At 47.6% G+C, this 236038-nt stretch overlaps 11 protein-coding genes and 1 long non-coding RNA gene across 30 annotated transcripts; 4 read left to right on the forward strand and 8 right to left on the reverse strand.

The window, feature by feature from the left end:
* Nucleotides 1-1629: 1629 nt before the first annotated feature.
* Nucleotides 1630-6404, reverse strand: FGF21 (fibroblast growth factor 21). The gene is made up of 3 exons (XM_083580433.1): nt 5748-6404; nt 4612-4715; nt 1630-3183 (listed from the first exon to the last, which is right to left on the reverse strand). Exons 1-3 carry the CDS (start codon nt 5977-5979, stop codon nt 2884-2886), a joined length of 636 nt encoding a protein of 211 aa, XP_083436559.1. The 5' UTR covers nt 5980-6404; the 3' UTR covers nt 1630-2883.
* Nucleotides 6405-27276: 20872 nt separating this feature from the next.
* BCAT2 (branched chain amino acid transaminase 2) lies at nt 27277-52871 on the reverse strand. Of its 2 annotated transcripts, none has more exons than XM_083580361.1 (11): nt 52772-52871; nt 41047-41121; nt 40658-40858; nt 39469-39579; nt 38771-38890; nt 37407-37570; nt 35062-35204; nt 33687-33772; nt 30954-31094; nt 30782-30856; nt 27277-29125 (listed from the first exon to the last, which is right to left on the reverse strand). In XM_083580361.1, exons 1-11 carry the CDS (start codon nt 52808-52810, stop codon nt 29087-29089), a joined length of 1194 nt encoding a protein of 397 aa, XP_083436487.1. In that variant the 5' UTR covers nt 52811-52871; the 3' UTR covers nt 27277-29086. The 2 variants fall into 2 exon arrangements, with proteins under 2 accessions (XP_083436487.1, XP_083436488.1); XM_083580362.1 differs by lacking the exon at nt 52772-52871 and adding an exon at nt 49678-49733.
* LOC310746558 lies at nt 42923-60361 on the forward strand. 2 transcript variants are annotated; one of them, XR_014540741.1, is made up of 5 exons: nt 42923-43558; nt 49744-49817; nt 51251-51387; nt 52396-59651; nt 59913-60361. It is a non-coding gene; the product is annotated as an uncharacterized lncRNA (long non-coding RNA). The 2 variants fall into 2 exon arrangements; XR_014540740.1 differs by having other exon boundaries at nt 51251-59651.
* On the reverse strand, nt 55586-68350 carry HSD17B14 (hydroxysteroid 17-beta dehydrogenase 14). Of its 5 annotated transcripts, none has more exons than XM_083580398.1 (9): nt 68209-68350; nt 65244-65288; nt 64268-64368; nt 63466-63532; nt 62459-62550; nt 61229-61333; nt 60359-60426; nt 59113-59209; nt 55586-57741 (listed from the first exon to the last, which is right to left on the reverse strand). In XM_083580398.1, the coding sequence occupies exons 1-9, from the start codon at nt 68333-68335 to the stop codon at nt 57577-57579; spliced, it is 867 nt and encodes a 288-aa protein (XP_083436524.1). In that variant the 5' UTR covers nt 68336-68350; the 3' UTR covers nt 55586-57576. The 5 variants fall into 5 exon arrangements, with proteins under 5 accessions (XP_083436524.1, XP_083436526.1, XP_083436525.1 ...); XM_083580400.1 differs by having other exon boundaries at nt 68138-68312; XM_083580399.1 differs by having other exon boundaries at nt 68196-68297.
* A 1517-nt stretch (nt 68351-69867) lies between these two features.
* Nucleotides 69868-125658, reverse strand: PLEKHA4 (pleckstrin homology domain containing A4). 5 transcript variants are annotated; one of them, XM_083580187.1, is made up of 22 exons: nt 125636-125658; nt 97263-97371; nt 90884-90994; nt 90061-90133; nt 88737-88837; nt 87972-88087; nt 86773-87036; nt 86033-86594; nt 85856-85933; nt 84943-85044; nt 83423-83491; nt 81390-81470; nt 81132-81281; nt 79917-80015; nt 78853-78955; nt 78634-78716; nt 77704-77817; nt 77467-77599; nt 76454-76509; nt 74919-75080; nt 73916-74084; nt 69868-73580 (listed from the first exon to the last, which is right to left on the reverse strand). In XM_083580187.1, the coding sequence occupies exons 2-22, from the start codon at nt 97344-97346 to the stop codon at nt 73018-73020; spliced, it is 3273 nt and encodes a 1090-aa protein (XP_083436313.1). In that variant the 5' UTR covers nt 97347-97371; nt 125636-125658; the 3' UTR covers nt 69868-73017. The 5 variants fall into 5 exon arrangements, with proteins under 5 accessions (XP_083436313.1, XP_083436311.1, XP_083436312.1 ...); XM_083580185.1 differs by lacking the exon at nt 125636-125658 and adding an exon at nt 119601-119731; XM_083580186.1 differs by lacking the exon at nt 125636-125658 and adding an exon at nt 111111-111778.
* On the forward strand, nt 117655-126612 carry PPP1R15A (protein phosphatase 1 regulatory subunit 15A). Its single transcript, XM_083580269.1, has 3 exons — nt 117655-117891; nt 121341-122823; nt 125673-126612. Exons 2-3 carry the CDS (start codon nt 121348-121350, stop codon nt 125931-125933), a joined length of 1737 nt encoding a protein of 578 aa, XP_083436395.1. The 5' UTR covers nt 117655-117891; nt 121341-121347; the 3' UTR covers nt 125934-126612.
* A 2747-nt stretch (nt 126613-129359) lies between these two features.
* NUCB1 (nucleobindin 1) lies at nt 129360-145770 on the reverse strand. Its single transcript, XM_083580330.1, has 13 exons — nt 145631-145770; nt 144483-144616; nt 143172-143279; nt 142473-142605; nt 141692-141795; nt 139040-139225; nt 138828-138918; nt 137844-137902; nt 136519-136611; nt 134110-134199; nt 131491-131661; nt 131080-131194; nt 129360-130138 (listed from the first exon to the last, which is right to left on the reverse strand). Exons 2-13 carry the CDS (start codon nt 144588-144590, stop codon nt 130011-130013), a joined length of 1386 nt encoding a protein of 461 aa, XP_083436456.1. The 5' UTR covers nt 144591-144616; nt 145631-145770; the 3' UTR covers nt 129360-130010.
* Nucleotides 145771-145807: 37 nt separating this feature from the next.
* On the forward strand, nt 145808-169917 carry TULP2 (TUB like protein 2). 9 transcript variants are annotated; one of them, XM_083580231.1, is made up of 18 exons: nt 145808-145909; nt 146511-146683; nt 147587-147708; nt 150291-150340; nt 151982-152026; nt 153823-153874; nt 154694-154850; nt 155455-155580; nt 156902-157021; nt 158832-159026; nt 160682-160873; nt 161225-161361; nt 162549-162731; nt 164566-164678; nt 165765-165879; nt 167318-167416; nt 167798-167969; nt 169097-169917. In XM_083580231.1, exons 2-18 carry the CDS (start codon nt 146617-146619, stop codon nt 169228-169230), a joined length of 2079 nt encoding a protein of 692 aa, XP_083436357.1. In that variant the 5' UTR covers nt 145808-145909; nt 146511-146616; the 3' UTR covers nt 169231-169917. The 9 variants fall into 9 exon arrangements, with proteins under 9 accessions (XP_083436357.1, XP_083436363.1, XP_083436358.1 ...); XM_083580232.1 differs by having other exon boundaries at nt 145898-146082; XM_083580237.1 differs by lacking the exons at nt 147587-147708; nt 151982-152026 and having other exon boundaries at nt 145854-146036.
* Nucleotides 169918-177353: 7436 nt separating this feature from the next.
* LOC310746538 (trans-1,2-dihydrobenzene-1,2-diol dehydrogenase-like) lies at nt 177354-187974 on the forward strand. Its single transcript, XM_083580416.1, has 7 exons — nt 177354-177652; nt 180708-180819; nt 182061-182224; nt 184842-185094; nt 185201-185325; nt 186751-186901; nt 187792-187974. The coding sequence occupies exons 1-7, from the start codon at nt 177563-177565 to the stop codon at nt 187929-187931; spliced, it is 1035 nt and encodes a 344-aa protein (XP_083436542.1). The 5' UTR covers nt 177354-177562; the 3' UTR covers nt 187932-187974.
* A 1117-nt stretch (nt 187975-189091) lies between these two features.
* RPL13A (ribosomal protein L13a) lies at nt 189092-197318 on the reverse strand. The gene is made up of 8 exons (XM_083580431.1): nt 197207-197318; nt 195564-195636; nt 194728-194793; nt 192167-192268; nt 191146-191231; nt 190881-190940; nt 189556-189678; nt 189092-189216 (listed from the first exon to the last, which is right to left on the reverse strand). The coding sequence occupies exons 1-8, from the start codon at nt 197219-197221 to the stop codon at nt 189130-189132; spliced, it is 612 nt and encodes a 203-aa protein (XP_083436557.1). The 5' UTR covers nt 197222-197318; the 3' UTR covers nt 189092-189129.
* A 1885-nt stretch (nt 197319-199203) lies between these two features.
* LOC310746520 (trans-1,2-dihydrobenzene-1,2-diol dehydrogenase-like) lies at nt 199204-205849 on the reverse strand. The gene is made up of 7 exons (XM_083580369.1): nt 205540-205849; nt 203906-204017; nt 201589-201752; nt 201192-201444; nt 200178-200302; nt 199547-199697; nt 199204-199461 (listed from the first exon to the last, which is right to left on the reverse strand). Exons 1-7 carry the CDS (start codon nt 205630-205632, stop codon nt 199352-199354), a joined length of 1008 nt encoding a protein of 335 aa, XP_083436495.1. The 5' UTR covers nt 205633-205849; the 3' UTR covers nt 199204-199351.
* A 2557-nt stretch (nt 205850-208406) lies between these two features.
* LOC310746519 (trans-1,2-dihydrobenzene-1,2-diol dehydrogenase-like) lies at nt 208407-227240 on the reverse strand. Its single transcript, XM_083580368.1, has 7 exons — nt 227061-227240; nt 222081-222192; nt 214581-214744; nt 211807-212059; nt 209726-209850; nt 208882-209032; nt 208407-208641 (listed from the first exon to the last, which is right to left on the reverse strand). Exons 1-7 carry the CDS (start codon nt 227151-227153, stop codon nt 208532-208534), a joined length of 1008 nt encoding a protein of 335 aa, XP_083436494.1. The 5' UTR covers nt 227154-227240; the 3' UTR covers nt 208407-208531.
* Nucleotides 227241-236038: the final 8798 nt, after the last annotated feature.

Here is a 236038-nt window from a genome sequence, read left to right on the forward strand (position 1 = left end):
GCCCATCTCTGTGGCCTGTGGCCCCCAGAAGGTTGCCTATAAGAGCATGTGGCCCTTGGGATGAAATCATAGCTGTCAAGCGTCCCTTATTTGGCGGGACAGTCCCTTATCCCAGCGCCATGTCCCGCTGCTGTCCCTTATTGATGATGTCCCTTAAATTTCCTGGGTTTCAAAGGAAGCAGCTCCTCTCCCCGCCTCCCTGCCAGCCAGGGAGGCTCCAACTGTGTTGCTTGGCTGCGTTGCTCACCCAATAAGAAGTCTAAGAACGACTGGGGGGTTGGAGCTTCCATGCCTTGTGCTGATCAAATCGACTGCGTTGCCTGGGGACTCGCCTTTGCTCAGCGCTTTCCAGCGGAGAGGTGATGGTGGTTTTCCTTGAGGCTTGAGGCTTTGTTTGGCTGCTGGCTGGGCTTTGGCTCGGAGGGGCTCAGAAGTTGATCATACCTGTGCCCAGAAAATCCCTATTTTGGCTGCTGATCCCTTATTTTCGAGGCTGCTGGTCCCTTATTTTCAGATCTGTAAGTTGACAGCTATGGATGAAATGGGTTCCCCCACCATAATGGAACAATGCCACTCCTCCCATTCAGAATCAGTGGCTGATGCCAGCTCTCAATGCTTACTGAAAGCTCAGGCTGGTATTCTAGCCTTACAACTCTCTGCGTTACTTCTTCATGGGCCACAGAGACTTCTTCTTGCTCCACTGAACTGCCTCTCCATTTACTTCTCATTCCAAAGCACACTAAACGGTCTGGGCCTGGTTAGTAATTTACCTGCTCCCACCATACCCTCCAACATTTCTCCAGTGAAAATAGGGATGTCCTATTCAATATTATATTTATTTTATTATTATGTATACCCTCCCCATCTGACTGAGTTGCCCCCAGCCACTCTGGGCAGCTTCCAACATATGTAAAAACATACTAAACATTAAAAAAAACCTTCCCTACACAGGGCTGCCTTTGGATAACTTCTAAAGGTTGTACAGTGGTACCTCGGGTTACATACACTTCAGGTTACATATGTTTCAGGTTACAGACTCCGCTAACCCAGAAATATTACCTCAGGTTAAGAACTTTGCTTCAGGAGGAGAACAGAAATTGTGCTCCGGCGGCAGCGGGAGGCCCCATTAGCTAAAGTGGTGCTTCAGGTTAAGAACAGCTTCAAATTAAGAACAGACCTCTGGAATGAATTAAGTACTTAACCCGAGGTACCACTGTATAGTTATCCTTGGCTCAGTGGGGTCACATAACTCCATACCCACCAACATTTCGCTGATGAAAATAGGGACATCCTAAGGAAAAGCACGGCATTCTGGGATCAAACCGGGAACAGGAATGACTTCTGTAAATCTGGGGCTGCCCCTGGAAAATAGGGACATTTGGAGAGTCTGGCTCCCACTACATGCACTTCCCTCTTCTTTTAAGATCAGATATTGGGGCTCTTCTCTGGGGTTCGCCTGCTGCTGAATGAGGATTCATGAGTGTTTTGTGACACGGCTTGCTTTGTGGTGGCACCACAGCTATGGAATAGCCTCTCCCCAAGAAGCCCACCAAGCACCGGCCCTGCCTAGTTTTTATGGGAATTCTTAGACGGTTTGAGATCATATATATTTACCACCAAATACTCATATTTTTTTTATTTAAAAAAATGGAATGCTTTATTCGTTCATAGCTCATCACACTTTGGTCACTGTTACAGTTCAGCATCAGGATACAGGGAAACGGGTAACAAGTGAAGAAAATATCACAAACCATTGACATAATCAACGTCCCTTCGCAGTGCCGCAAAGGGCCCGGGCACGTTCTGCCGTGAAGCATTCTTGTTGGAAAAGTACAGCGAAGTGTCAACATTTCAAATGCAAATCGCAGTTAGAAAAGTTTGTTTAAATAAATAAATAAATAAATAATAGCCGGCGCGACCTGATCCTTTACCTAAACCACTCTACATTGAAATAAGCCTGTTTGGTGGTGCTGGCAAGAGGAAGGAACTGCGTGTGCCTGTAAAGGAACATGAATGAGGAACCCACTCTAAACCTATCTCTTTAATATCTGGCCAAGCTACCAGTAGCTCCTTACATTTCTGCTGGGGGAAAACAGCCACACATTGCAGGTCCTTGATATTTGCACAGGAACCAGCAGCTCCAGAGAGAATGCAAGATAATGCTCAGAATCAAATGATTAGCTGCGGTGCCCTGTCCTGATCTACATAGCTCCTGGTGGGCATTGACCTCATTTCTCCTCTGCTCTGCTCCTTTGCGGGCGTTCCTTAAAAAGGAAGCGGTGGAACAGAGTAAGCAGCAAAGAGCTATAAGGCACAAGATTGTCCTGAGCATGTCTACACTACCGCCTTAAAAGCTAACGGTCATTCCTTCTCCAGAAAGCGAAAATAAATATGCAAATAAGAATATATATATTTCTAAATAAATAACAATATATAAGTTACTTGCCAGCTGTCTCATTATGCCACTCTTCTCTGCTTCCTAACTCTTCCCAGCCTCCTCCAATAAATTAAGCTGACATTCAATAAATAAGTTACTTAAATAGATAATAAAAATAGAAATAACCCGCCCCCAAAAGCTGGCAAGAATAACAACAGGTTGAAAGCGCAAGCGATCTTAGTCTGACGAAACAGGGATTTCGCCTCTGTTGTTGCTGGGTTTTCCTTATGTGCCTGCAGCGCATCATTTGCGCATGATTGGGATGCAACTTTGGGTTGCGGGAGTCCACAGTGTACTGCAAGGTCGCTCATTAGAGTCTGGGTGCCAAGCGCCATCTGCTAAGCTTTCCTTCTGCTCCGTTTCTCCCAAACGTCGAATTGTTCCATCGTTGTAATTACACGGCAAGAAAACCCCAAGAAAGTTTCCAAGGAACCGGATGTCCCGGGTCATTTGAAGACGTAACTAGGGCTGATGATGCCAGGGTTGTGGCCCATCATGCTGAGGGGATCGGACGACTCAACGTTCAGTTCCTGTTCGTAGAAGTCGTAGTCCACGAACACGGGTTCGAGGGGGATCTTGTTGACTAAGGGCAAGAACTGGGAGAACGGAGGCAGCTGGTGACTCCGAGGCAGGTTCCCCATTGAGCTGAGGCTGATGGGGATATTGTAGCTTTCAGAGTAGTAGAGGTTGTAGCCGTCGCGGAGAACCTTCTCGTGGAAGTTGCAGGCCTCCTCAGAATACGATAACTATTGGTGGGAGAGGGAAAGACATGAGGTTTTATGCATTCGTATAATTGTGCGAAATCTAACATCCACCATATCACGGGTGGGGGAAACTTTGGCCATGCAGATGTAGCTGAACTACAATTCTCCATCATCCCTAGTTATGGATCAAACTAGCTGGAGCTGATGGGAGTTGTTGCTCAGCCACAGCTTTCACCGCCCAATCACTATGGAGGCAACTGAAGTATCCTAGAAGAGGACAATCCAGCCTTTACTTAAATTCCTGCAGTGAAGGATAGCATGCAACTTTCTATGGAGGCAGACTGTTCCCCTGGTTAACAGGTTTCATAGCGGAACCTCGGGTTAAGAACTTAATTTGTTCTAGAGGCCCATTCTTAACCTGAAACTGTTCTTAACCTGAGGTACCACTTTAGCTAATAGGGCCTCCCGCTGCCGCCGCGCGATTTCTGTTCTCATCCTGAAGCAAAGTTCTTAACCCGAGGTACTATTTTTGGGTTAGCGGAGTCTGTAACCTGAAGCATCTGTAACCTGAGGTACCACTGTACTGTTTAGGGAATTTAGCGATGGGGAATAACTGCACCACAGAAATCAGATAAGTGTGAATTTCAAAGGGTAGCTGTGCTTTTCAGTTTTCAGATTGTTCTGAAAAGTCTGAATTCGATGGATTTACCTTTAAAACGTGAACTGAATCAAATTTCTATCCCCTTTCCTAATTGTTTACGAATGATGGAAGTTGCCTCATCCTTGCAGTTTCTGCCCACTGGATGTTTTCCAGACACCCAGAAAATCAATCCTGAGGTCCCTGGTTATTTGCAGATGGAGAGATCAAGAGAGTTCATTCTTTCCTAGATGCATTGCAGCACACAAGATAGCCACGCAATCTGCAGCCAGCAGCCGCAGGTTGATTCTACAGTGGCTGCATTCCTGATTATATGATCATATGCCTTGCAGACCAGCCCTAGTCACTATGTCAGGATCTGCATGCAATCAAGAACAGGTGTGAAGCAGGGCAGGAATGGAATGGAATTCCACCACAACATATTGACCTTCCAGCAAAAGGTTTTAGTTCCCTCCCTTTGCCAAAGGGTCTATTTTAATTGGCCACACTTCATAGAATCATAGAACGGCAGAGTTGGAAGGGACCACAAGACTCATCTAGTCTAACCCCCTGGCAATGTGGGAATCTTTTGCCCAACATGGGGCTCAACCCACAACCCAGAGTTTAAGAGTCTCATGATCTACTGTCCAAGCATAATCTCAGAATTTGGTTCAAGAATTTAATATATTTTATCATTTGTCAATAGACTTCAATTGTTTATATCTTGGTCATGCGGGAAAACATTTTGTGAACGAGTCTAGAGCAGGATTGTCCCACACGCAACCTCCTCTGAACTGCCTCTTCCCCAAACACATGCAGGCATCTTAACTTACCGAGCCATAGAGGCGTCCATTTGGCTTCATACAGAGAAATCTTGAGGTCTTCATGGCCTGCATGCGAATGATTCCTGGCTTGACTGCTTTGATCTCCATCAAACCTGGGGGGGGGGCAGCAGAGAACAGGTGGTGAAGGATGAGAACCCAGGAGTCCTGGACCTTTTATTCTGCCCATTCAGCCTATTCCAATCCACCAGTAACCCTGGCCTGCAATGTCTGTATGGGGACCAGATTCAAAGTCAAAGAACATTCATATATTTTTTTAAATCTCTGATCCACTCTTTCCCCTATTCTTTCCCCTCTCAAATATTCATTGAGCCCACATACAAAGGAGAACAAGAGGCCCCTCCAAGTATGACCTGTTTATTGAGCATTTGTCCTGATTTATTTGCACAAAATATAGTGTTAGATTCCATCTGGCCTTTATTGATTATAGTTTTACAACAATGAGCATTCATCCTGATTCACCTTACGGGGTGTTCACATGTCTTCCCATTAATCATTTGTTCATTCCGTGCTTTTCTGTCCGTTCCCCCATCACTTTCCTAACTGCAAAAAGCCTGATCCTTCTTTTCAAGTGGATTTGTTGTGCCAGGACGAGAGAGCACTTTAATTGTGCGAACCTAAAATGCCAATATGTGCTTGAGTCCTTCTCACAAAACAGTGACATTCTGGAGGCATCTAAAGTAGCATTCATTTGTTGTACAGAAGAGGGAAATTTCAGAAGGTGCCGCTCATCCCAGAAGAGTGCCAAACTCTGCATCTGCTGAACTACCCTCTTCCGTAAAATTATTTTGGCCTCTTGCACCCCATTCCATCCCCAGAACATGAGGAGTCCTGCCCAGCCAGCCCCTTATAGACCTCCAACTACATTAAGTGGAGTAAGAGATGCTATCTATCTCTCTGTATCTATCTCTCTGTATCATCTGTCTGTCTGTCTAATGCCTTTCTCAACCTGTGGGTCCCCAGATGTTGTGGAACTACAACTCCCATCACCCCTAGCTAGCAAGGCCTGAGCTCAGGGATAATGGGAGTTGTAGTCCAACAACATCTGGGGACCCAAGGTTGAGAACCGCTGGATCTATCATCTCATGCCACTTGAAAGAACGTGAAGGATTTCCCCAAATACTTACTGTATATGTTCTGGTACCTGGAGCCACGCACCGCGCCATCTGGCATGATCTCCAGGTGGAGTTGCGTCTGGTCGTCCGCCGTGTACAGGTGGCGAAGCCGCACCTGCCCATCGAACTGTAAGAGGGGGCTGGAATTTGGTAGGGGGAAAGCAGGAGCCATGGGGAGCAGCAAGGCAGCCCAGAAAATCAGGCAGACGAGAAGACGGTGGAGGGCTACAGAAATGGCCAGCATAGCTGAAGAAGGCCCAGCCCAAGACAAGAGAATCAGGGTGCCAAAGACAGGGGCAGAAAGAAACTGAGAGCAAGATTCTAGTCCTCAGCCTTTAGCGGTTGCCCTAATTCTTTCTAGAAAGACCCCAAGAGTCCTAGCTTCAACTTACTAGGACTCGCAACTCGGTTTCACCCGGGAAACGGTGTTGAGCCCAGGGGGTCCTGAGTCCAAAAGGGAATGCAGTCCTCTGAAAACTGTTCAATGGTTGCTGGGGTTTGCTTATTTTAGAAAGGAAGGAAGAAAAACCCAAACCACCTCAAAATAAGGGAAAGAGGCGAATAACTCTCTCTTTTCTTGCTTCAGCTGTCTCACTCCAGGTTTGCTCCTGTCCAGCAGGAACAGAGGTGTATATATACCACAGCAGAGGTAGATGCCCTTCCCCTTGGCTTTCACTCTGCCCACATCCTCCTCCCTCCCCAATCCTGCCCGCTCCTGCTTCCCACACTCTCTAGGTCTGCGTATGAGTCACGGGATGCCTATCACCGCTGCCCCTAACGTGGGGTCACGAGGATGCCAAAGTCTAAATATTATCATTCCGCAGCTGCTTTCATGCCGCCGACAGGAAAGAATGATGTAACTTTGGGGAATACAGGAGTTAGAAAAAGGCACGTTGTGTGGTGGGAAGGGGGAAAGCAATGGAAACGAGTGCGAAAGCCTCAACTACCTGACAACCGTCCAGCAACGCACCAGAGTTGATCTGGCTGTGCATCTATTTGTCATTCTGAACACCCACACCTGAGACCACGATGTTCCCCACACACTGAGCTCCTGCACGAACCTGATGTTGGAAATGCATCAGTGGGGATCATTCGGTGTTAATTCTATTAATCATAGAAATCAAAGAATGGTAGAGTTAGAAGGGACCCTGAGAATCATCTAGTCTAACCCCCTACAATGCCGGAATATGCAGCTGTCCCATACGGGAATCGAACCTGCAACCTTGGTGTTATGGGCGCCACGCTCTAACCAGCTGAGCTATCTATCTATTGTTAAAGTCAACTAGCCAAGAGTGGGAAGGTACTGCTTGGGGATCAGGCAGAGGAAAGGAGGAGCGTGGAAATGGGAGAGAGAAGGAAAAAGTGTGTGGCAGGCCCACCGATTGCACATACCCCTTCTTGCCCCACCTTCAGTCCAAGCCTGCACCTAGTTTCAGAAGGTGGGAATTATATCTGTGGGTTAAACCACAGAGCCTAGGACTTGCTGATCAGAAGGTTGGCGGTTCGAATCCCTGCGAAAGGGTGAGCTCCCGTTGCTCGGTCCCTGCTCCTGCCCACCTAGCAGTTTGAAAGCACGTCAAAGTGCAAGTAGATAAATAGGTACTGCTCTGGCGGGAAGGTAAACGGCGTTTCCGTGCGCTGCTCTGGTTCGCCAGAAGCAGCTTAGTCATGCTGACCACATGACCCGGAAGCTGTACACGGCTCCCTCGGCCAATAAAGCGAGATGAGTGCCGCAACCCCAGAGTCGGCCACGACTGGACCTAATGGTCAGGGGTCCCTTTACCTTTAACTTTATGGACATTGCCACATGCCACCAAAATCAACAAAATCTAGCCTCGTTCAGCATCAGGTTTTGTTGTTGTTTAGTTGTTTAGTCGTGTCCGACTCTTCATGACCCCATGGACCAGAGCACACCAGGCACTTCTGTCCTCCACTGCCTCCCGCAGTTTGGTCAAACTCATGCTGGTAGCTTCGAGAACCCCTTCCAACCATCTTGTCCTCTGTTGTCCCCTTCTCCTTGTGCCCTCCATCTTTCCCAACATCAGGATCTTTTCCAGGGAGTCTTCTCTTCTCATGAAGTGCCCAAAGTATTGGAGCCTCAGCTTCAGGATCTGTCCTTCCAGTGAGCACTCAGGGCTGATTTCCTTCAGAATGGAGAGGTTTGATCTTCTTGCAGTCCATGGAACTCTCAAGAGTCTCCTCCAGCACCATAATTCAAAAGCATCAATGATTCAGCGATCAGCCTTCTTTATGGTCCAGCTCTCACTTCCATACATCACTACTGGGAAAACCATAGCTTTTACTATACTATTCTATACTGTACTATACTATACTATACTATACTATACTATACTATACTATACTATCAGGTAGGTCCCATCTTGAAGAGGCTTCAGAGGCATACGTACGCTCATTTGCACCCGTGGCAAGGAGCTGTATCAGTGCCCCGTGTCCGCTGGCTACCCAAAACAGTGGAGGAGGAGCCCAGGGGGTGCGCAGACGGGTGGGTGGGCTCCTAGCCACTCCGAGCCAGAGTGAAGAGGCACAAATTTGCACACCCAGACCCTGGGCCTGCGCCCTTGGCGGAGGCCAGCTTAGCCAACCCCTGGGTACGTCCTTGAGAGGCTTTTCCTCTCATGGGAGAGTGCCTCTTCGCAGACAGTGCCTTCCGTTTGCCATTTATACAAATGCCAAAAATAAACCTTTAAACTTAAATAAATCATTAACTTGAATCAGTTTTTATAACCCTCCCATTAAGTTGCCGCTATTCATGTCCTGTTGACTTTAGAACATCCATAAATACTGTATATATTTGCATGTAACATTTCCTTGCATTCAAATTGCAGATTCACAAATGTCATCTTGCCTTTACATTAACTTTGTCAGGTATTATTGGCCTATTGTATGTCTAGAGCTGGGATCAAGGCCATATCCTGCACGCCAAGATTTCTTTATTGGAAAGGGATGTCTGAAGGACTGTGGTATAAACGTTAGCAGTAATATAACTGTATTTGATGTTACCCACCCTGGGATCTTATGGGGAAAGGTAGATATCTTATGAGCAACACAAGGATTTTGGGAGGCAGCGATTTCTGTCACAAGCAGCACTGTTTCCGTTCTGCTAATGTTTGGCTTCTGCTGAAACCTATGTAACTCATCTCACTATCCGAAATTAAGGCAATAACAACAAAGCAGAAAAAAGTAATGTGGTGGTTTATGAAACACTGAAGACCAAAAAATAATAATGGTGAGTACTGCTCAGCTTTGCTTGCATGGCTTCCGTTCCTGACCTCAAACACACAGGAGAATTGTGGCAATTTCTGTTCTGGTTTCTGACAGAACTGTCTGACATGTCCATAATTGTCAGGCCTGCCCTGCTGTTATGTACAGCGAATCAGCTGCCTTGAGCGGCAGAAGCTGTGGCTGTGTTTGGGGCAGTCTGCCTGGCTGTTGCTGCTCAATTCCCTACCCCAGTCCTGTTGGAAGACACAGCTCTGTGTGCCATCACTGGTGCTGAAGCCAGTAAGATTCAGCTGCCAGCCTGGATAACGTCTGTAGAGGAAACGGGAGCAGAGCTATCATGCCCTTTGCTTCAGGCTTGGGCTGGTCCTGTTTGGCCAGGAAAGGTCCCCTCCTTTCTATCACCCGTTCATGATGCTTCGCGCTCATGATGCTATCAGGGCAGTCACATGCGATTCTGCTTTTAATACTGTTTGTGCCTGCAAACATCTTGGATTGGCCACACTGCTTCATTCCCAGTCACTGCGAGTCCTTCCCGTTGAATCCTGACATCTCTTCATAGCGTAAGTGGTTTGTTTTTGCCCCAGTTTTGTTGGGCTATAGCTCCTCCGGACAGCGACAACGTGTCAGCGTTCGGGAAGCACTGCAGAACAAACGGAAGATCAGATTCACCACCAGGGCACTATTATTGCATCATGGATACGTTGAAGGAATGCAGCTGCAATAAAATGCCGGTCTGGAGTGTGCTGTTGATTTCCCCTACTAAGAAAAAAAAAACAGAGGAAGCTGGACTTTGGAGGAAGCTGGCCACCTGTGAAATTGTACCTAAGCGCTGAGATCAGGAGGAGAGTTCGCAGCATCAGGGACGTGCTATTTCCATGATGCTCTGGTGAGCTTTCATAAAGCAGCCCCCGCACACCCGGATGAGGTTCACCTGCTCCTTCTGACTATGACACACACACACTTTCCCTGTTTGGGAAATTACAAAATTTCCTGTTGTAATTTGGGAATTTCTTTTTGGGGGAAGGAGAGGTTGGGTTGGGGTTGAAGGTTGACCTACTCAGCCACTTCCGCAGCTCACAGACATTTCTCAGCTGAAGGCCATAAAATATTTGCGTTTCTGGCAAAGATGATGGGAGTCAGGACTCCTGTATGGAAACCTGATGGCTCTTTTCCTCCCTTGACTTGTTTCATTCAAATTTTCTGACCTTCCCTCCATGCATGTTCAAAGTAGTGGGGATTTGTGGGTTAGGCAGTGTTACATAGTGGTTAGAGTGCTGGACAAGGACCAGAGCTTTTTTTCTGCGGGGATGGAGGGGTAAGCATACCCCTAAACATTTTGTGAATCTAAGTTTGGCCTCATTGAGGGCCAAAACACAGGTGGCGCTGTGGATTAAACCACAGAGCCTAGGGCTTGCCGATCGGAAGGTTGGCGGTTTGAATCCCTGCAACGGGGTGAGCTCCCGTTGCTCGGTCCCTGCTCCTGCCAACCTAGCAGTTCGAAAGCACGTCAAGTGCAAGTAGATAAATAGGTACCGCTCTGGTGGGAAGGTAAACGGCGTTTCCGTGCGCTGCTCTGGTTCGCCAGAAGCGGCTTAGTCATGCTGGCCACATGACCTGGAAGCTGTACGCCGGCTCCCTTGGCCAATAAAGCGAGGTGAGCGCCGCAACCCCAGAGTCGGTCACAACTAGACCTAGTGGTCAGGGTTCCCTTTACTTATTTAAATATGAGTAGGAAAATGAGAGTAACCCTAAACATTTTTTTAGAAAAAAAAGCACTGACTAGGACTCAGGTGATTCGGGTTCAAATCTCTACTCAGCTATGAAAGATGTGCTCTCTGTCTAAAGTTCCCCGCAGGGTTGTTGTGAAGAATCATAGAATAGTAGAAATGGAAAGGACCATGGGGATCTTTTGCCCAATGTGGGTCTCAAAAACCCATGACTCTGAGATCAAGAGTCTCACGCTCTACTGACTGAGCTATCCCTCAGGTCATAAGAAGAGCCTGCTGAATATTAGTATATTAGGAGAAATTGGCACTAAAATGGCTTTAAAAACAAGTTGCAAACCTGTGTGGAGATGTGGAGAACCAGACTTAAGACTGGGGAAAATCAGAAACTGAATTGACAGATTCACCCATCTCCCTACCCCATTCTGAGTAAACACACACAAGAGTCTGCTGTGTCATGGAATTCAGGGCTAGGTCTTGGCCAGCTCAGAAGCGAAGACTCAGTTCCCAGCTGTAAAATGGGAACAACTTTAACCACATGTAAAAGCCAGAACACCTGTCCTCCATGAGGAACAGAAGCCTACAGAAGCCTTCTCCAGCCTGCTGCCTCCTCCCAAATGTTTTGGACTACAACACCCATCATCCATGGCCATGGATGAGCTGTGGCTCATGGGAGTTGTAGTCCAACACATCTGGAGGGCCTATTGTGGGGAATGCTGACCTATAGGATAAAGAAGTTCAGAACAAGAGTCACAGACAGCCTCCCCCACGTGCAGAGGCTGCGCCACGTTTCCAAAAATCCCAGGTGTGGGTCCTCAGAGATGCTTAATGGAAAATCAGCTATTTATTCTCCGCACAACAAACATAAATATCTGTCTAACCGAGTCTCTGTCTATTTTTAGTGTCTTTTAATCACGAGCATCGGAAATGTACAGTACATGCCAAATAAAGAAAGCTTATTTTTAGTTCAGATGTATTGCTCTACTTACAGTGAGCACCTTCCAAAAATATAGAAATTCCTTGGGTTGGGGGAGATTTCCTGGTGAATTCATCTGAGTTATATGACAGCCAAATGTAATGGAAACTGAATTACAAGTGCCAGGACTGAATTTATAAGCATATTTCACATTTCCCAGGAATTAACTATGTTTAAGAGTAAACGATGAAGAAGAGTTGCCCAAAGGTGTGAAGTGAAAAGGGCAGTCTGTGTTGAATGCAGACGTGGGGGGGAATTATCTATGGGGCATAAGAAGAGCTCTGCTGGATCAGGCCCCTGGCCCAACTAGTCCAGCATCCTGTTCTCTCATGGGACAGCCAGGTGCCTAATTTCTCAGTTTTAATTCTTCCTTGCACATCATTAGCATACCAAAAAACAGCAACACACAAATCCAAGAGTCAAGTAAGAGGCACGGTTTCACTGAATGCCCTTTTTGGAGATTTTGGGAACAGTCCTATGCGCAAGAAGCTGGCATAAAGAAAGCTGGACTAAAGGAAGCTGGAATAAAGTCACACCAGATCCAAATCCTGTCTAAACTTGGCAGATTGAACACAACCCTTTAAAGCATACCCCTCAACAGTCCTGTTTTAAGTGGGAGATCCCAGAATTACAGAAGCCTTCCCATCTTCTGACTGCATCCCAGAACATCCTGTTTTGGGGTCCAGTACTCTGGCATGGTGGGACGCGGGTGGCGCTGTAGGTTATACCACAGAGTCTAGGGCTTGCTGATCAGAAGGTCGGTGGTTCGAATCCCCACGACGGGGTGAGCTCCCGTTGCTCTGTCCCAGCTCCTGCCAACCTAGCAGTTCGAAAGCACGTCAAAGTGCAAGTAGATAAATAGGTACCACTCTGGCGGGAAGGTAAACGGCGTTTCCGTGCGCTGCTCTGGTTCGCCAGAAGCGGCTTAGTCATGCTGGCCACATGACCTGGAAGCTGTATGCCGGCTCCCTCGGCCAATAAAGCGAGATGAGTGCCGCAACCTCAGAGTCGGCCATGACTGGACCTAATGGTCAGGGGTCCCTTTACCTTTACCTTTATTACTCTGGCATGAGTCAGCTGGTTCCTGCAAAATCTTAGGCTGAGCATCCTAATTTTGATCAGCAGGCTATTGGGGGATATGTTAAAATAATGCTGTATTTCTGTTTTTCCCAGGTCATGTGACCAAGCTGAGCAGGCCAATCAGAACTGCAGCTCTGTTCAGGTGAATAGGTTCTCCTAACACCAAACAACAGTTCCCAGGATTCTTTGCGGCAGAGCCACAACTGCTTAAAGTGGCACGATGCCCACTACACTTGGCCTGCCCTTACCCAATGAAAAAGTCAACTTGGAACTTGGAACCCACAAGAATTCTCAAGAAATTCTGAAGTCCCCTGAGAATGAGTTGGGCAAATGGAAGCCTCTTTTGCAAAGGAAGGAAACTCGGGGAAGCAGAATGGAGGACAGATTTCTGCTCATCTCTAATCTCACACAATACAGTCCTCTGTTATTAAGTAATGTCCATTCCCATGGGCAAGATTCTTCTACAGCGCTTACTCAGAAGTAGGTGCAATACAGACAAAGTCCCCTACAACCTTTAATTAACTTTCCTAAATTCCATTATCAACGTTTAAATTTAATTATATCACCCTCCAGCTTCTGCCTTTAATTGCTCCCTATTCAGCGCAGTTGGGGAATTACTGATACATTTCCCTTTAATTAGATGGTTCTTCTTTCCCATGTGGGAATGCATGTGCGTTAATTACTATTTCAGTCTCATTCTTTTTTCTTCTTTCTTTCTTTAAAAAAAAACCTGCTATTTTGGAAAGGAAAGGAAAAATTAACACAAACATAAATTACCGCACAATCCTAACTCTGACTACTTGCAATGTGGTTGCTTACTCCAAGGAAAACGAGGGTAAGACTGCAGCCTTAATAACAGGAAAGTTGTAGCCAGTGGCACTTCTCAAATGACCTGTTGATTATTTCTGATTGATTTGCAGGGAGGGTTACATGGCATTATGTCAAACTGGTGCATTTTCCAGTCACTTTCCTTATTGCAAAATGTCAGTCTGATCTTTGGGGGAAAGTGAGTTCATTGCACAATGGCTCCAAATCAAATATAATTGTGGAACCTGAATTTGCAGGTCTGTGATGGAACCCTGCCCCAAAATAGCAGCAGCCTGGAAGTGCCCCAGGAGGACAATGCAGAAAACACTGGTGTACAATAAGATAAGATGGCAACAACGTTGTCAAGGGTCCTGCGGTTATGTACTGAGCTGAATCCTAGAACAATAGGATCCAGAATGCAGCAGTCTGACTGGTCCGCAGGAGCCACCCAATCCAGCTCCAGGTGGAAGTGAATCAGCGACCTGATTGGCCAGCAGGAGCAGCCAATCAGGCTCCTGGAGGAGGTGAATCAAGATTGAACCAAGGACAGGTGCTCTCCCACTTTGCTCTGGTTTGTTAAAAAGCACCAGTGGTCATCTCCTTTGGTGTTGAATGTGCTGCAATCCAAGTGTCCCCTATCACTTGCTCACAGTGTTCTCCCCCTGGAGAAGGCCAAGAAGCCTCTCTCACTGCTTCCCCTGAGGGTATGGGGTCAAACTCCCCACTCCCCACTTTAACTCAATGTGCAAAATTCCCGAAAGTATGGGAAATTGCCTTCCTCTTCCTGAACGCCATGAGAAACCCACACCACTTAGCATATGCAAGTCAGGAGCACCTGAGAGACTGGCCTAAGCCAGATGTGCAGCCCATGTGGGGGCTTCCCTTCCTCATCCCCCACAGCAGGCAGGCTTGGAAGCTCTCTAAATGGGGACCTTTGCAAGGGGGGCTACGGCTGGGGAGGGGAACTGTGATCCTCTCCTGAAAACTGGTGTGAGTGAAGGTCAGTTTCCAAGCCTGGTTGCTGGGATGTGCAGAATGAAAGCTTCTTTGTGTGGATATATGTGTAATTAGCTGTATAGCACAGTCTCTAGAAAGTTAAATATCAGCTAGTATCTTCACCGATAACTGCTTCCTGTTCAGCATAGCTGTGGAATTACTTATACATTTCCACTAATTAGTCAGTTCCTTTTCCCCACTTTGGGGGGGTTTGAATTACTGTTTCCCTTGCATTCTTTTCTTTATTGTGAAATGGTGCTGTTTCAGAACGAATTAAGGCGAGGAAACCAATAAAAAAGAGGGCAGTACAGAAAAAACGTTGGAGGGCAATGAGCTGAAAATGATGTCACTGTCTCCTTATAAGGTAAGCGGTTGGTGGAAAGTCATTTTCAGGCTACGGTGGGAGCAGCCTCAGTAGAACATGGTGCAATCCTGTACCCTCTTACCTGGGAGTAAACCCCGTTGAATTAAGTGGGACTTAGCTCAGGTTCTTCTTAACCACCGGACCATAGATCTTCAACCAATGGGTCGGGATCCACAGGCCAAGCTGTTGCCGCCATGTTGTTCCTCAGCTAGGGCTCACCAGTCTGAGCCAGGACACGCATACCCTCTGACATTTCTCCCATGAAAATAGGGACGTTCCATTCCATAATGATAATTTTACTATTTATACCCTACACATCTTACTGGGTTGCCCCAGCCACTCTGGGCAGCTTCCAACATATATAAAAACATAATAAAACATTAAACTTTTTTTAAAAAACACCCTTCCCTATACAGGATTGCCTTCAGATGACTTGGGAGTCGAATAACTCCATACCCTCCAACATTTCTCCAATGAAAATAGGGACATCCTAAGGAAAAGCAGGAAATTCTGGGATCAAATCAGAAACTGGGACAGCTTCTCTAGATCAGGGATGTCCCTGGAAAATCGGGACACTTGGAGGGTCTGAGAAACGTTCTTCTGATGAGAGGCTCATTTTCTCAATTCCCATGTGTGGCACAAGGTTGCAGGAGAAAGGCATGAGCCTTTTCCCATAAGAGATGTATTTCTGACCATTCATATGCCTCGCTTTCCTATAGGTGCAAGGGGTGATGCTGTTCGTTTTCCAGTCTGCTCCTTTTCCAGTTTGCTAGGGACTTGCATGCAGAAATGTCAGCTGTGGTGGGGCAGCTTGGTTGCCATCATGGCAGAGCAAAGGGGGCCCAGGAAGTTAGGCAGGAGTCCGATGGCTGCAGGAGGTGAGGGTACCACACCATCCTCACCCCTCTCCCTGCAACTTGAAGCAGGGCTGGGCTGGGCAGGGAATTCCTTGATGGGCAGAGAGGGGACTCTGTGTTGCCACTTGGGAGTCCAAGGTGGGTCTTGATCCTGGATCTGCTGAAGGTCACTGCATTAGATCACACTTCCTCTGGCTCACAAGGTGTTTCTGTTTTATTCACTGACGGTAGAGAAATGGGTTGATCTCGTCTTCATGGCATCCTGATGACTTCAGCTGGTTGGGGGGCTCACGTCAAAGACTGTGGTATGTTTCCACTCAGGACAGTATCCAAACACTGCACTGACGTTTAACCATCTATCCAAATTATAAACTTACCAGCCAGGCCAGGAAGACTGGCATTCTTGTGACATAGTCTGCGTTGCCATAATACTTAAACTACGTGAATATGCCACCTCTTTTAGGAATGTCTGGTCCGATTTGGAAAATTTATGGCTCAGGAGAACATCGAGGAATGGTGTCTGGGAGAATTCCTTCCTCTCTGATTTGAGACAGGAGCTGTCTGGATCTCAGAATACTAGGTTTCTACCTGTAGGGTGTCCTCCTTTTTTAAAAATGCAGGGAGCATTCTAGGTAGTCTCTCCCACTTGCAATATGATCAAGACTAATCTTGTAGGACTGTTGCATCAGCTGCTGTCAAAACACGCGTCCACACACCCCATACATAACAACAGTGCCAGGAGGGCAGATGGGAGTGGCAGCAGAGTGGTTTGTGGATGGCACCAAACTGGGAGGGATAGCTAATGCTGCAGAAGGCAGATAGAAGAACTGGACCCAAACTAACCAAGTGAATTTCAAAAGGGACAAATGTCAGGTTCTACACTCCTGTATCAGCCTCAGACTTTAACCCCAAAGGCGCGCTCCCCCATTGTCTCCTGAGACAGATGGATGCCAACAACAACATTTAGCCAGGAACAACCAGCTGCACAAATATAAGATGGGAGATACCTGGCTTGCCTGCAGTAGATGTCTTAGTAGACCACAAGCTGAACATGAGTCAACAGTGTGATGCAGCAGCGAAAAAAAGCTAACGCTATTCTAGGCTGCATCAACAGAAGTATAGTGTCCCAATCAAATGAAGTAATAGTATCACTCTAATATGCCTTGATCAGACCACAACTGGAATACTGTGTCCAGTTCTGGGAGCCACAATTTAAGAAGGATATTGACAAGAAGAAGAAGAAGAAGAAGAAGAAGAAGAAGAAGAAGAAGAGGAGGAGGAGTTTGGATTTGATATCCCGCCTTTCACTCCCTTTAAGGAGTCTCAAAGCGGCTAACATTCTCCTTTCCCTTCCTCCCCCACAACAAACACTCTGTGAGGTGAGTGGGGCTGAGAGACTTCAGAGAAGTGTGACTGGCCCAAGGTCACCCAGCAGCTGCGTGTGGAGGAGCGGAGAGGCGAACCCGGTTCACCAGATTACGAGACTACTGCTCTTAACCACACCACCACACTGGCTCTCTCACAAGTTGGAAAGTGTGCAGAGGAGGGCTACCAAGATGGGCAAGGGTCTGGAAACCAAGCCCTATGAGGAACGGTTGAGGGAGCAATGTTTGTTTATACTGGGAAAGAGGAGACTGAGAGGAGATATGATAGCCATCTTCAAATATCTAAAGGGCTGTCAAATGGAAGAGGGAACAAACTTGTTTTTTTCCTGCTCCAGAGTGTAGGACCCAAACCAATGGATTCAAGTTACAATAAAGGCAATTACAGATACACATCAAGAAGAACTTTCTGGTGGTAAGAGCTGTTTGACAGTGGAATGGTCTCCCTCAGGAGGAGGTGGCACCTATAATGGTCCCCGGTTCTGCAATTTATTCCACAATAAGCCTGTTAGTCTTTTAGGGCTCATCCAGACTTGTGCCTGTTCCCATGCCTAGAAAGCGGTTTTTTTCCAAGTGGTTTTTTTGCCCTTGACCAGCCGCTTTCCCTTAGAAAGCCTGCTCTTTAGGGATAAATAGGAACAAACATCAATCCGGAGAAAACCTGATTGACGTTTGTTCCGATTCAGCAGTAAAGTTTGCATTTCCCAGCAGTGGGGCAAGGGCAAGTCTGGATGGACAGACAGACACAAGGCTCCCTTTAATTTCACTTAAGTAATGTCAGACATGGCAAAGGAGGGGGGCTATTAGGTTTGGGGAGAGGAGCGCTAAGCCTGGATTCCTGGGTTGATCTTTCCCCATTCTCTTCCATTGGCTGCACACAATGGATTTAAAGCACGTGGTTTCTCCCAAAGAATCCTGGGAAATGTGTTTTGCCCCTAACAGAGCTGCAATTCCAAGCGCCCTCAACTACAGTTTCCTGTCCAAGGACAGGAATAAACACCCCAGACAGAATAATTGCCACACACAGGAAGAACAAGGATATAGTTTGAGTTCCTCACTTGTAGTTTTATAAATCATTTAATGTGTCAACACAAACAGAAGTTATTAATATTGCAGTTGTTGTATAAGAGATTATTATTATGACCGGGATGTAATGGAAATGAATAAGATTTTGGAATGCAGAAATAAAGCAAATAATCAAGCCATCAATTCTAGCATGGGGGGGCACCTTATCTAAATTAGATAATTCAGTATTTGAACTATTGGTATTAATAATTGTATTATAAATTGATATTGTTAGAATGAGGCTATTATTGGATTGTAATTGAAAACTAATAAAAAATATTATATATAAAAAAACAACTACAGTTTCCAAGCATCTGTCACGTGCTTGAAATGTGTGGTATGTACACAGTCCTCTTTCCCAAGTGACAAGGTGCATCTCTCCACCATAATTCCTACTCTGCCTCTTTGCTAATTCCTTCCTTTCCCATGGAATAATCTCCTTCTGTTGCTTCAGCCTCTAGGCCCAGTGTTAACTTGAGGGAGGAAACGCCATCCCTGTCCAACAGCATCACACCCACCCACCCAGCCAGCTGCTAAATATTTATGCCTAGAAGCCTGTGAGGGGTGAGACATCCACGCTGTGTTGCTGCACACAAAACACGTCCCAAAGCACTTATGGTAAACGAATGCTGAAACCCTCAGGCCTCCTGACGCAGGGACTTCCAGGGAACACTTTCTCCAAACAGAAGTCGTGTGTGAACCAGAGACATAAACAGAACCAGATGGCATTGGACAGGAAAGGAACGTTTGCTGTCGTTGGAAGTTAAAAGGGAAACCTGTCAATTTCAGATTCTCATTTTTTCCACTCTTTTACATAAATTCCGTTCTCCTCATTTTCACAAAAGTTTTGGGGCTAGTCCTCATGAAAATCCAGCACCGGTTTGGTGTGAATTTATCCTTATATATGTAACTTTGTACGCACTTTCCCCAAATACACAAATTTTGTAAGGCAATTGCCCCTAAAATAACACATTTGTGTATTGTATTTTAACTTGTGTATGCCTCTTTATATACACTTTACCCTGTGATATGCATTCTTGTATACATTGCTTGAGATCAAGGTGAGAAGGTGAGGCCTTAAGGCAACAGCAGCAAACCGTTTACTCTCCAGATGTTGCTCAGCTGTATCTCCCATCAGCAGGTGGCAAGTCTCAGGCCCTCAGGATATTAAGAATAATGAACAGAGTGCTTCTGATCATGTGCTAAGCAGCCCTTCCATAAATGTAATCACACTTATTTCTGTTTGGAATTAAGATGTGTGTGCGTAGCTTCCAAAAGAGACTATCTCTCCCTTGTACTTTTGTCTCTGAGTATACGTCATTCTTAGTTTGTCTATCATTTTTGGCTTCAGTGCCTTTCAGACGCCCATTTCCCCTCACTGTAAAAGTGTGGCCATCGTGATACAGCAAATTCTTTGCCAGTGAGATCTTTGGGAGTGGGGGGGGGGGTTAGAAAGAGAATGTGTGTCAAAGGTCCTGGAGGCAGGATTGAACCCTCCAGGAAATGCCAGCGAGGTGTACTGTAAGCCAAAGAGCGATTGCATCAGGAATCCAAATTATATACAAAGCAAAGATGCCCCCTTGACAATGATATTTGCTTTGGCCTTGTGCCTCTGTCTAACAAACAAAGTCCCTGTGAATCTTCAAGCTGAGGGCCGTTTCTAGCTTGGACCAGTTTGGCAATGGTGAGCTCATGATAGGAACTCAGGGCAGAGTAACCAGCCAGTTTCTCATATTGCCCAACCAAACAGATGAAGTCTCCAGGCCCACGGATCCCAGAACAGGTTTTCACCACAATGACCTCCCTTGCTCAGCTCTCAGCCAACTAGGATGCTGTGGGACAACATGGCCAATGCAAATATTTGCCTAGCTAGGATGCTTGGTTTGACAGAACTTTGGAGTTTTGTACAGCAAAAACTAGGGAGAGAAACATTAATCAGCGATAGTGAGCGATGGGGACCACGTAGGGGCCAGAAAAATGGGATCCCCCTCTTCCCTCAGTGTCCTCCTAGGGGAGCCAGGAGTCAAGCCACACAGGCCCTGCCCTGGATGTCTGATGCAGCACAGCACCCATTCTGTTGGCAAATGTTCGCACGAGGCAGCTGGGGTTCTGGGAGCCGCCATTTTTATTTCCCAGCATGCCCCACAAGTATTATTGCTCTGGAACACTGACAGCTTTCCCAATGGCCTGTTTTATGAAGCCGTTGTCTAAGTCTGTTTGCAGAGGGATTCGATTTGCTCGGCTTTTCACTCTGCTTTGTTTTCAAGGAGGTGTTAGGTGACGTTGTGTCAGAGGAGTTCCCTTATCGCGAAAGGCCAATCAATGTTGGCAAAGACAAACTATACGGGTGCAACCTCCATTTGCTGGTGTGTGATTGAATCCAAAATAGTGACAGTCTGGAAGCAACCCAGAAGGAAGATGCAGGAAAAACTGGAGTGCCGTAAGATGGCAGTGATGTTTGACAAGGACCCCATCTGCACTCTGCCTTTAAAACAGTAACATACTGTTTTAAACAGTCATGGCTCCCCACCCCAAGGAATTCTGGGTACTGTAGTGTTATGTACTGAGTTGAATAGGATCCAAACTGCAGCAGTCTGATTGGTCCTAGAACAATAGGATCCAAAAGGCAGCAGTCTGATTGGTCCTAGAACAATAGGATTCAGAATGCAGCAGTCTGATTGGTCCTAGAACAATGCAGCAGTAGTATGATTGGTTGGCAGGAACCACCCAATCATGCTCCAGATAGAAGTGAATCCACAACTTGATTGGCTTACAGTAGAATTCCGGAATTAGCCAATCATGTGCAGCCCATTGTGTAAATAATGTATATAAAGCAGATACTTTGAGGGGACATTCATTCCTTCATTCCTCCTCACCACTATGAGCTGAATAAAGAGCATGAAATCACTTTGCGACTCTGAGTATATTTCATGTAGTTTGAGAGTTGTTCGGAGCCCCTTATTCCCTTCACTGATCTACAAATCTCAGAGTGGTTTAACAGTCAAATCCTCTTCCCAGGAAACTCTGAAAAATAAATGGAAGTCTGGAAATGCCTGCCATGTAAAATTAAGATGGCAACACAGAGTGGGTGTGGGTGTGTGTCTGAGAACCACTGTTTTAATTTCTCACAATACCCCTGAGCTAGTGTTGCTCAAAGTATTAACCACCAGCTCAGAATCTGCTGTACTACTACACTACAAAATCTTGCTAGTCTTCATAGAGGCAAGGATGATGCATATGTTTAGATCAGGGAAAGCTTCAGGAATAAGGACCTGTCACACACACATAAACCTTACGAGGCTACAGCCTTACAGCCTAAATTATCTTTGTCAGGTCAGCTGAGAGAGAAGGTCTGTGAAATGTCTTAACAGGAAATTCCTCGGGCATCTCTGTGTTGTGAAGGTTCAGGAACAGGCGTGCAATGATGTGTTCCAATGAGGATGCCAGTGTTTATGAATTCATGGGTACTTGTTGTTGTTGTTTAGTCGTTTAGTCGTTTAGTCGTGTCCGACTCTTTGTGACCCCATGGACAGAGCACCACTAAAACGCAGGGGTCAGTAGGTAGAATTTAATTAAGGTTTAGGGTGCAGAAGATGGGTGACAATCCCAGGTGCATTAAGATGTGTGTTAGACACTTTTAATCCTATGGAATCAACATGTGCTAATTAAGTCAGGCTTCGTTGTGAAAGGGCCATTAAGATTACACAGGATCAAAGGACTAGGTTTGAGAAGGCAAATGGATGGGGCCCTCCCTCTCTCCCTCAGCAGATAAAGCTTCGGTTATAGAGGCTAGAGAGCAAGGCAAGCCAATGCTGATTGCTATGGCTATGGAAGAAGCAAGACTCTTTTGGGTTATAATGCTGTGAACCCTTTCATCATAGGCTCAGGTTGTATATATGTAATAAACAAACCATATATCATAAAGACACCACAGTCTGTGCCTCGTCTTCCCCAAAAGGAAACACAAATGCTGGGAACCCCTGGAATCTCACACTGCACAGAGATTGGGGTGGCGTGTGACACAGTTATCTCCAATTCCTGCTTGTGAATTGCAAACCCTACCCCACCCCCAGCCTGGCCATATGTGAGCTGAACTAAGGGTAGAAGAGCTTTTTAGATATGATTGGGCTCCACCCTCTTTCCCCCTTAAGGTGGCATAAATGCCCCCCCTCCTTTATCCTCACAACAGCCCTGTAGAGTAGGTTACATTGTCCTGTACTCCATTCTTCTGCAGACTCCAGAGTTCCATGCTTTTCCTTTGCCAGCTGGGTTATTTGCTCCCTAAAATACTCCAAAGCCTGTGTTGCCTCCAGAAACATCAGTATTTTGTAGGAGGGAGGGATTCAATCACATACCAAAAATTTAGGTTTGTTCAGTTGAAGTGGTCTGGCATAACAAATCCAGTTTGTTTGTTTGTTTGCTTGCTTTTAATGAAAAAGCACCTTTGGCCGTTAGGAAAGTGATGGGGGATGATGATGATTACCCTGTACATTGTCCATAGGTTGCCCCAGCCCCATACTCCATATATTTTAAGCACGCAGCTTTCCTCAAAGAATCCTGGGAAATGTAGTTTGCTAAGGTACCAGGAACTGTGGCTCTTTGAAGGGTAAACTACGGTTCCCAGGATTCGGGGGGGATTTTCCTTAAGTACAGTGGTACCTCGGGTTAAGTACTTAATTCGTTCCGGAGGTCCGTCCTTAACCTGAAACTGTTCTTAACCTGAAGCACCACTTTAGCTAATGGGGCCTCTTGCTGCCGCCACGCCACCAAAGCCCGATTTCTGTTCTTATCCTGAAGCAAAGTTCTTAACCCGAGGTACTATTTCTGGGTTAGCGGAGTGTGTAACCTGAAGCGTCTGTAACCCCAGGTACCACTGTATATAGTGTGTACACAGATATGCACTAGAAAGGATGGGATAAAGGGCTGGCGAAGGGGAAGATGCATAATAGCTGCTTAATACGGATTAAATCAGGATGAGAATGCTAATTGTTGGATAATCTCCCCCAAAACAAATCGGAATGGATGCTTGTTGCCTAATCTCCATGTAAGCTTTGGGCAAGCTAATCAAGATGAATGTCCCACTAAGTGGATTCTCAGGAAAGGCTCTTGGGCCATCCTGGGATGGGGTCTAATCCCCAACCTCCTTTCATCTCACCAACCCCTCCTGCAAAGCACCTGGCCGCTCCATTTCTTCCACCCCCTGAAATCTCACTCATAAAAAAACAAACAAACCGAAGCCGGAGCCGGAGCAGAAGCGTTTATTTGGCCAATATGCATCTGTTTCCTTCCTCCTGGCAAACAGTTTCATAATCCAACCCTCGACCTTATGCAAACAGGAAGAGTGGGGCTTGCCTGGACAAGTTCTAGTGTGAATTAGAGGATGTAATAATGGATCAAAAGACAGCAGGTGTGATTCATCGGGTTGATGTTTTTTACTGCACTCGTAACAAATAAAGGTGTGGGTGGTGTACATTTGAGTGGGTCGGAAAATCCTCAGCGCCAGCCCTTAGCCTGTGTTTGCAGAGTAAAGGTAAAGGTAAAGGGACCCCTGACCATTAGGTCCAGTCGTGGCCGACTCTGGGGTTGCGGCGCTCTTGCTTTATTGGCCAAGGGAGCCAGCGTACAGCTTCCAGGTCATGTGGCCAGCATGACCAAGCTGCTTCTGGCGAACCAGAGCAGCGCACGGAAACGCCGTTTACCTTCCCGCCAGAGTGGTACATATTTATCTACTTGCACTTTGACGTGCTTTCGAACTGCTAGGTTGGCAGGAGCAGGGACTGAGCAACAGGAGCTCACCCCGTCACGGGGATTCGAACCGCCGACCTTCTGATTGGCAAGTCCTAGGTTCTGTGGTTTAACCCACAGCGCCATCCACGTCCCTGCAGCCCTTTCTGAGAGGCTAGCTTTTATGAGCCGTGTTTGCAGAGTACGGCTCATAAAAGCTAGCCTCTCTCAGAAAGGGATAGAGAAACCTGTGGTCCTCTCAATGTCGTCGTTCCGCGATGCCCATCAACCTGACCACTGACCACGCCAGGGGTGGGGGGTTGATTGGAGACAAATGCCTGCTTCTCCACATTCTGCTGCCTGAGGCGGGGGCCTCCTTCCCCTTTGCCCAACGGTAGGGCCAAGAGCTGTGATCCAGTTTGTTGTTTAACCACTTTGGTTAATTTTAAAGATGCCAATTCCCTCACCTCTGGCCTTGTGGCCTGTTGCCCGTGTCGGAAGATCCCGGTGGCCGTCCTTAAACGGGGTCATGGGAAACTTGCTTGCATTGGCATGAGGCGCACAAACATGAAAACAAAATAGAATCCTGGGGACTTGTTAATCAGTGGATAGCCTGCAGGCCATTTTAACTGGCTCAAAGGCTAATTTCTCCCTCTTGCCTCATTGTTTTGCCACCTTGGGCAGATGGGCAAAGTGCTGTGGCGCCCATGCCCAGTTTGCATGCTTTCCACGGGGATCTAGTTGGCCACTGTGAGAACAGGATGCTGGACTCAGACAGTGGGCCATTGGCTGGATCCAGCAGCTGCTTATTTTGTTCTTCCTTTGCCACTCATGGTGGCTGCTGGCACCTCACTCCCACCCTGTGCACCATTTTGGAGGAAGGATATAAATTCATCAAATGAAACAAATCAATGTTTCTCTTACATTCTCCCACCCATGGACCACATGAGCATTACTGAGCGTCTGGGTGGACCACTTTTCCTGCCCGTTGTATCAATGGTAAAACACTGTGCTGGATGCTGTATTGTTAATTGCTTCTTTTACTTCTCAATGCATTGCATTTTATTATCTCACAATCTGAATTCTATGGAATACGTGGATAGAATTCTACGAGATGAATGAATGGAGGCAGGAATGAGTTGAAGAAAACAAGGAATATCTTTATTTTCTGCTGCGACAGAGTTCCCCGCCGCCCTCCCAAGGAGGTGAGAGGACCCGCAACAACTTTTAAAGACTTTAGAAATTGCCCAACCCCTTAGCCAAAGACCACTCAAATTATCATACAAATGTCACAGAAAGAGGTGGTCCACAACAGAAACGTGAGAGTATGACTTGGCGCCTGTCGGTCAAGACACCTGACAATGCTTGCTGGTTGCCTTTTCCCGGTGAGTTTGGGCCGTTCTTTTGAAATGGTGAATATCTTGACTCCAGAATACATTGTCACAGGCCTGTTTCATTCATTGACAAGTCAGCTTGGATAGCCTACCAATACAGTGGTACCTCTGGATACGAACGGGATCCGTTCCGGAGTCCCATTCGCAACCAGAAGCAAATGTAACTAGCGACGGCACGTCTACGCACGCGCATGTCCCTTTTCGGCGCTTCTGCGCATGATGTCATTTTGAACGTCTGCGCATGCACGAGCGGCGAAACCCGGAAGTAACACGCTCCGTTACTTCCGGGTTGTCGCGAAGCGCAACTCGAACACACTCAACATGAAGCATATTCAACCCAAGGTATTATTGTACTTGTTAAATCAGCTTCACAGAGGGGAGACTAGGAAGAATTTCCTGCTCTGTGGCCAGAGGAGTCTTGAGGCTGACTAGGGGGCCATGCACAACTGCTGTATTGCTCTCTCTGTACTATTCCAGCTCAGATTTTATCGGTAAAAGTGACATTTCATCAAGAAACTGGTGGATTCGTGGATAAAACAGGGCGAAGTGAAAACAACTGCTGTCAATAGGCGCATCTGGATCCCTTGTTCCCATTTAAGTGACTTATGTTGCAAAGGCCATTTGCAGAAGACCTCCTCTTGCATTTCCTGGAGTCCCATGCAGGGGGTTGGGTGTTTTGTGTGCACATGTTTGTGCAGATGCACTTATCCCCGTGCAATTGTAACAACATGTCATTATTTTTTCCATAAGATACAGAATTCTATTTAATGCATGGATAGGCCACCTCTTCTGTTCAATCGCAAATCCAGAGACAAGCCATGGACCACCTGGATGACGCTTGTGGACCACTGGTGCATTTTAACCAGGCTCCGCACCAACACCTGAATCCCAGGGCAGATGCCACAAGGCCTGCAAGTAAAAAAGGTAAAGGAGCCCTGAACGGTTAAGTCCAGCCAAAGGCAACTATAGGGTTGTGGTGCTCATCTCGCTTTCAGGCCGAGGGAGCCAGCGTTTGTTCACATACAGTTTTCCGGGTCATGTGGCCAGCATGACTAAACCACTTCTGGTGCAACGGGACACCGTGACGGAAACCAGAGTGCACAGAAACACCCTTTATCTTCCTGCTGCAGTGGTACCTATTTATCTACTTGCACTAGTGTGCTTTCAAACTGCTAGGTTGGCAGGAGCTGGGACAGAGCAACGGGAGCTCACCCCATCATTATGGGGATTCGAACCACCAACCTTCTGATCAGCAAGCCCAAGAGACTCGGTGGTTTAGACCACAGCGCCTGCCAGAGCCACATTCCATACTCCACCCTGCTGCTGGCCACAGGCTAGCGTCCAGTCTGTGGAATTTCCCATATTGCTCTGGAGCAGAGGGAGGGGACTGGGTATGGTCACTGAATGGATCATTCCTTCCCCTCACCCTGTTGGCCAACTCTGAGGTCAAGTGACAACCTGAAAAGGGCTCACCTTTGAAAACATTTTGCAAGCAGTTTCAATAGACTTCAAAGGCAAAATCTCTTGGTGCCGATTAGCCGACAGGTGCTGATCAACTTCAGTTTGAAATCCATTTACAAGCAGTTTGTCAGGAAACCTCTGTGAACAGACTTCAAAGGCCGTGTCTGGAGTGACACTAAGCTGGGCACTCAAAATTATGCGAAATTAAAAGGGGTCTCCTAGCTGCCAGAGTGTTGCTGCTGTTGCTTTTGAAATTGTGGTCCAGTAAGCTGGAAAAGCCTGCTCCAGAGGGGTTTTTCCCCCTGGGCTTCCATCAAACCCAGAGACATCCTTGGGCCTTATGACCACCACATCTGCCCAAGGTACTCAGGATGTTGGAGAATTCCATCAGAAACAGAAACAGGAATGGAAATTGCCACAAGTTGCTCATTCACCCAGTTAGGAACAGAAATCACACGGGCAAATATGAACAGCATTCACTATCCTTTTTTAAAAAGTCCACATACATTTTGTTCCTTTTCTTTCTTTTACATTTTCCGTTCCCTAGAATGCATCGAAATTATGCAATCAATGGGTTACATTCATTTCCGTCGCATTGCGTAGTGAGACAGATAACGTAGGTTTGAGCAGGAGCCGAACTGCCTGGTGGGGGGAGACTCCTCAGGGACTCTGTGCCCAGGGACGGGGGCGGCAGCAGCGAGGTGTTTCGTCTCAGGTGCCAAAATGCCTCAGGCCGCCCTGAACAAGGTGCAACGTCATCTGAGTGAAAACCCATCATCGGTGCCTTGTGTAAGTCCGGGGTGGGGAACCTTTTTCCAGTCTGAGGGCAACTACTGCTTCTGAGCAAGCTTTCAGGGTCCACATGCCAGTGGTGGGCGGGGCCAGAGGCAAAAGTGGGCGGAGCAACGACCATCAATGTTACCGTCCTACAGCAGGCTAGTTTCACGCACCTCTTTCTCTCTTTCACCCAGGCAAAAGGGCACCATGAGAGTTGAAGGACACTTTCCGGCTCGGCAACAGGCTTGGCCCCTGCCTCCCAACTGGAGATCCCTTCACCCCTGCGTCTGGTATTCTTTATGATGGAATATGTGACTCACAACTATGTTGTTAATCTAGCTTTATTCTTCTTGGCACAACACAGCACCCTTTAGATCAAGGGTGGGGGATTTGTGGCCCTCCAGATGCTGTTGGACTACAACTCCCATCATCCCTTTCACTGACTATGCCAGCTGAGGCTCATGGGAGCTGAGTCCATGAAGGTCCAAGCAGGGCCACAGCTTTCCCCCTCTTGTCGTAGACCGTTCTCCTCAAAACTCTTCCCAGAAGAAGTGGCTGCTTAAAAGAAGCGGACTGTCGTTCCATGTGGGGAAATCAGAAACAGGTGCCCAGAAGCTTCTCCAGGAGATGGTTTTTAATTTTAAATAGCATTTTTTAAATGTAAAAAAACTGCCTCCCGTTCCCAATACCTTTTGGCGTTCAAAGCTAGTTTGCAACCCCTAAGCGCAGATGGATTCTCTTAACTCTAAGCCAAGACAGATTTGGATATTAAAAAAGAGGCGGCAAGAATGTTCAAGAGGTAAATTTGAAACGTCTGGAGAACTGCAGATCAGGAAGCAAAAGTTAACTTTTTTTGGCACCGGTGACTAGTGTACGAAAGCTAACTTTTGCCAGAGCAAAAAGTTTAGACTTGAGACTTCTGTGCTTCTGCGTGAATCCAAGAACATACTTTAAAAAAAAATAAAAACAGTCTTTTCCGGACAGATCCTGGATGTGTAACTACTTTTTTAAAAAAACAAAACAAACAAACACAAAACATGTGTGAGTTTCTGTGTGGATTTAAACAGTTTTGAAGACACGTCAGTTTCTCCCTCTCTCTCTCTCTCTCTCTCTCAATATTGCACTTTAAAAGCAGGAGGCTGTTGAATTTTGGAGCAGAGAGAGCAGCGGCGATTTCAGTCCAGATATTCCTTCCCATTGCACGGAAGATGCGAGCAGGAGCTCTTCTAAGCTCTGGGCACATCCCAGAGTGGAGTGTTTCGCCGCCACAAAGCGGCCTGCAGTTGTAACAGGCAGAAGAAGGCCAACTTTATCCGAGAGCATAACCGGTCCAGTCCAAACTCTGACAGAGAAAAAGGCAGGACTGTCAAAGCTATAGAACCAAGTCATAAATACGGCATTGGTAAGATGAGAGAGAAAACGGAGAGGCTGTAGCAGGAGGAGGAGGAGGAGGAGGAGGAAGAAGAAGAGGCGGCTCCGGTGGGGTGTTGCTCAGCCTACGTCAGACTGGGTAGACCCAGTCACTGGCGACACGTCCGTACTGCAGGGAGAGAGAGAGAGAAATAAATAAATAAATAAATAAATAAATAAATAAATAAATAAGGGAAGGTGGGAAGATACACCGTATTTTTCCGTGTATAATTATATTTTTTTCCCAAATTTTTGATGTTTAAATAAGGTGTCGCCTTATAATAATAATAATAATTTATTATTTATACTCCACCCATCTGGCTGAGTTTCCCCAGCCACTCTGGGTGGCTCCCAATCAAGTGTTAAAAACAATACAGCATTAAATATTAAAAACTTCCCTAAACAGGGCTGCCTTCAGATGTCTTTTAAAAAGAAGATAGCTGCTTATTTCCTTCACATCTGAAGGGAGGGCGTTCCACGGGGTGGGCACCACTACCAAGAAGGTTCTCTGTCTGGTTCCCTGTAACCTCACTTCTCACAATGAGGGAACCGCCAGAAGGCCCTCGGCGCTGGATCTCAGTGTCTGGGCTGAACGGTGGGGGTGGAGATATACAGGACCGAGGCCGTTATACGCGGATAGTGCATAGTGCATTTTCTTGGTTTTGAGTCCCCCAAAATAGGGGGCGTCTTATACACGGGGGCGTGTTATACATGGAAAAATACGGTAGTCAGTTAGCATGGCTGGAAATGCCACCTGGCTGCAAATTCACAGACAATGATATGCCCAGTAAAGTCAACCCTGACTGGCAGCAGCTCCCCGGGAGTCTTTTCCTGGAGATGCTGCTGGGGATTGAGTCTGGGGCCTATCCCTGAGCTGCAGCCACTTCCCTGCTTAGCTCTAGGCTTTGCAGCTGCCTGACACTGGGATAAGGACGGGAGAGGCAGAAATGGGCCCAACCCCACAATGCAGTAAGGGAGCAAAAGAAAGTCTATTTTCCCACCTCCCCTTAAATTTATGAGGTGGGGTGTGTGTTTGGGGGTGGAAACAAACCACTCCCCCCGCCCAACACACAGCTTCAAAAATTCTGGGAAGGTTTTACATCCCTACAAAAAGAAAATTGTTGTGTGTGTCCACACACCTGCAGCTGAAAGTCATCAAGAGATTATCAAACATGTGGGGTGAACTGGTGGAAAAGCAGGGAAGTGGCTTCCCCTAGCGATGGGAAGGGCATATCGTTCCAGATCAGAACGGGTGGAATTTGCTGTCAGCCCCCACTGTTCCTGGAGTGTGTGCAGTTGTGCACAATTATCCCTTTACACTTCATTCTTCCAGGTTAAATCAACCTACAGTGGTACCTCGCGTTACATACGCTTCAGGTTACATAAGCTTCAGGTTACAGACTCCGCTAACCCAGAAATATTACCTCAGGTTAAGAACTTTGCTTCAGGATGAGAACAAAAATCGTGCTCCGGCGGCACTGCAGCAGCAGGAGGCCCCATTAGCTAAAGTGGTGCTTCAGGTTAAGAACAGTTTCGGGTTAAGTACGGACCTCCGGAATGAATTAAGTACTTAACCTGAGGTACCACTGTATTAAATTCCTCTTGCATAGTGGGTACCAAAGGCAGGTTACTCCACAAGGTCGCTGCGCCCACTGGTGGCCAAACAGGGAACCACAGGCAGGATAAGCACCCAGGACTCTGCCCTTTGCCTACAAACTGTTTTCTTAAAATGAAAAACAACTTGTCCGTCCCCCCCACCCCGCCGCCCCACTTTGCTAAGCTATACCTGAATATCTGTCAGCTCCTTCAGAAACCGTTTTGCAATCTCAGGTCCGTTTTCCATGGTGGGGATATGGTAATTCTGACATGAGAGAGGAGGAGAGATTCGTCACGAAACATGAATCACAATTTGGACGGTTCAGAAAAGGCCAGTGTTGGCTCCATGTCCTAACTCTCACCTTGCCCTGGTAGAAGATTTTATTCACGGGACAAACGACACAGGCCGTCCCCGCGCCAAACATTTCCTTGACTCTGTTTTCTTCCAGGCCTTGGATCAGCTCAGCCATTGTGATAACCTTTTCAGAAACTTTGAATTCCCCCTGGGTGGAAAGAGATTCAGGATTGAAAACAAGAAACAAACAAACCCATTGCCAGCTACTTTAAAAGCAGCAACGTTAAACCTCTCAAGTTCAGTATGGAAGGAGTAGCAATGCAATCGTCATTGAGGAAAGAGGCTATAGCTCAGTGGTCAGGACATCTGCCCGGCATGCAGAAGTTTCCGGGTTCAATCTCCAGGAAGGGCCGGGAGCCGTGTTCGAAACTCCCATTGTTCCGGACGCATTTTGGGACCAGGAATTTCAAGCAGTTTCTGAGCTCTGGGTGCAGTACTGAGCCTAAGATTTCAGTTTAAAACTGCAGAGCGGAAGGAAAGGAGGACCTTTTTCTGCCTCCTCACTTCCAGCTACTCTCTGAAGACCCACTTCAGAATATTATGGGGGTGGGCAGGGGAAGGACTAGAGCACGTGGAAAATGAACTTCATATTTTAGCTGCATTTCATTAATTTTCAGCTTTGTATTCTTGTTATGTACCGTATTTTTCGCTCTATAGGACACACCCGACCATAGGGCGCACCTAGTTTTTAGAGGAGGAAAACGAGAAGAAAATATTCTGAATCGAATGTTGCATAAACTACTGCATTTAATAAACAACCGGTATATCAGAATCATATTACAGCCATGTAAAGTGAACAGCAGTCAACAATGGCATTAAGAACCATCATCACTGTCATTAACAAATGAAGAGAAACTTTAAGGTTTGAGTACTCTTCTAGTCTTCTGCGAACCCCAAGAACTCATCACTGCTAGAGTCAGAATTTATGAAGCTCAGTTGCTCACAATCACTGACATCACTTTCTTCGCCATCTTCATGTAAAATACCATCTTCGTTTCCATCCAAAGCATTGCTAATGCCACATTTTTTCCTCTCAGTCCTCTTCCTCCCCTCTCTCAGCCTGCTGCTCGCAAACATTCCCTGTACTTGAATTACAGTCAAGAAACAGCCAAGCAGAGCCTCTCAGCGGCGGGCTTGGGAGGCTTTCCTTCTCCCCACTTTTTTCTCCCCCTCCCCAAGCAGCACAGTCCCCTTGTCCAGCTTCCTCCTCTCTATCCCATTCACCCAAACTCCTCAGGTGACGTCTGCAATTTCTCCCCTTCGCTGCTCCCTCTCCTTTGACCTCCACCATGACTCTCCACTCACGGCAACCTATGGTACCTCCTCTCCCTTCACCCAGCTTCTTGGCCCCCCTCCTCTCCGTCCTCATCCTCCCCTCTCTCAGCGAACAGCTTGCCCGCTGCTGCAAAGCTTGAGGGGAAAGGGCAGGCTGCTGGCAGAGCAGCACCCCCCACCCCCATTCAGCAGCCCAGGAGTGTGGAGCAAGCTGCCCGCTGCTGCAAAGCTTGAGGGGAAAGGGCAGGCTGCAGCAGAACAGCAAACCATCTTCCGCAGAAACTGCTGCTTGCCTTCTATCACTGTGCCATTGAGAGCGTGCTCACTTATGGCTTATGTGTGTGGTACGGAAGCTGTACTACCCAGGACAGGATGAGGTTGTGCAGAGTTGTTAAGGCAGCAGAGAGCATTGTTGGCTGCCCACTCTCCACCTTAGAGCAGATTTATGCCACAAGGTGCCATAGGAAGGCACTGGACATAGTAAAAGATCCATCGCATCCTGGTCACTGTCTCTTCGAGCTCCTGCCGTCGGGACGGAGATACAGGACGATGAAGACAAGAACGAGCCGTCTTAAGAACAGCTTCTTCTCCAGAGCGATCTCAGCCCTGAATGGGAAGCCTGGACTTTGAAAGTCATCTAATCTTCCTTGCTGTACTATACTGTATTGTTTAATTAGTGTTTCTATGGAGCAGTCAAGTAATTTCGTTGTCCCCGAGAGGGGGCAATGACAATAAAATAATAATAATTTATTATTATTATTATTATTATTATTATTATTATTATTATTATTATTAAACAGCACCCCCCCACATACCTCCATTCAGCAGCCCAGGAGCGCGGGGCATGGGCACACAGCCCTCCCACTGCTCCAAAGCTTCCCGGGGCTGCAGGGGGAAGCAGAGGCTGCTGGCAGAGGAGCCCCCCCCCAACAAAGAGCAGCCCAAGAACGTGCCGTACTCCGGCAATTTGGCTCCAGGGACCACACATTCGCTCCATAAGACGCACAGACATTTGCCCTTACTTTTTAAGAGTAAAAAAGTGTGTCTTATGGGGCGAAATATACGGTATATATATAAAAAAGCGCACCTAGGCATTCCGTTGTTGCGCCCACAACCTAGGTTTAATGTGCCATTTAGCTCCTAGCTTTCATATCTCAGTTCCTAACATGGGCTGGGAGAGTGCCCTACTTTGAAACCCTGCTGCCAGTCAGTGCAGACAATCTTAAGCTAGGTGGGCCAGCAGCCTGACTCCCTACAAGGCAGTTTCGTATGCTTCTCTAACTTAGCTCATTCAACAAAATGCATTGTTCTCCCCTCCTTTCTAACGGCGTTGTGGGTGTGTTGAAAGATCATCCGGAGAAAGCAAAAAAAGATTTTTGCTGCAAAATTCCAGCTTGCAAATCCGCCACTCACCCTCAGGTCCATTCCAGCACTATCAAAAGTCTCCTGTTTTCGCCAAACTCACCCATTCGCGTGCCAGATCTAGAAGGCTTTGCCGTATCACACCGGGTAAGATGATTCCATTTAGAGGAGGGGTGACCAGCTCCAGATCTGGAAGGGGAGGACGCAGTGACAGACATGCAGAAAACATACACACAGAGAGAGAGCTCAACTCCCTACAATTTTGTTTGTTTTTTTGTTAAGATCCAATTTTCTCATCCTCATAACTTCAAAGATAACATACTTTAAACTGCGTGGGCAACACATGTTGAATTGTCAGAAACCAAAGACGTGGATGAATCCAAAAAGCCATAGAAGGTAATGGTTTTTCAATAACAATGTAGAGAAGACTGTGTGTCTTTTGCTTTTAAATGGTGCATGTTCAACACATACCAGGCTGCCAGGAATGTGAGCCAACATATCTAGGCACTTCATAAACCGCAAACCAGATCAAAAGAGGAACAAAATCTGAGGAGGACGGGGCAGAATTATCTACCTCCAGATTGTACTTAGTAAGGAAAAGGTTCAGAAAAAAGAATCCTGCATACATTTATTTTCTCCATAAATATGATGAGGTAATAGCTGATGCAAATTGTTTTACCTTTACTTATGCTTTTAATTTTCTTCCAACGTGTCGTAATGCAACGGCAGCATTAACTGTGGACTCGTCTTTTGGGGGGGGGTTATGTCAGTTTGCAAAATTTTAAAATAAAAGTCCAAATTCTTTCTTTTAAAAAAAGGAAAGAAAAGCTAGAGCTGACACCCGATTAAAGAAACCCTGCTTGACTGAACATATGAGTTTTAGCTGATTAATCAGATTTCATCGGCATAAATTTGCATTTGAAACATACAAAAAAATACATCTAAAGGGAAAAGAAATATACTTTGCTTCTGAATGAAGCATTCATATGTCCACGGAAGCACCTGCTTTAGGAGAGGCCATTCCCTTTTCCTTCACATACAGGGCGTCATTCAAATATATTTTATTAAGTGGTGGCTGGTGCACATCGGAAGTCATACAGCAGAAGGTAAGGAGACTAAGAGGAGGTGGAGCCAAAGGCAATGAGAGGCGGAACCAAAGGCAATGAGAGGCGGAGCCAGAGACAATGAGGGGCAGGGCCAAGTAAGGCTAGTTCTGTTCCCACCTCCTTCCTCCCTGCTGAGTTCTACAAGGACAAGGCTGATGCAAAGAGCAGGAAGCTGGCAGGCCCTGCCACCCCCTGGACTGCCGATGGAGATCGATGCAGCAGTGTCGTCCCACATGCCCTAACAGACCAGCCAATGCTGCATTTATTTTATTTCATTCAAGTTATTTGCCTCCACTCTCGGAGGCAGTGAGTCTCAGTACCCCCATTGCTGAGAATCGCAGCTCCCGGCAACTCAGGGACCCAGTTCCTCACCTCCCTGCTGGTCTTTCCAAAGCACGAAGATGTTCATAGTCCCGACTTCTGTGATCTGGTGGTCGTCCCCGTAGAGCCAGAGAACCTGCTGGCAACCTTCTTTGGCGGCCTCCATCTGCACGTAAATGGTGGGGCCGTAGTTGCTAAGGGAAACACAAGAGCAAGGCAGGATTTCGCCGTCGGGTTTTTTAAAAAAGGCGTCTGCAGGCAGCAGAGAGTGCCGAGTCGACCCTCTCTTTGAAGATGTGGAGAAGGCAGGCCACACCTCTCAGAGAGAACCCCATTACACTTATTTATGTGAGTAATTTTACACTGCCGTTCAGGGCAAAGGACCCGCCAAGGGCAGTTCACAAAGCCATGAAAGATAAAAATGCACATCACAACAACATGCAAAAATAATTTAGCTCAGTGACAGCGATAAAAAGAGCCTCAGCTGTTCAAATGTCAGCTTAAGAGAGTGGGGACCAGCCTTCCCCAATCCAGCAATGGAGGAGGCTCAAACAGCTGCAGGTAAGACAGTCCTAGGTGAAGTCTAGAGCTGGGTGATATCAGCTTTTCAACATTGCAGTGTAAGACCTACATTGGCTCCCAGTACGTTTCCAAACACAATTCAAAGTGTTGGTGCTGACCTTTAAAGTCCTAAACGGCCTCGGCCCAGTATACCTGAAGGAGCATCTCCACCCTCATCGTTCTGCCCAGACACTGACGTCCAGCTCCGAGGGCCTTCTGGTGGTTCCCTCACTGTGAGAAGTGAAGCTACAGGGAACCAGGCAGAGGGCCTTCTCGGTAGTGGCACCCACCCTGTGGAACACCCTCCCACCAGATGTCAAAGAGAACAACAACTACCAGACTTTTAGAAGACATCTGAAGGCAGCCGTGTTTAGGAAAAAGCTTTGATGCATTACTGTATTTTAATATTTTGTTGAAAGCCGCCCAGAGTGGCTGGGGAAGCCCAGCCAGATGGACAGGTATAAATAATAAATAATAATAATAATAATAATAATAATAATAATAATAATAATTATTATTATTATTATTATTATTATTATTATTATTATTATTATTATATATCACCAGCCAAACATCGTGGCTTGGCAACATACTGCGATGTTGAAACAACAAGATGCATTGGCCTCTGCCCGCGAGACACTGGGTGGTGAAACTTCCCCAGCTCTCACCTCGAGAGCTGAGGAGGTTTCACCCAGGCGCTCACAGGCTGGGACAATGTTTGCGCCGCTCAGCTGGGGATTGGGAACGTTCCCCCTCCCCAGCTGAGACGGCCCCGGTGCTCTCGCATGTGAAGCACCGAGGCTCCTCCAACTGCTCGCTGCGGGGAGCGGCAACCATGCTCCCCTCAGCTGAGCAGTTTCACAGAGCCCCCACCCCGCCACCGGCTTGAGGGAGCCAGCGCCAGGCTGGGGGCTCCTCTAACTGCTCGACTGAGGCAAGGGCAGCTGCACACTCCTCAGCTGAGCAGTTCAAAGATGCAGTGGGAGGAACAAGGTGTATTGGCGCATTGGGAAGCAGGCAGAGGGCCTTCTCGGTAGTGGCACCCACCCTGTGGAACGCTCTCCCACCAGATGTCAAAGAGAACAACAACTACCAGACTTTTAGAAGATATCTGAAGGCAGCCCTGTTTAGGGAAGCTTTTAAAGTTTGATGCATTACTGTATTTTAATATTTTGTTGAAAGCCACCCAGAGTGGCTGGGGAAGCCCAGCCAGATAGGCAGGGTATAAATAATAAATTATTATTATTATTATTATTATTATTATTAAGCTTGTTTCTCCCTCTGCATCGAGTGAGGGCAGAGTGCAAGGGCGGTTTCACTCAGCGACATATCGTTGGTGAAACTGCTGCCTCTCCTGGTTCCCTCTGCTAGCAGCACCCACTGGAGGAAGGAACTCTTGACTCCCTCCAGCGGACGCTTCTAGCAGAGGAACTCAGGAGCGGTGGCGGTTTCACCTGCAATATATCGCTGAGTGAAGCCAACATGGCGGTCTGCTCCTCATACCAGTCCTGGGCGATATATCACCCAGGCCTAGTGAAGTCCTTGGCATTTCCAGTTAAATTATTTCAAAACACCTGGGAAATAAGCCCCCTTTTCTCTCTCTTCCTGAGATCTCGGATATCCACTGCCAGGCAGGCTAGACAGAAGTAGTCAATGCAGATGTTACTGGAATACAACTCCCATCTCTCCCGACCATTAGCCAGGCTGTCTGGGGCTGATGGGAGTTGCAGTCCATCAAGACCCGGAGGCCACCATGTTGGTTGCCCCTGGATCTGGCAGCATTGGGCTGGAGACCATCCTGCCGCCGTACCTGTTGGAACAGAAGCCGTACTCACCCGCCCACCTTGCAGTCCCCCACGCCGCCCATCCAGGCACGGACAAAGCGAGGATCGGCCAGTAGGGAAACGGGGCTGAAGGTGCCGGTAGCGAAATAGGCTCCCACGGGGCCCAGGATCACGTAGAGCAAGGCATGCCTGGACTTGGCGACCCCCAAGGAGGGCTGTGGAGAGGGAGAGAGAGAGAGCAAGGTGTTGGCACAGGCGTTGGCTGGCGGCCATTGGAATGGGCAGAGTGGGGAGAAGGGCAGCCCCACAGGGGATGGAGTCAGAGTCAACGAGAGCCAATGGCAGGGGCAGCCAGCTCATTCTGGTTCTGTCCCCATCCTCTTCCTGCTGCTCCTCCCTAAAGGGTGACCCTGAGAAGGAGGACGCCAAGAGGCTGGGCTGCTTGTAAGATGGCGGACTGAGGATGGTGGGCCCTCAATGAACCAGACACCCCTGCTTGGCAGTCGAGCAATACCCTCCATCGGCTCCGCTGCGACAGGCCAGCTCCATCAAGCCTCCCTCCTGTTCCCTCAACAGTCACCATTCCATCAGGCTGCCTCCGTGGGAGAAACAGGAATCAGGGCACATTCCATCAGGTTTGATGGCCTCGCTCCTGCCCCAAACTACGCCACGTGGCCAATCTAGGAACCACTGTTTAGAAACTGGGGGTGCCTGAGTTTTGATTTCCCCCTCCCCCTTTTCCCTGGGGTGCTGTGGCCTTTTGGGGGGCCGTGGGTAGAGACTGCCTTGTTTTGACTGCCTGTAAGCCGCTGAGGGAGCCTTTCTAGCAGAAGAGAGGGATACACCCTCTTTCTCAATAAATAAAATACAGTCATACCCTGGAATTCAAACAGCCTATTTCTTGAACGTTTTGGCTCCCGAACAATCAAACCCTGGAGTGTTCCAGTTTTTGAATGTTCTTTTGGAAGCCGAATGTCTGACGGGGCTTCCGTGTGGGATATAAAGCTGTCAGACAAGTCCAACATTTCGAGAGGACTAACTGCCTCTATGGGGCAGGCAGTTTTGTCAGTTGGTCGGTTGCTGCAAGGAGTGTTAACTAGTAAAATAGTTTATGTTAATATGATTCAAATTCATGTGTGTTTTCATTAAAAGGGACAGAAAGGGATTATCATCCAGGAAGGTATAATTATTTATAGGACTCAAACGGTTAGCAACCTGTTTATCGCTGCATAAACTCAAACAGGGGATGGTTTAAACTCTGCTAAATTATATAAATGTCCCCACATTCCGCGGCCAATCAGAAGCCAAACTTTGGTTTCTGAATGTTTTAGAAGTTGAACGGACTTCTGGAACGGATTCCGTTTGACTTCCAAGGTATACTTAAAAGAGCGGGGAGGTGGGCTCGGGAAACACACCTCAGTGCCGATGAAGGTGGGGCGGACGTAGAGGCTGGTGGCTTCGGCGTGTGGGACCCAGTCTTGGTCCAGGTGGATCAGCCGCCGGATGCATTCGAGAAGCTCAGACTTGTCGAAGGGCTGTTGTGCAGAAGGGAGGGGTGGGGAAAGAGCAAGTAAGACCAGTGATGCTGTTTCCCCTTCTCCTTTCTGGACCCCAAGAGTCTCAAGGCGAGCCTCTTTCCCCACTCCCACAGAAAGACGCTTTAGGGCTGCAGCCCAACGGCAGAGCATCTTGCCCTGCATGCAGAAGGTCCCGAGTTCAAGTCCCGGATTCCCCAGGTAAAAACCCTGGAGGGCCACTTCTATGAATACGCTCGCACCCTGTGCAGAGAAAGAGACTGCATCGCTGTTTGTGCCGAGGAGAGAAAAGGGAGAGGGCGAGCCGAATGCAAGTAGTGTAAGTTCAGGCTTTGCCCTGGGGCGGTTGGGTCAATGCAGATGCCAGGCTCAGTGATCTGTGCATCCCTTTGAGGTGGCAAGGCAGTCCTGCTGTGTTCAGGGACCCGAGGATGAGCGGGGGGGAGGGCCTGGGTCTCAGCCCCCAAACCTTGCAGCACCACTTGTGGGGGGGCATATCTGAAGATGGCTTAAGATGCAGCAACCCACAGTTCCTGCAGGAGAGGGAGGCAAGGGGCCGCCTCACCGGAAGTACCCACCGGCAGGGAAGTACGGAGCGCGGAACGTAACATGCGGTTCATGTTCATCATGGGACGGAAAAGTTGGATGCGCTTGTCTGGGCCCCGGAATGCCTTCATCCCCTCAAAGAGCTAGATGGGAAAGAGAGAAAAGAGTCGTATGGAAGAAACGAGCTATTTAGAGACTCTGCCTTAATGTTTTAATGTTGTCTTTTAATCTTGTTTTTAAATTGTATTTTATTCAACTTGTTTTCATTATTGGTTGTTAGCCGCCCTGAGCCCGGTCTTGGCTGGGGAGGGCGGGGTATAAATAAAATTTATTTATTATTATTATTTGTCAGAGCTGCCCAAGGTCCCAGCTCACAAAGGACCAACGCTGCTTCGTTGTTAGGTACAAAGTCTTTATTGAAGTTCAGTTTCACTTCCAGAGCCGCAGCGCGCAGCTCTACGTCTCAACTGTTAGACCGCTGATGCTCCGTCTGAGTCTCCTACCCCCTGACACCAATTTAAGATTCTAGCCTTACTCCACCTCTTCCTCAGTTCCTTCCGCCTCTGGTTCCGCCTGGCCGTTGGGGTCTCGCCCTTTCTAGCCTCTTCTGACGCTGAGTCCCCTGAGCCTTCCCCCTCCCTCCGGCGGGCTTTAGGAGCTGGTTCCCCATCCGGGTCTCCTGCTGTTCCCCGCGCCTGTACATTTGAACTTGGCGCGCGCGCCCAGCCGGTAACTTTTCTCCTGACCGTTTCACTGCTGCTGCTGTCACTGCTTCCCCCTCTGGGGGGGCTAGCTGCAACTGACCTCCCCTCCATTGGAGGCGTGGTCAGCCCTGACTCACTCTCTCTCCCCGCTGGAGGAGACGCTGGCCCTGACACATGTGACTCTTCCCCCCCACTATGCTCTGGTGGGGAAACTGGTCCCAATCCCCCACTGCTGCTTTGGGGTTCCCCTCTGTCTCCTTGTTTCTGGTGCGTTCCCCCTGGGACCCCCCTTGCCCTGACCATGGGCGCCCCCTTCTGGGAATCTTCTGATTCGCTGGAGAAGCTCATGGAATCTCTCGGGCCACTGTCATACTCCCCTACGCTGCCCTCGGATTCTTCCCCTTCGCTCTCCATTTCCTCTCTCCCCAGTGCTCCTGCTCCTGAGTCCCTGACATTATTATTATTATTACCTAGTGAAACTGACAGCGGAGACTCTTTTTATATAGAAAGCAGTTACCTCCACTGAGTAGTGCAGGGCGGAAGAGGCTGGATGCAGCGAGAGATTCTGGAACGGTTTGATGTGTGGCTTCCCCCAGCCTTTCTCCTGGCTCCATTCTATCATGAGCATGTGGTCAGTGAAATATTTGCCAAAGACCAGGTCCTTGGGGTCCGGTTTGGACTTTGGGTGCTTGTTCAATTCAATCTGGAGGTCCGAGGCCTGGTTTTGAAACAAAACAAGAAACAGGGACCGTTCATCAGTCAGGCCTCCATGAGGGCTAGGAATTTGCTTTTCAAGATCAAACTAAAAGGTGGGGTCTCCCCCTGCGAGGGTTCGGATCCAACCCACATCTTCCTAGCTCAGATTCCCCCCAGATTAGGAGTTCATGAGCCCGCAAGTTTCCTCACCTTGAACGTGGTGCTTAATAATCTCTGGGGACCGAGAAGAGAAATTAGCACATCGCTGGTCCTCCCTCTCAAAACCTAGAAGGCAAGATGGAAAAGGGCTAAGAACTGGCATTAAAGCCTGTCCCTATACAGTGGTACCTCAGGTTACAGACGCTTCAGGTTACAGACTCTGCTAACCCAGAAATAGTATCTCGGGTTAAGAACTTTGCTTCAGGATGAGAACAGAAATCGTGCTCCAGTGGCGTGGCGGCAGCGGGAGGCCCCATTAGCTAAAGTGGTGCTTCAGGTCAAGAACAGTTTCAGGTTGGACTTCTGCTTGAAGCGCCACGGAAGATGGCCGACAATACCATCTCTCCAGCTCCCACAAGGCAATTTAGAGGCTGAGATGGGAGTAATCAGCCTCCCAAATTCTTCCCAGTGTAAGGGAAGATGCAGTCTCATCCGCGGATGCCCAATAAACCACCCCCAAGTTCGTAAAGAAGGAGGGGGTGGGGGCACTGGATGGAAAGCCCCCGAGGGAGTTCAGATCTCCTGGACGCTGTCTCCGCGAGCGCACCAAGTTCCATTTCTTAAGATGAAAAATTGGATTTAAGTTTTGGACATGCTTCAAGTGAGGAGGGGGAAATTAATCTGCCAATTAAGCCAGCCACTGAGGTGCCAAGAGTGACGGAGAGGAAGAAAGAATAACATCTAAGTCGGTATGTTGTCTGTTACTACAGGTCAGTGGAACCTGCAGGCAAAGAGAAGGCAGCCCCTGCCTGCAGGTTCCACTGACCTGTAGTAACAGACAACGATACAAAAGGACAAGGGAATGAGGAGGGAAGAGGAAATCAATCTCTGGGGCAGCTGGTCCTTCTCTGGCTAATGGATGGGCCCAGTGGGTGGGGCAGTGCGTGCAGCTCCCCAGTGGCCAGCAGTGCCCTGGCTGGTGGCGGAGTACGCCTCCCTTTGGTTCTGCAGCCCTAGATCATGGTTATAGATCCTGCTACTAAAAAAACCACAGTCAAGTCTGGTATCAGGAATAGAATCAACACAGGGCCTCTGCAATGCCAGGATGATCCAGGTGGCATTTCCTGTCCTCCTCCTTGGTCTTCAGCCTCTGCCTAGTAGGCCAAAACTCCCAGAACTGTTCTCTGAGGCAAGAGAGCAGGACCGAGCTACTAGGCCTCACACATCCCATTCTGGAAGACAAGTCTTCGCTCTGCCCTAACTCTTACCCTGCCCCTGGCTCAGCGGCTGCAGCAGGAGCATGCCTGGTGAATGTTAATCCAGAGGTATTCATTCCTGAGAAAACACAGTGTCCATCGCCCATACTGGCTGGGACTGATAGGAGTTGGAGTCTGACAACATCCGGGGGGACTTACGGGTTTCCACCCCACCCTGGCTCCAAACCCTAAGCAAAAAGGCAATCAGAAAGCAGGGCTGAGAAAAGCCTCTATTGCAGGGGTTGGCAAGGTTTACCTCGCCTGGGCCAGTTCACTGCAGCGCAGATCCCTCTGCGGGCCGGATTGTGCATGCGCACCTACGTCTACACAAACACGATTTCCGGCGTCTGCGCAGACGCAATTTCTGGCGCCATGGAAGTGAGTCCCTGAACTGCACTGGTTTAGTGCAGCATGTGGGGACTCGCCAAGCGGGCGGCTCAGTTCGGGGGTGGCTCGTGGGCCGGCTAAACGACCCCCGTGCGCCGCTTGTGGTTGCTGACCCTTGCTCTATTGGGATCTTCAGAGAGCTGCTGCCAATCAAAGTCCTGTAGCTAGGGCGGGCCCATGATCAGGCTCCAGGAAACCCTTATGCTCTCATAGGAGTGTGTGTGTCTCTTGTTAGGAAGAGGAAAGCCCAGAGCAGGGACTCATTCAGAGACACCACAATCATGCTGCTGGGTCTTCTGCCTCAGGATTAAAAGGAACAAACAAGTCAGCCAGCCTCAGTCCAGGACTGCTGCTAACCCAACTTCTCTAATCACTCATTCGCCATGAACAAACAGATTCAGTTAATGTGTAATCTGCAAACACCAGGGGAGCCATGAGGCAGGGGCCTTCAGGGAGCTAAGCGGCTGACATCCCTGGGTGGGTGTGGGTGTGAGAGAGATCTTGCCCTGCTCTACGCCTGCTTTCTGCTGCTGCTGCTACATTGGCAACCAGTGCCACGGCTTTCAAAAGAGCTTCCTTCATTGCCAGGCTCAGCGAAGGGAGCACAAAAGGCTGGTGATCCGAGCGTGGGAACACTGCAATTTCCATTTGTGAGGCAGCCATTCCCCAATCAGAGGCGGGAATAAGTCTCCCACTCCTTCCCCTCCTTTCTATCTTCTTTTTTTGGGGTGGGGGGGAGGAATTCCCAGAGTTGAACTTCAGCCCCTGTTGCATCACAGCAGTCCAGGGTGGAAAGCAGCAGGAACAAAGAGCGGTGGAGATCACTGGTACGGCGAGATTCTTTTAAAATACTATTTTCTTTCAAAGCACGGAGAAAGCACAGCTCGTCTTGGTGAAGAAAAGGGGGAAGATATAAAAAGGTAAGCTTGCATGAATATGGGCGCTAAGGTGGTTTGGATCCTCTCCTCCTGTCCTCTACCCTTAACTGGGAATCATGCAATTCACTGGGAAGTGAGGAACAGGGAGATAGTGGATCCCATGGGCTGGAAATGGAGCAGGGAAACCCTTTGCTAGCGAGCCAGCTTCTGTAAGAGTATGCAAGGTTTGAAGCCGCACAGAGTTCTTGATCAGGCCTGAAGGTGTGAGCTGCTTGCAATGAATTATGAAGATTTATGAAGTGACAGCTTTCAGAAGGATGGCAGAAGACTCTGCTTTCCTCCTCAACTCAGGGAAAGGAAAGGAAAGACACCACGCTTAAGAGTTTATTACAGTGGTACCTCAAGTTAAGAACTTAATTCGTTCTGGAGGTCCGTTCTTAACCTGAAACTGTTCTTAACCTGAGGTACCACTTTAGCCAATGGGGCCTCCCGCTGCCGCTGTGCCGCCGCCATGTGATGTCTGTTCTCATCCTGAGGTAAAGTTCTTAACTTGAGGTACTATTTCTGGGTTAGCGGAGTCTGTAACCTGAAGCATCTGTAACCTGAAGTGTCTGTAACCCGAGGTACCCCTGTACTTTAGAAGAACCTAGATGATTATTGAAATGCATTTGTATCTTGGTCTACCTTCCTTTAGCTTAGTATGGCAGATGTGGAGTAGCTAATGGCCCCCACCCCATTAGCCACATGAGGCTAAGTGGGGGGGGGGAGAGAGAGAGAGAGAGAGAGAGAGAGAGAGAGAGAGAGAGAGAGAGAGAGAGAGAACAGCTGGTCAAAGGTTACTTAACAAGCTTCATGGCTGAAGGGGAATCTGAACTCTGGATCTCCCTGGCCAAAGTCTTACACTCTAACTCTTACATGGCGCTGGCTCCAGCTGGATAGAAATTTCACATGCAGGCACTGCCAGCAGAGAGCCTAGAAGCCTATGCATTGACAAAATCTAGCATCAAAAGCTGGGGTAGATTTTAGAAGCCGGCATCAAGGAGAACAGCTTCGTTTTGGGGACAGGAAGGCCGAGGCAACCAGGCCAGTGAGCAGGAGACTTCAGGCTTGTGAACAGGCTTGCTTCTGTTCTCACTGCTGGAATCCACAGTTTCACCAACCAGAGCCAGACAACATAATGGCAGCTCAGGGGTCAGGCCAAACGCAAAATAATAGGGCAGAGCCTATTACTTGTGAGCCAGCCTTGGTGTAAGCTGCCTCCATCAAGATGTTTTGGACTACAACTCCCATCATCCCTGGGCAGCATGACTGGAGTTACAGTCCAAAACATCTTGAGGGGCAGGTTGGACCACGGCTGCCAAGTGCCATTGAGTGGTTCTGAAGAAGGGTTCTTGGAGCAATGTGGGAAGCTGGTCAGATTCTTTCTCCATCCACTCCAGCGCTGCGTAGTCCTACTGGTGGTGGCTCCCTGGGGTGTCGAACACCGAGGTCTTTCCTCCTGCCTTCTCCTCACCCCCATGGGGCCCAGTTGAATTGGCAATGCCAGGAACTGAACCTGGACCCTTTCACAATGTGCTCTACCACTGAGCAATGGTCATTTCCCCAACTCATTTCACCAGGGGCCCAAAGATGGGGTTGGTGTTAAAAACCAGTGACTGCAGAACGGCCTGGAAGCTAGCACCCCAATATCTAGTGGAAGGAGAATGGGTTTTAAGTGGGCCTGGGCTGTAGGATTTCATACTTAGGATAGGCAAGGACTCCACACAGGGTGGGAGGAGGCTCAAAGTAATACAAACTATTTATTTCCGGTTTTTCTTCTGCTGGGAAGACATTTCACTGTTATGGGTGATCACAGGGAGTCTTGTGGACTGAATATCTGCCTCCCACTCCCCATGACAGAGCTGCTGTACATTTTTCAGTTGTGTGCCTGGAAGAAATTCATCAGATCTTCAGGCACAAAAATGTAATGCTGCAAGGGAAATGCCTACTGAATTTCTGCCTGCAAGATACCTATTTTAAAGGTGCACAGGCTCAGAAAAAGGAAAGGCAGTGACTGTGAGTGCAGGGTGCTCTGGGTGTGAAGCATCAACAGGCTTCCAGACAATGTGTAGTTACAGATAGGTAGCCGTGTTGGTCTGCCATAGTCAAAACAAAAAAAATTTTTTTCCTTCCAGTAGCACCTTAAAGACCAACTAAGTTAGTTCTTGGTATGAGCTTTCGTGTGCATGCACACTTCTTCAGATACTGAAGAAGTGTGCATGCACACGAAAGCTCATACCAAGAACTAACTTAGTTGGTCTTTAAGGTGCTACTGGAAGGAAAAAAAATTTTTTTGTTTAGACAATGTGTAGTTAGCAGATTTTGCAATCTGGGAAAAGATTGTTTAAATGGATGCAGAAAACAATTCCAACAGCAGGGGGCAGCAAGAGGCAAAGAACCTTGGAAAATCTTTACAGCGCATATATACCATTTACATTGATGACCTGAAATGACCAGCTCTGTGTTTACAGACACTTCCCTTGTCTGGAAGGGAGTCCAGTTCACTGGTGATCAGGTAAATGGCTATTTAGAACGGTCCATAAAGTGTTTCAGCCTTTAGCCGGTATACATCTTGGGCTGTGTGTACACTATCCCAAAAGTATTCAAATTTTGCACATCCAAAAATCAGTAATTAGCCTCATTTATGCAAATGAAATATATCTGCATGCATCTCCTTACTTTGCCTACATCATTCTGTTTTCCCAAGACCAGTTTTTAAATTTTGAAATCCTGAGATTGGGCTAAGTTGTTTTGTTTTGCTTTGCTTTTTCATAAGGGCAAATACGTAGAGCTAAGGGAAATGCATTTTTCTCCAAAACCGCAAGGACTAGAAAGTTGTGCAAATTTGAATGGAACACAGGATTCTTAAGCCCTCGCATTCCAATCCAGATAAGAGCCCGCCCTCGAGTAAGAAACCTGCTAAGGCTGGAATACATATAACAACCCTGGAGGTGACTGAACCAATTTCTTTCTTCTAAAGAGAATTCCCCTTTCCTTGGAGGAACAATAGGACAAGACTAAGCGTGAAAGTTTCCACCTTATCACTCTAAGAAATGGGGGCTGACCCAACAGAATAGCAGCATGTAACGGGGGCAGTGAGAGATGGCAGTTCCATAAGAGGAGTCCTCCTGGATCAGGCCAGTGGACCATCTTAAGTCCAGCATCCTGTTCCCACAGTGCCTCTGGGAAGCCTGCAAGCAGGACCTGAGGGCAACAGCACATGCTCTCCACTTATTCAGAACATACCCATCCAGGCTAGTGGCCATTGCTGGCCTTAGTTGTTGTTGCTGGCATCTGTCTGTCTCAAGAGACAGTCCAAAGGGAAGAACAGCAATACATTTGGCACCAGCTTGGCTGCAGGAGTTGCCAGAAGGAGGCCTACAAGGTGCTGTCCAACCGTCTTAGGGACTCCAATCTGGATTTGTGTAAGGTTTACTCCTTAGCCTTTTCTTCTCCCAGATATCCCACAAGGCAGCAGAGGTTTAGGATGAGAGATTTCCTTCTCCTAGATGGGCTACCTTCCCAGGTTGGCAAGCCCTCACTTCCCTCTACAGCACATGCAGAAATCGCCTTCTTGACCGCTGGACTCACTATTGGTCTTGTTGAACCTGCCTAATGCTCTTTTTAAGCCATCCAAATGGGCGGTCATTGCTACCTCTCGTGGAAGCACATTCCATTGGTTAACTATGCCCTGTGTGAAGGACTTCTTTCCTTTGTGTGCCCCAATTCTTCCAGCGTTCAACTTCCACGAGCATTACAATCCTGTGTGGGTAGCTTGTGGGCCCGGGAAACTTGAGCTGAAACTCTACCTCAGTCACAGACACACATCACTAGCTCTTGGCCTCAGTTTGCCATCTGTAAAATGGTCTCCCAGCCCGTTTATAATGCTCTGTACCAGTTCCCTTAACTGCTTTGCCTTCAGCTTCCAGCCTCCTTAACACCCCTTCCCTTTGCTTTACATGACAGAGGAGGCAGTCCCTGAACAAATTAAGGCAAAACAGGGGATTCAGTTGATATGCCAGCTAAATGTACAAAATCAGCTGAGGGGAAAGAGAAGGGCCGCTGGGAGAAATCGGATACCCCAGGATGCACTGCTGAAGGCCTCAAGAGCCACGTGGCAGAGAGCAAACTAGCTTGACAGCAGACATGAAATTCTAGCCTCCGAGCATTAAGTCAACCTCTAATTAAGGGGATTAGGAGGCAAATGAGGGATTGTGAGAGATTAATAACAACCACAAGAGGGAGCGTTTTAATGCACTCCTGTGAAATAGAGAAGCCAGCATCGGTCCGCAGAAGCAGTAGCCACAAAACTGAACAAGCGCAGGTTGCTCAAAGCCATTGCAGTACAGTGGTACCTCGGGTTACAGATGCTTCAGGTTACATACGCTTCAGGTTACAGACTCTGCTAACCCAGAAATAGTACCTCGGGTTAAGAACTTTGCTTCAGGATGAGAACAGAAATCATGTGGTGGCGGCGCAGTGGCAGCGGGAGGCCCATTAGCTAAAGTGGTGCCTCAGGTTAAGAACAGTTTCAGGTTGAGAATGGACCTCCGGAACGAATTAAGTTCTTAACTCGAGGTACCACTGTATTTCAAGCGGAGGCTCTTTCTGTGGTGGGTCTCTGCTCTGCCAGTCCCGATTCCCCATACCACTTGGCCCTCAGTTTTGACCGTTCATCCACCTGCTGTCTCCATCTGGAGCACCTCTGCCTAATAAGGGCAAATCTCCTAATGTGCCCTCACCCAGATTTACAGACCTACGTCTGTGGCACGAATTATTCCAGAGGAGAAAGGGAGACAATGCACCAGGGGTAGCGAGTGGGGTGGTGCTTTCCAGCTGCTGCTGGAGTTCAACTCCTATAAACTCTGTGGGCAATGCTGGTTGGGAATTAGGGGAATTGTAGTGCAACATCTGGGGGGAACCGCGTTGGCTATCTCAACACTACACCAACATCCCTGAACCAGCATCTTTGTCTCAGACCTTCCCTGGCCCACTGACATTGGACAGATGCCCTCACTACATTGTTTGATATGCATGCTGAAAAGCAAGCCTACCCAGACATACAACTTGGTTACTTATATTGTTTTTAAAGTTTTGTCTTTGTTTTATAATTATGAAATATTCGGGTTGGGTTTTTTTAATGGTGGATTTTGATTTAGGTTTTATCTACTATTTATCTGTATGCTGCTTGGAGACTTTTGATCAAGTGGATTATATTTTTGGTGCAGTGCCAGGTGGCTTTTTCTGCAGGCCCTGTCACAAATCACTGAACAATCTAATTTAAAAACAGCCACCTTAAACAGACACAAGGCAGCAGCAGGTGGTAATCTGATACTACCGCTTCCAAGCTTTTCCATCATGGAGATTCACATCACATGTGGATATAAGATCTATTATGAGAATCATCAGCGCAGTGTAGGGATTAGAGTGTTGGACAAAGACTGGGGAGGCCTGTTTTCAAACCCCCAATTTGGCCATGGAAGTCATTAGGTAGCTTTGGACTAGTGATTGTATCTCATCCTAATCTAAAACCTCGTTGGGCTGTTGTAAGAACAAAATGGGGAGGACCTTAAACAGACAGTGACTGGACCTGTGGAAATAGAAAGATCACATGCACCTAAGAAAAACCCTGCTATGAAAGGCTCATCTGCACCAACATCTTGTTCTCAAAGTGGCCAGCTAGATGCCCATGGGAAGCCGACAAGCAAGACCTGAGAGCAAGAGCACTTCCTGCCCACTTGTGATTCTCAGCAGCTAGTATTCAGAGGCAGTGGAAGCAGAACATAGGCATGATGGCTAGTAGCTATGATAGCCTTATTCCCCATTGTAGTTAACCTCCCACCGAATCACAGCCACTTTACCTTCTGGTAGCCAGGGCAGATCTAAGCGGGAATGTTTTCTCACCAACTAATCGTTCCCCACTCATTCCTAACTAAATGTTCTGCAGAACTCAGCTACTGGGATCGGAATAAAGAATACCAATGAAGCAAACATATGGAACTGAGGATATATAAACTAAGTAAGATGTGATTTAATGTGCAGTCACTTCCTTTAATCCAGGGAAATATGGGACCTGTCTTTGTTTTATAAATTATATATATATATCATATATGTTTGCACACCTTTGTCTCTCTCTATAACTTTCCTTAAGGCTTCTCTCATCTCTCCTCTTTTTCTTCTTCTCTTAGGGAAGCATAAACAAAACAAAACAAGAAAACGGTGGCAGTGGTTGCCCACTCATCAGGCCTATGATCTAAAGCAGGTATGGGCAGACATCAGGCTGGCACAATCTACTTTGCTGTTGTTTTTACTTGGACCCTGAGGTGCGCCAACCAAGTGCAAAATGGTGGCTGAGGGAGGCAAAACCACCTACCTCCTTGCAATCCATGAGCCATACATCGTAATTATCTACATAGACGAGTACAAATCTCAGTTATTACAGATCAGGGGTTCTAAAGCTCCAGTTTAAAGGAGGAAAGCCTTGTTGTTCTTACTCTACAGCTGGAAGTTAGGAGTCCTTGCTGATCTACTGCAATCAGCCAATGGTACTACTACAACATCCAGGTCTTCAAAGCTAGCATTAGCAACCTGGCAGAGCCGTGTTTACCTGGGGTGCGGGGCACCCGGGCTCCGAATTCTGGGGGGCACCAGGCGCTGAAGCTGCCTAAGCTCTTAACTATCTACCTGTTATGAAATAATGATTTTGATCAAGCTAGAAAAACAAAATACATGCCCGTATTTTTCCGAGTATAAGACACCCCCATGTATAAGACAACCCCTATTTTGGGGAACTCGATTTTAAGAAAATGGGGGGAGATGGCTCCATGTATAAGATGACTCACACTGTTTAGCATAATTTTTTAAGAGAAAAACCTAGCCTTATACACGGAAAAGTACGGTATGTACCTGGGTATCACCGAAATGTATACCTACTGTTTCACTAAAGGACTTTTGACGTTGTGTGCTCATTTACCAAAGACATGCTGTGCAAGCGGTGGCGCTTGTCATTCACAACGGTGGTGCTTGTCAAACTTGGGGGCGCTGGGAGGATCTTTGCACCCCAGCGGCACATATGCTAAAGACTCCCCTGGCACCTGGCATCCATGGGCAGTTGCTAGAACCCTAGTGCCCTGGCAGGGCCCACTGCTGATGCCTGCCCAATCCCCACCCCTATATATGAATGACTCATCACTCTCGACTGTGACAGGCAGCTGCATCTAACCACCCTTTACATTCCCCACAGTACCCCTGAATTAGCATCATTCATAAAGGGGAGGATAGATACATCCACTCATCTCTGCTCAGAGCAGTGTCATGAAAACCAAGAAGCCCCCCTCACCCGTTGACAGGAGGAGGGTCTAAGCAGGGAACATCTTGTCCAGGGCTGTTGCAACCTGCAGGCAGCAGTGCCAATCTCTTGGGTTTCCTTTGCATTGAATTTAGTTTTCCTGGGTGCAGAATACACACACACCTCTGTTAATGAGTGAGAAACAACTGAGTTGGATCTCAAAATAACCAGAAAGGACACTTCCCTGCTCTTGGCATGACAGCAGGGGACTGAACAGAGAAACTCAGCAGTAGTGGCGACCATAATTCTTGGCCTTTGCAGAATTTTCAGTGCCTTGGCAACTGTTCCTCTTTTCATTGCCGACAAGCAATATAACACTTTGAAATTGCTCGCTCGCTCTCCTCCAGTAGAAACCCAATCCAGGCCTCTGAACACAATCAGCTCTATTTATCAGGAAGTTGCAGCTCTCTTGCAAGATGCATGTCAGAAAGTCAGGGGTGGAGCGGTAGAAAAAAGAAGCGGAAGAGAGAACACAGTGTTCCAGGTAAAAGTGAGAATATCATGCCAACTTAAATAAAGAAAGCAGGAGGTATGCTGCCATGGGACTGTGGCTGCAAAGGGAGGGGCAGCCCCTAGATTTGTATAACAGGTCAGGACAAGACAATGACAAAATGGGGTTGCTCCAGGTGTTGATATTTCCAGGCAGAGTTTACAAGGAACGGATAGAGAATCCACAATTTCCTCCTAACCAACATGAACTTTCATAACCCCACTGCCAAACCCACGTGTTTTAGTGTCTATTAAGCTAGCATCAGAAACACATTCGCATCAGAAATGCATAAACTGAATGTTAGCAGTTGTTTTTAAAGTTCATGGGTTTTTATCTGTGTAGTGAACACTTAAATTGCTCCTTATTCCCTTTAAGCATATTGCCATTCTTAAAAATCACAGGGAAGTTACAGCTGCTGAGGAACATACACACCAATCACTGAAGCAGGATAAAGTTGTTCTTGGAAAAAATCTACCCTAAGTCTGGAGGAATTTTGAGCGGGATAAGCTGCATGGGTCAAATCGATGCCATTTCAAGCAAGACCAGGTAGGGGGGGAGGGAGGCAGCCATCACCATAGACTTAAAAATCAAAATTCTTCCTATTGTACAAAGCATCCCTTGTGTCAAAAATTGTAAAAAAAGAAAGAGTATGAGAACAGCACCTTAGGTGTGGAAAAGTACTGCTCTGGGTGCCCTAAGGAATTTCTCATGAGGAATTAAAGGAAATATAGCAGAGGAGAGTGTTATTTTTAGGAGAAAAAGATTTAGCCATCTTTTTAGGACTAAAAGATCTCAAGAAGCGGGGAGAAGTGTGTTTTGTAACAACTTGGCAGTGATGTGCCTTTGGGAAATATCAAATTGGGAATTTATTTGACTGAAGGAGAGAAGCCAGCTGGAGCGGGGCTACCCAGTTCAGTAAATTTCCTCTGTTGGAGAAGAGATATGGGGCTTGAGGGAGGGGGAAATAGGTAACGTGTTACAACTGATCCCTATCTTTTCCAGGCTGAAAAACAGTTATTGGAAGAGCCAGGTGGTGAGTGTCCAGGCGAATATCGGGGTTGGGGGTGCCTCCTTGGAAAGGACTGGGGAAGAAGCAAGCTAATACCCATCTGGAAGGAAATGGGTAATAAGTATCTGTTTAGGAACTGGGCAAGGGATTTAGAGAAGCGATTGGCTCTTCAATACGAGGGTGTTTTTTGGTTGTTTTTAACGTGGGAGCTACGTTCCCGCCCGGAGCTATTTAAGGACAGGACTGAGCCCACCACCGTGACCCCCATACCGGAAGTGCAGCCCCCTTCCCTTTTATTTGGGGATGGGCTGCGGGGAAAGGCCGCCGGGTCTCCTTCCCTCTTGGCCCCTCTCCCCTTCCCCAACTTACCCGCCCCAAAGAGCGCGGGAGTCCCGCCGTCGCTGCCATGCTGTTGGTGGTGCTTCTGTCTAATGAGGCCGGGCGGGGCCTGCTGGAGCCGGGGCAGAAAGGTTCCGCCCCTCGCCCGCCTCCAGCTCCACCTCTATTTGCCTACTTTCCATGCGGCTCTCCATGACAAAAAGGCTCGATCTGAAAAGAGGGCGCAGCTCAGGACGCCTTTGTTTTCAATGTCAAATTTTGAAGGATGAGTGCGCCGCTAAGTATGTACAAAGGGCTTTGCTTCCCTTCCGCCGGTCGACTTCATTTAAACGGCGAGTTAAAATGCGAAGGCTCTACAACCCTAATAAGGAATTACATCGAGATTATATTCAGTACTGCGGCGTATTCAGCACATTCTTCCTTATGTATGAGTAAAAAAACAACAACAAGCAAGTTGAGCAAAACAGAAACATTTACAGAAACAGCTACATTTAGGGTAGCTGATAAAGGCAAGATCAGAAGCACTGATGATGCAGGAAGAATGAAGGGTGTCTGTTAGGAAAGGATTTGTGGAAATGTGTACATGTATTTTAGACACACAAACACATCTTCGTTTTTCTTGGCACAAATGCCCTCTACAAAGTAGGGGGGGATGTTGCAGCCAATCACACTTGCTTTCCCTACACACGCCCACTCACCCATCCAATGGCAAAGCTGGCAGTTTCACATACACCCTTCAAGGAGCACATGTGTCAGCTTTGCAACTGACTATGCACAGAGCAAGCAAACAGCAGCACAGGGGCATGGCCAACAGCAGGGAGGGATTCAAGAATGTGCACAAACACCCACGTCATCTGGCTTGGGTGTTATTTATTTTAAACGTTATAGCCCTCCCATAAACTTAGAACAGGGAACAGTAAATGGGAGGGCATAACACATCAAGTGTTCAGTTAAAAATCGGTTTAGACTAGAAAGCCACAACAGAAGGGAACTGAAAAGCATGACTTCTTGCTGGACTGACCACAGCTGTGGAAAGGCACCTTTAGTAAAAATATGTCTAGGTATCCAAGAGTTGCAATGCACAAGGCAGCACAGGAGCCGCTGTGTGAATCAGTGTCTAAAGTGTTAATCTGGGTCCCGAGTTGTGGTTGCTAAAATCATGAGCTAAGAAATGGAAAGCCCCTGTTTTTGTCTTCACAGCACAGCTGTGAACTCACTGACTGGCCATTGGCAAGGCACTACTGAGCTTCAATCTCTCCTCTCACCCATTTTGTAAGAAAAAGGGGAGGGGGGAATAATTATAATCCTACCCTACCACAAACGTTGGTTATACTTACAAAGATCACTAGGATCATGTATGCAAAGGCTTTAGGCACTTACAAAAACTCATTTAAATCCTAAATGTTATTGATGTTCTCCCTGTTTAGCCATGTCCTTGAGCAAATGACAGCAAGATCTCCCAGCCTTACTGGTTAAAATAGTAAAAATTAACTATCTCACAGGGCTCTTAGGAGGATGAACAAGAGGTCTTAAGCACTTGAAGACAATGAATTTTTTTTCAAGTGATAATCATGTATTTTATTTATTTTAGCTCATTTTTTGTAAAAATGGAAGGGAAGACAATAAACACATTTTAAAAAAAAAATCTGAATGATGTAGAAAGTGTTTATGTGCTTGCCTAAAGCGGAAAGAGCACATCCTGGACTCATGAGTTTTAGAATCGAAGAGGAGTAATAATCCAGATGGGAAAACCTAGAACAAAACCGTTCACTTACCCACCAACTCTTGCAACATCTGTATTGGCATTCTGCCAGCTTTTGAAGATGCACTTTTTTACATAAGAATTCCTTTGATTGCTTGACCTGAGTCTCCTGTATTGTTTAGCTGTTTTAATTTCACATTTTAATCATGGAGGTTTATATTTTAATAGGGTTGTTTTATGGTCCCTTTTTAAATATACTGTATTTTAAGGCCCCATCTGCACTGCACATTTAAACCAATATCATACCATTTTAAACAGTCATAGCTTTCCCCCAAATAATTTTGGGGGCTGAAGTTTGTTGTTTGGTGCTAGGAGTTGTTAGGAGCCCCCTCTTCCTCTCGCAGAGCTACCATTCTCAGTTCCATGGAACGAGGGGTGACTCTGGGAACAATAGTTCTGGAAGGGGAATTGGGGTGTCCTAACAACCTTCAGCTCCCATAACAAACTACTCTTCCCAGCATTCTTTGGGGGAAGCCATGACTGTTTGAAGTGGTATGATACTGCTTTAAATGCAGACGTTATAGAATTAGTTTTAAATATTTTGGTTTAGAAGCCATGTAAGCATTAAGCAGTAGAAAATATATAAATTTGACACACACACACATATAACGATGACAACAACGACATTGTCACAGGGAGTGACCACAACCCACCCACCCATAGTTTGACAGGAGACAGAGGGACTGAGGTTTTATGAAGAGGGTTGCTATATTTTCAGGGCAGTATTTTTGTACATGTTGGCAGCCAGAAACTCAACATGTGAAGTTGCCTTCCCCATCTGCACTTCTCATGCAGCAGTGGCTGTTCTTGGGGGCATGGGGGGGCATGGAGTGGCAACCAGAAATTCTAGCATGTACCTAGTCAATGAAGAGCTAATGCTCTGTTTCTCCAGGACATTAGTTAATTGGCTTGAAAGAAGCAATTAAGGGAGCCCTGGAGTAATTGATTTTGCTGCATAGACTGCTCATTACCGCAGAAGGTGCTGGCTGTTCACACAGCTATTTCCCCCCCCCCCAACAGAGCAGAGACACAGCTGCCTCTGGGGTGGGAACAGCTGTTAAAACAGGAACTGTGCCCAGGTCTCCTTGTGAACTCTTTATTCTGTTTATGCAGACATCCTTTTCCAAGGCAGCATTCACGGCCAGCCTCAGTTGGAGCAAAGATATGCCAAAGATCCTTTTCAAAGGGTTAAACACAACCACTTCTGAGAACACAATGGCCCTGTTTAGATAGCATATATACTGCCCATCATGGAGATCTGGCTATATGTGTGTGTTAAAAAGGAGGGTACTCCTACAATTAATAGGCGGGGGTTTTTATCTCATGGCCATGAATTCAGTGGCTGATTTCTGCAAATCAAGCTGTTCTTAAAGGAACAGGTGCAAGTCAGGGCATTCTACCCCCAGCCCACCTCACCCCTGATCAGCTGGACATGCTGGAAGTTCTCTTTGCAAACAGATATAATCAATCTACCCACATGCCATTTGAACAGAGTTAGAGGAACAGAACAGAAGCCTGGGAAAGGTGCAAAAGTGGGAACAAGGCCGCAGAATCTAGTCTCTGACCAGGAGGCCCAACTCCTTCGGGTGGGTTCTCCGACTTGAATCATTTTAAAGCACTGTGGACACAAGGACTGGCTGATTTCACAGGATAGTTGTGAGGATAAAAGCTGCAGGGGACAAGCCCCATAAGCTCCTCGATTTCTTGGAGAAATCAGGCGGGGTGGTGCTTTTTTTTAGATGATAATCTTTGTTGGCCAACAGCATTGAAGCCCAATGAGGCGTCACATTTTTAAGGCAGTCTTTTCCAACGTATTTATTTAACAAGCAGATTCAGGATAAGAATTTCCATGGTCAATGATCAAAAGGCACATGTTAAATATAACAAAATCTTCACCACCACATGTTCAGCTTCAAGGTCCAGCTGACCTTGAGCATATTTGCATGACAAACAGGCCTATGGTGTTGATCTAGGAACTCCTTGGGGCTAAGCTGTAGAACCTGTTTTCAGTATTAAGGCCTGGAACATGTAAAGCAATATTAAGGACTGAGTTGCCACCGTTCTTCTGACTATGCTCCTATGCCTTTAGCTCCATGGCAAACAGGGTTATTCACTGGTCCAGTGGGCCAGATTCTTTTCTCCCCTAGCCTTCAAAGGACCAAATTTGATAGGTAGGTAGGTGGGCACCTGTCAACCGTCTGATGTCACAATTACACCACGTGATGATTGCTCAGGGCTTCAAAGCACTGCTTATCTTCAGGCTCAAGATGGGCAGTGACTTCAAACCTGCTTTCTATTCAAACCTGCTTTCTACAAGGACTGGCTGTGTGAATCTGGATCTCACAGCCGATCCAGCAATGCCTCTGCCTGCCCCACAATTGACATCGCAAATGGGGTTAGGTTTGGGACAGGTGGGTTTAGTTTGGGGGAAACAGCCTTGCAGGCCATAATTGGGTTGTGGGCCAGAGGTCCCCTTCCTCCTGCCCTACATGGGAACATAAAAGTACAGTTGTACCTCAGGTTAAGTACTTAATTCGTTCCGGAGGTCTGTTCTTAACCTGAAGCACCACTTTAGCTAAAGGGGCCTCCTGCCGCCGCCGCGCCACCGGAACACGATTTCTGTTCTCATCCTGAGGTAAAGTTCTTAACCCGAGGTTCTATTTCTGGGTTCAGTCTGTAACCTGAAGCGTATGTAACCTGAAGCGTATGTAAACCGAGGCACCACTGTACTGGAAAAGCTTGAGCTGTTGCCTTTCTGCTTGCTAAACAATTGTCAGAGACAGGCGTGGAAACCTGCTGTGTGTCTGTGTGTGTGTGTGTGTGTGTGTGTGTGTGTGGAGAAGAATCCCCTTCATCCTTGGGGCATCTCTGGATTTGCTAAGTCTTTAAAAGTGCCACAGGGCTCTTACTGTTTTGGCTAAGACAGATAAAAACGTAGTCGCTATCCTGCGGACGTTCTGTCTTTTTGAAAGGATGGCTTGAGTAAAATCGACACTGGAGCTGCAGCTGTTCTGATCAGCCCACCTTATCAACTAACCACTGAAGTCATTCGTGCTTTCCTTGCTGACTCCAGCTAGTCTTCCAAGCTGGGATTCAGCTCTCTGTGGCTCTTCTGTGCGTATCCAAGTTCAGCTCCGCCACTAAGCACCAGGTTGATGCCAGTGCAGAATGTGGCCTCAGAAGCGAGGTACAGAGCAGCTGCAGCACACTCCGCTGGGGTCCCCATTCGTCCCAAAAGCTGCAAATACAGTTGAGAGGGAAATCAGCACTTTGCACCTTATATTATGAGTGTGCACAGCCCATTCCTCCTACCTGGTGCTTTTACTTCATGCTCTTAGCGTTCAGTTTAAAGAAGACACAAGTTTCTAGCCCCTGAGACTTAGTTAAAAAAACACCAAAACAAGTTTCTAGTCCATAAATCTGTGAGATCTCAAAAGTTAAGAGGTCAGGCCGAGAAGTTGATTAGTGAGACGTCAAATGCTTTGCATGACACTTTGGCTTTTCCCATAACTAAACAGAAAAATCGGCAGCTACGCCAGGGGTGGGAAATCTTCAGCCTGCCGCATATTACTGAACTACAACTCCCATCAGCCCCAGCAAGCATGGCCAATGGCTGGGGATGATGGGAGTGGTAGTTTAGCAACACCTGGAGGGCGACAGGTTCCTGACACCTGATCTAGGCAGAAATAGCTCATATATGCAAATGTCATTAATTTGCACACTATAGGGAGGTTGCAGGATCAGGGCTTCCTTGGTGCAGAGGTCTGGCTGTATTCCCCCCCCCCCCCCAGTGTTGGCTACGTGATAGGAATTTTGAGGTCTTAGATATATGTTAAATGTTTGTAAGTGTACCAACCAAGCACATACATAGATCAGCACAGGAAGACCGACCTGGAACCATTTTGATTCCCAAACTGTCCCATACTGACCAAATGTTTTCTCTGCAAGGTCAAAGGAAAATGGAAAAACCTCCCCATTGTCTTTTCCTTCACAAATCCTTTCTTAAGGGTATGTCCGTGTTTGAATAGGGTGTGAGCCTGTGCCCTGGCCCAGGAACTAAGTATTTATCATTACAAAAGACTGGCCAGGCTACCCCAGCAATCCAATCAAATAACCTGCCAGACAGGAGATAAGCAGGAGAAAAATAACATTCAAATTTCTGTTTAGGCCACCTTTTCTGTGGTGCAGGTGTAATGTATCTGAGGGGTGGTCTTAGGTTAACCCCTTCTGTGATGTATGTATGATGTTTCTGGGGGGTGGTCTTCATCTACAGGGTGGCAATTTCAAAAGTCTTTATAAGGCCTTGCATGCCAATTTTCTGGGTTCCTCTGCCTCTCCTGCGTGTGAGGGGAGCATCCTGTTGCAACAGATCAATAAAGATCAAGCTTACTAGCTGCTTTGCTTCTCAATATTCTCTGGTTGGCCTCTGTTATTCTCTCCTACCAATAGGGAACCTATGTAAGGACTCTATATGGGCTCTTGGATACCCCATAAGGGAAAAGGGCAATTTTTGTTTACAACAGCTACACAGCCCCCCCCCCCCCCGGTATGTAGGATGGAAACTTTTCTCTCTAGCAGCACCAGACCTGTTTCCCCACAATGCACTTGCCTGAGCATCTATGCCTTCCTGGATCGTTGCTTCTGGGTCAGCTGTCTGGCTTGCAAGCTTCTCCCACATAGGAGTCCAGATATTGCCAGGTGAGATGCTGGAATTCAAATAGTTGGGGGTTTCTTTTTTTAAAAAAAAGAGGGGGTGGAGAGGTAGAAAGCAAGGAAAATAGAGCAGATCCATTTCAAAATTAGTGAGGAAAGATGTCCCCTCTTTGTTATTTCCATAGGCAGAGACTCCCATATCGACTTTAAATTTGATTCAGAGAGAGCCAGTGGTTAGAGTATCAGATTAGGACCTAGAAGAGCAGGGGTCAAATCCTCACACAGCCATGAAGCTTGCTGGGTGACCTTGGGCCAGTCGCCAGTTCTCAACCTAACCTACCTCACAGGGTTGTTGTGAGAATAAAATGGGGAGGGGGGGACCATGTACACCACCTTGAGCTCCTTGGAAGACAAAGGTGGTATATAAGGTAATTTATAAATATAATTCACAGTGAAATCTTTTGCTTGGTTGCTAATGTCCTGCCAATAAATACCGTATTTTTTGCTCTATAAGACTCAGTTTTTCCCTCCTAAAAAGTAAGGGGAAATGTGTGTGCGTCTTATGGAGTGAATGCAGGCTGCGCAGCTATCCCAGAAGCCAGAACAGCAAGAGGGATTGCTGCTTTCACTGCACAGCGATCCCTCTTGTTGTTCTGGCTTCTGAGATTCAGAATATTTTTTTTCTTGTTTTCCTCCTCCAAAAACTAGGTGTGTCTTATGGTCTGGTGCATCTTATAGAGCGAAAAATACGGTAAGTTGTGCTCCAGCTACATCCATTCCTGGAGACTGCAGATGTAGCCAGGTTAACACCTGCCTGAGTTAAATCATGTCTTGATTTCAATCATGTCTAGCATCCCTGTACACGCTGGGTTGACATCCTCACTGAGCCATCCACCGTTACCCACTACTTCCTGGTCAAGCCACCTGCCAGTTCAGATGTGAAATTAGCATCTATTTTGCCCCAATGCGTGCATCACATCGCACTTGCTAACACTGAACCGCATTTGCCATTTGCCCATTCACCAAGTCCAGAGGGATCCTTTCAGAACTTTGTGTGCAAAATCCTTTTGGAGGTCCTCTACGCTTCCCATACTTTTGTTTGAAAAGGTGTCCAAACCCTGCACACATGGAAGGAGGAAAGCTGATCTTCCTGGAAGGCCTCGTGCACAACAGAGCTTCACTGCCAGCTGCCACTACAGTACCTGTTGACTCGGACACCATATTTGCTCTCGTCGATGGCCATAGCTTTTGTCATCGCAGTAACAGCACCCTGCAAAGTCAGAGGCATTAATAGGGAGGGTTACCAACGGACCAGAGGGGAGGAGGAAATGACACTGCCTCTGACAGCATCTTGCGGTACAGAAAACAATCTGAAGCTTTTCTTGGCGTGTAAATTGACAACGTCCCTCGCGTTCCTCTGGCAAATGGAATGAAAGAAGGAGTCGACAATTAAAAGTTGGCAACCCAAATAACAGGCCAATGTTTTCTTACCGCTTTGCTCCCATCTTTGGTGACTTTTTTATTTTAATGATTTTTTTTATTTTAATGATGTTGCAAATAAGTAATCCCACTGATTTATATCAACCACAAGAGGCTAATCCAAAACTGAATAGATTGAAGGACAAAAGAGTCCTTAGTTAAATTATGGAATTCTGTTTAAAAAAAAACACAAAAAAACTGAACTCGTTATTTGTGTTACAGGGAGGTTTAAGCCTGGTGTAATAAAGCTAGTCAATTTGTTTTGGCTATAGTAAGCAAGCACACACACACAAACACACACACACACAAACAGAGAGAGAGAGAGAGAAGTTTAGACAGAATTGCCAACTGACTGGGGTGGGGAAAGCTGACTTGGTCCTGTGTCGTTAAACAGCAGCTGGATATGTGGAAATCAGAAAGTGGATTTTCAACGGCATAAAGACAGGCACTATCGTTTGGGATTATCCCTTGTGATTAAGAGCACAGAAGCAGATGCTTGTAAACAAAAGTTGGCGGTCCAATCTTTACAACCAGAAGGGGAGGGTGGGAAGGATGGGCACCCGAATCCAAGTTTAGGTGTTGCTCTGGATTACCTTGGTTGCAACATACGGCACCGCATACTTCTGCCCAATGAGACCAACAAGGCTGGCGATGTTGATGATGTTCCCTTTTGTTTTGCGGAGGTGAGGCAGGGCAGCCTGCTTGCAAGAGGAAAGATCCCAACAGATGAAGCTGCCTTGAACGGAGCCAGACCATTGATCCATCTAGCACAGTATTGTCTACTCCAGAAGTGGCTCAGCTGGGACCCACCCTTAACCCAAACATGCATTTAGGAACCCACTTCTGAATTGTTCTCAGTGTGTGTGTGTTTGCTGGTAAGTGCTGCTGTTGCAACCCACTTTAGATCATCTTAGATCCCCACGTTGTAGAGTCCATGACCCACCAGTTGAAGATTAATGGTCTTGACTCCAGGAGTAACCAATGTGACCTCCAGGTTTTGTGGACTCAACCCCAGCAAGCATGGCTAGAAGGCAGGGATGATGGGAGTTGTAGTCCACTGACGTCTGGAGGACACGCTTGGTCTCCTATGACTGAAGGACTTTCCCAGGAGGCCTACCCAACATTACCAGGCAGAGGGCCTTCTCAGTAGTGGCGCCCGCCATGTGGAACGCCCTCCCACCAGATGTCAAAGAAATAAGCAACTATCTTACTTTTAGAAGACATATGAAGGCAGTCCTGCTTAGGGAAGTTTTCAATGTTTGAAGTTTATTCTGTTTTTAGTCCTCTGTTGGGTGCCGCCCAGAGTGGCTGGGGAAACCCAGCCAGATGGGCAGGGTATAAATAATAAATTATTATTCTATTATAATTATTACTTTAACAGGAGAGGCCAGGGATTAAAGCTGGTTTCTTTGAGAGTGGTTTAACAATCAACCCCTCTTTCCAGGGAGCTCTGGGAACTGTAGGAGGGGAATATGACTCTCCTAACGACTCTCAGCACCTGCAACAATTTACAGGTCCCATAATTCTTTGGGGGAAGCCATGACTGTGGCATCACAGGGCTTTAAATGTATGGTGGAGAAGTGTCCCCAGTTGGTTCCATGTGTCCCTGCCTGCTACCCCTACCAGTCCTAAGGAGCACAGCCATCGCTAGAGAAGCAGGGATATAAAAAGACAAGATTTCGTGCAAGGGGGAAAGAGACCCCCTCCCTCAAAAAATATCTGCAATTTCAGAACATTCAGTACAGATAATTCTCAGCCAGATAGACCAATGGCCTGGCTTGGTATAAAGGCAGTATCCCAAGTACAAAATTGGAATCGCTCACCTTAGCGGCTAAGAAGCAGCTCACCACATTGAGGTCCATGAGGCTGCGGAACTCCTGTGCAGACACGTCGTCTATGGTTTGGTCTGGAGGATCTGTTTGCAAGAAGACTCAACATTCATTGTCGTTCCTAAACCATCTTAGAGGGGATGTAAATATTACAGATCCAACATCAGATATGAAAATGAGAGTTGGGTGTCCCTCCGCCCCCCAATGAAAAGTATCCTAATTAGTTTTACTTCCTTTTCCAATAAAGGCTTAGGTTTTGCTCCTTGACATAAAAGGTACAACACCTGCAAGGATATTCGTGGGTCAGAGCGTGAGCCCGGAAAATAAAGGCAGCTCATGTAACAGAGCAGCTAGGAGTCAAAAAGTTCCCATAGGCTCAACCCTCCTCACTCCTTTCCAAGAGCAGCCTTAAGCAAGCAACTTCCTCTCTCTCTCTCTCTCTCTCTCTCTCTCTCTCTACCTCAGTCCTCCATCCGCAAAATGGGGATAATAGTAAGCCTTGGAGCTGATGGAATAACTCATATGGAGTGCTTAGAATGCCCTACACCAGGGAAGGGCCATGCATTCACTCAGTGGTAATCTGTTGGAGGCCAGAGTTGGTGAAAAGCTGGGCTACCACCCCCTTTTCCCCTGCAACTCCTCTACACTCTCTTTCTGCTATCCTGTTGCCAGGGGTCTGAATGCATTGTTTGCAGAGAGCTTTGCCCCCCCTTCCCATGTCTCCCTGCCCCCTCCATCTCAACAGACTTCCACCAACTTTCATGAAAACAGCCCACAAGTTCTCCTCCCCTGTCCTAAACTGTCAAAGAAACACAGACATTCACTGTGATTGGTTTTCTCTTCGGTTTTGTAAACAGACAACCACAAAGCTGTCTTTCCTCGGAGGTTCCTAGTCCTCATGGCCGTTTTGTTGTCGTTGATTAATCAAAGAAGGCCCCACCTCCCAGGAGACAACCATCCCGATTCTTCCCACACACACCCAAATTTTGGAAACAACTCACGGCCTCCAGCATTGTTCACCAGGCAGTCAAGCTGTCCGTAAAGTTCTATGGTCACAGAAACCAAAGTCTGCAAGGAGGGGCATGAATATAATTGCCGCAGGAAAGAGAACCAAAAAATATCTGCAATTTTAGAACATTCAGCTACTTGAACGGGAGTGAGGAGCTATGCCACTATAGCCTAAAAATATCATAGGTGTGGAGAGTAATATCTATAGATAATGAAAACACATAGATGTTTAAAATCAGAGATCATCAACTAATGGTTATGGAAAGATGTGTTCTTAGTTGCTTGCATAAGCCTGGTGGAATAGACAAGTTTTCAGCAGGTATTTAAAGGCTGAAACAGAAGGTGCTTTATATTAAATTAGTTTATTTGGCAATTGCTTCTCTAACTATTGAAATGTGTTTGCTCTATTCAGCAGTCACGTTCGGGTGACTTCTGCCTTTCATTTTTATCACATTTGTTACTATAAGGGTGCACTTTTAAACACAGTGTAGCATGCATTAGTGTAGTATTTATTTAAGACATGTATCAACATTGGCTTTAATGTTACAGCGCTTTGGGTCACTTTGGTGAGGAAAGCACTTAGCAAATAACAGGGAAATTATTCTGGATCTGTGGGAAAAGGTCAGACACAGATAGCAAGAGGAATGCCCCCAAAGGCAGAAAATTTAAATAACAGAGAGCTGGAATTTGGGGTAGGGCTTTCGCAACATGTTCAGCAAAGGAAAAGCTGGTCTTGGAGATGCCTGAGAAACTCCCCCAATTTAATCCTCTTCTTCCTCCACAGTTTCAGCTTACCTTAATGTCTGTTTCACGAAGGACATTGCAGACCTCAAAGTGACCCTCCCCAGGCCCTGCAGAATCATTCAGCTCCTTTTCAATAACTTTCCCCCTTTCCCCTGAAGGAAAATATAAAAGCTCAGTCACAACTAGCAGAGTTACTGTGGCCTTCTGAGGAGCAGAAGAGAAAGCAAGCACACACACAGAACAAAGTTCTCCCCAGCCAGTGGACTCACAAAGCCACTTCAAACTGCCACAGCTTCTCCCAAAGCATCCTGAGAAACATTATTTGTTATGGGTGCCAAGAGTTGTTAGGAGATGCCCCTCCCCATTCCCCTCCCAGAGCTACAATTCCCAGAGCTCCCTGAGAAGAGGGACTGACTGTCAAACCACTGTGGAAACTATAGCTCTGTGATGGGACTCCCAGTGGCTGGTGTTGTATCTGGCCCAGTCTGGAACAAGAGCCAAGAAAGGCTGCTCTAGTGACATGACCCAGGTTTAAATCCTCGCACAAAAAGACCACTGCACAAGTTGCTAGTTCTCAGGACCAAACGCACACCTTTTTCCTAAATGAAGAAAATCTCCAGGAGGAAAGAAGGAGAGCGGGGCTGTATATTGTCACTTGAAGTGCAGTGTGTATGTTTGCTTTTGCAGCAAGTACTCAGGTACTTAGGTTGTCCCCTTTTCCTGGCAGGGCTCTTTATAAAATTTGACACCTACTTGACAGACAGAAATTCAAAGGTACAGCTTCATCACTGCATCTTTTGTAAGCCTGCACCTGTAGAATATCTACCACTGCCACAAAAACAAGACTGTTTTTCCAGCCATGCTTTTCTTTCTCAACTTTCTTGGGACATTTTGCTGCCCTCTGCTGCCTTAACCTTGCATATCTCCTTTGCATTAGCCAAACCGATTTGGATATACGTATTGGGAGTGAGAGACCGAGGGGCCCTTTAACAATGAGTGGGGGTAATGAAAGATCTCCAGGCCTCACCTTCAGATCCTGGGGCACAGAAGACTACTTTGGCTCCATGGCGAACTGGGAAGGAAAGTTAGGGGGAGAAATGAATGCAAGATAAAATATCCCAGAGGCCCAATTCTCAGGCATGTGCGCAACTCACTTGCTCAGGAGCACAGAAATCATCCCAAAGTCAACCCTTGGTTCATTGTCTACAGCAGAGGTTCTCAAACATTTTTTCTCTGGGCCAGACTTACAGAATAAAAATTTGTTCATGCCACACCAATTTTTTAATTGATATGAAATACATTGGAAAACAAAAAGAAACAACTCCTAGCAGTGCATGATTTATAACATAGAATAAAATACTTTAGGGCATGGGGCATCCAGAAAGTATAAATTCAGCTGCAAAAAAAATAATGACGCATCCCCAAAATATAATTATAAACAAGCCTCTTTGATATGTACCTTAAGTATGTATAATACAAGCCTAATGAGAGGCGTGAGCTTGCTTTTGCCAGGTAATCTTCTCATTTATATCAGGTCTAATTTGAGACAAATAAACTATCATCTCCTCATCAACACAAATAATTCTTTCTCTTTTCTGATCATTCAAATTTGTCAAGAGTTGAAAATCCCTGTCAGAATAATATGTTGCGGAAAACTGTAGAAGTGTAACCAATGCTCTTGAAAAGATACTATTTCTGGTTGTGTACCCCAAAAATATTTTGATACTATACTATACTATACAGTCGTACCTTGGTTTTCGAACAGCTTAGTTCACAAACAACTTGGAATTCGAATGCCACAAGCCCAGAAGTAGGTGTTCCAGTTTGCGAACTTTGCCTCAGAAGCCAAACATCCAGTGCGCCTTCGTTTCCAAACATTTCTGAAGTCAAACGGACTTCCGGAACGCATTCTGTTTGAAAGCCAAGGTACGACTGTATTACACTATACTGTAATGCTTAAATGTTTCTTTCTTTGCATCTTCCTGCCACACTTGCCATTCTCCCCAGCCACACCCTTTGAGAACCACTGACCTACACCAGCTGACAGACAGGGGTCTTTCCAAGCCTGAGATGGGATGACAGAAATTGAACCCGGGACCTTCCGCATGCATCACAAACGCCTTCAAGTACTGCACAACTGATGACTGGCAGCGAAACATATGAACCTATCTGGAACTCAGATTCCTGTCTTTCTGCATCCTGTCAGAGACTCCCTGCCTTTAGTGACAAGCAGATTGTCAACATATGCCTATCCCCAAAAAAGGGATGCGAAAGAGGGCCTACCTGTCACAAACTCTTAATTTAATTACTCCTTTTGTTCCCTGTTTGCATTCCACACTTACTTCCCCTCCAGCAAAAGCCTACCAACCAAATATATAATTTCAGGCATCTGATGAAACAGACTGTAGTCCATGTTGATGCCATGATGAATCTTCTAGTCTTTCAGGTACCACAAGATTCATGTTCTCATGTCAGCAAAACCAGCTTTTCTTATGCTTCCTAGGCAATTAGATCCAGATGCTCCTTTTGCGGCTGCTCAACCTGTCTTAGACTTCAGATTAAGGCCTTACCATCCAACCCCCTAGGCTCTGGCCATTAACAGTGGCGACTTACAGGTGGAAAATCACCAAGTAAAGCCACATATGTACAGAAATCTGCCAGAAAAAGATGTCCACCTTGTTCTTTGAAATATGCATATTTTGTCAGCCCAACAGGTGAGAGGGCAAAATTAGGAGGAGCATTCTCTACCTAAAGCCACAAAGGCAGAACTTTGTGCCTTTAACACAGGGGTGAAGAGGCTCCCATCAGCCCCCACCAGCAATGACCAGGGATAATGGAAACTGTAGTTCTGTGACATCTGGAGGGGCTACAGATTCCTCTTTCCCACTTTAAGAGCTTCACAGCAGAGAGAAAGTAAGCATGCCCTGCATTTCCTGGTAAAGGTAAAGGGACCCCTGACCATTAGGTCCAGCCGTGACCGTCTCTGGAGTTGTGGCGCTCATCTCGCTTTATTGGCCAAGGGAGCCAGCTAGCATGACTAAGCCACTTCTGGCGAACCAGAGCAGCACACGGAAATTTACCTTCCCGCCGGAGCGGTACCTATTTATCTACTTGCACTTTGACGTGCTTTCGAAATGCTAGGTTGGCAAGAGCAGGGACCGAGCAACAGGAGCTCACCCCGTGGCGGGGATTTGAACCACCGACCTTCTGATCGGCAAGTCCTAGGCTCTGTGGTTTAATCCACAGCGCCACCCGCGTCCCTTTTCATTTCCTGGTAGGGAGACTGAAATTGCTTCAACAACACGTTCCCCTTTCCCCCACCTCCCTATTTCTGAAAAAGAAGAGCTCATGTCCGGGCACCAGTTCCTGTTTTCAGTTCAAGGGCTCAGCACTGACCAATGCAGTAAAAAAACAACCATATTACAGAGAAGGGTCAGTCCAGAGTCCTTCTGACTGAGGCATCTTAAAGTCTCATCAAAATGTATTGTGGCATAAGCTGCTGCCTGCTAGAAGCCTTATGGATGCCTCATGACAGCAATAAATCCGATGGTCTTTACAAACACATCGGTCCATCTAGCTCAGTGTTGTCCACACTGACTGGCAGCAGCTCTCCAGGGATTCAGGAAGGGGTCTCTCTCCCAGCCTTGGAGATGCTGGGAACTGAAGCTAGGAAATGTTCTTTTCCCTGCCTCAACTATGTCCAAAAACTTTCGGTTTTGCAATAACGCCAACATCGCCTCTGAGCTCGTGCAGAGCACATTCCTATCAGAAGCAACTTTATCCAGTCCCTCTCCGATCTCCACACATACAGATTGGGGAACAAGGTTTCCAGGCCAGACTTCCTGGCATATTTGAGCCCCGGCACTTATTTGTAGAAACTCCTTTGCCCCCAGCCCGCCCCCCCGTTCCTTCCACCCTCACCAAATTCTCTCACGATGCCTTCGCCAATACCCCGGGTGCCCCCCGTTACTATGACGACCTTGCCCGGGTACCGCAGCCCAGTTGCCATTCCAGATGTTGTCGCGGCTCCTCCAAATTACGAACATCCAGCTGAACTTTGGACGCGGACGCTGCAACATGTGGTTTCAGCCATTGCGCATGCTCTGTGTCTCCGGGCATGCTGGGAAATGCAGTCCTTGCTCCTGCGGTTCGTTCTCGTGTTCGGTGCAGCCCGATCCTGCGCAAGCTTACTCAGACTCCTAAATAAGCGTGCATTTCCTGTGGGGGGGGGGCGTTTACGGTTGCAATCCTATGAACATAGTTAGAGAGCTAGGACTGCCATCTACCAGGGTCTACACAAAAGTAAGCTCCATCGAATTCAGTGGGGCTTACTCCCAGGTAAGTGCAATCAGGGTTGCAAGTGCAAATGACTGCACTTTGGAGCAAGCAGGCGTAAAATCCAGGTTCACTGTCCACGCTTGTGATTCTAAACACTTTTTACTTCCAAGCAGTTCCGGATTTACTTATAACCTAACAATGATAAATCGCCGTATAGCATATATTCAACACAAAAAACAGCGACAATTTGTTGTTGACAAAGGACAGCTGGAAATATAAAGGGCCCCATTACCTTCAGTAGCTTAGAGCTTCATCAAACCTAAATCCGGCCCTGCTTCCAAGTAGACGTGGACAGGGTCAGGCAGCATCTTGTTTGGTAGAATATATAATAATGTATCTTTTTTTGCAGGTGTATTATTATGGATGTACAGGGCGTTAGTGGATCCATACTGGACCATCCATATATCAATCCATTTTTCTATTTTTTACCTTTTCTACTATTCTTTTTTAAATTATGGGACGCTTCGCGGATTTGTGTGACATCCTTGCGCAGGGGCTAGGCTAACCTAGTGAGCATCTGTTTTCTTTTCCTCGCCTTCTCTCCAAGGAGCTCAAGGTGGTGGTTCCCCGCTTGCCTATTTTATCCTCACAACAACCTTGTGAGGTGGGCTGGGCTAACAGGCAGGGACTGGCCCAAGGTCACCTGGTTGAGTTTCATGGCTGAAGCGGGAGGGGCACTCTTCGGCTATAGTACAGCAGAAGCAAGACCAAAAAAGATGACAAAAAGCAGGAGGCTTGCAGTATGGAAAATTACAGGATGTCAGCAGGATATGAACTGGTTAGGTTTCGCAGGCGCAAATGGCCATTGAAAGAACAGTCGTGCCTAACTGCCCCATTACATCCTGAGCACAGATCACAATCCTGAGCACAGATCACATCCTTCGTCCCTCTGATGCACCAAATGGCTGACCTGAACACAGCCTGGCATGCCAGGTTAAAGAGGTGCTTAGCTCTGCTGCTTGTTTTCAGTCGCAGGCCCAGGATTTTCAGTGGAAAAGGAACACCCAGAAGTTCCCTGCAGGACCCCCTCCTGCCCCTTAACAGATCAGTGTTGCAGGGATGTGCCCATTGGCTGTGCTGGCTGGTGCTGATGGGAGTTGTAGCTCTACTGCACCTGGAGGGCTGGCAGTTTCAATAATCCATAAAAACTGAGCCCAGGGATGCTGGGAGTTGTAGTCCATCTGGAGTGTCATAGGTTCCCTGTCCCTGCACCCGCCACTCCTCTGCATTTAAATTATCAGTCAAAGTGAATTTCAGCATAGTAGCATAAAGACTGGGCCTTGGAATAAATATATCAGGCAGACTCCGGGATGTATATTGTGTTAATCTTTTATTGAATATACGAACTGGAATCTTTCACACGTGGGGAGCAGGCAGCCGCTAGTGTTAAAATGCAAAGGGAGGTGGAAGCTGCCTCCTTTGGGGGAGAAGCAAGTCTTCGTAGAGGGAATCCTCTCTCCCCTCCCCCAAGCGCTGAGATGCAGCAGTTGCCTTGGCAGACGTGCAGGTGGGTGTTACCGCAGGGATCCCTCGTTCAAGCTGCATCGCTCCGGCGTCCCTTGAGCTCCCCGGGGCAGGCCCAGGGTCGTGGTGTTTTGCTTTTGCAGCCCTGATTTTGGGTTTCCGCTTGTTAATTCGCCATGCCAAAGTCTCCATCCAGGAACGTTACGGATTGCATTTCTTGGTGGGGCTACAAGCCTGGCAACAGAGCTGGTGATGGAGCCAGGGCACCTTGGCAGAGCAATCGACCTGCGCACTAGGGCTACGATTCACCAGTTAACTCATTCTGCATTGGCAGGGCACCTTATCTGGGCACCTCAGCAACCGAAATCCCCTGTCCCCCTTCCAAATTCTGCAGCAGCCAGTGTCCCTCTCCCCACTGTTTCTCCTCTGATACAACCCCTCTTCTTCCCTTGCAGTTTCCCCTTCCCCCCATCACCTTGCCCAATCCACTCTCCCTTTCCCGCTGAGCTGCGTCTCTCTCTCTCTGCCTATCCAACAAGCAATTTTGTTCCAGGATGTGCCCTTGCCTAGCTTTGTGCAGCCCACACTGCCACACTTACCTAACCCTTGCCAAAACCTGGCTGCCCTGGCATAAAAGTGAGGGCCTCGTTTTTAAGCAGGCATTTTTCAACCTTCATATACCACCCCCTGCATTGGCTTGGATAGGCGTTCCACGATGCCTCTCACATCACTGCCTTCAGCCAACCGTTCCCCTTCCACAAATACATGAGAAGTAGCCCGGCTGGATCAGGCCAGTGTCCCAGCCAGTTCAGCATCCCGTTCTCACAGTGACCAACCGGAAGCCTGTGAGTGACACAGCGCTCTCCCCTCCTGTGGTTTCCAGCCATTGACATTCAGAAGTATCACTGTCTTTGACTGTGGAGGCAAAGCTTAGCCGTCATGGCTAATAGCCATAAGATAGATGAATCTGTCTGATCCTCTTTTAAAGCTATTCACATTCTGCTTTCCCTTTCCCCCCCCTAATGTACACATTCCAACAACAGACACCTTCATTTCTCCCCACCCAACATTGTACAATTCTAGGAACTTGAATCACCCAGAGGCAGAGGATGCATTCACTATTTGCAGAGCGGGGGGTGGGGGGGATTGCTGGCAATTGCTTTTTCTTAAAAAACAAACCCTGGCCCAATATACAACCTAAGGGCCTGGGAGCATTAGAAAAACCTCTTACAGACAACCAGGGCAGAGGAAACCCTGAACACCTGCCGTTAAGGAGGGCCTGTGCAAATGTAGCCTAATAAATGCTGGAAAACCCGATTTCCCTAGACCCATGAACCTGTTGTGTTTCCTACTCGCCTTCCGGGGGAGCTGCTCTGCCTGCCTAGATGTTCACCTTGCCCTCTAAATTCGCTGGCCTTGCAAAAGGCAAAAGCACAGGCTTTTACAAAGCCCCTTCTCTGATCGCCTGTGGCTATTACTAAAAACCTCCAGGCAACTAGGAAAGGTAAACTGGAAGAAAAGAGTTGGTTGTCTTTCTTTCAAGTGTGCACTGATGAGGACCACAGGCGTTTGTGAGCAAGACCCCTAAACCATCTTTGTAGGCCAGTAACTTCTGAAGTTCTTAAGCTGCAGAGCTGAATTTGCATGGAGCAAGGCACTCTAGCCGTATTGGGTGCCTCAGGGAATGGGCTTGGGTGGATGTGAATCTGTGGGAGCCATAGGAGCCCACTCCTAGGAGCTGTGGGGGCTTCAGCCCCCACAATAAAATATTTGAGGGGGCCAGGCCTCCACAAAGTTGATTGGCATTCCCATTCAAATGGTGTGAGCATTGCATCATTTGACTGATTATGTGGGGCGGGGCTTACCTGGGCCCCCACAATATTTTATTCAAGTTGGCTCCCCTGATGGGAGCAAACAGGGTGTCAAGATGGGCATGAATGGATATGGCTGCCTGAGTGTGTGTTTCCTATCATAAACTAGCAGTTATGCATCTGTAAGCGCAGATGCTTCATTTCTTTAGGAAAATTCCGCCCCCCCCCCGGCCTTCTCCTTGGGAAGGGCTAAATAAATACCTGCACCTGCCACATCCTAGAGCAGCGTTCTCCAACCTGATGCCCTCCAGCTGTTTTGGACTACAATTCCCATCTACCCCACAGCCAGAAGCATGCTGCTGGGGCGGATGGGAGCTGTAGTCCAGAACAGCATTAAGGGAAGCATCTCTGCCACCAACTCATTGTAGAGACCTGGGCAAGTAGCTTGACCTCAGGCACGGTTTCTGGAGGCAAACTAGGAACAACTCAGAACTCTGCCTCAGGGATTTGAATTCAGGACCCCCATATCCCGGCTGTGCTTCCACAGTCATGCCATTATGTAAGTCCCCCACCACTCTCATCCTGCAAAGGTGGTTGCAGGAGACGAGAGCAATGAACCCTGTCGAAGATACTCTCCTAAACTTGTGTGTGCAAGTCAGCGTGATAGCGATGGAATGGTGCATCTTGCCGGACTCGTGCCCTTGTGCGCAAAGACACGTGTAACATGTTCATATATGTGTGAGTGCATGCGCTTTGAGCAGGGGGGGGCGGTGTTGTGGTTCTGATCCCTGGGATTTATAACAAGTTTTTTTTTATGATGCTATCTAGGGTTGGAGAGTTACAAAAAAAGGAGTGGAAGAGATGCTTAGTGGTGTGGCATCTGCTTTCTATGCAGAAGTTTCCAGGTTCAGTCCTCGTCATTTCCAGATAGGGCTGGCAAAGACTCCCTGCCCGAAATGCAGGAGAGCCGCTGCCAATCAGTGTAGACAGTACTGAGCTAGATGGACCAATGGCATGACTTGTTATAAGGCAGCTTCTCATGTTCCTATGGAAACTGTCGCTCTGAGCCTGCCAACTGTATGGGAATGAACTTATTCTTTTGCCCTGTCCCTGTTAGAGAAAGATGGAGCCAGGCAGCAGGGCTTCCTCACCCGCCCCCCCTCAATCCTGGTCCTCCACCCTCTGGAGCTAAAAGCTGGATTTTACCAGGGTGACCCTGACAGGCTGCGCCGTCTCGCCAAGGCAGGCCACCACATGGCGGGACTGGCTCTCGCCTCTCCACTTAAGGCACCTACCATTGGCTGCACCCTGCCCGCCCACGAGGCTTTGCTCAGATGCCCAATTGGCTGTTCTAGAGATAGACAGGTGCTGGCTGGTTGGCTGAGGCAAAGGCGCCGCCCAGGGAGGACCACTGACTAGGGGCAGCTCTTCATTGGCTGGTTCCAGCAGGTGCGACTCCAACTGCAGAGTCTTGGGCTTTAAATGGCCCGCCTCCTTGCGAAGAGGCGGCGGCCAATCGGATGCTTCTGAAGCACCCAGCACTCGACTGGTTGCGTGGGGTGGCCCCTGATTCGCTGTTCTGGAGTTATCGTGGCAGCTTGAGTTCCGAGCAGCTGTTTGGTCATGCTCAGATAGCAGAGGTCCATGGAGCTCTGGCTCTTTGGAGGGGCTGTCACCGGGGAGGCCGTGATGGTTCAGGCTTTCATGGGACACAGGGATATCGTCTAGGGAGGAGTGAGAGCTGGTCCTTCCTGGGGAGAAAGACAACATTAAGAATTCCCATCAACCACATGGACATATGAATTCTGTGCGCAGCAAACAGGAGATATTGGCATATATATTATAGAGTGGGCTGCTTAGCATTTGCTGCTGTTGTTGTGTTCCAGTAGAAGGCAGGGCAGGGACACCATCAGGCCCAGCAGCAGCTGGAAAATGGGGATTTTTGGGGGGGGGGAGGGAGGTTGAGAATCGAGCAAGAAAGAGAGAATAGAAATGTTTCAGACAAATAGATTTGAGTCCCACCCCCTGACTACCTGACCCTCCCGTTCCACAGACCCCGGAAAGCCCCCACTGCCTCTCCTAGTACCTGCGATGCGCTTCCCCCGCTGCTGCGAAGCCTCTGTCGCCAGGGCGTAGGAGAGCTGGATTACTCGCTGTCGCTCCCACTCAGGGGTCGGGGGGCACCGAGGAGGCTTGAGTCCCCCAGTTTGCACGCCCTCCTTGGGTGATGGCTCAGGGGGGGTATTGGGGAGGGGCTGAAGGAGAGATTAAATCACGGGGAAGGGGAACGGGGCATGAACAAGGCTGTTCCCACCTTAGGTCAGAGCACGTCCCCTCGTTCACCAACCCAAATTGGAACTTAAGCACACCATGAAAATAATAACCTTCCCTGTGGTTTTAATTAAAGATGCGGATGACTCTTCTAAAACACACACACACAATCCCATTTTGCTCATAGCTGTCAACCTTCCCTTTTTTTGCAGGAAATTCCCTTATTCCAGCGCCATTTCCCACTGATATCCGGGATTGTTAGATATCCCATAGACTGTCCCCGGGACAGGTGAGGCTGCTGATCCCTTATTTTCGAGGCTGCTGATCCCTTATTTTCAAATCTGAAAGTTGACAGCTATGATTTTGCTGCATAAAATGGCAGGAGTCCCTGATTTCAGCCTTTCTTTGGCCAAAGTCATGGCATCTCACACCACTGCCGGAGGAGCTCCAGCCCTTCCAAGTCCTCTCTCTCTCGGGACCCAGGAGTCCTGGCTTTCCTCTTCCGTGCTCCAGCTGCGATGAGACTTCCCTCTCCCTCTTACATAACTCAAAGGTATATCTGCTTCCCAGCCACATTACCCACCTGTTCCCCGGCAGGAAAAACGAGGAACCCAGCCCCTCAAGCACTGCCCACTGGATGCAGCTCCCCTCCCGCCCAGGCACCTGCCCTTCTGACCATACCCCCACCCCTTGTCCCGAGACATCCAGGGTCAAGGACGCAGGGCCTCCCTGTAGAAGGTGGCTGAGACCTCGCTCTTGCCTCTCGGCCCCTCCCCGCTGAGCGCTGGGTGCCCCCCTCCGAAAGGCTTCTCACCCACCCGGCCGGACCCGCGCTTGAGAGAGTCTCGCCAGTGACCCAGAGCGTTTGGCTGGGCAGCCTCCGATTTCCTTTTGGCCTCCTGGTTCCGCTGCATCCGGTCCAGCTGTTCCTGGGCACTCATGCGAGGGCGGCGAGAGGCGACTGCTTCTGTGGGGACAACCTAGATGGGACGCAAGATCAGGGGTTAGGAGATGCTGGCGACCAGTGGCCCTCGTTCATGATACCTGACTTCATTCATGACCCTGAGATTCATGACCCCTGAATCTAGCAGTGATCCGGAGTCGGAGGCAGCAGGGGCACTGGGAGGGAGCTGAATCAGGATCAGGCCCCTGAGCAGACTGCTGGATTCACAAGGCCTCAGCCTGCTCCCAACCTTTGTCGGAGCAAGCTGCTCACTGGGAGCTACCTGTGGTCTGGCAGCCTTGCTGCTTTCTGTGTGGGATCCAGCGTCAGACCAGAACACAATGCCCGTCTCCGGGTCCCTCCCTTTGCCACAAATGGGATTTTGCTTTCAACAACTGCTTATATGCTACTGCCAGTGTCCAGCCAGGCTGGCATTCTCTCACAGCATCCCGCCATCCTGGTCAGCCTCTGAAGTGTACGTGGTACACCCCAAGAGTCCTAGCGGCCTCCCTTCTTATCCATTGTCAGGAGTGAGCTGGCAGTATATAACACCGTTGAAGTTAGAATTAACTATTTATTAGCAAGAACATGATCTGCACAGTCTTGCCTGAGTCTCAGGCCTAATGATCATAGCAGCTCCCCCCCCGGTTGGTCAGTTGCTGAGAGTGAAAGTCCCCACCTCATCACAACCATTATTTCCTTCCTTTCCAGGACTTTCCCCAAGCAATCAGAGACGGCGCCTGCATGAAGCCAACCTCTCTTCCGCCCTCTTAATGCCTCTCCTGGTTCTGGGAGACCAGGGAGGAGGGAAGGGTTTTTTGCAGCAGGAGGGGGAGACACCCTGGCTTCTACAACAGCAGGACTCCTCTCCCGCTTCAGCATCTGATTCTGAACTTCTCTCCACCTCTTCTTCCCAGGCTTCTCCCTCTGCCCACTCATCATCACCCCACTGCTAACCCCCCGGCTCTGAGCCTTCTTCCCTTGGTGGTTCCTGCCTGTTGAAATAGGTAAGAGTCAGGCCCGGGGTATTGCTTGGGGGCCTGGATCAGACCCACCCACCTGCAAGATGTTGATTAGCCGCTCCAGTTTCAACAGGAGCCATGAAGCTTAAATTGTGTTTTATTTTTGCAATGCAAACCACTACAAACCTTTTAGGGAAAGCAGAACATAAACATACTAATAAGTAATAAAACAAAACCTTCCTTTCCCCTGTCGTGCACTAGAACAGGGATAGCCAACACAGTGCCCTCCAGAGGTGCTTGCACTCCAACTTCCATCAACTCCAGACAGCCTAGCCCAGCCAATGGACAGGGATGATGGGAGTTGTAGTCCAACAAGATCTGGAGGGGTACCACACCCCTGCAATGCATAGATTTTCTGCTGCCATGATTCTGAGGGTCCTCCGCGTACCTTGATTATGCTGTGCTCAGTGTCTTCACAGAGTTTGCTGATGTGGCTCCCGTGATCTGCGAAGGAGGAGGGAGACAGAGCATTCATTCGGAGGGTGCAGAACCCAAGTTTTCTGCTTCTCTCTCCTAGTTCCCACCTCTGTCCTGGCAGGAATAGGCCCTCAACGCAACTCAAAAGGCAGCTCTTATGCACCACACTCTGTGGCAATATCAGGGCAGGTTAAGCCACCAATGGCGAGCACTAATGGCGGAATCCTTGCTTGACCAATGGGAAAGCAGCACTCTGAAAGTGGGTGGGGAAAGGGAATGGTGGGTAATTCAAAAGGGAAGTAAGAGTTCATAGAATTATAGAATCGGGAGACTTGGAAGGTCGTCTAGTCCAATCTCACCTAAAGCATCCAAAGTTTCACAACTAAAGCTGTGAAAAGAATGAAGGGATCCATCTTTCTCGCTAATCAGAAGTGCCCAAAACATACCCTGGGTTAAGAAGCAAATGTCAACTACCCAAGTCAACCCACACTGAAACTTGAGACCTGAGAAGGCACCTTGTATGTGTGCAGGGCCAGATTTAGGTTTGATGAGGCCCTAAGCTACTGAAGGTAATGGTGCCCTTTATATGTCCAGCTGTCCTTTGTCAACAACAAATTGTTGCTGTTTTTTGAGTTGAATATATGCTATGTGGTAATTTATGGACCCAATAGGTATCTAAACCTTGTTGCCATGCAACCAGTCCATGCAGAATGTAGGCACCCTATTTTAGACATCAGCAAACCAGTGATATTTTAGGGAGCAGCCAACAGCCCATTACTTACATCATAGGAGCCTAAACAACACAAAACACTGTTGCTGGATGTAGGTTTTATTTTATTTGGTTTTTTTTTATTTTTTATTTTGGAAATGTCCATCCATCTTTTTTCTTTAAATTTGTTGAGGGCCCCCAAGAGAGTAGGGCCCTAAGCTATATAGCTTGTTTAGCTTATACGTAAATCCATGTTCCTCCCGCATCTCACTTACCTGGACCAACCACATCCTTTGCCCTCACTTTCTCGGACTCTGCGGGCTCCCCGGAGGAATTGTGTCGAGGTCGCCTGGTGGCATCCGACTGCCGTGATGACCCCTGTTGCCCTCTGCAGGAAGCAGGTGGACTCTGCCGGCAAAGAACACAACATCAGCAAACCTCAGTCGCTGCCAAGAGAAAGTGGGCGAGGCTGCAAGGAGGGAACGGAGGATGCTGTTGGGGCAGAAACTTACAGGCGGATTCCCTGCCCGAGGGCTGTCCAGCTGGCCCACTGTGGCTGGCAGGTGGCTGCTGGTGGATTCGTGGAAGGACAGGGTGGATTTGGGAGGAGGAGACGGTTCAAACTCCTTCGGGCGCCCATAGAAAAAGAGTGAACATTATTAGTGATGCATCCTTAGTCTGCCTTTGTGTGTGTGTGTGTGTGTGTGTGTGTGTGTGTTATAGATAGACAGCTGTCAGGCGGGTACTTTCACTATTCCCCTTTCAGCACCTGCTAAAAACAATCTTGTTTAGACAAGCCTACCCAGATTGCTGATGCAAGTTGAAGTCCGTTTTTAGTCTACGGTTATTTTAACTTCTGAAAGTTTTAAATTGTTGTTGTCAGTTGCTTTTCCTATTTTTGCAAACTGCTTTGAGCTTGTCTTTACAATGGTGCTGTGTACATGAAATAAATATTGCAGTGGTACCTCTGGTTGCGAACGGGATTCGTTCCGGAGGCCCATTCACAACCTGAAAAGAACGCAACTCGCATCTGTGCGTCTGCGCACATGTGGGTTGCGATTCGCCGCTTCTGCACATGCGAGTGACGTCATTTTGCGTGTCTGCGCATGCGCGAGCAGCGAAACCCGGAAGTAACCCTTTCCAGTACTTCTGGGTCACTGCGGGACGCAACCTGGAAACGCTCAACCTGAAGCAAACGTAACATGAGGTATGACTGTATTTATCTAGCCATAAAGTAAGTACATAAACACACACATACACAGAGAGAGAGTTTAAGGCCCAAATGGGCTTCTAAGTAGCTTACCAAAACCAGGGGCACCAATATTGAAATACAAAAACACCCACAATTAAAACACAGAACCCCTAACTTCAAAGTGCTTTGGAGCCCAAGGTCTCGATGGTGAGGCCACTGTACCATTTGAACCCAGAGACCAACCCCATACCTCCATTCCTGCACAAAGCTGCTGGGATGTGTGGCTTGGCCCCAGATGAGAATCCAGGGTTGGGGTGCTAGCTGGAGACACACCTGCAATGGAGAGGTTCAGATGTTACAAACGAGGACTCATAAGGGGCAACACCTGCTAAATATCCGCCTCCCTCCCTCCTCCTCCTTCTCCTGGGCTGCCGGCTCCCAGCTCCTAGGACAGTACTGCATTCAGCACCTGATCTTCTGCTTTCTAGGGTGTGGTGGTTGGCTGGGCTGGATCTCAGTCCTGCCAGGATGTCGTGGATCCTCCACAAATCTTGCTGGGCAGCTACTTGGTCCTAAGGAGGAAAGGATCAGACAGGTGGAGGCAACAGAAATTAGTGTGGAAAGATAGGAAGCTGCTTTGAACCAAGCCAGGCCATCGACCTGCACAGCTCAGGATTGTTGACACCAGGGCAGGGGACGGGGGGCGGGGGTCAGGGCGGGACTTTTCCATTACTAGCTCAGCAAAGCAAGTCTGGTAAGGGGCGTGGCCTGGGAGAGGAGGCATGGCCTGGGGAAGAGTCATAGAGAGGTTTGGCTTGAAGCTCCCTCTCTCTCCTTTACTTCAAGGGTTCAGGTAGGGGTTTTTCTTAGTCCTACCTGGAGATGCCAGGGGCAGAACCTGGGTCCTTGGGCATGCAAAACAGAGGCTCTGAGCTGTGGGCCTGGGGTACCATGTTTCCACCCCCTGCAACCCACACTACCTCCAGATCAGAGCCATAAGCTCAATCTAGCAGCAATTCCACATGCTCAACCCTGCCATTTATTTCTGAGGCAGACCATTTTGGGGTTGGATTATTTCACCAACTCCTGAGCAGGTTGCAGTTACAAAGCATGGAATCAACAATGCCTTTTATCATTTGTTATTATTTTTGAATTAGTTTTTAGCCCGTGTGGCAGCAGCAGACATAAACATGAGAGGTGAATCCCAGAAAATACAGGGCCAGGACGAAGACTGAGGTGGATTTCCACAGGTCAGAAGAGGAGGACTTTAATATTTGGTGGACAGCTCATCTTCCCACCCACCCAGCAGAAAAAAAAGAAATAAATTTGAAAAGCAGAATATATTTCAAAATAAGCACGGTTGAGAAAATTGTCTTCATTTGCACAAAGTGCTCAGATTACAAAACCTGACTTCTCAAGAGTTACAGAATTTGGAGTTTTGTCCCTTTTTTGCAGCAACTATGCACAGCCCGAATGCTTGCAAAGTACCACAAAAAAGTGGTAGGGAGAGGTTTGGAAATGGGGAGCACATACCTGGGGGTGCCCCACAGTCCGGATATGCTCCAAGGAGCCCTTCACCACCTGCAGGTCATTTTCCAAAGCGGCGTAATCCTCCCACGCTCGTTCACTGTCCTGAGTTGGGGAAGAGCAAAGGCTCAGTGGTTTATCCAGATCCCTTATGAAGTGCTGATTCACTGCAGATAAGGCCTGGTAAACCCCTGCTGCAGAATGAGGTCGTAGAATCCTGGGTGGGCTATACCGCTTCAGGTAAAGGATGCTGTTTTCAATGCCTCCTGCCTAATATTTTAACAACACACACACACACACACACACACACACACACACACACACACACGGGATCTGCAACAAAATGTTGCAGTATGGAGTGCTCCCATCCATTCCCACCCACCGTTCTGTGTGCAACTGCCCCCTAACAGACAACAATAGTCACTCAGCAGTCAGTGGCCACTGGGCATTCTCAGTCCTTGTTGGGTTATCTTGAGAGTGCCCCCAATATGTATTTATGTTTCCCCCCTCCCAAAGTTTTTTTGTACTTCTGTAAACTTGGGGGTCTCTGTAAGCCTGCTGCTACTTGTGCACAGATGTTCTGGCCCTCTAAGTACCGGGCATGCACCTTTGAACATTGGTCGAACAGAAAGGAAAAGCAGGCACAGCAACAAAACGTTGCTGTGTATCCCCAGTGGGAGGGTGTTGCCTGAGCATTGTGGCTGAGGGGCTTGAAAGAAAAAAGTTGGTGTCAAAGGCAGGAGTCCCTGCTCTACGCTGGGTCAACTTCAGATGCGGAAAAAAGTCTTAAAAGTCCAACCAGTCTGTATGCAAGGCAATTGGGGTAGGAGACTTCCTCATGCGACCAGGTTCTCGATTTGGCTTCAAAGGAGGTGAGAGGGGGCAATTTAAGTAGATTGACCTTTGCTGCAACTTGGAGGAATTTTGACGGGAAACCGAAAGGTGCCTCTGCCTCATCTCTGATCTGTAGTATTAACCGAGAACTAACCGAGAACTGGGACGCGGGTGGCGTTGTGGGTTAAACCACAGAGCCTAGGGCTTGCTGATCAGAAGGTTGGCAGATCGAATCCCCGGAGAGACGTCTTAACCCAAGGTACTATTTCTGGGTTAGTGGAGTTTGTAACCTGAAGTGTCTGTAACCTGAAGCGTATGTAACCTGAGGTACCACTGTACAGTGTTTTCTCAGCTCAGGCTCCCGGCATGGGAATAAAAGCAACTCACCAGCGCTAGATCACAGAGGCGAGCTCGGGTTTGCACCAGTTCGTCTTGCAGCTGCCTCTGCTGGTAGCAGATTTTCTCCATCGTGGCGTCTTGGCCTTTAAACTCCTCCAGCCTCAGACGTGTCACCTCCAAGGCTTTCTCAATCCGCTCCTGTAAAAAAAAAGGGCCAACCATTTCAACTTAAGCCAAAATAAATCAGATGGCCGGTTTAATAGCAGGAGTAAGGGAAAGAGGGAATAGTGGTAAAGTAAGACATACCTTTTCAGCCCGGAGCTGTGCCGTGTCCTCTTCGAGACCACGAAGCACCTTGTCCTGGCCGCAAAGTTTTGTCAAGAGAGCCTAGGAGAAAGGGGGTGCAATTCTAAGAGAAGCCACCAGAAGGTGCTGCGGCACATACAATCATGGCTTTATAAAAGCAGGCAAACCCACTTTGGGACAAATGTTTGGCATGGTGTTGTGAGAGCGCCAGGCTCTCAGGGGCGCCAGGCTGAGAGTCCAGGGCCCAAGAGTTGAGTCTGAGGAAGAGCCCGCCTGTCGGTCAGAACGCCATGGCGGGCTCTTCCGCTGCGGGCAGCTCTGCACCGCAAGTTTGGGGGTGACCGAGCCAGCGAGATGCTGAGGCGGCTGGCCGGCTCTGCCTTCCTGCACGCCTGGGGCTGGGCAACCTGGAGGGGGGAGGGTGCCCCGCCGGGCAGATCTTTGCACCCCAGCACCGCATATGCTTAAGACAGCCCTGGTGAAATTCTTTTTTCCCCGCTGAGAGCTTCCAAATCAGAGATGGGTTACGCTATTAACAATGTAGTGTTCCAAAGGCCAGTCAGTTAATCATTTAAATTAATAAACTCAAATTCTTAATGGACTAAAAATGAGATCCAAATTAATTCAGACAGATTTTTTAAAAATAAAACAAACAAAAAAACCATAAGGAGAGCTGGATGAGGCCATATAAAACCCACAAGCAGGACATGAGCACAACTGCACTCTGCCCATGGGATAGTAGCTGTTGATAGCCTTGCCCTCCATCAATGTATCTAATCCTCTTTTAAAAACATCCCAGCTTGGTGGCCTTCGCTGCCTCTTGTGGGAGTGAGTTCCACAGTCTAACAGTGCGCTGTGTGAAAAAGCACTTTATTTTTTGACTCTCCTGACCTCACCTAAGACAACAAAACATTGGGCACATCAGACTTACAGGGTGATTTCCCACCCTGTAAAACCCCAGGCGACTTCTAATGCTGTTAGAAAATTGACGTGTTGCAGCATTAAACCGAAGCACACAGTTTTATTGGGGGGAATTATTCCACCTTCAGCCAATTTCAGTGTGTAGTAAAATGTCTCAAACAAAGCCTTGTGTGTTGTGTGTCAGAAGAGAGGCACTTCTCCGAGTTGGTTTTTGCTTGAAAATGTAAACATAAAGTGGCAAAAATCTGGGGGTGTTCCTGACGGCTGTGCAGGTGACAATAAAACAAGCTGTAGGACTAACTCTCTGTAAATTCGGCATTGAGCAGTGACCCTACAGTGGATTCCAACCCAGTTTAATGTTAATTATTTTGCAGTGACCCCCACAGTGGATCCCAACCCCGTTTTCTTGGAAGTAGGTTTGTTACTTATTTTGCAAGAGATTTAAAAAATGAGCTTTCAAACACCATTTTATAAATGAGGCATTCCCTCTTCTGAAAGAATGTCTCAATCTACTCGTAAGTCAAGGATGCAGGGACCTGTGACCCTCCTGATATTGTTAAACTACCAAGAGCCTAGGGCTTGCCGATCAGAAGGTCGGCGGTTCGAATCCCCGCGACAGGGTGAGCTCCCATTGCTCGATCGCTGCTCCTGCCAACCTAGCAGTTCGAAAGCACCTCAAAGCGCAAGTAGATAAATAGGTATCGCTCTGGCGGGAAGGTAAATGGCGTTTCCATGCGCTGCTCTGGTTTCGCCAGAAGCGACTTAGTCATGCTGGCCACATGACCCGGAAGCTGTACGCTGGCTCCCTCGGCCAGTAAAGCTAGATGAGCGCCACAACCCCAGAGTTGTCTGCAACTGGACCAAATGGTCAGGGGTCCTTTTACCTTTTTTACCATCATCCCTGGTGGGAGTTGGAGTCCAGCAAATACCTGGAGGACCACAGGTTCCCCTGCCCCTGCTCAAAGTGATGTTTATGCTCTATGCTTCCTAAGTCACTTTGCAAAAAACAACAGTTGTCTTTTGAAAAACTGGATGCAAATAAGTTTTTTTAAAAAACAACAACAACAACACACGAATGAACCCTTGATATGAGAAGAAGCAGAAGTGCGTACATCAGTGTCGCTTTCAAACCGCTGCCCCCCGGCAGAATGGATGCTCCTCTCCCGCACCAGAGTCCGGCACTGGAAAGACAGAGAAATGGTTGGTGTGAACAGCATGCAAAGGCATGGCTGGATAAGCCCCTGAACTTCCCACATGGTTTCCTAGGAGAAATGCCAGCGTGTTGCACCACGAAAGTTAAATATGCCCATAAAAGACTGTTTATGTATGCAACAGCAGCAGCAATAATTCTTTTAGCCCCAAAATGGAAACAACAAGAAGTGCCAACGAAAGAAGAGTAGCAGGTGAAAATGATGGACTTTGCGGAACTGGCGAAACTGACGGGAAGAATCCGGAACCAGCACAATCAAGTACCGTATTTTTCGCTCTATAGGACACACTTTTTCCCCTCCAAAAATTAAGGGGGAATGTGTGTGCATCCTATGGAGCGAATGCAGGCTCCTTGGCTTCAGCGAAAGCAACGCGAAGCCTCCAAAGCGCAGAGGGAGCGCTCCCCCCGCGCTCCGGAGGCTTCGCGTTGCTTTCGCTGAAGCCTGGAGAGTGAGATGGGTCAGTGCGCACCAACCCCTCTCGCTCTCCAGGCTTCAGGGATAGCCTCCTGAAGCCTTTGGAGCACAGCGCGAGTTCCCGCTGCGCTCCGGAGGCTTTGGGTTCCTTTTGCTGAAGCCGGGAGAGCAAGACTCTCCCGGCTTCAGCAGAGAGGGAGAGCTGTGCAGCGCCCCTTCAGCGAAGCGGGAGGAGAAATGGAAGGGGCTCCGTTTCTCCTGCCGCTTCGCTGAAGGGGTGCTGAGTAAAGAGGGGGAGATTTTTTTTTTGTATTGTTCTCCCCCTCTAAAACAAGGTGCGTCTTATGGTCTGGTGCGATAAAGTGCTATGATATAGAGCGGAAAATATGATATTTCAAAAGGACTGGAGTAAATTTATACGATATTTGAAAGATCATTGTAAGCGATTGAACTCACTAGCAGGGTTGTCTGAAGAAATTTTCTCCCTTTTTATATCTACTTAAATTTTGAGGTATTTTGTAATGACTGTAATTAGAATTGGAAAATACATAAAGTGCTATGATATAAAGGTTAATCTCGAAAGCCATGAGGCGGGAGGGAAGGAAGTTGATAGGCTAGAAAGAGCTAGAGAGGCAAAGTGGATAATAATGATGTGATTATATATTGTTAAATGGAAAAATAATAAAAATTATATTTTTTTTAAAAAGGAAATTTAATATGCCCAAGACATTTATGCGTTTAGCATTAAGAGGGCGTATTTATCAGGGTAAGTTGCCCATGGCTTCAAGAGCAACTACTTCAAGGGCTGTTCAATCCAATGTTAAGCTAACGGGGGGGGGGGGATGGTGGAGCCCAATGTTAACCATGATAGATGGGAGGGCGATTTGGTATTAAAGAAGAGCTCAGAGAATGTGCTGCTGTCCTTTCCTGGCCAGCCTATTCTTTTTGCTAAGCCAACGTTTGATAAGTCCTAGACTCAAGGGAGGATCAAGCACGAAATCACATACCGTGGTTCCCAAGGACGTCCTTTTCCCAGGGGTGGGCCGGTTAGGCAGGGGGGGCAGGGGTGGTAGGTGGAGGTAGCTGGAGGAGGCAGAGTGGGGGGTGATCTGTAGGGAAAGGGAAGGCAAGTGTTAGGGAGAGTAGCCAGGGAAGCTCATGAGCAGGACTGTGTGGTATACAGTGGAACCTTGGGTTGTGGACGTAATCCGTGATGGAGGCACGTCCGCAACTCTCAGCATTCGCATCCTGAAGTGCCGTGTCTGCGCAGGTGCAATTTGGCGCTTCTGTGCATGCGTGAAGTGGCAAAACCCGGAAGTCACCCGTTCCGGGTTTCCCGCGGTCCGCAGCCCGAAAACATGTAACCTGAAGCAGCCCTAATATGATGTATGACTGTAATAATAATAGTAATAGCATTCATTCATTCATTCATTCATTCATTCATTCATTCATTCATTCCCTGCCCATGTGGCTGTTTTCCCCAGGCACTCTGGGCGGCTCCCAACTGAGTATTAAAAACACGATAAAACATCAAATATTAAAAACTTCCCTAAACAGGGTATGCCACAAATTGCATGGAAAGACTGCGCAATATAATACCGGCTGCACAATGCAGCTTTCTGGAAAAAAGGGAAAGAAAAAAATCTTTTCATTTTTTAAAGGAGGCAAGTTTGTAGCTCAACATTTGCATAATTTACGCAAGTTGCGGAATTGAGCTTTTCCTGCTGCAGAATTAAGACTCCTTTGGCTCAGGATTTCAGAAACGTTAAGTACAGGGTACACACAGCCCAGGTCACGAGCGGGGAAAGAGACATTCAAGCCAACAGACTCGTTTGTTTTCGTGTCACAGGGAGAGGAAGGCCAGGGAGAGGAGGACCATGGCGAACGGGAAAGATGGAGAATGCAGCCCCTGGTACTCACCAGTCGCCCATGTAGCCGAGACATGACCAGAGCACGGGACGTCCCAGCTGGCGGGGAGAGATAACCTCGGTCTGCAAACTGGCAGGAAAGGAAAGGTTAGCGCCCGGGTGGATCGAAGTCAAGATAAGCCCCAAACCCAGAGCTGCCCTGCCCACTGCTGCCGCAGCCTCTACCTACTCTGCTGGGCGGCAGCTGCCTTGCCAATGAGGGCGCCAGGCCTTCTTCGCCCGCGGGCCGGGCCCTGCTGTGGTGAGGGCTCCGGGCGTAACGCCTGCCATAGGGGTCTTCGGAGGAGGGGAACACGTCATACCGGTCAGCAGGTGTCAGGGTGCGCCCCCTGGTGGTGGGTGACAGCGTGGCGTAGGGGTTGTTGGGAGGACCCTCGCCAGGGGCAATGTCCACACGCCCCATGGGGGTGTTGGGGCGCCCGAGGCCCCTTGGGGAGGCCGCGGAGGACAGGTCCTCGCAGGAGATGGCCTGTGTGGCGGCAGCAGCAGCTCTCGGGGGCTTCCTGCGGGCACGAGGGGGCGACTGGCGGGCGTCGGGTATCTGAGGCGATTCGGCAGGGGTCAGGGGGAGGGAGTAGGAACGAGAGGAGCGGATGGAAAGCAAAGGGGAAGGCTGAGGGGTCCGGGATGGGGAGGAAGGTGTGGGGCTCTCGGAGGGGGACCGCGGCCGGGAGGAGAGCTTGTGGTGGATGACGGGCGAGGGGCTTCCGTGAGTCTGGGAAGACAGGGAGCTGCCAATGGAAACAGAGGGAAGAAAATAGGATGGCACAGAATCAAACAACAAACATAACAATCCAAGTCCCGCCCCAACAGCACCTGTGGGAGCCAATCATCCTTAGCTCCCCACGGCGCCCCCTGGTGGAAAACCGGTTCTTCCCTCCCTCCCTCCCTCTCCACCCACCAACTTACCTTAAATCTGGTTGTTCTTTCCTTATGTGGCTGTATCCGCCGTTGAGTGAGCTGCACAACGACGTCCTCCCGAGCCGCGGAGTCCCCTGCTGACTGTCCTGCACATGGAGACTGTCGGATGACGAGGCCTCTCCGTCGTGTGCCTCCGAGAGACGGGCGATCTCCAGGGATTCTGCACTTTTGGCGTAGTCGTTCTGCGTGAGCGTGACGTCCTCAAAGCTGGTGCATGTGGACGGGGACTGGCTTTGGAGACCCCTCCGGTTGCTGAGGCGGGGCAGAAGGGAAGATTTTTTAGACTGTATCAAAGCCCAGGTGCCTGGTTCCCCTGCGATGACCTTCCCCTTTGCCCGCAGAGAGTTTGAAATCAAGATTCCTCCCCCTCCAACCCCACCCAGCGTCCAACCTCACAGTGGTGGCCGTTGAGACTGGTAGGGCGGAATGCAGGGAGCCCAACAGTAGGTGGCGCCACAGAGTTAATGACAGGAAGGAAGGAAGGAAGATGTAGAGTGGCTGAGGGCAGGCTGAGATGGGTGGGGCCAGGCCTTGCTCCGCCCTAATGGACCAGCCTGCGCCGCAACCTAGCTGACTCTCCTTCAAAGCTCGTGGCTTAACCTCCCCATTTCGCCCATCTTGCTTCTGGGTATCCCATGAATCCAGACACCCCGCATTCCTAAGATTAGGGTGTCCACAGGCTAATTTCAAAACTAATCTCAAAGTGACGAGTCTGGGTGTCTGGCAACAACAACTTGTCCCTCTCTGGGCAGCCTGCTGGGTGGGGAGGCAGAGGACAATGGCAGGAGTGGCAGAAGGAGAGAGAAGGCGATGGTTGAAAGGAAGAAAGGTGAGCGGCACTGCCTACTTTTGGCACTGCCCTCCTCCCCACAGTGGGCGTCTGTCCCGGCTGCTGGATGTGGTCCTTGATCGGTGACGCCCCCTCCCCAAGGGACCACAACAGGAAGAAGAGTCTCCCATCCTAAGCAAACCGAATCTCTCTCCTAGAAAACTTTAAAAACATCTGCACCTTTAATCTTTCCACGATCCTGACCATAATGGAACTTGCTTCCCTTTCAAAAGTTCCTATTTCTCAGTCCCTCTTTTGATGGGTTCATGTCCCATCCCCAAACCAGAGAAACCCAGAGGCAAGGTTACAGCCAGCCGCGTAGGGCTGTGCGTAGAATACACTTGTCCCCAGCCCTTACTAGCTTCCATAGTCGCACTCGGCAGCGGCCGACTGGTTCATGGCACGGATCCAGCTATTCATGTCCAGCTGGGTGTCTGCGCTGAAATAATAGGTTCTCATGCCAGGATGTTCGGCCTGGAAGGTAAAAGAAGAAAAAGAAGGGTAATTGCAGTGGCCCAACGCATCCTCAAGGGGGCAGCAGGCACACGGAAATTCTGGTGGACAACAGCTGGAGAGCAGAGGCGAGGGTGGGCTTGAGGGCTTCTGGTGGGCTTTCTGCATGGCTGGCTAATGGAGGAGAGAATCTGTCGGCTTTGGTTCTCTCCATTTCTCATTTTTCCATTCATTTTTCCACATTTCCACATCAGTTTGCGATTTATTAGCTTCCTTTTTTAAATAAAGGCTTCATGAAAATTCTTCAGCAATTTTCTCCTAATATACGTATGTTTGTGTGCAATTTTGCCTCACGTACACATTTTTTTTGCAAAGCAGTTCCCCCTGATACAATGCCTTTTTGTATGCTGTTTTCATTTACGTGCACACTTTCCCCTAGTATATGCACACACACACTGTGTGCATTGCAAAATATGCAGAAATGCGGATTCCAAAGTGCGACTCTGTTCGGGTTCTCCTATTGCTTTGCACAGTGGGACTTAAGTTCACCTTCAAATGCAAACTGAGTTGAATCTCTCACCCATCACTCATGGCTGTCAACAGACCTTGGGTGACAGCAAAGTAACAGCCCTTGGAAGAAAACAAGCATCCGACTGTGGGGTGGACTGACCTTGAATATGAAGCGCCGGTTCTTCTTCTCCTTGGAGAACGCTGTCCGGATCTCATAGCTGGGGAGGAGGATGCTGCCCAAAACTTTCTCTTCGCGGCTGTCTGGAAAACAAACACACACACATTTCCAATCTATAATTCTAATAAGTCGCTTCAATGCACTTCTCCCTAAAGCCCAGATGGAAAGAACCCTGTGTGGCCCTTGAGATGTAGTTGGGACTCCAATTCCCATCAGCTCCAGCCCACCTGCCCAAGGGTCAGGGCTTATGCGAGTTGGATCCCTATAACGTCTGAAGAGCCGCAGGTTCTTCCCTCCAGCCCTGTGGGGCCCTCAAGATCTCTGGGGCCTGAACTAGCAATTCTAATCTGTCAAACCTGGCTAGCAGTCCACTCCACTGCCTAAGGTCCGGCTGGTAGGGAGAAGAGTCAAGGCCTTCTCTCTCAACCATAGGGCTTAAGTTGGGGGACAAAAGGGCTTGTCCACATCTGAGCACTATTTAGTTGTTTATCCACACCCACACACCCAATTTGAATTACACTGGAGTAGTCCACACCCACATGTATTTTAATTTCCATATGAGAAACAATTTCGGTCTTTCCTATTCATACCAGCAGGTGTTATCTTTTGTGTTTTTCCCTGCTTTCTAGTTTGTGGATTCTATCACCCCAGTTAAGTGCCAGCAGAGCATGACCACAGATAGCTGTGTCCTCATCTTGTTTTTGTTTTAATATCCCCCATCCAAGAAGTACACAAAAGCACAGAGCTAGGCAACTGTATAGCTGCTTGTGCAGTTTTCTGGCTTTGGGTAAATCTGATGGACCAAAAGAACACAACATCCGGTTTTGCGCAAATCTGAGGAATCAGAAGAAAAAGGGTATATATAAGGCTAAACTCCTCCACCAGAAAGAGTCAGGAGCAGAGTCGAAAATGAAATGAAAGCAACCAAATTCTCAGCACACCCTTTTCAGATCTGGATACAGAATATGTGGGCTTTTAGAATACATATAGAAATTCTTGTTGTAAACCACTTTGATGTATGTTTTGATGCAGCAGTATAAAAATATGCTTATAAGTAAGTAAAATGAATGAACAGCTGGAGGCCCATGAGCTTTCCACCCTAACCTACAGCATATTTTCCCAGCTCTGCTGTCAGACAGACCATAAGGAATGTTATAGGCTGAGAAAGCAACAGGAGGAAGGAGGCACACCCTCCGATGCTTGACCAGCCTACCTTGCCTGAGACTTGAAAAAAGCCCTCCCTCCAAAAGCATAATGACATCACTTCCGCCCACCTCTGGCAGAACCATGGGGAAATCCCAATTACCTCGGTAGTAGAAGAGGCAGTAATTAGAAAGGACGAACCAACGCCGTTTCCAGAGTTTAAGACCAGAGCTGTCCTGGAGGAGGAAAGGAAAGGAAAAGGGGAGATCAATGGTGCCCAGGGCATCAACTCCCAGGAGAACCCCTGATCATTCTGCTTGGTTACGTCAAACATATTGTTTTATCAGTGGGTACAGGATTGGTAGTAAAGCTGCTAACAGTCACACATGTGGCTTTCTGCCATAAATGGAGGGAAAACATTCTGCCCCTGCCTAGAGGACATGGGCTACTTCCAGAAGACCTCTCTATCAAAGATCCGTCCTGATTTCCTTGCAGGGAGATGACACGACGTTGGCTATTTATTGAGCTGCACCACCATCAACATTGATTTGGGGCAAGATCATGACAACTCTGGGCGAGATCTCAAAATCTCTGCAAGATCTTGATCTATTGCGGTGTTGGCAACGCTGACAGTGGTGGTGGGGAGCATGGTCTCATCTGTGGTGGCCCCTGCTGCTGCGACACTGGAGCTCTAACAGCTGCCCGAGAATGACAGATGCTGAGCGTATGATGCCACCAGCAGCCTCTGGCTTCCCTTGCTCTATTTGGGTCTTCCCATGCCAGCATTCAGCCACTCATCCTTCAGGCTAATGCATAGCCAACGTGATAACATCTGTATTATGTGAGTAACATCTCCCCTCATTCCTGACCAATGGCCACACTGGCTGGGGCAGATGGGAGGAGATGTGGCTGAAAACACCTGGAGGGAACCACGTTGGCTGCTTCTGAGCTAAGGAATCCCCTTCGTTTCGCATGCACTTTTTTACCTGTTTATAAAGCCATCCGCGCATGATGACAGGCGAGTTGGGGTCTCTCTTGATGGAGTTTGCCCTCTTCCCAAAAGCGTGAACCTTCCGGACAGGCCGGGCTGAGCGTGGCTGCGGAAGACAAAATGTTGAAATGCAATACTGGGTTGTTAATAGCATGCCATCAGTGTTGGTATTGGTCTGTCTCAAAACAATGGAGTGCGCCTCTGTGGGGTGATGTCAAACCGTGGCCTCACCTTACCTAACGGGGCGCAAGCCTGGGCAGCATGCATGGAGGTCCTGGGCTGCCCAGACAACAAGACTTCCCCCCTCTCCATCTCACTGATGTGGTCCAAAGGAAAGCAGAGCAATACGTTTGGTCCCAGCTTGGTTGCAGGAGTTGCTGGAAGGAGGCACACAAGGCGCCACCCAATTGTCTTAGGGACTCCAGATTTGTCTAGGCTTTACTCCTTAGCCTTCTCTTCTCCCAAAGATATCTCACAAGGCAGTTTTAGGACCAGAGTTTTCCTTCTCCTAGATGGGCTACCTTCCAAAGCTGAGGAGCCCCATCTGCCCCTCAGTTCCCTCTGCAGCACATGGAGAAACCGTCTTCTTGACTGTTGGACAGTCTCATCCGCTCAATCCGCTGGAGCCTGTCTTTGTATGCAGAAGTCCCCAACTCATCTAGGATTTAAGACCCATTGGCTACCCTCACCTGGTTTAGCTGGCCAATCAAAGCCCTTCACCATATGTGGCTGCTGTCACATGCTGACAACTTCTAGGAGCCACAGGTGAGAGGTGAATGCAAGCTGGGGAGCAAGGTGGACAAACTACCCTACAAACTGCAATCCCTTACCTAGGCAGTATATGCGTGGTCCCTGCTCCGAAGAAGCTTACAATCCAAAACTGGCAGTGGTCAAAAAGCAGGGGGAGGAGATAAGTAAGGAAAGAAATGGAAGAATGTGGGCTAATGCTATTTACAAGCCTGGTGAGAATCACTTTCCTGTATCACAAGTGTGGGGAACCTTCGGTCTGCCAGATGTTTTAAGACTACAACTTCCATAATCCCTGGCGACTGGCCACACTCTCTGGACTTGATGGGAGTTGTAGTCTGGCAACATCTGGGAGGCCAAAGGTCCTCCAGACCTGCTTTATCACCAAAGGCCCAATTTTAGGAACAAGTGGATACTGTTGCTCAAAAGCTCCAAATCAACTTCAGCTGCACAAATTGAATTTGCCAGTATTTGATTAAATCCCACCTGAAAAAAGCAACCGGTTTCCTATCAGATTTCTGTAAATAGGGTTATTGGGCAGGTTTCCCTGAGACAATACCTGAAGCTGACAAAAGAGTGGCCAATAGCCCTGAGATATGTTGTAATAGGGAACTAAGTACTTAGCCCCTTGTCTCCTGTTGCAGGAATGTTGTGGGAATGTAGATAGAAAGAAGCATCCCAGGCAGACTACTCCCACCCCCAGTCACCCATTGACTAAGGATGATGTAATCCAGGCGTTTATGTGAAGAGAAGTCCGCAGTTTCAGCTTGACTGGGAAAGCCACAAAAAGCTGAGTTTGGAGCTCTAAAAAGTGATCTCTGGTTGCTGGCTGCCTCCCTAGAGATCTGACGTAATGCTGCCTATCAGTGCAAGTGTTTGAAGCTGTGCCTGCCTCCACCTATGTAAATCAGTTCGAATGCAAATATTACACAATGCCAATAGGCCTCCCGTGACCTCCTTCCAAAGGAAACCAAACCTGAGTAAGCGCTGCAGCCCTAAAACTTCTTACCACAGGAAAGTGGCAAGTGAAAGGATGATAAGCCAAAGGAACTGGCACCAGTGGCGTAGCGTGGGTTGTCAGCACCCGGGGCAAGGCAAGTAATTTGCGCCCCTTAACCCGTGGATTTTAGCACTCGAGTGCGAGCGCGCCCCCCCCCCCAGATGTTGCGGCCGGTGCGGCCGGCCCCCCCTGCACCCCCCACGCTACGCCACTGGGGCTGGGGGCGAGCGAAGGAGCCAAAGACCCCCCCAAAGGCTCAGCAGGAATTTATTAAATTTATTATTTGCGGAGCCCCCGCGGGCCGAGGCAGCCGAAGCCCCCTCCCCTCGGGCGCCTCCCCGCCCCCTCCTCTCCTTGGGCTGTAGGTGGAGCCCGCGCTCCGAGGCGCTCCAGATCCGGGCTTGGCGAGCGCCTCTCCTCCTCCCGGCCGAGTCCGGGGGCTTCCAGCCGAGCTCCGTCCTCGCCCCCCCTCCCCCGCGGCTGAGACTTGCGCTGAGAGCCGGAGCCAGCGGCGCCCCCTTCCGACGGGAGACCCTCGCCCGCCCGCCGGCTTCCTCTCGGAGGGTTTTGGGGAGGGCAGGGCGCGTCGAGGCCCCTCGGAGCTCTCCTCCCTCCCAGTCGGCAGAAGCAGCCGCCGCCTGTGGCTGGGCCGAGGGGATGGCGCCGGCGTCGGCATCGGGGTGCGGAGGCTGCCGGTGCCCGGCCAGGCGAGCAGTGAGTGGAGCGCAGCCGCAGCAGCGGTGGGGGGGGGGCGCGCGCTAGGGCGCAAGGCTGGCGGCGGCGGTGGGGAGCCCGGCGGAGGAAGGAACTTGTCCCTTCCCTCTGGACTCGCGCCCCCCCCAGATGTTGCGCCCGGTGCGGCCGGCACCCCTGGCACCCCCCACGCTACGCCACTGACTGGCACTATTTATGAGTGTGACTTAGGAATTGGCAATTTTTGGGAGGGGTGCTGCTATTTGTCTACTACAGCAAAAGCAAAGAGCCTTGTAGCACCATCAATACAAACAGATTTGTTGTCATTGGCTGTCTACTTACTATACCTTCAAAGCACTTTTGAAACGCAGTCTTTCCCTCAAATAATTCTGGGCACTGTCACTTGTTAAGGGAACTCTAGCTCTGTGAAGGATAAACTGCAGTGTCCAGAATTATTTGAGGGAAAGAGTATGTTTCAAAAGTGCTTTAAAGGTATAGTGCTTTCAACAGTGCTGGACTAGAGCAGGCATAGGCAAACTCAGCCCTCCAGATGTTTTGGGACTGTGGGTTAAACCACAGAGCCTAGGACTTACTGATCAGAAGGTTGGCGGTTTGAATCCCCGCGACGGGGTGAGCTCCCGTTGCTCGGTCTCTGATCCTGCCCAACCTAGCAGTTCGAAAGCACGTCAAAGTGCAAGTAGATAAATAGGCACCGCTCTGGCGGGAAGGTAAACGGCATTTCCGTGTGCTGCTCTGGTTCGCCAGAAGCGGCTTAGTCATGCTGGCCACATGACCCAGAAGCTGTATGCCGGCTCCCTCGGCCAGTAAAGCGAGATGAGCGCCGCAACCCCAGAGTCGGCCACGACTGGACCTAATGGTCAGGGGTCCCTTTACCTTTACCTTTACCTTTTATGCCTGGACTAGAGCCTATTTCAGTATGAAAAAAATGTAGGATGTGCTATCTCTCCTTTCTTCCCTCTTATATCCCTTAAAACAGCTTCAAACATAGTTACACTGCAAAATCTACGCAGCAAGCACTTGTAAACATCCATTTGCCTCATTGCCAGTAGTGAGTATCCCCACTGAATGTATGTTACATAAAATAGGGAAAGGTAAAGGACCCCTGACAGTTAAGTCCAGTCGCGGACGACTCTGGGGTTGCAGCGCTCATCTCGCTTTACTGGCTGAGGGAGCCAACGTTTATCCACAGACAGTTTTTCTGGGTCATGTGGCTAGCGTGACTAAGCCACTTCTGGCGAAACCAGAGCAGCGCATGGAAACGCCATTTACCTTCCCACCGGAGCGGTACCTATTTATCTACCTGCACTTTTTGGTGTGCTTTTGAACTGCTAGGTTGGCAGGAGCAGGGACCGAGCAACGGGAGCTCACCCTGTCGCAGGGATTCGAACTGCTGACCTTCCGATTGGCAAGCCCTAGACTCAGTGGTTTAGACCACAGCGCCACCCACGTCTCTGTTACATAAAATATTTTATACATAAACAGATCAAGAGAATATTCCCAATACATCGTGGCAGAGTGCATATGGCCTCAGACAATCTATTGTTTAAGAGCAAGGTAAACATTGCCTCTTTCTACATATGCTTATGTCTTGTGCCAGTAGCCAATTAGCTACCAAGCTAGATTCAAGGTTTCAATGCTGGTATTTAGAAGCCTCATATGATTCTGGATCGGGGCGTCCGAGAAGCTCTCTCTTTCTCCCCACACACATCCTATTCCAATCACTTAGATCTGCTGATGATGCCCAACACCCCTGTGGCAAGGCGTGCTGAGACTTGAGCCTGCGCTTTCAACACTGTGGCACCAGACTTCAGGAATTCGCTTCCCCTTAGGAGTGAAGCAAGCTCCAACATTGTTTTTGACATTTGTTGAAAACTTTTCTTGTCTTCCAAGCCTTCCAAGATTGGTCTGCCTTATTCCTGCAGTTTTTAATCCTTGTTGGGGTTTTTTTAAAAAATGTTTTCATACAGTTCTGGGATCTGTATTGTTCTATAATTCTCTCTCTGTACAGCACTTGGGGATTCTTTGAATGTACAGTGGCTTTTAAATTTTGATATAATTAAGTTGAATAAAAATGCCTCGTGTTCCTCGAATGTGTAATATGTTATCACTGTAATAATGGAAATATCCCAAATCCCTATGAAACCATTCTGATGTTGGTGAAACAAGCTGCTTCCCATGGTATAAGCAGTGGACATCTGAGCTGCTGCTCACAACTCATTCAAATTACCGTATTTTTTGCTCTATAAGACTCACTTTTTCCCTCCTAAAAAGTAAGGGGAAATGTGTGTGCGTCTTATGGAGCGAATGCAGGTTGCACAGCTATCACAGAAGCCAGAACAGCAAGAGGGGTTGCTGCTTTCACTGCGCAGCGATCCCTCTTGCTGTTCTGGCTTCTGAGATTCAGAATTTTTTTTTTCTTGTTTTCCTCCTCCAAAAACTAGGTGCGTCTTGTGGTATGGTGCGTCTTATAGAGCGAAAAATACGGTAATTTAATTACCATCTCCCAAGCAAGTCTTCTCAACCCTAACCATATATTGATTTATGGTTTTAGTAAAAGTTCATGGTGAATTTCAGGTATCCTGCTTCTAATTGCAGGTTATGAGTTTGTTCCTGGTTCTCATGTTAGTGTTTTAAAGCCCTACATGACTCAGGACCCAAATACCTGAAAGACTGCCTACAAACACCCTCAGGTATTAGGATTGGCAGTGGGGGTACTTTTTGTTGCTCCATCACCCTCAGAAGCTGGGGGAAATAGCCCAGGAGAGGGGATTCTCTATGGCAATCCCTAAACTGTGAAACTTCTGCCCCACAGAGGTGTGTCTGACAAGGGCCAAATTTAGGTGTGATGTGGCCCTTTATATGTCCAGCTGTCCTTTGTCAACAACAAACTGTCACTGTTTTTTGTGTTGAATATATGCTATATGGTAATTTATGGACCTAATAGGTATCTAAAGCCATTTGCACATAACAAAATATGTATTTTATCAAAGTAATTGTTGAACTGAAATACAATTAAGAAGAAGTATATTGATAGTGAAATACAATTAAGAAGTAGTATATTTTGGAGGGGGCCCCAAGAGAGTGGGGCCCTAAGCTATAGCTTGTTTAGCTTATACGTAAATCCGGCACTGTCTGGCATCTTCACCATATAAAGGTTTGTACTCTTTACCCAGGCGTTTGACACCTGGGATTTTTAGGACTCGACTTATTTCTGTGATTGTAAGTTGTTTTAAACTGTTTTAAACATTATGTTTTAATTGTTGTAACCTGTCCTGGGACTTTAGGGTGAAGGCAGAGCAAAGAAAGAAAGAAAGAAAGAAAGAAAGAAAGAAAGAAAGAAAGAAAGAGAGAGAGAGAGAGAGAGAGAGAGAGAGAGAGACTTTGTAAACCGAGAGAATGATTATCCCCTCCTCCCTTTCTTTCAGGTCACAAATGTGCCACAAATGACTGAGGGCTCATCCACACTTGTCCCGAGCCTAGAAAGCACACTCTGAGATGTTTTCCCATGGAAAACAGCACTCTGCAGGAGAACCAGACTGCCCCATTTGCTCCGATTGGGCACTAAAGAGCAGTTTTCCCTGTGAGAAAGCAGTGGGAGATATGGATAAGCCCTCACATAGGTATGCAGGGATACATCTGCCAGTGTGAATGTTTTGAGGCCTCATAAATGTTGTGGACTTGTTCACATGGTTATTGTAGAATTCTCCTTTTCCTGAAAAAGAGCTTTGGTTATTTGTTTATTTTAAAGCACAAGCTACCAACTCCTGAGGTAAACACTATTCAGGTGTTACTTGCAAATGAAGCTGCAAAGCCCAGCTTAATTCAGGAGGACAAGGTGAGCAGGATCTCTGGAAGCCTATCTATCGCCCAGCAGCACCTGTCCAGAGGGCTTGGACCACTTCCAATTCCTCACCTTCGTTCCCATGGAGACGGAAGAGATGGTGACTGTGCTGCTGGCTTGGCTCAGGCCGCTTGTAGGCCGGTCCCCTTCCGACATGGTCCTCAGCTGACCCAATGCTGATCTGGAAAAGAAAAGAGGATGCTGGCTTGTTGCAAGAATGCTTCGTGTGATGTTCACAGTACCAGAATCCCACAGCTTGGGGCCAGCGCTTTGGGGGAATGTAAGGCACCAGGTCTTTAACCTTCTCCAGGGACCCTGGACTTAACCCCTCAGCCTCATGGAACCCACTTTTGACAACCTCGACCAAACCATCCTTCAAGGCATCCTTTCTTTCCCCGCCTCTTTCTCCTCCCACAGAAAGATGGTCACTGTACTGTCTGTGTGATGCAACTTGGGTGAGATCTTGACACAATTGTGGGTCACATCCCACCAGCTTAGGAACACAGGGAACTGGGTTCTGCTGAGTCATTGGTCTATCCAGCTCAGTAGGTCCTGCATAGGGGTTGATCCAGAAAGCTCATATTATGTTTTTAAATTATCTCTCTCTTGAGACTATATTTCCACCCCCCAACAAAGTGTTTCCTGACAAGATATGCAAAATCCATTCTTCCTTTCATTATTTGTTCCCATCTGACAAACATGGTTTCAAATCCCTTTCTTTCTCTCCATTCTCTCTCCCACCTGCATCCCTTTCATGCCCTCCCATTCCAGATTTGGCAACAACAAAAACCCAAAATACATTTATAAATTATAGAATAAAGCAGCATTGTGAAAAATAAGTGTAGTAACATATGCTCTTTTGCTTCACCTAACTAAAGTTGCTGAGCATCAAATTTTAGTTTCCTGGGCACAGAACTGGATTTTCTTAGAAGCAGCAGGAGACACCGATCAGCCCCTGTTAAAATCTTTCCGTTTATTCCAGTATATATCACACACACACAGTGTTAATTTTGCAGGCTTCATTGATTCTTTTCCATCATTTCTTTTTTTGAACTGAAGTCAGAATAGAGTGTTGAAACCATTAACCCTGCTCCCCAGTTCAACCCCTGCCAGCAAATTCCCTCTAGTTATTTTTGGATCAAGCCCACCTGCTTGTGTCTGGCAAAAGCATCTCATTCGAGAGAGTGTCAACTTGGTGAGATGGGAAATTCCACCCCTTCTCTTGGCAGCAGAATTCTACAGTTAAATCATCCCTTTGTTGTTAAACACTCAGGCCTGCATTTCTTAATAATGGAGGCTTTTAACCCCTGGAAGCGATTTCTGAGTCCCTCTTCAGTAGACATTTAGAACTTCATGGTCTTTCTAGGCATCTAGTTTGCTGAGCATTCATCCCGACTTGTTAGCAGGGAGATTAGACGATGTTGACTATTCAGTGGGCATTCATTTGTTTTCAAGGAGGTTAAGATGACTGTTGCATCAAAGCAAATGTTCCCCCACACTTTTCACTGCCTTTTTCTATCACTTTCCTTGTCATTAAAAAGCAAGGTTTTTCAGGGAGGGGAATCTGTTGCACAAGGCCTCCCGATCAACTTTAATTGTGCAACCTAAATTGGGTGGTATGTGACTGAATCCCACCCAGAAACAGTGACTGTCGGAAAACACCCTTTTGGCATTCCTGTCCATTGGCGTTACTGATTCTGTTATTTATTTCTATTATTATTTATTACATTTTTATATGGCACCTTTATCTTCCAAAGAACTCATCCTCACATTTCATCCTCACAACCAGCCTGTAATGTAAGGTTAGGCTGAGAGTGAGTGACTGGTCCAAGGTCACCCAATGAGCTTCATGGCTGAGTGGTGTGATAGGAATTTTATGGTCTTAGATATATGGCAACGTTCATAACCACACGTACATAGATCAGCACAGGAAAGCCAACCTGGAACCATTTTGATTCCTAAACTGAGCAAATGTTTCTCTGCATGGTCAAAATGGAAACGCCTCCCCATTGTCTCTTCCTTCACAAATCCTGTCTTAATCTGTGTTTGAATAAGGGTGTGAGCCTTATCATTACAAAAGACTGCCCAGGCTCCCCAAGAAATCCAATCAAGTAACCTGCCAGACAGGAAATAAACAAAGCGACAGGAAAAAACAACATGCAAATGTTGTTTTAGACCGCCTTATCTGAGGGGTGGTCTTAGGTTACACCCCTTCTGTGATGAATGCATAATGTTTCTGGGGGTGGTCTTGATCTAGAGGATGGGAATTTCAAAAGTCTTTATAAGCCCTTGCACAGCATTTTTGGGGGTCCTCCTCCTCTCCTGCGTGTGAGGGGAGTACCCTGTTGCAACAGATCAATAAAGATCAAGCTTACTAGCTGCTTTGCTTCTCAATATTCTCTGGTTGGCCTCTGTTATTTTCTCCTACCAATAGGGAACCTATGTAAGGACTCTATATGGGCTCTTGGATACCCCATAAGGGAAAAGGGCATATTTTTATTTACAACAGATGGCGACCACGAAGGGACATTTAAGATAAGCAGCTGCTGGATGTTACCTAAGTACAATTTAAACACAGGAAAAAAGTTTCTTAAACACAAATTGAAGGGGACTGTCAGAGTCCAGGCGGGAAGTAAGCACCAACTGGGCTTCTTTCCCATCAGGAGTCTGCGGGTTCATTTCTTTTGGGGCACCCATTTTAAGAATTTTAATAGCGCTAGCTTTTACTTTTATACTGCAGTCGGGGTTTTATCCCCACTTTTCAGGAAACACAATAAATAACCCACAGTAGACTCAATTTAGACAACTCCGAGAATTAGTACTGTGACACACCGCCGTTCGTCTGGCCTGACTTACTAGGCTGGTACAGCTGTTGGCCTTTCCTGGCTACTAAGCTAACAGTGCAGTCAGCGATCTCAAACCCCCCCTATGGTCATTTCTCAGCCAGGGAGCCCACAGTAACCTCCTGCCTCTTACAATCTAACCTGAGAGTTCCCTACTGGACGCTTGCGTAGCGCAGTGCCAGATTGGGACTCAGAAATGACAAAGAAGGAAAGGAATTAGGTGCCCTTGCATTCTCTGCTCACAGGTCATCTCTAACAAAGATCACCATGGCAGAGGTGCGGCTGCACCTGGGAGTTATAGTTTTCAGTACAGAAGAAAAAGCACGGCCTTTTCTGGGCAAAACTCCGAAGGAATAGGTCGGCATATAGGCTGTAGAAGGGAAATGAAAGAAGTTTCCCTGGGCATACTCCAAAGGGTTACAGAAAGGAGGAGAAGGCAATTTTTTCAAGGGTTAGATGAGGGAAAAAGTAGAAAGTATAGATTTGAAGGGAAAAGGAAGAGTTAAAGAATTTTGGTTGCTGTGGTTTAGAGAACCCAACCCACTACCCGTGTTTCCTACTTAATTCTCACTTCCGCATGCACTGTTCCTGGTGATCCCGCGATCTCTTGACTGGTTGTTTAAGGCCGGCCTGATCAAGCGTTGCTTCCTCTGGTTAGCCCCGCTGAACCTCCAGTTATTTCCAGACCCTGGAATCGATGGAGGACTGGTCATTCCTCCTGGCAAACTGCCTGGTGCGCGCTGGATAACCAGTCCTTCCTCGCCTCCAGAATCCGGGTAACCAAAAGTCCCTTCGTTCGAACCCTGGTCTCCCAGGTCATAGCCCAACACTCTAACCATGCTGGGGGTATATATCTAGTGCTTTAGGTAAGTGGGATTTCAGCCAGCCATCTATGCCCCCCTACAACTATGGGTTTAAGTCAACTAAGTAATCCAGAGTACACCCATTGCAATTCATGGGCTTGTCATGTCCATTAATTTCAATGGGTCTGCTCTGAGACTAAAGCTATGCACATGTTAGCAGCTGAAAACACAGGGAGGTCGTTCCTCCCTCCCTGCTGCATTTCAAGTCACATTTTCAGTTGCTGTGCATACCATTACCAAAACATTCAGAGATCCTTTTAAGTGGAGATGGCTGGGATTGAACCAGTGTCCTGTATAACATCATGGTCCCTTCCACTGCTATGTGGCTCCTTCTGACTAACGTCTATAGCCAAGGCTAATACTCCTAGCCGAAAGATATAGCAGGAAGCCTAGCATACCCCACTTTGGTGAATTCAAAAGAATAGAAGGCTGCCTATAATTAGATTTCTCCAGGGCAGGGATAGGCAGGATCTTACTGGTTCTCAGCTTACAGAAAGGAAGAGGTTCAGAAAACCGCTGCAACAATGGAAAGCACGTTAGCCTCTAGGCTGCAAATTCCCTGGGCTTGAAAAAGCAAATCCACATTCTTTGCCAGGGGAAGCTCAGTTCCCTGCGCTGGGTGTCTCTCGCACAAAATAAGCAGATGTGCCTCGTTATATTGCTTCTGGCAAATCTTTCCCCAGGGGGTCAAGAAGAGTTGCTGGGCCAACGAACCAATCCTAGACAACTAGACGTGCGTCTCTCTCAACAATGCACATTCACACCCTGACCAACTTCTGCCAACTGCAGCAGGCATGACTTTCAAGCCTAATTTGCAGCAGCCGTAAGTACAGACACAACTCAGATACCTTCCAGATGGGGTAGCTGTGTTAGGGCTCATCCAGACTTCCTTTCGCACAGTGTGTCTAGGAACAGGTCCGTTCTTAAAAGGTCTGTGCTCAAGCACTTACTGTTGTTTTTGTTTTTTGCCACAGCGCTTTCCCTGCAAAAACCACCGCGGTCTGACTCTGCCTAACAATAGGGCTGGCCCTTGAGGGAGCCAGATGCACTACCCTGAACTCCTTAGAGGAAAGGCAAGAGGGGAGAGAGAGGGGGGGGGAGAATCTGTCTAGCATCCTGAAATCCAAAACTATCTTTCCTGCTTGCCAAAGCTCAACTGCTGTTCTCCACACCCTTAGCTTGACCCGACCAGTTTTTCACTTCCTTCTCCTCCTCCTACCTGGCAGGTGGACCCAACTTAAGATGCATTTCAGGAAGCTCTGGGTATCCACACAGGCTATGATGCTGTGCTCCAGTGATGGGTCATCAGTCGAGTGTCCACAGACACCCTCCCTGCCGCCAACGACCACTGGAAGAACCACCAGCGTAACGCCACAACCAGTGGCAGGGGGTTGTGGCAGTATATTCCGGATATAATCCATACAAAGTTGCCTATTGATGCAAAAAACCTCCCTTCCCATATGCTACTGGCTGGGAATACAATTGCGCCTCATGATCCGAAGGGGCACCTCTTGTATTCCCTGGCACACTTTGGCCCTCGCATTCCATTCCTCCCACCTCTCACCCTTGCAGTGACGCCAGGCGAATGAATAGGGCATTGATGCTGCCAGGACCCCCCTTCCTGACCCTTAGCAGTGGGGTGGGGGAGACATTGTGCCAGCTGTTTGCGATGGTCCCTTTCCTCCCCACCCCACCCCCAACCTCCCACACTGGGTTCAAGGATCTTCACGTCACTGGCTTTGCCTGGAGCGATCCGGAAAGATGGAAAAATCAGCAAAAAGATGGGGAGCGAGGGGCTAGAGAAGGAAGCCGTTTTGGGTGGGGGTGGGAGGAATCAGTCTTGTAAAAAATGATCTGCTTCATTCTATATGCTGGTGCACCGCCCTTCAACCAAAACAGTTCTCACAACAAAATACGAACATCACTTCAAAGCAAAAAACAAGCGTGCAATCTGAAAACAAATGCAATAAAACCAGAACGAAGGGTGGGGAAGCAATCCTATTAGAAAAAGAAATAGTCATTACAAACAGCACTTAAAACTAGGTAGCCTTTTGCGGATGAAGGAGAGAGGTTTTGGCATTCACGGTTGAATATGTCATTACGCCCCCGACTTTGGCACAGAGAACTTCCCCCTAGCACTGCCTTTCCTTAGTTAGGGATGCTAACTCAAGTTTCACTCACACACAGGGAGAGAGAGAGAGAGCAGGGCCCCAGCAGAAACTCTTGAAATGCCCTCACATCATGGTACTTCACAGTTTGGCCAAAGGTCAGGGTGAAATGAAGTATTTGCATGGCTGACTGAGTTTTCGCAGCTGTCTGGTAGGTTTAACTCTTCCCCATCTGCTTCTGGAGAGTAGAGTCCACAGTTCCATGAGGAGCAGGATGAAAAGGACACCGCAGAGGTAGATTGCAAGGGGACACATTATCATACGCCATCATCTCTTCCCCCAACGCCACCCTGCCTCCACAACATATAAACTGACAACCTGGAAACTCCTAATATTGAGGCAGAACCTTATCAGTGGTGGCCCCTCACTGCTGGAATTTTCTCCACCAGGGGGCACTCCTTTTTATTTTATTTATGATTTTCAATTTTATACATTTTAATAATTTTATAATCATTTTAACACTTCAAAACTTGACTTCCTCCCTCCTCTTTCTGCGGTTCTTTAAATTTATTTTTTAATATTTTCTGCTTATCCAATTTAACTTAATTTACTCATTCATTCATCTACTTTAAATATATACTCTTATGAAACTGCAGGTTATAATCCTACCAATGTTCTTACCTGTTTACAATTTCTTTGTAAATACTCAATAAACAATTTCCATTATTTTATAAAAAGTTTGTTATCTTGATTTCTTTTCTTTTCTTTTTTTTCGCCATTTATGCACATTCCATAAGTTTTTGTATCCATTCTTCTTTTGCTGGGACTTCTTCTTCTTTCCATTTTTGGGCAAGTAACATTCTTGCCGCTGTAGTCGCATACATGAATAAATTTTGTAGCAGGAACCCCCCCACCCCAATCACTCTGTTTGTACAAACTTCACACACACACACTCACACACTACATTCGCCACATTTCTGTTATAAATTCATAGAAAATCAACCATACATCGGATTTGCACTGTTCCATTTTATTTTACTCCATATGACAAGAACTATCAAAGGGGGGTGGCTTGGTCCTGGTCAGCCATAATCCCTTCACCGTCTCAGCACATCCACAGGAGCCCTGCCCAGTTGCTATGCCAACCCTGATGATCCCAGACAGAAGACAATCAAGATCACAAAGAAGTTGCATATGGGAGTGGATTCAGCATGGACTGAAACAAAGGACAATGATCAGATCTTCCCTCTGGGGGCAGGAAACTGCAAACTCCCCTTTGTCTCCTGGAAGTGACTCATGGGGAGGGGGGAAAGGAGGAACTAGCCAGGTGACAAGACACTCAGGTTACCACCAACTCCTCCCTCAACCCCTCCTTTCTGTAATGTATGCATGATGTTTCTGGGGGTGGGCTTGACCTAGAGGAGGGGAATTTCAAAAAGTTTTATAAGACCTTGCACACTGTTTTTCTGGGTCTTTCCTCTCTCTTACAAGTGAGGGGAACACCCTGTTGCAACAGTTCAATAAAGGCCAAGCCTACAGGCTGCTGTTTTGCTCCAAGTTATCCTGGTTGGTGTCTTTACTTTTTGTCCAAGGGAGCCCTCGGATATTTCCGGCAACAATTTCTATAGAGTTTGGGTAGTCCTGTCCCTATAATTCCCAAAAGGAAAGCTGTCCTTTTCACCGGGGGGGGGGCATTCCTGCAGCCCACCTACTTCGGGCACCAATGAAGCATTTTCAAAAAAAAATTCTCCTGGGCTTTTTAAACTTTCCATTTTATGGTACCCTTATACGCAGCTTTCTTCTCTGTCTTGTTTCAAGCCTCCTGTTTCTCAGCCTCTCCTACCTCACAGGATTGTTGTTAGGATAAAACGGGACGGGGCAGGTAGAACCATGTTTTGAGCTCTTTGGAGGAAAGGCATAAAACAATATATAATAAATAGTAGTGGCAGGGGGTTGCTTTAGATTTTATTACAGCACCTGGATAGCTCAGTTGGTTAGAGCGTGGTGCTGATCATGCCAAGGTTGCAGGTTTGATCCCTGTATGGGACAGCTGCGTATTTCTGCACCTCAGGGGGTTGGACTTGATGATGCTTAGGGTCCCTTCCAACTACAGTGGTACCTCGGGTTACATACGCTTCAGGTTACAGACTCCGCCAACCCAGAAATAGTGCTTCAGGTTAAGAACTTTGCTTCAGGATGAGAACAGAAATCGTGCTCTGGCGGCGCAGCGGCAGCAGGAGGCCCCATTAGCTAAAGTGGTGCTTCAGGTTAAGAACAGTTTCAGGTTAAGAACAGACCTCCAGAAAGAATAAAGTACTTAACCCAAGGTACCACTGTACGTCACTTGTCAACTACCCTGGAAATATTTAAAACAAACATTTCTCAGACTCTAGTAAGAGTCAGCCACCTGTCACTGAATTCTAAACTTCAGGTGTATCGATATACCAACAAAGTACAACTGCGGTAACTTTTGGCATCTAACTATGGTCCTCCCTCTCCCTGGTACACAGCCCTTCTGCCCTTATTAGATAGTCCAAAAGTTAAGTCCCTCTGCTGATTTAGTTTTCCATCCTCCATTCTTTTTTTATTAACATATAAAACACATACATTTACATTTACACAATACACATACACAACACACTACCTTATTTTCATAACATAAAGCATACCTACATTACTCTATATAATACGAACCTATACTATACATATCAACATACCTATACACCTGCCCCACACGGACACCGACCAAGTGACTTGACTTCCAGTCGTTCTTGTTACGCTACTTTATTTTTCCAACTAGCTTAAACAGATTTCATTATTTCTTTAATCTCTTCTTCTATCTTGACTTTACTCTCCTTTCACTCTAATCATTTTCTTGATTCACTCAATGTTCCTTCCTCCATTCTTAATTATCACCTTGATTATCTAACACCGATTCCTTGTTTCAATTGCACTAGCCGCCTCGTACAGTGGTACCTCGGGTTAATTTGTTCCGGAGGTCCGTACTTAACCTGAAACTGTTCTTAATCTGAAGCACCACTTTAGCTAATGGGGCCTCCTGCTGCTGCCGCGCCGCCAGAGCACGATTTCTGTTCTCATCCTGAGGTAAAGTTCTTAACCTGAGGTAATATTTCTGGGTTAGCAGAGTCTGTAACCTGAAGCGTATGTAACCTGAGGTACCACTGTACTAGGCATTTCTCAGGAATTCTAAGAAACTCCCAAATTAGTGCAGTTTTGAAATCAGTGGTGACAGTCAGAGCAAATCTGAAGGGTTCCATCCACCATCACAATTCAAAATGGCACCCAACTGTATCCAAACACAGAAGAAAACCTGCTTTTTTGATCTCAGGAACCATTGTGCAGAATTTGATTACGAGATATCTTAAGAGGGGTGTGAATACGTAGCAAGCAAGCAAACTGTTCAAGGTAGATTCCTAAAGATACATAAAGAGCAAAAATATTCAATGTATTTTCTATTGCCATATTTCAAAGCCACAAAGTTAGACTGAAATTCTTTCAAGATTCTTTCCCTGCCAGCTTGCTCTGGTTCTATAGGCTGTTTCCCATTACCAGATCTCTACATGGAAGTAACTTCTGTTTTAGTAACATGATTCCCATATGTTGGTTGAAACATGAGATTGTACTGCAGGCATGTAAACTGCTGCGTATACAAGTGCCAAGAAAGTGCGACTGACTCTTTGTACACGGAATTACTTAAGATCTTATTCCCATGTTACCTAGGAGTAAGCCCCATTCATCTCGATGGAACTTAGTTCTAAGTCAACACATATAGGATTGCACTGTTTGACTGAAATTCTAGGCACTCTTTATCCTCCCGGGAATAAGTCCAACTCAACTAAGAGGTAAACCTCCCTGAGCAGGATTGGGCAGTTGATTAACCTACAAAGGAGTTGAACTTTGGCAAGAAGCTTTGATCCTGCAACTCCTCTCTTGCAAAGCTTATCTTGTTTATCTGGTTGGTAAGGTACTCAAGAAATCACAGCAAATAAAACTACCAATTAGGTGTTGTTGTTTTTAAGGTTATGCCTTCCTTAGTGGGAGTACTTTGATGCCTAAAGCCACATGGAAAATATTATATCAGAATAGGTCATTCATTTGAATTTTTAAGCAAAGGCCTGCTAGATTCCTGCTGGCTCCGACTCATTACTCAAGAACCCACAAGAATGATCAGTTCTATAATGTTTTCCACATGGATTCTTCTGCAGGAACCTTTCCAAAAACACTCCCAAGAAGGCAAATTGAAGACGACCATACGTTGATCAGGAACAGCCAAGCAATCAGGATTTATTAATACAACGAGTTATGCAGACTTATTATTCAGTGAATGACTTACTTAAGTTTACGTTCATGTACAGTAAGACTGCAACTTACACGCATTTAACTTGTGCACATTCAGCTTTACACGCTTGTAGAAAAAAGTAAGTTAGAATTTTTAAAAGCGGGGAGGAAAGGGAGCAGGAATCTGGGAATAAAGACTTTGGCAATCCCACACACCATTGAAGCCAACGTGTTTTCACTATATATGATTTTGGCGATCCCTGGAATGTAACCCTTGTGTAAGTTGCAGGCTTAAAAAGGTAAAGGGACCCCTGACCATTAGGTCCAGTCGTGGCCAACTCTGGGGTTGCGGCGCTCATCTTGCTTTATTGGCCAAGGGAGCCGGCCTACAGCTTCCAGGTCATGTGGTCAGCATGACTAAGCCACTTCTGGCGAACCAGAGCAGTGCATGGAAATGCTGTTTACCTTCCCGCCGGAGCGGTACCTATTTATCTACTTGCACTTTGACATGCTTTCGAACTGCTAGGTTGGCAGGAGCAGGGACCAAGCAATGGGAGCTCACCCCGTCGTGGGGATTCGAACCGCCGACCTTCTGATCAGCAAGCCCTAGGCTCTGTGGTTTAACCCACAGTGCCACCCGCATCCCAAGTTGCAGGCTTACTGTATTGCAAAACCCACAATGAAGACGGCACCTTCTCTAAAGCAGGGATTCTCCAACTGTGCTCCATGGGCCATTAATGGTCTGTAAGCTTCATTCAGCTACTCTGCAATGGGGCAGTGAAGAACAGAAGGAGCAGTGTCTGTAAATGGCAGACGCAGTTGCTCCCGGCAGTCCATAGAATCAAAGAATTGGAGAGTTGGAAGGGACCCCAAGGGTCATCTAGTCCAACCCCCTGCAATGCAAGAACCTCAACAAAAGGACCCAAGACAGGTGGCCACCCAACCTCTGCCCAGAAGGTGTGAGTGGGATGGATCAGAGACAGGTAGGTATGGAAGAGGCACTTGAAAGGAGGGGAGAGGATCAGCAGTGAAGTGAATGCAGGGCTAGAATTAGGAAGTTTCATCCCGATTCAATCAACATAAATCGCAGAGCATCTAGAACAGTTCGTTACAATTGCTCCACAAGGCAGTCAAATCATTAAATCCTCTGCCAAGACCGTCAGCAATTTTCTGGTGGTCTGTAGGGATGGGGAGCTTAGGAACTAAAGTATTATTATGGGTAATAAGCTCATTTAGCATTCGCATAGCACTGTTCAATGCACATGGAGTTCAATGCACATGGAGTATCCAGTTGCAATCTTTACAACAACCCTGTAAAGTAGGTCCGTGTTATGACCCCCCCTCCCAATACTGCAGAAGGGAAGAACCGAGGGCGATGAAGAGGAGTTTGCCTCAGGCCATCAAGTGAGCTTGAGGCAGATTCAAACCAGGTAGACTTCCTGATTTGTAGCCCAGCCTTTTAGCCACTGTGCTGCACCAGTTCTTCCTACTGTTATTATTTCTATCGCCCTGCAGCTGTGTCTGACGCCATATAAACACAGGATTTAACACAGGCTCCTGCCATCTATGGCAGGTAAATGTGAAAGTACATACAGTTGCAGCTGTACAGTGGTACCTCGGGTTACATACACTTCAGGTTACATACGCTTCAGGTTACAGACTCCGCTAACCCAGAAATATTACCTCAGGTTAAGAACTTTGCTTCAGGATGAGAACAGAAATCGTGCGTTGGTGGCGCAGCGGCATCAGGAGGCCCCATTAGATAAGGGGTGGTTCAGGTTAAGAACAGTTTCAGGTTAAGAACGGACCTCCAGAACGAATTAAGTACTTAACCCGAGGTACCACTGTATTTTGTTTGTGCACCAGAATAATTGGGAAACGCTCCCCAGGATTCTTCATCAAAACTGGAGCACTGAAGGTCAGGTTATCCCAAAACATTCTAGTAGCCAAAAAAAGGACATCCAGGCGATGTGTCTCCTTCATAATGTGTTATGCCAACTTTTGGCATTTATACAGTGCATACAACCATAGGAAGGTGCCTTATATTGACTCAGGCCATTCGTCCAAGTACCTCAGAACTGTCTACACTGAGTGACTCTCCAGGTTTTCAGGCAGCGCTATACTGTACTTGGAGGTAGTGGGGACTGAACCTGGCTCAGATCATACCTGTGGCCTGCACAGAGCCAGCCCTTTCCCAGTCTTTTTAAGTGCTAGCAGCCTCACCGATGAGTCAGGGATCCAACCATCAGTCTGCCAGTTGCCAGTGGTTAATTGGCCAAAGCTTGCAGTGCGACTTTAGCAGTGCAGCCAACTGAAACGCAAAGCCCCTGGATGAGCTGGCTGACCAGATCCTGGGAGTGACAGGAGGCTGGGCCAGCCAACAGCGAGTTCAATCTGCCTGTTGATATGCCCAGGAGCCACACACACACCCCGACCCAAGGCATGGTCTCATCTTTGTTGGGTAGCCCACAGTGCGAGGGATGTAGGTCCCTGACCACGGCTAAAAGTGGGCCTATCTTCTCTGAGGGCTGGGTGGGGCAGGGGGTGCAGAGAGAGGGCTGTGGGGTGGAAATAGCTGGAGGCTGCCATTAGCTCTTGTTATTTATTCATCCACTGGCATTTGGACGCAGCAGCTGAGACAAAAGGCGCTGGGGCAGCTGGTGGCGGGGGCGAGGAAACATATTTTGCATCAGTCACAGGGGTCCGTGTGTGTGTGTGTGTGTGTGTGTGTGTGTGTCCGCATGCATAACCCCGACACACCCAGCAGTTGGAAAGAGCTTGTGCTAAAAGGCGTTTTAACCCATTCAGGGCCAGTGGTAAAGAGGAGGCGCTGTGGTGAGGAAGCACGGCAGACCTGGCTAAGTTGCCAACTCCCCACCCCACCCTTGCTCCTCTGCTATTGAAACAGCAGCCAAACATAGCAAAAGAAGAAGTAGGTGAAGCTTTCTCCATTATTCCATGACGGGGGGTGGGGGGTGGGGGAGGAATTCACCTGCTTCCATTCTGCATAGCACAGGAAGAAGTCCAGTTTAAAACACACAGAGAGAGATTGGCAATCCTAGATCCAGAGGAGCATTGCCTAGGGAAAGCTGCAGGGTCCAAAATACCTAGCGTGGGGCCACTGATGTAGAGAGGTTGATAGGCAGCGGAGACATTGCTATGCCTCAGGAGCATCCTCCGAGGACACTGTGGCGTCCAGAGATTCTGCATCTAGCCCTACAGAGCCTGTTCCTACAGTGGCCAACCAGATGCCCCAGGGGGAAGCCCCCCAAGGCCCAGCAACTCTCCCCACTTGGCATTCAGAGGCACAACAGTGGAGGGAGAGCATTCCCATCAATGCTAGCATCCCTGATAGCCTTATCCTTCAGGAATCTTGGGTCCTGGGCCCACAGAGGCAGGAGACTGATCTGAAGACAGGGACTGTCCTCTGATAAGATGCTCTTCTTCTCAATCAAGGCAGGAAGGAGGCACAACTAGAAGACAACTGCTTGCCCCACAAAACCTGCCCCTTCCTTTAGGGAAGCTTTTAACGTTTAATAGGTTATTGTATTTTAGTGTTCTGTTGGAAGCTGCCCAGAGTGGCTGGGGAAACCCAGCCAGATGGGCAGGGTATAAATAAATTATTATTATTATTATTATTATTATTATTATTATTATTATTATTATTCCTTGGTTCCCACCCACCCATGTTCAAAAGGCAGAGAGGGGTAGGGAATCCAGAGGAGCAGATTTCAGAGGACAAGCCTCCCTCATCTCCCTAAGGCCATCAGGCACAAGAGCAACAATGTCATGGCGCCACGGTCTTACCTGGTCACTGGTGTTGGCCAGAGGTATCTCCTACGGGTTAAGCCGATTCAGGAGGAGGAAGAAGAGGAGGAGGAAGGCAGCCCCTTATCGGCTCATTGGCGGCAGGAAACTTTATAGTCTTTCTTGGGTTCATACCCTACAGAATCAGATCTCTGGCGCTCAGCAGAACTTGGGATCAAAGCCCTGCGTGCCCCGCTTTGCTCTCTTCATTTGAACACATTCACCACTATTTTTCTGCCTCCAGTATGACTCACCCCCTTCCTTATCTCTCTCCCCCCCCCCAACTATACCCTCCCCTCCTCTTATCTCTCTATCTCTTTCCTCCTTCCACTAGCCCAATTTCCTCGGTCTTTCATCAATACAGCAACGTAAGTCGGTCTTCCACCGTCCTCCTTTCCCAGCCCTTCCTTATCGACCTTCCCAATCGCGGTTTTCTCTCCTTTCCCTTTCCCTGGCAGCTCTGGGGGGAAGAGAGAGGAGGAAGAAAAGCAGAGCGATTGAATTTCAAGCCTGGGACCCACCACTCCACCTTCCTGGGGGCTTGGCTTGAGAAGGAGGGGAGGGTAAGGAGAGAGAGAGAAAGAGAGAGGGGGGCGAGGAGAGTAATGAGAGGGGGAGACAGGAGTCCGAATTCCTGACCTTAACTTTAGAGAGAGGAGTGGCCACAAAAGCTTTAGAAAAACAGGGATTTGGGAAGTTGTCAAAGAAGAAAGACATTCTTTGACTGGTGGTGTGTGATATGGATGTCTCCTTGTGTAGGAGAAGGTGCATCCTCTGGCGCCGCCTGCTGGTGGGATTCTCCCCCCAAAAGGGGACGTTGTTCCAGCAGAGAATCTGCTTCCTATCCTGATTTGAAAAATAATATAAATGCAACCATGTGTCTGGCAGGGATACCATGCTATATTTTAATCAAATGGGGTGTGTTTGTGAAAACAGACTGTGGGGCTTGGTTCCCAGTCCTACACAACACCCATAATTTCTCTACTTATTCTTATTATTTCCACGCACCTCTTTGCCTGGCAGAGAACCCAGGTGTCCTGCTCACAGGATTGAAATATGACCAGGATGTAACAGAACTTCCAAGCTTAAAGAAACAAAAAACTAACAGGGGAAAACCCTCTTGGCCAGCTGCCAGAATTTTGTATGTAAAGGCCAGAACTATGCTTGAAGGGTGCATCTCACAGATGTGCGTTAACCTCACTGAGCTCAGCAGCAACACACCATTTCACCAGCAGCAGAACAGAAGCACTTTGTGCAGTGCATAATGAGACTACGGAACTCACTCCCACAAGAGGCAGTGATAGCCAGCAACTTGGATAGCTTAGAAGAGGATTAGACAAATTGGAGCCTGGATAGCTCAGTTGGTTAGAGCTTGGTGCTGATAACACCAAGGTTCCAGGTTCGATCCCTGTATGGGACAGCTGCATATTCCTGCATTCCAGGGGGTTGGACTAGATGATCCTCAGGGTCCCTTCCAACTCTACAATTCTATGAAATTCATGGAGGACAAGGCTATCAATGGCAACTAACCACAGTGGCTACATTCTACCTCCACTGTCAGAGGTGCTATATCTCTGAGCACCACTTCCTGGGAATCAAAGGTGGGGAAAATAGCTGCTGCTGCTCACGTCCAGTTTGCAAGCTTCCCACATGCATACGTTTGACAGCTATGAGGACAGACAGGATGCTGGGCGAGATGGGGCATTGGCCTGATCCAGCAGGCCCATTCTTCTCTTCCTATGTTAAGAGGCTTCAAGGCACATGTGTGTATTGCACAGCCTTCCCTTGCAGGTTTCATTGAACCAGGAGGGTTTGTGTCTTGTCCTCCTACTGCATTTTTCAGCAACTGCAGTGCTTTATGGCAGAATGATTCATGCCAGCACTACAGAGCTCGACCCATTTAAAAGCAGTTTTGCAGCGCTTTGATTCCGTGATTCATAACATTGCTTTCAAGCACTTGTTAATCGGTACATTAAATGCTCATGTAGCTATCAGGCCTCCCTTTTAAGCCACCCTTATCCACAGCAGCTTCTGTAATTTAAAACCTACTAAGTTCCTGGAGATGGTACAGGTGCGTCTAGGGGGCGGAAGTTGCAGGCACGAAACAGATTTGCTTCTACATCAACACTGCTTGCTAGAAAGCTGCTTGGAGTTTTGAGAAATTCCAGAATAATGCAGCCTTATTGCAGCCTTATTGCACGAGTCCATCAAGTTTCACCTCTGACCTGCTAGCTCTTAGTCATAGATTTATAGAATTGTAGAGCCTGATGTTTAGTCAGAATCTCCTTTCTTCTAAACTGAAGCCATTGTTTCGGGCCCTACCCTCTGAAGCAAGAGAAAGCAAGGTTGCTCCATTCGCTATGTAGCGGCCCTTTAGATAAATGAAAATGGCTATTGCATCTCCTATGCTGTTAAGGTGCTACACTCAATATGCCAGCAAGTTTGGAAAACTCAGCAGTGGCCAGAAGATTGGAGAAGATCAGTCTACATCCCAATCCCAAAGAAGGGCAGTGCCAAAGAGTGCTCCAACTACCGCACAATTGCACTCATTTCACACGCTAGCAAGGTTATGCTTAAAATTCTACAAGGAAGGCTCAAGCAGTATGTGGACCGAGAACTCCCAGAAGTGCAAGCTGGATTTAGAAGAGGCAGAGGAACCAGAGACCAAATTGCAAACATGCGCTGGATTATGGAGAAAGCTAGAGAGTTCCAGAAAGACATCTACTTCTGCTTCATTGACTATGCAAAAGCCTTTGACTGTGTCGACCACGGCAAACTATGGCAAATTCTTAAAGAAATGGGAGTGCCTGTCTCCTGAGAAATCTGTCTCCTGAGAAATCTCTATGTGGGACAAGAAGCTACAGTTAGAACTGAATATGGAACAACTGATTGGTTCAAAATTGGAAAAGGAGTACGACAAGGCTGTATTTTGTCTCCCTGCTTATTTAACTTATATGCAGAATTCATCATGCGAAAGGCTGGGCTGGATGAATCCCTAGCCGGAATTAAGATTGCCGGAAGAAATATCAACAACCTCAGATATGCAGATGACACAACCTTGATGGCAGAAAGTGAGGAGGAATTAAAGAACCTTTTAATGAGGGTGAAAGAGGAGAGCGCAAAATATGGTCTGAAGCTCAACATCAAAAAAACGAAGATCATGGCCACTGGTCCCATCACCTCCTGGCAAATAGAAGGGGAAGAAATGGAGGCAGTGAGAGATTTTACTTTCCTGGGCTCCATGATCACTGCAGATGGTGACAGCAGTCACGAAATTAAAAGACGCCTGCTTCTTGGGAGAAGGGCAATGACAGGCCTAGACAGCATCTTGAGAAGTAGAGACATCACCTTGCCAACAAAGGTTCGTATAGTTAAAGCTATGGTTTTCCCAGCAGTGATGTATGGAAGTGAGAGCTGGACCATAAAGAAGGCTGATCGCCGAAGAATTGATGCTTTTGAATTATGGTGCTGGAGGAGACTCTTGAGAGTCCCATGGACTGCAAGAAGATCAAACCTCTCCATTCTGAAGGAAATCAGCCCTGAGTGCTCACTGGAAGGACAGATTGTGAAGCTGAGGCTCCAGTACTTTGGCCACCTCATGAGAAGAGAAGACTCCCTGGAGAAGACCCTGATGTTGGGAAAGATGGAGGGCACAAGGAGAAGGGGGCGACAGAGGACGAGATGGTTGGATAGTGTTTTCGAGGTTACCAGCATGAGTTTGACCAAACTGCGGGAGGCAGTGGAGGACAGAGGTGCCTGCCATTCTCTGGTTCATGGGGTCACGAAGAGTCGGACACGACTAAACAACTAAACAACAACAACAACAACAACAACAAATTGCATCTCCTCTGTCTCCTCTTTACGAAGCTAAACATACTCAACTCCCTCAACCATTCCACCCGTTTTAAACTCCTAGAATAGCCTAGGGCTGTATACACACCATACTTTTAAAAGTGCATGCCCCCCTTCCCAAAAAAACACACAAAAGAATCCATGGAACTGTAGTTTGTTAAGGATGCCAGGAACTGTAGCTCTGTGGAGGATAAACTACAGTTCCCAGGATTCTTTGGGGGAAGTCACCTATGGCATGGATGCAGCCTAGGAGTTTTGGATTCCAGTTGATGGGAGTAGTAATCCAAATCATCTGGCGGGCACCAAGAAAATTTCCAATCTGTTATCCAGGATGAGGCACAGCGTTCCTAGGTACTTAAAAGGGCACAAGCCCATAATACAAATTCGTATATGCTGATTTACATGTTTATAGACCTCTGGACAAATTACAATGGTAAGTTGCTGGGATGTTACTCACACTGTGCTTAGCAGTAAGTTACACACACACACACACACACACACACGAGAGAGAGAGAGAGAGAGAGAGAGAGAGAGAGAGAGAGAGAGAGAGAGAGATCTAGGACCTGACAGAAAAGACCTGGGGCTCGAGCTACCCTGTAACTACACTCTTCCTGTAATCTTACACAACCCACCCAGGTTCTTAGCCTATAAACCTCCTTCCTTTCCAAAAATCGAGTGGTTCTGGTTACCTCTTCTTCTTGCACATGGCATACTCCAGAAATATTTTGTCCACCAATGAAAAGTGGGGGAAACGGAAAGAGAAACCGAAACAGGACAGGGAATATCAAACTACAACAGATCTTAATCAGGTGCAATTCCCCACCCCACCCCTCACAATTGGTTTCTAACATTACTGGCAGGTGATAGCAATACCACTGGGTTGAAAGTGACCCAGATGTTATTAGGTCCTGTAATTCTCATCTGCCTGACTGGTTGACACCTGGATTTGTTGCAAGGTCTGATCCCTCTGTTTCTATCTTAGGTTGCTTCAGTTATTGTTCAGATTTGGCCCTAAATGCCAGGGGGCTGTGAGAAAGCAAGCACAGGCCTTCCAGCTAATACTGTTGTCCAAAATGGGCTGTGGATCATTGGTAATATATTGGGCAGGGCTTTTCTTTTCCAGCTGGAACGCAGTTCTGCCCCCTCTCAGGTGGGCACCATATCCATAATAAGAGAACAAGGGAGGTATTCATGGCAAGTCCCTGCACCTCTTTTTCTAGAAAAATTAGCACTGCTCTTAGGGAATTAAAAAACAAAAGAGCTGTGGGTAACAAGTGACGTTTCTGTCCTTTTATTTGTAAAAGTGTTGATATGCTGTCTTCTCCAAAATATCAGAGCTGTGTACAACAATATGTATGCAATAGCAAGTATACATATTGGGCTGTGTGTCCTGTAGTAGATTATTCCTATTACAGTGGTACCTTGGGTTAAGAACTTAATTCGTTCTGGAGGTCTATTCTTAACTTGAAACTGTTTTTAACCTGAGGTACCACTTTAGCTAATGGGGCCTCCTGCTGCCGCCGCGCGATTTCTGTTCTCATCCTGAAGCAAAGTCCTTAACCCGAGGTACTATTTTTGGGTTAGCGGAGTCTAACCTGAAGCGTCTGTAACCTGAGGTATCACAGTACTAGTCTGGCCTTGTCAATTTATTTTTTCAGCTTCATTGGGTGGGTATCTGATGTGCATTTACCTGATGTAAATCCTTTGCGTTCGTTTTTATCCAACAAGCTAGAATAAATGTGGTTGCATCATGGGCCAAGGCTATGGATGTTGTGGTGTGGAACACAGGAAAACTGCCTTATGCTGAGCCCATCTAGTTCAATATTGTCTCTGCACCAAACTAGCAGTGGCTCTTCAGGGTTTGGGATAGGTAATATTTCTCCATTCTACCTGGAGATTTCAAGGATTGTAGCTGGGACCATCTGCATGAAAAGTAGAAGCAAGAAGCATGCAAATGTGTATTGGCGATGGTCACTGGTTTCAGGTAAAAACAGAAAAAGTGGTTATTTGGTAATCTTTATTGCATAGAAAGTGACTAATACTTGATAATGACTATTGTCTCAAATTATGGATTGGAGCCAAGACTCCACCTTTTAGCTTGTCCTTGTGGTGACTTTAATCTTGCTGCTGTTATTGTTGTTGTTAGCCTGTTCCCTGATAAAAAGCCTCTTGTTCTGTGCCTACAAAGTGAGCAACTTTGCTTTATATAAGGAAGAACCTAACTTTCTCTCGGCCTAACCTGCCTGTTGGGGAAGATAAAACAGGGGGTGTAAAAGGGACTTTGCAAGCCACCCAGAGCTGCTTGGAGGAAGAGTGGAATTAAAATGGAGTCATAGACAGTTATTTGCCAGCTGAGAATAAATGGCCAGGTAGCTGTAATGAAACAAAGGTTATGCCACAATAAACCTTGCAAATGGCTGCTCCAGGCAGAAAAAAAGAAAAGTTCATTTCTGTATGTCATGGTAAATCCCACCAGTTTTAAAAAATGAAAATGGAAAGTACGAGGAGCATTTTCTGAACGAAGCCTCTTTTCTACTACGAGAGTCCACAACAGCAGGAAGCACTTTCGTTTCAAGTTTTGTTTCCCAACCCACCCGACGCAGCGCCGCTACTCCTCGCCCCTCCCTCTCCCCAGAACCCTCCATCGGTCACGTCTCTCCCCTGGCCCCGCCCCGTTCCACAACGTCACAATGTGGTGACGTAATCCCCCCAGAACGAGTGTTTATATAGACTCGGCGTCAACAGCGACGCATCCAAACATTCTATTCCTATTCACAGAAGAAAAACAGCCGCCGCCGATTGAGAGACATGGGATCTGCCGTGACCGACCGCTCTTCTGCCAAGCCCGCCGCTCGATCGCCCGATCACCGCGCCAACCCCGCAGCTGCTTGCTGGAGCGAGTTTGTTACTGGCTAATTCGATTCGAGAGGTAAGGAGGCAAAAGTCCACCATGGGGTCCTCTCTCTCCCCTTTCCTTGGAACCCAGGAGTCCTGGACCCCCGCAGGTACTGTGAACGGCTAGACTCCGCTCCCACGCCAGACCAGGGAATTTTGCAGACCGCTTGTTAACCGTTCGATCTTCCCATCCCTTCCTAGAAAACCCAGGAATCCCGGCCGGCTTCTCGCCTTCTCCCCGCCCACGGCACCCGAGATCCCTCCTTCGCTTTGTATTTAGGAGTTAGACCGCCCACCACGCCTCTTTCCACACCACCCAGGCGCCTGGACTCCTCAGCCCTAGGACCCAGGTCTTCTGCCTGCGGAGGACCCAGGAGTCCTGCCTACCACCCCGCCTCTCCAGATTCCTTCCCGCTGGTGGTGCGTGCACTTGTGCCGGCCCCCACCCCCGTATATCTCTTCCACAGGTATCCACCCAAGACCTACACCCTTTTTAATTGCTACGTCCTCGTCCTTGCTTAATGCAAGCAAGTTCTCGAGCTTGTTTGGAGGTTCTGGCAGGGGAGCGCAGCTATCGTACACCCTTGACCCACGAACGGTACACTCCTTTTATCTGGGATGGTCGTCCTCTTCCACCGAGGATGCACATGGAGCGGCCTAGCCAGCCAAATCAACCCTGGCGATCAATGGGGTGACAGATGTCGCAGCCAGATCGACCTCACATCCTGCTTAATGCGGGTCCATAGCTGTCAACGTATTCCCTTATTCCGAATAGGATTCCTCGCAAGAAAAGGGAAAAGTTGACAGAATGGTGTCTTGGGAATCTCAACTCGGGAGAGCAATGATGTTCTGCCCTGCCCCAAATCTGTACCCCAGTATTATCCATGTGGGGGAGATCTCCAGATACCCCATTCTAGTAGTTTCCTCAAGATCCAGTAACGAATATTCTATATTTTTGCTGTTCCTTTTTCTTTTAAAGTATCCTTATTTTATGTTGAACCCCTCCTCCCCCAAATTGTGGCACTGCTAGTCCTAAAACAATAGCCTTCTGTATCTTGTCTATGCCTCTATGTCCTCTTTTGCATTTTGGGGGGTCATTCCCCCCATTAACCTGCACCCCAGACCTCCCCTCCCCTTTGTAAAAATGCATTAGTTATATACTGCTCTTTTTGAGCTCTTCCAAGATTTCGTTTTCTGTTCCTCTGCCCTCAGACTGCCACAATTTTCCACTTCCCCCAATACCGAATTCCTAGGGAAGGCCAGAAAGCAGAAACTGAACTTCACCCTCATTTGGTTTCTACCTTCCCTAGCACACCTAGTTAAGAAACTGCACCATTTCCTTTTCGCTCCACATTTTCAAAAATATCCCATCCTACCTACCGGACTAGGATGAATGCCAATGAGGTTGTTACTGCCACTGTTGTTCTCTCTTTCGGCACCCCTACCCCAAACTTAATATTTACAGTACTTCACATTAGGAATATCCTCAGCTATAACCCTGGAGAGTGTGACGGTTGTCCTGTATGACAGGGAGGGGGTCTATTTCCGAATGGGCCCCCTTCCTGTTTTAGAGGAGGGCTTTGATCGTTAAGATCGCTGTCAAAAGCGGGGTGCTCTCCAGCTGCTGTCCCACAATCCTGGGAATCCATGCATCTTTTTGCTTTGAGGGCATTTGGAAATCTTCAAATGAACATTCCCCTCCCCTCCCCTCCTCTCCCCCTACCCACCATTTCGCGTTCTAACCTGTTGTGGGTCAGAAGGTTTGCTGTTCTTCCTCTCTCCCCGACAGCTGCACACCCGGAATCCAGACTGTGTGTGTGTGTGTTGTGTTATTTCCCCCCCTTTCTGCTTCCGGACTGGGGTGTTGCCAGCGTTCCAGGGGCACTTGCTTGAGCTTGTTTGGGGCGCGCCCTGGATTAAATCAACCTACACATCCACGCCAGGAAAACAACCCATAGGAAAAAAGAGAGAGATAAACTGAGGCACACATAGGGGGCGGAAGTAATCTTGCTGGAATGTGGGGATAAGGGCCTAGAAGTGCAGGATTCCTGCCCCATGCCTTAACTTCCTACCTCCTATTTTACTCCACACTCTTATTCTTAGTTGGGCTTTTCCTAATCCACTTCATGAGTGCGTACACACCATACATTTAAAGCACATCCCAGAATCCTGGGAACTGTAGTTTGTTAATGGTGCTGGGAATTGTAAGTTCTATGACTGGTAACAATTCCCAGGATTTTTTTGGGGGGGGGTGTGCTTTAAATGTGTGTTGTGTACAGAGTTAAGGTGTGTATTAAAGTTTCCTCTTATTTTTAACTTTTTTAAAAAATACTTTGTTACAAAAGAAAACACTCACCAAAGGATTTCTTGTTAAGAACAGTTAAACAAACACTAAAACCATTCATATTCCGCCCTCAAACAACCTCCAAAAAAAACCACAGGATGCCATTGTACATATCATTATATTGCTTGGAACAAATAATACATACACCCTGAGCTCCCAAAAATGCAATATCAATCAGGGAAGGGTGCTATTTGCTACTGATACCATAACCCATTCTCCTTCAGGGCATTTCTTGCCTAAGGCCTCCATTCCAGAATCTGTTGTTGGTGCCAAGTCTCTGTCCATACTGGGCTTAGTCATAGCAGCCCTGGTTACACACAGAAGGCCTTTACTCACAGCTTAGAAATTAAGCAGCATATAAAATACCTGGCATAAATAAGTAATACTTCACAACTTGAGTATAAACAACCTGTTCTTCCACACTCTGGATTAAGGGAACAGGCCTTTCAGTGGATTCCTGATAGGTTTCAGGTTTTGTATCTCCTCTGTGTGTGTGTTTAAATGTCTTGCTTACAGGAGAGACTACAGCTTAGTGGTAAATGAAATGCTTTGCAGGAAGAACTTCCTAGATTCAATCCTTGGCATCTCCAGGAAAAAAAGAAAATGTGGGCGGTGAGGGAAGGACCAGGTAGTGGAGATGAAACCCTGGCGAACTATTGCCAGTTGAAAGAAGACAATGCTGAACTAGAGGCACAAATAGGTCCCATATGCCCTATATATTAAAGCAGTATCATACCGCTTTAAATAGTCATGGCTTCCCTGAAAGAATTCTGGGAAGTGTAGTTTAAGGGGGCTGAGGTTTGTTAAGACACACACACAATTCCCCTCACAGAACTGGCCAGAGGGATTGACTGTTAAACCACTCTGGGAATCTTTACCTCTGTGAGATGGCTTGGTGTTCTAACAATTCTCAGCACCCTCAACAAATGACAGTTCCCAGGATTCTCTGGGGGGAGCCATTGTTGTTTGAAAGCAGCGTTCTATTACTTTAATGTATAGTACAGATGGGGCCTAAGTCTGACCCCTTCCTATAATGCAGCAAAACAAAGCATATTGGAATCTGACTCTCTGGGCTTTCCCCAGCACCACTTTCAGATTTTTAATAGCTGGTAGCTTATTTTCACTTTGCTTCTTTTCAGGTCTAAGATGCCCCCTCACATCACATCCAGCCAACTGACATCGCCCCCCTCAGACACAGAGAGGTTGTTGGTTTGCTGTGACCCCTTCAGGCTCAGAATGGCTAAAATCCTCCCTGCCGAATCGAGCCAGTCCAGCCCTGCTGGCAAGTTCAACATGGCGGCCGTGATTCTTGGACGTATGGCCCAGATCGCTCTAGACTGGGTGAGGAGGTGGTTGCACCTCTGGCAGCATAGCCCTGCCACCCTGCTGAGGGCTGTGTTGATGGGCATTGCCAAGGGGGCAATGCCCATCTTAGGGAAGACGAAGCAACTCTTAAGAGGAACTTGGGAGGAACTTGGAAGAGAAGAAAGCAAAGTGGAGGGACGAAACTTGAAAGCTGCCCATCTAGGGTACTTTTCCCTGGACAGTCACAAGTGTTACCCTCAAAGGGATACGGAAAGCTTGGCTGAAGGCGGACATTTTGAAGAGGACCTGGCACTGCTTCTGCCTGCTTCTAATGGTCCATCCAAAATGGATAGCATGCGTTTGGAAGAGGATGGCATTTCTGAACCGTACTTGATCAGCACTTCCATTGCCTACGACCTTGGAAATGACTGGGACGTTTCTTCAGAAGAAGACATGGCGTTGGAAGGCAGAGAGAACCCTGGGAGTTCCCCCCAGAAATGGCTGGAATATTGTTGCCATCCACAAGCATTGATGAAAGGATTGAATATTGGCGGATACTGTAGAGAGAATGTGGAAGGTTCCTGTAGCCACCGCGGTGAGTTAAAGGATTTTGGAGGGGGCTTTTGTTTGGAAAGTACCTCCGCTTCCCAGGGAAACGAGGAGGGCCCGGGATCTAGTGGGGATTTGGTGATGCGTGACGGGCAAAGCTTTGAAAGTCCATCTGATTCCCCAAAGGATGGGGAAGAGATAGAAGCATACAAGAAAGGTGGAGATAAGGGTGCATTCAACTCGGTCCCCTGTGCTTCCAAAAGCCCCCTTGTCCTATCCTTGTTCTACAGTCCATCAGAGGAAGAGGAGGATGGCAGTGACGATTCAGAGGACTGGTGGAGCGAAGACGAGATGGAAGAGAGCATTCAGTCTGGAGGGCACCTGGGGAATGAGGAGAACCATCTGGAAGCGGAAGCAGACTCTCTGCATCAGGATGTATTGGAGAGCCTCTGCGAATCTTTTTTTGCAAGCAACGACCCTTTCCACCCACTCTGCTTTTCCAAGCCCATTCAAGCCCCCACATCTGCCCCTCAGCCTGAGGCCAAGAAGCACAAGGAAATCACAGTCACCTTTTATCAGACAAGGCTGGATTCTAAGCCTGAGGAGCTATGTAATCCACCAACGCGACCACGTTTCAAGTGGAATCCAAGACTTTCCTCCAGGCATCCAGCTCAGAAATGTTGCCAGCCAGACTCTGAGGAAAACTCTGATCCTGTGACCACGGAAGTGTCATCCGTTTCCCAGGAGGCAAACCAGGTGATTAAGAAGGTGAGTTGCTTTAAATACTTTGTGTGTGGACTAACCAGAACCCCTAGGTTCTCCATAGGATGAGTCTTGAGGGAGACAGTTCAGAAACGTGTGTGTGTGTGTGTGTGTGAGTGAGAGAGAGAGAGAGAGAGAGAGAGAGAGAGAGAGAGACATTCCATAATTAGGAATTGCTAACGCCCTTGGTTCTGCCCCTCAAAAATTACTAGCCTGGATTAGAGTTGCCCATTTCATTCACAAATGTTTCTGGAAGTCTTCCTAATTTTATCACTTAACTGCTGTGTATAACTACTATGTTTACACAACAGTGGTTATGAGTAGAAAATTGGGTGTTACAGAAGCTATTCCCCACCCCACCCTGTGCCCTCTTTGACAGTTGAAGTTAAGGCAGAAATTAAACAGGTATAGCTTTTGTTTACATAAATTAATTAAAATAACACTATTCCTGCTTTTCAAGTTTTTTTAAACAATTGGAGACATCTCAGACAGGCTTTTACAATGATAAACAATTCTTCCTGTCAGCCTCAGTAGATCAGAGCTGTTTGAAATCTTAGCTGACGAACTGAAAAGCTATTTTAAAAAACCCCTGGAAGGGGGCATCTCACAGGGTAAAGGATGCCTAACTTAGGTACTCTGGTGGTCTCGATGGGCACAGTATGGTCATAGCAGGGAACAAAGTGTTTCTGGTGATACTGTAGCTCTAAACCATTTTAAAGAATCAGCCTGAGTTGGAGCGATGGGGAAAGCTCCATCTGTTGAAATTATGTATTCACAGGGATTTTCTTCCTCAAAGGAAGAAAAGTGAGCATGCTGTGCGTGTCTTGGGGTGAGAACTGAACAGTAATACCTCTGGTTACAAACCGTCCTCCTTGCGAATGCTTCGGGTTACGAGCTCCGCTAACCTGGAAGTAGGTCTCCTGGTTGCGAACTTTGCCCCTGGATGCGAGCAGAAATCATGCGCCAGAGGCTCCATTAGCGAAAGCGCGCCTCAGGTTAAGAACGGTTTCGAGTTGAGAATGGACCTCCAGAACGAATTAAGTTTGTCATCGGAGGTACCACTGTATGGCTGTTGCAAAGGGAGAAAGGGGTTGCTAATAATAATAATAATAATAATAATAATAATAATAATAATAATAATATTTGTACCCATCTGGGCTGCTTCCAACAAAGATTAAAATCAAGGAAATCAATAATGTTGGATTCTGCTCCCCCAACACGTAGCCTGCCCCCCCTTACATAAATCCTGGCTACGCCCATTCTCCTTTTCTAAGCTGCCTTCTCTCCCATTCTAAAGATACCTTACTCAGCCCTCAGTTTTTACTTTTTGCACCCCACCTTGTTCCCTGTTAGCACCACCCTAGAATCTCCTTAATGCTCCTTGGCCTCCCCCGTCCTGCTGTTGGTTTCGCCCATCCTGAAATATCATGTAACATCCCTATCATACAACGTGACCAACCAGGAAGTGGATGATGTAAGGCTGGGTCATTTCCCAGCAGACAGGACTCCCCTGCCTTACTCTCGCTGTTCCCCCTCCCTCCTTTTGTCCACAGAGTGTCGGTAGATCTATTGGAAGCTGAGCTTAGTGGTTTGCTTAGTCACCTTCCACAAATGCCCCAAATATAAGAAGGACAGCAGCACACAAAATAACAAGATCAATTTAAGAACAATGCAACAGAAACCTATGGTTGCTAGTCCTACTCAGAGTAGACTCATTGAAGTTAATTAACATGACCAACTTGGGTTCATTTTAGTGGGTCTACTCTGAGTAGGACTCAGTTGTATACAGCCTCTCTTCCTCCAGCTTGGAAATGCAACTGTGTGCAGTGCCCCCAATTGTGTGAAAGCCAAAGAGATGCTCAAGACGCAGCTAGAGATTAGCAATGGAACTCAAGGAGTCGTGGAAAAGTGTTCCTCTGAGCATGGGTAGAGTGCGCCTTTGCCTTACTCTTGAGCAGCCACAGCCAGCCTCCACACACCTATCACTTGAGATGGTAAATAAAAATAATAGATAATATATTGTTAGTGTTTATATCCCGCTTTTTTTCTCCAAGGAGCTCAAGGTGGTGTACATGGTTCCCCTCCTTCTCATTTAATCCGCATAACAACCCTGTGAGGTAGTTTAGTCTGAGCAGCAGACTGGTCCAAGGTGAAAGTCATGGCTTGGTAGGGGATTTGAACCCTGGGCTCCCAGGTCCTACTCCAACACTTCTGACACTGTAAGAGCTGTTCAACAGAGGAACAGTCTCCCTTGGGAGATGGTGAACTCTCCTTCCTCGGAGGTTTTTAAGCAGTGGTTGGATGGCCATCTGTCCTGGATGCTTTGGTTGAGATTCCTGCATTGCAGGGGCTTGGACTAGATAACACTTGGGGTCCCATCTAACTCTCCAGTTCCATTATTCTATCACACTGGCTTTCATGTATGGTGTCTAAATAGGAGTAAGAGGTGGTTTGCATCATCTCTCTTGCCTAGGGCAAGTTTAAATTAAGGTCCTGATTCAGTACCCACAGAAAAGGAAGTGGACTAAAACTAGGGACAACACAAGGCTGTTCTTCCCTGTCCTTGGCTGGAATGGCTACAGCCAGGATGATAACCTGTTGCACATCCTGAAACATCTGGAGAGAAGCAGCTTCCCAACCCCTGGAGCACAGTGATGGCCTTAAAACATGATATTTGGCTTGTTTAGCTGAGAAAAGACAGTAGGATTCAGCAGGGCCATTACAGGACGAAAAAAACCAACCTGTTAACTGTATGAGGTCTAGCCAATTATTTAGTTTAGTAGCATTGGCATAAATTTCCTTAAGAGCAAGAAAATACCTGTCCCACTATCCTCATAGCCTCTCAATTTCCTCAGGTCCAATTCTCTCCAGTGGTGACCGTTCACCCGCTGGTGGCCTGGAGCTACGCATCTCGGGCTGCCCGCCGTGGCCCCTGGGAAGAAATGGCCCGCGACCGATGCCGCTTCCGCCGGAGGATTGCTGAAGTGGGAGCCATCTTGGAGCCTTGCCTGAGGGCGGAACGCCGGGCCAAAGCTTGGAGGGAGATCTATGGGGTTCAGGAAGAAGAAGGCAACGACAACTCCCCTCTCCTTTCTGGTTCTGCTGAGGCAGATTAAGCTGTGCCCCCAAAGTCAGGAATGAAATGGCTCTTCAAGATATGGCAGCCATGAAGTAAACCGTCCATTAGAGATACATATAAAGGGTTCTGAGGTTTTGAGAGCCAAATTGAATCCTTTTTTTAAACACTGGAGATCGTAAGGGGAGGCTCATGGGTCTGAAAGGAGGGCTGTGTGTGTGTGATGTAGCAAGATTTAATTCTGGGCCTGAAATCCACATTCTCTCAGGGTGGAGTGGGGCCCTGAAGTTGCCGTGAGGAGCAAGAGCTTCTGTGCTCTGATATTTCTGAATAAATGCACTGATGTAAAGCTGCTACTACCTCAGTTTATTTGAAGGATGTGGCTGCCAGGCCCTTAGTCTACAATGTGTGTAGCATAACACAAGGAATTGGTGGCCCTGGTGGACACGCCAGTGTGTTATGTGCATGCTCTAGTTTACACATGATGTTAAGTGGACAGAATTTCCTAATGTATTTCTATTTTACATGCTGGTTATCTTTCAAAGCAAGCATTTGAGATTTCTTTAAGTAGTATTCCCCCCCCTAATTTCAAAATATGTATTAAATTATTAGTAATGGTGATGTGAACTCCCAGGATGGAGCAGAGACTTGATGTCTGTATGTATAATTTATCTGTCCACAAATTATTACTTTTTTAAATAATAAAAAAATTACAGCTATGACTGTGTATTCCCTCATCATCTTCTTGGTTATTGAAAATGTAATATTGAAGGCTGATTTCAGAAGTCTCCCCACAACACGTGTTTACCCCTTATTTGTGACTAGAAGCACCCACTAGAGTTTATTTTCCAGGGGGACATGGGTGTCTTGAGCAACGAACATGCCTCAAAAGCTGTATCTCAAAATCAGACTTTATGTGATAAAAGTGATGGCAGGGTGGAAATCACAGGAAAGTGTAGGATGGCAATCCGCCCTCCCACTTAATTTTTTAGTATTTCTGCAAAGCCTGGGATTTCCCCCAAGCCTGCTGCTACTTTCCCTCTGAAACCCCATCGACATTCTTAAGTGAAGCAACATCATTAAACAGTCATGGCTTCCCCCAAAGTATCCTGAGAATTGTAGGTTACAGGTGCCAAGTGTTGTTAGGAGACCTTTATTCCCCTCAGAGCTCTACACTTCTCAATAGAGCCCTGGGGAGAGGGATTGACCCTCTTGAGAATTGTAGCTATGAGAGTCAGGCCCTGGGCCCTTAACCTGGCTCTCCTAGCCTCTCTAAATTTGTTCCTCAGCCTAATTTTGCCCTTGCCTACCACAGAAATGTGGCCCATGGAAAGCTGCCCAGTGGTGAATGTGGCCCTCAGCTTGAAAACTGTTTCCCACCCCAATGCTATTTTAGGATGGTGGCAACAGACATAGTAAAATAATGGATGAAAGCCAAGCCACCTCTCCCATTTTGGTCCCTTGCTTTCTTTCTCCTAGATTTTATTTCCTAGTTTAAAACCTAGTTTTAAGCCTGGCAAGTAGGCAGAACTTCCAAGTTTACACAAAAGAGGAAGGAAAAAGCCACTGGAGTAAGAAAACAACCAGAACAGTATCAGCTCTTCGCAAACAACCTAATGATGGATGACGTTTCTGTTCTCTCATGGCTTAGGAATGCAGTCTTGCATACCAAAGGGCACTGACTCATAAGGCCTTAAAAATAAATGACTGGCAAACTGAAGCCAGCACCTACTAGAAATAACTTGAGCTTCTGTCCTGTTAACTAGAGTTGAGGGTGGTAGATGGGTTTTGTGAGGTAAACAGTTAAGCAAAATGGAAGCCTGTTGGTACCACACTGTTCGGCCTAGTGCGAGAGGACAAGCAAGAAAAAGAAAGATCTGGTTCTATGAAACCCAAAGGTAGACTTTTGCTATGCAAAAGGCAAACTTGTTAAATGACAGCTCCTGTCAGCCTAGCAAGCACGGTCAATGGCCGGGAATTTGGGGGGCGGGGGGGGGGGTTAGTTCAGCAACATCTGGGTAAAGGTTCTTCACTCCTGCTGTAGCTTCTTGGACTCCCAACTCCTATCATCCCCGGCCACTGGACATGTTGCCTGGAGCTGACGGAAGCAGGAGCCTGACATCTAAAGGGGGAACAGTCAACCCCTCTTCACAGGGAACTGTCACTCTGTGAGGGGAATAGAGGTCTCAGCAGCGTCCTTAACAAACTAACCTTCGCAAGATGCTTTGGGGGTCATTGAAAGTGGTGCAATGCTGCTTTACCTGTAGAGTGCAGGTGGGGCCTGGCCCTATGGTGCATTTCTAAATGGGGAGGGAGGGAAGGAAGGAAGGTGGCACATCGAAAGCAGATGCATGAAACCACAGGGCACATGAGACACACGTGGGTGGAGCTCAGGAGCAGACTGCACAACTCAGGGAAGGAACAGGTTGCTCTCTGTCACACCCACATTATTTTCCATCCAAGGGGGAGAGTGCCTATGAAATGAGATAGTGGGTAAAGGCTACTCACCTGGGCACGTGATGGCAGCTGGCACAGGCCTGCGCTTTGGCCCATTTAAACAGGCCACATACAACATGGTAGACAGATAACGTAAGGATTTGTATAACTGTACAATATGCAGAGAATAATATGGGCTGAGAGATCAGAGAGGAGCTGAGGGAAGTCTCTGGGGGAGGGGAGGGAGGGTTTGGGGGGGAAGGGGAAAAATAATATGATAGGTTTTGATATGTTGAAATTGCTAATAAAAACATTTTTAAAAAATAAACAGGCCACATACAAGCCTTCCCTCTGCCCAAATTGCGTGCAGGGGACATGCCAAAGAGTTTCGACCCCTGACATTTTGCAACCCTTTCCAAAGTCTTGCTGCACCGGACCCCAGTTCCTGCCTTCATTTCTGCCCCCTCCATGGTGCTGCTGCTGCAGGAAGCAGTTGCGCACACAGGAGGCCTCTAAGAAGTGACTGCGGATAAATGCTCTGCCTGCATTTACCACATGACCACTCAGAAACGACGGGGGCCCAGCTGCAGCTCAATGGTTACAGCATCCGCTTTGCATGCACGAGGTCTTGGGTTCAATCCCTGTCATCTCCAGGTAGGGTTGGGAGAGATCCCCTTGCCTGGAATGCTGCTGCCTGTCCGTGCAGACAGTGCTGAGCTAGATGAGCCAATGGTCTGACTCAGTATAAGGCAACTTTCTAGATTCCATGCGGAGGTCAGGATGCAACCACTGGCATGGAGGGTGTGTGGCCAGGGTGGATATACACACATCTACACAGTTTATTTATTGTAAAGTAAGGATGCCTCAACCTCCGCCTGGGGCCCCCGACTGATACTGACACAGACTCAGAGCAATTTTTGCTGTTCCTTCCCTTAAGACCCCACCGGACACAGTGGGACTTTCTCAGAAGTATGTGCATTGAGATAAGTTCCTACAGAAGGAAGCAAGAGAAGCCACTGGAAATCAGACGTGTTTTGAGAGCTTTATTTAAATACAAGGGCCCAAATAATTAAAAATAAAAAAAGGTCAACACTGCAATCCCATTATAAAGGAATCAACTTTTGAAAAGGAGGAAGGTAGTGGCCCGAGCCTACAATACTGACATCAGCAAGAGAGACATCATGTCCCCCAACCCTGTTGATTTCCCCCCAGTGCATCCAGGAACATAGTAGAAAATGACCAGGGCAGGTGTGGTGCTGGTCTCTCGCTCAGTTTCTTCTCCCTCCCTCTGCTCATCTTCCATGGCAAACGCTCCTCCACCTCCCTCATTAGAGCCCTGCTAAGGGCTCCCTCAGAGGCTCATTGTGGCTAGAGAGAAGCAGAGAGCCCCGATCGGTTAAATTTAAAAAAGGGGAGGATTTATGTGTGTGCGTTGTTGTTTTTTAACAGCTCCCATACCTATTTTCTCTTGTGTGCGACCAGAAGAGGAGTGGGCAGAGACTGGTTAAGGGGCAGGGCTTCCATTAAAGACTCTTCCCACAGTTTTCCGCGATAGGAGAGATCTCTTGCCTATTCCCTTTGCCCATGGTACCGGGGAAAGTATGGATTTGGGAGCTCCAGGTGCAAAGGGGATGGGGAAACAAGAGGAAAAGGCAACCCTAATTCCCCACAACCACACCCATCAGTGCTCCACAGGATTCGCGTGATGCTGTTGGTTCTGGAGAGGTTCCACCTGGTTCTGCAGGGCAGGAGCATCCGGCAATGCAGGGCCTCCAGCACGGGACTCGGGTGGAGGAGGTGGTGTTTGGTCTGGGGGAAAAGGAGAAGACAAGAGTGTGGAGCTGCTGTCATCAACAGGACTTCACTTGCCTCTGCAAGAGCCTGGGAATCCTGTTCCTCCCTTTCGCTTGCCCTCCTGGTGCCCACAACACAGGTTTAGACGGTTCCACCTGCCATGCATGGTGCCACCCTCTGGAGAGGGTGCAGAAGTGACCAGCCCTCCTCGCAAATTTGAAGCTGCGGGCAGAGATCATCCTGGCAGCTACACGGGCACCCCCCTCCCTCCCTCCCCAGCATCAGAATTGGGGAGGTGGCTGGTGGAGACTGCAAGGAATCCAGAGTGCCATGGCCAGGCAAGCCTCCCCACCCCCTGCACTCTCCTGCTATGGGGAAAGGCCATAACTCAGTGGTAGAGCAACTGCTTTGAATGCAGAAGGTCCCGGGTTCAATCCCCAACTTCTCCATATTGGATTGGGAATGTTCCCTCGCTGGAACCCAGAACTACTGCCAGACATTATAAACAGTTCTGAAGCCAGTTTTACTAGTGATTTAATTTAAACCCCCCCCCCCGTTTATAGCCCACCTCTCCTCCAAGGGGCTCCAGGTGGCCTACATGATTCTCCCCCTCCCCATTTCATTGTCCACCAGCCCCTCCGCGAGATGGGTTAGGCTCAGAGACAGGGACTAGCCCAAAGTCACCCAGCGAGTCCCATGGCTGAGTGTGGATTTGAAACCTGGTCTCCCCGGTCCTGGACCAACACTCTGGTCACTTTGCCACACAGCTTCTGGCGTTTGGGAGCATATTTCGAAGTACTTTTTAAAGAGGCGGCTGAACTGCACTGCATACAGGCCCAGATCCTCGTCCCTTTCAAGAAAGCTCAGAGACCCCAGCTGCCCAACCACTTTTCCTCTCTCAACGGACCAGACTCCCTTATTTTCCAAGAGAACTCAGGGGATACGGCTCCTCCTACCTGCTGGGGCTGCGTGCGGCGGCTGGGCTTGGAACTTCAGTTCTCCGTCAGGTCCAACGTGGGGTGCCTGCTCAGGCTGCTTTTGGGCTTTCCTCTGTTCCATCTGGAGCACAACCTGTAAGGAACGGGAAGCTGAGTGAGCTCACACACAAACCCTCAAAGTGCAATTGCATCCTGAAAACGGCATGCATGCAATTACAAAATGCTGGGACCTTTTTTGGTTTTGTTTTTTTGCACATGTTCCCCCCATGCTTTGATCTTCTTGCAGAAGAAAGGGCTCCAACTGCACACTTCTCGCCACACCAAAGCCCTTTCTCCTCTCGGTTAACCTGTCTCCCAATCCGACTTCCCTCACCCAACAGCTATGCCACCCAACCAAATATCTGCCTCCCCCAACCTCGTGCTTCCCACCTGCTGAAATTCCTTCTTCTGGGCATCAAGCTCCACCTGCCGCTGCTGCAGTTCCTGATGTTGCTGGCGAAGCTGCTCCGCTTGCCGGCCTAACTCTGCCTGCTGGGCCGCCAGCTCTGCCTCAAAGCGCTGAAGCTCGGCTTCCGAGTACACTTGGGTTTCTTCCACAGTCTGGATGGGGGAAGAAGTGAGAAACAGAGCGGCTGGCTTAAGTGACGAGAGAGATCATTGAATCTGGGAGCTCTTTTAGGTCACGTGACATGGGCTCGGTCCAACACAGAACGAAGGGTGATTGTGGTGGTGATTGTATATGTAGGCAACTCCCTATTGATGCAGCGCATGCTTAAGTGAAATTGTGTATACTGGGAAAATCATTGAAAGAGCCTGCCTGCAAACACCCACTAAACCAGGCTTCCTCAAACTCAGCCCTCCAGATGTTTTGAGACTACAATTCCCATCATCCCTGACCACTGGTTCTGCTAGCTAGGGATTATGGGAGTTGTAGGCCAAAAATATCTGGAGGGCCGAGTTTGAGGAAGCCTGCAAGCCTCTAGAAACTCTTGAAAAAACCCCAAATACACCAAACTCTCCACTGCAATTGCTCCCTGAAAACCTCCTTTCTCAAACTCCAACTCTCCACAGGCCTCAAAGGTTGGTGCAAAGGCTCCTGGGATTGCACTCGCAAAGGCTTGTGGGTTTGCTAACATGGTTTCTGTGCCGTTTTGTTCCACTTCTGGGGTGTGCAAGTCGCCCATGCCTCGAATGTGCCTAAGTGGGGAGTTGCCTGTAATATGGATCAAAGTACCTCTGTTGCAGATTTCACAAATACCAAGGCTTAAGCAGAGGAAGCTGACCCACTGGGGAAACGGGGCACTGCCCCACCAACATCACTCTGTCCAGGGGGAGGGGCTGCCTGTCAGCTTCCTCTCCCTCCTCAGCTTCAGAGTTGCTTCGATAGAACTCAACAGGGAAGATGAGGATGGGAACAAACCAAATACCGTATTTTTCGCCCCATAGGACGCACCAAGTTTTTTTGGGGGGAAATAAAGAAAAAAATATTTATTTCCCCCCCAGGCGCTTGCGGGGCAGGCAGCGGGGAGAAGCGCTCTTCTCCCCGCCGCCTGCCTGCAGACCAGGTCCGGGGACAGCAGGAAGACACGGTGCGCACCGACCCCTCTCGCTCTCCAGGCTTCAGCGAAAGCCTGCATTCGCCCCATAGGATGCACACACATTTCCCCTTCATTTTTGGAGGGGAAAAAGAGCGTCCTATAGGGCGAAAAATACGGTACAAACTCCACTAGTCTCTGGCTCTTGGGCTCACTGCCTTCTGCCCCACCAGCCCCAATGGGCACCGGCAGCTACTGGGCTTATGTTCCCATGGCTGGAACAAGTACCCACTGAAAAATACAGTTATAGCTCCTAAAAGGCTGCTGCTGCAAAAATGAAAGGTTCTGAGCATTTTTGCTCTCCTCAACAAATAAAAATGTAATCAAGCTGAGGGGTGAGAATCAGAAATGGCCACACAAAGTTGCTGGCTTCGTAGTTATGCTGCATATTAAAACTGCTTTATAAAGTTGCTTTATTAGATCTGACAGTTGTTTTTGCAATCAGTTTATTTTTTTGAAATGCTGCAAGCAACTTTGAGCAATTTATAGAAAACTCTCCTAACATACACAGGGCAGGAAAAACCAGTCACCTTCATTCATCATTTAAAAACATCTTCTGCCCCAATTTTCTTTTTTTTAATTGCATGGCTTAAAATCATTTGACACATTTTTTATTAAAAAAAACTTGAAACAACCTTTACCTTTAACAACACCAGAACCTTGAGGCTTAGGGCCATCAGACAGCCAAGGAAAAGTCAGCATGTTTTGACTGTAATCAGATAAAACTGAAATGTTGTTTTCTTGACTCAGAAGTCTCTCACAAAATCAATTTTCAAAAACTGCCACACTATAGCGAAGGAATCGGATCAGGGACAGTAGGCCCTCTTGATACACAGCCCCAAACAATTTAAGACAAGTCTCCTTCCACGCCAAGGGAATTAGCTTGCCTCAAGCAAAGACAAATGATTTGCTTTTTAGAAACTTCACATGCATGCAGCAAGATTAACCTAGTTTCAGAGAGTGTGTTAGATATGTCTGCTCCTGGCCTAGGGATGGGCGGACCTTATTTAACCAGAGGGGCTCACTCCCTCAAAGGCAACCTTGCATCATGCCAGTAGAGGGTGTGGCTAGAGGCAAAAGTGGGTGTGGCTAATGATCTGACTCTTACCTCTGTACAGTAGGCTACATTCCAGGCCTGCCAAGCCCAGGCTTCTCCAAGCGCCCACCCACCTAAATCTATCCTTACATATCCAAGGCATAATCACAGTTCAATAGCAGATTTCAGCCAGGGGAAAGCACTTGGAACAAGGCTGGAACAAGTGTTTGGCCCATGGAGATTCCTAGGGCTTGAGAGAGAGAGAGAGAGAAGAAGGGAGGGAGGTAATTTCTGGCCCCTGCAACTGAGGTGCCCCACACCCCTGAACCTGCAATCTGCTACAGTGACCTGCTTCTTTGATCCTTGTTAGCAGACATTCAGAATATTGTTTCGCACAGCAGTCTCCCCTCCACAAACCTCCCATCCGTCGGCTTCATTGAATTCCTTCTTCTGAGTGGATTTGAGGAACTCTTCCAGGGTCACCAGGCGGTCTTTGTTAAGGTCCACCTGCAAGAAGATAAGTTGTGAACTGACCACAGAAATCTGCCTGGGCTTTCAGTCCCTCTATTAGGCTTCAATCGCCATTTTCAGCCCCTCCCTGCTTTTCTGACATCCAGGCCTGTTGGCGCCTCAGAAATTTGCAGCGTATGAGTTATGGGTCCTCCACCCTTCTCTCTTGACTCTGGGTCACTCCATACTTATACTGGCTACAGAACAACACGTCTTAAAGCTTTCACTTCTTAAAGAAAATAATGAGCAAGATTCTAGGCTCGTTTGCTGTGAAACAGACTTGGAAGTAAATTTTGTATATCCATATGCTGCATTTTTGCACCCACAGAAAAAACAACAACAAAAAACTCACCTTAATGTTACAACAGCTCCCAATTTAAATCAACATAGAATTATAAATAAACAAAACCAATCACTACAAACCTGACAATAAAACCTACAAAAACAGCAGCAAGTAGATGACAAAAAGCAGGAGCAGGACAGGACAAACAACTGCTTTCCCCACAAAGGCTTTTCTAGAAAGGAAAGCCTTGACTTGCCCTTAGGAGGAGGGGAGAACCCACACAAACCTCCCTGTGGAGGGAATTCCATAGGCTGGGCACCACTACCAAAAAGGCCCCGTCTCCATTTCAGCCTTAGCAAATCTGGAAGTCATTAGGTTGGCTAACTTCCCATCACCCCCAACCTGGAGGGCACCAGGTTGGCAAAAGCTGCTCTCGTTAACAATCCTCCTCACATCAAAAGGTGGGGAAAGCAGAAACAGAGCCCCAGTGATGAGTCAAGCTGGTAAACATTCAGAACAGAACAGCCTTCCCTCAGCCTTGGGTCCTCAGGTGGGAGGGCAACATCAGGTTGGGGGAAGTTCCAGTCATCTATTCTTGATACTTGGAAAAATACCGAGGTGTAGATGACACCAGCTGATGGGAACAATACGCAGAAAGATCTCAGAAGCCAAATGTGTGGGAGAGAAAAGGGGAAAGCCAAGTTTCCCAGTACACACACACACACACAAATAAACACACAGGCTCTGCCACCCACATATTTCCTGAAGTCAGTCTCTTTCTCCACAACCTCTCAGGGGAAAGGAAACGTGTGGTCTGGCCCTTTCAACCACTCTGGTAGTGAAAGGATGTTAACTGGAGGGAAGCAGTTCAGTCCTCCTCCGCTCCAGTTGCAAGCTGCTTCCGTCACTATAGACGGCCAATGTTTTCTGTGCTTGCTGCACATTAGCAGAGATTCCATGACCTCGCTTGCTGCCTCTGTTCCATTTCCAGCAACTCCCATCAGCCTCAGGGCTGCACGGCCAATGATAAGAGATGGTGAACAGTTCAAAAAAATATCTGGAGACAGGCAATGGGTTCTGCCACCCCTGTTGTGGTCTCTTTTAGTGTTCACCCTCACCCACAAATTCTGGGGTTTGGGTATTTTTTTATTTTTGGCAAAGCTTTCTACTAAGACGAGTCTTCTAGACTCAGTACAGTGGTACCTCGGGTTACATACGCTTCAGGTTACATGCGCTTCAGGTTACAGACTCTGCTAACCCAGAAATAGTACCTCGGGTTAAGAACTTTGCTTCAGGTTGAGAACAGAAATCGCGCAGCAGCAGCAGGAGGCCCCATTAGCTAAAGTGGTGCTTCAGGTTAAGAACAGTTTCAGGTTAAGAACGGACCTCCGGGACGAATTAAGTACGTAACCAGAGGTATCACTGTACTGTGAATGAGCAGAGGCAACACCACAAAGCATAAACTGTGGAACTCGCTCCTGCAGGACATTATGCACGAGAACCCTGTGAGGTAGGGCTATGCTGCAGGCAATAGGCTGGGCTGAGAGACAGTAAGCCGGACTGCAGCTCCCATCATCCCCCAACCACAGACCATGACTGCTGGGGCTGAGGGTCATTGGGGGAGTCCAAAAATCAGGAGGGCGGTAAGTTGGAGGAAAGGTACATTAAGTCCTCCCGCCAACAACAACAGGCTGTGGGAACTTGGCATCTCACTCAGCTGATACGCTAGCACTGTGGATTGCTTTACCACCAGCAGCCTTCAAAAAACAAGCCAAAGAGGCAGCGTGGTGCAGTGGTTAGCGTTGGATAAGGACCTAGGAGAGCAGGGTTCAAGTCCCCACTCGGCCATGAAGCTTGCCAGGGCTAACCCGCCTCACAGGGATAGAACAGAAAGGGGAAGAAGCAGGTGTTTCACTCGGAGAAAAGCTGGGGTGTCATAATAAGTGTGTCTCGCAGGTGGACCCCCCTTGCCTTCTCTGATCGCAGGGAACAATGGTGCTACACTGCCCTCTCCGTCCGGCCCATATGCTTACATTCTGCATGACATGCTCCCGCATGCGCAGCCGCTCCTCCTCCATTTCTAACATGTCGTCCTCTTCGTTCCGGGGGTCATAGACCTTCTCCAGCTGCAAAATGGGGAACAAGGGCAAGGTGAGAGGCTAAGAAGTCCTGTTGTGCCCATCTCCCTTCTCTAACCCCGAGGAACCTCTTCCCCACAAAAAAAGGTCCAAAGGTCCTAAATCTTGGGCGCATAGGAAGCTGCCTCCTACCCTGTCAGACCAGTTGGGTCTATTTAGCTTTGTCTACACTGGACTGCCAGGACACAGGTGGCGCTGTGGGTTATACCACAGAGCCTAGGACTTGCTGATCAGAAGGTCGGCGGTTCTAATCCCCACGACGGGGTGAGCTCCCGTTGCTCGGTCTCTGCTCCTGCTAACCTAGCAGTTCGAAAGCACCTCAAAGTGCAAGTAGATAAATAGGTACCGCTCTGGCGGGAAGGTAAACGGCGTTTCCGTGCGCTGCTCTGGTTCACCAGAAGCGGCTTAGTCATGCTGGCCACGTGACCCGGAAGCTGTACACTGGCTCCCTCGGCCCATAAAGTGAGATGAGCGCCGCAACCCCAGAGTTGGTCACGCCTGGACCTAATGGTCAGGGGTCCCTTTACCTTTACCCTGGACTGCCAGCATCTTTTTGGCTCTGCAAGCTGAGGCATCCCCCAGCCCTGCCTGGAGACGCCAGGGATCAAATTTAGGACCTCTGGCATGCACAACATGCATGCTACACGCCTGAGCTCATGTCATTCCCAAGAAGGGAAACCCGCCTCTCAAGACTGCTCACAACCCACCCCACAAAAAAACAGGGATGGGGAGTCTGTGGCCCTTGAGATATTGCTGGGACTCCCCATTAGCCCTCTTATCAGATCATCTCTTGACAACTGGGCTGTAGCTCAGACAGGAAAGTGCTTGCCCTGCACGCAGAATTTCCCAGGTTCAATCCCCAGCATTTGGGCTTGTAAATAGACCCCTGCCTGATAAAATTGCTCACTATATGCAGGCAAGAGGCTAGTCCTTATGATGACCTGTTTCAAGGTTGCACCACAGCAGACTGCAAGGGGAGGCTCAAATGCTTGAATGCATCCCCTTCTGCCCCCAAATACAAGAAAAACTTCTTTGTACACAGAAAACAAAGTGTCACAGAGAAGCTTTCCTCCCATGTGCTAGTTTTCTACATGCAGAGAGGCTTGCGGGCTTGCTTTTGTATGGAAGAGCATTGAAACATGCATGCCCCTCCCAGCTGCAGTCTGCTGTGGTACAGCCTGGGCACAGGCTTATTACTAAAAACCAGGCAGAGAACTTACCTCCTTAGTGAAGAGAGCCTCCAGTTCCTGCTCATCTAGAACTCCATCACTATTTGTGTCTGAGGGGGGAAAGTAAGAGAGATAAGAGTTAGACCTAGGCAAGCCTCTCTCTGTCCCCAATGAGTAATTATGGGAGAGCCAGTGGCCTGGTTTTGCACATCACAATATGCCAGAGTTTTATGCCCACCCCAACCCCACACAAATTACAGCCTGTCATGTCACCTAAAGCCTAGGCTGTGCCTTGTTGCCTTCAAACAACATGGTGAGCTACCAATTAATCCAAGAACAAACCTTGGTTTTTTTGCACGTGGCGGGTTTGAAAAAAACCTTGCTCTGGGTTTGAACAACATTACAGCCAAAAGAATGTGGCTTTGTCCATTGTTTGAATTAATTTCAAGATTGTGTTTCTACATTACCCTGGGACCTTGCAGTGAAGGGAGAGTAATAAATCAGATCTAGAAAATAATGTGACTCGTTTGGGGCACATGTGGAGGTGAGGAAGAAGAGAGAAGCTGTGCAGGGACAGGGTGAGGCACGTTCAGAAATAAACCATGTTTTCAAGACAAACTGTGGCCTAAATGGCCTCCATCCTGTATACTTGAAGGAGCGTCTCCACCCCCATCGTTCAGCCCACACATTGAGGTCCAACTCCGAGGGCCTTCTGGCGGTTTCTTCACTGCGAGAAGTGAAGTTACAGGCAACCAGGCGGAGGGCCTTCTCATCAGATGTCAAGGAGATAAATAACTATACAACTTTTAGAAGATACCCGAAGGCAGCCCTGTATTGGGAGCTTTTTAATGTTTGATGTTTTATTGTGTTTTTATGTGTTGGAAGCCATCCAGAGCGGCTTCCAACTACTAAAAAATGCCACTAATCTACTGATCGTCAGCTAAACCTGTCAGCCCTCCACTGCTATAAGCCTGAAACCAGAGCTCCCTTCAGGGAAGCGATGAACAACACAAATAGAGGAACACCTTTCCTCACCGTGTAATTTGAAGAAAGTCTTGGGATTGAACTCATTGGGGTCCAAGCCGTCGGTCTCCTGCCAGACCTCCTTGAGCTGATCGCGGCTCCCCTGCATTGGGGTTACAGATGAGGTAATCAAGGCCAGTCCAAAGAATATCTTCCATCTTTGCCTCCCACAGGGACACCCGCATGCACCCCCCCCCAAAAACCCCTAGAAGTGGTTCCCTTACCGGGACGTTGACCTTGGGATGCTCCTTGTGCTTCTTCTTGAGCGCCTCAAAATGCGCCTCCTCCTCCCGGCGCTTCTCCTCATCCAGAGATTTCAAGTACTCCCGGCGCTCGTGCTCCTTCATCATCTCGTAGCGCTTGAACTCCTCGTGGTGAGCGGCGTCGTAGTTCTCCAGGTCCTTAGTAGCCTGCGGGACGAAGAGGCAAGATAATGTCAACAGTGACACAGTGGGGTGGGAGAGCTGGGACAAAAGCAACTCCCCCTGCTCTAACCCGGGGTGCTCGAAGACGGATGCCTGAAGTCCCTGCAAAGCTCAAAGTAAACACAAGAATGTAAGGCAAGCTTGCTGGATCAGGCCAGTGATCCATCTAGTGCAGCATACACATACATAATTTTCACTTTTACAAATTTTTTTCACATTTGCCTTCACAAAAAATAAACAATCGTTGACTTCCCTCCTTTCCATGGTTCACTCTAATTATCTTCTGCTGCTGCATATTCTAATTAACGCCATATTAATTCTTTCTCATCTTCTCTCAACTTAATTTATACCGCTGAATTTACTCTAATCCTGCCAACGTTTTGTTTTCAATAACTCTTCAAATATTATACAAACGTTTTCCAATCTCCCTTAAACACTCTTTCCTCCTGATCTCTTATTCTGCTGGTTAAACTTGCTATTTCTGCATATTCCGTCAGCTTCGTCTGCCATTCTTCCTTCGTTGGTACTGTTTCCTCCCTCCCATTTCTGAGCCTCTACGATCCCGGCTGCCGTGGTTGCATATAGAAACAGATTCTTTAGAGGCATCTGACTCAGTTATTCGGAACAAGAGACTCCTAACTCCTCTCTCAGTTCTCTCAATAAACCACTGTAAGAATTGCAGTTCTATGAGGGGAATAAGGGACTCCTAATAACTTAATAAACTACAGTCACTCCCAGGATTCTTTGGGGAAAGCCATGAGTGTTTAAAGCGGTATAATACTGCTTTAAATGTATAGTGCAGACAGGGCCACCATCTTACTGAGCTAGGCAGAGCTCAGACAGAATTGCACTAGGACTGCAAACTCAAAGGCTATTCCGGATTTGGGTCTTGCAACCCCACTTGATCTCAGACCTGCCACCTACCACCCATCCCTTGAGATCAAAAGCAGAATAGATTGGATACATATTAAAAATCTGGATGTGCTGTGATTACTAAACCTACATGCACAAAACAAAAACACAGTATCTCCCATCCTGATCAGCCTGCCTTTCGTCAAAAGAGGATGAGCCAATAAAGAAAACACTTTACAGAAAAGCAGAGGAGCATTGTGGGGGTGGGAAGAGATTATCTTACTTCCTCAAACAAACTGTGCATGAGAATTATTGTCTTAGGAGGCTGCTCCTTCCGGAGGAATTGAATCCTCAACACAGGCAATTACCTCCAGTTTAATTCCCAAAGAATTGCTCTTTTTGTGGCTGTTTTCCTCCAGAGCATAAGGAAAGGAAAAAAACTTCACTCCCTTAAACAATATGGGGGAGGAGAAAACGACACACGCGGCTGATCCCACACTGAACCACATGGAGCGTTAGGCAAAAGGTCTTGCTTTTAAACCAGTCACCCATACTTATAAATATTAATTAGCAAGTGAAGCTTCTTCCACCATGGAGCAAAATGCGATCACCTGTTAATTGCCACGGATCACACAGCTGTCGAAAAGCACAGCAGCAGCAGCAACAACAACAGAGGATGGTTGATAAACAGGCAATAAGACCCACTGCCGCCAACAAGATATCTTCTTGCACAGCACTTGAATCAGGCAGTTGTGTTGCATTGCACAAGTACAGTGGTGCCTCGCAAGACGAAATTAATTCGTTCCGCAAGTTTTTTCTTCATGCGAGTTTTTCGTCTTGCGAAGCACGGTTTCCCATAGGAATGCATTGAAAATCAATTAATGCGTTCCTATGGAGACCGCTTGCCAGGCTGGCGGTGCGGAGAAGGGCTTTTCTCCCCACCGCAAGCCTTCAGGACAGGTACGGGAACAGAGGGGAAGGCGCGCAGCGCTTCTCCTCTGTTCCCGGGGCTTGCGGTGGGAGGAGGGTTTTTCCTCCCCACCGCCAACATTCAGAACAGCATTCTGAATGTTGGCGGTGGGAAGGAAAACCCTCCTCCCACCGCAAGTCTTCAGGACAGCCATCCGAAGGCTGGCGCGGGGAGAAGGTCTCTCCGCCCCACCGCCAGCCTTCGGAGGAGCCTTCCGAAGGCTGGCGGCGGGAGGAGGTCTCTCCGCCCCACCGCCAGCCTTCAGAGCAGCCTTCCGAAGGCTGGCGGCGGGAGGAGGTCTCTGCGCCCCACCGCCAGCCTTCGGAGGAGGTCCGAGGACAGTGGGGAAGACGCGCTGCGCTTCCCCGCTGTCCTGGAGATTTCCCTATGGGCTTTCGTCTTGCGAAGGAAGCCCATAGGGAAATTCGTTTTGCGAAGCGCCTCCAAAACGGAAAAACCCTTTCGTCTAGCGGGTTTTTCATCTTGCGAGGCGTTCGTCTTGCGGGGCACCACTGTATGCTGTATGGACCAGGGTGAGGTGAGCAAACACCAGGGGATCAGCACACCAGAGGCTGACAAGACAGCCACATCGATTTTGGGAAGAAATAAGGAAGGAAGTTCAGACATACGGCTTGAATGAGCAACTCCAGATCCCGGGCTTCAAACGTGTGCTGGTTTTGAGGGTCCAGATGTTCGAACTGCTTCAGCAAAGAGAGGTGATCGACCTGTACATCTGGAGGGGGAGAGGAGTTTGCAGGGGAGAGGTTAAGGATGCTGGTTCACATCTGAAGCTCCAACAGGTCACAGAGAATGGGGATGAGGAGCCTGCAGCCCTCCACAGGTTGTTCGGGCTACAAATCCCATCAGCTCCAACCAACCTGGCCAAGGACAGCACACAGAAGGCAGCAGATTCCCCACCTTCCACTTAAGCCAATGGCTATTGGTCAGAACAACTGAAAATGGAACTTCCAGACTGTATCAGTTCCTGGTGACAACAGGGGATGGGGCTCACTATGAAGCCTAACTCATGAGTCTCCTGAAAAGTAAGTGTGAAGGTGGGGAGGCCAGGCTGGCTGCTGATGGACCGATCTAACAAGACCATTTTTATGGCTACATCTGAGAAAGCCCAGGCTGAAAATGCAACTAATAAGTAAGTGCAATAGGCTGTCAGGAACAATTAATCCCTGATCAGAAGGGATAAGTGTCCAAAGACCACTCACTGTACACACAGATTAACTCTGCAGTGGCCCTGAACTTCTCATGCTGGAACCCAGATCTAACACAAACTATCCAAAATGCCACAGTCCCAACCACAAAACCAGGATCCCTGACTCTCAGCACCCCCTATTTCTATTCCCCAAATCCCTCCAGGAGCCCCCACTCATGCCACCCACTTCTGTCCCAGCTCACCTTGTTCCATGGTTGCATCCATCTTGGCCTTCAGAAGCATCCGAAGCCGGGAGACCTCTTGACGCTTCAATTCATCAAGTTTGGTGCGGACATGGTGGCTGACAAAGTCCAGCTCTTTGCTGAGTTTTCCGCTCTGAAAGAAGCAACAGATGGCACAGGTTTTATTTATTATTAGTCATGCTAATTCCACCCTTCCTCCAAGGAACCCAATGCAGAACATGCATCTCATCCAATCTTCACAACAGCCTTATGAGATAGGATAGGTTGAGTGACAGCGATTGGACTAAAGTCATCTAAGTGAGCTTTGGGATTTAAAGCAGGGTTGGGGAGCCTCCAGCCCAGGGGCCAGCCTTAGCCCACTGGGAGTCCAATTTGGCCCACCAGGCCATTTGGAAAACTCATGCAAGGGCTTTTTGGAGGTGGCCAAGGCTGTCATATTTGGCCTGATAAGCGTCTTGTCCATGGAGTCAAAAAGGTTCCCCACCCTGATTTAAGGCCAGGTTTTCTCAGTCCAAGTTCAGCAAGTGAAGAGATACCACACTGCAGGGCGATATGCATCCATCACTACCGCAAAAATCCAAGTCCGGCTCCCAGGGAAGCCATATTTCACTATCCACCAAAACCAAAACCTCAGAATGCTGGCTAAAGAAGAAAACTATCTTGCTAGCACACATGACCACACAACATAGTCCGGATCACCTTGATGTCCTCTGCATTGGCCGCTTGGAGCTTTTCCCGGAAGTGCCCATCTGTTTCCAACACATTGATCACTTCTTGGAGATAGCGGTGATAATAGAGGCCTGTGTCCTGTGCAAAAGCAAGAGCAATGGGTCAGGGCAACCATCCGGGGAAGGGCTGTTGGCCAGGGGTAAAGTGTTTGCTCTGCATACATAAGGTTCTCCAATTTAGTCCCTAGGATCTCCAGAGAAGGGGACCTGGGAGAGAGGCTTGGTTAGAGAAGATACAGAACTGGGCTTAATGGATTCAGAGGTCCAATGCAACATAAGCAAACTCCACATGCTAACCATCACCATCGACAACAACAAGCAAGTGGAGAGTTGTAACAAAATTCTGCAGTGTGACATGCTCCTGCTCTTGCACCCCAAGATCCTTCAACTTCCTTATCACAATCAGTTCATAAATACTGTTGAGACCAACAGAAGAATCTGTAAATCTTCTCCTCCCTTTCACAACCTAAACTGCTCAAACTAGAGGCTTTATCCTTGAAAGATGGAAAAGATACAGTTTAAGAGAAAAATTCAATTAGTGACATATATATGGTGTGGGCTTCATCAAACTTTTGGGACAAAAATCAGCCACCCAGTCCTCCCTCTCTCTCTCTGAAATGAGAGATTATTCACTTCCACTAAAGTATGAAGTTCTCAATTTCCACAGCAAAACTATGTAAGAGCAAATCCAGCAACAAGACGGGACAAAAAACAACAACAAGCCCAGAGAGATGTTCTGCATGTTAAACACCTGAGATTTCATCTGAACCTATATTTAATTACGCACCGATTTAAAAGTTATCTGCTTTGTCTCGTGACCAACCAGAACATTTTAAGAGCTAAACCTCCATCCTTGAATTTATTTTATACCTACATAGTCACCAGATAACATGGGAAAACATCAATGACCTTAAATGTCTACTTCATGTTTTATAAACCCTCATTTCCTATGATTTATTATATTTGTAGTTTTTTTAAAAAAATAAACCACTGCATTCCAGTTTGTTCAAGCAAAAATGAAATATTCGCATTTCAGAGTTACAAGTAAAAAAATACCAATTGATAAATGGAATGATTTCTGGTACTGGCTTGCAAAGAATAACATAAACATTTCCTGTACTGAATCATAAATAAACACATTTATTCTAAAGTGGTAGGAGACTGGCTTCTGACTCTAAGTTCTGCTAACCAGGAGATAGGATAATGATAATATCACCAACCACCATTATACATTAGGGCACTACTCAAGAATACAGAGATGTTTAGGATTAGGATTCCTTACTGGTGCCTCAGGGGGAGTCTCCTCTTCTTGCTTCTCCTTGGGCCGTTCAATGGGCACACAGCTTGCCAACCCTAAAAGGGCAGCGCTCAGGAGCCACGTCAGGTGCATTGCCTTGTGTGCCTGTCGCCAAGATCCTATGGAAACCAGGAAACACTACATTAGGAATGCAGAAATGGAATTCCCAAAAAGGAAAGAAATGGCAAGAGCAATCGTTTCTCCACACCTCCCCCCACCCTCAGGGCCAGATTGAGGTTTGATGAGGCCCTGAGCTACTGAAGGTAATGGGGCCCTTTATATGCCCAGCTGTCCTTTGTCAACAACAAATTGCCGCTGTTTTTTTGTGTTGAATATACGTTATATGGTAATTTATGGACCTAATAGGTATCTAAAGCCATTTGCACATAAAAAATATGTATTTTATCAGAGTAATTGTTGAACTTATATTTTGGAAATGTACATCCAGTTTGTTTTTTCCTTTAAATTTGTTGGGGGCTCCCAAGAGAGTGGAGCCCTAAGCTATAGCTTGTTTAGCTTATATGTAAATCCAGCACTGCCCACCCCAAAGGAAAGGCAAACATAAAAGTCCAGGAACGGGCAAGTTTGCACCACGTGGCAAATGCAAATCTGAAGTCCACAGACTGCGGCTGACCAGTGTAATTTGTTGCCAATGCCAAAGTTCAACACAGCACTTGAGAACAGTAGTAATAATAATAATAATAACAATAAAAGCCAGGAGCCCTAGAGCAAGTGCAGAGCAGTTCCTCACTTGCTATGTCCCCTCAACATATCTTGGATCAGGGGGCAGGGCTTGCAAGTCACAGAGCAAAGGTGTAATCCCCGACATTTCACAAGCCTCAAAACACATCCCCAGCAGTACCCGGAACCTAAAGGCGTGGGGAGAGCTTGAGCGGTGAGCTGCATCCTTTGACCTGGAAACCCCAATCCCTCCTGCCGGAGACGCCGAGGAGGCGGGCGGTGGTTGGGCGGCCAGCGAAATGCACTCTGGACATGCTCAAGAGGGCCGCTTTCCCCTCCTTTGTGATACTGTTCTGAACGCCGTAGGGCTAGGAGCCCCCGGCGTTGGCGACCCCCTAGCGCTTGGCCCTAGCGCCTGAAGCAAAGGTGCGGCTGACCCTTCCGCGACTCACCTGAGTCCAAAGGTGCCTGCGACAGAACGTTTGGCCACCTTCTCCAGTCCGCTTCCTCTTTCCCAAGCAGGCCCCGCCCCTATATCTGCATGCCTAGCCACGCCCCCTCTCTAGTCCGGGCCTCGCCGGCTACGCCACCTTCGCTCTGTCACGTCCGGCGCTCTATTTGCGTCATGCCCCCACCTTCCAACCTCTTTTGCATAGACGGCCACGCCCCCGTCCTCCTCCTTCCCAAATAGCTGCATCCCCCCCTCTTCCTCCCTTTATCCGTGTTTTCTGGTAAACGGACGCTAGAGGGCGCAGAGAGGAAGGCGATAGAAGTTAATTTAAAGCGCAATTAGAGCCCGGATTTATTTGGAGAGCGACAATGTAGCAGCGGCCGCGTGTGATCTGCTAACTGGCGAACGTATTTCTGAGCATGGGCAGAGTGCATTGGAAATCACAAGCTAGAGGTATAAGGCGCTTCGCGAGCGCTGATCCGGGAAAGCTTCTGCTACAGTAAAATGTATTCCTTAATATGCTGGTTACCCCTCTGAAATTTGCTTCGTAAGGCTGCCTGCTTTTTAAAATCTGCTGACGGAGGCACTAGGCTTTGCTGCTTCCAGTGTGAGGCAGAAATTCAACAGGGGCAGATGCCTCAGCATGGAGACACAATAAACAGGAGGAGATCTTTACTGAGCAAAACAAAGATTGTGGGGTGGTTAATTAACTGAGGTATCTCAGTCTTATTCATTTCAGTGGGTCTACAGTATTCTGAGTAAAACTTGCCTGAATGCCACCCAGTGATAACAGTGACTAGAAGTCATTCCAGTAAATAATAATTTAAAAATAACTCTGTTGGTAGTATTTCCAGAAGGCTAATTATGTTTGTCTCTTGCAGCAAAACGAAAGAAGTCTTGTTTATAGTTCACAAGCAGCCTAATACCCAGCATTGTTTGGGAATTCAAAGAAACCAGAAAATCAGAGCCATTTCGAAATTGATTCAAATGGTGTCCAGTGGAGTCCAAACAAAGATCTCAGGAACCATCATGCAAAATTACAGGATTTTAAGAGGTGTGCAAATGCATATCAAACAGACAGTCAACTTTCCAAAATGCATAGGGGATAGAAATGTCAGAAATGATAGTTTTATCTGCATGGTAAGTATGCATTTCTCAATTACTGCAAGAAATGGTAAGCGTGCCAGCTAGTACGTGTATACAGTGGTACCTCGGGTTACATACGCTTCAGGTTACAGACTTCGCTAACCCAGAAATAGTACCTTGGGTTAAGAACTTTACCTCAGGATGAGAACAGAAATCGTGCGGCGGCAGTGGGAGGCCCCATTAGCTAAAGTGGTGCTTCAGGTTAAGAACAGTTTCAGGTTAAGAACGGACCTCCGGAACGAATTAAGTACTTAACCTGAGGTACCACTGCATATGAAATGTACTGGTAAGTTGCATCTGTAGCCATGGGCGGAGCAAATAAGCCCTTACTGTTGGGCAACTAGTGCAAAAAGCAGTGGCTCTACCATTCACCGGAGCAGGATATTGCCGCCATGTTACGACGCATACCGCTAAAAGAATTGCACAGGCTGCCAATGAGCCACCTGGAAGATATATGTAGTTTGGGACCAGGATGCCTGAGCATTTGTCTTTCCCCTTATATACCCAATCAATCACTGCTCTGCAGGTGAAGGTCTGCAGCAGATAGTCCATTCTGCACAATATAGAAACCAGGCCTTTCATGTGGTGGCACCTTCTCTTGGGAATTCCCTTGTTAAATATAAGACAGGTGCTGCTTCTGTTGTCTTTGCAGTGCCTACTGAAGACTTTCTTCTCCCAACAAGCCAACAACTTAGCTTCCAACGATAACAGAGATCTTTCTCAGTCTGTATCTGCATTGGAATTCTTTTTTAGATGTTTAAAATGTTTTATTTTCATGTGTTTGCTGCTCTGGGCTCCTTTTGGAGGAAAGTTAGGGCGCGGATAAGACTGGAATCCACTCCCCTCTGCCCATGGGAAGAGCCTCTGTTGGCACAGCTACTAAGCCCCTCTGGAACCAGCCAAGCCACGTCTATGTTGGCATCCAGTAGAATGGTGGGTGCCTCTGTCTCTACATTCTGGAATTCTTTATTCCAGAATGGAACATCTTTTTAATCCTTTGTGGCATCGCCAAGATTACCCATTGTCCAATCAGCAAACGGTAGCTTGTATGCTGACCTTGAGCACTGAAGGAACTAGTGTGTAAAGCAGCTGCTGAGAGCTGGAGGACGAGGGGGGGGGTAAATATTAAGCGCAAGTTCTAAGTTTTTCAACTCTGGTTGATCTATTGACCTCAGTTCCTGAACTGGAATTTGTTCTTTCCCAGCTGTAATGCTGTCTTAGAACTTGTGGTGTCTTTGCAAAGCCTGAAAGGGCTCCTTTATGCAAAGCGGACTCAAAACATACAAGCCGTAGGTTTTGTGGATTTCCTGGAAGGATATAAAAGGACACTGGAGCCATGCTCAATTGGAACAATGATATCAACATGTCGCTAAGACTGATCTCGCCAGAGGAGGTAAGCTAACAGAGGAAGGTGAAGCTAATGGGAGATTTTTTAGTTCAGTTTAGAGAACAGTTGGTGTCTGCAGCTTCAGGCTGTCAAAAAGATGCCCAGTGGACCCCCTTGCTGAGTGGTGGGTCCACCACCTCCTCCTCACTTCTGCCCCTGATGCCCATCTGCTTGCCCCCTACCTCTGGGCTCCGTCCCTACAGCCACCAGATGGAGAGTCAGTTGTGACTGTGCTCTTTGGACAGGGAGGGTGGAATGCAAGGAGGTCAACAGTAGGTGGCGCTAGAGCCAATGGCAAGCAGGGGAGCTGACCAATTCTGGTCTTGCCCCCATCCTCCTGCTGCCTGCCAAATTGTACAAGGGGCAACATTGAGAGTTAGGAAGAGGAAGTGGAGAGGCAGTACCATGTCCCTGGATTGGTTGTCGGTAAGAAAGTCAGCAGATGTGAGCTGGCTCAGGGCAGACTGAGGCCGGTGGGGCACTGCCAATTTTTGCCCTAATGGACCAACCTTTGCTAGGGAGAGCACGAAGGAACTGAAGGTTGGTGCTATTTCTCCTTGCTCTGGCCAGGAAGGAGAGGAGCCACGGAGCCAGAAGGAATTCTGGGGAATTCAAATTGTAGTACAGTGGTACCTCTGGTTAAGAACTTAATTCGTTCCGGAGGTCCGTTCTTAAGCTGAAATTGTTCTTAACCTGAGGTACCACTTTAGCTAATGGGGCCTCCCACTGCCGCCACGCCGCTGCCGCCCGATTTCTGTTCTCATCCTGAAGCAAAGTTCTTAACCCGAGGTACTATTTCTGGGTTAGTGGAGTCTGTAACCTGAAGCGTCTGTAACCCTAGGTACCACTGTACAATAAAGTGCAATCGATAGGAAATAAAAGCAGCAATAAAAAGCACCATTAAAAATCATGCAGCATCTACCACTAGGCTTGCCAGTCTGAATATCCAGGTGGGAAAGAGTGCCTTTACTGTTCATGCATCTTGCAAGCTTCAGCTCAGCAGGAGCTGGGTGCAAATTGCAGCATAGACACTCGGGGGGGGGGTTCCACCCTCCTCTGCTACTGCCTCCCAATTAACCTCCATCTCCAGGGCCTGCCCTGAGATATCACTGGGGGCCCCCATCATAACATCACCAGGGGCTGCCCCAGAGTCTCAGGTTTGGACCGTGAGATATCAGGGTCTGAAATGCTCCTGACTTTGCAACCCTGCCTACCACAGCGCATAACAGTTGCTACAACTGGCAGAAAAACTATGAAGTGGTCTGCCAAGACCCACGGCAGCCTTCAAGGGAGCAGGGAGCAGGGAGACGATTGGGAACCACTGCCCTATTCATATATGTGTGCATGGATGTAGCCATAGTTCTGCAGCTGCTCACTCAAATGCAAGCTTTTGCTCTTGCTCGCTCTCAACAGACACGCACTGTGCAGGAAAGACTTGCTCAGGGTTCAGCAGCCCAGCGACTGGCTGCTCACACACCTGACTCCCAAGGCCACTGGGCAGCAGGCACCTTTCGAGGCAGCCACAGGTCCTGCAGACTTAAGGCAGACAAAGTCACAAAGCTGATTAGGAGAATCTGATGCTGGTTTGGCGGGGGAAGAGGAGCTGCTCCACTGCCTGCTCCCCCCGTCCTTCCACACCTACCTTCGCCAGCTGCAGTCCGAAGACCAGAGCTAGGAGGGAGAAGACAGGATCCAACCTCAGCCTTGCAGGTTGGGGATTTGAGTGGTTTGGGGCTTTCCCTGGGTGAAAGCGGTGAGTTAAGAAGGGAGCTTGGGCTCGCCCTTGAGCAGGATTCCGGGTGAAGGGTGTCATTTGATTGCATTGATCAAATGGCGGCAAGCTGTCTTCTCGTTCTCTACCGAAAGATAAATATCTGGCACCGTTTTTTTAAGGGAGTGTTGGAAGGTGCCAGGAGTCACACCTGGAACTCTGGATCGAGGAGCGAGAACTAGTGATTTGTGACACTAGCAAAGAGAAGCCAAGATTGGCAGTGAATTGAGAGTCCAAAAGGCTCAGGGCAAAGATGGCTGTGTCGTAGGTGACAGCAGGGGGGAAATTGATTTTAAAAATCAAAAGTACGTAATATTGTGCCTCTCTATCCATCATCTGGTTTTTTCTGCTTGGCAGATGCAGTTCGATCCTGCTTCGGTCCAACCATCTCCAGCAAGGCATAAAATGTAAGCGAACAGGGCTCTTCTGGGTGGGTGGGTGTGTACTGTTGGCTGTTATTCTTGCTAATCCCTCCTGAAGCTAATTCTATCCCGTCCACCTTAGAAAGAGAACAGATGCCTTGCATGGCTAGCCTCGCCCGTTCGCCTTCATGCTTTTAATCCATGCTCTTAGCCTCCGGAGGTCATTTTCGTTTAAGAACCCACTTGTGAGGCTGCTGTCAGAAGAGATGTCTGTGCCACAGACTTAATCAGTTCTCAAAGTCAGTTTAGCTGCTGTGGCTCACCACCCCTCACGCCCCCAAAAATGTTCCCTAGGAATACATTTCAGGGCAGGCAATTGTGTTTGTCTGTTGCACAAAGCAACCAAGAGCCTTGTGGCACCTAAAATATTTGTTTGTGAAGGCGCAGGACTTTGTATTATAGCTTAGCAACATCTGGAGGGCCACAGGTTTCCCACTTTTGCACTGAAGCTTAAATGTATGTAAAAGAAATGGAATAATAATAATAATAATAATATATTTATACCTCGCCCATCTGGCTGCATTTCCCCAGCCACTCTGGGCGGCTCCCAACAGAATACTAAAAACACAATAAAACATCAAACATTAAAAAACTTCCCTAAACAGGGCTGCCTTCAGATGTCTTCTAAAAGTCAGATAGTTTTTATTTCCTTGACATCTGGTGGGAGGGTGTTCTGCAGGGTGGGCGCCACTACCAAGAAGGCCCTCTGCCTGGTTCCCTGTAGCTTCACTTCTCGCAGTGAGGGAACTGCCAGAAGGCCCTCGGAGCTGGACCTCAGTGTCCAGGCTGGACGATGGGGGTGGAGACACTCCTTCAGGTATACTGGGCCGAGGAACCAGTCTAGCTGCCACATTCTGGATTAGTTGTAGTTTCTGGGTCACCTTCAAAGGTAGCCCCATGTAGAGCTGTAGCAATGCTCCTGTAATGTAGAAACAGCCTTCCTCAACCTGATGTCCTTCAGATATTGTTGACTCTTAACTCCCATCAGCCCCAGGCAGCATGGACAATGGTCATGGATGATGGGAGTTTGAGCCAGGTCCCTCTGGTCCTTTCAGACTGGCTCTTCAAGGCTTCCAGTAGCTGCAGTTTGGTGGCAGAGCATGTGCTTAGGTTGGAGAAGGTCCCTGGTTCAGTCCCTGGCCTCTCCATATAAAACGTGATGAATATACCACTTATGGGATGCTCTCTCCCAGAGACACTTGCTTGAGGGTGCAAATGCTGTAGTCCTTTGGATGCTAAGTGAAAACCATCCTGCTTCCTTCTTCCGTTATGCATCCCAAAGGCATAGCAAACAAACAACTTTCCAAAATATATAGTAGATGCAAACAGCCCAGAGAGCTTGGCAGGAGGAGCAGTGTGTGAGTGTAATTAAATAAAGAGAGGTGTTGTACAACTGTCTCGGCAATCCCTTGCCTGTGCTGCACTATTCTTGCAGATTGTGCTAATCTCCCAGTCTGCCATTGGGACTGGCGCTGTCCCTGTGTGGTTTGCCTGTAGGAGCACTGGACATCTTGCAGCAAAGACGACTTTTCTGCTTGCTTAGTGTCAGCACATATTTAGGGCCCGAGCATTCAGAAAGCATTTTTCTTTTCGGTGGTCTGACCCACCTGCACCGTTTTCTTGCAGCCTCACGGAATCCACAAGTAAAAATGCTTCACCCACCCCTGGGAGGTAAGGAAGGGGAGGAAGGGGATTTAGTAAGAACTGGTGCTTCTTAGTCTGCCTAGCTAGCTAGCTGCTTAGCTGAGTATTGCAACTGAGATAACAGCATAGTGGTTAAGAGGCAGAGGCTGGTTGTATGCGGAATCACTTATAGCTGTATCAATGGGAAGGTGCAGCACCTGTTTTCCATGCAGAAAGTTAGGACTGGGATGCTCAGACCCAGGTCTGAAACCCTGGAGAGCCACAGCCAGTGTAGACAATATGGAGCCAGGTGGGCCAGCAGTTGGACAGCTTTGTATGTTCCCTAGCTATGCACTTATTGACAAAAACACCTATTTCAAAATGGTATAAAACAGAGGTAAACGAACATCAGGACTGCAACCATTCATTGGTTGGATTGATATATTAAGGCCCTTTTTGACTGAAACGACACCGATTAATCGGGCAACACATTTTGGTGAACGTTCACTACATTTAAATAAAAGCACTTACACAAACTTCAGCTGAAAAAAGCCATTCCCCTTTAATTGTAACACAGAAGGGATGCCTCTTGGCCCCAGTGCCATCATATATATACATATAAAGAAAAACCCAGCATATTTTCTCCCTTCAAAACTATCGGTTTAGTCATAGGAAAATCTGTGCGGGTCTCATCAGTGAACGAATCCATTACTTATTCAGGCAGCACCTCTAAATAATACCAGCCTGCCGTACAATTGTGCGTGTAAAGTGCCTTGAATGTTTCAAAGCACTTTGGAAATCCTAACCATCTTTATTAAGCCTTATTTTGATTAGAACTCAGCTCCATTCAGTCCTAGATGCTGTCTTGCTACAGCTCCATCGTTCCTAACTGTTAGCCTTCTTAATGGGGCTGATGGGAGGTGGAATCTGACAACGTCCAGAGGGCCACAGAATCCCCATCCCTACTTTAGGGAATGGGTCTAGTTTAAAAATAGTGGAGCCCATCTTGTTTCTTCCTCACTTGTAACTCCTCCGTCCGTCAGTGTGAACAATACAGAGGGTATCCATGGTTATTCTGCTCCACCAAAAATTACAGAGTGTCTTTGAGCCACCTGAACATATTTATTATGGCACCTAAGCCAGATGTTGTGGACTGCAGATTCCATCGTCCCCGTTGGTTCGCTCTGCTGGCTGTGGCTGATGGGAGTTGTGCAATCCACAGCATCTGAGCAGCACCTCAGAATTAGTGGACTCCATCTGCTGAAATAAAACCATAGTCCATGATAGCTTATATGCCAATGCAATTGTGGCAGGTCACATCATCCACACCGTACATTCAAAGCGTGTGGCTTCCCCCAAAGAATCATGGGAACCGTACCTTTGCTAAGGATGCTGGGAATTGTAGCTCTCTCTGAGGGGTAAGCAGCAAATTCCAGGATCCTCTGGGGGAAGCCATGTGCTTTCAATGTGCCGTGTGGATGTGACCATAGTCTTTAAGGTGCCACAACACTGCCATTTTTTTGTGAGTGATGTAGGAGTTTGAGAGCACTGAGGGCTTTATAACTTATAAGTTACGATGAGCGTGTGGACATGGCCTTGTCCACTTTTCCGCCTCCACCGTGGCTGGGCCTTTGAGGCTTTTGTGAGGTCACAAAATCGTTTCAGCGCCATGGCACTCAGAACCCCCAGGGAGCAGCAATCCTGGGGACTGACCCCTCTAGCAGGTGGGGCTGCCCCGGAGCTGGCAGAGTGATGCCACATCTCAGAATGTACCGGAATTTGTACCGCCGCCTCCACTCCCTCTCCAATTCACCTCCTGATGCTGGTACCCCTTTCTCTTCTAGCAATGGCAACGACGAAGCAGCGTTTATCCGGAAGCAGAAACTGGAGATCCAGGTACCTTGCCTTAGGAGCGGGCCAAACTCTCGGGAGTGGGGAGGAGCTTGAACATTGCTGGGGACCTTCTTGGTGGGGTGGGGTAGACAGCTCTCGAGCTGCAGGGATGCAGTCGCTTGGCGTGTGTTATCTGTGAGTGGCAATGCTTTGTTTAAAAGGTTCTTGAGTATGGCAAGGGCAACACACCCCATAATTCTCATGCTGCAGTGTATTCCAGCACAAGGGTTTAGATCTGGGTTTTTGGCAGAACTCGTCTTTGGGATCTCTTAATGGGGGAGGCAAATAGAGGGGAATCATTGCAATTGACGTGAGTCTTAGAATCATAGAACTGTAGAACTGGAAGAGACACAAAAGGTCATCTAATCTCCAATCCAGTGCTTTTAATGGTAAAAAAATAGGACATCGGTATTTGTATATTGATAAAAGTGCTGTGGGTGTTGGCATAAAACCGCAAAGAAAGAGGTGACTGTACTGCAAACCACAGCCACCAAAAAAGTGTTGAATATACACAGCACCCTCCTCTACACCAGTGTGGTGTAGTGGTTAAGAGCGGTGGACTTGTAATCTGGTGAACCGGGTTTGCTTCCCTACTCCTCCACATGCAACTGCTGGGTGACCTTGGGCTAGTCACACTTCTTTGAAGTCTCTCAGCCTCACTCACCTCACAGAGTGTTTGTTGTGGGGGAGGAAGGGAAAGGAGATTGTTAGCCGTTTTGAGACTGCTTAAGGGGAGTGAAAGGCAGGGTCTGAAGTCCAAACTCTTCTTCTTCTATTTAACCCTTCTTCCGTTTCTGACCATCTCTCTGTACACCCTTCCAGCGCCGTATCATCGAAAAGAAGCAACGGCGCAAGCGCCAGGAGCCGCTCATGGTCCAGGCCAACACGGAGGCCAAGGTGAAGGGGCGCCGTGGGAGGCGCAAGCCGGAGGAACGCATCCCACTCATGGAGTCTTGCAGTGAGCATAGCCTGTGCAATAGTGAGTATCAGCGCTGCCCAGCCTGAGGAGATCATGTGGCCTAGCAGCCTGCTCTCGCATTTAAATCCTTTTGTTGGGTGGGGCTTCGGGAACGTTGACATATCCCATCGCATAGGATGAAATTCCAATCTACAAGGAGGCTTTTTTTATTGTGATAATTATTTTTTAAATAAACAGAGCTGCAAAGTGATTAGTAACTTCAAATGTGCACACATTTAAACTGCATGCAAGGCTACAGAAGGGGGCAATATGCAGGGGGAAAGCAGTCAGATGAGCTTTGATAATTATATTAAAAGCACCCCCCTTTGCTCCAAGGAGCTTGAGGTGGTGTAAATGGTACTCCTGCCCCCCTGGTATATCATTACAACCACCTTGTGAGGTAGGTTATGCTGAGAGACCATGACTAGACCAAGATCACCCAGTGGGTCTGTGGGTGGATTCGAACTCGGATCCTTGAGGTCCACAACTAACCCACATCAGTACTGGACCAAAATTTGCCCTTCTCAGCTAAATGGTAGATAAAATGGATGGCGTGGAGATGTCGGAGCTTTTCTCGGATGAGATTTGATGCCCGCTGAATGATAATCCGCCTGTCTTTCCAAAGGTACAAGCAACCCTTTCCTCGTGGAATCGGTCCCAGAGGCCCACCTTGGCGCTCATATGTGGGGTAGTTCTGTGCAGATGAACCGGACGCACAATGGCCAAGGGGAATGCCAGGAACCCTTTCCAGGTAACAAAAGAACGTACGGTCATATAAGAGCTTTGCTGGATCAGGCCAGTGGCCCAACTAGTCCAGCATCCTGTTCTCGCAGTAGCCAGCCAGATGCCCTTGGGAAGCCCACAATCAGGGCCATGGGCACAACAGCCGTCTCTCCCCTTGAGACTTCCTCATAACCCTTCCCAGGCCACACTTCCTCTCCTCAGGCCACACTCCTCAGTAGCCTGGTTTCAGTGTCTTTGCATGGCTAATAATGACTCTTGCTTGTCTGGAGGAAGGATAGAGGCAAGGGTGGGTGGGGACTAGCCTACCGTGCAATGGTAAAATTTACCTTCATAGCTCCTCCCCCTTTTGCTCTCTGACCCCGCCCAGCACGTGTGGCCCTCAGAATAATTGTCCAGAAGGTAATGTGGCCCTTGGGAAGAAAAAAGTTCCCCACCCCATAGGCTCTGAAATCTTGCACTTCTCTTTCCAGGAATAACTGGTGATTATCCCTGTTATAAGAAAATATCTCTATTTTCCTTATGGGGAGCCCTTAAGAGTCCCTCAGGAAATCTCTATCGGTCAGAGAGAAAGCAGAGGCCACCCAGAGTATACTGAAAGCAAAGCTGCTAATAAGCCTGATCTTTATTAAAGGAAATCAGCTATTGCAACAGGGTCCCCACTCACCACACGCAGGAGGGAGGAGACCCTCGAACAATGGTGCGCCAGCCCCTATAAAGACTTTTGAAATTGCCCACCCTGTAACCCAAGACCACCCCTCAAAAATCATACATACAACACAGAAAGAGGTGGTCCCCAGCAGAAATGGGAGAGCGCTGCTTCTCTCCTGTCTGCCAGGATACCTGATAATGCCTTACTTGATAGCATTTTCTGGGTAGCCTGGCCATCACTTTGAGATGGTAAATACTTTAGTTCCCTAATCTCTTAGGCATATAGATAGTTTGCTCAGCTTAACGCATACTTGCTAGACTGTATTTACAGGGAGGTGTAAGCCCCTACAGTCCAAAGACAATTGGAAAGCTTTTCCCATTTCCTTCCTTCCTCTCAGAGAAATATTTGAGGTCAATTTGGGAGAGTCAAAATGGCTTCCTGTACTATTTCAGACATGAGGTTTATATACTTATGTATTTGTTTGCCTTGTACATTTATGAACATCTATTCTATATTTGAGACCTTAGAATTATTATAATCCCCACCACCTGTTTCCTCTATTCCCTGAGGTCTTCAGCACCCTTTCACCTTTATTTATTTTTTATTTTATTCAACAAAATTTACACAGTGCTTGATTGAACAGCCTCTATGTGGTCTTTGTGCCCTGTCCTCTCCACAGATTTCTTTGATGAGGCCCAGCTGGAGGAGGAGCTGGAAGTGGCCATTTTGGAAGAAACCCAGCCTATCAACAGGAACGAATCAGCTCCCAAGAACGGCTGGCAGGCCAAACAGAGAGAAGGTGGGGGGGCGGGGCGGGGAGAAGAACCAGGTTGCTGAACATTCACCACTGTGATACCGTTAGCAGTTGCTAAGCAACTGCCTCTGATGCTTGGTTGCCAGGCAACAGAGCTGAGTCAACAAGACTCGTACTGTTTTGCACATGTCCAAGGACAAAGTTCTCCTATACAGAGAGGGGTTCCCGAAAGGCAGAGGCAGCTATATTAGGCAGTCTGCAGGGCGCACAGGTACCCCAATGCGGGAAATACCTCTGCTGATGTTCCTAGTTGATTTGAGGGGATTCCCGCTACTAGTCGCTTCCCCAGTGCAGGGAGAGAAGGTCTAAAAGCTAAATTTATGAGGAGGAGATAGCTGGTGGTGTGGTTTCTATGAGGAGTTGCTGTGGGAATAAGGAGTAGCAAAGTTTTTACCCCTGTTCATTCCAGATATACAGCATATAGCAAATCTTAGGGGGCTTTATAATGGATAATAATGTTGTTGCCACTCACCAGATTGTTGCGTTCCAGCATTGTCTGCTTGTGTTTTCCCCCAGACCTGATCTGTGGGAAAAAGAAAAAAAAAATTATAGGGCTTATCTGCCCAGTGTAGGTAGGCAAAATTTGACTGAGGCTTCAGAACTAATGTGCTTTTAGTTAAAAACTTCCCCCTTCAAGCTTCTGCCCATTTTATTTCTTCCTGTTCAGCAGAGCTTGTGAGGAATTGCTGCTTAATTAGTCACTCTGGTAACGAAGTTTGGAGAAGGCTTTCATTGCTAGTTGCCGTCTTTTATTTTCTATTGTAGCAAAATAAATAAAAGAAGGGATTTAACCCTTTCCCCTGTGCCATCTCCTGAAACAGTCGCCACCAAAGTTGCTTTTATCCATGAACAGGGGTTGGGGAAGACGGGTATAATACAAGAAATGGCAGCTTCAAGAGAAGTGGCAAATTAAATCGGCGAAATATTGCTATGAAAAGGGTAATGTTGTGAACCGCCCTGAGATCTATGGGTGAAGGGTGGCATACAACTTTAATAAATAATAAAAGAATAATTAAATTACCTACCCCCACTCCCTTAGGAACAAAGCCTCAGTCCAGCCTCCTCATAGGTCTTCCTGCAGCAGGTTTTACAAAAAGAAATCGGGAGATCCAGTCAATAATCTCACACTTTGGGCCTCATTTTAAAATGGCAAGTTTCTAGTTCTGGTGCAGATATAAGCTGAAAAATGTGAGAGCACAATCTGGTGATATCACAGGAACCAGAGAGAGAGACTGAGCCAGACTTCCACTGATCAAATTCCAGTGGGAATTCAGGGCTTCCTATACTGTCTTTCCTTCTCCCTTCCCATGGTTGGAAACTAACAGCATAAATAATGCAGTTTTTCTTATTTACAATCCCCCTACACTGTGGGTTAAACCACAGAGCCTAGGGCTTGCCAATCAGAAGGTCGGTGGTTCGAATCCCCGTGACGGGGTGAGCTCCCGTTGCTCGGTCCCTGCTTCTGCCAACCTAACAGTTCGAAAGCACGTCAAAGTGCAAGTAGATAAATAGGTATCGCTCCGGCAGGAAGGTAAACGGCGTTTCCATGCGCTGCTCTGGTTTGCCAGAAGCAGCTTAGTCATGCTGGCCACATGACCCGGAAGCTGTACGCCGGCTCCCTTGGCCAATAAAACGAGATGAGCGCTGCAACCCCAGAGTCGGTCACCACTGGACCTAATAGTCAGGGGTCCCTTTACCCCAAGTTACAGAACTGGCCTTTTACTGGCTTGCTATTTAAGGCGCATTTCATTCATAACCCCTGAGGTCATGGTCATCTCTTTCTTACGACCTGCAGGGCGCCCCAATGCCCAGCGACATAGCCAGGCTTCCAGGTCAAAGAAGGAAGTCTTATCACTCAGAGAGGCTGTTCCATCTAACATTGTGGACATGGAAGGCGAGGCTCCTGGCTGCGAGTTCCAGGCACCCCTGTTGGAAAAGGAAGCCTCATCCCCAATACAGAAAGCTCCATCCATCATCATGGATATGGAAGGTGAGACTCCAGAATTTTGCATAAGAGTACAGGGAGGCATGGAAAGCCCACTCTTGAGGCAAGGGAGTATGAGCTTGTGCTTTGAACATGTGCCCCTTTTCTAAATAACTGTGCCAGGGAAGCATGTATACTCTGAACAGGGCAGAAAAATTTGCATTTAAAGCTGTGCATATGCGAGTAGTAAGATAATATGCCACTGCTGCAACGCTTTCTGTATAAAAGCTGCTGCAAAAAAGGCAGCTCAGAAACTTCCATTTTAAATGCATCGACTTCATTGGTTGCTAAACAGTTTCCAGGCTCAAGCTTAGAAGCCACCTTGACAATTATGTAGTATACAAAAGACCATGTTGGTTAATAAATTACATTCCCCCCACCTTTCATACAACTGTGACATACACAGTTCTCTCCTGAAGTTTAGGTGGGTTCCCATGAGGCAAGACACAGTGATAACAGCAAGGACCTTTATTGAACTACATGACTGGGAAACAGGGGCAAAGCAACTGCTTATATACATTCCCAAAAGCCTGGGCTACTCCCACTCCCAACGTGATTGGTTGTCTAAACTTCCAAGCTGGGAATCACGACTCAAAAGTTCAAGGGCCAGTGGCAGAAGCCCAAATCTTGAAATGTTCTGTGATTGGACAGCATGTATCGAATCAGAACACAGGAGCTCAGAATCCTTAGTCCAGACTCAAGCTCAAGCAAACACAGACCACTGAGTACATAATGGCTCCCTTCCTCATTTAATCCCCACAACAACCCTTTGGGTAGGTTAGGCTGAGAGGCAGTGGCTGTCCCAAGGTCACCCAGAGAGCTTCATGGCTGAGTAGGGATTCAAACTTTGATCTCCAGGTCCTAGTCCAGCACTGGTCACCCTCTGCTTTAGCACAAGATCAGGAATGGGAATGAGCGAGCAAGTGGGGGGTGCACAGTGGATCTGTGTTTAATAAAACAGAGTGCAAAGAGTGTCCAATGGGTTCATGGAGGGAGGGAGCAAACAAGGAAGAAGTAGGAAGACAACAAGGCCCATCTTCTTACATTATTCCTCATGTCAAATATGAGCCATTATTCCTGAACTGCATGCAGACAGGAATATAGGCCGGTGTGTGTATTCCCTGGGTGCAGAAATTACATCTGATGTTGAAAAAATATATGCTGAAGTGAATATACAGACACACAAAGCTATCCTATATGAGCCAAGCGAATGGACCACCGCACCCAGTATTGTCCATTCTGACTTGCAGCAGTTAAGGGTCTTGGGAACAGTCTTTCCCATCAACTGTTACCTGACATCAATCCTTGCTAGGCTGTTGCTCACTTGTATTTTTTCCTGGAAACTCTGCGGGGTATACAGGGACACATTGGTGAATGACATGGTTTGTGTGTTATGTACTTCCGCTCTCTAAAATATAAGGCAAGTGTGGGGAACTTTTGGCCTTCCAGATGTTGTTGAACTACAACTCCCATCAGCCCCGGCAAACTGGGCCAATGGGTAGGAACGATGGGAGCTGTAGTTCAGCCACATCTAGAGGGCCTGAGACTCCCCATACGCCTAATACAAGGTCTGAAGCAGCCCTGGGACAGGAGGTAGACGGTGGCGTGGAGACGAGAACAAGCCAGAAGAGGGCAGTAACAGAATTGATTTCACATCTTAGACCATTTCGAGAATGAACCGCAGAGAGAAGACATGGACCTAGAATCTACAGGGTCCAAGGATACCACTGGCGAAGCCTGCCATGTCAACACACTGCTCAGCAATTCTGACAGTGAGGGGGAGTCATCCCAGGAGTTGACAGTCCCACCCTCACCCATGAAAAAACCCCGGGACAGGATGCTCGCACACAGAGGTGAGTGGTCTTCCAGCTAGAAGGGGGTTATCTGCCAAACTGCTCTTTCACTGATCTTGGCAAAGAGTTCTGAGATATAGCCAAGATAAAGCCAAGAGTTGTGTGTGTTTCTGCAGCTCTCTGCAAACATCCAGTTGCGTGATGTTTAGCACAGAATTAAGTGTCTTGAGGACCTTAGGTAGCTACTTTTTTAAAAAAAACAACAACTTTCTAGCATTAATGGCTGTTAAAATAGGTATGCAATGTATAGGCTATGCATTCCCCTGATCTAAAGAGGTAGAAGAGAGAGACAGAGAGAGGTCAGTGACTGGATTCCACCCCATCCTTTGCAATCCTCCTTGCTCTTCTCAGGGTCTCTCACCAATGGAAGGAGAAGCCAGAGTGAGGAAGACGAAGATGACGAAGAGAAGGATGACGAAGATGAAGACTTCAAGGACAAGGATCAAGACATCCTTATGTACTTCCGTGAGGAAATTGACTCGGCCACCGTAAGAGCCTACGGCTGAAATTGAGCATCCCCTTTTCAAGCATCTGAATGATCACTTGGGATATATGTGGCTGGGCGCATACCATATATTTAAAGTGCATGGCTTCCCCCCAAAATCCTTGGAAGTGTAGTTTACACATACTCACAATCCCCAGCACCCTTATCAAACTACAGTTCCCATGATTCTTTAGGGGAAACGTCGCATGCTTTAAATATATGGTGTGTACAGTATGCAGTTGTGCTAATGTGAGAGAAGGCCCCCCCACCCCCCTATCCTAGCTGTTGCCGCCAATGTCCTGCAACTCGGGTGCTATTCCATAGGTACACCATCACCTCACCCCAGCGCCATTTTGTTCATTGTCCTGCTGCCCTGGTCTCCACAGAAACGGACAAGGTTGGGGAAAATTATTGTCAGTTTCGACAGACAAATTTGGGGTGGTTGAAAGAACCAGTGCATTTGTGGAAATGGACAATGCTGTCTCTCTCTCCCCCTTATCCGTGGCTAGAGAACAGTAATGGAAACTGGCCACAGTGAAATGGACAAGCTTTCCCCCCTCAACATACTTTTGTATAGGGAGAAGTCTAAAGGTGAAAAAAGGCGCTCCCAAATATGTGGAAAGAATGGTGGGTGAAGGACTTAAAAAATGGGTTCAGATGGAACACATCAGTTGCTGTGCTGCTCCCTTGAAGGGTGGTGCCACCAACTTAAAACAGGGTCTACAAATGGTTCAACTGGCATAGTTTAAGAGCATAAGACATGCTTGCTGGATCAGGCCAGTGGCCCATCTAGTCCAGCATCCTGTTCTCACAGTGGCAGACCAGAGGACTTCTGGGAAGTCTGCAAACTCGACATGAGCACAAGAACTATAATCCACAGGATTCCATGTGTTTGAAGCACTTGTGGTCCACACATAAGAGCCTACCATCTAATTCCCAGTATTCCACCTGAGGGCATTTCCCTCCTTCAGATGGGCTACTTAAGGACCATCTTGCCCCAAAGGGAGGAGAAGGTCGAGTTATCCAAAAGGATTTGTTCCCCCTTGTCACTTGTCTTGGTTGTTTTAATGTTGTTTCAGTTGATGCTTATTGTTTTCCTATTTCCATGTTAACTGCTTTGTGAGGTTTTCCCCAAAAGCAATCTCTAACTAGCCTTAAGAAGCGGCCTATCCTTATTTTTCCCCCTCTCAGTCTCCCAGTGAAGAATGTAGCACCCCTTTGTCCCTCAATCTGGATGACCTAGAAGAATTTGTACTGAAACCCGCTCCTCAAGGCAGTACAATCCAGTGTCGCATCACACGGGACCGGAAGGGGATGGACAAGGGCATCTTCCCCTTCTACTACCTGCATCTGGAGATGGAAAACGGAAAGAAGGTAACTGCAAGCGAGAAAGAATTCTGTGCCTTTAGAAACAACAACAACCTCCCTGCTTTCAGGGGTCAGCAAACGTTTTCCACAGGGGGCCGGTCCACTGTCCCTCAGACCTTGTGGGGGGGCCAGACTATATTGGGGGGGATCCCCACCACGACACCCCCCCACCCTTTTCCACAGCACCGGACAAGCCCCGCTGGCTGCTTACCTGTGCCTTGCGAGCGGCAGGGGCTGGCGGCAGTGGAGGGATGATGAGCGGCGCAAAAGGGCTGGTTTCGAAGAGGGGCTGCTTAAAATGGCCCTCAGCCAACCTCGGCTCAACAAAGCCCAGCCCCCTTCCTCCTCTGGGCAGGGCGGGGAGAAGCCAGGAGGAGGGAGGGAGGGAGGAGGCGGCGCCGCGGTGTGTGGGCGGGGAATGGCGCAGCCTGAACAATCAGAATCTCCACATGGCGATTCCCAGACCGTCCACGGGCCGGATCCAGAAGGCAATTGGGCTGGGTCCAGCCCCCAGGCCTTAGTTTGCCGACCCATGGACTAGAGTACATCAGATGAATTAAGTTTTAGCCCAGGGGTCAGCAAACTTTTTCAGCAGGGGGCCGGGTCACTGTCCCTCAGACCTTGTGGGGGGCCGGACTATATTTTTTTGGAGGGGAGGGAATGAACAAATTCCTATGCCCCACAAATAACCCAGAGATGCATTTTAAATAAAAGGACACATTCTACTCATGTAAAAACATGCTGATTCCCAGACCATCTGCGGGCTAAATTTAGAAGGTGATTGGTCCAGATCCGGCCCCCTGGCCTTAGTTTGCCTACCCATGTTTTAGCCTTACTTGGTGGGGATATATAGTGAGAAAGAAAAGGTCAGAAATGGTGAACAGTGGGGTCTAATAGGAAAGAAAAGTCTGGCAATTCAGTTAAGGCGGCAATCCTGGGAGCTCATCTCTCTCTCAATGGATGGCTTCCAGCCTCATGAGGGCCTTCCCCACTGCCATGGCAACCACTGTGGCCCTGGCCTTACCAACCTCTCAGCGATGTCGTTAGAGGCAAAAAGGCAAGTGCCTCACATATTCCAGCCTTCACACTGGTGTATGTATTCTCTCTCACCTTCGAAAGATGTTCCATGGAAGAGGTCCGAGGTACAATCTCTAGGCATGGCCAGGAGAATCCCCTGCCGGAAATTCTGGAAAACTGTTGTCAGATAGTGTAGTAGACGGTAATGAAAGGCTAGATGGATCCATGTTCTTAGTAGGTTGCAACAAGCTTCAGAGGAGGAAGCTGCCAATGGAAACATCTAGACTAGTAATCTTATCAATCATATTGTACAAGAACTTATAGGTAATTACTCTAGAGGGAGGTGCAATTTGTACCGCTTCCTGTGATTTGACACTGCTTAGCAATTATATCCCAGGGTTGTTTTCCAATACATTTGGAACTTCACTGGAGATGTTAAAAGTAGGTCATGAGGGACCCATGGGCCTCCAGATCTGGCCAAACTACAACTCCCATGGCCATGCTTGCTGGGAGTTGTAGTCCCACAACATTGGGGGTGGGGGCACAAGTTCCCCACACCTGCGATAAAGTCTCTGCAATTATTCTGGATGGAAGTGGCTTAGAACTGGGACGGAGAGCCTTGGGCCTGTAGATATCTTTGGATTCCATCTCGCATTGATCCCAGTCAGCGCAGCCGGCGGTCAGGGAGTTGTAGTCCAACAACATCCAGAGAAAGGGAAATGTAAAGATACCTGTGTGGATCAGAAAGGGGATGCTGGCCATTTTGGGAGGGAGGCTTGCCAGGGACCCGTCTCACTGACTGTTGTTGTGTATTCTCCCTCAGCGATTCATTATGTCTGGGCGGAAGAGGAAGAAAAGCAAGACTTCCAACTACCTCATTTCACTGGACCCCATTGATCTGTCAAGGGATGGAGATAACTACATTGGGAAAGTCAGGTGTGTCTGTTTCAACCCCATCTTGCATTGGCAGGGCTGTGGCACAGTTGGGAGGGTACCTGGTTTGCGTGCAGGTGGCCCCAGGTTCAATCCCTGCCATCTCAGGAAGCTCAGGTGATGTGAAAGACTGAGACCCTGGAGCGCTAGGGCCTGCCAACGTTACGCTGCTGTGGTCACGTCCCCCCAAACACCCAGCCCTGCAGCACCTTAGTAGGTAAGGTAAAAGGACCCCTGACCATTAGGTCCAGTCGTGACCGACTCTGGGGTTGCGGCGCTCATCTCGTTTTATTGGCCGAGGGAGCCGGCGTACAGCTTCCGGGTCATGTGGCCAGCATGTAGACATGACTAAGCATGACTAAGCCGCTTCTGGCAAACCAGAGCAGCGCATGGAAACGCCGTTTACCTTCCCGCCAGAGCGATACCTATTTATCTACTTGCACTTTGACGTGCTTTCGAACTGTTAGGTTGGCAGAAGCAGGGACCGAGCAACAGGAGCTCACCCCGTCACGGGGATTCGAACCGCCAACCTTCTGATCAGCAAGTCCTAGGCTCTGTGGTTTAACCCACAGAGCCACCTGCGTCCCTAGCACCTTAGTAACCTACCCATTTATTGGGCCAAGAGCATTCATAGGCAAGGACCTACAACGCCTCCTATAAGTTATCGCCAAAGAAAACCACAAGAGCAAGCGAGGCAGCCTCTTTTCTTGGAGCAATTTAAAGTTCAAAGTGATGATAGTGATCTTTTGAGTTACCCAGTTTTTCTGGAGGAGGTGTTCAAAAACAATTCCCATAAGGAGCAGGAAATGGCTATTAAGCCATTGTCCTTTCAAACAGCTTGTTTATTGAGAATTTGTCCTCATTTTTTTAATGTATGCACAAATGAGCCTTAGCTGGGAGACACAAAACACTTATGTTTCGTTCTAGGCCACTGCATTTTATTTTTAGCAGTGCTCTTGTTCTTCATTTGTATTTTCCATTGATATTGGGTTTTGGATTGTTATTTATTAATTGGGAAGTGGGGGAGTTGAGGATAAGGTATAACATTTCTAAAATAAGCGTTTCTATCCCCCCCCCACCTGCTTCTAGGTCCAACGTACTGGGAACCAAATTTACCGTGTTTGACAATGGGATGAACCCAGATAAGAAACCTTTTGTTCCAGAAACAGCCCAGCTGCGGCAAGAGCTGGTTGCCATTTGCTACGTAAGCTTGAATGGAGAGTGGGCCCTGTTGGAATGAGGGGAGGAGCCTGGGCAGTAGAAAAGACCCAAGATCTCAAAGTGCCAGCAACTGCCAAAATGGGCAACACTGAGCTAGATGGAGGAATGGCCTGTATAAGCAGAAACCTCTGTTGCCTTTACTACAGAGATGAGATGAGCCTGTAGTCCCACAAAGATGTTGGGCTACAACTGCCATCGATCCCTGGTGATTAGTCTGAGGCTGACGGGAGTTTGGGTCCAACAACATCCGGAGGCCCAGAGCTCCTCCATCCCTGCTTTATTTATCACCTTCTGGCCACTTGTGGTGTTTTCGCTTGTGGTGAAGCAGCTTTCTCTCCCAGTGGGACAGCAATGGTTGAGTCCTCGGCCCAGTATACCTGAAGGAGCATCTCCACCCCTATCGTTCTGCCTGGACACTGAGGACCTTCTGGCAGTTCCCTCACTGTGAGAAGTGAGGTTACAGGGAACCAGGCAGAGGGCCTTTTCAGTAGTGGTGCCTGCCCTGCGGAACACCCTCCCATCAGATGTCAGGGAAATAAACAACTACAGTGGTACCTTGGGTTAAGTACTTAATTCGTTCTGGAGGTCCGTTCTTAACCTGAAACTGTTCTTAACCTGAAGCACCACTTTAGCTAATGGGGCCTCCCACTGCCGCCGTGCCACCGCCGCACGATTTCTCTTCTCATCCTGAAGCAAAGTTCTTAACCCGAGGTAATATTTTTGGGTTAGTGGAGTCTGTAACCTGATGCGTATGTAACCTGAAGCGTATGTAACCTGAGGTACCACTGTGCCTGACTTTTTGAAGACATCTGTAGGCAGCCCTGTTTAGGGAAGTTTTAAATGTCTGAAGTTTTGTTGTGCTTTTAATTCTGTTGGGAGCCGCCCAGAGTGGCTGGGGAAACCCAGCCAGATGGGCAGGGTATAAGTAATAAATATTGTTACTACTACTACAAAATGAGAATGTTGGCTTCTGTTTCAGGTGATAGCTTTAGAATCTATCCACTGCATTGCACATAGATAGGGGAAGAGTTGGTGCTGGGGCAGCTGCTTTGCATGCAGAAGACACCAGGTTGAATCCCTCGCACCCACCTACCCTCAAGTAGGGCTTGGAGAGACCCTGCCTGAAACCCTGGAGGGTTGCCGCCAGTCAGTGTAAACAATCCTGAGTGGATAGATCAGTGGTCTGACTTGGTACACGGTGGCTTCTTAGATATGCATTTGCAGAATTCACAACATGCGACATAAATGAATAATAAAGTGACAGTAACAACCCGATGGCAGAGTGAATAGAATCATATAATTGGAAGGGACCCCGTGGGGTCATTTAGTCCAACCCCCTGCAATGCAGTAATCTTTTGTCCAACGTGGAGCAATAGGAGAGTTTATGTTGCTTTTTGCTCCTTTCCTCACCTCCTTTATAGGAAACCAATGTGCTGGGATTCAGAGGCCCACGGAAAATGACAGTGATAATCCCTGGTGTGGACGCGGACAACGAAAGGATCTGCATCCGGCCTAAGAATGTGAGTGGTTCACAGCGGCATGGAGGCTGGCAGGCAGCCCCGCTCCTTCTAGTGCCCTTCTAGGGCTGAAGCCGCCAGCATAAAACATCCCCGCATGTCTATGTGCCAGTGTGAGCCAGTGTGCCAGTGTGGTGTAGTGGTTAAGAGCGGTAGACTCCTAATCTGGAGAACCGGGTTCGCGTCTCCGCTCCTCCACATGCAGCTGGGTGACCTTGGGCTAGTCACACTTCTCTGAAGCCTCTCAGTCTCACTCACCTCACAGAGTGTTTGTTGAGGGGGAGGAAGGGAAAGGAGAATGTTAGCTGCTTTGAGACTCCTTCGGGTAGTGATAAAGCGGGATATCAAATCCAATCTCCTCTTCTTCTTCTATGTTGTCGGTAGGAACATGAGACCCTCCTGACTCGGTACCAGAACCGGAACATGCAGAACCTGATCAAACTCCAGAACAAGATGCCAGCTTGGAACGAGGAGACCCAGTCCTACGTTCTCAACTTCCGAGGGCGCGTCACACAGGCCTCCGTCAAGAACTTCCAGATCATCTCAGATGACGACCGTGAGTAGTGGGCGGAGTTGAGAGGAGGCGATTTGAGGCGAATGTGCTGCAGCCCAGTAACTTAAGCCACAGCCGCTCATAAGCGAGGCCGGTTCACTGGGACTTCCTTCCAATCAAACAGGCTTAGAAGGACCACTTCCTTTGTGGGCAAGGGATTCTCTGGTATGGCCTCCCCAACCTGGTGCCCTCCAGATGTTGTTGGACGAACCACTCGCATCAGCCCCAGGCAGTGGAACCAATGGTCAGGGATGATGGGAGTTGTAGTCCAGAACAAACAGAGGGCACCAAATTAAGGGAGACGGCTCTGGCCTAACAGTCTCAGCCCGGATATTGCTGCATCTCGGCAATGCACAAGAAACCTTTGGACATAAAGGTCGCAGCAGACCTGAGTGCACAAATTACATATTTACATATTGCCTGGTGCAGACATGCTACACGAGGATCTCTGTGTAACCAAGTTACCTCTATTCACCAAGCTCCATAGGTGTAAGAAAGCTATTTGCACCACCCAGCAACCATCTTTCAAAAGAACAGGACCTCTCAAAGATACACACCCCTCCCTCTGTTTATCACAGGCTGAAGGAAAGTTTGAGCAGAGGTTTGGCTGTATGTAGTAAACGGAGGTGGTGGTGGGGTATGTATCTTTGGAGGAGAGGTCCCTGAGCATGTTGTTTTGAAGAATGGGAAGATGGGTAGTGAAATATACTCGGGAGTCGAGAGTGGATTTCATGCTCTTTATTCAGCTTATAGTAGTGGGGAGGAATGGAAGTTCCCCCAGAATGTCTGCTTTATATACATTATTTACACAATGGGCCCCACATGATTGGCTAATTCCGGGAGTCTCCTGTAAGCCAATCAGGTTGCAGATTCACTTCCACCTGGAGCTGGATTGGGTGGCTCCTGGGGACCAATCAGACTGCTGCATTCTGGGTCCTATTGTTCTAGGACCAATCAGACTGCTGCATTTTGGATCCTATTCAACTCAGTACATAACAGGTGGGCAGGCCGGCGAGGTGGTGGACCAGGGTGGATGTCTTCAAAGGCGTTTTGTCTGCATGTTTAGCAGCAGAGATTATGTACAGAGTTTCCTGTCTCATTGGTGCTCTCTTCCCATCCCTGCTGTCCAGCTAACTACATTATGCTGCAGTTTGGTCGTGTGGCGCCCGATGTGTTCACCATGGATTACCGGTTTCCTCTCTGTGCAGTGCAGGCCTTTGCCATCTGCCTGTCTAGCTTCGACGGGAAAATTGCTTGCGAGTAGAGAGCCATCCCGCCGACTTCTCTGACATCCAACCTCTGTGGCTTTTGCCCTGGATTGCTTCCTGCTGCCTCGTAGAACTGGACACAAACTGTTTTGCTTTCAGTATTGCCCACCTTCTACCTCTGACCTTCCCATCTTTTGTCAGGCTGGACCTCCACATGATCTGTTGCCGTCAAGCTGGCATGTGATTTCCCCTTTTGCTGCTCCCCATTCAAATCCCGACAAGCCATTTCCTGCCAAAGTATCTTCACCATTTCCTGTAGCCCCCAAACCTTTGACTTCATCTCCATCTTTCTTGTTTTGATTCTGATTTTTTATTCGCTTTGAAACTCCCCCTGCCCAACCTGATTTCTGACCTGTGTCACTTAACCTTTGAACCTTGCTACTTTGGTTAAGGCTTGTTATGTCTTAACTCTCTCTCCCCCCCCGGCCTCCCCCCCTTCAAAGTAACTAATTAATATCCATCTATGCAAGAAACATACCATCTCACCAGATGTGGACCAAAGCTCCGTTACTGAAGAAACAACAAAGCACTTGAAGAAACAGCAACTTCTGCCAGCTTCATGAATTCAGAACTAGGGAAGGGGCAGCCATTTTGAAACTATGGGCTGAAGCTGCAACCCCACCTATTTTCCCTTCTCTATCAAATTGGGTAATAGATTGGAAATAAAGCTTACCCAGAGATCAGTCTGGCCGCCTGACTTATTCTTGGGAGCAGTTGGGGCTCTTTCCAGGAAAACCTGCTTCTAGAGGGGTTTGACTACATCAATTGGGGATTCCAAACCACCCTTCATCACATCTCTGTTTCCAACCTCATCACAACCAGAGACACTGATTTATATTGTATTTTAGGGCTCGTCCAGACTTCTTGTCGCTTGCCTAGAAAACACAAACAGTTTTGTACTTGTCCCATGCTTTTTTGGCACTGGCATGAGTGGCTTTCCCCTGGAAAACTCAATCAGAGCAAACATCAATAAAACCCAGTTTATGTTTGTTCTGATCCAACAATAAGCAGCAGGTTTTCCTGGGGAGAAGGGGGAGGGCAAGAGGAAGCATGGATGAGATTATACAACATATAATCATATATTACTAATAGCCAGTACCAGGCACCGTTTGGGAATTCTGAAACCAAAAAATGGATGCAGTTTTGAAAAGTTCAGCCCACCATCTTGATTCAAAATGGCACCCAATCATATACAAACTTAATTGAAAACCTGGCTCCTTGATCTCAGGAACCATCTTACAAAATTTGGTTCCATTATCTTAAAAGGTGCCCAAATGTATAGTGAACAAGCAAACAGCTTTCCAAAATAAAGAGAATATCTGTTTATTTTATCAGGAGGTATTAAGGGCAACATAAAATGCAGCCCCTGGGTTGTAGGTTGCTTCCCCCTGTGGTTTATAACATCAAAGTTATGGAGTGTAGATTGCAAAGTAGTATGAACTGCATCCAGTAGATTGGTCTCTCTCTCTTTCTCTCTCTCTCTCTCTCTCTCTCTCTCTCTCTCTGTGTGTGTGTGTGTGTGTTTATAGCAAATCTCTAACGTCCAAGATGGCAGTTTGGTTTAATAAGCTGAAAAATATCCAATACAGCCTCAAAAGATTAGGGCCCCAATTAAAATTAGCCATGACAAGCAATTTCCATTGAAAGCAATGGGGCAGAAGGTTTTTTTTGTCATGACTTTAACTTGCTCCATTGTTTTCAATGGGACAGGCAGCTCAGTGTGCTCTCTTAAGTTTACACGGAAGCAAGTCCCCCTTGCACAGTAAGTGTGCACAGGGATCACCATCTCTCTCACAAGTAACTTCAGCTGGATCGAGAGCCTAGAAAAGTACTCTGCGAATTTCACATCCCTTTGGTTTGAAGGTACAGAGATCAATGGAAAAAGGGGGGCATAGGATTTGGGGAAGGACTAGGACTGTGTCTCGGGGGTAGAGCATCTGCTCTGCATGCAAAAAAAAAAAAATCCCAGGTTCATTCCTCAGCATCTCCAGGTAGCACAGGGAGAGGACCCCCACCCCCATACTGAAACCCTTGAAAGTAAACACTACTGAGCGAGACGGACCAATAGACTGACTCAGTATGGTTATAATGTCAATACTAGCTTACTCAGCAGTTAGGCAGGTCACCCTTTGAAAAACATTTATGTAACAGCACACAAAATGGAGGAGGAGGAGTTTGGATTTGATATCCCGCTTTATCACTCCCCTAAGGAGTCTCAAAGCGGCTAACATTCTCCTTTCTCTTCCTCCCCCACAACAAACACTCTGTGATGTGAGTGGGGCTGAGAGGCTTCAAAGACGTGTGACTAGCCCAAGGTTACCCAGCAGCTGCATGTGGAGGAGCAGAGACGCGAACCCAGTTCACCAGGTTCGAGTCTACCGCTCTTAACCACTACACCACAAGAGGTGCCGGACAGAGCTGTTTTCAGTGCTTTTTCCCTGGGCTGCAGGTGCAACAACAGTGTCAGTCGTTCAGCATCTTTATGGAACGGTGTGAGCCAGGCTACACCATCTGAGCCTGTAAGATTTCATCCCAGCCGACCAATTCGGGTTCTGGCAAGAATTTAAGAAGATTAAAGAAAGGAGCTATTGTAAGATTAGAGAAAGTTGCCTGGGGATCTTCATGCAAAATGTTTGAGATGAGAAAGGTGGTGGCAATCAGAAAACGCTCCAATGTATTCAACGGGACTTGAATAGGATTGTGCTGTGAAAAATTAATATTTCAATAGAATAGCATGGGGAAACACCTAGAATAATGGATTAGGTTTGGGCTATTGGGACATAAGGGACGCGGGTGGCGCTGTGGGTAAAACCTCAGTGCCTACGACTTGCTGATCGTCTGGTAGGCGGTTCGAATCCCCGCGGCGGGGTGAGCTCCCGTCGTTCGGTCCCAGCTCCTGCCCACCTAGCAGTTCGAAAGCACCCTTAAAGTGCAAGTAGATAAATAGGTACCGCTTTATAGCAGGAAGGTAAACGGTGTTTCCGTGTGCTGCACTCATGCTGGCTCGCCAGAGCAGCTTCGTCACGCTGGCCATGTGACCCGGAAGTGTCTTCGGACAGCGCCGGCTCACGGCCTCTAGAGCGAGATGAGCACACAACCCTAGAGTCGGACACGACTGGCCCGTACGGGCAGGGGTACCTTTACCTTTATTGGGACATAATGGGCTCTGTTAGCCCAGGTGTCACAGTTGCTTTGCAAGATTGCTGAAGGCAACAAGCTTTGGCTGTCTAGTGTCATCAGAGAAGAAACAGTCACACTACAGATCAAAAAGGCTTGGCTTTCATTTGAGCTTGTGTAAGCGTGAGGGGGAAACAAGATTAAGGGGAGTAGAAATAAATAGGTCTTAGTTCTAGATCAGCCTTTGCCATCCTTGTGCCCCCTCCCCCCATGCTTTAGACTACAGAGCCCAGCAGCCCCGATTACAGCTCTCAAGGTGTTTGGGAATTGTAGTCCAAAACATCTTGAGAGCTCTAGTCAGCAAGGATATGTTTCTAATAGAACCTCTCAGTCCACACCTACAGAAGTACAGTAGTACCTCAGGTTAAGAACTTAATTTGTTCTGGAGGTCCGTTCTTAACCTGAAACTGTTCTTAACCTGAGATACCACTTTAGCTAATGGGGCCTCCTGCTGCCACTGCCGCTGCCGCGCGATTTCTGTTCTCATTCTGAAGCAAAGTTCTTAACCTGAGGTACTATTTCTGGGTTAGCAGAGTCTGTAACCTGAAGTGTCTGTAACCTGAGGTACCACTGTACTGCAGTCAGCATGAGCAGAAAACACCGGAAACTTTTGAATGCTGCAAAGCTGGAAGGGGATACAGTGGTACCTTAGGTTAAGTACTTAATTCATTCCGGAGGTCCGTACTTAACCTGAAACTGTTCTGAACCTGAAGCACCACATTAGCTAATGGGGCCTCCCACTGCTGCTGCGCCGCCGGAGCACAATTTCTGTTCTCATCCTGAAGCAAAGTTCTTAACCTGAAGCACTATTTCTGGGTTAGCAGAGTCTGTAACCTGAAGCGTATATAACCCGAGGTACCACTGTACAACACACCATGGCTGCCGCACCCACAGGCTCTCTGCAACATACTTAAAGTATTTTCAAGACACCCACAATTCAAAGTTTCGTTTGGGAGGATATAATGAGTGTTTAGACTGTTCCTAATGATCCGTCCTAGGATGCAGATCTCATTGAACTCAGTGGAGATTGCGTCTGGATAGCAGAGCAGTTTTAATCAAGCCAGTTTAAAGGCAAAGTTTGACACAGGCTTTACACCCTGGGTGTTGCAAAATGCATCGCTGCTGCCAGGAAAACAGATGGCACCTGAAATTAAAATTAGCACCCCATTTTTCCAGGGAGAAGGTTTACAAAACAACAAGGGAGGGATTAAGAGATAAAATCTTGCAACCAACCAGCTTAAGAGAGCGGGTGTGGAGGAACAAGGAAACAGAAGACACAAATTGCTGGCGACCCAGTAAGTTACTGGAGTCAGCTCAGTGTTGTTGGGGCTCCACTCGCTACTATGCTTCCTTACAGGAGAATTTCAAAATCCGCATTGCCATTATTATCCTAATCGCTGGAAACTTTGGGAGTTGGGTCCTGTTTCTGGGCTTCCCATGGACATCTGACTGGCCACCGTGAAAACAGGATGCTGGACTAGATGGGACCATAGCTGTCAACTTACAGATTTGAAAATAAGGGACCAGCAGCCTCGAAAATAAGGGATCAGCAGCCAAAATAAGGGATCAACAATTACTTTGATAAAATACATATTTTGTTTCGTGCAAATGGCTTTAGATACCTATTAGGTCCATAAATTACCATAGAGCATATATTCAACACAAAAAAACAGCAACAATTTGTTGTTGACAAAGGACAGCTGGACATAGAAAGGGCCCCATTACCTTCAGTAGCTTATTTAAGGGACATCATCAATAAGGGACAGCAGCGGGACATGGCGCTGGGATAAGGGACTGTCCCGCCAAATAAGGGACACTTGACAGCTATGGATGGGACATTGGCCTGATCCAGCATGCTCTTCTTATGTTCTGACTAAGGGTTGCAGCTCTGCTCACATTGCTTGCCAACCCCACCTACCCCTCTTGCAGAAAAAAACGGCTTTATCCAAAGCTTTGCAGTTGTTCCAAACTACCATTTTGAAATCAACAGTAGCTGTGTGATGACAGCGTTATGTTTTTTTGTATATAGGAAGGTTAGACCAACCAAGTTGTTAGGAAATAGTATGCAGAAGCTTCAGGACTCTTCATCCAGCTAGTCACAAAAATGACCAAATGAGAGACATAAAAGAAAACCCTTCTAGGAAATAACCATCACTTTTTACCTAGAAACCCTATCACAGCTTCCTCAGATCTGGAGGTGATGAGAATAATGGCATTAATGGTGCAGGAACAGCAACGCACTTCACACATGCCTAGAGGCAAGTTCCTCACAATGACTCACTATATTCCAAAGCTAAATCCTCTAATTAAAAACAGGTTCTAGGATGCCTGGGTTTCATGGGGAAAAGGGAGTGTGTAATGCAGAGGCGGAGCTAGTTGCTCCGGCACCCGGGGGCGTGGCGGCAATGTCACCCCCCTTCAGGGATGACACCTGGGGCAGGCCGCACCCACCGCACCCCCTTCCTCCGCCAGTGGTGCAATGAGCAGGGTGAAGAGGTGCATTGAGCATCTTCATTGCACATCCTCCCTCATATGCTGAAAGCACACCTCTTAATTGTGGCCTTTCACTGTTAAGATATTTTTGTGGTACCCACTTCTCCTCTCTGGAGATGTTTCCCTTGCTTTTATAATTGTATATAAACTCGTACGTTTGTTTTCAGTTGTATGATTATGTTGCTGCAACCAGCCATGGGATGTTGCAGGAGAGGACAGGTAACTGAAATGGCGTAGTAGACAAATACTACTTTGAGCTGAGAGACAGCTCAAAACAAAAAATTATGGAAACGTGGGATAGATATAAGATATATGTTCAAATATACAGTAAGGGTTCACGATCTGTGCTAGCATTCGATTGACTTTGGAGAGAGATTGAGTTGAGAAATAAGATCAAGGGTACATATTGATATAGGAATGTCTTAGATAAAATGTGAAGAAATTTATAACAATAAGAGTGCATTCATTTGTAAAAAAGGAATATACAACGGGATTGACAGGAAGTCCAAAGTGTTGGTACATATATGACTCTGGAATATTTCCTTTTTCCCCCTTTTGTATATTATCGTTGTATATAGTATAACAAGTCCTGTGGTGTAATATGATAATGTTTATTAATGTAACATAAGAATTATAATAAAAAAAGAAAAAAGAAAGCTAATTGAGTGATTGATTGATTTATTAATTTAAATTATTTATCTCCTCTTCCTTTCTAAAGTGCAGAGCAGTGTACAATTAAACCCAATAAAATATATTATTATTATTATTATTATTATTATTATTATTATTATTATTATTTTATTTTCACTTATTTGTAAGTTCCCACCAAAAAGTCTCAAAGTGACATACAGATCCATGAAACACACACAAAGCTAAAGAACAATTAAAAACAAACACATTATCCAAATAGTGCTCATTCAGTAATATTGTAAGAACAAAGAAAGATGAGAGAAAGGAATGACAGAAAACAATGAAACCCACAACTGTGCAAATAACTAGGAGGGCACAAGAGCCTGATTAAATGGCAAAGTTTTCACTACCCTCTGAAATGCAAGCAGTGAAGGAGCTGTGTGAGAGAGGAAGATTCGCAGGGTGAAGACTGCTGCCTGTAACAGACACAGAACCTAAGTAGCAGGAAACAAGCTTTCGCCAGCATCACTGAGAAAAAGCTTTGTCAGTTGATTTCTACCTGTTATGCAGCTCTGTGCTGTCTGCTGAACTTAGCCGCTGCCCAGTTTTGCCGCCTGCTGGTGGGAGCCAGTAATGGACAGCTGGGTGGGGGCGGAGATGCTTGCTTGAACTGTGCAAAATGTCCACTGACCCTCAAAAATCAAGGGAAAGGGGCTGTAGCTTCATGACGGAGGACTGAGAGAGATGGTCCATGTTTCAGTTTCTTACATCTCCATTTACAGTACAGTGGTACCTCGGGTTACATACGCTTCAGGTTACATACGCTTCAGGTTACAGACTCCGCTAACCCAGAAATAGTGCTTCAGGTTAAGAACTTTGCTTCAGGATGAGAACAGAAATCGTGCTCCAATGGCACGGCAGCAGCGGGAGGCCCCATTAGCTAAAGTGGTGCTTCAGGTTAAGTACAGTTTCAGGTTAAGTATGGTCCTCTGGAACGAATTAAGTACTTAACCTGAGGTACCACTGTAAAGAATCTCAAGCGCCAAGGCTGGGGGAGGGGCCCAATCCCACCCTCTCTGAATTCCTGAATAGCAATCAGGTTCAGAATTGGGGGTGGGGGAAACTGTCAAGTTTGGGTTCCCTCCAGTGGCGTAGCGTGGGGGGTGCAGGGGGGGCCGGCCGCACCGGGCGCAACATCTGGGGTTAGGGCAAATCCACGGGTTAGGGGGCGCAAATCCACGGGTTAGGGGGCGCAAATTACTTGCCTTGCCCCGGGTGCTGACAACCCACGCTACGCCACTGGTTCCCTCAGTTTCTCATTCTCTCCCCCCGCCCCCAATCTCCACATCAGGTTTTTGGGTTTGTTTGTTTTTTAAGTCCGCATGAAAATTCACCAGCATTTTCGTAGGAATTTCTCCCAATATATATATACATGGTTGTATGCAACGTTGCCTAATATACAGACATTTGCAGAACAATTTCTGCTGATGTGATGCAATTTTTGAACGTTATTTTCATGAATTCTTGCAATTCTTATGGACCTTTGAAAACACCTTTTTTTTTTTTGCACACTTTACCTGGCATGGCAAAATTCGGAGAATTTCAAAGGATGCCTTTGTTGTTTCGGAAAGTGTAGATTACACAGATTTACCTTGAGATGCAAAATGAGTCTTCCTCCCCACCCTCTGGCCCATACTCAAAATAGACCCTACCAGGCTAGATGGATCAGCGGCCTGACTCAGTGTAAGGTAGCGTTGGTCATGTGTTCACCCCACGCGCTTGCCCTGAAAAGCCAGGATTCCTCCTCCCTGTCCTGTGCATCATTGCCTCATTCCTCTTCTCACCTGCGCGAACACTTCTGGAAGTAGGCAAGCAGGCCTCTACCTGCCCTTGGGCTCCCCAGCCTGCCTCTTTACGCTAAGCCACAGCCCTCTGTGTGGGCAGCTGAGTGACAAACTGCTACACCCTCCTGAAGAAAAGAGGCAGAAGGAACAGCACCTCTCCGCCGCATCGCTTCAGGAATTCAAAATGGCTCTCCGCTGGGGGATCTGCTCTGCTGGGAAGATCAGCCACGATTTCATCGTGGCCTTGAAGACTTTGCCGGCAGTAGATCACAAGGTTGGATAACAGGCCTGGAATGAATGGGGTGGGTGGGTGGCATGGGGGCACAGGGCAGCCAAAACCAGATTCTGTCACACTTTGCGGATAGAATTGCCAGCTTTCTTCTGTGAGAGCTTCTGTGCCGTTAAGAGCTCCCTGTCGCTAGAAATGTAGCTGACAAAGCTTTCCCTACCTATGCTAGAAAAGTGAGGGGCCTTAGCTTTGCGGTGGAGCACGTGGTTTTTGCAGGCAGAAGTTCCATCTCTGCTATTGCCAGTTATTTTTTTTAAAAAAAAAGATTCTCATGTAGTGATTCTGGAGAAAGACCTGGAAGAACAGCTGCCAGTCAGAGTAGAGAACAGTGGGGTAGAGGGACAAATTGCCCCATTTTCTTTGAGGGGAAGTTCAAAGCTAGGATAGGCTCCCTGCCTGGAACCCTGGAAAGCTGCAGACAGTCAGTGCCGACAATACCGAACGAGTGAGGTGGACTAGTGGTTTAAAATGGTGTAGGGTGGTTTCTCGTGCCTCAAAAGCCTCTGCCTTCTCTGTTTCTGCTTCACAGGCGGATGTTAAAAGACACAGGTGTCCTGCCATAAATTAAGTGTTGACAATGAGAGCGAACGTGGCGTAGTGGTTACAGCAGTGTTTCTCAGACTTGGGTTTCCCGCTGCTGTTGGACTACAACTCCCACCCTCCCTGACTACTGGCCCTGCCAGCTAGGGATAATGGGAGTTGTAGTCCAACAACAGCTGAGGACCCAACTTTGAGGGGGGAAACTGGGTTAGAGTGTTGAATGGCTCAACCATAAAGCTTACTGGGTGTCCTTGAGCCATTCATGGTCTCTCAATCTCTATCTCACAGGGTTACTGTGAGGATAAAATGGGGAGGGGATTGCCATGCACGACAGAACCCCCAACAGCAGTTGTATTCCATTACATGATGGGCTGCTGTTCTCCTGACCTGCCATTCCAGGAACCATCACTTTCTTTGACTGCTGGTGCTCCAGTCTCGGCCACTTTGCTTCCATATAACACTTTCTATGTGAACCTGTATGCATGGTCTGTGTGATCTATCAGGGAGCTGCCTTATACCAAGTCAAACCACTTGGTCCATCTAGCTCAGGGTCGTCAGGACGGACATGGTTTGGTCTACCAACCTGGTGCCCTCCAAAACACCTGGAAGGCACCAGGCTGGCAAAGGTTGGGCTAGCCTGTCTCCACTGCCTAGAAGCAGCTCTCCAGAGTAGAAAAGGTTACAAGGGAAAGAGTCGCAACATTTTGCTGCAGTTCTGGGTAGTAGTAGTCTTCTTTTAACTAACTGACAAAAACAACAACAACAAGCAGAGCACGACTGCCACTCCTTCAAGAGAAAAGCTGTCTTCATGAGAAAAGTGCATTTTGGGCAGCCACCCAAGGCTACACCCCCAGTTTCAGCTAACATCAGCTAAAAGCTCCCAACTCTCTGTCTCTTGCCTTTGAAAAACTGCCAGCTGTTATTTCTGCTACCTCTCTTCTTCCTTCTCTCAGCTCAAGGGCGCCATCTTCTTCAAGCTCTAATGAGTATCTCATTCAAACAGACAAAACAAAACAAAACAAAACACAGAAAGATTCCAAATGATCTCCTCCGGATGATCTGATTACTAAGCATTCATCCTAATTTGCTTGCACAAAGCTTCCACATAGGTTAGATGGTGCCAGTTTCTTATTAAGCATTCATTCTTATTTGTTTGTGGGGTTGTTATGTGATAATGAGCAATCATCCTGATCTGACTGTGCAGCATTTATACATCTCATTGTTAAACATTTGTGCACGCCACACTTCTCACTCACTGTGCCAGCCTGGCAAGGCCCATCCACCTGCCCCTGATCCTGGCATTTCCCTGAAGCTTAGAGACACAAGTTTTAGTTTTGCAAAGCTGCTCCCTCTCTTCATCACCCACCCGGGTTCCTGGGTTTGATACGTGCAGCCTTATACAGATCCCACTTCACCTCAGGTAAGCATGAAATCCCTCCTAGGAGCCACACCTCAAGATTCGGGATTTGTCAGAACTTGATGCGCATTACAGCCAAATGCTGCAAAAAGATCTAACCCAGAAGAGCAGCTGTTCCCTGCTTCTGTACTCATAATCACTAAAGGGCATTATCATCACTCACATGCGTTGAGGGTGAGGGTGAAAGGCACCATTCTTTATACTGAATTTTGAAAGGGGCATAGCTCAGTAGGAAGAGCACCAGCTTTGCATGCAGAAGGTCCCAAGTTCAATTCCTGACATCTCCAAGTAGGGATGAGGGAAGAGGTCCCTGACTCAGTAGCGAAGGAAGGCTCTTCAGCACCTGGTGCGGGGTTTTTGAGGGGGAGCAAACCACCCAGCGGTGCATGCACACTGCCGATACGGACGGCACTCAAGTGACGCCCATATGGATGGTGCTCGAGCAGTGCCCATAACAACGGCGCCCGTGCACCCTCAGCCGCCCTACAGTGAGTGTAGCCCCCGGCTGGCTGCTATTTTGACACCCCCCCCTCAAGGTGACACCCGGGGCAGACTCCCCGCCCCTGCCCCCTCCTTCCTACGCCCCTGCCCTGACTGAAACCCTGGAGCCGCTGCCTGTCAGTGCAGACGATATATATATTTCAAATAAATTTTTATTTTCTTCATATGATCCTTTTCCCAACAATTCTTATTATCACAATATAAACCCTTTGACTCTGCTGAGTCTTGACTTCCCTCCCTCCCAGCTGCTGGTATATACATCACATACTTTTTGCATATATTATTATCATAATTCTACTAATTTACATTGAAGGTATTATTCCAGTCCTGCTAGTGTCTTTAAACTTTTATTGTTCTCCTTTAAATATTCAATGAATTTATTCCAGTTGTTGTCAGTGCAGACGATATTAAAGCTAGATGGACCAATGCTGACTAGCTATATAGCAGACTCCTATCATTCTTGTGATGGTACGAAAAGTGATCAGCTTGTAACTTACTTTGGCATTCAGTTACAAACTAGGGTGACGTGAGGCTCTGTCGTTCACAACCTCTTGTCTCATAGGCTGGCTCTTCCCTCCCCAGGTAGCCGCCATCGCTTCTCGAGACCTCAAGCGCTCTGAGGAATATGCCAAGCAGCATAATATTCCTAAGGCCTATGGATCGTACGAGGAATTGGCGGAGGACCCTGACATAGGTGAGGCGGATGGAGCTTGGAAAATCAGCCCAAGTGGTCATGAGTGGGGAAAGGGGAACGAGGTGTGATCTTCTCAGGCAGCTTCCCCAGCTTGATGCCCTCCAGGTGTTCTGGATTATGCCTTCCATCAGGCCCAACCGGTACCCACGCCCAGAATCAGGGATGATGGGAGTTGTACCCATCTTGAGGGTACCAAATTAGGGAAGGCTGTTCTAATGGAATCTGGATTTCAAACTAGAAACAGCTTTCAGACAGGAAGACATCAGACACCACCCTCTCTCTGTCCCTTGTACACATCTCTCAATGACTCTGCAAAAGAACAATAGGAAGCTGTCTCATACCAGGTCAGACTGCTGAGCTTGCTTAACAACGGCATTATGTGTATCTTATGTGTATTTTAATGCACTGAATACAGTGAAAGATTATGAGGCATAGGGGAGTGGAGTGTGTGTGTGTGTGTGTGAACTTAACAGCACTTAGCTTATATTTTTTAGTTGCTATTTGTTGGAGTTGTTAATATTGTTTTATAGATTATAAATGTCGATTTGTTAATCACATAACATTACTTTTGTTGTCATTGTGACGTTTCGCTTATTTTCTGTTAATAGTGTTTTACAGGTTGCAATCATTTTGTTGCAGATTTGTTAATTATTTTATATGATTTATATGAAGAAGCTGCATGGAAGGACTGTGCTATGAGGAAAGACAGTCCTTTTCTTGCAGAGCAGAACAGAAGCTAAATGTTCTGCACATGGAGAAGGGGAAGGCCATTTCGCCTCCCCATGGACAGATTGCTAAGAGGCTGAGAAGACAGTGAGATGCTGGTGGCTCAGCTGGGAAGGCTGTGTGGGCTGGATCAGGCCAGGCCCATAGGCTGCTATATTAAACAGACCCCTATATTAAACATACTCCAGCCTTCTCAGGATCTGGAACCCAGCCAGAATAAGGAGCAAAACTCAGATTCCTGGTTTCCCTCCAGTGGTTTCGTAGTGGTGGGGTTCAAGTTACCATGGAAAGTCCCACCTGCTAACATAGCAGCTTTGCCCACTAATCCCGGATCTTTGAGGGGTTGGCCGCGATAGTTAGTGGTGAGGGAATGCTCTCTACATTTGCTCAGAAACACCTTTATCATTTCACTAGTTTCAGGCCACAGAAAACAGACTGAGGTTGAGCCTACAGGTTTTGTGGCTAAATTTTTGCTTTCATTTTCTGCTCCCCATCTGCTGGGATCCCTCTTTCAGACGTAGTCTATGTGGGGTCGGTCCATACTCAGCACCATGCACTCGTCCTCCTCTTCCTCCGTGCGAAGAAGAACGTCCTGTGTGAAAAACCCATGGGCATGAATGCAGCAGAAGTCTGGGACATGGTACAAGTGGCTAAAGAGAACAATGTGTTCCTCATGGAGGTAGGAAATATTGAGGCAACGTGGGAAGCAGTGTGATACAGCAGAAAAAGAGTGGAGACTGTCTGCAAGATATGGGTTCAAGTCCTATTTCTGCCTGTTTATTGAACATTCATGCTGATTTGCTTGCACAAAGCTTACACAGAGGTTAGGTTACATCTGGTCTTCATTGAACATTCATTTTTATTTGTTTGCACTGAGGTTATATGGCAATGAGCACTCATCTGATTTGTTTGCACAGTAGTTCTACATCTTTATGTTAATCAGTTGTTTATCCCACAGTTTTTACTACTTTTCTGCATCACTTTCCTAACTGCAAGAAGTCCTTTTTAAAAAAATTAAAAAGTGGATTTGTTGTACAAGAGCAACAGAATATTTTAATCCACTTTCATTGTGCAAAACCTAAATTTATGGTAAATAGTTGAATCCGTCCAGCAAATTACTGACATTCTAGAGGAGGCCCTTCTAGCTAATTATAGTTTACTGTGAATGAGCACTATGCTATTGCACATTCCTCCCCTGTTGCAACTGGGAAGCCTTAGTTTCCTGTTACATCTCAACCAAGGATCATGGTTTGTTTGATGATTGCTAGCCAATCTTAAAGCTGTGGTTTGTTGCTGGCGTTTGCCGATACTGGCTTATTAGAAAGCAACAAATCACAATCTCTGGTAATGGGAAGACTGATAAACTGGTAACAGGTTCAAGGGTCTTGTGTTAATTCACATGGCCCTATACAACATGGGCCCAAATTACCTTACAAACAGAGACGGCTCCTGGCTGACATATAATGGGAGGGATTTCTAAAGGGTAGGTGTCACTATGCCAAAAGTTCGATTCTTGCATTGTACGGAATGGACCTCCCGATTAGATGATATTTACAGAAGGCCCTGTAGATCACCTGCAGAGCATGGTGATCAGCTGAATATATAAGGGATGAGATTCTCGTTTAGATATGTAGCTACCAAAGGAATTGCGGTTAACTGCTAGCAAGAGAACACAATTAAGCTGCTCTGAACAATACAGGAACCAGAGTTGTCCCCACCGATCATCTTCTGGCAACCCTCCCGTAGAGATACTGTGCAGCAGGTATAAATTCAGCAGGTGCAGCTCTCCCTTATGATTGCGGACATAGCGAGGAGGAATGATTTGTCGGCTGAACGTCAGCATTGTGCAGCTGTGACAGGCACAGACGGGAAACTGGCAATCTAATAAATGTGGCAAGCTTAAAGTTTTGCAAGGCACGAACTCTGGGGCACTGGCAAGGTTGTGGCAAGACTGTTAGCACTAATTTCCAGTCACATGCTGCTAATCCTGCACATTTGCTTTTGTAGATCTTTGACTCCAATAAACCCGTATATATTACCTACTGCGCTCCCTGCTCATTCTCTCCCCTGCCTCCTGCACTCCCTCCCTCCTCGTTCTTCCAGTTCATCTCCCGCCTTAGGCAAAGAGGTGAGCAAGTGTAGCGGAATTCCAGCTTTTTGTTTCAATTTATAACACACCCTGAAATTTCTAGCCCTTATGATTGCCAGGATAGAATTGAAATCTGTATGAGGATTCTCCAACTTGGATGCAAAGTGGCCTGATTCTTCCATTCTACATTGGAAGCTGCCTTATACCAAATCAGGCCAACGGTCCATCTAGCTCAATATTGTCTGCACTGACTGACAGTAGCTGTCCAGGGTTTCAGACAAAGTTCTCAACCATCCCTACCTGGAGCTGCCAGGGGTTGAATCTGCGACCTTCTGCACTCAAGGCAGACACTCTGTCACTGAGCAATGGCTCTTCCCCAAATCCTGTTCTTTAGTACATTCACATGTTTGAATCACTTTCTTTTCCATACATCCCACTTATTTTTTCAGTTTTATCTCCTGCCAGTCACTACACTATACTGACTCTCCTTAGCCAGTCTAGTGCTTTATTTGCTGGATTTATAAACCAATGGGCTTCTTTGTTTTTTTCTTACCTAAAATTGCAGTGCACCTAACACATTAAACCATGGGTAGGCAAACTAAGGCCCGGGGGCTGGATCCGGCCCAATCACCTTCTAAATCCGGCCCGCGGATGGTCTGGGAATCAGCGTGTTTTTACAGGAGTAGAATGTGTACTTTTATTTAAAATGCATCTCTGAGTTATTTGTGGGGCCTGCCTGGTGTTTTTACATGAGTAGAATGCGTGCTTTTATTTAAAATGCATTTCTGGGTTATTTGTGGGGCATAGGAATTCTTTCATTTATTTGTTTTTTTCAAAATATAGTCCGGCCCCCACAAGGTCTGAGGGACAGTGAACTGGCCCCCTGCTGAAAAAGTTTGCTGATCCTTGCATTAAACACTAGTCACTGTGGAGGGGCAAAAAATAAAAAAAATAAAAATCAGAAGATTCACCCGCTTCTCAGCCTTCTCTTAGTTTTACAGTTTGCACCAGGCATTGCCCACACACTTTTAAATATCTTAAGGACTAGAAACTTGTTTTGCTGAGACACTTGTTAGTATGACACACAGGCTGAAGTTCCTGAGATTCTGAAACTCTGCATGGAATGCCAAATTGTTCTTCATACCCACTCCCTCTTTCTTTTCCCGAATGGAAATGCAGGGTATAACTTAGCCTCCATCTCTTCCAGGGCTTCTGGACAAGATTCTTCCCTGTATCCGAGCAGATCCGCACTCTGCTAAGTAAGAAGGATCTTGGGGACTTGAGGGTGCTTCGAGCTCAACTAGGCTTTCGGATGGATGACATCCCAAGGCTGGTGGATAAGAAACTGGGTGGAGGCGTCATTCTGGACTTGGGCTGCTACCTCATTCAATTTGCATCGATGATTTTTGGGCCTGAGAAGCCACAAAGCATTACAGCCTCAGGGTTCTTACTTGAGTCAGGTGAGGCTGCTACAGTGAGGCGAAGAGAGTGGAGTTTGTGGGGCTATAATTAATGTTTGGGAGATATGGATTAGTGCTGCATCACATCCTTTTCTGTGCTTCCCAGGAGCGGATGAAACTGTTGGCATTGTCCTCAACTACTCAGGGAACCGGCAGGCTGTGCTTAATTGCACCATGATGATCGATCTACCAGGAGAAGCATTAATTGGGGGAACCGATGGGATTATCAAGGTACTTGGCTAACTGTGTGGGCAGATGCCTGACTTGTGAGATGGGCTTTGTTTACTTTACCAGAAGTACAAGGTCCACCGACAGGTACAAAATGGAGGCTTGGGTGTACAAAATGGTGGCTCAGCGAGACGGAGCCAGTGGCCTCCTGTACTCTGTGATCCATACCCTGGGATAGATATGCTATAAAATCTGCACCCGAGTTACTTCAAGATGAAGAATTTTAAATACCAAACTTCAGGGAGAACAGGACGGACACAATTTTTGTTGTTACTATAGATAAGCTAGTAGAAGTCAGAAACCCATGTCAATTTACTGCAAATCATAGAGTATCATGTCATCTCCATTCTGCCCATCCCTAGCATGGAATATTGTGGATTCATAAATGGCAAGTGTATTATGCATAATGGAGATGAGGAAGATGCACACTTACTTTTAAAAATTTGGATTACAGTGGTACCTCGGGTTAAGTACTTAATTCGTTCCGGAGGTCCGTACTTAACCTGAAACTATTCTTAACCTGAAGCACCACTTTAGCTAATGGGGCCTTCTGCTGCTGCCGCACCGCCAGAGCACGATTTCTGTTCTCATCCTGAAGCAAAGTTCTTAACCTGAACCACTATTTCTGGGTTAGCGGAGTCTGTAACCTGAAGCATATGTAACCTGAGGTACCACTGTACTTACTTCTGTATCAAATTTTCCTCCCAAGACATCCGAGGCATATTTAGGTCTGCCCCTCACTACTTTTAAAGTCACAACAACCCTGTGAAGTAGAATGATGACACCCAAAGTCATTCAGTGAGTTTTGTGGCTGAATAGGGATCTACACCCCACTGGTCATGTTGGAGGGAAATGAAGTCCAAATGGCTAGGACAATGAAGCAGAGAGAGATTTTAGGTTTGGGTAGTGAGAGTTGCTGTGGAATTCAAGCTGCCACCCAAATGGTTCTCTGATTCATAAGTTGCCTTTGCGTGCCATGAACTCCCTAGGTGACCTTACCAAGTTGTTAGCCCTCAGTATGAGCCGCCTCACCCGACTACATGTATAATACTCAGAAGTAAGAACTCCTCAAGCAGCTGGAACACCCCACAGACGAGGGCAGGCCCCTACCAACCAAAGGGCAGAACTGTTTCTGGCAAGTCTGCCTCCGAGCAGCAGTGGCTTCTCTTCCCCAGTCACCTCACAGAACGGCAATGAACCCTGATTTCTGATCCACACACATGGAACGAAAAAGCAATTTCCATTCCTTTCTCAATTTCTGTTGGAATTCTCTGACACCCTTAGCTGAGAGTGATCAGGGAGATGGGAGTCTAGCAGTCACCAGCACAATCTAGATCATAGAATATCACCGCTTTGATTCTCAGAGTAGACAAATTCCAGAGTCTCTCTGCTTCCCATCAAGAAAAGGGATGTTGCTTCTTTCTCTAGATCCCCAACCACATGAACAGCCCCACAGTCATGTTTCTCAAAGGAAAGCGCTGGGAATGGCCCCTGCCAACTTCGCCTGAACCACTGTTCTTCGAGCACGACATTGGGCTGCGATACGAAGCTGAACATGTCCGGCTGTGCCTACTGAAGGGTAAGGCTCCTGTGGAGGTGGTGTTTTTGAGGAGCGTGAATAGCTCATCCAGCATCCAAAGAAGGCGACCACATGTCTCTGAGGAGGGCTGGCCCTACCATTAGGTCAGGTGTGGGGAACCTTTGGCCCTCCAGAACTACACCTTCCATCTTCCCAGACCATTGGGCTCTGCTTGCTGGGGCTGATGGGAGTTGAAGGTCAGCAAAATCTGGGTGGCAAAAGATTCCCCCTAGCAATGTTAGAGGTAAAGCGAGCCTTCAAAATTTTAAATTACATGAAAGGACACCAAGTCATTAGTTATTTAATGTTTTATTGCTGTTGGAAATTTACTGTAATACCAGGGAGGGGAGAGGCACCTGCAGGATAAATTATATATTTTTGCCTCAGGTGCCAAAGTAACTTCAACAACCTTGGACGCTATATGCCCCTGCCCTGCACTTTATTTGGGTGGGATTGGCTGAGGCAGCATTTGCTGCTTGGCTCAAACAAGAAAACGTATTGGGCCGCCTCAGCTTCCAAGCATCTTACAAGCAGCGCATGAAAGGAAAGACCTCTCCCCTACTATATTACGCACCAGCCAGCTGTTACCCAGAGGCATACTGGCCCTGTATCTGGAGGCTTCATATAGACATCACAGCAAATCCCTTCTGTCCACTAACATCACTCTCCTAAAAACTCTGCCATAAATGTGATCCTGTATAACTTGAGAGTAGTTTAGATTTGTGCTAAAACAGAGATATCTATTAGCTTAGATAAATGAATAGCCCATTTCCTACGTTATTACAGGCCCAGGAAAATGTGCATGGGATTGCAGTCTAAATCTACTTTGAAACTCAGACCTCAGAACTGTACCTATTAATCCAGGTTCTATTAACCTGTCTTTTGTGCAGGTTTGAAGGAAAGTCCTGTCATGCCTTTACACGAGAGTGAAATCATAGCAACCATCTCTGATGAAGCACGAAGGCAAGTGGGTGTGATCTATGAACAAGATCGGGTCCAATGTATCAACCAATCTGAGAGCAGAAAATAAAATTTGCACTTTTTTGTCAGAAAACATTCTAGTACCTGAAGAATGGCTGCATTTATGAATGCTGTTGAGTACTGTCTGGGTGAGGGCATGGAAACTCGTCTACCTAGAAAACAAACTATCTGAAAATGTGTCCAGGATATATTCTCCCTGCATCTACTGTTGTTTGAAAACACCTAGTCCTTAAGAGTTAATGCATGTCTGTTAATTCCTCAAAGGGATGGCATGGAACTCAGGGGAGAAATGGTTATCCCTTGCTTATCTAGTTACGCCCATTGGTTGGATGTATTCCACAAGGCCATAATTAGCATTTTGACCGAGAGGATGGGGTAAAAGTAATTTTTTTGATTTAAAATATTTAACTCCTGCTCCTTATTGCCAGTACTCACAACCCTAGTGGTGTTCTCTCTAATGGTACTTAAATGGGATATTTATAGAAGGGGGGGTGGGGACTGAGATCTTTGGTGCAGGCCTAAAATGAGCATGCCAGCAGAATCAAAGGTGATGCTAGCAAATTTGGTTATTGGAGGGCCAGCGACTGAGAGAGATGCAAGTAGGCCAGGCATGGCCAAACTTGGCCCTCCAGATGTTTTTGGACTACAACTCCCATCATCCCTAGCTAAGAGAACCAGTGGTCAGGGATGATGGGAGTTGTAGTCCCAAAACATCTGGAGGGCCAAGCTTGGCTATGCCTGAAGTAGGCCAAACCTGTTAAGAAGTGTGACCTAAATAAAACAGTTCATGGCTTGGAGCTGAAGTTCTTTCTGATGATTAAGACTATTCTCATACTTAACACGGGTTCAGCAGTTGGCAACCCTACTGTCAAAGCATAAAGAGGTTTGTGTACGGCACAAGTCCAAAAGACAGAGGGGCTTACAGGACTGAGCACCAGATGAGAAGTGTCAATCAAGCAATTTTAAAAAGTGACTAGGACCAATACCCCTCCCATTGTTTACCTCTTATAAAGCAACCCAACTCATTCATAGAACTATGATATCCCAAGTGCAGCAGTTCCTCTCCACAGAATCAATAAATCTTATCACTTACTCACACCAATGCCTCTTTTTCCTTCAACTCCAGTCCACCGCAGAAGAGAATTTGGCTGCAGCAATTATTGACTGGCTAACTTAAAAGTGATTTTAAAGCACAGACACAAAACCAAGAACCTGTAAACTATATCATTTATTGTGAATAGTTTTATTTAAACCAGAATGCCGTAATGTTTCAAGATGTCTGTATATTTTGCAATCTTGCCCTCCACATTTTTCTCTGCCTGCTTTTGGAGTTTCTACAAGAAAAGAAAAAGAGAATTCATAGGTAGGCTTTGTAAGAGTAGAAGAGGTCTGATGTTAAGAGAGCACAACATGCACACACAACCTTACATACAGATGGAAAACAGACTGTTGGGGGGAATTAACCAAAGTTCAGCGTAGGATATCTTCAACTATCTGAAGCCTATTCACTTGCTAGTGTGGCATAAATAGACCCTCTTGCCTGTAATAATAATCTAAAGGTTCTGGCTCCCCCTCCATTTTTAAATTAAAAGGGGGAAGGGAGGGAGAGGGCTTCCTTTCTGCACTAAACCCAGAACACTCCCCACAATAATTATGAGTTCAGGCTAACTCACCTTCAGTTGCTTCTTCTTTGTGTAATGAATCTTGGCCTTTGCCTTGCGCTTCTCCTCCAGGGTAGCTGTGATGGCCTGGTACTTCCACCCAACCTCATGGGCAAGGCGACCCAAATAGGCAAACTGTGGTTGGGAAAGACACACATTAGCTTACAAGCCTCCAGCACTGCAAGGTGCTGTTCCAGTGCACAAGATGTCGCTGCCCACACACAAAGTTGGGAGCTACCTCCTTGCTTACCCCTTCTTGCCTCTATACACTGAACCCCACACAGCAACTGCATGAAGGCATTTCTCCCAACCCACATGCTATTGCCCACAGAATTCTGCTTTCAATAATATTCCTAGGGAGACAACTGGCTCCGTTCCTGGCACTTTCACCACCAGGCAAACCCTCCATCCAAGCCCTCAATACAGCACACGCTATGAAAAGGGATGTGGAGCCTGTGGCCCTCCGGTAGTTGCTGCTCCAACTCCCATCAGCCCTAACTAGAGCAATCAGGAATGATGGGGAGTTGGAACGCAATAAAATCTGAACGACCCAACAGGTGACTCCTTAGAGCCCAAATTCCAGCTGCACACGAACTGCTCTAATTTATATATGCCTTGCTGCTTACCCAAAGGGCTGTTTTGCCCTCACTCAAAGCACAAAGCTCCAACTATGAGGGGCTGGTCTCAGATGGTAGTGCATGAAGAGTTGTGGTCTCATGGTCTTGAGACTCGAACTAATGGTGGAGTGTCATCATCACTGACCAGCCAATAGCAGAAGGCGACACTTGCTGAGCGCAGTAGCTAAGGCCATCTTGCCAGGAACAGTCTATTAAGGCTGCTTCTGATAGGCTGAAGCAAGCACCAAAAGAAACCAGCTGCATAGTGGACAAGGCAGGTTTGCCCATGACATGAGGTTTCAAGATGATCACATGGAGAAAGAAAGCTGCCGTGGGTTCCATTAATAGACTAAGGGTGCTCCCAAGGTAATTCCTTCAGAATTTTGTTCTTAAATACTATTTGTGGGGGCTTCCAGAAGTAACATATAAAGCTTATTGTCAGTCCATTTGCTCCAGTATTGCTGCTCTCCAAGGCCTCAGGCTACCTCTCTACAAAACTACACAAGATTTTCAACTGGAGATGCCGGAGGGTGAACCTGAGGCTTTACGCATGCAAAGTGTATTGCTCCAGGTCTAACTTGGGGGGTGGGGGTGGCAGCGTTATAGGCCCTCCCCCAGTTAGTGCTTTATGGCACTGGAGTGCAGAAATGTTGGCAAACCACTTTGTGTGCCCCTCATTGGAGCTGTAAGATGTCTACTAAAAAATATGGTAAAAAATACCTTGCGCGTGGGCTTGAGGCGGACCACTTTCAGAGCTGCAGGGACCACCATCCTCTTGCGCTGTAAAGAGAACACAAGTCCCATTAAGCAATACATGCAAGACAAAGGCAACTGTGAGCACTCCCAGAGGTGCAAAATCTGCCTCAGCTTTTGGAATTTTTTTCTCACTCTTCAAGTCAAACAATGTAGGTATAAGAAAAACATCACCGACAGAACAGGATCAGGAATAATGATGGCAAAGCACCAAAGGCAGAAGGAAAGTTACCTTATCGTAAGGAGGAGGGATGCCATCAAAGACCTTCAGCCTCTCCAAGGCAGCCTGACCCCGTTTGGTCTTGTGCGGGAGCATTCCTGCAAAGGGAGAGGAGATGTGAAGAGGCTGGAGGAGGAGAAGAACTCCCAGGATAGGATAAAGAGCAATATGTGTCCTCTAAAAAGAAGCGTGAAATTTAGAGGGTGGGTTATATACATGTCAAGGAAATAAAGAACTGCATAACTTTTAGAACGCAGCCCTGGATTGGGACGTTTTTAATGTTTGATGTTTTTCTGTTTTATTTATGCTGTAAGCTGCCCAGAGTGGGTGGGGTATAAATAATAAATGTATTATTATTATTATTAACAACAACAACTTGCCTCTTTAGGGCAAATTCTGGAAATGAACACCCATTGGGATGTATATACTGACCACCCAGTATTAGGGTGGCTTTTAAGAAACTGATCTTTGCTAACTGCAATATAAACACACGAGTGGGCATTCCTGGAACATAGCTATCCACTGGATTTCACACTTCTCTGAATACTGTGATATAGTTTTTAGCTCAGAACACATCAAAATGCACAGAGAACTGTGTATATTGAGAAAAAACACATTAAATATGTACAGGCAGTGAATGATCAGTTAAGGTGTGTCTGATATGTGCATGACCATGCACGCTGAACCTGGAAGTGACCCCAAAACATCACAAAAGGGGGTGTTTGCAGGCTTTTTCAATGGTGTTTCAAATATACTCATTCATTTCAACGTGCAGCGCCTTGGAATATAACCCCCATGTAAACTGGGACTTGCCTGTTTCTAAGTGCATGTGTAAAAGACAGATAAAAATTCACACATTCAACACAGAAATGGAACCAAAGAGACCCATGAGTGAATATGTGAGAAAGACACAAATTAGTAGACGTGTTGATTCCCACTGAATACTGATTTGTGAATATACCATGTGATGGGCACGCCCCAACACGTTAATTTATCTTCTTGGTCAGATAAAAGTTGTTGAGAATACACCTACCTCGCACTGTCCTCCAGAAGATCCGGCTAGGGGCACGGAAGTGGTAAGGACCACGGGACGGGTTGGTGTTCATTCGCTTACGCAGGAAAGCAAGGTACTTCACTGGGAGAATGGGAAGAGAGAATGGCACGGTTAGAACAGGATGGCCAGAAAGTTACCATGAGCACGAGGCTGGCAGATATGCAGTTATATGTATACTACTTACCTAAGCGTGATGGTTATCAAGCCAGTTTGCAGACTTTTCAAGACCCACCTACTCATTTCTTGTTGTCTAGAAACTATGTTTACACTGCCTCAGGTTAATAACCACAGCAGTCAGAACAGGCCCCGCAGAACATAAAAGCCTTCAGGCCTTCATGCAGACCACAGGTCTTACAGACTCTATGATTTGTACAAGAACAAGGCATGCTGACGAGGAAATATTCTATATCAAATGAGTACCAATGAGGCAGAACTTGCCATGAGAGGCGAGTGGTGGTCTCAGATGGTAGTGCATGTAAAGTTATCTCATGGCCATGACACTCGAACTAATGGTGGAAAGGCATCATCACTGACCACCGTCTCAACCATCCTGCTCCTCAAGCCAATGCCATTGCACACCAATGAGCAACAGTAGCAGTTACGACTGGCTAGCTAGTCCACGACACAGTATCATAAATGTGCCAACGGAAGCTGGCAAGAATGACAACAGAACAATTAAAAATGTCTAGATGTTCTCAACATCTGCAGATGGTTTAAAATATTTCACAAATGTTTGAAATATGCTCTTAAATGTTAAAAATAATTAATATGCCGCTACCCAACTGGGTTCCTCCAGCCACTCCGGGCAACTTCCAACAAATTAAAACACAATACGACACCAAACCAAGGGATTCTTTCGGAAATAGGGTAGGATATAATTTATTATTATTATTATTATTATTATTATTATTATTATTATTATTATTATTATTATTAAAGTTATAAGCTCAATGGTATGTCTTCTGGGTAAGAAGGAAAGCCAGAATCTGAATTTATGCAAACATGCCACTTGCAGAGATGGTCAGTTGGCACAATGCTATCTCCTTCCTCTAGACCTGGCATGGGGAGGGTAAAGAGCTGAGCAGCCCACCGTTAACTGGCTCTTTGTCCTCTGCAATTCTCTTTATGGAGTCCTTACCAGCTAGCATCCACATTTGACCCAAACCACCTCTGCAGCTATAATGGCTAGAGAATTACACCATTTAAAAGGATCAACGGAAAGACCTATTTGAAACACCTAAGAGCTGCCACGGACAAATATGGAACTAGATGAAACAATGGTCTGGAGCAGGGGTAGGCAACCTAAGGCCCATGGGCCAGATGCAGCCCAATCGCCTTCTAAATCTGGCCCATGTATGGTCCGGGAATCAGCGTTTTTACATGAGTAGAATGTGTCCTTTTATTCAAAATGCATCTCTGGGTTATTTGTGGGGCATAGGAATTCATTCCCCCCCCCCAAAAAAATATAGTCCGGCCCACCACATGGTCTGAGGGACGGTGGACCGGCCCATGGCTGAAAAAGGTTGCTGACCCCTGGTCTGGAGCTTGCTGTAAGGCAGCTTCCTAGGTTTCTCTCTGATCCCTAGTTATCACTGGAAAAAAGTATTCAGCTACATTTTGTATACCGTAAATACTATTGCTCTCTAGTTCGTCTTCTTGAAGACTCAAGGATCACTGCCAATGCTCCCATTTGATGAAGCATACACATTCCCCAGTAAACAAAAAAACCACTGGGCCTCGTAGCATATAATACTTATGCTTCAAACCTGTGAAGGTTTTATTATAGAGACCTACTTGGTCTCTATACAGGGACGCGGGTGGCGCTGTGGGTAAAACCTCAGCGCCTAGGACTTGTCGATCGCATGGTCGGCGGTTCGAATCCCCGTGGTGGGGTGCGCTCCCGTCGTTCGGTCCCAGCGCCTGCCAACCTAGCAGTTCGAAAGCACCCCCGGGTGCAAGTAGATAAATAGGGACCGCTTACCAGCGGGAAGGTAAATGGCGTTCCGTGTGCTGCGCTGGCTCGCCAGATGCAGCTTGTCACGCTGGCCACGTGACCCGGAAGTGTCTGCGGACAGCGCTGGCTCCCGGCCTCTAGAGTGAGATGAGCGCACAACCCTAGAGTCTGTCAAGACTGGCCCGTACGGGCAGGGGTACCTTTACCTTTACCTTTTACTTGGTCTCTTATAATAATGCCAACTTTATTCGACACCTGGTGAGGTTAACTTGCACCGTTCAAGATACTGCTGCACTTGAACTCCCACCAGCTCCAGTCTACATGGCCAATGGTTAGAGAGTATGAGAACTGGAGTCCAACAACATCTAAAGAACCACAGGTTTCCCAGCCTTGTAGGGGATAAGATTGTTCAGCCTCAAAGACTGAAGGATTCGCTATGCTTGTCTTAGATGGAGACTTTGCTTTATTAAAGGCTTTGGAGAAACATTCTGTCCACAACATAATGCAAGTACTTTGAGAGAGAACAGGAGAACAAGAATCCTAGCCAGACATTTAGACAGATTTTGAAATCTGCTATGGTACTCACGTTTGTTACGGTAGAAGTTGCCGGATATGTTGATCCCTTCACATCGCACGACTACCACTTTGCGCCCTGGGAAGGGGAGGGGGAAGAATGCAAACTGATATTGTGTCCTCACCACAGAGCACAGGCCGGACACTAAAGTTCAGAAGAGGAACTCAATACTTTACCTGCCTGCTACAGACAAGGTAACCTCATGTTTCCCAGCCCCTAGCATGAGACTTGAAAACTGCAAGCTGAGCCCATCATTCTAGTACATAACAGACACCCCACTCCTTCTCAGCTGTGTGCTCCAAAGTTGGCCAAGCTCAGAAATCACATGGATCTTCCCTCATAAATCAATGTAATGGCACATGTGTCTCAAGTTTAAGAACCTAGGTTGAGCCCCTACCCCAGGCTTTGGCAACTTAGTGCCCGCCAGCACAGCCACAGTTCAGAACACACCACGTAACAAGGTTAATAGCATTTGGGGAGTAGCAGCAGAACCCTGGTTCCTTATCGTCTGATTCTCCTACTTGGCATGCATCCCCCAGTAAATACCTCTGAGGGAATGTAACCCTCAAGAGAGAAAAAGGTTTATCATCCTCTACACTAGAAACTAAGCCTCTTAATTTGAAAGGCCACATTCAGTTTGCAATCCTTGGAGAAATCTAAGTTCGAAGCGCTCCCAGAGCAAAAGAATTTGCTATCACAGTTGCAAGTCTAAAAAAACAAACATCCTCACAGACTACTCCAAAGCTTATCAGAAGGAGCTGAACTGTTAGAACAAAAAACTGTGCACCCTCTGCCTGCCAATAATACTCAGTAGGTTGAGCCTCTTCCCCCCTGAAACTGAATCTTACCCAGCAAGACTTGCTTAGCCACAATGGCAGCCAGACGACCCAGCAGGTGGCCACGTCCATCAATCACCAATACCTGGAGAAAGAAAAGAGTTTTAGTTGGGGGCCATGTAAGCTGATAAAGAAAATGAGGGGGGAGAAAACAAATTATTTTATTAGTCCAAGTAAATGTTAATGCTACGGCAATAATAAAGGTCTCTTGAGTGAAGCCATGGGGTTTTCCCAACCCTTCCAAATCAACAGATGAAGTTTCAGGGTTTCTGCTCAGCTTACTTCAATCCATGATGTAACGAAGTCCTATCACACTGCATAGTAGTCTGGTTCATATTTCCCAACCAAGTACCTCTGCATCCTTATATGCCTGTTCTCTCCTGCATAGCCAAACTTACTGTGAAAGCTGCTATTATTGCAATATTGCGCCTGCTGCTGCACTAGGATTTTACCTTATTGGCTCTTCCTTTTTACCCACACCAGCTTCTTATATAGCTGTACAGTTAGCCCCACTTTGTATACGCCCTGAGAACCTGTGTAACAAGCTATAACTCTCTATATTCAGGTAGGTAGCCATGTTGGTCAGATACAGTCAAAATAAATAAATAAAAAATGTATAAGTGTGCATGCACCCAAAAGCTTATACCCAGAACAAACTTCGTTGGTCTCTAAGGTGCTACTGGTTAATTTTTTAATTTATTATAACCCTCTATAATAGCAAACTGGTGGAAAGGAGCAACAGAAATGGTGGCAAAATGAGAACTGAGCTGGAGGTATTGGCTTGCTCAGAGGCACTACACCATTTCAGATGCACAAAGGCTTGAGCATGGGAAGAGTGGGGCCAGGAGAGAACAGAGAGGAATAATGAAATACGTTATCCAGAAGAATACAGGTTCCTGACTGGGATCCTGCACAGAAGCGCTCCTGCTGGAAAAAGATGTGCTGCCACATTTAAAATGGAGAGAAAGAGACTGTGATGGTGCAGAAAGCCGTTGCTTGTAGAAGCCCCTCTCCTTTCACTCCAGATGAGCAAGACTGGCCTGTCTTTTTTTCTTTCTTTTTCATACCTAGCCTACCGATTTACATTTAAGTATTAAATAGCCTTAAATGATTACTGTGTGTGTACTGCACCACCACAATCTCTTTCTCTCTTTTTTAAATGTGGCAACATCTTTTTCCAGCAGGAATGCTTCTGTGCAGGATATATATATTGCCGTCGAACACCCCCAATTCTTCCTTCCATTCAACATAAACCTGAAAATGTCAAGTCCTCCGTAGATGTTGCTTCCGATTAAAGAAGGCAAACAGCAACGTGGTGATGGGGGGACGAGGCCCGCTCGCAGGAACCACGCGGTCCATATGTATCCCCATCCAAGTGGCTAGTCCGCGCTGACGGGGAGCCACTCCACACGGGCGCATCCTCAGCATGATTAATCCCGTCCGAGGCCCCGGCCCCGCACGCAAAGGCGGCAGCCTCGTCTCACCCGCCAGGCCGCGCTTCCCTCCACGCCCTCCTCCCCACCAGCCAGCGGCAGGGAAGGAGGCGGCAGGATGCGGCCCAGCACGAGGCTCGCCGCCCGTCCGCCCTCCCAGCGGCCTCCCTGCCCGTTAACCTCCGAGAAAAGCAACCGAAAACCCCTCAGAATCAGCCGCACCTTTGGCTCCGCCATGGCTGCTCCTCGGCGGCCGAACGAAAAAGAGGCTCCGCCCAGCGCACGCCGCGGGGTTACCCTTTCCGGCTGCTACCGAAAAAGGTCGGAAAGCGCAGGGGCGGAAATGACGTCGACGGACAAGGCCGCGCGGCGGAGCCGACAGTGTGAACGCCGCCCTGGTCGGCCGGGCTTGATGACGTTGAACGCAGCCTCTCCTCTCTACGCCTTTTGCGTATCTATGTACTGGAGCAACCTCGCAACGTTAGACCGGGAGCGAGGCGCCTTTTGCTTGGGCCTCATTTTCCCCACCCCACCCTCAGCTTGTTGTAACGTATTAGAGCTGTCACGCTTATTAATTAGTCCTTTATTTCCTTTTTAAAAAATCTTTATTATATTGCAAAGTACATTCGTACCTCGGGTTACATACGCTTCAGGTTACAGACTCCGCTAACCCAGAAATAGTGCTTCAGGTTAAGAACTTTACTTCAAGATGAGAACAGAAATCGTGCTCCGGCGGCGCGGAAGCAGCGGGAGGCCCCATTAGCTAAAGTGATGCTTCAGGTTAAGAACGGACCTCCGGAACGAATTAAGTACTCAATCCAGTTGTTCTTGCCTTATGGCGTTTACTGATCCCCTCCGTGTCACTTGCTATCCCACCAAGTGTGTCTGCAGAATTCCCAAGGTGGCTTCAATGTGGATCAGTGGTAAAGAAGCTGCTTTGTATGCAACATGTTCCAGGTTCAATCTGCATGATCTCCAGGTAGAATTGTTCCCTCTGCCCTGTTGGCAGCCGCTCTGGATTGCTGCTGACGGTCAGACAAGGTCAGGTGCAGTAGATCATTATCCCATCCGACCTGTGGCCAAGTTTGATAGAAACTTTTTGATAATACAGTGGTACCTCGGGTTACAGACTCTGCTAACCCAGAAATAGTATCTCGGGTTAAGAACTTTATCTGAGGATGAGAACAGAAATTGCGCACCAGCGGCACGGCATTAGCGGGAGGCCACATTAGCTAAAGTGGTACCTCAGGTTAAGAACAGTTTCAGGTTAAGAACGGACCTCCAGAAAGAATTAAGTTCTTAATCTGAGGTACCACTGGACCCCAAAAATGGCCCAGAGCAGAGAACACCAAAGGGGGGGGGGCTTCAATTTTTTGCCTGTGCATTACATAAAAGAAATTATTCAAAGCATTCACTCTAGAATGATCCAGCTGAGAGGACAGGAAAGGGGAGTTTTCTGGGAGAGAAGGAGGAAGAAGGGCTTAGATCTATCTTGGAAAGGGAGACAAAAGCTTCCCTACGCTGCTATGGGCCATGTAAGATCTGGACTCCCTCCATGCAGACTGAAGGTGTAAATAGGTGAATAAACCATCTTTCTTCTGCCATGTCTTCTATTCTCCAAAGGGACACAGATCCTGTGTGTGTGCCTGGGGCTCCATGGGCTTTTGCCACCGCTTGGCAGAGAGAGGGGCAGACCCACAGCTTTTTCAACATTATTAATTCATGTCAGCAATGGTTAAACTCTAACCAAGCATATCAGCTTTGTCTTCATACTGGCACAATCCATGCGGACAAAGGTACAGCCTGCTAAATGCTGACAATCATGGTCAGCGCTTGCACATCACTATGCAGAGGACCTGGCAAGCCCCATGCTTAGCACTTGGCAAGTGCAATCTGCTGATCCTCGGGTCATGTGAGGCTCCATGCTTTATAAGACCTGATGATCAGTTGGTTGGGGTTTGCGAAGCCCAGGTCTTTACCGGCACTACTGGTCAGCTGATTGATGGTACCTGCAACTCCTGTTTGGGTTGAGTCGGATCTTTTACCTGCTCCAGCTCCAAACCTTAAGTTTAAAATGCCAAATTTGGAGAGAAAAAATTGAGAGGCTACAAAACTCATAAAAAGGCAAAACACAACAAATCGTAGGCTTCTATTTACAGAATGTTAAATAAATCGACATCTCATGGCGGGTGAGGTTCACATAATAAGCAGACGTCCCCTTTGCATCTAACTGCATTTTATTCCAAAGCTTACAATCAACATTTGTTGCAAATCCACCCACCAGACTGGAGTTTTTAATAGTAAAATCTGGTCTAGCTGCCGCCTTGCATGTATGAGCGAGGCCATTGAAATCAAGCCTGGAATGGGTCATGCGTGGTCCTGAGGATAGGACACCCCCAGCTGCCTACGGATTTCATCCAGGATAGAGTGGAGAAGCTCGCTGTCTCCATGAGACATAATGGGGCTCTCCTTCAGGCCTGAGGGAGAGGAAAGAGAAAGGAGAATAAGTCAGGTTGCTCTGCTGCTGCGCCCAGTCCGCCCAGGAGTGCCCGAGACTTTTACCTTGAAGGAGACATTGCCTGACGTGTTCTGCTTCATAGCACAGGCCAGTGGAGTTGATGAAGTACAGTTTTTGGGAAGGATGAGGAAGAGAAAACTCTTCCTTCTGTCCATTGACAACCAACTCTTCTGGGCACCAGAAGGGACCGGGAATCTGCCGAACACAGTTGTGAGAGGAAGCATATACCAAAACAGGCCCTAGAGCTCTCAGAAAGGGGTTATTTTGGGCAAGTCATTTGTAAAGATATAGTTATGGGGCTCAAACTTTCCCAGGAGGGAAGCTCCGGGCTGTGCTTATGCTGACATTTATGTTTTCCACAACATTTTGCACATAGGTCAAAAGCTGATTCTTCCATTCAGTGCAAAATGTGCAAATTAAATAAATTTCTACTTGGTGGTTGTTGTTGTTTTAACTCCACGGTCTCCAGATACACATATGTGTGTGTATGTGTGCTTTTCTCTGTCCTACCCTCACCCACCCAACCCGTCCTTCCTTACCCTCTTGGCCAGGAAGGGATGAGGTTAGGTCCCTAGAAGAGCCTACGGCATCTGGGATTGTGATCCTCCTGAAGCTTCCTTTTGTTTCCAGGAAGATGCAAAGTGTATCCCCTTCTCCATGTGGTCCAGGACTTACCTCAATTATCCCATTGGTGCCAATGATGCTGGCTTTGTTGGGCATCCAGGTCATCATAGTATAAGCGAGGACAGCTTGGCGTTGGCCTGAGTAGTTCAGAATGATTGAAGCTGTTTCATCTACATCTTGGGGGAAACAAGCAACAGTGGTCATATCCACATGCCAGTTAGGCTGTGTTAGGCACATCATATTCTGCGCCCACTGCACACTGAGATGTTGTTTTTCCTACCCTAGTCTGGACCTATTTGCACGTTTTATACCCCTGAAGGCAATTTTTCACAAACTGGGCTGTGTACACACACCATACATTTAAAGCACAATGCAGCCTTTCTACTAAGAACTGTATTGGCCCAAATATAATCTGCACTCCCCCCCCCCCAATTTGGTTCGTGAAAAGTTAAAGTGTGGCTTATATTTGTGACCTTACCATAGTGGTACAGTGGTACCTTGGTTCTCAAACACATCGGTACTCAAATAAATTGGAACGCAAACACTGCAAACCCGGAAGTAAGTGTTCTAGTTTGTGAACTTTTTTTGGAAGCCAAATGTGCTCCATTTTGAGTGTTAGGCTTCTGATTTGAGTGCCACGCTTCCGTATTGAGTGTTACACCGAGGTCTGTCTGTTTTTGCTATTTATTTTGCGTTTTTGTTTTTTGCGGCTTTTTTGCTTTGTTTTTGTGACTGTGTGGAACCCAGTTCAGCTACTGATTGATTGACTGATTGTGTGACTGTAGTACATTGTTTATTGCTTTCATTTTATGAATCGTTAGATAGTAAAATTCATGTTAAATTGCTGTTTTAGGAGTTGTTTTTAAAAGTCTGGAATGGATCAATCCATTTTGCATTACTTTCTATGGGAAAGCGCGCCTTGGTTATGGAATGCTTTGGTTTTGGAACGGACTTCCAGAATGGATTAAGTGTGAGAACCAAGGTACCACTGTATCTGGTATACCCTTGAATCCCTGGTGCAAAATGCTGACCTCTAGAGGGGACCAGGACCAACCCAATACTAACCTGTTTCATGCAAGAACCCCGAGGCCACAATGGACTCTGGCTTCTCCCCATCAAAAACCATGCAGGCCAGCTGAACACAGTAGATACCAATATCCAGTAAGGCGCCTCCACCAAGATCTTTCTTCACAACCCTGGGGACAGTTAGGAGAGGGACACCAAACTCTGCTTGAACCACTAACACATCCCCCACAGTCCTTTGATGGAGCAGAGAGCGGATCTTCTCCAAAGCAGGGAAGAAGCGGGTCCAGCAAGCCTGAGGACAAATCAGAACATTCACCTGCTGCAGCCCCACACCAGGGGCTCGTGCTCCCTTTGCTGGGGTTGGAGATGCCAGGCCAAAGCCTACCAGTTCCATACGGTACCCCTTTGACCTTCAGGGAGAGCTTCTGCCTCTTACCTCCATGAGGAAGACCTCCTTTTCCCGAGCTGCCTGCACCATCTTCTTGACCTCTGCAGCGTTCATGCCCAGGGGCTTCTCACAGAGCACATTCTTCCCAGCTTGGATGAAGAGGAGGGTGGCTGGCAGGTGGTGGGGGTGTATCACTCCCACATACACCACATCTGCAAAAAGTAAGGGAAGTCCAGAGGAAAGCTTCGCTCCTGAGCTCAGCCACAGCCAACATTTATCTTGAGAAAGAGGCTGAGCCATACATTTACAGTGGTACCTCGGGTTACAGACGCTTCAGGTTACAGACTCCGCTAACCCAGAAATATTACCTCGGGTTAAGAACTTTACCTCAGGATGAGAACAGAAATTGCGCAGCGGCAGCGGGAGGCCCCATTAGTTAAAGTGGTGCTTCAGGTTAAGAACAGTTTCAGGTTAAGAACGGACCTCCAGGCTTCAATGATAAAGTGGGCGCAAGATGTGCGCCGTCCAATTATGCTAAAAGGTTGGGAAAACTTATGGAAGGTAAATTTGAAATTTACAGCCAGCTATAAGATAAGAGAGAACATGATGAAAATGGCTCATAGGTGGTACCTCACTCCTTCCAGATTATCAAGAATGTATAAAAATTTGGCGAATGCTTGTTGGAGATGTGGAGGAAATAACGGTGACATGATCCAGATGTGGTGGACATGTGGAAAGATTAAGATTTTTGGGGGAAAAATATGCGATGAATTAAAAAAGATGATGGGGATAACTTTTACCAAAAAGCCGGAGGCATTTCTATTAAGTATTTTAGATAAAGAGATCCCAAAAAATCTAAGAGAGGTATTTTTGTATGCCACTGCAGCAGCTTATTTACTTGTGGCCAAGGAATGGAAAGATCACGAGGCTACAAAGATAACAGATTGGCAAATCAAATTACAGGAATTGGTGGAGACAGCTCAACTGACTAGTAAACTCAGAGGAAACTCAAAGCAAAAATTAGCGAAAAAATGGGATGTTTATAAAAAATATGTTCAAAAATACAATAATAGTTTTGACTCCGTGCTAGCATTCGAGTGATAAAGGAACTAAAAGGAGGTGGACTACAATTAAGGATTTTTTATGTTTTCAGAATGTATTAGAAAAATTATATAGAAAGGTTTATTGTTTTGTGTACATTCAAATGTAAGAAAAAACATATGCAAAAGGACTTGACAGGAAGTCAAAGTTGAAGAAAAGATTTTGGAAGATAAAAGGGAAAAAATATTTACTTTCATTATTATCGTTTTCTGTGCAGGTGTGGGGGTGTGGGTGTCTGCACATATGTGTGTTGTATGCAATGTTTGGGAGAAAATAAGATGGTAAATAACAAATAACAAACTAAATATCGATGTATGTAATTTTTATTTCTTAATTATATTTTGTGGTAGAATGGCTGTATTTTTTTTTTTTTGTAACATAAAACCATTCAGTAAAAATTATTTTTTTAAAAAAAGAACGGACCTCCAGAATGAATTAAGTTCTTAACCCGCGGTACCACTGTATACCACACCTCCCTTAGCAAGCTACAGTTCCCAGGATTCTTGTGCTTTAAATGCGCTTCCAATGTATGCAGCTGGAGTCTGACTGGTTGGGGAGACCCTCCAGGCCTGCCCATCTTCCCCACCTTTTTTGCTCTTGGTACTTTCCTCCCTGCGCCCCCTTGCCTCAAGGCCCACTCCTCAGTGGCCTTGCTTCTCACCCTCCTTCAATGTTTTGCTTGGCTGGAATATGCCCTTGAACTCCAACAGTGCCTCTTGCTTGTTTGGAAAGAGAACAGAAAGGGGTGAGAGAGTTTATGTAGAAACTGTGGTGTTTGCAGCCAAAATCGCAAATGCATGTTTTCTATTTCTCCTATGCACGTGGGATAGGAGGTTTAGATCTAAACCTACAGAGTTAAATCCATTCCCAACAGAAAATGGTCTACTGTACAAATGTAAACATGCATATCAGTTGCTCCGCCCACTTTTGCCTCTGGCTCCTCCCACCATGTGGCCCTGGGAAAGTTGCCCAGAAGGGAAAGTTGCCCAGGTTGGAAAAGCTTCTCCACCCCTGTTGGATGATGTTCCCACTCCAAAACCCAGTTTACATTGTACAGTAGAGGGGGATTTCCCCTCTCCCTTGGTGGACAGGTGTGGCACATCTGCTGCACATGCAGAAGATCTGAAGATTCCACGTCCAGCATCTCCAGGTGGGGCAAGTCAAGTGTAGACCATACTGAGCTGGATGGACCACATTGTCTGACTTGGAACAAGGCAGTTTCCTCCCTCCCGGTGTCCCCAGGGTTTCGAGGAAGCTTTCTCACCAACATCCGGATCCTGAGCCAGTTCTGCATAAGAGCCATAGGCCTTGGGGATGCTGTGGTTCTTGGCGTATTCCTGTGCCCGGCTCAGCTCACGAGAAGCAATGGCCACCACCTGGGAGGTGGATGGGGTGAGAGACAGAGGAACAGAGTGTGACTCTAAAACAGCACAGGACTGGAGCACAAGAAACACCACCTTCTGCTGGAAGGGCTTGGCCAGATTGAGCAGCTATTATTTTCAGAGGGCCTTTTGCTTGTCAGTCCTCCATCTGAAGACAGGAATATAACCTGGCCTGCTGGATCTGCTTTTCCTGGTGCTGTTGACTGGATTAGACATTGTACGGAGACTTGTGACTGCATACCTCCAACATTTCTCCGATGAAAATAGGAACGTCCCATCCCATATTAATAGTGTTACTATTTATACCCCGCATGCATCTTACCGGGTTGTCCCATCACTCTGGGCAGCTTCCAACATATATAAAAACATAATAAAACATTAAGAAACCCTTCCCTATACAGGATTGCCTTCAGATGGTGCAGGGGTCGGTTAACTCCACAATTCTCCAATGAAAATAGGGACATCCTAAGGAAAAGTGGGACATTCTGGGATCAAAACAGAAACCGGGACAGCTTCTCTAGATCCCTGGAAAATAGGGGCATTTGGAGGGTCTGTGACTGCTTGTCCCACTGCCAGATGAATCCCAGGGGAGGCTGCCAGCTGAGTTAGGAGCCACAGCAATCCAGCTGCATTGTTTTATACTTTTTGAATGTCCCGCAATCTTATCACGAAGCAGTTGTGTTCTTATAAATCAAGCATGGCTTGTTGTTTCTTTTTGTATTCCAACATATTCCTTATCATTAAAAAATCTGGTGTAGCCCAGAGAAAAAAGTTTGAGAACCACTGCCCAGATCAGACAGAACCTGCCAGCTGTTGGTGAATAGTAGCTACACAAATAAATCAGGGTGAATGCTCAACAAATAGGTCCTCTGGAGGAGCGTCTAGTTAGTAGGCCAGGGAGAGCCTCTAGGTTTACAAATTCTTGAATAAAGGAATCCAAATTCCCCCTTTCCTTAAAGCCAGCCCCGCTGCCTTCTTCCAAATCGCAAGTTGCCTGAAGTCGTATCTTTTCTGCATCTATAATGGAAACCACAGAACCACCTGCCTTCTCCAGTGATCTGCCACAGGGATGGGAACTGTTGGCCTTCCTGATGTTGTGGGTCTCCAACTCCCATCACTCCCAGCCAGCACAGCCAATGGTCAGGGATGATGGGATTTGTAGTCCAACATCATCAGGAGGGTGACAGATTCTCCACCCCTGATCTTGGCTTCCAGAGACCCCAGTCTCTTTATTTCTAGTTCTCCCTTCTTTCCCGAGGACCTGGGAATCCTAGGTGCCCTAGGACCACTGTATTTTAATAGACCACTGTATTTTAATACTTTGTTGGAAGCCGCCCAGAGTGGCTGGGGAAACCCAGCCAGATGGGTGGGGTATAAGTAATAAATTCTATTCTATTCTATTCTATTCTATTCTATTCTATTCTATTCTATTCTTCCCAGTTTGAGCTTCCCATTCAGTTCCATAGGTGGGAATAGCCCCCCTCCATCCATCTTCAGTCTGGGCTCCACTTATTACCTTGTGGTCCTCTGGCGGCAGAGTCTTCAGAGCCACCAGGAAATCGTGGCTAATCTTGCCAGCAGAGCAGATCCCCCAGCGGGTGGCTGTCATGGTAGCAGAGAGGGAGAGAGAGAGAGCCGTTGTGTATGGACAGAGAAAGGCAAGCAGCGCTTGGTGTGGCCTCCAGCGCAGGGAAAGGACCGCTGCCCCTCAGTCAACGTTCGTGAAGCTTGGACTCTGGACTTGGGCACCTGGCCAGCTATGGAGCGAGAGAACCAGCAGGGGGCAGCAAATCCCTCAGAATGAGAAGGGACAGCACAGGTATGTATGTGGGGGTTATTCCAGGAGCCAGGTATCTTAAGAGGGCTTCAATTTGGGGGGGGGGGGGAGTGGTTGGACAAGGAGTTATCCACAGTTACTTTTGGCCCTGCTCTTTCCAGGCCCAGGCCCATGCTTTAAAGATCTGTGTCTGGGTGCTCTGAAAACCAGCAGGGATAATAGGGGCATTCCGGGATCAAATCAGAAGCCGGGGGGTGGGGTGGTTTTCGTAATAACCCTGGAAAATCTTGGGACACTTGTAGGGGATGTAGGAAGCTGCCTTGTTTACATTGACTTGTCAGCTGCTCCTGAGGATTTTAGACAGGAGTTTTCTCCACACATACCTGGAGACTGGGCCATCCCATCCCAGGATGTTTTGCCACCATGGGCAAAGCACCCCCATGCTACCCCCTGCCCCACAGATCCAAGCCCCCTCACTTTCCTCCTGGCACACATGCGCTGCCGCCACAATGCAGCCGCAGTGGCAAGGACGAAGTGGTCAGGACGACGGTGCTGTGGCAGCGGGGAGGGCAAAGCCTTGGCAGGCTGGCAGTGTGGAGTCGGGGGTCTGATCTGCCACCTGAGGCAAGGGTTTCACCTTGCCTCATGGATGGTCCACCCCTGCCTGGAGAGGCCGAAGATTGAATCTGGGGGCTCCTGCATGCAAAGCAGATGTTCCACCACTGAGCTATGGTCCTTCTGCAAAAGGAGCCTTGCGGGATTCAGACCAAATGGTGTTCATGTGGCACTGAGTTCCACAGTTTAACTGGGCACCTTGTGAAGGAGTGCTTCATTGGCAAACGGGTCATTGAGACAAACAGGTCATTGGCCACAGGGTGTGGTTTGTTCCTTTGTTCTAGTTTCTCAGATTTTTTTTTCTAGAAAGGGTATATCTGGATTAAACTGGAGGGTGGTGGGAGATACGGACTGGCATTGTTATGCACACTACGGCAACCAAACAGCAGAGGGGAGGCTTGAATCCAATAATTGAGCTCATGGAGCGACTTCTGCTTGTGCAACACCCCCCTTCTGCTGCCCCTGCCAGCCTCTTCTGCTCTCTGAGGGCAGATTTGGTGGGTACCCAGCGAGAGGAGAGGAAGCTCTGTTGTGTGAGAGGAAGTCACAATGACTTAATTGGACACAATCCAATGCATTTAATGTGGAATGATCATGCCTCATTCGAGAACATTTTACACGTGTGTGTGTGTGTTTCCACATGACACAGTTGTCCTTTTGTCCATTTCCCATCAGTTGTTCTGTGTTGTTCCCACACTGGAAGGAACCTTTTTTTTCTAAAGGAAAAGAATGGAATAGCGCAAACTCCATAGGTGTGGAAGTTTCTTATTGCTATTCTCCACATGGTGTGGAATTTGTGCAGTGGTGTTTAAGCGGTTGAGGCTCCCCCAGCCTAACACATTTCCACCCTGTGCCTTCTCAGCTGCTTTTCTGGTGACCAACAGATGGGCTTCAGAATTATTCAGCGTTCCTCTTGATTTCGTTTTCTCAAAAAATAACAATTGTGCATTGTTATAGGACAGCTCCATCTAGCGGTTGTTATCCTGTACATTTCTGTATCACTTGCTGCAAAAAGTTTGATCGTGGAAAGGTGACGTAAAGTCGCACTATCTAGCAACCACTAGATAGTAATATAACATCATTATATGTTGTATAACTTCGTAAAAATATTGTATGTGTTAATTTGGATGAATGCAGAATGGAACAAATGAGGTGACACAAGTGATGTATAACCTCTGTGCATGTGTTGTGCCAACAAATCAGGATTTACGCCCAATGAGCAGACATGTGGAAACAGCCCAGTCCATTGTGGACCATTTAGCCTTAATTTTGATTTAATTTCCCTATCAAAAATGTGTGTGGCCTGCTGCTAGACACTAAAAAAAAACACAAAAAAACCCTCAGTCTTTCTGGCTCTACTAACCCTCTTCTGCTCTCAGTCTTAACACAGTGGAATGAAATGAACCTTAAAAAAAGAAAAAGGAAAAAGAATTCTGGAAATTCTGGATAAATGCACATTCAGGAGTCCCACTCTGCTTAAACCAAAGTATTACAGTGGTACCTCGGGTCACAGACACTTCAGGTTACATACGCTTCAGGTTACAGACTCTGCTAACCCAGAAATAGTACCTTGGATTAAGAACTTTGCTTCAGGATGAGAACAGAAATCGTGCTCCGGCGGCGCGGCGCCAGCAGGAGGCCCCATTAGCTAAAGTGGTGCTTCAGGTTAAGAACAGTTTCAGGTTAAGAACGGACCTCCGGAACGAATTAAGTACTTAACCCGAGGTACCACTGTACTGAAATGTAAAAGAAGGCTATCACCAAACCTAGCAGAAGGACAACTTGAGCACCGCTGGTTTCTTAGGACAGTTTTATCCTGTGTTTCTGCCTCCCTTCTTAAGCTGGGGAATACCTGGCCTGCTGTTTAACCCCTCCGCTCCCCATGTCCCACAGCCCTTATTCCCAGCCCTGTTGTTCCAAATTTCTCCCCTTGCCCATCCTCCCACTCCCTGTCCAGGCCTCCTTGGATGACACAATAACTCACCGTCCAAAATTGGCAAGAGTTGCTTTATTGGCCATACATGTCTGTACCACAGCTGAAGTCCATCTGCATGCAGTTTTATTTTTTTCAAACGGAATATGGGGTCTTGCGGGAGGGCGGGTAATGGAGTGTGTGTCACACTTTGTCCTGAGGGTAAAACACACCCACTTGTCGTCGAGCTTCCTCCAGGATGGAATTGACCAGTTCGCTATCCGCATGTGTCAGGATGGGACTTTCTTTCAAACCTAGAAGATGTGGGAAGGGAGGAGAGAAGGCTAAAAACAAAACAACAGGTTTCCAAATTCCTACTTGGCCAGGAAGCTCACTGGGGGACGTGGACCAGTGGATGTAGTCCCAAAGGCTGGTTTTGAAGCAAACTTTCCCCCTTCTCTCACTCTACTCCCTCCCTTTTTAAAAACGTGGCTTATTGAATTTCTCCCCAGGCCATCTAATAAAAGCGAGTCAGCGGTGTTTCGAACTGTTACCTTTGAGGAGACACTGCCGGACATGCTCCGCTTCATAGCGCAGGCCAGTGCTGTTCTGGAAGTGCATTTTCTGGGATGGGGGAGGCAGGGGAAACTCTTCTCTCTCCCCGTTGACTACCAACTCGGTTGGGCACCAGAAGTGAGATGGAATCTGGCAGGAAGCAAGGGAACTGAGAGAGGCAACGCCACCTTGTATTATTCTAGCTCCTGCTTCCTTCTCCCCGTCTGCCTAGAATGCCCTTCTTCACATACAAAGTGTTTCTATTGCAACATTTGAGCCATATTCACACACACTACATGTAAGGAAGCTTTAAACAGTCATGGCTTTCCTCCAAATGATTCCGGGAGCTAAGGATGCTGAGAACTGTCAGAAGACCCCATATTCCCCTCCCAGAGCTACATTTCCCATTTCCTTACATCCCTTGGAAGAGGGATAGATGGTTAAACCACTTTAGGAATTCTAGCCCTGGGCGTTGCCTATCAACACCTTTAACAAACTACAGTTCCCACAATTCTTTGCGGGAAGCCACACCTGTTTAAAGTGGTATCATAGTGCCTTAAATATGGGAGTAAATGTGACATTGCTTTTCGGCTAAGGACTCCATTTTGGATTGCAGCACAGGGCTGCCTCCACTCCTGGGCTCCAGTTCTTTGACCCCGGGTCCCCTAATGCTATTGGATTACAAATCCCATCGTCTCTAGCCTGTTTGGCCAATGCTTAGTGATGATGAGAGTTGTAGTCCAACAATATCGGGGGAGGGTTGAAAAAAATACATTTCTAATGAACAGGTACAATTTCCCCCCTCAAACTGCCTTAGCCCCTGGATCGGAAACTAAGAGTTACCTCGATCATGCCCTTGGTGCCATTAATGCTGGCTCGATTTGGCATCCTGGCTGCCATGGTGCAGGTGAGGACAGCCTGGCGATTTCCTGAGTAGTTCAGGATGACTGACACGGTTTTGTCCACACCTGAGGAAAACAAAACACAAGCCTGTCACTGGGCGAAAAAACCTCTCCTGCCCTCAGTCTCCAGCAGTTTTTATTTCTTCTTTTAAATGTTAGCATCACAGCACAAACCTGCCACCCTGTCCCCCCTCAGGCTGAAAAGCAGAGGCAGGGATTATAAATGCTCACACCAGAGCGGAGAAAAACCAAACTATGCCCAAAGTTTGACAAAGCAAAAAGAAGTTTCTATAGTGTGTCAAAACTACTACTACTACTCCTACTACTACTACTACTCCTACTATCATCATTACTTGCCCTTCACTAGCAACTCCTAGGCAGGTGACAGCAACTGAAAACTGAAAACAGTTTACAGTATAGTCACAGGTTATAGTCACAGGAATTTGATGGACTCTGAAGGAACGCATCTCAGGTGTCAAAGAGGTGCATCTTCTGGATTTCTATATCTTCAACGTTAGTGTAGCTCCTCAGTTCTTCTCATCTGTTTGTGGGAATTAAGGTATCCCAAACCTCCACATCCGTACTGCTCCCCTTCCTTCCCCAGTAAGAAGGGCCAGCTCTACCATTGGGCAAAATGAAGTGAGTAACTTCAGGCAGCAGAATGAGACACCATTTTTTTAAAAGGCAGCAAATGATTCAGTAAAATGTAATTACAGCTCCTGGCTGACCTTTCCTTTGTTTTTCCTTCCCTTTCTGGATTGTTGGCTCAGATTCCAGGATCATCTTGTTTTGTCAGCTAATGCTTGGGAGACGGTCTCTTAAAATCTGAGGCACTCTCTGTGTTTGTGAATGAGATCCCAGCGAGAGTTTGGAGAAGAAGACGTTCTTCCAGCTGAACAGTCAGAGACAGGAAGTAGCAAAGGGAAGTTTGAAAGAAAGAGGGACAGAGACAGGGAGATGACAGAAAGCATGTGGCCTCTGTGGGGAACAGTTGTGACATAGTGGATCTATTGTCCTGCAGTTTGTCCCCACTTGTCGTCTGCTTGTCGATTTGTAATTGGCAATAGATATTAAAAGAACCCCACAAGCAAGCAATGTTCTGTCACCCACAGCAAAATCAAACCTGCTAGCACTACCCCGAGACAACAGAGTACATAGGGATGGAAGGATCTGTTAACTGTAAAATTTGGAAAAGTGAGAGTTTAGAAACATGACTGTGTTTTAGCTCTTATATTATATGGATTTGATAGATTTGACTTTAATTGCGAATTGTGCTGAATTTCTCCCCGTATGTAAGAGCACATTCTGAAAAATTTTACACATCACTTGGGGAGACAAGCAAACTACTGGTAATACCAGTGTACTGGAAGAAGCAAAGATCACCAGTGTTGAAGCAATGATTCTTCAACACCAACTTCGTTGGATTCGTAATGTTGTGCGGATGCCCGATTATCGTCTTCCAAAGCAACTACTCTATTCTGAACTTAAAACTGGAAAGTGTAATGCTGGTGGTCAACAAAAGAGGTTCAAAGACTCTCTCAAGGCAAATCTTTAAAAATGTAGTGTAAACATTGACAATTGGGAAACACTGGCCTGCGAACGCTCCAGTTGGAGAACAGCCTTTACCAAAGGTGTCATGGGTTTTGAAGACGCTCAAACTCAGGATGCAAGGGAGAAACATGCTAAGAGGGAGGCACGTTTGGCAAACCCTCACCATGATCAACTCCCACCCGGAAACCTATGTCCCCACTGTGGAAGGACGTGTGGATCCAGAATTGGCCTCCACAGTCATTTACGGACTCATTGTTAAAACCGTGTTCATGGAAGATAATCGTACTCGGCTATGAGTGATCACCAAAGAAGAAGAAGATATTTATTTAAGGAGGGCACCTTAAATACTGTAGGAACTTTCTGTCTCATGACTTGGGCCAGCCCTTTTTTTCGTTTGGTTTCCTTAATGGACAATTTCTGAAACTCCTTACTTCTTCCCCTGACAAGGAAAGTAACCAGCCAAGTACTCACCTGTATTGTGCAGGAATCCAGAGGCCAGAATGGACTCTGGCTTCTCTCCATTGAAGACCATGCAGGCAAACTGGATGCAATAGCAGCCAATATCCAGAAGGCCACCTCCCCCCAGCTCTTTCTCCACACATCTGGGGATGGAGAGTTGCGGGCTCCCAAATTCAGCATGTAAAACCATCACATCCCCGATGGAACCCTGGCTGAGCAAGGAACGGATCTTCTCTGAAGCGGGGAAAAAACGCGTCCACAGACCCTGGCGTACAAAAATTGCAGGTAGCCATGTTGGCACATTGGGGGGGGGGGGATATCCAGAGCTAGTCCTTTATTAAGACAAGCTATGGCGTAAAACCCCATAAAGAAGTGAGCAAGGTAAAAAACTTATTCTTCAAGCTGTGCATACAGTGATAAAACCATCAGTTTGCATATTTTATAGTCTTAAGAACAGGGGTCAGCAACCTTTTTCAGCTGTGGGCTGGCCCACCGTCCCTCAGACCATGTGGTGGGCTGGACTATTTTTTTGGGGGGGGATGATTGAATTCCTATGCCCCACAAATAACCCAGACAGGCATTTTAAATAAAAGGACACATTCTAGTCATGTAAAAACACGCTGATTCCCAGACCATCCATGGGCAAGATTGAGAAGGTGATTGGGCCACATCTGGCCCACAGGCCTTAGGTTGCCTACCCCTGGTTAAGAACATGGGGGGTTTGATGCCAAGAATGGCTGAACCTTCAGGTGTTGCTGGATTGCAACTCCCATCATCCCTGACCGTTGGTCAACCTGATGGGAGTTGTAGTCCAAAACATCTGGAAGGCACCCAGCTAGGGAAGGCTGTGTTAGGGGAGCAGGTAGAAGGGCTGATTCGAATGCTGGCAACTGGCTGCCAACCCTTTTGGACTTCTAGTGCTGGGCCAGAAGAAACAGCATTTCCACAAGCAATGCCAAAACACTGGGGGTCTAGTTTCCAGCAGGGCTCCCCCCCATTGCTTCCCATTTGAATTCCCCACAGTTTAGTGTTTATATTTGAACCCTAAACCATAGCTATGGCTTGTTTAAACAAGTCAGTTTCGTAACCTATGGTTTGGAGCGAGCTTGCGTCAAACAAACCATAAGTGCAGATGATGCAATGAGCGGCAATTAATCAAAAACAGGAGTCAAATGTTCAAGGGGAAAAGATGTCTAAGCCTGGTGGGTGGGGAGGCTAGGCTGGTTCACACCACAATAAACCATGGTTTGTAACCACGTCCAAACACAGCCAGTGACTTGGTTTGAACATAATGCTAAGCTAAACCATGGTTTAGTGCAAAGAAGCAAACATACAGGACCCCACAGTAAAGACCGCAGCTGCTATGTTCCTCCCCTGGTCCTGCTGCTGCTGCTGTGTTACATGGGGCTAATTCATGGTTTGATTTAGCATTATGTCCAAACCCAGGCTCACAGTTTGCTCCAGACAAAGCATGATCTGCAACGCTTGTTCTTTATCTACCACTCCCCCAGACAAACCACAACCCTGGATTTGATTCTAATGCTCAGGCAAATTGTAGCTTAGCTCACAGCAATGTGGCAGCAGCAGGACCTAGGAAGGAGTGGGATCTCCACTCCGGGAAGTTGCACCTTTGCTAGTTGGCACTAAGGGCTTATCCTCACTTACCTTTTGCTCTGCTCTTTCCAGGCACAGGTCCACACTTAAAAAGTTCCATGTCCAAGGGACCTTTTTTTTCCCCCTGCCCTGGAGCTTTCCCTGAGAAAAACATACTCTTTAGTGCTCATTTGGAGCAAATGGCAATTTGAGTCTTTCATGGGTTGCTGTTTGCTCTGATTCAGCTTTAAAGAGAGGGTTTTTGTGGGGGAAGCAAAAAACAAAACAAACTGGTGCTTGGACATAGAACTTTGAAGTGCTGGCCATGCTTGGAAAAAGCAGAGGAAAAGTAAGCTTGGATAAGCCCTAAGTCATGGTTTGGTGAAACTCCAGCGGGTGCAGAATGCCGCGGGGAGACTCCTTACGGGGTCCTCTTTGTGAGATCACATTCACCCGGTGCTATACCAGCTGCACTGGCTCCCGGTGGAGTACAGGATTAGGTTTAAGGTGCTGATTTTAACCTTCAAAGCCCTATACGGCCTAGGACCCTCGTACCTACAGGACCGCCTCTCCTGGTATGTCCCACAGAGGAACTTACAGTCTTCAAACAAAAACATCTTGAAGGTCCCAGGCCACAGAGAGGTTAGGCTGGCCTCAATCAGAGTCAGGGCTTTTTCGGCTGTAGCTCCGATCTGGTGGAACACTCTGTCACAAGAGACTAGGGCCCTGCGGGACTTGACATCTTTCCGCAGGTCCTGCAAGACAGAGCTGTTCCACCAGTCCTTTGGCCAGGGCACAGCCTGACTCCCTCCTTTGGCAATCCTCACAGAACCTCTAGCCCAATGGTTGCCATTAATTTGATTGGAATTAATTTTATAATGAAATGATTTTAGAATGTTTTATCATTTTACTGTTAGCTGCTCTGAGCCCGGCTTCGGCTGGGGAGGGCGGGATATAAATAAATTTTATTATTATTATTATATGTGAACCAACAGGCTGTGGTGGACATTGGGCTTTGAAATTCCAGCGGCGTTGAATGCCGCTGTGCGATGCCAACACTCGCCCCCTCCGCCTCTTGCTTTCCGTTGTTCATCATTGTTGCAATGCCCTCTAGGCTTGGTGCCCAGGGTGGGGGGCCGGTTGTGATCCCCTAAGTCTGCCTCTGCTTCAGGGGGACTGCCTTTGCCTTCTACCTCCATGAAGAAGACATTCTTTTGCCGAGCTGCCTGCACCAGGGCCTTCACTTCTGCGGTGTTCATGCCCAGCGGTTTCTCACACAGCACGTTCTTCCCAGCCTGGATGAAGAGGAGGCTGGTAGGGAGATGGTATGGATTCACCACCCCGATGTGGACCACATCTGTAACAGAGATTTGAGAGAGTGAATACATAGCCAAGACCAGCAGGAAATGGGGAGTGGGTGAGAGACAGTGGAAAAGACCCTGATTCTACCCGCCTACTTAGTCCTTTGCAGTTCAGATAATCTTTTTTATGCCCACAAATATCGAGTGTTCGTTGCCAATGTCAAGAGGCAGCAGCAATTTCCACGATTTGGGCAGTCCTTGCAAGGAAGTCTTTTGCTAGCAGACCACCTGGCAGTACTAAAGTGTGTTAAAGTGAATCAGACTCACAGACCACCTAATGGCTACGAGAAAGAACTGGGTAACAAAAAACAAACTTTGCACGGTGCATAGGGTAAGCTGAAATTTTGTTCTCCAGCTAACAATAGAGGTACTGTTTGAAAGGACTGGTCATCGTAAAAAATCTTGTCTCCATGCTTCTTTTGATTTGCTTTTCGTGACCCAGTCTCACCTCCACTTGGAAGGTCAATGCATGTTGGAAATAATAAATAAAAATAGCAACAACAACAACAACAACAATAATAATTGTACCTTGCCCATCTGACTGGGTTACACCAGCTACTCTAGGTGGCTTCCAAAAAAATACAAAAACACAGTAAAACATCAAAAATTAAAAACTCCCTGAAACAGGGCTGCTTTCAGATGTCTTCTAAAAATCATATAGTTGTTTATCTGTTTGACATCTGATGGGAGGGCATTCTACAGGGAGAGTGCCACTGCCGAGAAGGCCCTCTGCCTGGTTCCCTGTAACCTCACTTCTCACAATGAGAGAACCACCAGAAGGCCCTCGGAGCTGAACCTCAGCATCCGGGCTGAATGATGGGGGTGGAGACCCTCCTTCAGGTATACAGAGCCAAGTCTGCTTTAGTTTTGCACACTATATTATTGTCAAGCAGTCCGCTAACAAAAGAACCCCTGGCACAGACGAGTGCCAGCCCCTCATACAACAGGGTATCAAATCAAGCATTATGCATTGTGCATATGGTAACCAATTAAATACCCCACATCTCAAGCTCCTGCTGGCTCCCAACATAACCTTGGATAACCTCGGCAGAAAGAAGGGAGGGAATCAGATGAGCCTGATATGTCCGTGTTTGCTGAGTCAGCTGCTCACCAGCACAGAAGCTTTTTCTTAGATGTAGCAAAAAGTGGTGTTATGTACTGAGTTGAATAGGATCCAAACTGCAGCAGTCTGATTGGTCCTAGAACAATAGGATTCAGAATGCAGCAGTCAGATTGGTCCTAGAACAATGCAGCAATATGATTGGTTGGCAGGAACCACCCAATCATGCTCCAGATAGAAGTGAATCCACAACCTGATTGGCTTACAGTAGAATTCCGGAATTAGCCAATCATGTGCAGCCCATTGTGTAAATAATGTATATAAAGCAGATACCTTGAGGGGACTTTCATTCATTCCTCCTCACCACTATGAGCTGAATAAAGAGCATGAAATCACTTTGCGACTCTGAGTATATTTCACTGGCGACGAAGGTGGGATCCCGCTGAGCTGACTGCCACACACAGCACCGCAGCACCGCCACCTGCCGCACCGCTGCCTCGCACCGTGTATCCAGGCTTCAGCTCCGGGACACAAGGAACTCAGAATGGCAACCGACAGCAGCTTCTCGCCGTTCAACCCAGCATCTGGAGACTGGGAAGCGTATGCCTCCCGTTTCACCTTCCTCCTAGAAGCCAAAGGGGTCACCGATGAAGAAGACGCCAAGAAGAGGGCGATATTCTTCAGCGTCTGCGGAGAGGAGACGTTTGAAATCGCCCGGGCTCTCCTTGCACCCGAAGACGTCGCTACTGTTCCATACAAAACAATAATGGAACAGCTGAAGGGGCACTTTTCGCCACAGCCCTCTGTGGTGGCTCGTCGAAATGCCTTCTATGCAAAGCGGCAAGCCCCTGGGGAAACCATAACTGGGTTTGTGACCTCTCTCCGCCAAGCTGCCCGGTTCTGCAACTTCTCAGAGCTGGAGAACATGCTTCGTGACCGCCTCGTCGGTGGCCTGAAGGATGAGAAGCTGCAACGACGCCTCTACGCTAAGAAGGACCTAACGTTCCAGGTCGCTCTGGAGGAGGCCCTGGCAACGGAAGCTGCCGAGAGGTCGACGCAAGAGGCACGGCCGAGCCAGCCGTCCCAACCGAGGGTCCACCACGAAGACCTCACCGACGACTCAGGATCCAACAGGGAGGAGGTGCACCGAGTACAGCAGCGCACTCAAGCAGCCCACATACCACAGCTGCCTCGACGAGAAGCAGGGAACTGCGCAAGCTGTGGAGACAGTCACGAGAGGAGGACCTGCCGTTTCCGCAACGCAGAGTGCAGGCAGTGCAGAAAATTGGGACACATCGCCCGGGTGTGTCGAGCTCGGCCCACCCGACGCCAGGCATCAGATGACCAATCCAAGAGCCCCAGGTCCCGGGGCCCAACACACCAAGGCAACTTGACGGAGCTCACGGACTTCCAGGTATACCAGTTGCCCCACCCCAACGTAGAGAAAATTTATGTAGAGGTACAGATAGAGGGGGCCCCATGCCGCATGGAGCTTGACACGGGTTCAACTCTATCCATAATCTCGGCAAGGACCTTAAGGAAACTGTGTCCTACTGGGGGTCCCAAACTCAGGCCGGCCCCATTCACCCTCCGGGACTTCCAGAAACGTAAGGTCCACACAATGGGGGTGGGGACCTTCAGGGTGCAATACCGAGGGCGGACGCGGCAACTGGACTTGCTTGTGGTCAAGGGCCCCTACATTAGCTTACTGGGATTGGCATGGTTTGGACCACTGGGGCTAGCCGTCACCGGGGTGAACCACACGAGCTTACAAGTGGACGTGGACGCCATATGCAAGGAATTTCCGGGGGTTTTTGATGGGAAATTGGGACAGTATACGGGCCCCCCCCATTGCTCTACAGCTTGACCCCGCAGTACGACCAGTCAGGCTCAAGGCCCGCCGGGTCCCGTTCGCCCTGAAACCCCGTATAGACGAGGAATTGGACCGACTCGTGGAGCAAGGCGTGCTGGAGCCGGTGCCTAATGCCCCCTGGGAAACCCCAATCGTCACACCCGTCAAGCCGAATGGTTCGGTCCGCATCTGCGCAGACTACAAATGTACCATAAACAAGGCCCTCACGGCCCATGCATACCCAGTGCCAGTGGTCAGCCATGTCCTTGCCACCCTGGCTGGGTCGAAAATTTTTGGCAAGCTGGACTTGGCCCAAGCATATCAACAACTGCCAGTAGATGAGGCCACAGCAGAGGCACAGACGATTGTGACGCACAGAGGAGCGTTCAGGGTAAAGCGGCTGCAATTCGGTGTCAGCGTGGCACCAGGCATATTCCAGAATCTAATGGACTCTCTCCTTAAAGGGATTCCTGGCGTCACCCCCTTCTTCGATGATGTGTTGATTGCCGGGCCCACACCAGAGGAGTTTGAGGACCGCCTCCGCACCGTTCTGCACCGTTTCCAGACGGCGGGTCTCAAGGTGAAGCGGGAAAAATGTCTACTAGGAGTGCCTCAGGTGGACTTTCTGGGATTTATGGTGGACGCAGAAGGGGTCCACCCGACTGGGGACAAGGTACGGGCCATTTGTGATGCCCCAGCGCCCAAGAACAAGACTGAACTTCAGGCCTTCTTGGGACTATTGAACTTTTACCATTCCTTCCTTCCCCACAAGGCGGCGGTAGCGGAGCCCCTACACAGACTCCTGGACAAGCGGGCCCCTTGGGTGTGGGGCCAGCGCCAGGAGGCCGCATTCCAGGCAGTCAAGGACTTGCTTGTCTCAAACTCGGTCTTGGCACACTTCGACGAGAGGCTGCCGGTGGTGCTAGCATGCGACGCCTCACCCTATGGCATTGGCGCTGTCCTGGGACACCAACTCCCGGATGGAAGAGAGGTACCGGTGGCATACTTTTCCCAGACACTCAACGCAACCGAGCGGAACTACTCGCAAATCGACAAGGAGGGTCTGGCAATCGTGAAGGGAGTAAAAAAATTCCATGATTTCTTGTACGGGCGGCCCTTCACCGTGGTGACTGACCACAAGCCCTTGCTTGGCTTGTTTGCCTCCGAAAAGCAGACCCCCCAAGTGCTGTCTCCTCGTGTCCTCAGGTGGTCAATTTTCCTTGCCAGCTACCAGTATGCACTGATTCACCGCCCTGGGAAGGCGATGGGCCATGCGGACGCCCTCAGCAGGCTACCACTACCGGAAACAGGCCCCGACCCAGCACCTGCACAAGAGGTTATGAGCCTGGAGCTGCTTCCCGACCGCCCCATTCAGGCACAAGAAGTTGCACACCATTCCAAGAAAGATAGGGTCATCTCCCGCGTCCTGGACTGGGTGTGGAGGGGATGGCCCAGCAGCAGCCCCGGGCCAGAATTCGCCGGCTACACAACCCGCAAACATGAACTGTCAGCCCACAAGGGGTGCCTGTTATGGGGAAGCAGGGTCGTTGTTCCCCAGCCCCTCCGCAAAAGGGTCCTCACAGCCCTACACGAGACACACCCAGGGGTAGTAAGAATGAAGGCCCTTGCCAGGAGTTATGTGTGGTGGCCGGGGATCGACGGAGAGATAGAGGCCTGGGTCAAACACTGCCAGGCCTGCCAAGAATCCCGCCCAGATCCCCCAAGGGCCCCAGTCCAGTCCTGGGAGTCCGCCCGAGCACCATGGTCACGCCTGCATGTGGACTTCGCTGGCCCCTTTCAGGGGAAAACATTCTTCATAGTGGTGGACTCCTACACCAAATGGCTGGAAGTCGCACTGGTACCGTCCACTTCTACGTCCGCAGCCATCCGGGTACTACGCAGGCTGTTTGCAACCCACGGGCTCCCTGACACTCTCGTCTCAGACAACGGGACTGCATTTACGTCAGGAGAATTCCAAACCTTCACAGCGCAGAACGCCATCCGCCACATCCGTTCGGCGCCATTCCACCCTGCCACCAATGGCCAAGCAGAACGCATGGTGCGGACCACCAAGGACACCCTTCGCCGCATGACGCAAGGGGATTGGGAGTACCGCCTTGCCACATTCCTCCTAGCACAACACAGCACCCCCAGCTCAACGACTGGCCGGAGCCCCGCTGAACTACTAATGGGTCGGCGCCTTGCAATCAGATTGGACCGCCTTCACCCCGATAGAGCTCAGGATGAGGTAGTGGTGGGGGAAGGCAGGAACCCCCGGACCTTCGAGGCCCAGGACCCAGTGTACGCAAAGAATTTTGGGGCAGGCCCAGCATGGGTACCCGCCACAGTCACCAGGGTCACTGGTCCCGTGTCGTACGAGGTGCTAACGGATGGGGGGCAATGCTGGCGCCGCCACTGCGACCAGATACGGCGACGATTCCCGGGAGAAAACCAGGAGGAGGAAAGGTCAGAGGAGTCCCAAGGGAACAGAGGGGCAGTGAGGCCCATAGAGCAGGAGGGGCCAGCAGGAGAGGCAGAATCAGTAAATACAGAGAGGACCTGCGAAGCCAAAAGGACACCGGAACCAGAACCACGACTGAGCGAGCCGGTTGCACCAGACCAGACAGGCCCATCACAGCCAGCATCCTTGGAACATGAGCCAGAACCTGAACCCCGGACCAGGGAACACCCCAGGCCGCAACGCACACGTAGGCCACCGGCGTACCTCGAGGACTATGAATGCGACCTCCCGGGCAGGACTGGAACTTAGAGGGGAGGGGTGTTATGTACTGAGTTGAATAGGATCCAAACTGCAGCAGTCTGATTGGTCCTAGAACAATAGGATTCAGAATGCAGCAGTCAGATTGGTCCTAGAACAATGCAGCAATATGATTGGTTGGCAGGAACCACCCAATCATGCTCCAGATAGAAGTGAATCCACAACCTGATTGGCTTACAATAGAATTCCGGAATTAGCCAATCATGTGCAGCCCATTGTGTAAATAATGTATATAAAGCAGATACCTTGAGGGGACTTTCATTCATTCCTCCTCACCACTATGAGCTGAATAAAGAGCATGAAATCACTTTGCGACTCTGAGTATATTTCAGTGGTTAGGCACATAGATAACAGATTATTTCTTTCTGAGGAGAGAGTTTAAAAAGGCCACAAATTATATTTCCAAGAAGTGGGTCGTTACGGCAGCTCAATAGATCCTTTGTTCCTAAAAACAATAATTAAAAAGCTTCAGAAACTTGCAAGCGAAGGATACAAAGGACATCAGTGTTCCTCAAGGGACAGATCCTGTTTTATCATCCTGTAGCAGCCATGTGGCATTGTCTGTAAGAGAGCTGGCAGGCACGAGCCCTGAGGCAGCGGTTCTCAACCTGTGGGTCCCCAGATGTTGTTGCACTACAACTCCCATCATTCCTGAGCTCTGGCCTTGCTAGCTAGGGGTGATGGGAGTTGTAGTTCAACAACATCGGGGGACCCACAGGTTGAGAAAGGCTGCCCTAAGGGGACGCTTGGCATCAGGCATCAGCCTTGGACAGACAGTGAGGTCACAGCACCTGGAAGGACCCCAGTGCTGCCTCGAAGGAAAGGCCATAGTAACTCGTTGGCAGAAGGACCCGAGTTCAATTCCCGACATCTCCAGAAAGGGCTGGGATTGTCCTGCCTGAATCCCTGGAAGACCATCCAGGTCTCCCCAGCAGCCCTTGGAAGAAGGCTGGGGATAATAATAATAATAATAATAATAATAATAATAATAATAATAATTTATTTATACCCCGCCCATCTGGCTGGGCTTCCTCAGCCACTCTGGGCGGCTTCCAGAAAAATATTAAAATACTGTAATACATCAAACATTAGAAGCTTCCCTAAACAGGGCTGCCTTCAGATGTCTTCTAAAAGTCTGGTAGTTGTTGTTCTCTTTGACATCTGGTGGGAGGGCATTCCACAGGGAGGGTGCCACTACCGAGAAGGCCCTCAGCCTGGTTCCCTGTATCTTGGCTTCTTGCAGGAAGGGAACCGCCAGAAGGCCCTTGGTGCTGGATCTCAGTGTCCAGGTAGAACGAAGGGGGTGCAGATGCTCCTTCAGATATAGAGGACCGAGGCCGTTTAGGGCTTTAAAGGTCAGCACCAACACTTTGAATTGTGCTCGGAAACGTACTGGGAGCCAGTGTAGGTCTTTCAAGACTGGTGTTATATGGTCTCGGCGGGAAGCAAGTTTTATACTCACACAAGTGGGAACTCAGGTTTGGGGGCAAGGATGGGGAAGCTGTGGCCTGCTGGATGTTGCTGGACTCCTGGTCCCATGAGTCCTGGCCAGCAGTGCCAAGGATGGTCAAGGCGGATGGGAGTTGCCGTCTCTTTAGCCACAAGTTCCCCAGCCCTGTTTTAGGAGGGAAGGCAGCTCACCAACATCATCATCCTCAGCCAGTTCTGCGTACGAGCCATAGGCCTTGGGGATGCCGTGGATCTTGGCATATTGCTGAGCCCGGCTGAGGTCGCGAGAAGCGATGGCCACCACCTGGAGGAGGAGGAGAAAGAGTTAACAGGCAGGAACTGCTGGCCTCATCTCCCCCCCCCCCCCGCCCAACTTTCTTACCGTGCCTGCATTATGTCTTAGGTATCAAAATGCCAACCCATATTTCCCCCCCCTATTGAGGGGCCAATCCTATGGCTAGGATCCACCAGGATGAGCAGTTTAGGATCCAGTGGATCTTTGGCTGCACAGCTGGATTTGTGGCTCAGCTGTCCTTAAGTCCCATGACCTTGGCTCAGCTGAAGATACGAAGCCATATACCTTCCGATGCTTTCAGACACCTGCCTTCAGATGTCTTTTAAAGGTTTTATAGTTACTTATCTCCTTGGCTCAGGGGTTCCATTACTCCATACCCTCCAACATTTATCCAGTGAAAATAGGGACGTCCTAAGGAAAAGTGGGACATTCCAGGATCAAATCAGAAACCGGGATGGCTTCTGTAAATCCGGGACTGTCCTGGAAAATAGGGACATTTGGAGGGTATGCAATACAGTGGTACCTCGGGTTAAGTACTTAATTTGTTCCAGAGGTCCGTTCTTAACCTGAAACTGTTCTTAACCTGAAGCACCACTTTAGCTAATGGGGCCTCCTGCTGCTGCCACGCCGCCAGAGCACGATTTCTGTTCTCATCCTGAAGCAAAGTTCTTAACCTGAAGCACTATTTCTGGGTTAGCAGAGTCTAACCTGAAGCGTCTGTAACCTGAAGCGTATGTAACCCAAGGTACCACTGTATGGGCGAGCTTTAGGCCAGCTTCTTGTGAACAGGATTGCCCCTTTAATCTGGATCTTTCCTTTCCAGAGAAAACCTGAAGAGTTGTTTGTGTTTTAAAGATGTGGCGAACAACCCATTTGTGATATTTGCCAGGCTGCTTACAAAGTCAAGTGCCTGTGTAGAAGGATCCTTGGCACCAAAGGCGTGAGAAGGGTTACTACGTTCCAGCGCAAGCTGTTTCCTAGAGAGGCCAGAAAGGGAGCAGCAATCCAGGAAGGGCGTCTTCTCAAAGCTGAGAGGAAGTTTCTGCTGCCAATTGAGGTCACAAGCTCTGGGCTTCAGTCCCACAGCTGCCTCCCACTCTCCTTCTAGGACAAACACCGACGCACAAGGCACAGCGAAGCACTTTGCAAACAGACTCAACCAAACACTCTCCAGCGCATGCAACCAATAACAAAAATCAGAAGTCGTCTGCAAACATGCCTCCAGTTCCAGCACCTGCGCCATAGGTGGGGCTCACACGTTAAACACTTGGGCTGTGGAGAGCTGGAATTAAAATTCTTTCTAAAATGGTACAGAACTCCAGCCCAGCTAGCTAATATGGTAGCAGGATTGAATTCTAACTGTTGGCACTGTAAACTAGCCAAGGGATGGTTTTCCCATATGTGCTGGGAATGCCCAGAGGTAAAGGAATTCTGGAATAAAATCCTAAAGGTTATTAATGAATTTTTTAAAGTGAAGCTTTCAATAGACTTTGATTTCATGACAATGGGTATACGTGGAAACACGGCTATAGAGAAAGGTGACCAGCTTACCTTCAAAGCTATGATTTTAGCGGGAAAGGCAACGATAGCTTTAGGTTGGAAAGAGAGAGAAAAATGGACAGTAGAGGCATGGAATAGTTATTTGTTTGAATTTATTCAGTTGGACATTGTTGTAGCCATGTCATAGGAAACAACGTGGAAGGTCAAGTCCACCACGATAAGGAACAGATGAAACCCCTATCTTCAATGGATATAAACTACTGGAATAAAAGACATTTGGTGGAAACGAAAGACACTATGCCTGTGGCTGAGGATAATTGTTTGAACCCTTCCAATGGATATGGAGGAGGGGGGTGGGAAGGGAGGGAAAGGAAAAAATTGTACGGGAAATTTAAAAATTGCAAGGAGATAATATAATGTAGACCCTGATGTTGGGAAAGATGGAGGGCACAAGGAGAAGGGAACGACAGAGGACGAGATGGTTGGATAGTGTTCTCGAAGCTACCAGCATGAGTTTGACCAAACTGCGGGAGGCAGTGGAAGACAGGAGTGCCTGGCGTGCTCTGGTCCATGGGGTCACGAAGCGTCGGACATGACTAAACGACTAAACAACAACAATATAATGTATGTAAAAATCCTGAACTCAAAAAAACAAAAAATAAAAATACTTGGGCTATGTACACACCAGACATGTATAGCTCACCCCCCAATAATCCCAGGAACTGTAGTCTGTTAAGGGTGCTGGGAATTGTAGGTCAGGGGGTTAACTACAGTTCTCAGGATTCTTGGGTGGGTGTGCCTTAAAGGGATGTTGTGTATGCAGCCTCTGATAAACAGCCGAGGCCCCAAACTCCCCCTTCAGATCTCTGGGACAGAAAGCTGCTGAAAGTGTTCACAGAGCCTAACCCCATTCCACTCATTTTCTGTCTTCCACTCTGGTCACTTCCGGTAGGGATGCAAGAGAAATGTGCCTGGATTCACATTTAAAGCCAGATATATCAAATTTGCAGTTTCCAAAACAGCGTGAGAATGGAAACTTAGGACTCGGCTATACAGCTGCAAACAAAACATTGTGAATGTGTTGTAAAGTGCAATATACAACTGTGGCACTAGGTGGCGGTGGTGAGCTATAGCAAATTCAATGCATTTTTCAAAACGATTTTTTTAAAAAAGCATTTTCACGACGTTTTTAACGAGTGATGTGTAGATTCCACCACAGCCATCTTTCAAAAGTGGCACTTATCTGAATTTTGCGATGCAAGTTCTCCAACCAAACAATGCTTACAACAATGCACATATCAGGGGAAACTCCTCCTGAAAATGAATATACCAGCGAAAATTTTATATATATAAGAATGCATTATATCAGGAGAAGTTGCTTGCAAAAATGTGCACATCAGTCAAAGCAGCATACAAAAATGTGTTCTCAGAAGAAAATGGCAACAGTCTAGTTTCTGTGACTGCATAGGCACCATACATTTAAAGCACATTTCCCCCCCAGAAAAGAATCCTGAGAACAGTAGTTTACTAAGAGTGCTGTAATTGTAATTCTGTCTTGGGTAAACTTCAGTTCCCATGATTCTTTTCAGTGCGGGGTGGTGGAGACTGCCTTAAATGTGTGGTGTGTACACAGACTTAGTCTCACACTCCGAGTTTCATTTCTCTTTGCATGAAGCCACCTAAATCTCATCATTTCCTAGCTGGGATGGTGGGTTGGGGTCAGCTATTGAGAGCCGACTCCAGCACTACTTCTCCTGGTTCTGTCCATTTGTCCAGCCCCCAGTCCTTCGACACAAGTCATCTATCTGCTGTATGTGGTACTTTTTATTATCATGCTAGCTTTTATTAAAAATTTGTTGTGAAAACAAATAAACAAGGAAAAGTACATATAGCGTCTCACTTTCAGTTCATAAGAGTCTTTGGAATGAGACACCACCAGGGCTTTCTTCCAGCTACAACATGCCAGAACTCAGTTCTATCATCTCTCATGTGGATGCCGTTGCCATTATAATCATAGAATCATAGAGTTGGAAGAGACCACAAGGGCCATCGAGTCCAACCCCCTGCCAAGCAGGAAACACCATCAGAGCACTCCTGACATATGGTTGTCAAGCCTCTGCTTAAAGACCTCCAAAGAAGGAGACTCCACCACACTCCTTGGCAGCAAATTCCACTGTCGAACAGCTCTTACTGTCAGGAAGTTCTTCCTAATGTTTAGGTGGAATCTTCTTTCTTGTAGTTTGGATCCATTGCTCCGTGTCCGCTTCTCTGGAGCAGCAGAAAACAGCCTTTCTCCCTCCTCTATGTGACATCCTTTTATATATTTGAACATGGCTATCATATCACCCCTTACCCTCCTCTTCTCCAGGCTAAACATGCCCAGCTCCCTTAGCCGTTCCTCATAAGGCATCGTTTCCAGGCCTTTGGCCATTTTGGTTGCCCTCCTCTGGACACGTTCCAGTTTGTCAGTGTCCTTCTTGAACTGTGGTGCCCAGAACTGGACACAGTACTCCAGGTGAGGTCTGACCAGAGCAGAATACAGTGGCACTATTACTTCCCTAGATCTAGATGCTATAGTCCTATTGATGCAGCCCAGAATTGCACTGGCTTTTTTAGCTGCCGCGTCACACTGTTGGCTCATGTCAAGTTTGTGGTCAACCAAGACTCCTAGATCCTTTTCACATGGAACAAGGGAAATTGTTCTCTCCCTAGGGCACAGGGTGGGGAACCAATTTCATAATGGAACAAGGGAGGCGCTCATGGTGAGTTCTGGCTCTTCTTTTTCTAGAAAAATAGCACTGTATGTGGTATTTAACAACCTAAGCAAGAGACAGCTGTTGCCCCAAGGAGATGAAAGTCTCAGATTTGGCAGAAGGGTCATGGAACAGGAAACTGTGAGTACCTAGGAGTCTGGATCAACCAGTCATTTAAGAACATCAGATCAAGCCAGAGGCCCATCATTCTCTTTTATTTTTAAATAATTACAGTGGTACCTCGGGTCACAGACGCTTCAGGTTACAGACTCCACTAACCTAGAAATAGTACCTCGGGTTAAGAACTTTGCTTCAGGATGAGAACAGAAATCGTGCAGCAGCAGCGGGAGGCCCCATTAGCTAAAGTGGTGCTTCAGGTTAAGAACAGTTTCAGAATGAATTATGTTCTTAACCTGAGGTACCACTGTATTGTGGACTGACTAGTTGCTTCAAAGAGAACAGCCGTTCTCCCAGCCATGGAACATGGACTGGATCTTGCTTCTTACGAGAAATGCTGGCAAAGCCCCAGGCACATGGGTGTCACCCCCTCCGACAGGAAGCTGATGATAGAAAATGGGCTTCTGCTGCCCAAGTGCTTTCCCTCTCAAAAACCACCCCTGCTACCTTGTGATCCTCAGATGGCAAAGTCTTCAGGGCGACCAGGAAGTCGTGGGCGATCTTCCCTGCAGAGCAGATCCCCCAGCGTGTGACCACCATGGCAGAAGAGGGCGAGAGGCAGCAGATCTAGGAAGCAGCGCACGGCTAATGGCAGAGCGGCGAGCTGCTCCGAGGAGGGAAACTTTCGTAACAGTTTAAGAGTTTGCTGTTTTTAAAAACTCTCGGGAGTGGCGAGGAGCCAGCAGGGGGCAGCAGAAGCTCATGATAGGGAAGGGAATTTCAGGGGTTGAATCCGGGAAAGGGAACCTCACTGCCTCAAAGTCCTGGGTTCTTTTAAGCCAAGGTTGGGGGACCGGTGGACCTCCTGATGTCGCTGGACTACAACTCCCAACATGCCTCACTATTAGCCCCACTGATTCGAGTCGATAGGAACTGGAGGGCAGCAGGTTCCCCACTCTGTGCCCTAGGGAGAGAACAATTCCTGCTGCCCCACAACACTGGCAACAGGGCTCTACACCTTTCAGAGCTTCACGGGCTGCCATGTTAGGAAGAACTTCCCTATGGCATGCAGTGAGGAAACAGTCTTACATGGATGCGGGTGGTGCTGTGGTCTAAACCACTGAGCCTCTTGGGCTTGCCGATCGGAAGGTTGGCGGTTCGAATCCCCGTGATGGAGTGAGCTCCCGTTGCTCTGTCCCAGCTCCTGCCAACCTAGCAGTTCGAAAGCGCACCAGTGCAAGTAGATAAATAGGTACCACTCCAGCGGGAAGGTAAACAGCTTTTCCATGCGCTCTGGTTTCCATCACGGTGTCCCGTTGCGCCAGAAGCAGTTTAGTCATGCTGGCCACATGACCCGGAAAGCTGTCTGTGGACAAACGCCGGCTTCCTTGGCCTGAAAGCGAGATGAGCGCCACAACCCCATGGTCGCCTTTGACTGGACTTAAACGTCCAGGGGTCCTTTACCTTTTCACCTTTTCACATGGAGATAAAGGCTCTCAGTGGCTACTAGCAGCCATAGCTATGCTCTGCCTTTGCAGATGGTGGAAATAATGCTTCTGAGTACCAGCTGCTGGAAATCTCAGGAGGGGAGAGGGCTCTGGCGTTTGGGTCCTGCTTGTGGGCTCCCCAAAGGAGCATCTGGTTGGCCACTGCGAGAGCAGAATGCTGAACTAGATGAACCATGGACAGTGGCAGACTTGGGGCTTCCAAATTTCAGCAGCGTGTTGTGCGGTGCCAAAATCCCCTCTTCACCTCATCTTCTGTTCATTGCTGCGGTGCCCCCTGTAGCGCCCTTGGCTCAGCGCCCCATGCAGGCAAACCGGTCTCGCTCCCCTAAATCTGCCTTTGCAATGGGCCTGATTCAGCAGGGCTCTCCTTGCACGTTTAGCTGTTTGGCAGTGGAACACAGGCTGCCTTGGAAGGTGGCAGTAGGGACGATGAGGAAGGACGCACAAATCTGCTTTCTGCTTACACAGGTGAGGTATAGCTCTGGTGTATCGCTCGTTCATCAGTTATTGTGTATAACAAGGGTAAAGGTAAAGGGACCCCTGACCGTTAGGTCCAGTCGCGGACAACTCTGGGGTTGCGGCGCTCATCTCGCTTTCAGGCTGGGAGAGCTGGCGTTTGTCGAAAGACAGCTTTCCAGGTCATGTGGCCAGCATGACTAAACAGCTTCTGGCGCAACCGAACACCGTGACGGAAACCAGAGCCCATGGAAATGCCGTTTACCTTCCTGCCGGAGTGGTACCTATTTATCTACTTGCACTGTGTGTTTTTGAACTGCTAGGTTGGCAGGAGCTGGGACCGAGCAATGGGAGCTCACACCGTCATGGGGATTCGAACCGCTGACTTTCTGATCGGCAAGCCCTAGGCTCTGTGGTTTAACCCACAGCACCACCCACATCCCTATAACAAGGATAGGTAACCCTTTTTTGGCCCAAGATCTGCTTTCCATTCTGGCCCGCCTTCTGAGGGTCACATGGTGGTGGTGGGCAGGGCCAGAGGTGAAAGTGGGTGGAGCAATGAATGTCAACGTTATCTCTGGACAGGAGGCAAATGTCTGCACCTACTCAAACACTCTTACCTCCGTCCAGGCAATCAGGAAACGTCATCAGAGTTCAAGGTCACCTCCTAGCCAGCCGAAAACACTCAGGAGCTGAAGCTGGACCGGTGAGGAGGTGCTGCCTGGAGATAGGGGGCGTGGCCTGAGAAGACTTCCAAAAGCCAAAACAGACTTTCTGATGCTCCTTACCTCAGGATTATACAGTGGAAATGATGGCAAAGTATTTTTACGGCTGTGCTGTGTTTGCCGCCTAGATACTCTTTAAGTGTGTGACATATAGTCTATAAATAAAATATATGTCACCTTGAGCACCTTAGCAGAAAGTTTAGCTAGAAATCAATAAAATAATCAATAGTGAGTAGAGCAGGGTAGGAGCTGGTGCTCCTGGATTCTCTGTTGAGAGGCGTGTGGCATAGATGTATGGAGGCAGGAGAGGTGGGTTCTGGTGTGGGTGGGTGGGTGGGGTAGGGGAGCAGTCGACCTGTTTCTTTTTAGGCATGAGAACAAGTGAAATTGAAGCTCGGGTCACCTTGTCCCCTCCCTGTCTGCACCAAAGACTGATCTAAGGCGATGGAGGGCTGCGCTGCTGAGCCAGGGGAAATTGGAGCCGAGTGCATAGGGATCCAGCTGCGACCAAAAAGGCAGGAGATGCAACCTGTGCCAGGCTTCTCAAAAAAATAAAATAAACTAGCCTGCAGTCTGAAGCCCATGTGCACGACACAGGTGCAGTTTAAGGCACCCATGATTTGCTTTACCAATGATATTAATAATAGGGACTGGGGCTGGGTCATTCGCTGGGTTCTATGGAAGGAAGTGCCGGAAGCCACCTGCTAACCCGAAACTGGCCTGCTTGCAAGGTTCTGTGGCCACAGTCCTTTGCCTCTAAGGCTAAAGCCACGCCATAAATTTAAAGCAACACCACTTTAAGCAGTCATGGCTTCCCCCAAAGAATTCTGGGAGCTGCAGCTTGTCAAGGGTGCTGGGGGTTGTTAGGAGGCCCCTGTTCACTACAATTATTTGATGGTTAAACTACACTGCGAGTTGTGGCTCTGGGAGGGGAATGGGGGCCTCCCATCAGCTCCCAGCACTGTATAAGTGCCTGATGAATGAACAATAAAAAGGGGGTCTGGAGGCGCCCTTTATTGAGAATTGATTTTGATTGGTTTGGCCAAGTTCCAGACATATAGAAGTCATGGGTTTCTAAATTCACACACACTTCTGTCCTCTGCCCAGCAAGCAAGAGGCAGAGTCTGAAGGGGGGTGGGGGGAGAGAGGGGGGGCCTGTAGGGTTGCTTTTGGCCTTTAGGCTTAAAGTTCCCCACCCTGCCTGAGGGAGCTGTAATGATTCCAGCCAAGGTGGCCAGCCTTAAGTACTGTAAAAAAAGAGAGAAAAGGCCATGAAGCCTGAAAATACTATGGAAATAATGAATGGCATTGACTCTGAGCCCATTTGAGGACTTGGTTATTGAGTAAAGGATGTGTTATGTACCGAAGTTCTCACCCTGGGCCAGCAGGGGGATACTGTAGATAGTTTTCACACAGGTCCACATATGCAAATAAGGAACTGAAAGTGACATTCAGTGATTGGATAGTTACAGAAAGTTGTTACTGTTGCGTTGTAGTTGAGCTCGATATAAGCAGGCTGGCTGAACCTTCCAGCTCAGTTCTGTTCTGGCCTGTGAATAAACAAGAGCTGTTTGAAGAATCGCTGTGTCGTCTGATATGTTCACCCACAACTTAACAGGATGACAACAAAGAATAGGGCCCTTTCGGTGGTCCAGCCTTCGTTCCTGTTTGTGGAATGCTCTCCCAAGAGAGGCTCGCCTGGTGCCAACTTTGACAACGTAGCAAAGCCAGACAAAAACTTTGTTTCTATCACCAGGTACTTGAGTGTTGATTTTATCACCCTTGGGGATGATTTCATTCTTTTAATTATTTTGTAATAATCGTGCTCATGGCTGTGAGAGAACACACTTTGTGGATTGAGGTATATTTTCTTGATGTGTTCACCAGATTTGATTGTTTTATTGTGCATTGAACTCTGAATTTGTATGTGGGTTTTCTACCCAATGTGTGCTACTTTATATTGTACAACACCTCCAGACATGTTTGAATAAGGCGCTTCATAAATATGAAGTAATAATAATAGAGATGTGTGATGACGGAATATAATTTTTCATGACATTCTTGAAGAGATAGAACTCAGTTCACATAAAGTAGGATTGGAGGATAAATTTGATTCAGTCCACGTTTAAAGGCAAACCAACTTAATTCGCACTTTCTGAAAACAATATGCAAACTGAAACACAGCCATCTTTCCAAATTTGCACTTCTCTAAATTTGGCCAGGCAGCTCTCCAGTAAAGTAACATGCACAGAACTGCACAGACTAGACTAAAGCCTGTTAGAGAAAATCAAATGCATTACTCCAGGGGGAAACTGCTTTGCAAAACTGCATGCTAAAACAGTGACGAATTTTCGTGAGGGCTTGAAAAACTGATTTTGAAGTGTGGAGACAGCTAAACTAAGAAACAGAGAGAACCTGAAATTGACTCCTTTATCCTCCCCACAACCTCAAGACCTACTCAATGAGATTCATTCTGGGACAAGACTCTCTCCCACTATCCCAGAGATCCCTGGTGAATCAACTCTGTGTACTCTCCCCTCTGTGCTCCCAGGAGTACACACTGCAGGGTTTTGCAGCTGTGAATACCTGAGCCAGCACAGTGGGAACCTGAGTGACCCTGAAACGATGCAGTTTCCCAGCAGCCAACCTGAAGCTGGGCTGAAAGGACACGACACCGGCTAGTTTATCTCCCCTCCAGTTCCTTTTGCATCTCTGATCTGCCCTGCCTGAACCTCTCCCTCGGCTCCCACCCTGCCCTTCTCCTCCGCCTAATAATCCCTGAGCCAACTGTCTATTCCTGGTTTAATCCGACTGCAGCTGGCCAGCCACGTGCCAACCTAGCTGTCCCCTCCCGCCTACAGATAAAGTTGCCAACAGGCAGGGCGGGCCGGGAAGCAACCTGACTTGCTCCTACCCCTTTAACAGAGGGGTGGATGATATGTAAAAAATAAATAAATCCGTAAGCAAAGCAAAGCACAGCTTGATATCAAATGGCTTGTAAAGGAACAGTTGCTGGGCCTGCTGGTTCTGGAATCGGCAACCTTACCTTGAGGAGCCTGAATACTGGCCCATCTCTTGCTTCTCTAGATTACTAGGATGGGAACCTGTGACCCCGAAGAAGAAGAAGAGTTTGGATTTGATATCCCGCTTTATCACTACCCGAAGGAGTCTCAAAGCGGCTAACAATCTTTCCCTTCCTCCCCACAACAAACACTCTGTGAGGTGAGTGGGGCTGAGAGACTTCAGAGAAGTGTGACTGGCCCAAGGTCACCCAGCAGCTGCATGTGGAGGAGCGGGGAATCGAACCCAGTTCACCAGATTACGAGTCTACCGCTCTTAACCACTACACCAAGCTGGCTCTATCATCCCTGCAGATGGTATTGGACTCCATCCCTGACCATTGGCCATGCTGGCTGGGGCTGATGGGTACTTGGCGTCCAACTGGCTACCCCAGCTCTGTGTTGTCTACAGCTGTGCCCTGTTGTTCTACAAGTGGGGGCAGCAAGAAGAAGCGGCAGAGCGGACTGCCCCTGTCCCGGATACTCTGTTCCATTGCTGCTCTGCCTCCCCAACAGCCAGAATTCCATAGCCACAGAGCATGCTCAGCTCTTGTTAGGGTGTTTCAAGAGTTCTCCCCTCTCCTGCTTAAAAGCTGCTTCCTTAGAAAAAGCTCGGCACTTCTGCAAACTTTGTGGGGTTTCCCCACCCCCACCCTACAAGCCTTCCTCTCGTGGATGGATGGCAATGGCATCTTCAGCCTGACCCTGAGAAAGAGAGGGAATTAATGGTGTTCAGACTCTGTTTCTGTGCCCCTAGCTCAGGGATTCCAGTCCTGGGGACAGTCTCTGTACATTCAGTAGGATTGTCCTTTAGGGATGAGCTCCTTGTGTGTGGATAGACTAGAATGTATGTATGCTGAGCTATGATATGATAGGATCCCTTCCCTTATAGGAATGTGGGGAGTGGGGATCTGATTCAGTTTGGAACTAAAGGGGCACTTACCTAATCTGCACTTTTCAAAACATGAGAACTGAAACGCACCCATCCTACAAAATTTGCATTTCTCTGAATTTTGCAAAGCAGTTCTCAAGCCAAGTAATGTGTACTAAATGTGTACATATGTGTACTAATGTGTACATATACTAAGGGAAAGAATGCATTAAAAATGTATATATATGTGAAAATACCACGCAGAAGGCTTTAGACAAGAGAACATTGCACTGCAAAAATGTGTATATTAGGCAAAAGTGCATATAAAAATGTGTGTGCCAGCAGAAATCTGACATTAAAAATAAAAAAAGTCTAACGTATGGGGAACCATAGAGAAGTGAACCTGAAACTGGAAAAATGAGAAACTTGAGAGAAACTGACAGATTTACCCATCTCCATTTCCTGTTATGTCACTGCCCATGTCAAAATGCTGCCCAAAAGGTAGAATAAGCATTTTGTAAACAGGGGTCCTCAAATTTTCTGCTTCGGGGCCCACTTGAGAGGGCTGAAAATTACTGAGGCCACCAGTCACAAAATAGCAGTGTTGGGGCAGAGCCAGTAACAAAATGGTGGCGGAGGGAAGGCAGTTTTCCCTGATCAGGTGGCAATTACTGGCAATCGTTTTCTATTAATATCTAACACATTTTTTGAATAGGCCACATTCTTAGCCACAGTGACTTTCTTGTGGTAAGGAGATGCGACTTCTATAGTTAAACTTTCTTAAAGCTACGTACAGACGTTGGCTTGGAAAGTATCATGACTCAACCTTTCCATTTGCTCAAAGGTTCTAACTGGAGGTGGTGGGATATATATATATATATATATATATATATATATATATATATATATATTTCTCTCCCCTCTGTTATACACACAACCCTGAAAGAATTTTTACTCATCTCCTGCCATTTCTTTCCCCCTTCTCCTTTCATTGCTTGACTTATGCCTTATTCCCCTCAAAAGTCGCATCCACTTTCAAAGCGTTGCGATACTAGTTCAAAGCGTTGCGATACTTCCCCCACAGAGCTACAGTTCCCAGAGTTTGGGAAAGGGATTGTCCAACCACTCTAGAAATTGTAGCTCTCTGAGGGGAATAGGGGCATAGCTGTCAACTTTTCCTGCGGGAATCCTATTCGGATTAAGGTAATTTCCCTTAAAAAGGGGGAAACGTTGACAGCTATGAATAGGGGTCTCTCTCTGTGACTCTCAGCACCCTTAACAAACCTCTTTAAATGTATGGTGCATGTGCAGAAACTGTGACTGGCGTTATATGAAAGAGGCCCAAACTGATCATAATTGAATAGAGAGTGGATATATGGAGAAATTTCTGGGTGAAGGATAGTCAGGCAGCGGCAGTTCAGTCCCCCAGCACCACGCACACAAGCACGCTCCTTTCCAAACCCATGTTTGGTTTCGTATATAATATTTATATTTATATATTTACACAAGAACAGGGTATTTATTCCAACTGTTTGGGGGTTATCCAGGGAGGGAGGTTACACGTACAGAGCAAACGCCAGACAGACCAACCAACCCACAGAGGGAACTTTGGGGCAGAGGGGGCTGAGGGGGGAAGAACTTATGGGGTGGGGGGGGAGAGAGCCTTTCCCTAGCATGGGGCCTGGACGCTGCCAGCCCCTTGCTATTCTGGGAACCGGCTTTTGTGAGACTGGATCAACTGCCGCAAGGAGCTGTGGGATTATCGGAGGTGCCTCTGGAACATGGCAAACGACTTGCACTCCAATGAACTCAAGCAAGTCGGTTTCCGATGCAAAAGCTGCAGGTGTGTTTTGGGGTGACCAGAAACCAACAGCTCCGCCAACCCCAGCATTTGCTGACACCGTTAGGAATCATTTCCTAACAGAGTGCTTTACAATCTTCTTTGGCCCATCCTTCCAACAATCCTCTGAGGTAGGCTGCTGTCCTTTTTGTATGCGTCGCTGAGGGCCATTTTAAGATGAAACTCTCAAAACATCTCAGACCCTAAAGCAGTATTTCCCCAACCTGGTGCCCTGTAAGATATTTCGGACTACAACTCCCATCGGCTCCAGCCAGGGAGCCGTGCTAGCTGGGGCTGATGGGAGTTGTAGTCTGAAACATCTTACAGGGCACCAGGTTGGGGGTGGTCATCCTAACGGAACATTCTAGTGTCCACTGGGTAATGCTGGCTCCTGTCATGGTGCAAAAACCCTATGTTGTGTTCACACTAAGGCAGTTAAAGCACCTTGCAGCTGCAATGGGAGTATGTCCCACTGAACTCAGCGATGCTTGCTTCCGAGTAAACATGCATACAATTGCACTGTAAATAGCTTGTGATGCTTACAACACAGATAACTAATTTGCGCTTACACAGTATGTCTGCACTACACATTTAAACCAGTCCCTGTGCCCTCTAAGCAAAGATCTCTGGGAATTGCTGATTTGATAATGGTTCAGTGTGGTATAATGGCTGGAATTTTGAAATTTGCCCAGGGAGACCTGGGTTCAAATTCTTCATTTAACTACCAGCTGAACTTGAGCTAGTCATTCTCTGTAAGTTTAGCCTAGCTCACGGGGTGGTTGTGAGGACAAAAGGATGCAATCACCTTCTGGGAGTAAAAAAAGGGGTGAAAAGACAATTCATAATAATAATCAGCTTTGTAAGGAGAGTATCCTAAAAAGCGGGATAGAGATCTATGAACTAGCTAAGTAAAATAATCAGATCAGCACCCTTGGGCAGCAACAACCCCCAGGGTTCTTTGATAGAAACCAAAAGAGGTAAAACACAATACCACTAAGCTGCTTTAAATTTGTAATGTAGATGTGG

Source organism: Podarcis filfolensis, assembly GCF_964270895.1.
Source record: "Podarcis filfolensis genome assembly, chromosome: 13".
NCBI lineage: Eukaryota > Metazoa > Chordata > Lepidosauria > Squamata > Lacertidae > Podarcis > Podarcis filfolensis.

Bases quoted from the DNA above. Each gene is read 5' to 3' on its own strand.
- PLEKHA4 (XM_083580184.1), bottom strand. From the start codon at position 102,144: ATGCATCTTAAGTTGGGTCCACCTGCCAG. The intron at 90,134-90,883 runs GTAAAAAAGTGC...TTCCTCCTCCAG, and splicing joins GCGGATGGCTTTATAAACAG to GACAGCTCTGGTCTTAAACT. The intron at 76,510-77,466 runs GTAAGTGAGATG...CCTCCTTCGCAG, and splicing joins AAAGGATGTGGTTGGTCCAG to ATCACGGGAGCCACATCAGC.
- NUCB1 (XM_083580330.1), bottom strand. From the start codon at position 144,590: ATGCACCTGACGTGGCTCCTGAGCGCTGCCCTTTTAGGGTTGGCAAGC. The intron at 142,606-143,171 runs GTGATCCGGACT...TGCTTCTTTCAG, and splicing joins CCAATGCAGAGGACATCAAG to AGCGGAAAACTCAGCAAAGA. The intron at 131,195-131,490 runs GTGGGAAGCACG...CGTTCCTTACAG, and splicing joins AGAAGAAGGAATTTCAGCAG to GTTGTGCTCCAGATGGAACA.
- LOC310746519 (XM_083580368.1), bottom strand. From the start codon at position 227,153: ATGGTGGTCACACGCTGGGGGATCTGCTCTGCAGGGAAGATCGCCCAC. The intron at 214,745-222,080 runs GTGAGCTGCCTT...TCTCTGTTACAG, and splicing joins GGCTGAGGATGATGATGTTG to ATGTGGTCCACATCGGGGTG. The intron at 212,060-214,580 runs GTAGAAGGCAAA...TTTGTACGCCAG, and splicing joins AGAATGTCTTCTTCATGGAG to GGTCTGTGGACGCGTTTTTT.
- BCAT2 (XM_083580361.1), bottom strand. From the start codon at position 52,810: ATGGCAGCGACGGCGGGACTCCCGCGCTCTTTGGGGCGG. The intron at 41,122-52,771 runs GTAAGTTGGGGA...CTTGCCTTCTAG, and splicing joins TCCCGCGCTCTTTGGGGCGG to GTTTTGAGAGGGAGGACCAG. The intron at 38,891-39,468 runs GTGGGTACTTCC...TCTGCACAACAG, and splicing joins CGCTCCGTACTTCCCTGCCG to CCCTTCGACAAGTCTGAGCT.
- PPP1R15A (XM_083580269.1), top strand. From the start codon at position 121,348: ATGCCCCCTCACATCACATCCAGCCAACTGACATCGCCCCCCTCAGAC. The intron at 122,824-125,672 runs GTGAGTTGCTTT...CAATTTCCTCAG, and splicing joins CAAACCAGGTGATTAAGAAG to GTCCAATTCTCTCCAGTGGT.
- HSD17B14 (XM_083580398.1), bottom strand. From the start codon at position 68,335: ATGCCCGGAGACACAGAGCATGCGCAATGGCTGAAACCACATGTTGCA. The intron at 64,369-65,243 runs GTGAGGCCTGGA...ATTTTCCTTCAG, and splicing joins CTGTGCCCCAGGATCTGAAG to GGGAAAGGGGGAAAGTTATT. The intron at 61,334-62,458 runs GTGAGCGATTCC...TCTTGCAAGCAG, and splicing joins GCTGCTTCTTAGCCGCTAAG to GCTGCCCTGCCTCACCTCCG.
- TULP2 (XM_083580231.1), top strand. From the start codon at position 146,617: ATGGTGTCCAGTGGAGTCCAAACAAAGATCTCAGGAACCATCATGCAA. The intron at 150,341-151,981 runs GTAAGCGAACAG...GTTTTCTTGCAG, and splicing joins TCTCCAGCAAGGCATAAAAT to CCTCACGGAATCCACAAGTA. The intron at 167,417-167,797 runs GTGAGTGGTTCA...TGTTGTCGGTAG, and splicing joins TCTGCATCCGGCCTAAGAAT to GAACATGAGACCCTCCTGAC.
- RPL13A (XM_083580431.1), bottom strand. The intron at 191,232-192,166 runs GTAGGTGTATTC...CTCCCTTTGCAG, and splicing joins CTTCTGGAGGACAGTGCGAG to GAATGCTCCCGCACAAGACC. The intron at 189,679-190,880 runs GTATTTTTTACC...TCCCAACCACAG, and splicing joins GCCTCAAGCCCACGCGCAAG to TTTGCCTATTTGGGTCGCCT.
- LOC310746538 (XM_083580416.1), top strand. From the start codon at position 177,563: ATGGCTCTCCGCTGGGGGATCTGCTCTGCTGGGAAGATCAGCCACGAT. The intron at 185,326-186,750 runs GTACTTGGCTAA...TTCTTTCTCTAG, and splicing joins GAACCGATGGGATTATCAAG to ATCCCCAACCACATGAACAG. The intron at 186,902-187,791 runs GTAAGGCTCCTG...TCTTTTGTGCAG, and splicing joins CCGGCTGTGCCTACTGAAGG to GTTTGAAGGAAAGTCCTGTC.
- FGF21 (XM_083580433.1), bottom strand. From the start codon at position 5,979: ATGCTGGCCATTTCTGTAGCCCTCCACCGTCTTCTCGTCTGCCTGATT. The intron at 4,716-5,747 runs GTAAGTATTTGG...CCCCCCCCCCAG, and splicing joins CAGGTACCAGAACATATACA to GTTTGATGGAGATCAAAGCA. The intron at 3,184-4,611 runs GTAAGTTAAGAT...TCCCACCAATAG, and splicing joins ATGGACGCCTCTATGGCTCG to TTATCGTATTCTGAGGAGGC.
- LOC310746520 (XM_083580369.1), bottom strand. From the start codon at position 205,632: ATGACAGCCACCCGCTGGGGGATCTGCTCTGCTGGCAAGATTAGCCAC. The intron at 204,018-205,539 runs GTAATAAGTGGA...TCCACCTCCCAG, and splicing joins TGCCGCCAGAGGACCACAAG to GTGGTGGCCATTGCTTCTCG. The intron at 200,303-201,191 runs GTTAGTATTGGG...GTTTCCCCCAAG, and splicing joins GGGGTTCTTGCATGAAACAG to ATGTAGATGAAACAGCTTCA.